This window comes from Tympanuchus pallidicinctus, unplaced genomic scaffold (genome assembly GCF_026119805.1).
Source record: "Tympanuchus pallidicinctus isolate F22 unplaced genomic scaffold, pur_lepc_1.0 scaffold5, whole genome shotgun sequence".
Lineage (NCBI taxonomy): Eukaryota > Metazoa > Chordata > Aves > Galliformes > Phasianidae > Tympanuchus > Tympanuchus pallidicinctus.
In genome coordinates, this window is record NW_026294769.1 from 40,615,087 (window position 1) to 40,903,444 (window position 288,358).

Genomic DNA, 288,358 nt, shown 5'->3' on the forward strand with positions numbered 1-288,358 from the left:
AAGATCACGTAGTTCCAATCTCGCACCACAGGCAGTGTTGTCAAATAAATCAGGCACCAGCTCAGCTGTCCAGGGCCCCATCCAACCCAGCCTCAAGCACCTCCAGGGATGGGGCACCCACAGCTTCTTTGGGCAGCTGTGCCACTGCCTCATGGTCCTCTGAGAGAAAAGTTCCCCTGACATCTAATCTAAATCATAGAATCACAGAATCATAGAATTACTCAGGTTGGAAAAGACCTCAAAAATCACCGAGTCCAACCACAACCTATCCATACTACCCTAACTAACAACCCTCTGCTATATCATGTCCCTGAGCACCACATCCAAACGGTTTTAAACACATCCATGGATGGTGACTCAACCACCTCGCTGCGGAGCCTATTCCAGTGCTTAACAACCCCTTCTGGAAAGAAGTTTTTCCTGATATCCAACCTAAACTTACCCTGCGCAACTCCAGGGTAATTTCCCCTCGTCCTGTCACCTAGACTTTTTTTACTTTCAACTCCAACCCGTTACCACTCCCTGCCCCTGACCGCAGGCACAGAACTCAGCAGCACCTACGCTCTTTCTCCCGCTCTCCTGCCGAGAGACAGCCGCACCGCCGCAGCTCCATCCCGGAGGGGGCGGGGCGTGCAGCGGAGCTCCGCCCCCCCAAGCCGGCGGGAGGCGGCCGCGCGCGCGCGCGCCCCGCGGCTACCTCAGCACTTCCGGGTCGGGGGCGGGGCCAGGCGAGGAGGTTGGTGCGTGACGTTGCCGGAGGGCTCCGGGCCGCTCGGCGCCTGTTATTGTTCTCGCCTCGCGCTCCGACCGCCGCCGCGTCCTTCCGCGGGCGCCTCGGGGAGCGGCGGGAGAAGAGCGGCGAGCGAGAGAGAGATAAAGAGAGCGGCCGATAGGGGCGGGAGGCGGCGGGGCGGAGGTCGGAGGGAGCGGCCGTTAACCGTTTCGAACTCTCCGCAGCGCGAGCCCGGCCAGCGGGGGCGGGGGGAGAGCGCGCGCATCACGAAGGAGCGAGCGAGAGGCGGCGGCGGGCGGCCATGGCCTACGCGTATCTCTTCAAGTACATCATCATCGGGGACACGGGTAAGCGGGGGCGGCCGGGGGCGGGCGGAGCGAGCGCGGGGCCCGGCTCCCCGTTCCCATTTCCGCAGTGCTGGCGTCGCCGACGTGGTGGCTTTGCGCGCTGGGAGGCGGCTCCCCGCCCCTGCGCCCGGCCCCGCCCGGGGCCTCCGCCCGCCGCTCGGCCTCGGGGCCCGCCGCCGTCTCGCCGCTCCTCTCGCGGCGCTGCCTGCGGCGTCCGGCGGGCCGAGCGGCGGCTGTCACCGCGGGGCCCGAGCCTGGACGCCGCCCCGCCCGCGGGCGGCTATCGGGGGCCGCCGTGCCGTGGCTGCGAGCGGCCCGCTAAGGTGTCCGGAGGAATGCGGAAAAAAAGCCTCGTCTCCTCCTCGATTTCATTATTTTTTTCCCCGCTGATGCTGTCATCCCCTCTCTCATCCTTCGTAGAAACTCGCGGTGCACTGGTTCTCACCGCCACGTAGCAAATAACCCTGCTTACTGCGTTTATACCACTGTTGCTGTGAGCATCACTGCACGCTGATAGAAAATGCTGTCTGAAGGTTCTTAGCCAGTGTATTCCGTGTGCCCTTGGCACAGGATGGATTTGGTAGCGTGTTTCCATTCCAGCTGTTGTCAGGGGGAGGTAACTAACGTAGTTATTGTGCCTGTGCATCATGCGTCTTCCCTGTTGTTTTCCTCATACCTGAGTAAATACCTCTTTCAGTAGCTTTGATGACGCAGATGTCATCTTGCATATTCTTACAGGGATACTTCCATAATTGTACTTCATGAGCCAAACTGTAGTTGGAGTGCAATTGGACATGGCAGTTGCATTACACATGAGGTTATTAAATATACTGGTTGCAATTACTATGTTGTTTTCTTCCTTTTTTTTTTTTTTTTTTTTTTCCTGAACTCTGCAAGCATTTTTTAGGCTGCTGAAGTAGAAGCTGTAGTACAAATGTCTGTTAAGAGAGAAATCACAGTTTTAACTCCCATTTTGGAAATGTTTAAGATTTAAGATAAGTGAAAATCCTGATATATATTTTTTTTTTTCTTGAATGTTTGAGTGAGTGACAGTTCGTTAACCCAAAGCATGGGAGAATACCTGAGCAGCTTCAGGGGAAGAAGCAAGTTTGTCTGCCCAGGAGCGTGCAAAATAGTAATGCAGAGTTCAGAGTGTGGTGCTTCAGAACAGGTCATCAATTCTGCTGCATTTCTAAAGCTGTGATTGCTGAAGTGGTAGGGAAGGCAGCAAACAAGTGCTTTGGTGTATTGATTGTATGCTGATTAAATTTTTAGAATGAACTTGCCATAATGCAGCGATCTGTGCTGCAATTCAGTTGCTTGAAATGAGAAATGCAGAATTGATGTGCGTTACTCCTGTCGCTGTTTCAGATTCTTGAGAGCCAAATATGGATATAGTAAGATAGAGAAGGGAGATATGAGAAAACATGTCACAAATTTATTTTTTGTTTTGTTGTTGGGTTTGTGGTTTTTTCTTTTAGTTTCTTTGGCTTTTATTCAAAATTGCTACAGGAAGCTAATTAAAACCAATGCAATGATCATTCCTGAAGTAAACGAAATATGCCTATGGCAGAAAGTTGGTTTTGCTTTCGATCAGATCTCCTATGAGTCTTTTAGTATTCTAATATAGCTATTACTGAAGAGACAATTCATGTTGTGCTCAGCTTGTTGCCAAAAATGCTGTGATGCTGTGATACGTGTTGCTACTGTTACTCATCCAAAGACAGCTGAACTGGTAGCTCTGTTTATGGGAATTAACAATGGGTGGGGGTTATCTCGATCTGTTCCAGTGGTGTTTTGTCACAGGGTTACCACCAGTGGCCTGGCATGCCATGTGATTTTCACAGCAGTACAGAAATCTATCCCTGAGACTTGAGAGTCTTTGGAAGTGGATCAACCACTTGGTGACTCAGCAATTGGTTGTAAACAAACTGTAGGAGAAAAGTAACCAAGGACAGATGTTAACATTTAGCTCCTATTCTTTTTCAGCACTACAAAGCAAAGTGGGTTATGCAAGCTGAAAACAAAAGAAAGAAAAAACCTGCAGTTATACAAGACACCTGCATGTGTCTTCTCTAAATTGTGACTCCTGGTGCTTTCATCTTCTTAAACACAGGAATTCAGGATGATCTCAGCCTCTTAAAATGACAGCCACAGGAATTGACTGTGCAACACTGTCTTTTGCTTGAGAGATCTTGTCCCTTTGCTTGCTTTGTTTTTCATTGACATTCTTTTTCAGTGGCTTATTGTTCTGCTGCTACTTCAAGCACTGTAGCTTTATGAACATGGGGTTGATTCTGTTGTGATTGCTATATTATTTATCTAAAAAAAAAAAAAAAAGTGTGTTGTGGGAGAATACATGGCTGTTCCTCAGGTCTTCAGGCATCACTGTTGTGAATCTACATGGTTTTTACACTGGTATCAGTGGGGCAGCAGCTGTAGAATTTAATTGTTGGTGTCTTCAAGGGAAAAATGCAAGCATTACAGAATACTGGCTGCTGTTAGAGTTATCAGGTGAAGTCTTTTGGTCTGGATGTTTCCGAAACACAGGAGTTTGCTGATGTGCTTAGAAACATATGTGGAGTGTAATGCTTGGGGCTTACTCCTGAGACCTTTGTGTTATGACTGATGGGGTATTTTTTAGCTTGATTGAAGGTGGGAGGTGATGTGTTCCTCTGCTCTTTCCAACACATCTGCTTTTGGCCATCAGTTGAAGTTTAGGTGGACTTTGATCTGAGTCAGGGTGAACACTCCTAGCACACAGAGGTTGCCAAGTTTTGTAGTTGGTGGCTGAAAGTCTTCTTGTTCTCAGAAGTTTTGCTATATGACAGTGAAATCTCCTTTCCAGGTTAAATGTCTTCATTACCAGTATTACTATTACTATATAATACTAACTATATTTCTCTCTCTCTCTCTCTCTCTCTCTCTCTCTCATTTTATATATATATATATATAATATATATTATAATTATATATATAATATATATATATATATATATATATATAATAACTATATATATAAATATAGTGTATATATATACTATATAATACTAACATATTGCTATATAGGAAGAAAATGATGCATAAAATTTCTGTGAGTAGTAGGGCTGGATTTCCCCCATTCCATGAAATAGGATTTTCTGGTATTAGAGTATGTTTAGTAGTTTCCATTAGAGACTGTTACAAAACTTTAGTGTGTCTGAAATACCTGTTTTGCAATAGTCAGATTTCTTGCCACCAACATAATTTGTCAGTTGTGTTCCAACTAAATGTCTGTGTATGATCAGCATTGCTGCATCTTTCATGAGCGGGTCTGTCTTCCTCTTTTCTTTGATGTGTTAGTTCAGCAATCCTCAGAGTTCCTTGTGTAATGAACTTCTTGCCTTCTAAATTTGGTAACTAATTGCTACCTATAAGCCAAGGGTATCTCTGTTGTTCCTTTTAGGCAAAGATAAGAGAAAGTAGGATGGCTTTATGATCTTGCTTTCCTTACCTGAACAGCTGACTTTACTCTGGAATGTCAGCTGTTTCACTTGTCCAGGAGATTCTCAGATGTTGAAATTAAGTGATTGAATTGGCTTTATTTTTATCTCGTCTCTTTTTGAAATGTCTCCAGTGTCACTGCACTTTGCTCTAGGATAGCCATTATTTGCTGGCAGTATGCAAGGCAAAAGCCTCTCACCCTTAATTTCTACAAGTATGTTACAATAGTTCTTAACTAGACAGGTTTTCATCTCTCTGGAGCTGGTGTTAACAGTAAAAGAATAGTTTGAGGACTTCTTCATACTGAAAATCAGGAAACTGGACCTACGCTACTTAGATCTTGCCTTGAGATGCTTTTGATGACACTGTGATCCCAAAAATGTAGATATTATGTATTGTGTAAGTACATCTTAGATTCTCAGAAGTGGTGAACTAGAAATAACAAACTGTAAACACACTTGTAGAAATGGTTTGTTACTGTTTGCCCCATACTAATTCTAATGTTCAGTTAGTAAAAAGGTTTTATTCAAGTTCTTTTACTGAATGGCAGGCAATTTTCTATGTCTGTTGGGATCATCTAGAATACTAACAGTTTTCTAACCTTGTGTAGTTCTGTTAGAAATAATTTCTGTTTTTAAAACCTATAGAGTTAGCAGTTGAGTTGTGCCGTGCAACAAGGAATGTGATAAAGCTGAATGTTCCTTTCAGTTTGTTGATCTGGACTGTATTTTAATGGAGAAATGAAAAGTAGCATTATTGATTTCAGATGCATCACTGTAAATAATGTACAGCAATGTTGGTTTGTTGATTTTATTTATTTATTTATTTATTTATTTTAGCATTAAGTTAAAAAGCCATTTTTACAGTACTGTTTTTCACAGGTATATGTAGCCATCATGAAGGCTTTTGAAGGTTGTTTTGCTTTCTTGTCCCTGGTATATGAAGTCCCCTTGCTTTGTCAATAGCAGTTTAAAGCTGCGTAGTCTCTCCTTCCTATTGATTTTATTTAAAAGAAAAAAAATCAGTTAATGAGAGAGTTGTCTGACAGACAGATAAGAGTTTAAGGATAATCTTTGCTTTAAGTTAATGTCTTATTATGCTTAGCCCTGTGGAAGAGTCAAATGCAGCTTTACTTTGCTGAGTTGGAAAAATGTGCTGTATTTGGAAAGGAAGGAGAGAACGAGTGAGCTGCAGCCTGTGATGAGGCAACGGGTTCATGAAACATCTGGAAGCAATCTGCAACAGTGCAGACTACTGTAAAGAACCACAAGTCGCTCATAAGCCAGATTAGAAGTCTGTATCTTGTGACATCTTTACTATTTAATTATCTGGTTTAAATCTGATTTGGTTTTTAAGTCTGTTATTTGAGACTTGTCTGTTGAGGCAGGTTTTAGCCTATTTAAAGATTTATTTTTGTTTGTTTCCTTAATAGAAGTAGGAGAAGCAGGAAGCTTCTCCTTCATCCTTCATCTCAGTATTGTGGCTTTGGTTACTTGGGGATCCAACTAATGTAGTTGATCACAGGTAGAAGGGAGGTCTGGCTCCTCATAATCTCATGGACATCTTTGCACTCCAATATGAGCTGATTTAGCTCACAGATGCAGTAGAAAAGTCCTTAAGTTTTGAGTTAACTACTTACTGGGTTGGCCCAGGAAATTGCTACCTAGGTTGGGGCGCTTTCAAGAGCGGGAAATGGACCTAGGAAAATTGGTGAGAGTGACATATCACAGGAGTAGGGTTTTGCCACTGTGGGTGGTGAGCTGATTGGTCACTCTGTCTTGTGAAGCAACAAGAAAAAATAGTCTGAGATGCCTGAGCTAATCCAGTGCTTATCTGCTGCCAAAATGGGAGGTGCTGGTTATATCTCGTCAATTTCTGCTTCTGAGCTATTGGTGTCACTACTTGTCCCATCCTTCACAAAGAGAGTTCAGTTCACAAAAGTGATTTAAAGAAACGAAGCCAATCAGGTGTGATCAGAAAAGTGTAAGAGCCATTCTGATTAAAGAGGCAGAATTGTGTGGGAAGGAGTGAGTCTACCTGTCAGAGGAGGTTAGCAGTTTAACTACAGAGATTTGCTGTCAGAATTCAGTATCAATACCCCAGCTGTGATGACTGCAGTTGCAGTTGGGTTTTTTTTTTCACCTTTCTGGGGCTATAGCAGAGCTTATGTGAACAAGTTAGGAAGTGAGCTTAGCTTTCCCCCACCCACACACTATTTATTTTTGCATTGTTGGTTTTGAGACAGGTTAGCTTTCTAAGACAGACATCAGTGGAGAGAACAGGAGTGCAGCACTTAGATGGGTGTAAATTGTTGTGGATCCCTATCTGCTGGCTGTAATTTGAGAGTAGGCAAGTTTAGTCTAGTGGTAATAAAAACCTGGAAGTTCCTTTAGGAAGACAGCAGTGCACCTCTGACTTTGCAGCTGACAGTTAATCAAGCTTAAAAATATGTATTTCTTTTCCTTTTCTTGAGTTATTTACGGAGACTCAGGAGCTGGAAGGGAAGAAGTAACAAAGTCTGTTTTCTTGTCAAAGCAATTGAACTGGTTTATCTGTATCATCACAAGTGCTGTGGTTCCAGAGCTGCTTTCTAAATTGCTACAAGCAGGCTCTGCTGCTGGAGGGATCAACTCTTTATTTATTTTGTATTCCTTGTCTCACGCATGTTCTAATATTTTGGGTGACTGTAGTTTTCTGCGGGATCAGTTTCTTGTTTTAGCTCACAGTGTAATCTCGTGAGTGAGAAGGGACAGATTAGCTTTCCTGCTTTGCTGCTCTGCTTGCTGAGCAGTGAAATGAATGCTGGTGCTGGAGTCCGGAGGTGTTGAAGCATCTCTGGGCCAGTGGGGACCATAGCAAAGGTGTGGCAATGTTTTGCCTTGGGAAAATGACTGCAGAGCAGCACCTGGATAAAGAGGAAGCTGTTCTGAAAGGCAGAGACATTTGGAGACTCCTTAGGCTGGTGGTTTGGAATACAGAGATGAAAGAGTGAAGTAGTACTGTGGCGCAGCTTCCCATCGCTTTCTGTCACTGTTTGAGTACTAAGAAATGAAGTGATTCTGCAATAGGGTCTTCCAAAGAAACATGCTGCTCCCTTCTGAGCACATAATCTGTTGCTTGAATTTGTTCCTAAGCAAAAGCTTTTGTTTGCTGTTTGTTGGTGAAACGTATCCAAGATCTGCTGGTATCTCATTTTAAGATGTTAAGGGTTTTTTCTCCTCTGGGAATGGCTTGTCTGAAATAATTGTTGCAATAAAACAGAGAGTGAGTTAATAAATAACTGAATCTATCCCTTCTGTGTTGTACAACTCACTAGCATGAGACATGTTCCTAGGGAGTCCGTCTCATTTCAGGCAGAAGACTTACAGTGCTAAGTCTATGATTATCTCACAAATAGCCACTTTGCTCAAGAATGAACCAGTAAAGTTAGCATAAGACATTTGTGTGACAATTAATTATCTGCCATGCAACTGTGAGATCATCTTTGCAGCCCTGATATACCTTACATGATGGTAAACTGTTCAGGACTTAATATGACTCCTGTTTCTGATAAAGGTTGCTGTATCTGCGGCAGCACAGTCTGCTCATGCTCTAGGAGTGCGTGGGTCACTAGCTAATGTAATAAGAAATGTCTTGTTACAAATTTGCAGTGTATTAAAACTATAAAATGAAACCAAAATGTTGCTATTAAATGTAGGCGTTACAATATTTATAAGCATTATCTGAAGATAAATTATAGCATAAATCTGGGAGGAGCTGCAGCTTTGTTTGCAACTTTTTGTGAAACTTATTCAGTGCAACACTTACGGACTTCCACAGGCTTTCACTGGAGGGTGTGGAAGTAGCAGGAATGGCACTGAATAAAAACTGGTTCATTTCTTCTGTTTCTGTTGAGTGAACCTATCAGTCTGCTCCCAAAAACCTTGCTATAAGAACATACAGGTTCAGGCTGTGCCTGTCCATCATCTGGTCTGTGCTGACCATAGTATTTGGATGTTCATCTGAACCAATGAGCTGCTCATCAGCCTTCCAAGCAGAAAGATCAGATTGCTGCCTGAGAACTGGTGCTGGGACACCGAATCAAGTGTCATTTTGTTGATTGAATTTTGAAGTGTTTTTCTAATGATGGTAAGATTTTTGCAGGTAATAGCTGATGATAGGTTTGAGCTTCTGGTTTATTCAGTGATACTTGAAATTACTTTTTCAAGTTAATGGCAAAAGCTTGTCTGTGTTCTATTTCTGGATTGATTTATAGGTTGTTTTTGTAAGTGAGATGATGATTATGTTCTGTGGTGGGGCAGCTGTATTTCAATAGTGGTGATATAAAAGTTATCTCTGTATGTAAACACTGCTCTGGGGGTACTATAATGGCTGTTATTTTAAGACTTCTTAGAGATCTGTGTTCTCTATCTCTACAGCTCCAGTATTCTGCCTGTCCTTCAATCTGTTATGTCCAGCACTTGCCCATTCCTCTTCTTCTTCTGTCATGTCCACTAACTTTGTTGGAGGCTGAATGGGACATAACCTCTAACTGCTTCCCAGTTTCTGGCAGAGAGAGCTACAGGAAAAAAAACAAAAAACAACAATCTGTTAAGGCCAATGCTGTAAACTTTGCCTTGGGCTGTAGTTCCATGCCACTCTAAGCTGTTGATCTGTCGGCTGCTGCATTTCTCTTCCCACATTTGAACTCACTCTCATGCTTGTCTGACCTTGCATTAAGCCATTTGTTCGCTTTGTCACTTCTCTTGTCAGGTTAGCATGCTAACCCAGCAGAAAACTAAAATGGCTTAGTCCAGTGAGTTCTGAAACGGTGTGGAGAAGGGAGCATGAACATCCTGCAAGAGTAGGGACAGCAGCACCAGGGACTGGCTTAGCTGGCTGCAATTGCTGCCTCAGTTGTTATTTACCTCCAAGTGATGAAATGCAAGACTCCTATCGCTGTGAGCTTTAACTGTAACTGCTCTTAGCTTTTAAGACTAAACTGACAGATGTGTGGTGATTCTGATGGAGTAGGGTTTGGTTTCTTGTGAAACTATACTAAAAAAAACTCTGGGAATGTTGAAGTTAGCAGTAGAAAGATGAATGTCATTATATGCAAACTTCTGGTATGTGTATCTTGTATCTTAAAGTATGGTTCTACTTTTACTCATCCCTCTTTTTTTTTTTTTTCCTGTTATCTTGTTTTGTCAGGCATGTTGCTCCTGATCAGCTGTTGCTGACCTCTGATATGTAGCTGAAACTAGCCTTACCTCCCTGTACAGTTTAAACAAAGTCCAGCAGGAGAATGGCTGCTACAGTATCCCATTTTGATAGTGCAGAATTTAAATGTATAGAAGTCAAACGTGTGATTGCCAAGCTGTATAAGGCTAGAAATATGATTTAGCAAAACTGAAAGAATTGTACCTTCCAAGTAAAAGAACAAGAATAAACTACTTGTGATTAGTCAGTGTTTACAAATGCAGGTAGTTTGAGTATTCCTTTCAGCTGTATCTGCTTTTATGAACTTTCATGTACAGAAGAAATTGCCCATTTGCTGACCAGTGTCTGTGTAGTGTGAATTAGTTAACCCATGTGGATCTGAGATCAGGATAGCTGTGTTATCCTGTTTGGTTGTAATGTGAGCTCATTTGTTCCTAATTCTGCATAGACTGCTTTTTGGCCTGTTGGGAACTAGTGAGCAGTAAGTAGCACATAATGGTAACAGGCAGCCCACAAATACCTGTTGTTACCTCAGCTGATAAATTAGGAGATGTGGCAGCAAGGAGTTATTGAGGATGATGTTAGCTGGAGAGAAAGCTGAAACTCCTGGAAGGGAGGTAGACATAGGATTGTGATGAGGAGCAGCAAGCCCTGTAGGTAGAGTGGTGAGAGGATATGGAATAGTGCTTTGAAAGTCTGTTAGGAAACCTTTTTTCTCAGTCTTAAAGGCAGAACTACTACTTCAAAATAATTAAATAACTATTTTAATACTTATGAAACTGTTATGAGAGAGTTGTGTTTATATGAGTGAAAATTTGAAACTCAGTATTTCAGGTTCTAGTGATGAATTTTTAAACAATATACATCGTTCACCTCAGTTGATTTATATTGACTCTTGACAGATTATTTCAGAATTTACTTAAAACTTTTCTCTTTTTTCTTTTTTTCAGGTGTTGGGAAATCATGTTTATTGTTACAGTTCACAGATAAGCGTTTTCAACCAGTCCATGATCTCACTATTGGTACGTCTCTTTGGTTCCCCCACAATACTGATGTGTTGTTTTGAAATGTATTTAAGATTGGTTTGTTTGATTGGCCTTTTTTAAGGCTTTTAAGCAACTAGGATATCTCTGCACGTGTTTATGAGTTTGTGCTAAGCTACTGTTGGATTTTTTTTCTTATTAATGCAGCAGCAAATCCTTGGCTATGAGCGTTTGTTAGTGAATAAAGCCAAATGGAGGCCTGTTTCTTACTTGAAAGATGATCAGAATCTGAAATAACAAAAATCATAACTATCTCAGTTGTCTTTTGCTAAAAGGCTGAAAACTAAATGTGGATAGAATTGAAATGCACTGAAGATGATGCGAACGGCAGGCTTTTCACTAGGGGCAGAGCCTGTAGCTCAGCCTCTAGCTACAGAACTTTGAAGACAAGTAGAAGATAAAACCAAAGCAAAGTTAACCTTAAAGATGAATAAGCAAGTTTGGCAAGATTAGCTTACTGATAGCAAAGAAGTATGTGTAAATGATGTGTGTCCCTTCCACTGTTTGGTATTTCCATAACTTCTCAGTTGGTTGAGGACTGTTTGTGTCAGTAGGATTTGATATTCGTACTGTAGGAAGTGAATAAATGTTCTCAGAATGCATTGTCTCTGTGTCTCTTACCACAGTAAATGACACCAACTTCTGTTAATATTTCCACATAAAATAAGAGGAATAGTGTGGGAATAAAATTTTCTGTGGACAAATGTAGTCTTCAGATCAGTTTCACTGTTAAGCATAACAAATGCTAGCCTTTAGTAAATTTGCAGAACCTTTGAACTTGTTCATGTTACTTCAAAGAACCTGTTAAGCTTTCCTTCAGATCATGCTGAGCATTGTACAGAATGTGTCCCTAGTCTTTATTTGTAGTTTGTGTCCTGGAATAGGTAGACTTCCTGTGTTGGGAGGTACTAAAATAGACACTTGATACATAAACGGATATTTTTCACGTAACAGAATGTATGCTGGGGCTTAGTTATGGCCATCTGATACAATTCAAACTATTGGAGTCACATCAATTTTCATATACTTCTGATGTCTTGGCAGCAGGTAGGCTAGCTGAATGAAAAGCCTGAGCTGATTCATAGATGTATAATTTATTGTCATCTTTTCTTCTTTGGTCCTGCCCAATATATGACACCCATAAAAACATATGCCTTTGGCAGTCTGTGGCACATTTCTGTTTCTCAGCAACTTGATAAGCTGTGGGAAACAGCTTCACTTCAGCAGGATGGCTGTAGTGCCAGTTCAGTGCCTGCCATACAGCTGACATCTAAGAGCAGGTACAGAAGCTAGTGGCATGAGGAAGTGAGCCTAGATAGCAACATAGTGAGTCATGTGGGAATGGAGCATGGGAAGCTGCTTGGAAAAGAAGAAAAGGGGTATAGGCTGAAAGCTTCCTTGAGCATTACTGATAGGGCATGTCTGTTTTGGCTAGAATACTTCTCTCATTTACTATAAACAGATTTAGGATGACAGAGATGGAGAACATGGATTCAAACTGATACAAATGCCCATGTGGGGCAAGATAGGATGAGTTGGTATTATCTTAGGTGCTTCCAGCTGATGATGTTAAAACTCCAGAGGACCTGTAGATTTTGAAAGGCCTATGTAAAGCAAGCACTTTCTTATCAATACAGTACAACAATTCTACCAAACAGGAGTTCAGTTTATATTTCTACTGTGGGCAGCTCAGAAGAGAATAGAAATTGAAATTAGACATGGGGAAGACAGTTACTTCAAACATGTAAAATTCCACCTAAAATTTTAGTATGACTAGCCTAGCATATTATTTCTTAAATTCAGACATAAATCTTCAATGAAAATCAGAAGAAAGAAGAAGACAGAAGAGTATCTGCTTCTGTATAGTCTGTCTTTTAGCTACATGCAGAGTTGTGCATAACTGAAATAGGATACTTAAACCTAGTAACTTAAAATGCAACAACTATTTTCGTTCGAAAATGAAAGTATCTGCCATTAAAATAATTGAAGCAGGGAAAAGCTACATGATTCAGTTAACAGACAGACAAAACCAGACTATGGTTTTTGTAGATGGAATGGGTGACAAAAACTACTGTAAAGTTTTGTTGGCTGAGCCCATGGTGTTCACAATTTCTCCTCAACTGCAAACCTGACAAGTTTCTGTTCCCTCTTTAAGAGAACATAGTTTCAAACTGTGTTGTTTCAAGTTCAGGTTTTGCTCTTAGCAACTATTTTGATGGAACAGGATAAATACTTTTGACTTTTCTGTGAGGTTGAGTGTAGAACTAAACATTTAGGAAAGTTGCTGAGTTTAAATCAGCTGCTCAGTATCTGTATTTTTGAGATCAGATAATAAATTTTGACGCTTCTGTTACTCTTAAGCACTTTCCTCTGGCTTGGCACTCAACATCAGAGCATTGCCTTTCACTTGCTCCCTCATTATCACACCTTCCCCCGTTCTTTTTATTTTGCATGTGATTACTGCAAGTTGTTCAGATGATAGAGCACAGTGTTCTTTGGCCAATGGGTTCTATTTGGCTCTGGTATCCTGTGGGAGGGAGAGTGGTTTCCTTCCTGCCTCTCCCTTCCCAAAAGTCATTAATTCTGCAGAAAGTAACTGTGCCCCAAAACATTCATAGCAAGCTTTTGAAGAGGTGTTTGGAGTCCTTCAAGGTGAGGATTGAAGACATGAATCTAGACAATTTTAAATGAAGTTTACACTTTTAAATCTCTTTTCTAATGAAATAGTAGATGTGTGAATCATACCTTAATGGAAACTTTGTAGTCTTGTAGTTATGTAAATTAACTCTATGTGTTTTTTTCATAATTTAAATACTATAGCAATAGCTTCAAATTTATGCTTCATGTACTCTTACTGATCTCAGAATTTCTTTAAAAGACTGGTAGAAAATGCTGGATTTTTCCACTGAAGAAATTAATTCGTTGATTGGATATATTTTTTTCCCCTTCTTCTTCTGCTTACCAGATTTGATCTTCAACTAGATTGGATTTTGGAAACATTTTTTCATAAAGGCAGATGAATTCTAATTAATAGAGTAATAGAATTTATCTTGTTGAAGGTGACATTCTTTTGATTGTTTTGACTATTCTGTTGATAACGAATTGTAGACTTAAGTTCTTCTAAACTGCCTGTAGTAATAAAACATTGGCAGAGTGTTAAAAATGACCACAACTCTGTTCGTTTCTCTGTTTGTACCCAAGCACATGGGTATTTTTCTGCTCTGAGAAAGACCTATTGAATCATTTTGAAAACTTGGTAGGAAATATCTCCTTAGCACTTGCTCTAATCAATATATTTGTAAAGCAATTGGGAAGTTACAGCTTTCTTCCTTCTGGAAAATATTCAGGCTCTTTAAAGCAGCTCAAGAATTAACTAAAGCAGGAGGAGAAATAGATTATAAACTACTGTGAATGCAGGAACATATGTTAACTCAGTATTGTATTTCTAGGAAACATTCTTCTTTCTGATGTCTTCTAATAATGTAACCTTCTATTACATCTATCCAGGTGTAGAATTTGGGGCTCGAATGATCACTATTGATGGAAAACAAATAAAGCTTCAGATATGGGATACGGTAAGTAATAAATTATTTAAACATGTCTCCTCTGGCTTTTTCTTTTGTTGTTCTGGTTAAGCTCCCCATGATCTACACCATGTTAGTCTAAGTCTTGCAGCTTTCTGTGACTCCCATGAACATGAAATCTTTTTAGCAAATTTTTCTTTTTGGATGTAATGTGCTCTTAAAACCTTGCAAATTGCAGCTGTTTACAGCATAACCCAGCTTCCACAAGCAATGCTTACTCAGATTTGAGAGACTCTTTTTCTTTTTTCCAAAACTCGCTGTTCTGCTTTTCAGAACTTAGATTTCTCTCAGTAGTCTCTATGCTCATGCAAAGTTTGGCTGAATGTCACTTTCTGTTGGCTTGTGTCTACTAGTTTTGTTCAAGAGCTCCCTAGAGTAGATTTTTGCGTTTGCAGTGCAGGATGTAAAAGATTCCGCTCACTGTTCTCACAGAAACCATCAAGACCTCCAGTTCACTGTAGTCATCATAATACTTGGATGGTTAAGAAGGGACTGGTAAAAGCTTAAAGTTTCAAAATGCCTACCAAAACAAAGCCGAAGACCTTGACTTTCAGGGGGAGTTCAGATTAAAACATGTATTAACAAAGTCAGATATATTGGTGGTTGCTGTAGCACTGACAAGTTGGCCTCAGTGTTCTTGTCATGATTCAATATCTCTAAGATACCCAATACCAATAGCTCTGTCTTTTTTGTGTGCTTAACTGTATGATAAATCACAGTTTCATTTCCTTTTCCAAAAGCCTTTTAAGATACTTTTAGGAACCCACAGATTCACGTTTGTGTTCTTTCTGGCATAGCAAATCAATGAACGGAGATGTGTTCATATATATGTGTATATCTAAAAATGTAAACAAGAGCAGTACTTTAGCTAACTTCATAGCTAAAATCTAACGTGCCTTACTTATTCTACAAGTTCATCTTCTAAAATCGCATCTAAAACCTGTGCCTCCTTACATATTCTCTGTGGTATAAGTGAATTATGTTCAGATTGTGTATCAAGCTTTTTGTAAGCCAGGGCGTTTTTACAGCTACAGCTGTGGATTTGCAATCTACCAAGATAGCTGAGACTTCATAAGTTCAATAGGCAACCAGAGGGTAGCATAAACAGAAGTTTCAAGAGCAAACCTTTAGTATGTAGCTTAACTAGGAAAATCCTAGTACCCTAAAATTGGGACAGATTGTCTGCAGATAAAATTACTATTTTTACTGCCGATGTAGTCACTGCATTTTATTAATCAAATCAATTTGAAAGATAATGTGCTGTTACCTGTTTCCCGGATACACGTGAGCTTTACCTATTTTGTAGTAGATTGTTTTCCTTTCTGCCTCGGATTGAGTAGCTCTTCTGTCTGTTTGGCTACTTACGTGCAAGCAAAGTATCTGATAGCCACAAATTCAATGGAGTTGCTTTTGATTATAAATTATGAGGTGTTTTTTGGCAGGGATTTTATTTGGCTAGATTCTTAACTGATAACTTAAAGATATTCAAAATACTAATTGGAAGATTTCATATTCTCTAAATAGACTGGGGAATTGTAGTTAATGATTTATGAACTGTAAGCAGTGAATGACTTAGTATGTTGCCTGGAGTTAAAATGTAAACTGTGTGCAGACTTTTTTAAACACAGGATAAATCTATTGTAATCAAGTCTCATAAGCATACCTACGTTCAGTTTTGAGCTACGGCTCAGTTTTGAGCTTGGCTGTAAAGGTATTAAAAAAATAGTGAGATAAGAAATACAGTGAAGCACATTTCAAACATACAGATGTCAAGGTACATAAATATGTCCGTAATGACCAAAGTTACTTTGTCTCTTGTTTGTCTGGGCTAAACATTGCCTGGATTTCATTTTCTGTTGGCAAAAGCTGCTAATTGTTGCTAGTGCTATGTTTGTATTTATTAAACTGTAACAATTTCTATTCGAGAAAAGAAAGTTCATTTTTACACGTATCACTAAGAAAACTTGGTACATTGAGTCACAGCACCACCACTTCTCTGATTTAGTGCTGTTATTAAGTGCCTATTTCTAATCTGTCACTGGGCAAGAAGCATCTTGAGGAAGGCATGAGAAATGGAAAACTAGATAAAATGTTTTCCCTGATTAAAAGTAAATGAGGACTTTGGCTTTCTTAAGCAAATTTTTCTTGCCTGATACCAGTGCAATGGTATCAGTTTGTCGTCTTCAGCTCCAAGGAAAAGCGTATCCCTTAGTTCCTTAGTGAAGGACAGTGTGTGGAAGCTGCAGCATACCTCACTGCAGGAGTGGATTAAGGGGCAGCTGAAGTAAACAGCCTTGTATGTCAGTGAGATCCGTTTGTGTGGTTTCTGCTGGACTTTTTTGTACCATAACTCAAGACTTCGTTAGCTTCTTAGTTTGATTCAGGAGTGGGCTGCAGGAACAGGGTCTGCTTACTGCACTCTGGATTTCATGTGGGAGTACACAAACTGGATTCCTTTTGGATGAGGCTGCATTGGAAGATATGCTCAAGGAATGCCACATGTGCCTATTAGCATTTGTAGTCCAGTATTTGTTTTTGTGAGCTGATGTCTGGTAAAACTTGTCTGAAGTGAAATAAAAACAAAATACTGGGGGGAAAAAAAACCCAACAACAACTTGCGTAAAAGATGCTTGGTATGAGCACTGCGTACTTGTGCTCAGTGTTGCAGTCTCAGGACTGCTTCTGTTTATACATTGACACCAGCAGCCAATGCATCCCCTCATCATCTCCCAGCAGTGGAGGCTGCTTCTGGATTAATTCTCCCTGCTGCCTGGCTCCAGAAACTTGGTGCTGTGTGTGCTGTGGCGCGTCAAGGTGCTTAGGTCTGGAAGTCCCTGGATTTCACTTCCGCTTCCTGACACTTTTAGGCCAGTCAAGGGGGGTGCAGATATTAATTGTCATCAATTAATTATCAGATTATTCTTTTGTCTTGTCTGCCTCTAGGTTATTTTATTTCCTCTGATCTTTACCTTATTAAAGATTTTCATCAGTTGGAAAGATTGAGAAGCAGTTTTGTTTTTAAAAAAAAAAAAAAAGAAAAAAAAGTTATCAGGTAGTTTACTAGTATGAGAAGTTTGGATGCTCTTTTCTTTTGGAAGAGTGTGACAGCTGAGCTTGCATCAGTTACCAGCATCCCCTTTCTGTCTGGGGACCTAGGAGTAGAAGTGGCCTGTAGAAGCTGGTAAGGATCAGCCACAGTGTTTGTTCTGGGAGCTGTTTAGTTTCACAGGGTTAAATAAGCTGTGTAGATGAAGGTTGCTTGTCTTGTGGCAGTACAACACTGAGAAATATAAAAATCATTTCTCCTCAGAAAAAAAGACTTCATTGTTGCAGAATGCTGCTGGGCTTGTTACCAGGCTGAGTCAATATCTTTCTTTTTATTACTGGGGGGGGGGGGGGGGGGGGGTAGGGGTGTTCTGAATCATATTTATTGTTACTTACATCACTGTTAGAAAATAAGCATGGTTTTTCTAGTTTTCTCCTTGAGTTTTTGTAGATGTGGGGGTGGCAGTTTCGGACAATGAATTATTCCTTGTAAGCCCGTATTTAAAAACAAAACAAACAATGACCAAAAAAGAAAAAGACCTCTGCATTTTGGATTTGTTAGACGAGTTTGAAATTCCTTTCTTATAAACTGTGTTCAAATACTTGTGTTGTTTTCATATAAGTTTTCTAACTGAATTAGCAGTGGTTTTGTTGATTTGGTGTTTTTTTGTTCGTTTTTTTGCTAACTGGGAGCTTGCACCAAAAAAGGTGTGTTTGTGCAAGATGGAAAGTATAATTGAAGGCATGTCTCTTTTTTTTTTCTTTCAATAAAACTGTACTATGACATGTCTGCATTGAGATATTTGGACTCTACCAATCCTTGGAATCTCAGTTACCCTTAATGTATGAGTTCAAGTGATCCTAGTTACTTAAAGGTTTCATATATATTTATAAACTGAAATAATTCATGAGGGTGCTTCTAATAGTGGAGAGTTGAAGCTTTCTGTTTCTGTTAGTGTGTTGGGAATTGCTTTGAATGTCTAAATTGCATGCATTCAACATCAGGAAAGAAAGGTATGTGTATAGTTCCACCCTTGGGTATTCTTATTCTTCATGAAATTTCAGTTCTTATTAGGATGCTGACAGAGTTATTTTTGAAGCAGTTTCTAACTTGACTTGAATAATCCGTTAAGCCTGACATTTTTACAAGTTTTAATGAATTTGTGTTCACCTGCATCTTTTAGTTCCATCTCTTCTACAAGAGATGGATCATAGTAAAGAACACTTTTGCTGGAAGGCACTACTGTTGTTTTCTTATCTTTACACTGCCCTTTATGCTTTTTTCTTGTAATAGATGTTAATGAATTATCTGAAAATTATTTTATTCTGGAGTAAGAGAGATAATGGCAAGATTAAAAGGCTGACTGCTGAAGGATATGTTTTGCTCTTCTCCCTTTCTGGAACATTTTATTTGGGGGATCAATTTGTTGAAGTAGATCCCAACTGGCAGTTGTCATAAGTAGTCTGACAGTGGCATGAACTGGTTAATTATTTTTTCAGTTTATATATAGGTTGCTCCAAAAGTAATGCCTGCTTTTATTTCCATGGCAATTACAACAAGCGCGAAGAATGCAATAACACTATTTGGTAGGGAAAATTTTCAGCTACAAAACAGTTTTTCAACATAACCACCATAATTAGCTGTGCATTTTCACCAGCAGTGAACAAGAGCTTGCGTGTTGGGCTTATTAAAAAAAAAAAAAAATCTGCACCAACAGAGTTGACCTGCTGTTGCCACTGCTGAAATGCACCACCCACTGCAAGTGCTGATGAGTGTCAATAGTGCAGTTTTTTTTTCACATGGAGGAATTCACTTTCACCCCTTTGCTTTATTTGCACTTCCGTGTCAAACACCATTTGATCAATCTGTCCCTCTGCTTCCATCTGTCATGTGGCAGCAAAATGCAATGGAATATTGGCAGGAAGATTCAGTCTCTACTGCTATACTACCACCACCATCTGTCTCTGACGTCATGTTCTGGTGTAATAACATAAGTGGCTTTTCTTTTGGAGCAGTCCTCATAGATTCAAAAATACACAATTCAGGATCTTTCAAAGTACCCTTTTTGGTCACTGGATGAGGAGCTGCAAGATATGGTTTAGTGGCTTGTGGTAGCAGTGGTAATGGGAGGACAGTTGGACTAGATGGTCTTGCAGGTCATTTCCAATCTTGTGATTCTATAACAGAGACTTGTCTATAATTTTCACAACTGAACCCTCCACAGCTACACTGCACCCTTGGAAATGTTGCTGAGATTTCCTATAGGAAATGTAATACTTGAAGTCTTTTCCTTCATGTGCCACAGGCGTGTCAACTGTAACACAGTTAATGGCCTGGGAAACTTGAACACAGGGCCTTCATCTCTGTGTAGGTGATGTGATGGATAATGCTTTACATTATTTACATTATGCCATTATTTTGAAGTTGCACCTTGGTCTGTACAGAGATTTATATTTAGAGAGCAGGAATACGTTCATGCAGCTGAGCAGTTCATGCAGGGATTAAGATTTTTAGTACTGTTTTGAAGACTTGTAACTCAAGTCTCATTTCAGACAGTTTATCTTCATTAGCTGATAGTGTGTGAACTGTAAAAGCTCACAGTCCAAAAGACAACCAAAACAGGTGTTATTTAACAAAGAATCAGTTGTTTATCAGAGGCTCACTTTTTCTCTTTTCCAGCAAGCTACTACTCATGCCAGAACTAGCACCCTTTAACCTAGGGAGAAAAGAGGCATGTTCAGGCCTGTGTAGCGTGGTTGAACATTGATTCCTGTAGGCTACTTTGCCAGGGCTAGAGTTTCTGTGAGTGAAATAGCTGCTGTTGTCTGTCTGTTATCTAAAACAGCTTCCACCTTCTCCCTTCCTCTACGGTGTAACTCTGAAAGTGGGTGTAACCTGACATTGCATCAGAGCAAAGGCTTATGTTGTCTCTACCAGATGTAATTAGGCCTTCATTTAGTGTCTGCTGCCACTAACTACTAACTCCCCTGCCCCCTACTCCCTCATTCAATCTCTGGCATATGTTGCTGAAAAATTAAACAACTGCGTCAGGCAGAGTGTTACCAACCCATTGAAGGAAGTGCTCCTTCCCCTCTGCTCAGCAGGTGGGGAGGCCACACCTGAAATGCTGTGTCCTGTTCTGGGTTCCCAGTACGAGAGACCTGGGAGTATTGGAGAGTCCAGCAAGATGATGGATGAAGGGACTGGAGCAGCATTCCTTGAAGAGATGCTGAGAGAGCTGGGACCCTTCAGCCTTCAGGAGCCTTAAGGGAGAACTCTTACCAGGGTCTGTAAATGCCTGAAGGGGGTATGCAGTGAAGATGGAGCCCAGTGGCAGGACGAGATGTCATGGGCATAAACTGGAATGCAGGGAGTTTCCTTTCAACACCTGGGAACGCTTCTTTAGGAAAGAAAAAGAAAATCTCTGTGAATGACTGTGTGCTGCCTCAGGTTCCCTAGGAAGGCTGTGATCTCTGCTTTGGAGATCTTCAGAAGCTGTCTGAACATGGCCCTGGGCACCCAGCTCTGAGTATCCCTGCTTAAGCAGGGGCTGGATAACATGGACCCAGAGATCCCTTCTGATCTCAGTTGTTCTGTGAAGAAACTGGAAATTTGAAATTTGCTTGAATATAGAAGCAGAGAAAAGTGTTACATTTTAGGAGAGTATGGAAAAGATTTTATGTATGCTGTTAATTCCACTTGACAAGATAGAGGGCTCTCCTCGTGTCAAACCTGGTTTTGCTCTTGTACTGAGCTTCCTTACTGCTTGTTCCATCTATTTCTTCTTAAAGCAAGTAGCAGAACTTGAATTGGTCCCTCTTTGCAAGTTAGAGGAAGTATTAAAACCATAAGAAATTTGTATTTTAAAATGTTACTATAGTAGTAATAATAATAATTCCTATATTTTGGGGTGTGAGCATATGCTTCTGTGTTTTGCCTTTCCCTCCTCTTCAAATAAAGGGGTTGGAAGTAAAAGAGCAATGAAGAGCAAAGTTCGCAGATGAAAAATGCTTCAAGTAATAACAGTAAAAATAAATTTATGTGGAGAATCTTTTACATGCCTAAACCATGTTATTTTGACCTTACAGTTCACTCATTTATATTTCTGCTGTTGAAATAGACTTCAAATAAATGTTTCTTACTGTTCTGTGTAATAGGTAAATCTCTACATGTGAAGATGAGTTTTTATGTATTACACACACATATATATATACCTTTTATATATTAGATTTCATAGAGTTTCTCTACAGAAACTCAATTTTCTTCTGTTTAGAATAAAAGAGGCTTTGGTTTCTGTTGCTAAATGGAAATGGAAAACCATATCTTTGGGGAAGATAGTAATGCTTTCCACCTTCTCAGGCTTTCCTTCAGGAAGCAATGATATTTAAGAAAGATCATCATGCACAAGTAATAAGCAGTTGAGAACTGAAGTAATATCTGTAAGTAATAGCTGAAGTAATATCAGGATGTAAATACCAAGTGATTCTTTTAAGAACTCCAAATTCTTACGTTCTTGTAGATCTGGTAGAGCCTCTGGCAATTGTGGTTGACTTTAACTTGTTCATTTTCCACAGTAAATTATTTAACATGACAAGGTTGAATTGATGAGGGTGAAACAGGCAATCTTGAATGTGGTAGGCAGTCTCAATAATGTACCATTTTTGGCAATGTGTAGAATATATTAGTAACAGTAACTTGGTTTATTGTCTAGTCAGGAGGAAAATGTTTAATGCATCTACTATGCGCTTGCTCAAGTCATCACACCAAGAAAAAACTCTTGACTTTCTTGGAGCTCCTGGGCAAGGAATCCAGTACTGAGCTGAACACTTGTTTGCTTTTACTATTCCTTAGTGTACTCTATTAGGCTGCCTGCATTTTGTTACCTTTGTCTGTATGAAGATGGGCTCGGATTGGACCCTTCTTCTAGTCCGTATGTTAGTGTATTTCAATTCAGCTGAAACTGGTGAATGTATTTTCTATTTTTTGTAACTCATTTCAATGGAGGGACTAAGACAAAATGTTTTCTTAAGCTGAAGTAACTGATTATTCTGGAAGATAAGGGTGCTTTTTGAAAACTGACCACAGAAAAATGTATTGTGCTCTGGATTCTGCTGTTGTATTGAGTAGCGGAATCTGGCTCAAGTGTGCCTGAAATTCAAGAGAACCATATATTATGGAAGTACAGTGATTGTGAGAAGATTCTGTAGGTCTGGCTGAATCATAACTAGTGCACAGCACAAGCTTTGATAAATATTTCATTCTCATTTTTCATAGTTTTAAATCAGAATAATTTCCTGTAGTCGTAAGGATAAGTATCTTACTGCATGTCATTTTTCAGCATTAACATTAGTGTTTCTTAATCATGTTCTGTGCTAGCTCTGAATTAAGCCAAAGCTTTTATTAATACTAAACATTAAAAATAAATCTTTTTCTCTAATAACTGTTAATTGCTAGATAGCACTTCTGAAAAACACAAGCACGGGAGCTCAATGTTTGCAGTTATGAATATTTATCTTTCAGGGCCTTGATTTTTTTTTTAGTACAGGAGGGAAAAGGGTTATGCCTTTGTCCTTTAGCTTCATCCACGTGAACTGTTCTACCTGTGCTCTTCAAAATAGTTTTTATAAATGCAGAAAAGGCTTTGGGTTGACTATTGCATGTTAGTGAGAGATATCTTGGTAAAGAAGAGTCAAAACATCTGTGGATTGCTGGAAGGTGATTCAAATCTAAGCTGATAAGCATGTTCTTCTAAGAGCTGAGATTTTTACAGATACTTTTCTGAAAGAACTATCTAATTTCTGTAGTATCTCACAAGTTTTTCTTGTGGATATGGATATGGAGACGACTGTTGCATCCTGTGGCTGTTTGACACGTGTTATTTATCAAGTACAGGGGAAATTGATTAGCTGTGGAGCAGAATTGTATAGAATTGAATTCAAAACCATTTTCTGTTTTTTCATAATAAAATGATTACTGAAAGAATTCCATCTGAAGACTGTTGAAAGCTGGCTGCAGTTTATGATATAACGGATAAAATCTGCATCCTTGGCCTTCCAACAACCTTTACACCAGCAGATGGTGGGCGTAAAGATGTCATTCATCATTTATTTACAATGGGCTTTATTTATTCTAGTGTCAACAGCTGCCCCAGGGAGCGGGTTATTGAATTCAAATGTGAAGCTCTGGGTTATTTGCTTCCTTTCAAATTTGTCTTCAGAGCTTAGTTGCTAGGAGTCCATTCTGTGCTCTAATAATGATTCATGTATTGTGAAGCCATTCAGTAAATTGGGTTGTCAGGGATTGCCAAAAAAGGTTTAGAGGTCTTGTTCCGTGTTTTTTTTCTTTTTTAACTGCACGGTGCTGTAGTTGGTGTCTCCTCCTTATGTGCCTTCTTTTGCCAGTGTTAGAGACTTTGTCCCCAATTGTTCCCTCTCTGATTTCCCCTCCATATACTTCCTTGCCCTCACAAAAGTAGTAAGTTTATGGTTTTCAGCAATGAAACGTAAATTTGAGATGTGAAATAATGAAACTTTGTCTTCTGCAGGCAGGGCAGGAGTCCTTCCGTTCCATTACAAGGTCGTACTACAGAGGGGCAGCAGGGGCTTTACTAGTGTATGACATTACAAGGTGAGGATATGGTAGAAGTTACAATTGTACTAAAATTATGTGTCTTTGTAGATTTGTGCTGTGATATGTAGCAATGTTAAAAATGTCTAATTCAGCATGTCCTGGTTTTTTTTTTTGTGCAAATACTTGCAATCTGATGTTTTATCATGTTTGTTAGGCAACCAAAATCAACATAAAACCCAGATTCAGTATATATATTTCTAATTTTCTCAGTATACTGGTTGAGAAAAAGTATGTATAAACTCTTGGGAAGAGTGAATCAAAGTATTTGACCATGAACCTGTGGATTACCTTTACTGAGAAAGGCATTGAAATACTTCATGAATTCCTTTTTGTGTTTTTATTACTGTGAACTATAATTTCTCTTTTACTATAGCGAACTTTTTACTTAGCTGCCATTCTTGAAGTAAATGAGTAAAAAATAGTGTGATTTCAGTAGCAGATGTTCAGATGTGACTGAGATATTCCTGCAGTCTTGAATAAAGCATCTGTAACTCTTGTCTGCAAAACCATGGTGTGATTTTTAACTAAAAAATTATTACGGCTGGATTATGAAAATATACAGGCTCCAAGGCACTTTTATAGTGTGTGATTCCTTTTTGTGGATCTTGAGTCTCATTGTGGAATCATGCAACGAGATTTCTTAGTTTCCCTTTTGTTCCCTGCTTATTTTTAAATGTCAGAAAGCAATCTATTCTTTCCAGTTGACTTCCAACAAATCAATCTTTGATTCATAAGTAGGTGGCTTTATGCTTGTGAAATATTAAATGCACAATCATGTTATTAAATATTTAGTGTACATTTTCTGTAAGATCTGTAACACTGTCATCTTGTATCTATCTTACTTGAAAATACATCACTGCAAAATTCATTGTTAAGTTTAAAACTTCAGAGAAAATGAAAGTCAACCTTTTATTTTGCCAGCAGTAGAATAAGTATTATTTCATGAATATGCTTGTATTGTTGTTTGAAAAACTAAAACTGCAGTCAGGAGTATGACATCGTAGATTTTCATGAGAATACTTTTTATAATAAATGTTTTCAGTTACTCTTTAGGCAGAGTTCATTAATGCTCCATGTTTGCTAAATTTTTGTGTGCTTGTTTTCCTCTTGCGAAGGGATTACCAGCTTTTATTCTTGAAGTGTATTTACTAGTAAATGAGTTGGTTGCTCAGGTAGAGAAGCTAATTAAGAGAGGAGAAAAAAGATTTTTATATATATATTTTTAATATTGCCCTTAATTTTCCTTCTCTTCCATATTCAGGAGGGACACTTTCAATCACTTGACAACTTGGTTAGAAGATGCTCGTCAGCATTCCAATTCCAACATGGTTATAATGCTTATTGGAAATAAAAGGTAAAACTTAACCAATCATAACTTTGTAGATGGTGGAAATTTAAAACTTTTCTCATTACCTTTTTTTTTTTTTTCCTAAATAATGATGACACCATGTGTAAGCACCTAGTTCTGTCCCTTAGAAAGGGAATATGACTCCTTATCAGGGCATTTTAAAATGCTTTGCTTTTCTAGTTAAGAATCACAGCAGAGGAACTTTGCTATTTGATTCACTTGAAAAGACATTATGAAATACAAAAAAATGTGTCTCAGCAATTACAAGGTGCTTCTGAACTTCAGGCCTGCTTCATGTTCTGTACATTCCAGCTGGGAGTGGGGTCAGAAGCTTTTTAACCACCTCCTAGTGATTCAAAAGATTTTGAAGTTTGTTAGTAAATTTGAAGACATTTATCTGCCTGTTTTTTCATCAGCTAGACTGTCCAGAGTTCCAAAATGGTTCCTTATGGATGCTGAGACTTTGATCTATGTTGAAAGTCTTCGTAAAAAAATTTACAGAATACAGTAGGTTTATCTGAATTTTTCTGGTTCTTAATCTTCTGGACTGTAACACTGTCTAGATTTTTACTGGATGTTAGTGTTTCTTTTGAACATCAAAGGTATTATCTCAGAATGTAATGACCTATTAGGTACAGGTCCTTACCTAGTAGATTTTAACTTGTCTCCTTGCCTAAGTAGTTCTGGAAGGTAAAGATGCCAGCTGAAGTAACTATGTATGCTTGTCACTAAAACGAGCAGCTGAATCATGTCTTAGATGCTACTGAGAAACAGCTTTGTAGTAAATATGGTCTAGTTTTGTTAGTCTGGCCTGTTCACCTCTTGTTTTCTTCTTTTTCTTCCCCTTTTTATCCCCTTCTGTTTTCTTCTCTCTGTCCTTCTACCTTCCTCCCCCTCAAAAAAAAAAAAAAAAAAAAAGCAAACAAACATGCTAAGCAGTAAGTAATTATGAAGCTTGCCCACATTTTTCTATATAATCTGGAAAGTGACCAGGAAAGTTCTTTCTATTAGTGGAATGTGATAATCAGTCTTCACAAATGGTTTACAAATGAAACTTTGGTAAGCCCATGATACCAATGACCAGCAGATTATGTTAGTTAAAAGGTGGCCATGAGAGGAAAAGTGTCTACTGTTGACTTGCATAAGGTACTATGAAAATAAATATTAAGATGCAGATAATGGTGCCACAGGAAGCAAATGTTCTTAAGAAGCTTTTTAAAGGGGGTTATTTTCAAACCTCAAAGAGAAGGATAGGAAGAATATTTCCTTTCTGCAATATACTAACAGCATGTTACAGGAGTTCTTACAGTAGAGCATACTGCCAGAGACATGGAAGAACACATATAATAGCAAAATATTTTTAAAACAACTAACTTTGTTTCTAAGAATCCCAAAAATGCACTTACGTTTGTTCTGCTGCCTTCTAAATTTGAAGGGAGTTGAGAATTTAAGCTGAAATACAATAGCTGTTTTTTGAAAACATTACAAATAGTGGTATTAAAACATGACAAATGCTATACTTAATCTCCTTTCCAGAACAAAGCATAGCTATAATGATCTAGTAAGACCAAATGCTTCGAATTATTGGAATGGGATGTATGCAGAGAGGAAGACAACTGTGGTTAGTAGAAGCAGTTAAAGCTCTTACATGGATGTCTTTAGATACCGGTAACGAGTGGGTTATCGCTGCAGTTTCCAATGCAACAGCACTATTTCAAATAAAAATAATTGTTTATTTCTATTGTAGTATGCAGATAGCACTGTAGTGAATCAGGTTTTAAATAAGATATTTCTGAGTGCAGCATGGTAGTGGCAATGAAGACATTGTTCTTGTTCAAGAATATCATGTTGAACAGCTATCAGGCACGTGAGTAACACCTTGTTTAGCTCATCTGAAGCCTGGAGCTGAGATATTGGAAATGCTTACAGACTGTGAGCATCAACTTTAATTTTTTTGCTTTGAGAAAACAATTCTTCTATCCTTATCTTCAAATGCTCTGTCTTCAAATAATGTGTTGAATTGTCTTGACTCTAAAATTTATCTGAGCTAGCATGTAGTTGTAAAAATAACAAGAGCTTGCTTTGCTGCAAAATAGATGCCACATTGAGTGTGCCTTATGTTCAGTGTACGTGTCATTAAAAGAATGGTGGCCCAGTATGTTTCTTACTAGCATTCTAGCTGCAGATAAAATCTATGTATTTGCAAACTGTTTAATTTGAATATCTAAGAATGGCTTTATATGTGTAATTTAAAGGCAGCTTTCTTTATATGTATGTAAAATACTATTTATATATATCAAGAAATACAGCATTATTACTGCTCAGGATTTAATATATTTAAAGGAGCAGAAACTCTCAATGACCTTGTTCCTAAAGAAGCTTTAAAATAGAAGAGTGAAATACTAATATGTCCATGTGACCTACAGGGGTGAACTTGGTATTAGTTGTTCAGTCCCATAAGGTATTCTTTGCTATTTTTGTAATAGTTAACTTTTTTATAGTCTGCTTGGAAAGCAGGCAACAAAACATTGTGTTACAGTAACTTTCAGTTCTGCTGCTAAAGGGATTGGTCAAAACTGTTATGCTAGGGTTGTCAGGAGGGAACGAGTAATGTAGTTCAAAGTAACTTAATTTTGTTCTTATGTTTTGCCCTGTTAAAAAGACCAAAATACCAAGTTTTCCTGAGTAGGGGAAAAAAAAAAAAAAGGTCTGGAGGGTTTGGTTCTCTTAATGAATATTTTATAAAAGTCTTTTATCAGTTCAGTTTTGCAGTGTGGATTGGTAGATACTAGAAAAGTGATAATTACCTAAAATGACTATGTCTAAAGTTAACATCCCAAGGAATGGCTTGATAAGTATATTTGTGTCCTTTTAAGGCACTGCACAAACTCTTGGATCTGTAAGATAAGATCTGTATCAACTAGAATTAATGAGTCAATTTGTGATATCTGTGTCTATTCTGTGTACTATAAGTGCAGAGTTTATAATAATTCTACTTTAAATGAAGGCTTGAATATATTTTTGTATGTACATTAGTTCTGATGGGGCCTGTTCACTTATAAGCATGTATCTGAACAATGTCATTTACATGGACAGACCATGTGAGTAACTTTTTTTTATTATATCTTAGTGATTTAGAGTCTAGACGAGAAGTCAAAAAAGAAGAAGGTGAAGCATTTGCACGAGAGCATGGGCTCATCTTTATGGAGACATCTGCCAAAACTGCTTCCAATGTAGAAGAGGTAACTTTGCTTAACACTGGTATTTTAGTAAAAACAATTGTTTTGAGTTGCATTCTGTAGTTTGTGCAGATGCTGTTCCTTTAGTGTTTGGATTTATCAACTTGAATTAACTACTTGTAGTATGAGAAAGACATGGTCTAGTTCATATCTGATTGCACAGCACTAATTATATCATTGAGATTCTATTACCTAATGTACTTCTTAAAAATACTCAGTGAAATGGGTACACCTGTCTGTCTCTAAATCTTAAAATTGAAACCAGAATGGATTTGCTAGTCCAAAGCAAGACAAGCTCTCAGGTTTCCTTCACAGATCTAACCTGTTCTTAAAGACATTTAATATTTCACATACTCTTCAGTGCAAGCTGTTGTGATGCTTAGTTGTATCTACTATAAAAGAAGTTTGCATTGTTTCTGTCCACTACCTAACAGGAACCTTCTTTGCTGCAGTTCACACACAGAATTTTTTTCAGTCCTCTGAAGAGTTGCTGAAGAGATCATTATCTTGGTTTCTGTAGTCTGTAGTATTTGAATAATGTTAGGTTTTTCATTCTTTTGCTGTTTTAGAGTAAACAGCATAAGTCCTTGAAGTTTAATATATAATTCATATTTCTGGGTATAGGTGTCTATATATTTCAGCTTGATTTACTACAAATTTTTCTTAAACAGTGATTATGGTTGACATCAGCCAAAAACTAAAACCCACCCAGTTGCTTACTCTCCATTTGCCCAGTAGGTTGGGAGAGAGAATCAAAGAAACTGAAATGAGAAAAAACAAAGGGCTTGAGATGAAGAAAACAGTGCAGTGGGTGAAGGAAGGGGCATGGAGGAGGAGTGAGACAGTGATGGGAAAGACAGTCACTCCCAACTTCCCATAGATAAACTGAGTCTCTGAGCAAATAGATTGTTGCCCAGGGACTTGTTGAGTCTCTGAGCAACAGCTACTTTTGAAAGACTATCCCTTGTTTTTTATTGCTGAGTATGATTGTTACGTGATAGAAAACACATTTCTGTCCAGCTCAGGTCAGCTGTCTGTGTCTCCCTCAGTGTCTTGCTTACCCCAAGCCTAATTGCTGGGGCAGAGGGAAGAATGAAAGCTTGACACTATGCGTGAAATGTTTAGCAGTAGTTAGAACATTAGTGTCTTATCTCTGTTTTGGTCACAAATCTAAAACACAGCAGCATGCAGGCATCTGTGAAGGAAATTAACTCCATCCCAGCCAGATCCAATGGACAAATTGCTCTTGGTGAGCTATTGGTGCTATGCAGAGCAGAGAGATTTCTTCACTTGACTTTAGGCCCTCAATTTCTGCTTCCCAGTTTCCTATCTTTGTTTACAGGACTATGTTGTAGTTCTGTTTTCCATGCTACCTAATCTGTTGCTGCTCGTATCCAAAGTCATTCTAAATGCAGGATGGTAGACAGCAATCATGGTATACTTTAAGTAGTAAAATCTTCTCATTTGGCAATATTTTACTTTTTAAAGGTTACAAAAAGCATACTGCTTTCATTTACTTCATTCTGTTTTGTTATTATATGATTTTAACATTAGCACCTTTTGCCATGATAAAAAAAAAATGCTTTACGGTGGATGCGTTGGCCAGTAATGAGTCTGTGATTATCAGGAGGAAGAGCAGCATAAAGTTGTTTTTCAAATAAGTTTGAACTGAATCCTCTCTTTGTTATGATGTGAATGCGCGACTGTATTTGCTTTCTCACTCTGATAAAGCCTTAAGATATAATTTTTTGTAGTGCCAGTCAAGTACATTTCTTAAATGATATTCTCAATCAACTAAAAGAGGTAGCATGGTCTAGAATGGTTACGACTGAAAGAGCAAGATCTTAACCTCATTTTTTAATAAAAATGAATGTGAAGAAATAGTAGGCACAGGAAGTGAAAAGTGCCACTTCATGGGTGAAGGAAGAGCCCATTTTATTTTTAGGTCAGCGTGCTTATTCTGAACTGTTCAATATCAAAAAAATAGAGGGGAACAAGGGAATAAATAGTGTGAAATGGGCAACATTAGAGGAAGGAACAAGAGGGATTCAGAACTGAGGCAGACATAGCTTCTGGGCTAGAAAGAAATGGTAATGTTGTAACTAGCTGAGGATGCAGAAGCTAAACAGAAAATTTGAGATAAGTCAGCTGAACTTACCTGGCTGAAATTTTAAGCAGAAAAAACCTGTGACCATGCATCCACAAATCTGTGCAGGATAATCAGAATCATAGAATTACCAAGGTTGGAAAAGACTCTCAAGATCACCCAGTCCAACCATCCACCTGCCACCAATAGTTCTCACTAAACCATGTCCCTCAACACAATGTCCAAACGTTCCTTGAACATCTCCAGGGTCGGTGACTCCACCACCTCCCTGGGGACCGGGAGCCTGACCACTCTTGCCAAGAAGTAGCATTTCCTAACGCCCAGCCTAAATCTCCCCTGGCGCAGCTTGAAGCCATTCCCTCTAGTTCTATCACCAGTTACACAAGAGAAGAAGCCGACCCCCAGCTCACTACGGCCTCCCTTCAGGAAGTTATAGAGAGCAATGAGGTCTCCCCTGAGCCTCCTCTTCTCCAGACTGAACATTCCCAGCTCCTTCAGCCGCTCCTCATAAGGTCTGTGCTCCAGACCCCTCACCAGCTTTGTTGCCTTTCTTTGAACATGCTCCAGTAATATTTATAATCATAATGGTAAGGCTGACTGTATTTTTAAATGAGCAAATCTGCTTCTGTCTTTGTGGGCTTGTCTTTGTTTTTTGTTTGTTTTTTCTTTGCTAATCCTTATTTCTACCACTATGTAATGCCCTAGTCAATATCTAGCCACAGCAACAGTGCCATGTCCTTGTTTGGTGCTTGGATCTTAAGGCAATTTTAGAATGTTCATTGTGTTCTAATAGGTTGTGGATGCCACTTCTTGGAGGTGTTAAAGGCCAATTTGGAGAGGGCTTTGAGTCCAGGTCTAGTGGGAGGTGTCCTTGTGTATAGCAGGGAGTTGGAACTAGATGATCTTAAAGGTCTTTTCCAACCCAAACCATTTTATGATTCATCAGAATTATCTATTAAGCTGCATCTCAGATGTGAATGTTTAGCAGTGGAAAATAATAATATCCTGTTAGCTGTTCATCTAGTGCAAGGCTGTTATGTGAGGCTGAACAGGCTGCCCAGAGAGGTTGTGGATGCCCTGTCCCTGCAGATTTGATGGGGCCCTGGGCAGCCTGGTCTGGTATTAAATGGGGAGGTTGGTGGCCCTGCATGTGGCAGGGGGGTTTGAGATTCGTGATCCATGAGGTCCCTTCCAACCCTGTGATTCTGTAATACCCTGTTTGCATAATGTACCATTAAGTGGAAAGTAGACAGGCTTTTCCTTCATAGCTTCTCTGGAGGTTTCTAAGAAACCAGCATGGCCACAGAGTTAAATCCTGTTGCTTATGGAGTGTGATGGGGTGGAAGTTTCTGGATCGTTAGGAGGATAAAAGGACTGGAGGGAAGTTGTTATTGGACTGTCTATTGTTTGACTGCTGCCAAAAGACCAGTTATGGTAGCCTCTTCAGCCATACTGTATTTGTGGGAAGTTTTCTTTGGTTTTGTGCACTTTTTTAGTTTCCCCCTATAGCCATCTAGATAGATAAAGAGCTATCTAGATAACATGATTTTTTTGGGGGTGCTCTTCTTCAGTGTTTTCTGAGCTGTCTACACTGGGCATTTCTTTCTTCACAATTCTGCAGAAATAATTTTTTAAACACTTTGAAGGTGTTTTGTAGTGTATGCTCTGAACATGCCTGTTGACTTTCTTAGACCAGGATATATGCTGATATCTGATGAGAAACATTGAATTTTTTTCTTCTATGCCGAAAGTAATCTAGCGTTAACTTTTAGATTTAGTTACTGTGTCTGTTATACTTCCATCCTGTTCACAACTCATAGATATTGTGTGTGTTTTCTCATAGTGTGCTGTAAGGTACCATCTGCAGAACTCAGTGTCTTATTCACTTTTCTCCACGAGAGCATTGTGATGCCTAGGAGTAAGCTTTTCACTAGTATATGGACAGTTCTAAGCTTTAGACTTCAGACATGTCTGTACTTGTTTTAATTAAAACATCAGTTACTTTCCTATCTTATGTTAAAACTACACAATTTATTAAAGACCTTTTTTGTCTTGTTTTCAAAAGATACTAATGCCTGTATTGCATTTTTCAGTAGCAGTTCAACAGCAATATACAACTGTTAGTTTTAGTTTTACCTGAAAGTTGCAGTTCAGAGCTTGCTGAATGGTTTCTACTTGGGCAGTGTCTAACACTGGTACAGGTAGAATAGGATCATCTACATGAACTCAGGGTAACTGTCCTATGATACTAGCACTTGGTAGTTATCTTTTCATCCCTGAAATATCATGTATTTGAATCCATTTACATACGCTTATTGTGAAGAACTTAAGATTCCTAGCTGTATTTGGAAAGCTGGAATAGCTGTGTGCCTTCCTCTTGCGTTCTGTACTGCTAGTTCAGTAATTATTAACGTAATCAAGCTTAAGCAAAAGAGTTCTCTGGATACTGAACAAGCCATCACCAGACACCATTGCTGTTCAGGAGCTGATTCATTTACATTAGACTTGCCTATCACTGACTCCTGGTGTGAGAATGGTTTCAGTAAGTTGTTTCCCCTGTCAATGGGATTATGTAGCCCTATGCCAAGCTTTCATCTTTGACTATTGTATTTGTTGTTCCAAGTTGTCTGCACATAAATAGATGCATTAATGTACTAATTTTTTAGGATTAAAACTGAATGGACTAACCACGTCAACTCAACAACTGAGCACTTTGACTATGTACAGCTGGATGGTCTTTGGACAATCTTGTTCCAATTTTGTAACTTAATTTTCCTCTTCAGACAGTTTCTTTCATACTTTTGCTTAAATGGAAAATGAATATTCAAACCCGCTGTATTTTCAACAGGGGTACTGCTCAGTCACAGATAAGGGAAGAAAGAAAGCCTTTGTAATAGTCTGCAGACTAAAAATGAAAATCCCACAGAAAGATGGAATGATTATTATCAGCTTCCAAATTAGAACTGATATTTTCTAGAACTACCTTTTTCCTCTCTTTAAATATAGCTGCTGCTACACACCAGCTGTTTGACCTGGTGATCTAGTTAGCAGAGATTTAGTTAATAAAATTGGAAAATTTGAGGTGCTAGTAGCTTTAATAGAAAAGCAATACATAAGATATAATCTGACTAGAATTTACGAAACAGTGGTTTGTTGTTTGTGAAATATTTTTGTTTAAAATAGGTTTTACTTAAGTTCTATCAAAACCAGTATTTCTTGAGTTCCTTGAAGCCAAGTTCTGTGACGTTTCAGCTGTGAGAAGCTGGTTAGGACGGTGTCCCAACTCTTCTGTAAGTAATAGAGGATCTTTGGGACATAGTGAGGCATCATCAGAATCCAAACTCTCAGCTGAGGTTTCCAGGCTTTATAGAAGAGCATGAAATGCATTATATGGCTGCCTGTGTGAGCCATAGGGTTTTTTTTTTTTTTGGCAGCCTGATCCTTAGCTCTGGGGTTTTAGCTTGTGGGTTTGTTTGTTTGTTTGTTTTTTCAGATCCTTTGTTCAACAGCAACTGCAGCACTTCCTGAGACACTTCAGGATCTAGTTAATATGATTCTTTCCAGTTTGCCAGAGATTCACAGGCAAATTACTGTTTTGGGTCTGTGCATTTTCACTTTAAGTATAAAGCTACAGATGTGCTAGGACACCTATGTGGTGTGGCTTCGCTATATGCTATGTACTTCCCTACTGCTTGATAATTAACTCCTCTGTAACCATTTCAGTGTCCCAGGCTATTTTCTGAAGATCAGAAGCATTGTCTTAGTTGTAAAACTGCTGTTCAGAGCTTTGGGATCCCATTCTATAAAGTGACTGTCTAGTGCTACTTTCACTCTGGGATATAGAATGCCCTACTGAGTAAATCCTTTTGTGATCCATATCATTACACCTTCCAAATGTATCCCTAGGGTAATGATCTATATTGTATCTTACTGCTGAAGGAAGGAGATTGGGAAAGAGGAATTCTAGTTGTTGACTGACCATGGAGGTGAAGGTCATGCTTTAGAATTTGTGAAATGTGTAGCAGTTCAGTGTCCTTGATTTTTTTTGTTTTGTTTTGTATTCTTACAATTAGTAATGAACTCCCCATTTGGAGTACTGTGTCCAGGTCTGTAGTCCCCAGTACAAGAAAGACAGGCAGCTGTTAAGGAGGGTCCAGAGGAGAGCCACAAAGATGATCAGGGGACTGGAGCACCTCCCTATGAGGACAGGCTGAGGGAGCTGGGCTTGTTCAGCCTGGAGAAAGAAGGCTGCGGGGTGACTTCACTGCAGCCTTTCAGTATCTAAAGGGAGCCTACAGACAGGAGGGGAATCAACTCTTTGAAAGGGTTGATAACTGCAGGACAAGGGGAAATGGTTTTAAGTTGAGGGAGGGGAGATTTAGGTTGGATGTCAGAGGGAAATTCTTTACAGAGAAAGTGGTGAGGTGCTGGAACAGGCTGCCCAGAGAGGTTGTGGATGCCTCGTTCCTGGAGGTGTTCAAGGCCAGGTTGGATGGGGCCCTGGGCAGCCTGGTCTAGTATTAAATGAGGAGGTTGGTGGCCCTGCCTGTGGTGGGGGGATGGAGATTTGTGATCCTTGAGGTCCCTTCCAACCCTGGCCATTCTGTGATTCTGAGTTCAAACTGATTTGTATTTAAAAGTGCTAAATTTAACATTAACGAGCCACCAGAGGGCAGCATATTACATGAACTGGAAATGCAGAACCCAGTATATATTTATTTTAAGCAAAGCACTTTAAAATACGAGTTTTGAAAAGTATCAGTTATTCATTTAGAAGTCTTTCATGTGTGCGGCCTGCAGCTAAGTCATTAAATACTCATCATGGGAATAGATTTCTGAGAAAGAGTGTGGCATTGCACTTTGCAGGTGTATTTTCCAAGTTATTTGCACATCTTGTCACATCTGCCAAGTGGAAACTAAATCTAGCGGTTCCATAACATGCGTTGTGGTGCCTTTATCTTACTGTTATTCTTAGTATATCTCAGATGTGATAAAAAGGAGCAAGAATTCCCTTTGCTTCCAGCACTGCTGTGTGTGTGTGTGTTTCTTTTTTTACCAGTAATAAACTCGTTCTTTCTGGTTTTGTCTCAAGGGTAGCAAACCTTCACTACTTGTTTACTCTCTCTGATAAAATGGATGTTAAATTTGATTTAATTTTATAGTTGGTGTTTTTTAGGAGTAATTTATTTTGAATTCTGTATCTGTGCTGTTGTATGGTTGTTCTTTTGAGGTTTGTTTGTTTTCTAAGAATGGTATTTTGAGACTTCTTGATTGTCAGTATGATGTATGAGGTTCCTTATGCAAGTATCTAAAGTACTTGATATCTAAAGTACATGATAATACACTCATGTAGTATAACTTAAAACCATCCTTCATTTGCTGTGCACTAAGTGCAGGTGACGCAGCAGGCTGATCACACCTTACAAGACTCGCTTTTCCCCACTTGCACATTAATGTAATTTTCTTCAGCATAGTTTAACTTTTGTCAGTATTTCAGAACCCAGTTATAAGTGAACAAAATAGAAGTGTTGTGTTGAAAGAAATCACAACACAAATTCTTCAAACCTTTTTTGAAAATGTAGAACAGGTAGTCAGGCTTAAAATCATCGGTAGCTTTTGTGATTTCGGAAGAGTAACACTGAGCGTTAAACACTAAATGTAGATATGTTCCACAAGTTACATTGTTTTCTTTAAATTTCCTCAAAAGCAGCCTAGAATTTGTGTATTTGGAAGTCTTTCATACTCTGCAGAACTCAACTCTTCTTTCATGAGCCCTGTAAGCGTAGTGTAGGAGCTTGCCGTCTTTGCAAGTGACAGCATACAAAGGCAGAACAAATCTAGTTCCACCTACTCCCACTCCTAAGGTGGTGGGAATAAGCCTGGATGGACCTGAGCTCATCTAAGGTAGAGGGGCTTGAGTGTCTTTGTAGTGTGCTTTAGTGGCAGTGGTGGTACCAGGATGTGCAGTAGGCTTGATAGGCAGCCAGCCTGGGTCCATGCGAGCTCAATAGTTGAAGTCGTGTTGTGTAGAAGTGGCTCAACTGCACCTGTATCCAAGTTGGCATATGAAGTGCTACAGCTGTGTTCCTGCACATAGTGTAATAAATCCAAACTGGCTTTGAGGGGAAACTGCTGTCTTTTTGTGTTTGTAACTCAGTTAATCTGCAAACAGGATAAACTGCCCATAAATAATGGAGAGTTTACAGTACACTGTATGTTCCAGATAAGAGTGAGGACAGGCAATATAAAAAGAGATTTTTAGAAGAAGCCAATTAGACAGAGTTCACCCTCTTGTCCTTGCTAATTGGGGCACTAGCATACAGTGCCAAAATCTGATAGAATATTCTTAAAGTGACTAGACTCTTTTATTAGCAGAGTTGGTCAGGTGGTTATTTCAAGTCCACTTTTACTTTGAAGCATAAGCTTCCTTAAAATAAATGGGTGCAAAAAAACAAATGGATGTCTCAAGGGATGCTAGTCTTTTCATGACTGCTTCCTAATTTTTCAGAATCCGTGCTAACAGGGGGAAAAAAAAAAAAAGAAAACAAAAACAAAACAAAACCAAGAAGTAGATTTATTAGTTGCTGTAGTCTTGTGAAACCACTGTTTCAAATAGGAATTGCTTGTATATGACCCAGTATGGCTTGGCATTTTGCAGTGCAGTACTGCTATGTGCTGTTTTAACACTAATATTTGGCAAAGCTGAATCACGATCAGAAATTTGGTAATCAGATGATATCTTTTCCTGATGATTGAAATGATAGATCTGAGGTAAATGGAATATTTGGCTGTTTTTATTTGCTTTTTTAAATGTTAAAATACACCATCTGTACTGGATTTGGTATGCTTTTTTTTTTTTCTTTTTGCTTTGTACAGTCCTTGTGTAATAACTGTGCTGAATGGGGGCTGACCTGGGTGGCCCAAGTGTTGTTAAGTCATGCTGCCTTTCCCCATGGGCTTTATCCTTTTTGTGAGGATAGGTGCATTGTTGCAGTGATGTGTTCTTGAATGTAAGCACCCAGAAGATACCTTGTTTTCTGTTGTTAGTTCGGAGTTTATAATCTGATAAATTTCTAGGTGGAGGGTCTAAAGCAATTTTTATAGATGTCATTTAGTTCTTATGAAATAAATTCCAAGAGCCTAAGTATACTTAGCACTAGTTCTGTAACTGTTAGATGTGCCAATTGTTAAGTGCTTGTTTACATGAAGTTATCATAACATGTTTTTAAGACTCCAAGTTGTGCTTCATGCCCTTTTTAATCGGCAGTGAGCAAGCATCCTCAGGTCCTAGCTGTGAGTTTCCAAAGTTCTTGGCATATGCCTTTCAACAGGCTCATGAATGAGGCTGTTACAATAATTAGTGTGTTATCAGAAGCCGAGATAAGGTTGAATTTTTTCTCTCACGTTGAAAACTTCAGTTTCTGAGAAATTTGAATCAATTCATAGTTGGCTGGAAGCCAATTTTTCTCCTCAACTCCAACGCGTGTTTGAAAAACGAACTCACTTCCTAAATGCCTTGTGAATCTGCAATGATTAATTCTTCTCATTATTTTGCTGCAAATTCTCATGACCCTCTGTGATGATTCGATCACCCACTTAGAGTTTATGCATATTCATATCTTTCCGCTCCTGCCGCAGTCGTTCAAGTCTCCTTCACTGGCTGTGGTGTGTGCTTGGTGCAGTAATTGAGCTGCAGTAGATTGATTACTCTGGGGAGCTGTAAGGCCTTTAAAGGTGAAAACATATCAGTCCTGTTAATTAGGAAACAAAGCTCTGGTGGCAAGTTCAGCAGTCAAATGCTTCCAGTGTAGAAATGAGGAAAGGTATGATTTGTTCCTCTCCATGAACCCTGTTTACTTTTTTATATTTGGATTAGATCTGTATTTGCTGTAACAGACCTGTGCAGAGGATAGCATACCTTGTGTGATTGTGTAGTGATGGTATTTTGAAATAAAAATAACTGTATATTTGGTATTGCTTGCTGTTATTAGCTGCTGTTAATCACCTCTTAAATTATACATCGTCTTAGGCATTATTTGACCTATAAAGTTAAATGTGGGATGAAAAAGAGAATAGTTGATCTTAAACTTCAACTGAAACCATCTATATCATTCATTCTTTCAGACTCAGTATCAGAGTCTTTTCTCTGAATTAACATAATGCATTTTCAGAAATCATAATAAAATTTAGAGTCTTTCTATTATTAAGATGTCTGTTGCCCACCATGAGCAAGATTAATTAAAGAGAATACGTTCTTAAAATTAGGTGAATATTAAATGATAGCATAAGGTTTCATCCAGCAGACAGCATCCTTACATCATCATTGTAAGTACCGTGTGGTTTTATGTTGCTAAGCACTCTAATCTAGAGTGGCCTATTACAAAGATATTAAGGGTAGGGGAAACCATCTGCCACACGATCTATCCATAAGGGTCAGAAATAAATAATTTAAAAGTAATTTGTATATCTTTTTTTTTCCCCTGTAATTACTGGACAACAGATTGTAGAATACAGTTGTTATGAACAGGCTACTGTTTTTGTAAATAGCATATGATCTGTTGCTACTTCAGGGTAGGTTACAGGATGCTGTTGGCATACCTGCTCTCCTCAGGTCAGAAGGAAAGGTCTTGCTGAATAAACTATACATGAGATGGACTGCAGTTAGTATATCTTAAGCTGGGATATCACATTCACTGGTTTTTGTTTTTTTTTCTTTTGTAGGCATTTATTAACACTGCAAAGGAGATCTACGAGAAAATTCAAGAAGGAGTTTTTGACATAAATAATGAGGTAACTTTTAAGTATTCTAAATGTGTGACTTTTTTAAGGTACAAAATTCACCTTCCTTAGAATGCTGGACAGTAAAATACTTGTCTGTTCCATTTGGATATAGAATTGTCTGCTATTGTGATAAAAATGGATTAAAATAAGTGACCCTATCCATCCATGAAGCAGCACAAAATAATATAAATCCCCAAAAGAGAAGAAAATCCACTTTCATCCACTTCTCCATATGGTGTCATCTGTTTTCAAAGATAATTTTCCACTATGTAAATGGAGGACCATGTTGATATGCCAGATGCACTCCATGAGCTGTCCAGTGTAGGGGAGGGATTGCTTTGAGAGTTACATAAAAGACTTTTGAAATGTTCCTGGTTTAGGTGGCTGGATTCTGTAGGGAATAAAAGATTAGCCATTTTGTCTATGCACATTACTGAAATTACAGATTATCAGGGCTGGTCTCTTTGGCTTGTTTTTGTGGGGGCAGTGGCACGGAGCAGGGAGTGCTAGGACTCAGCTCATACTCAGGTATGCTTTTCCAAAATGTACAGTAGTTGGGAATGTTTCTGTAATGCAAGAGCCAGGAAAGCCCTGTGATCTCTCTAAATGTTGAAATGACAGCGCTGTTGAAAGTGTGAGCAGCACAAGACTGGTTCTTGCCTGTAGAAAAAGCAAACTGAAATTCAGAGTTAGAGGAAATAAATATCCGTTAGGATCATACAAATTCCCAGGTAGAATTTGCATGAGAAGTAACACCACACAGAACCGTTCAGCTTTGGCAGCGCTATGTGATCCCTCATCTCTAGTGCACAAGTCTTTTACCCCATGTCTCTAAACGTCATTGCTAAGATGCTTGGTAAAAAGCAGACATGGAAATCTGTAACGCTTCTCTGTCCTGTGCATTCTCTGTCCAGGACTGTCAGTCTGACACCTCTCTAGCCTGATGGTCCTTGCAGAGGTGTTCAAAGAGCAGTGAAAGAACTGTCAGGACTCAAACTCACCTCTCTTCTCAGTGTAGAGCTCAACATAAGACAACTTTGACCAATAAAAATATTGCCGTTCTGATTTTTACAGAAGCAATGAGAAACTTCAGTACTATGAAGTATTTGCATTGAGAAACTTGTAGCTAAGTAGGAGTTCAGCAGTTATCATTCAGACTAATTCTGACTGAAAAATGTGGGTGTGCATATATGGTGTTTTGGCAAAACACCCCTCAAGTTCAGTTTAGTGATGAAAAAGTTAAAATTGTCTTTAACATTTTATAAGGAAAATACATGCAGTACAATATAAATTGGACAGTAATCGGTGTCTGAAAAAGCACGCTCATTCTATCTGTCGAGTTTCATATAGTAGCTGATTGCTTTACTGTGCCTTATGGAGCTTTGATTGCAATATGCTGTCAAGAGCCAACAGTCCGTGCTATTTCTTTGGCTGTGTGCCAGGTCTGGCTCCTTGATTCCTCAAGAAGTTGCTACCAGCCCAGAGGGGGCAAAACCAATGAGCCATAGGGCATGCTTTTTATTAAAGAGGAGTCAAAGAGCGAAAAGAAACCACATCAGCTGCTGTCAATACTGAGCTAGTGCCAGAAACCCCAAGGCTACTACTGTTGCAGAACAACTGCCAAGCACTATAAATCTGAGATTTACTGTGACGCAAAGTTTCCTTAAGAGCTTAATTTCTGAAGCTACTGTATTACTTTGCTCAAAGTGCTGTATTTTTAGGTAAAATCCACTTGAGGGAGTGAGGGTTAAGATATAAGTGTGATTTTGATGAATGAAAGAACTAAGCTGTGTGTGGGTTCTTGGCAAGTAGCCACGTCTTTCGGGATCATAGAAATTATTGATGACACAGAACACTCGTATGCCCTTAGCCTGTACAGCTGATTCAACACAGAAGGAAATGCTGTCTAGAGAGGAGAAGTTTTATACTGAACTATTAAACTAGTGGAGGTTTTGGTGAGAGGGGGGAGGTTACGTGTTCCTGGCAAACGCTAGGTATTTTTAAAGCCTTACACTGTGCAGTATGCACATGTGATTCTTACTGTGTGTTTCCATGCTAAGTGTTTAAGGTACGAAGTCTAACGTGGTTATAAAATTTAAATGAGCAGGAAAGAAACTTCCTTTTAAATTATATTTAATTGTTGCTAAGCAAAAAAACCATTGCTGTATTTATTGTGTGTGCTAGAAAGACTTCTCAGGTATATTTAATGTTGTGCAATAATTATACTGTGTATTAAACTTCATTTCAGGCAAATGGCATAAAAATTGGCCCTCAACATGCTGCTACTAACGCAACACTTGCAGGCAATCAGGGAGGACAACAAGCTGGTGGAGGCTGCTGTTGAGCCCGTTTTTACTTTCTAGCTGCCTAGATGGGGCCTACTAACTTGTTTGTTCACCCTTCCCTCCCTCTCCCTGCCCTGCTCGCCTCCACTGCAATTCAACTGAGACATGAAACTTGTAAGTTGGTTTCCTGTTGCAGAAGAAGACTTTATCCTTCAAACTCTTGTATAACTTTGAATAAATGGTTAATGTTCACTTAAAGACAGATTTTGGAGATTGTATTCATATCTATTTACATTTAATTTCTAGGTCAATTGATGTGATTATTTTTGTTAAATGTTGTCTTGTGCCCTTGACTACGAACTGAATTGTATTAAACACTACGAAGTCATCTGAGTATTTTAATCGATCTGTGTAGTTAGGTTTCCCAGTTCCTGTGGTTACCTAATGTTTAATATTGTAGAGCTGTCCTCAAGTTTTTTGTCGATTTTCAAGGCTATAAAGAGAAGCAGAAGGACTCTTTTAATTCTGTATTTATCACTTTCTGTATATATAGTTTAATAACCTGCTTGGGTGTACTTGCCAAGCTAGAATTCTTTAATGCATTTGCATAAATTCTATACTACTTAGAGCTTGAAAACTACAGAAGCATTAATAGAAATTGCTTGGACGCTAAATTTTAAGCCTCTTTGACATTGTTAGCATGTTCATCCTCCCCTGTCATTATCCTGAAGTCCAAGAGAAATGCTTAATGTATATTACTAGAGGCTACATACGTGCTATCTATTTTAATGCCAAATGTTTGCTGTTTGTCCACAATTTCCACAGCACCTCTTCAGAAATGGATTAGCTGTTTGCCTTAATGAATACTGTAGGTAAAAACAGAGTGTGAATGAAAAGTAGAGGAGGAGTTGATAAACCGAAAATGGCACATTATAAAAAGGTTAATCTTTTCTTAATGCTTTCTCTTGTTTACCACTTGATTTCTAGGTATATTTTTCATGCAAGGACAGTTTTTTCAACCTAAATGTACAGTGGTTGTGTAAAGTTTTCTTTTAGTGACAACTTGTAATCCTAAGTATATGGTAAGCATCTTGTCTATTGTGAAGAGGGTGTGAAAATAAAATCTGCCGGTTTGGAAATCTTGATGAAAATCAAATCTGGAAATGCTTTGGCACTTATTATGGAGGGGAGGAGCAGGGGGGGTGTTTTGCCTCAAATGAAAGGGTTGCAACAGTACAAAACAAAATCCTGTGTTTGTTTCTTTGTTGAAGTACAGAATATTCATGTCACCTTTCCTACAAATGATGGAGCAAGTTTCCACCTCATCCTGTTTATATAAATTGCAGATCTAAAGGGTGACAGTAATGGTAGGCCATGCTTCATGTATCTAAAGGAAAATAAAATGACCGCAGAACTTTTGTCTTACTGGACCAATATTGACTGCACCACAACACTGGGGGACATGGATCCTCACGTCATCGTTCCAATTGTGAGAACTGAAACATCAAAATGAATGAATTCCAGTCTGATAGGTGTAATACAGCAATGGTTCTGAGATTAAATAAAGTTTAAACAGTGTGTGGAACCTTTTGTTTGTATATTGGGGGGAAGGGGCAACCACTAAGGATTTGTTGGTTACTGATGCAAATATTTCTTGCGCTTATAGTTGTGTTCACTCTCTGCACCGTCAGCTCTTTGTTATGGATTTGGATTCATAAAACATGAACACTGCCTCCATCAAGTTTGAAAACTATTGCATGAGAGTAAGAGCAGAGGGCTGAGTAGGTCCTCCCAAGGAAAAATGAACAAACGAGAATATGTGCTTGAGTGACCTGCTTTGAGGATTTGGGGAACTGGTAGCACTTCAGAACTCAGTTGCTTGAGATAACTTGGGAGAACAGTATTCTCTTCCGTAGCAGACTCAGCTGTGTGACAAAAGCAAAGTAGGGGAGTTAATACCATAATCAAGAACAGAAATGCATGCTGTTTTTTAAGTGATGATGACTTAAAGCTGGAATGCTAAGCCAAAGCTTCTTCCACCTACTCATTAATGAATGTACAAAAGGCATAGAACTGACCAGGAATCTAGCTCTGATTTTTTTATTATTATTATTATTTTTTGGTTGGGATGAGTGAACAGGGTAATGTACTGTAACTTATTATTACTGCTGCATGTATATACTGATTTTGATCCTGTCTTACCTGCTAGTTTTATACTGTGCATTATGTTAGGGGTCTGGTACTTTCAGAGAGGAGGTTAGAACAAAACTAAAGCTTCCTTGCACTGGCTGGCTTTTTGTCACAGGCTTTGTGCACACATAACCCTTCTGTTTCCTATCAGCTATCTGTATATTTCTGTGGGGTTTCAGAAGCAATTGATCGTTTTTCGTCATACGATCATAGAGTTGCTCAGGTTGGAAAAGACCTTAAAGATCATCAAGTCCAACCCTAACCTAACCATATTACTCTAACTCAAACACCTCTCTGGGGAGCCTATTCCAGTTGTTAACAGCCCTTTCTGTAAAGAGGTATTTCCTGATATCCAACCTAAACTTACCCTGGTGCAACTTAAGGCCATTGAGCAAGATTTAGTTGTACAGCACATGCTTTACAAAGTCATTGCTGCAGGTTTCAATTTTGCTTGTAGATGAGTGACTGATAACTAGCTTTCATGTGGCATTCCACTTCTTTTATTGATTGCATTTTCATAACAAAGAAATGAAATATTTCATTGCTCTCCAGCAACTTGTACAGCTGTAACATAGGAGTACTATCAACACTGAAAAATCATAGCAAGGTGCAGTTTCTCTGTAGTCACAATCTACCTTATGATATAAACTGTAGTTAATTTAGGAGTAAATTTGCAGTGACACATCCTGTAAGCATAACTTCAGACTCGTCTCTCCTATTTCTACTTAAAATCAGAAGCTTTGGGAATTTTGGTGGTTGTTTGAGTGATTCAATTCCCCTTCAGTCTTCTACCTCTGTGTTTCTGTGGGTTCCAATCATTCTGATTTATTGTGCAAACTCAGTATGACTTCAGGTAAATGACTGCCAAAATACCCACTGCTAAGTTAAAATAATGAGAGGCTGTCCGAAGGCCCCAGCCGGCGCTGCTCCAGCAACGTCTCCCTTCTGTTACATTATGCTCTTTATAATGCTGGTTCATTGTTTGTTGTGCAGTTGGAGAGCCTTCGACTGCAATACCTTTATTTTGTGGGGGTTTTCAGAGAGCTGCAATTTAAGCTACAGGGCATATGTTTAATTGGAAAGAATTGTTTCTGCCTCAAGAGTCTGTATTGTAAAGCTAAACCTGTTCTTGGGTTGAGGGGAGAGGGAGACAAACTTACCAGGTTCTAAGCTACAGTTAAAGTAATTTTGAATGAGAAAGATGTGTATTAAAAATAAACTCAAGTTTTGGCATTAGAGGGCTTAAAAATAATTCTGAATGACAGCACCCCAACATCACTTGCCACTAATGTTACCAATAGGATGTTGCTTTTGCTGCTGCTGATTGTCCTACAGCTTTCTTGCTTTTTTCTCCTCAGCCAAGTTTCTCTCATGCTCACCTCTTTTTGTCTTGTTTGTGTTATCTCTTTGGGTGCTCTTTCATCCATATCGGAATCTAGTGAGTAAAGTGCTGCTCTCCACGCTTGCTGCTCTGCACCCTTTACACTTACACCTGAGGGAGTTTGCCCAAAATGGGAAATCTTTTTGGGGAGAAAGGATACGCTCAATTGCTGCGTGACCTGAAATCACGAGGAAAGTATTGCATAGGCTCTCTTATACATTGTACACATTCCGTGTGTACTGTCTTTTGTGGGAAGGGAAATAATTTGTCTATTCCTTTTCTGCTATTGACTGGAAGGAGATAGGGGAGAAAGAGGAAGGCTAACGGGTTTTATTTGGAGATGTTAATAAATTTGCTTGCTGATGCCATGCTTAGGATTTGTATATCCTTAATGCTCTTTTCCCTTGTGTACGCCGCTCTTTTTCTGCCATATTACTGCAGTGTGACTTTAACAGCATACAGTGGTGATTTATTTTAATATGGTACTGAAATCTCCATTTGTAAATAATCCAGTCTGCTGCTGTGTAAGTAGCTGATGAAATGTCTTTACTGGGTCTGCTGCGTATGAAAGAAACCACAACATTAGGCAATAAAAACTACTAACAGAATGTTACAAAACCAAGACCATGACAAAAAAGCAGCATGTTTTGGATCTATCATTTTTATTCTTGGGACAGATTTTATTATTTTTGGAACTATTACAAGACCTATGTTAAATATTGTGGATGACGAGAGGAAACAGACTCTTGGCAAACATGGAAAACCAATTACAGCGTATTACCGTGTTCCCCTTCCAATAAAGGAGGGGCTAAACCAAAAGTTTATTCTTTACTTAGCAGCTGGGGAAAAAAGTGCTCTGGCATTAGGGGTGGTTTGAGGAAAGACTGTTACTGCAGCACTCTCACTGCAGGCAGTCCCAGCTGCAGAAGGCAGTTTTATCCCAGTCTAAAGAAGCATGCTGTTGTCACAGGAGCTCTGATGAAAGAAATTGCTGTTTATACTATCAGATGTACTGCTCACTTCTGGATATAATAACAATGATCCATGCTTGGATGCAGTCTGCAGTACTGCAAATCTTGTCACTGTGCTGTTTCTGAAAACTTCTTCTGACATCAATTGGAATGTGTACCTGGTGCTCAGATTTCATTGCTGCATCACAGGGCTCTGTGTGACGCAGAAGTGTAAGGGGTAGAGAAAACCAACTCTAAACTTTACACAGAGGCCAGGGTGCTACAAAGCATGTACATCCATTCAGACTGCTGTCCCAAGTAGCAGCTCTTGTAAAACTGACCACAGCAGCGTGAATGTAAAAGAAGCAGGGCAGCAACATGCGTTTGTGCTGGTCCTTGGAGCATAAGTATGATTTAAAGGTTTCTTCATTAAGGGTTCAAGTATAAAAGTTTGTTTTGGGTACAATTTTGATGTTTGGTGTAAACTACCACAGGATCCCATTAGCCTTTCTTTCTGAAGCCCTGTACTACGTATCAAATTAACTGGAGGTTTGCTTTTTCTGGACTCAGACATATAATGCAGGGAAGAAAGAAAATCTGAGTCAACAGGGTCAGTTAGAAGAGATCAAGGTGCCTGTAACAGTGGTTAATTGAGGTGTAAAGCTGCCCCAGTTGCAATACTTAAGGGAACATCGCACTTTCTGATCGTGACTTGGGGAGATATTTCCAGATGCAGGAAATGTTTGAAGTAATATCATTTACAGGATGGTTAAATGCCAGGGGTTCTCACGTCAAACAATGTGCATGGAGTTGTTTGCTGTTATCCCAATAACGTGGCAGAGGGAGAGGAAGGAAGGCTCCCAATGTTACCCAGCAGCGTTGCAAGTGTTGCTGCTGTGTATCTGCAGCATGGGGCTGCTATGGCACTGTGACCAAGTGACCCAGGGGCAGGCAACACTTGGTAAGGGTGGGACCAAGGGAGGGAAAACTGCTGATCTGAAGTCAGGCTTGTGGAGAAATGGTGAGAGCTGGGCAAGTTTAGTCACAAAGAACTGGCTCAAGAAACTGAACCTAGGGAGAGCACTTGGCTGGGATTGTTGTATACAGCATAGTTTTGTCTTGGATGTGTCTGGAAGTAAAAGCCTTCTAACCCATATTTTCTGTTTGTTTTGTAAGGATGGATAGACCTTATTCAAGGGGTGGTGGTTGGGTTCGTATCAAAAGTACTTGAGAGAGAGAGAGCCAGCACAGAAAAAGGGGCTTCTGGTGTCCTTGACAGTCAATCTAGCCAAACAGTGAGTGGCTGCTTAATGCAACCGGTCCAAAAATCCAGCAGGTGGTTGGTGCAGTTTCTCCTTCCCTTATGTTCAGAGGAACGTGCCTGCAAAGAAAGTAGGACACTTGTGGTGTTGCCTGTAATGTTGGAGTGATAATGTTTGTGATGTAACTTCAGAGGAAATGGCATCCTCACCATTGAAGAAAATCTAGTTTGTATGATCATATTGGCCTGCTCAGATCTGCTGTTTTCTTTCTGGATTGCAGAGCTTCATGTGTTGTGTGTTTTTTCACATCTTTGATACCTTACTTTTCTTCCTCTTTGTTATTTCTCTCACCCTTTCCTTTCCTTGTTGGTTTTTGCAGGTGGCTGGCTTTTTAGGGGAAATTGTTAGAGGAGCAGTGTATTTAGTTCCCTATCATTCTGGAAAACCTTTAGTAACCATCACTGGAAAGAAGTGCTGCTTTTGTTTGCTTTGTGCACAGGATATCACTTCCTTGCCTGCACTGAAGAGGAGAAATAATACTTAGAAGGTCAGAGGGATGACGTAGGTCAGTTAAAAGCCAAAGCAGCATTATTTCTTACATGTTGGAGAAAGTTCTGTCTTGCAAATGGGCATAAGAAGCATTGCTTGATGACCTAGCATGTTTTATTTAATGCGCTGTTCCAGTCGCACTGAAAATAAGCTTCATAGTTTGGCTACTTTGAATAAAGCAGGCTTTATTCCTAACAGTGCTGTTACATAAACGTAGCATATGTAGGTGGCCATAGCCCCTCCTGCTTTACTGAGGGACCTGGGAGATGAACAGGGCACGCAAGGAAATGAGCTGAGTTGTGCCTTACAGGTGCGCTGTGAGGCTGAGCAAGAGAAGCGGTAGGAGCCTGGGTGTGGAGAGGGAGGCAGCGTGTGTGGCTCAATCATAGAATGGTTTGAGGTGGAAGGAACCTTTAAAGGCCATGTAGTCCAACTGCCCCGCAATGGGTACAGCTAGATCCCTTCTCCTAAGTGCAGCCTTGATGTGGGTACTACTTTGTAGCTCACTAAACTCATCTCCTAGCAGCAGCAGCTTCAATACAAACACGTATAAGGAAAACACAGCACATGTTAGCAGCTTTCTGGCCAGGCGCCATCCTGGCAGTGCATTTTTTGTGGGTATTTTGGGCTTTATTTCGAAGGTGAATATAACCTCAATTCCATCCTCGCACCTTTTCACGGTAGTTCATTTGCTGCTTGCAATGAAAGTTTTCCTTCGGTGTCAGCTGAACTCAAAAACGTGAGGAGGCTCCGTTCAGGGTTGCAGCAGAGGAGAAGCTGCTACAAACGATCGCTGTGCGAGCCCAAGATTAAGCCCGCTCGCTGCAGGGGAAGGTGACGTCTCTCGTTATCGGGGCGCTGGGAGCCAGCCTGCCCTCGAGCCGTCTCGTCTTCCTGCTCTGAGCGGACCGAGGCATCTCTCGGAGGTATGCAAAGCAGCAGGGCGATACTCGCAGTCTTATCAGCGGCTATCGGTCGGATCTGCCGTTTGTTCCAGACTCCACCTTCGCTTGGAAAGAGCTTGCGATGCCATGAGGTAATTCTTCCTTCCTGCTCGTTCCGACTGCCGTTCGCCCTTGCCTGCCTTAGGCCTGGGCAGCACATAGCAGGCAGCCTGCCGCCCTGCCCACCCACCGTCCCTTCCCTCCCTGCGCCCCGACGGCGCTGCTCCGTGGTGCCCGCGGGCCGGCTGTGCCCTGCCGCCGAGCACCGCCGCTTCGTCCACAGGCGGAAGGCGCGGCACGGCTGGGCCGGTATACATCCGCATTATTTTGATTTACCTCAAATTGATTAGGAACAGGTCCGGCCTCGCGTACCATAAACACCTATTAAAGCGAAATAAATACGTCTACGGGGAGCTCGAATTAAACGGGGCAGCGAGAAGCGGCGGCGCGCCTCGCGCAGGGAGGCCCCACGCAGCCCCAGCTCTCCGCGGGAGGCCTCGCCCGCGCCGGCCGTGAGGGGGCGGCGCTCCCATTGGCCGGCGGCCGCGCCCAATCAGCGCGGCGGGGGGAAGCCCGGCCGCGGGGTGACGTCGCGCGAGGAGCGGCCGTTGGGGGTGGTGGGGCGGGGCCGGCTGTGCTCCCCGTGCGGGCGGGGGCGGGCGTTGCTTTGGCGGCGGCTTCGGGAGGCGCTGAGGCGGTGCGAGGCACCTGACGCCGGTATTCCCCGTAGCGGGACGGTCTCCTCCTCCTATTCCTTCTCCTCCTCCTTCTTTCTGTGTAGTCTTCCGGGGAGCCCCGTCGCACCCACCGGCCCCTCAGCACGCGTCCGGCGGCCGCAAAATGGCGCCTCCCGGCGGCACCGCGGGCGGCAGAGGACCAGGAGCGGGGCTTCGTGGTGTCCGCCTGCCGCAGCTGTTGGGCTTGGCGATGGGCGCGGGAATAGAAGCAACGAAGTGAAATGTTGTAGTCCTGAGGTGGCTAGATAGCCCAATTTTATGTCTGAAAATATTTTAATGAGTAAAGCTGTTAAACGCCCAACGCTTTGCTTGTGAATGAACCAAAAACCTGGCGGGATCGTACCTCCTGCACATGCTCTGTGCTGACACTGACTTTGCTCACTGTGAGCCAGAGTGGCCTCTTATAGAGGGGAAAAATGTGGAGAAAATGGGAGTTTCCCATCAAGCCAGCTTCAGTGAAGGCTCTCTGTAGACGATCCATTGCTAACTGCAAAGCTGAGAGCAGCACAGTTGCATCTTACAGAGATGAACTGACCTTTCCTCGTTGGTCTGCACCTTTAAACTCGAGGAGGTGCTTAGAGTTAAGAGGAGAAGCGGCATTGGCCTGGGGAGCGCCCTGGGGGCGTTGTGCCCACAGACAGGACAAGCCCAGGAGGGCATGCTGGGACACCGAGCTCCAGAACACGGCACCTGAAAGGTTGGAGTGATTGCACACAGCTGGACAGCTCTCCATCACCTCTGATGTCTTGGCTCAGGTGGGTGTAAGCGGGTGTAGAAATACAGATGCTGTGCATTTCTAGGTACGCGCTGATAGTATTTATGCATTGGAAAACTCCCTGATGGTGAGACAAGCAGCAGCATCTGAGAAGCACATAGGCCTAATTGATTCCAGACCCAGCCGGCCTGGAGTTTGTTTCCTCTTATTCCAACTTTCTGACCTTGTAAAAATTATCTTGATTGTGTTATACTAAAACAAGGCCGTGATCTTGCAAAAACTACCATGTGTGTGACTGCCGGGCGGCACCAAGTGGAGCGCTGCAGATGGAACCAATGCTGATGGCACTCGGCCCCAAGTTCGCTTGTTTGTTTTGCTTTGCTGTATCTGATCCTGGTGAAGCAATCGTCTCACTTCTGCTGAACACAGAATCTGGAGTTTCGTTTTTAAAAGAGGTAAAAAGTGTGTAGTAAAACGTACGAGGTAAGGGGTATGTTTTAAATCCTGGCAGTAGTTTCAGATCTTGGAGTTTTATGGCATTTCAACTTAGAGAGATAACAGCAAGGATTTAAAATAAATACTTACTGCCCGTAAGTTCTACACTACTTTCTTTTTTCCTTGTGTACTGGAGGTCTGTGTATTTCAAAGAATTTTTTCTAGGACTTGGTATGAAAGTTTAAGGACTTACTGCCTTTGATGGTAACTTTTATGATGCTGTTGTACCTTTGCATGAAAAAGTAATAAAAAAGACCTAGGGCAGCATAAAGCATTTGACGTGTGGCTGTCTTTGGTGCTGGAGAAATTGTGAGTGTAACTGTTTTCTGCCTGACAGCGACCCAAGGCCCACCTACAGTGATCCTTTTCTCATGCTAAGTGCTTCTCCTTGCACTGGGAAATCTGCAGCCTGCTGGCCTTAAACCCCTGTGAAGACTTGTAACAGAAAAATCCTTTCCAGCATGTTGTTATAATTATGATCCCTTTTCTTTATTTCTCTGAAGATTCCCTTTTTTTCTTGCAGATCAAGAATAAACTATGCATTTGTGTCTTTATCAGGAAGCCTCCCACTGGCGGTCCCTGTAAGCACTGGGATTGTCTGTCTGATAGCAGGAGGCTTATAAACAGCAGCTCCAGGTGGGAGCGAGCCTTCTGCTCCTCCCTCTGCTCTACTGCAATCCCCATTCATTGTTGCCCCTGGAACTGACACTGAACTGCAAGTGTGAGAAAACCATGGCTGCCTGGCTGGGTACCACATCTGCCTTTACCTGAGCTCATAGAATGAATCATAGAATGGCCTGGGTTGACAAGGACTACAATGATCATCAAGTTTCAACCCCCCTGCTATGTGCAGGGTCACCAACCACCAGACCAGGCTGCCCAGAGCCGCATCCAGCCTGGCCTTGAATGCCTCCAGGGATGGGGCATCCACAGCCTCCTTGGGCAACCTGTTCCAGTGCATCACCACTCTCTGAGTGAAAAACTTCCTCCTAATATCTAACCTAAACCTCTCCTGTCTCAGTTTAAAGCTATTCCCCCTTGTCCTATTACTATCCACCCTTGTAAACAGCCATTCCCCCTTCTGTTTATATGCTCCCTTCAAGTATTGGAAGGCCACACTGAGGTCTCCCTGGAGCCTTCTCTTTTCCAAGATCACTGACATACAGATATTGCAGGGAATTTTCTTGTATATAACATAGCACATCAAATGATCCTGAATGTACAACAACAAATACAACAAAAAATTAAACCTATCTAGCAGCTTTTATGTGTTGTTAAAGCTGGTTTCTGGGACGTTGGTGTGAAAAGGGGAGATTGCATCTTGTTTGAAATTTTTATCTTCCTTGTGAAGATTTCTTGTTTTCCTACAGACCTTAAGGTGGAAGTGGAGAGTGGTAGATTATATATCAAATGCAAAAAAAAAAGCTGACAGCATGTGCGGTGTCCTGGCTCAGAATTTGTGTTGGTAACTTCCTATGCCAAAGATGTAACAATGAATGCTAGTGCTGATGTTGTATCTTGTTGCCTCTGTCTTCCAGCCGCTGCTTTTCTAATAAGTTGTACAAGAACTTCAAGTAAAATCCTGCCTGCTCAGAAGTAATGCTGCCTTCCATGCTCTCAGTGCTAAATATACAGCATGTTCTGGCTTGTAATTTTTAAGAGAGAAAACAATTGGTCCGTTGCTTACAGGTTGTGTCATCCGGTGCAGCGATAGTGCGCAGCTCACCAAATGTGACCTGTGACATTACCCATGCAATGCACATCTCCTCCCTCTTCTGCAACCACAGGATGAAGACATGAGGTCTGATTGCCTTAATATTTCAGCAATTTCTGTCCTTCTGCTGAGAACCAACAAGCAATATGATGATTGTGCAAGTTTCTGGTAATACACGAAGTATAAACAAGCACACATGCAAAAGGTGAATTTCTGGGTGGTTTCCAGGGGAGTTCTGTCAGTGCTGCAGAGCTGAGGTATTTAAACACAAAACAAGTTTTGGATTCAAAACAGAAACAGAAAAGAAGCAGAACGGAGCGGGACAAAGTGAGGCATTGGAAGGGTGTGGTGGTTTATATGCTGACCTGTGACTCTGGATTTATTTCTTTATGGTTGGTGATTCTGGGTAATGAACACCTCTACTTTCAGGTAATGTCAGCTAGAATGACAAGTGCGTCTCATGAAATCTGACACAACACTTTGCCTGTGAGATATTATCAGAATATATTTTATTAAATTCAGTCTTAAATTTTAATATTTGCAAAGTACAATGAGCAGTGCATAGATTTATGTCCCTTGATGATCAAAGCCAGGTAGTTGTTTCTTTTTCTCGCAATGAAGTGCTGCATAAGGGACGTGCATGTGGCCAGACTGTAAGAAGGAATGAAAAAGTAAGCTTGAGTCCTTATATATTTGCTGAATTTATCTCACAGTTCGGACATCCCAGTGCCCACTGTAACTGATGTAAGCTGTGGTGTGTGCATGTTATCCCTGTCCTCTGTACGATGCTGATTCATATTCAGCTTGAGCCCATCATGTGCCGTGGAATGGAGATCACAGCTGACAACTTTGCTACTCCTTTGCAGCAGAACTGTGATAAACTTTAAACATAACTAACTGTGTATGAGACGCTATTTTCAGGGACGAGTCTGAAGTAGGGGATGGAACAATTTATTTTGTCTCCTCCTTACAAGTGTACGGTGCTTTTACATCTGTCTGATAACTTTTTGAAACAATATTGCCATGCCCGCCCTTTTTGAGAGGGAAAGGAGGAGACAGGGAGGGAAGGAGACAGAAGAGATGTCATGGATTGCTCTGCTGTAAGGCACTGCATACTATTGTGATAAGTGCAGTGTGAGAAAACATAAAAAAGAATATTAATTGCTGTAATGCAGAGTGTGTTTATGAAATGTCTGGATTACACCAAGCTGGGCGGATGGTGACTTCTATGGATGATCAGCTTAAAAATCAAAATGAATTTAACAACAGAAAACTGAAATTCAATTAAAACAATCACCAATTTCTTGCAGAAAGCAAGCTGGATGGTTACATAAGTGTGGAGAGAGTCACTAACTAAACAGCAACTGACAACAGTTTTGCTTTTGCAAAATCCAATGCTCTCTTAGGATTTATCAATAGGTGGCATATGTAAGTCACAGAGTGAAAGGTAGGGATGATTCCACAAGTGCTAGCGAGGCCTCAGCTATAGCACTGCCTTTGGTTTGGTCTTCTCTGATGAAAAATAAGGACAGTTCAGGGCAAAAAGAAGGAAGTGGTGTAGAGTATAAAAGTACGTGGTGAAGGAAATCAGTATGTTGAGTGTTAGAAGGATTTGGATAAATTATCCCAATGTGCAAGGCAAGAAGGTGTCTTTGAGTGGTGGAGGAAAGTTGAGTTAAACTAATCTGTATAGAGGAAACATGCTTTAGATTGGGCATGGGAAGGGTGGGAGAATGGTTTAGGTAGGATGTTTGGAGGGTGGGAGGGGATGCAACAGCAACTTTTAGGTTGGCCCAGTGAAATACCAGAACAAGCAGCTTGGGAAGTTGGGGTATCTCCTTCCTTGAGGGCTTCCAGGAACAGGTTAGACAGACATCTGCTGGGGATTGTCTGCCCACTTGATCCTATCTCTGTGCGGCCACTGTGACCAGATGGTCTCCCCAGATCCTTGCTGTCTTCTTTCTGGAAGTTTAGTGAGCAGGGAGTGGGCTGGGCCTGAGTTTAATGAGAAAACGGTATTATCTGGTTAGCTGATACTCTTTCAGGATAGAAAAATGAATCAGAGAAAAGCACATCTCACTTATTGAAAGAAATTTATTTTGTTGTTGTTGTCTTGCAATTTTATGAAGCATTTACAAAAAAATAGATGGAAAAAAAATTAAATGTAACACATTTAAGCTGTCCCTCAAGCATTATTAGCATAACAGATTCAAGAAACAATTTAAAATGTATCTTTTCCTCCATGAACATAAGTAGCTAAAGTAACTAGTTTACAATTATTTGTCAAGGGTATTATAAAGGGTGTTTGGATGTGTTTCTAGATCACATCATGCTGTATGTAACTGACCACTGCTTCTGTAGGTATTTCTGACCATGCCCCGGAATTTAGCACCCGAGTGTTTCTGGAATGCTTAAAGCCAAGAAAGTAATGGTGACGAGTTATTCTATCCCAGCACAAGTTGCTCAGCACCTCATTGAAAACTATGGAAGGGAAGCTGAAGGAAGCACGTGAGCCTCTCCCTTTCCCACAGGCAAGCTCAGTGACTGCACGGTGTCCCCATGCTGGCAGCTCCCTGCCCGCCCCAGTGAAACGTGGCGGCCACAGGACGTGCTGCTCACAGCCAGGGGACGTGACCCTGCGGCCGGTCATGGGCGCCCCGAGCCGGCCCTTGTGCTGCGCCCTGTGCGGAGGAGGAAGTGGTGGCGGCAGCGTGTTGCTAAGCAGGCGGGCTGCTGTGTTTTTCTGTCAGCTGATGTGTGTGTCAGGTGTGTGACTTCATTCTGAGATATGATGCGTTCCATTTATTAAGGACAAAGGTCAGAAGCCGTCGACACGGTGGTAGCTGAGACTCGCCATATAAGAGAGGAGTGTTCTTATCCAGCAGAGATGGAAGTGGGAGCCTTTACCGTGCTGAGAACCCGTGATGGCAGAGAGCGGCACAGCCCATGAGCACACGGCTCGGGAGAGCAGCTCCCGTGGAATCCCCTCCTGCATCTAGAGGTGGTCAGAGACAGCGAGCTGAGGTGACTGACGTTTTAGACCTTTGAGCTCACATGGAAAGCTAAGAGGAAATCTTGCTTCTGACAACATTAAGCCTATTGGAGAAGGAGAGCAGGATTATCACCTCTGTAGTGGGAGCACGAGTTGCTGCATCTCAGCTGATGTTGTTGCTATACCAGAAAACTTGCAGAGAGCAGAGCAAATTGTGAGAGCGATGCTGCTTGCTGCTGCAGGACTCTTAGTGTGAGGCTCATGTCCTAGGGCTAGCGGCACATGGTGCCCGTTCCCCAGCTGAGGAGCTCCCCATGTTTCTGTGGCTGCTGGGCTGGTGCCAGCCCGTGCCACTCCTGTCTGGCTTTCAACACGAGCACAAAGCCACCACCGTGCCTGTCCCCTGATGGCCCTCGCTCCCTTAGCTTGCTGGTGCCACAGGGTGGCTCCGTGCAGCACCACGCTCCCGGCACACTGAGATGTTCACGAAGTTCACTCTGGTACGAGCCTGCCACTTCCTGCCACTAACCGAGGTCTGGGTGCGTGCAGCATGTCAGCCTGCGGTACATCGGTGAGCAATTTCTTCTAGAGAAAGGGATTTTGTTTTCCTTTAGCGTATGGCACATCATTATCATCTGTGCCCTTAGCCCCCTCAGCCTCCTGTTCTTCCATTGCTGCCTAATTTCTGAGAAGCTTTGAGTAAAACTTTCAGTTGTGAAAGAAAGAGAAACCACTTGTCTTTTTTACTTCTTCTCCATTTCTCTGCAGTAGTACCTAGAGAGGAATAAAGCACGAGTGTGTGTAGGGGTTGTGCAATTGAGGAGATGCTTCCCCCCTACTGCAGGACAAAGTGCAGTGCTTTGGGCTGCACCCAAGCACAGGGGCACAGGGCTCCTGGTCTGGGTGCTACAGCTCCTGTTGTAGTTTCACAAAGAGAAAAGTAAAAGGTTGTGGAGTAAGAAGGCATCAAGTGTTGGATACATCAGTACAGAACTCCCTTGGGGACCACAGGTTCCTTCATCAACAGAGTTTCTAGGAATCTTGGAGAACTGGCACTGTCAGATGTCGTCCTGCCTTCTGAACAACCGTGTCTGGACTTTAGATCTCCATTTCACTATAGCTGCCTTGTAAAACAGATGCTGGTTCTTCAAAGTCCTTTGGATAAGTAACCTTCCTTAGTATTTCCATGTGATGCAGAATCGTTTGCATTTTGTGAGAGCGGTGTTTCAGAACACATGTAAATTCTGCCTCATAACCTCAGCGCCTCCCTTCTTGCAGAGCACATTACCTTATCTGTGCGTCATGATGCCTGTCTCAGCAAGTGACTTGCTCGGCTGTGCACACTGTGTCCCCACCTCGAAGCCTTACCTAGCGAGGTGAATGCAGCGTTGCATTCAGGCTCTGTCAGCGCACATACCCTTGCTCGGCAACTGCTGTCGAAATTCTCAGCCATCAATGCAAATTCTTTCTAATCTGCTAGCCAAATGGCTGCCTGCATCATGTGGATTACCCAGCTTGCCAGCACACAAAGGGCTGGGTGACTACAAGGGAATTTTCATCCCTGTCATCTCCTGGATACTTTAATGAGCTCTTACCAATAAGGTTAATCACCGAGACTTCCACCTCAGCCTCTCTTTGCTCTCCTATGGTGCCTCACGGTGCGTGTTGGCAACCGGGGGCGTTATGGCTTTCTCTTTGGGGACAGGCCGATGGATGAGTCAGTTTCAATACTTTTCCTCCGTACAGAAATGCAGTGATGTATTTCGGCTGTGTCTTTCGCAGCGGTAGCGCACATGTGTGTTAACGCCTGCCTCGTGAGGGCTGACTCACACCTCTGAGCGCTTTCCCCAACTCTCCATGTCTTACTCTTAGTGACTTCCCTTGCTTCTACATGCTTTGTCAAAGTGGCGCCCGCAGCTCTTCGTTCTGGCTCTGAGGAATGTCTGGGGTCCCTTCCCATGGGCACGACCTGCAGCAAGCCACTTCTTCCATAGGCCTGGCCAAAGGTCTGCCTTATAGGGTGAGAGAATCCAGCTCTGTTCCTGCAGAAGGAGGGATGCACGGGGGATGTGAGCGTTTTCTTTTTTCTTGGAATGCACTATTGAACCAGGCTGCCACACGCTTTCCCTCTTGCTGCGGTGACACAGTGACACGCTTTTTGAAGAACAGCCACACTCCTGTGATTGCCTGATCCTGTCACCACACCGCTCTTGAGGCATTTTCTGTGCTCGGAAGCTCTGCAATCTGATTTCTGCTCAACAAGAAACTGAAACAAGCTTCTAGGGGGAGCCGCGGGGCTGCTGCCGTTCGTCTCACAGTGAGCTTCTCCCTGCCCTGACTGCTGGGGAACTCCAATCTCTGATCGCAGGGGCAGTTCCTATGCCGTGCCAAAGTGCCGGGGTGGGGAGGCAACTCAGCAACACGCGCCCAGCACCAGGCTGCAAGGTAAGGAACCACTGCAGGGCTGTTTGCTCTCAGCTGAAAACTGAGTAAACTGAAACTGGTTGCATTCAGCAGGGAGAACGCCTGTGTGCAGTTGTTTTCACACAGCAGAGAGATGCGTTTTAAAAATAGCACCGTCGTAAACCAAGCAAATTTGGTGGAGCCGTACTCTGGGCATGTGCTGCTTTCAAGTGATTTTCAACACCGTTTCCACTCGCTATTTTTAACTTTATGGACGACCACTGTGAGGAACAGGGGAGGCTTTATGTGGCCACCGGGCCCAGGAGCGGGCCAGGCACTGCCCGTCGTGCATCTTGCCTTGGTTTGGCACAGCACTGAGGTGGGCGCGCAGAACGGGAGCGAACGGAGCTTCGGGTGCTCCCGTTGGCGGTGGCTTCAGTTTCCCTCTCAACCTGCCACAAGCAGCGAGGAAAAGGAGTTACTTCACCAAGTGCTGCCTCGCAGCTCCCACACAGCGGCACACAGCATCCCGGCGCTACTTCTACATCTCAGCCCCTCGCACTTTTCAGACTCGTTCAGTTCCCACAGCGGCTCTGACGGACTACTGCGCGCTGCCGGTGCCCGCGCTCTGACGGGATTTGCGCGGTTCCCCCGCACGGAGCCCGTTCCGCGCACACCGCCCCGCACCGCGCGGAGCCCTCCGCCCGCCGCCGTGCCCACGAGGCGAGGCCGGGCCTCGCGGGCAGCGCCCGATGGCCGCCGGGACAAAGTCCGCCGGGCGCGGCGGGAGGCCCCGGCTCCGCGGAAAACAGCGGGGGACGACCCCGGGGCCGGTCCGAGGGATGCCGCGCGACGTCGCTCCCGTCTCCGGGCCCGGCCCCGAGCGGTCGCGGGGGCGTCCCGGGACGCGGAGCTGAACCCGCGGGGCTGCGGGCCGTTCTTCTCGGCCTCGGCGGCGGACAGGGCGGAGCGCCCGGGGCATTTGCATGGGGGACGCCGCTCCGCTCCGCTCCGCGCCCTGCCGCCTCCCGCCGCGCTTCCGGGGCCGAGGCCGGGGGCCGGTTAGTGACCCCGCGCCCCTCCCCCGCGCTGGGCCGGCTCGCCACCGCCATCGCCACCACCGCCGCCGCTTCTTCTTCTTTTTTTTTCTTTTCTTTTCCTTTTCTTTTCTTTTCTTTTCCTTTTCCTTTTTTTTTTTTTTTTTTTGTTGCATAAATTATGCCGGGCGGGGCCGTGACGTCGCAGTGGGGCGGAGCGCGTGGCCGCGCTCGCCCCCGGGGAGGGGGCGGTGTCGGGGGCGCGCCTTGTGGTGGCGGAGGGAGGGGAAGAAGGAGGAGGAGGAGGAGGGGGCGGCCGCGGCAGCCGCCTGGCTGGCTGGTGTCTCGCTCGGCTCGGCTCCTGCGGGCGCGCTCGCTCGCTCGCTCGGGAACTATCGGATTAAACTTGAATCGAGTGAAATTACACAAAGGAGCGGAGCGGAGCCGGGACCCGGCGGAGAGACCGAAACTGCCCGAACCCCGCGCTGACCCTTCCTCTCTCCCTCCCCTCTCCCTCCCGCCCCGGTCGAGGAGCCCCCTCCTCCCCTCTTAGCCCGGCCCCGGGGCGAGCGAGCAACTCCGTGTGCGTGTGTGAGCTCCGCGCCCCCCCCGGCCGGCGGCACCAACTCCGCGCCGGGTGCCCCCCTCCCGCCCGGCCCTCGGCGGAGGGCAGCGAGCAGCGAGCGGGGGGCGCCGGCCCCCGACGGCCCCGCGTCGGCCCCGGTGAGTGCCCGGGGAGGGGGCGGGCGGGAGGGCGCGGAGCGGCAGCGGGGCCGGGGGTGGGTAGGGGGACGCCGCGCGGCCGCGGGCGGGGCCGGGGGGGGGTCCCAGCGGGGCGCTTCCCCCGGTGTAAATGGCTTTTTGTTGTGCTGCGGCCGCCTCGGGGGAGGGGAGGGCAGCGGGGAGCCGGAGCGGCGGCGCCCCTTCCCCTTTCTCTCCCCCCCAACCCCCCCACCCCGTCGCCCCGGTTCCTCTCGTTAAGTTTGCGGGAAAAGTTGAGCGCAAAGTGCTCGGTGGGGGCGGCGGGAGCGCCCCCCCCCCGCCCCCCTCCTCCGTGCTTGACCACGCTGCCGACGGCACGGGAAGCGCTGTAACAAAGTGAGGGCGCTGCCCTGGCCCGGCCCGGCCCGGCTCGGCCCCGCACATGGGGCTCAGCCCCCAGCGGAGGGAGGCAGGAAGGCGGGCGGAGGGAGGAGGAGGAGGAGGAGGAAGGAGCACGCGGTGCCGGTGCGCGATTGTCCTGCTCCGGTGGCAGGCGGGCAGCGGGGGGGGCGGCGGGAAAGAAAGGAGCGCAGGGCTCGGGGGTGGGTGGAGGGGGGGTTACCGGAGGCCGCGCTGTGGGGTCGGGGAACGGGGGCGGTGGGGAGCGCGGGGAGAGCGCACGCAGCGGCACTGCCGCCGCCCCGCCGGGAGCCGCCGCACGGCCGTTCTGAGGCGGCGGCGGCGGAGCGGCTGCGTGCGCCTGGAAGTGGGAAGCGGACGGGGCGCGCGTCCGTCCGTGTGTCCGTCCGTGCAGGCAGCGAGCAGCCATCATTCCACCGCGGGCGTGCGGCCCGGTAGCCTAAGGGAAGTGGACGCGCTCCCACGCTGGGACTCTCTCCCCCTCCCCCCGACCTTTTCCCCCCTCCTCTTATTTTTTATTTTATTTTTTTTCCCTTTGTTTATTTTTTACTGTTGTTGTTATTTATTTTTTTTCCTTCCCGGCTCGGTCACTCTCGCCCCCGGTCCGAAGGAGTTTTTTTTTAAACAGACAATGGACAAAAGAAAAGTAGCAGCGCCCGGGGAGTTCCCTCGGCACCGCCGCGGGGCCGCTGGATGCGCCGCGCAACTCGCCCCGCACTTGCCCACTTTCCGCCTTTGTTTTCGTTTGGGAAAGAGCCGAGCGTGCCCTCCGTCTCCCGAAAAGGGCCATTTTCCATCCGCGGCCGCTCGCCCTTCCGCGGGTTCCCGGCTCGGGGAATATCGGCGTAACCTCAGCGCGGTAACTTTGTTTCCGTGCCGATGTGCGCCCCGGTTTTTGTTGCTCCCGTGGCGGCGGGGCTGTGTTTATACAGAAGATGGCTTTCGGGAGAATGTGTTCGCCTCCCCCCTTTCCCTCCCCCAACCCCCCCCCCTTTATTTTTTTCTCTCTCGTGCTATACGGGACTGGCGAGGCACAAACAAGTTGAACAAAACATGTTTCTGTTCATTTCCTCACAGATCATCCATTCTAACGACGGCAAAAAAATCTTAATGACTATGACCTTAGCAGCACGGGGAGCTGATTTCCCCCAATTATAAATCCCGTTAGTTTGCGGTAATGTGTGAGTATCAATATATAATTCATACTAAAAGCATGATCCGTAATTATTATTTTTATTTTTTATTTTTTTTTTAAATGAAAGTTGAAATCCGTCTTTTCCCAATGAGAATGCCGCATCTGTCGCTCGGAGTGTTTTTGTCTTGCTGTTGCACAACAGAGGCTCTCCAGTCTTTAACCTAAAATGGCAGCTTTAATTTGACTGGGGCCCATTCATTGACAGTGATAATAAAAAGGCTGAAAGCTAAATGTGGCCGGGTGCTGGGGGCGCGCCTGCAGAGCCCCCTCCATTGCCAGGCACTGAACAGGGAGCAACTTCCCAGCTCCCAGCTCTTCTGCTCTGTCCCAAAAGTTTCCAGTGCATTTTTTTTTTTTTTGTGTGCTTTTTTTTTTTTTTTTTTAATTTGGGAAGAAAGAAAGAACAAAAAATCGTGGTGCTATGCTTACAGCCCCTGCTAGGCACCGGGGTTGCCGACAGACTTGGCAGTGCTCGCGTTGTCAGGGGGCTGCTTCTGTGGGCTCTGCCTCCGTAACAGCAGTGGAAAAATTCTCATGATGCTTTCTAACATCAGATGGGGTCTGGAGAACGTTCACGGTTTGTTTCTGGGGACCGTAACAGGTGATGAGAACAATGACGTGCTCAACACTTGCCCATCTCTGGCTGCTGGAAGTGGGAGCACTGCCTGTTCCCCATTGCTGGGGTTATGGGTGTGTGGGGTCCGTGGGCACTTCTCTAGGAGAAACCCACAACTGCTTGGGAAAAATCATTGTGTTCAGTATTGGGCACCATTGGAAGTTTGGAACAGTTGCACAAAACAAAATTTCCCCTGTGGGAGCACTGTAGAATGCCAGAGCTTGGCACGGCATCTGTCCCGCTCTTCTCTTTACCTGATGTGCTTATTTCCAGGATTTTCAAGCTTATTTCTTTCAATAAGAAATAGATAAAGGATAATTTTGAAAGCTGCACGACAGAGTGTTAAATGCTTGTGACTGTGAGTTTAACTGAATTAGTGCTTCCCTGATACTAATTGGATAATCGTATTGGACCAAATATCTCACTAAATATTTAGCAGCGTAATGATATTTCTGTTATTCTTGTCAATTCTGGCTGGACTTTTCAAACTTCTCAGATAGAGGTCTACGATGGTTTCATCACCTCTTCTGTAATTAAGGGAATTTGTGATCATGACTGAAGATCGCTCAGCTCTTATGGGGAAAACAATAATTTTTAAGGATGCGGTGCTGTAAAAATATCATCCGGAAGGGGACACAGCAGCACCCTGCACTCAGAACTTGGCACGCTGGTGGGAGGTGGGTGCTGTAGCCACTCTTCTTTGAATGTGGTCAGTGTGGACTCTGGGGAGGTCCAGGTCCCAGGAGCATCACAGAGTTCCAGCTCTGCAGAGAGCTCAGCTGGGGCTGTTTTGGAGAGCTGTTTACTGTTGGGCACTGAGAAGTTTTTGATTTATGCCTGTGGTATTTCTCATTAACGTTCAGATGATATTAGGGCTTGGTGACATGTGGAATGAGCGGATTGCCAATGAGGGTGGCACAAGCCCAAGGTGGGAGAAGCTTTGCCCAGGTGCTGCACCAGAACTTAGCCCTGTATCTGGAGGTGGTCCTTGGTGCCAGAGAGCAGCATGGCTTTAAAGCAAGGACAAAATGAACATCTATAAGTGATTTTCTTTTCTTTTTTTTTTTCTGCTGAGGTGCGAGGCCCAAGTTGCAGGAACTTTGCAGGTTTTCCAGTGCTGCTTAAAACCTTGTGCTGAGGCTCTGCATATTGCCATATCCCGAGCATCCTGGAGCATCTGGCTGCTTGGTTGTTTGGTTTGCAGTGTATGGCGTGGTGCGTAAAGGTCGCTCAGCTGGGAGGAGGGGGGAAAAGTAGCTGGGAAGGAAGCAGGCAGAAATAAACAAGTGTGTCACCTTAATTTGTGTGTCGTATCTCCACCCTTTGTTTCCTCTTCATCCTATTTTGATATTCTTGGTTGGAAAGCCTTAAGAACCTGCTGGGTGGTGTTGGCCATGGGGAACCTGGTGTTATTCAGACAAGGCTGCTGGCACCTGCCTGGAGCTCCCTGTTCCCCTAATCCTGACCTCTTTGTGTGTCTGCGGTAAGCAGGTTGCTGAGCACCTGGGTTGGGGTCTGGCTTGCTGGTGCCCATAAGCATAATAAATACCTGTATCTTATTTTTAAGTTTCTTGTCTGCATGAGAAAATAGCAAATTTTGGTAAACCATCTTTTTTTTTTTTTTTTTTTTTTTTTTTACAAAGGAGTCTTTTGTGCACAGAAGGAACTTTAGATCTCACTTTTCTGGTAGAAAAGTTATTATATTAATGGACTGCACTGATTTAGCTTAGTTAGGACAGACGTTAACTTTCTCCCTTCCCATCATTCCCTATTTATGCAAACAGCTTGTTTGCTCAGTTACAGCCTGCTGGGCTTTGATGGAGGGAAGTCTGGGGTATTGTTTGTGTATGAATGAAAAGGCAAAGGAAAACTCCAATGCAGTTATTATTATTATTTTAGAACTCTTTCAGAGCACAGAATAAGGCATGGTGTGCAGAAACATCCCGTGTTGTTATTGGGATTCTGCTGGGATGCTGACAGAGTTCCCCCCCGCTGGTTCCTTCCCATCTCTGGGTCCTGTTCTCCATGGCTTTGCTGAAGCCAGTGGCTGTGGAAATACCACCCCATAGTTCAGCGTTAAAAATACTTGGAAGACAGTTGGAAGACATGTTAGAAGGAAAAAAAAAAAAGCCTCTGTGACCTAAAGGACACATTCCGAGCGCCTGAATATGACAACAAAGCTCTTAAGGATATTCTTAAGTATACAAAAGCTGATTAGCTGCTAGCTTCCAATTCTGTGACTTTTCAGAGATGTAAACACGCACCTCAGAGGAGGCCGGCCTGCTCTGTGCTGCTGGGCCCTCCTGTGCAGCGACCGCTGCTCCGTGCATCCTGCTGCTGTGGCAGCTCCAGCCTGAAGAGCAGGAATTGACATTGCTCAATGAAACCATCCTAATCTAAAAGTTAAACTCATGAGAAGATTGCTAATTATCATGTAAGCCGCCGCGTTAGCCTGGTGCCATAGCGCGTGACGTTGCGAGCTTCCTGGCGTATAAGAGCTAACTTGGAGACCTGGCTGGCGTGGCACAGGGCTCTGTGGTGACCTAGATAGTGATGGGGTGTGGTGCTGCTGGGCTTCCACCACGCTGCCTATAACCTACCTGTGCCATGGGCAGCTGCTGTGATGAGAGGGCCTCGAGGGGAGCAGAGGGAATAAATAACCTGGGGAATCAGCTTGGTGGAAAAAGTCGTTGCAGCCAACATGTCTGCCTTTTTCCTGATGGTTCTGGGAGGAAAATTAAATTTCACGTCTCCAGGTCTGATCCTAGGGGTTGTTCTGCTTGGGCTCCCCTTGGTCATTGCACCATGGTGACTTTGCCTGCCGTGCTTGGAAGGTTCTGCACCAAATGGTTTTAGAAGCACCTTAATTTTAATGACTTTGAGTCACTTAAGCTCTTCGCTTGAGCTTTCTGCTTGCTGCTGTAACTTCAACTTCAGGTCTCTGGCTTCAGAATTTCTTCGTTGTGATTTTTGCAGGCCCACCCTGCAGTTTGTCCTGATCTCTGTCTACCAGGTCAGCCTCCCTTCTAAAACGCTTTGTGGAGGTGCGCATCAGATGTACAAAGCATCATTTCTTTTAAGTGGGAAAGGCAGTCTTGCTCTGAAATATAAACGTTATTTCTTACTCTTTCTTCCCCCTGTTCATTCCCAGCTTTCCCACAGACGTTTTCAGCCTGCATCTTTCCTACCTCCTTTTTAATCTTCTTTCCAATTGATGTTGCTCTTTGTTTGCTTAGCAGGGTTGTGTTTTCCTTGCTAGCCTCAGATTATTAGGACACATTGCAGAATAAACAGCATTTCAGCTCTAATAGGGCTGCTCTTTGCCCGCAGTGCAGAGGATGCTGCTGCCAGTATGTAAGGAATTGGGGAGCTGCTCTGAGCCCCATGTAGTTCTGTCACTTCAGCTTCTGTGTTTGTGGAAACTGTTTTCTTGCATTGTTCAGTAGTTAACAAACAGCTGTAAGGTGTGTTCTTCTTGCTCCGTGATGTGGGATATGTGTGGGCGAGAAGCCTAGTCCTCTCACCTGTTCTGTCTAACTCCAAAGCTACAGATTAACCCTATCCAGATGGTGAAATCTGGGGTGTGTGGAGGAGCACAGGGGTCTGGATGCTGCTCAGAGCTGCACAGAAGGTTTGGAGTGCAGAGGTTGTGATGGTGTGAAGTGGATCCAAACCTGGATCAAGTCAAGACTTAGTAAAGACATGTTTTTGTCCGAATCTCTGTATGGGAAGCCTGTAGGTTGATTGTTCAGAGAGTGAACAGCATTTGCTAAAAGCCTGTAGGTTGATTGTTTAGAGAGTGAACAGCATTTGCTAAAAAACATAGGTTCTAGATGCTAAGGAGTAGTGGTCATTCTGCAAGAGAGAACTGAAGAGAAACAGCAAGAAATCTGTAGTTGTAGAAGTTTAGAGCTCAGTGTCAGGAGAAAGAGGAGAAAAGGTTTTCCTCAGAGAAAGTTTTGGGGCAGTGCTATCCCGGCGGGATGTGGAACAAACCCCTGCGGGATAGGAATAGGAAACTCAGTTCAGAATTTCAGCTCTGGCAACTTGTGTGGGCTGGTGAGCGGGGAGGCCGTGCCGATGGTGACGTACTGTATCAGCGTATTCCTTGCTTAGAGAGCTGCTTAGATAGAAATCCAAGGCTGAAATGCTACTTGTCAGCTTGGACTGTAGAGAGCAGCAGTTTAGTATTTAATCTTAGAGCTGAAGTAAGACAACCTGAAAGGATATCTGACTTTGTTTTTAATGCTCGATAGAAGGAGGATTACAGAAAGGAGGGTAATGGTGAGGCTAACAGATGTTCGAAAACTGCTCTGATAAGGCTGAGATGGCATTGCACATAGGTGAGAGACTGGTAAGTTTCAGGGATGCATCTTAATTAGTAGTTGGGATGTGCCAGTTCTCAGAATCTTGTAACTATGTATTGCTGGATAGGAGAGCATCTTTCAAGTCCAGAAATCCGGTGTTCCTGATAACTTGAGTCTTTTTTACTTTCGTATTTGAATGTATAGTGTTTATATGGGATCAGAAATCACTCTACAACTGTGGTTATTAGGTTGAAGTAAGGTGTAAGACGTTCTGATGAACCGCCTGGCATGCATCTAGGTGCAAGTCCTGTGGCTTTTTGAGGCTGTGCTCTGAGTTCTGCTACCTTGGGTCGGCAGCGGCTACTTGTTGATGCTGCCAGATAGAAAGCGGACAGGTCCCTGTCTGTGATTGTGGGTCTGGGAGCTTGGGCTGTGCTGCAAGCTCCTGGGAACAGTTCAGGTCTGGATTTCTGGTAGAGGTCCCAGGGAGGTTTGTCAGGATGGCCTCAACACAGGCCCTGTGCCATTCAAGCCACCGCTTACGTGAGCACAGAGGTCCCTTGAACTCCGGTGAAGGGACTCCTGTTACAGCGTAATTCTTGCCTTGAGTTGTTCTAAACACGAAGAATTAAACCGAGAGCTTACAGCAAGCAATTTAATCTCTTGATTTAGGAAGGAGTCATTCAGGAAGTGAGTTAAATAGGGGCTCCTTACATGCCTGAGGAGGTAAGTCTGGGAAAGACCTGCTAAGTAATTCACTGTATTTATCGGTGCTGTTATGAGGTGTCTGCCACACTTTGCATTTGCTTAGCTCTGTGAATGGGGTGCAGCCTTACTCATCCCTGCTTTCATCATCCTTTCTTGGGAGGGGAAGTGAACAAGCAGGCTTCAGCCTCAAGCAAGGGGGAAGTGATCTCTGCAGAGGTGTGCTTTGTTGTGGGCCGTTAATTCGTACAGAAGTAAAAACAGGCAGCGATGCAATTCCCCATTTCCATCGTATCTTCAGAGAGGTCACTGGAAAACTGGCATCACCTTCACTTGCCCTTCAGCTGTACTACAGTTCTGCAGCAATGGTCAGCCTCAAGCAGCTCTTGGGGATTGCACTTAGCCTATTTCAGTCAGGACTGGAGCTTTGTGGCAGCCGTGCAGAGAAAGAAAAGGAAAAAGAATTGTTTGGCAGAGTTGGTTGAGGGCAGTGCAGGAGCAGTTCCCAGCCTGGTTCTGATCACTGGTGTAGAAGATGACTGTTTTAGAAGTCACGCGTGTGAGATGTTGCATTGAAGCTTAAGAAAAGAAAAGTGGAAGGGGGAAGTGGTTTGTGCCTTTTCACTTAATCATGGTTAGATTTAAAGAAGTGCATGTTTAAGGTGACCGAGTTCTGAAACGACTCCTCCTCAAGGAAATAAGTGGACGCCTCATACCCTCGCTCTCCCTACAGCCACCAGCAAATGACTGCTTGGCTTTGAGGTACTGAAAACGACCACTTCAGCTCCTAAAAAATGGCAGATGGAAGGTGCTGCTCCAACTTTTCTTCTTAGAAGAAACTCCCCTACCACAGCAAGTGTTCTAATCCCAATTCATGAGGCATTTTTCTCTTTTCACCACCCTCTGTCTCTGAGGAAAGAAGACCGGGCTACCTGCCTCTCTGGAAGGAGTGGCCAAGCCCTTGTCCCTGCTGAGCTTGGTGTGGGGCTGGGGGCACAGCTGGGCTTTTGGGGCTGGGGTGCTGTGGCAATGTACACCACTCGGGTAAGGTGGCATGGGCACAGAAAGGAGGATATCAGTCAACCTACAGGGAAAAAGCATTGCTCTGAAAACCTGGTGGCACGTGGTGAAACACCTTGTTGGCTGGACTGCCTCCCTCAAGGCTTTTTTTTCCCTCAGGAATTTAAGGAAGCAGGGATGCCAGCCTTCTGCATCAGGTCTGCTTGGGTTCTGCCCCAGCAGAAAAGGCCAAGTTCTCGCTGTTTTCTCCTTAACAGAAATTCTTGTAGCTTTTCTTTGCCAGATGGCTTTTTGAGATTGGTGCTCACTTTCCAGTGGCTTTTTTTTTTTTTAAACTGAAGTAGAATCTCCACAGCTTTCTTCACCTATTCTCTTCTACCTGAGTTATGCTCATCCTCATCTTTTATCTCTATGAGAGCACTTTTTTTTTTTCTGCTGTAGTGTTATATGTAAATCTGTATAGAGAGTACGTATTATAGTTCTTGTACAATAAATTATTTGGTAGCTCTTAGGACAGCTGGAAGGTATTGAGTGTTGCCTCGCAGTCCATCTAATCACATATAAGTCAGGATGTGAGTTGGGGAACGCAGTGAGCTAATTTAGCAGGACATTGTTCTGCCAGGAGAAGTTTCCACTCTGCCTTTGTCCCCCTGCACCCTTCTTCCCAGGCGCCTGGCTCTAAAGCAGCTGTGCTTGTCAGGTCCTTCTGGGAACCACTTTAGTTCACTGAAATGGCAGAAAAATAACCCGGGAAAATGGAGAGTAGTTTGCTGTTGTAATGAATCAAACTGGCTCATAAAAGGATCTGATGAACACCAGAGCTGGTACTAAGGACAAGGGGGGCCTGTGGCTTGGAAAGCAACAAGCCCTTTTCATCTTTTCATTTTGGTGGCAGTGAGCAAGTGGATTGGATCAGTTGCCTGGGAACCTTCCTGGATGAAACAGAGATGGAATAATCATTTGCGAAGCAAAGGACACCAAAAGGAAAATGTGCTGGCTCGAGTTCAATCTGATATTGAAATTTGTTTATTCTAGCGATGGTATGGACTGCGTGCTCTAAACTGTTTGTTAGAATTAATAAACTACTGTCCAGAAGTTGATTTTTCCCTTTGAGGTAGAAGAACAAAAGCTGAGGAGATTTACTGAGGTGTAAATGGCTTTGTGGAGGTCTCATATTTGGAGTATTTCATCTTCAAAACACTTGATTCACAAGAAAGTGCATCGTTCTATGTGTTCTCCTCATTTTGTGTTGTTTTTGTGGGTGTGATTCTCTGTGGTAAGCTTGAAGTTCTCCGTTAGGTTCATAAACCTCCAGAGCCAAATTGTATGTCCCAAATTGTATCGAATCAATGTTTAACTCAGAGGGTTTGATTACTCGGAACTTTATCCCAAGTATCTGCATTATTCTTACATTAGATTGAGGTGGTGTGAGATTTCTTGGTCTTCGTAGATAGCAAAGACTGTGTTGTTCTGATGGTTCTGAAGCTTTCCCACAGTGAAATGAACATGTGATTAATTGCAATCACATTGCTCTTAGTTGTTTGAAGTGGGTGAAAGATACATTGCAAGTAAAATAGCATGCTGTTTGGGTACTTGTTTCACAGTGCTTCTGCTGCCCATTGGAGAGACAGATGGGTGTTTGACGCTCTGTAGGAGCGGACATATCACAGAAAGTCGGCAGCTCTGTCTCAGGAACTCATACTCAGGCTTCCTAACAATTTTGGGTGACTTTCAGAGCAGCAGGAATACATCAGGAGAAGCTGCTCGCTTCTGCAGAGCCATGGTTATTGTGCAGTTCTATTTGTAAACTGCCTGCTGTATGACAGGAATGTACCACGCAGGTGAAAGAGTGGATTCTCCTTTCCATTTTTCTTGAAATACAGACGACTGTGTGTACTTTAATGGAAGGTGAATGCTTGCTGTGTTACTCCATAGGAAGAAATGTGGTGCCTTGTAGATGGATCCTTTTTGCACATTTTAAATTTGAAAGTGACCTTTCAGGAGCTGCAGGGATGGCAGGAGAACAGCATAGGGGACTTGCAAGTTGGGACCTGAGGATGTTGCACACTGCTTCTGGGGAAAGCTCTGAGGAGTGGTGGCTCTGACTCACGTTGTGTGTATTCAGAGCGAATGCTGTAGTTACTAAAAGCAGCTTGTTTACTTTAGGAGTTGTATGTGCTAGCTCTAATGGACATTAGGAAGCCCAAAGCACAGCTGTAAAACATCTGTCTCAGGGACCAGGTCTTGTCTGTCTGATGAATTTTTGTCCTGCATTTCATGTTCAGATTTAAAAAAGAAATATATATATATTTAGTAGGGAAGTTCTTATCCTTCCTGCTTGAAGGCTGGGTTACACTTGAAAAGCTATCATGCTGTTGTCCTGAAATCAGAACTTAAAATAGTGACTCAGTATTAACTTAACTCCGCTTCCTCTTTAATCCGATCATCTTGCTTGCTATATGACCTTATAACACCTTAATTTAAAGGCTGCTTATTCCAGTGGATTAAATTTGGAGGTGTCTGGAGTGGTGGGCATTGCTACAGGAAGTGCTTAAGAGGAACTGAAAAACCATGTAGCCTCAAAAAGCCCCCAGAATGAAGGAGGTGATATTTTCCTACTCGCTGATGCTGACAGTGGATGGATGTTACTAATGTATGGTCTGTGCAGCAGTGCAGGACTTGCTAAAAGTTAGGGGAGTTTTGAGGATATGGTTCTGCTGTGCTCTAGGTATAAGTATATTCATTTCTAATAAGTGAATTTGATGCTCTTAGCTTAATGTATACATCAATAGGCTACAAGACAACATACCTGCTCAGCACTTGCCCCTCGGGGTGGTCAGTTGGCTTCTTTTCCCTTGCATTTAGTGCTAGTGTGCTCAGCAGGCATTTGTGAGCCAGGGACTCCAGTGCTGCTCCCAGAAGGTATGTCAGGCTCATAGTGATGGCTTTTGAGGTCTGCCATGCTGGGCTTGGTAATAGTTGCTGTGTTCACACCAGCTCTCATCACGTGATTGTGGTTATTTACACAGCATTAATTTTGTCTTGATGCTGCTCTTGTGAGGCAGGTGAAGACTATCCTTAAGAGCAGAGTTCGTCTTCTAATGAGCACTTTTAGAAACCCATTGTGAAGTTTAGAAGTAGAAAGAGCATAGTTTCTATCACACACTATGTTATTAGCCATTTTGTCTCATATTTTCTGTGAGGGTTTTCTTCCATCTCAAGTCAAACCTTGACTAAACCAAACAGGAACCAACCAATCTCTTTGAACAGCTGTGTGTTGGGTGTGATCTGAGTATGGGGCTTACAGTCACTTTTCCTATACTCGTGAAACCCTTGATTGTTATGAGCCTTGGAAAAATCAACAACTGGCTTGTGCTGCCTTGTGTTGGGTGGAGGTTTAGCAGAAGGCTTGTTATGCTGTATGGGGCACACGCCGCTGCACTCCTTCCTGCGGAGGCAAAGGCTGGAAACTGTGGAGAGGCACAGCCCTTAAGGGCTTGTTGCAGCCACGGCTGCATCTTCTGCACTTTTTGAGGGGAAAATCAACGTCCCAGGTTTAGAATGATAAGCACAGTTCCTGTTTAATAGGTAACAGAGAGGTTTTGTTTTCAGCAGCTAAGGTGTTGCACAATGACTGGTGGCTTGGAGCTGAAGATTGAATTCAGTCTTCCAGTAATTCCTTTAAGTGCTTAACCTAAATATGTTGTAGTTATTTTAAGTACCTTTTTATAAGGGTAGTAAAACTTCAAGCCAGTGCTTTGACTTGATATTATCTCTTACAGCTGCTGTTTAAAACAGGAAAAAAGTATGAACATTCTAATTTTTTTAGCACTTTGTGTTGTTTTAACTTTTTCTTCTTCAGATGTGAAAAAATATATTTAATGCAAGTTCAGTATTCCTGAAATTTCAATGTGTAACACAATTTGGCTTTGATTTATTCTGAAACCAAACTTAGGATCCATCGAGTAGCATACAGAGAAGCCCTGCTTGTGCTGCACTGTTGAGTACTGCCAGCACTTCTGTTACTCCCTTCATCCAGTGTTTTCCTACACCTGTGCTCCAAAGTGGATAAAACCAGATTATAGACTTTTTTTTTTCTTATTGGGATAGTCCGTAATGCAAAGAAGAAATGGTAGTGTTTCAGCACAGCCTGATACTCATTATTTTGGGTGTCCTTGTCTCATTCGTGCTTTGTGCTCCCAAGTGCTGTGATCACACTTCAGCAGTGATAACAGGCACTGAAATACAGTTTCTTTGCATGAGGAAAGCAAAATGATAAACTGAAAGTTGCACATTATCGAAGTAGCATATTTTCAAGAGCTATGTTAGTTGTGTTACAATCTTGCTTTTGTAGTGGCTGAACGGCTGCCCCCAGGATCTGCATTATCCCCAGCCCTGCCTAGCAGTGCCCTGGTGGAGGCTGTCCAGGAGCAGAGTGAGCTCCTCAGCCTCTGCAACTTCACAGCTCAGAATTTCCTTGGAAAAAGTGATGGGTAACACTTAATGAATTTTTCTTGCATGAATTCACCCTGTCCTTTCTCAGTCTATGTAAACTCTTAGCTTCCATTGGGACTGCGGCAATGAATTCTGCAGCTTAAGTACACATTGTATGAAGAACTGCTTCCTTTTATTTGTTTTATTTTGAACCTACCACCTGCTAGTTTTGTTTGATGTTCTCTAGTTTCCTTGTTAAGGGAGAGGGAACAATGGCTCCCTCCTTACCTGCTCTGTGCTGCTGGTGCTTCTGTAGGCTTTCTCTGGTTCTCTCTTCAGTTATCCTTTATCTGGGCTGGAGGCACAGTGCCTATCACTCTACTGTGGTCCTTCAGTCATTTTACTCCTGAAGTGGAACTGCAGGAGGATATGGGTATTCCGCAGGCTTGTGCAGCAACTTCAGTGATCATCTCTGCTGCAGTTGTTTCTTTGTTTTTAACTTTTATTTTTCCAGGACTACTCGTAGTCATCTAGAATTCATAGAGTACAGCTTAGTCTGTTGACAGATGGTGTCTTCCTGGATCCATCTCTTCTAGCCCCCAAATCTCCTTGAGAGTGAGGCAGTGGGCCCAGAGCTCAGGAAGATGTACGTGAAGCAGTCAGGCTGCTTTTTTCCAGGTGTGTTGCATTATGTTTACCCACGCTGACTCTCATCACCATTTTATTTCACCTTTGCTGGGTATGATGATGATCAGCCACTTCCTGCTTTTGATTTTCACTTTTAGCAACATGAACTCTTTGCTTTTACCAGCGAAGTTACTTTAAGGCTCATCTCCTGTTGATCATTTACGTACATGCTAAACAACACGGGTCTTGTCATAGACCTGACAACACTCAGCTGACCTTTCTTAACGCTTTTCTTCTGTTTAGAACAGCCTGCTTACCCACATGCACACCTTCCCTCTTTTGCAGTTGTGGTCATTTAAGAACCTGTGGTGGAGGACCTTTGGTCAGAAGTTGAGATGTATTTTGAACATACAAGTCAGCTCGGACTTTGACCTCTTATCAATTGCTTCAAAGAATTTGTATATATTAATAGCACAGGGCTTTTCTATAGCAAGGCACCAACATTGTTCTTGTGGTCTGTATTTATCCATATTCCCAAGGAAGTTGCTTCTTGTATCTTCTCCATATTCTCCCCCCACTGAGAAGCTGGGCTTGCTGGCCTATGGTTCTTAACAGCCTAAATATGTGACTGCCTTTCAGGACGTGAAAGCAGTGTTTGACACCGATGGTATGGTGAATAGATAAGCTGTTTTATCCTTGAGCTTGTCAGAACTCTTGGCTGAGTACCATCTTGTTTTTGGAACTTGTTACTGTTTGCTTTAGCTTGACCCAAAACTACCTTTGAGGCTTTCTGCAAGGAAAAATTCCAAGAAAAGCTTCCCTTAGCTTCTCTGGTGGCAGTGAATGGAAGAAGCCCTTTGTTTTCTTAGACTATTTTGTATCATGGTGTGCGTTAGCCCACTGGGTTTTCTAGGAGGCTTCACGTATGTGGCCTGCGTGAAATGAGCTTTTATTGCTTTACCCTTTTGCGCATGTGCTGTTTGCTTACATTTTTACTTGCTGGTTCTTCTATTTATTAATTCTCTCTTTATGAAGAACGTTATTTCTTGTGTTAATTTCCCAGCTTCTGGTTCATCTTTGAATGTTTTTTGCTCTTTTTTTTTTTTCTATTTTTTGTCTGTCACTTGCAACCATTTTGTCCAACTTTGGTTCTCTTACCAAGCTTCCTCATTTTTCATTTTTTTTTTTTTTTTTTTTCCAAAGCAAGCACTCCAATAGTATATTCTGGTGGTTGCTGCTTTTTAGAAATGCTAAGCTTAAATGTATTTAATAAATTTCATTAGCAATAGCTGTTGTGCTATAGTCAAGTCAAATGTGATGTGGACAAATGTGAGTGTAATATGATTTGTTGGATGCTGAAATAGTCCATAATCTTGTTAAAATGCTACAGTGTAACACTGCATGTTTCACCATAACTTCAGAGAAGTGTTAGAGAAGTATGGTTTAAATTGCTTTTATAACCTGTTTTGCCAGCAAATCAGTTATCTTGCGGACTTGTACGAGTAGCATGGAAACCTGAACTGGATGCCACGGATTTAAGAATGAGACAAAGTATGTGACTGTGTCCTTTGATGACAATTCCCCATCAATTGTAAATTGGTGCATTTGTCCAAATATGCAGTACAAAATAGCCTTATAATCTAGCTGCAGTTATCATGGGACCCACAACTTTGATTTTTCTTCTTCTTCGCTTCCTATGTGAAAACCAGTAGTGTAGAATAGTATTTAATTGTTTAGCACTGAGGTCTCTCTGTTTTATCATAGTATGTGACATGTTACAGTACCACTCTGTATAAAAACCTTTGGTGCTTGAAGCCGTGGTGGAACAGTAAGAGTTTATTCACGTATAGATGTGACCAGTGTATTTTAAAAAGTTTGCAGAAATAGTATCTTCTTTGTGGGGGCTTTTGAGAATTATACTGCTTTGCTTAGCTGACGTGTACTTGAGAAAGTGGAAGGATCAAACTGAAAACATGAAGTCGTGAGCACTTACTGTTATTTTGTGTTCTGTATGATAATTTCTGTTAGAGACAAGGCTATCTTGAAAGTTGCTTCGACTTGCAAAGTATGCAGAAATATTGCATGTATATCTATTTCAGACTAAGCAACTGCATTTTGGGAGTTTTGCTCTTAAGTAATGGAAAAAAGTGTGTTCTGCAAAAATTATGAGCTGTTTGGGTCTGCTTATTCATGATTTTGTGATGAAGGAGCAGTTGGTTCAAAATGGATGCTCTGGAAGGTGGCAATTGTGAGTTCACAGAAGTTAACAAAGAAGTGGAATTTTTAGAGGGTTCTTCTGTCTCTTCCTGCCAAGACCATGGGTGTCATGGAGGGCTTGCGCTCATTCCAGGTGTTGAGGAGTTGTGGTTGTACTTGGGCAAGTTAATTTTTAAGCTTTCTCTTGAAACCTTCTAGGTAGACTCCTGTATGTATAAAATACACTTATGGGCTGGTTTTGATTAGTTCCTAAGTGAAGTTGAAATGAATGTACTTGTAGGTCAGCTGGATTTGTTGAGGGGCAGCAGGAAACAAATCCTATATAGAAGTGCAGGTTTTTGGAATACAAAGTAACTTGAAAGAATTTTAGAATGGTGTTGCTCTGTGCTTAAAATAATATCAGCAAAGCACCTAGCAGAGAGTGGAGGGATGCTGTTCCATCTGATGGCAGAATGTAGGCTGATAGCATGATTTGAAGTAACGGGTTGAGAAGAAGCCAGACAAGACGTGACTGGAAACAGTGGGTTGTAAGATGATGTATAATGGGGGAAGCAATGATGGGTGTTTGTAGGTCAGACTTTTTTTTGTATCTCTTCCAAAACCAGTGTGTTTTGAGCTCTTCCTCCTAAGTAACCTTCATGAGTAGAAAGAAAATCTGGAATTTGTTCAATCAGAAGCTGCATGGTTGTTCCACATGAATACAGTGCAGCCCTGGTAGTGGAAGATCACAAACTATCAGTCACCTATTGCCCATGTTTAAGAGGAACTGGGGTTTTTATGGGCTGATTTATTAGAAGACACTGCTCACAGGCTTATTTAAAAGTGGCAGAAGCAAATTTGATAAGAAAAAAATGACACGACAGTTCAAGGAGATTTCGTCATGGTCTATGAATAGCTGATAAACAAAACGAGGTGCTGCAGCGCTGTCATTTCCTCCACTCACCTCCCTGTCCCCATCCCCCCACACACATGGGATTTTGAAAGTGGCATTGGGAGGAGGAAGTTGCTCTTCATCTGGTAGCATGAGTAAGGCTATGGATTGCAGGTATCTGCTGCTTCTTCTGTGGTGCTCGTTCGGGGCACGTGTATGGCTTTTGTTTGCCCCGCCATCAATAGGGCAATATCTTTTTGGGCTGGCAACAAGTTTTTACTAGGCTGTGCCCCACCAGGTGTGTTCCTAACAAAGTAGCTGGGTGGCAATCACTGGCAATTACTTATTGAATTGTAGCTCTGAATTGCTGAAAACTGAGGCAGTTGGATGATCGGTTGCTTTATTCTGAACTACGTTAGAAGCTCAGCTTCATAAGGGTGAATAATGAGTAAGGGATCGAACTAAAAGGCAGGAGAGCCTTTCTGTGGGCCAGAGAAGTCTTCAGCTAAGTTTGGTGGTGTTAGCACGCTATCTCATTCTTAATCAAAAAAGAAGTATGTGGCAATGGGTGCTATGAAATCACGTGCTCTAAGTTTCACATCCCTGCGTGAGAGGATTGCAGAGCAGTTGCATGATAGTGCAATAGCATCCCAAAGTTGGCTTTGTTGTAGGATAAAATCAAAACTGACTCTTTGACAGCAAATTATCAATCTTCCCTGCTTTTTTCATGGCTTTACATGCGCATTTGTTCCTTTTGGTGTACCCTGAAGTTTAACACTGTGTAGAGATTTTTTGAGTTAACTACAACAACGAGTTTTTGGAAATCTTACATGGAAAGTACTTTAAAAATGTTAGTGGAGACTGGATATCCTACAGTGCTTCCCATGCTTACTTTCCTCCCCATATAATTATCGATATGAGTCAGGAAGCATATGTGACTGGAGCATGAATTGATTTACATTTGCCCATCACTCAGCCTCATTTTCCTATTAACTGAATAGGTGAGGGGTAGTGAAAGGACACAGATAATTTGTATAGGCATGGTATCTTATGGTTGAGAAAGCTGCTGTTCCTCTCTTCTTCCCCTTTCCCCTTTTTACATCTAGAAAGGAAATAGCCAAGATACTACTTAGATGTTTTATTAGGAGAAGCAGAATAATAATCATAATAATCCTGTCACCTAATGTATAGTGAAAAAAAAAATATTAAAAATATTTCTGAATATTCAGGTAGGTACTGCTGTAACAGAGATGATACGAACTTGAGGTAACTTTTGGAAAAACTAGTAATGTCGTGGGCAAAAAAGAAACCAAGCAACACATTACTATGGCCAATTCTTGTGTTTAGAATGGACAACTTGGGACTTCAAGGCAAATTGTATGGGTAGTTTAAGACTTTGTGGGCATAATTTAAGATAGTGACCTTTATAATCCTGCTTGGAAAGAAAAACACAATCTCCGTGTTAAGATAGATGCATTTTTCAGAACTGGCAATACTAACAACAGCAACCTTACAAACAGTGTGCATTTTCATTGACTAAAATCCCATCCATAGTCCCTGGCCTTTCCCAAAAAGCGAGAGATCTGAAATCTGCTAATTTTGTTCTGCCTTGTGATAAGCCCAATAGTACGTAACTCTACTTGTCCTGGACTGTCACTTGCCCTACATGATTACAAGACTGCTGGGCATTAACTGATATGAAGTCAGTCATTAGTTGTGCATGCAATTAAACGTGTTTTCGGTGTAATTCCAGATTTTATATTGGATTTCCTTATGGCTTGTAATTTCTCTTTAAAATGTTTATGTTACTTAGATTTTTGGCGTGATTAAGAGCATTTACAAAGTGGTTTGCAAATGAACAGAATTAAAACATAACATATCTGTGGTGTGTCTTAATCCAGTCCCAGGTTTCGGTAACATGCAATGTCATCCACTGGAATTTAACTTTATGTTGAGGCTTCTGTTTTAAGATATATAAGCATTTTCAGCAGTGGAAGGCTGAAAACAGAATCTTGAAATATGCCTAGAATCAGTGGCCAAGTCAAGTCCTGGTTTTGAAGCTTGACAGATCCCAGCCTTTGGTATTCTTTCAAATGAAATCATCTTCTGCTCAGTGTTGGAGCATTTGGAGTTAATAAATGTGAGCTTTGTGGAAGTTGTGTAAATGAAGCAAATCATTTAGAAGTTTAACCTATTCATTCAAGAGATTTGGCATAGTCAAGGATGGAAACCTGTTCTCCAAATGGCGTTTGCTTTCCCTATGTATGTATTTCAGTATATTTTCGCTAACTGACTGTAGTGAAGTGATTGTGTGAGGAAAAGCAGAAAACTTACAGAAGAAAACCATATTCTCTTGCACCAATCTTTGTATATCGAGTAGTGGGCATTTTCCATTTATGACCTTGAAAAATCCATCTTCCCTGCTCGAGAGCAAACTCTTTTCAGAATACATTTTCTCTCTCTGGGCTGTAGTAAGTATAGCCTACAGTGCAGAGGAAATAATTTTTTTTGTTATACTGTAGAGTATAATTTAGAGTTGATGATTGCTGCCTAATTGCGGTTGGTAGGCTGAGTGGACATACTGCACTTGAGTTTAGGTAAAAGATCCCCTATTTAATGAAGTTGACTGATAAAGCCACTGATAGGTCATTCTCTTCCAGCAAAAGTGTCGCAGGTTTGTGCTGTCACAGTTCGTATCCCTTTAAAAACACCCCTGAATCCTTGGAGAAGCATCCCGTGCGATTGCTCTTCTATTCAATGAGTTCTTAGGTGTTTCTGAAAGATTTATAGTGAAGTCCAAAGCATTTCAAGGCCAAGTATAGTAGTCTTGTCAGATACAGCTTTACAGCCTGGTGACTTAGAATGAGGGTAGAATGTAATTAGAAATTGTCCATGTCTTTACTGAGTACTGATGAAAACTACGGCTCAAAGGTTAATTCAAATAATAATTAATATTGGTTTCTGTCAGAGCAGGGTGGTAATGAAATCTCTGTTGTATGATGACTGATTCTAAGAAGTGGATGTGTAAGAAATAGAGGCTACAGTTTACCTTTTCTGATTATATTCAGTTATCTTGCAATCAGCATGATAGCTTGATAAAGCATAATCTGAGGGCAATTTAAACATACTCACAGACACTGCAACCTACAGGGAGAATCACCTAACAAGTTGCATCTGTTTAAGGAGATGGATTCATAGCTGGGTTGCTGAAGTACATGGATTTACTATAAATAATCCTTAAGGACCCTGTAAGAAATGTTATTTGTTAATAACTGAGCAACGCCGTGTGTTTGTGGAAGTATTCTTAATAAGATTTGTTAGCATGAGAAATGTGGGATGTTATATTGATGTTTGTTTAAATTGGACTAGTTTCAACGAAAGCGATAGACTGGGTTTTGCTGGCAACCAAAACAAATTCTGTTCTGTTTCTTTTCCTGAAATTTTCTATTGGAAAAGCCTGTTAGCTGTTGCTTAAGCAAAAACATATATATATATATATACGTGTGTGTGTGTGATTTCAATTGCAAGTAGTCAGTGAGCTACTAGATTTTTTTTTTTTTAAGATGTTTCATGACTGCTTTATCTTCTAATTTCCTGTACCTGCTATGATTGTCCTCTTTAAAACCTGCCTACCCAAAAGCTTCTGCAGACAGTTAAAGCTATAGCTTGCTGCTTTGGGACCTGATTACTTCTGCATAACTTGCTTTTCTGAAACATCTCCTTTCTGTGCAATTTGTTGTAAATCGTAGAATAGAATCATAGAATCACAAAGGTTGGAAAAGACCTACAGGATCATCTAGTCCAACCGTGTTCCCGCTACCACCGTTAAATGTTATTGGACTGCCTCCCATCATTTCAAAGTTGCCATAGTTATAAGGCTGTTTCCTCTACTGTCAAAAAGGAAAGTTAAATGTTTCTAAATTAGATCTGACAAAGATTGGGTATTTTCATTCTTAACTCTTGTGAAAGTGATTACAAGACAGATTTTTCACTCATCTGGATAATGCTTTCCATACAAACCGCTGCGATTCTTGGGAAGCAAAGAGGCTCTTCAATCAAGACTGTACCTCTTGGGGACGGAGGCACCCAAGGGGAAATGGGTTAAACAGGAGAGAGGATGGGAGAGGAGTGTGGGGGTGGTATGTTAGAACACCTAAGATGAGAGAGATGAAGCAGTATGTTGATCTTTCAGCTACTCTGTGTGATCTTGCTGCTTTCTTCATGCATTTTCTTGACAGCCTAGACTAGAGACTATCTATGCTGTGCTGAAACTTCTGCAAGGTGAGGCGAAGAAAAAGCCTCAGTTTTAACTGGAATGGAGGAAAAACTGACCGTGCAAGTCAGATCCCTACAGTTTGCCTTATTTTAACATAAGCAGTGAAAGATTGGCTTGGGAACTGAACTGCACTTAAGAGTTTTGAGATTCTGAAGGTACGTACAACATCTGAAATCTGAACAAACTCATCAGGAAGTACAGGCTTTTTATCTAAAATGAAATCTGCATACCAATTTTTCAAAAGCTAACAAAGGAAAATTGAAAGGACAGCTGAAATCTTTTTCTTAGTGAATTAAAGTTGCATGTGTATGCTTGATGACTTAATTCTTTAAGAGACTCTATTGCTTGTAGAGTTGGTCCAGCTTCTGTAGGAGAGCTGCTGTGTTGATACTGGGGGAGGAAAAATCGAAATCTGAAATACCATGAGACTTGTGGAAATGTACACTTGAAGCACAAAAAAAATGCTCGTTTAATTGCAAGACTGTGTCAAAATTTGTGCTAGTACTCAAAGGTATCAAATACGAATGTGAACAGGTAGAAATTTAAAGGGAGCCTCTTTACTGGACATCCTAAATCAGTCTGTGTTTCTGTTCATTTCTCAAAATAGCATTTTTAAAGCACGTTTTAGGTCATCCTCCCCATCCCTTTCCATGACACACTGATACAGAGGTATCAGTCAAGACTGCCCCATTTTAACAGGGAATGTGAGCACTGGTGTAAATGTGCCATCTCCAAGCAGAATGAGGCTGCAGGATGGGGAGCAGGGAAGAGAAATGGAGGTTTGTCACTGCACTTCTGTTTTTGTTTTTTAATAGTGGTGAAATTGCTTGGGTTAGGGCTGCTTGAAATGTGCTGTAGACTGGCCTGTATCTTGCTTTCTTCAACCACTTGAAATTCTTTGGGAAGGGAATCTTCTAGAGGGTTGTGTCTGTGCTGTGGAATAAACAGTTGTCGTGTGAAACTGATGTGAGCCTTAGTTTTACTCTGCCTCCACTAAAATACACTTTTACGGTAGTTTGTGCAGGATCAGCACAGAGGAGTACAAAGAGGGAGCTTTTCAGTACAAAGGCTGCCTGTTTGGCCTGCCCAAACCACCGTGAATGTGTTTAAAGGGGACTTTTATTACCATGGAAACTCTCAGACAGGAAGGAATTTGTCCTGCCATATCTAGAAAAGAGTCTGTAATGGTCAGCTCTTGGAACAAAAGTGTTTCAAACAGGGGGATATATTCTAAAAATGTTGGGTTGAATATGTTTTTTAGAAAGGAATATATGAAACCCAATCTTATGCTAATGGGCTTTTAATATGCAGGATTTAGGGAAGACTGCAGACAATTTAGGGAAGACTGCGTACAATGTGATCAAAGGAAGTGTTATGAGAAATCTAAGAAATTTTTACCTCTCTGTGTTCAGAAGGCTTCCTTGTTATGGACTAAATGTAGATGAAATATTTTTCCCTTAAGTAGCATGTTTATCCAAAACAGCCATTTATTGAGGCAGCCTGTGTGTGCTTGGATTGAACTGCTGGAGGCAGTCCTCCGAGCACCATGAATTAACTACTTTTGGAAGGCCTAAACTAAGACCTGTTCTTTTACTCTCCTGACAAATAGACTGAGCGTTCACAAATGACCTTTATTTTCCTGAATCACACTGAGGTATAACACTTCTTCCCTAAAAGAAATTCTAACGTCAGATCCCACAATATCTGTGCGTCCTTCACTCTAGTTTTATGTTGGTACGAAACAGTTCAAAGTCAGCAGCTTTCCCTGCAAGCCAGCAGGTGTGGTAACTTTCCATGTTTGGAATAGTGTTTCCGTATTGACTGCATGGCTAATCAGTTCAGTGCAAAATATTTTTTTCACGCATTTGGCCAAATTAGAATTCCTTTTTTTTTTCCTCTGGAAGTCATAGCAGAGTCGTGTTTCCACACAACAGATGCCTGGCTTATTTTAATGCCATGCTTTTCAAGTTGGATTGTTGAACTACCTACCTGACTTCGGCATGAAGGCTGTTTGAATGACTGGTGTAGACTTAAGCTGCTCCAGTGGGTTGTGCTGCTTGAAAGCAGCTGTCTAGCTTTTGCTTCTTCCTTGTGCTATGGTTGCTGTTCATTGCCCTGTGGTGATGCAAATTCTTCTAATGGTTAGATCGAGATGTTTGGGGTAAGCAGTAGAAAGAAGGCATCTTGTTTGTGGTTAGGAACAGAAATAAATGAGGAGGAAAAGCTGTCATGAAAAACTTTCCACTGCCCTATTGGTTCTGCACTTGCTTACAGCTACTGATAATCAGCGTTCAAAGTCTAAACCTACATGGCAGGCCAGGTGAAGAACAGTTATTTATATAAATATAATGGAGTATTTATATGTGCCTTCTGCAAGCATTGAATGACCTTGTTTGCATTATCTAGATTAACATTAATCTGCTGCTCTGATATGAGGGCTTCTGTCTTACACATTGATCAGTTTAGTTACTTGTCTCCTGACTCGAGGAGCCAAAAGGATTGCAGGAGGTGCTTCCAGCCACGATTAGAAGAATCACATCGGGGGGGGGAGGGGGAAAACACCAAACCCCTCTGTTTCTGCTTTGTAAAACCATCTCTATGGAGTGTTTGTGTCCCTGAAGTACTTGGTCCATTTGTCTCTCCTGAGGATTTTGTGCAGGTTGCATTCCAGACAGAGCTGGGGATGCACATCTACATCTTGGACAGTCAGTTATCTTTCCAAGAGTGTGGAAACCCATGTTAGATGCTTTCCCCTAACAGTTAACTAAGTTGAGAAAGGAAACAGTGGTGACATCATGTATGACTTAATACGGTTATTAACTGTGCAGGTGTTGTAAAGCTGTGAATCTAAACTGTAGTGAAATAATTGTACCATATGTCAGGGTTTTCTTCATTTTTTTTTTTTATCCTTCCTCTCTTTCTCTGTTTGTTTTTTCCTCTTCCTCCACTATTTCTGTGTATGTATTTCAGTGCTGCTCTGCTACTCCAATACATCTTTAAAAAAAAAGAAAAGCATCCCTCAAATTTTGATCTGTTTTGATCTTAACCCGTCACCAAGCTTCTTTTCCTCTGCCACCCTTGAGAAGCTCGTACTCAGCACTTGCAGATCCTCCTTATGTGACTCTTGCCATCCCTGTCCTCTGAATGGGGAAGCAGGGGGCACTAAATCACCAGGTCACTTACGGCTGCCTTCAGCTTTCTCCCAAGTGCAGCTAGAAGTTCAGTGATGGCTGCACACAGCTTGAGAGCTGGGAGAAGGGACGGCCCCCGTGCCCCACCTCCGTCCCACACAGTCGCTTCCCTTCTCCTCAGCTGCTCTGCTTTCCATCTGTTCTGAGGCCGGCTGGTGCAACTGTTTCCTTCATCTGCTGAGCTGAGTAATGTGCCTAAGGACCAGACACCATGCTGACCTTTGGGAATTAGGGGTTGTGGGTTTTGAGAATATGGCTTGTGTACTTCTCCTTTGCCTCCAGAATCTTGGCACACGTGTCCAATATTTTAATATTTGTTAGGTACATCTTCATTTCTATGGAATGAACGTGCTTCCTTATCTCCATCGTGTGGGAGAGGCTTCCAGCACCGCTTGCACTGCAGCTGCCCCTGCCCGGGAGGAGGGCTGGGCTCTGCTTAGACCCACCGGTGTCTAACACTGCTAAACTTTGTTAGTTATCCCTGCCTGTGTACATCAGAGTGCATTCCTGGCTCGTCAAGTTGGCCAAGCATGCAAGCAGCTTGCCTTTTTCTGTTGGGCTTCTCTTTTGGAAATACTTCTTGTTAGCTTTTTAAGTCTGTTTAGATGCTGGCAAATTGGTTTGGATTTCAAAATGCTGTGTGTGAATGAGGAATGCACCTACTACCAATTTCTGTAACTGAGCAAAGCTTTTGTTTTCCAGACCCTTGCTGCTACACTGCATATAGGAGAAGTGTGCTCTGACAGCTTGGGCTGTTTTGTTTTGAGGAGTTCTGTGATCTCACTGAAGGGTTTTAATATTAATTTGTCACTGGTGTTATAGTTGTGTTTTGATGATAGTCACTTAGGAGATGGGTGTTAGGCAACCAGTTGAAAATTACTGTAAAGTGATTTTTTTTATTTTTTAATGATTCCTATGTTCAACTTGAAATCCCAGAGCAGGTTAAAAGTGCTAATGCTCCTTCTCCAGAAAGAAATGTTTCTACGTATTCCTCAAATTAGCACTGGTAGCAGCTATGTGCACGTGTGACTCTGTCACTGATTTCTCTGGCTGGGGATCATGCATTTATTAGCTTGATGTTGGTGAAACAGATAATATAGAAATAAAACACTGCATTTTGGGAGAATGAATGTATTGTATTACTGGAGGTGCAGTACAGTTCTGAATGGTTTTCTATGGTAATGCATGACTGTCCATGCAGTTGTCACGCGTTGTTCTGTGCAAAGAGAAGCTCTGTGCCCATGTAACGTGTTGCCTTCTTGAAAAATATGGAGTGAAATGGTAACCAAGGAGGAGAGGACTCGATGAGACAGGAATGTTTTTTTTGATGGATAGCAGTTATGTGACTCACCATCTGAGTTGGTGCTCACTCACGAACAACTATCATGCAGTTAATAGACTCGTAGTTCAGTTAAGCAATGACAGTGTGTATGGAGATATCAGGTAAGGGGTTCTGCAATGTTTTTTTTGTTTTTTGTTTTTTTTAAAAAAAAAGCTTCCTCCCTCCCTGCCTCTTAGGTTTTGGAGCATTACTAGAAAAGATGCAAAGTCAGTGTCAAAGAGAAACCAACTTGTGATTTTTTTTTTTCTACATTTGGGGACAACAAGCAGTGATGTATCTACTGATGGTTTAAGAGTTGGATTATCTGTGTGCCAGCCCTTGTAGCTGACAGGCTCTCCAGTTAATTAGCTACTGTATGGTACAGCAGAAATGGGAAATTACTTTAAGTGGCTGAATTAGTAGTTACCTGGGTTTGCATTCAGTCAAAGCTGCAGATGTCAAAAAGAAGCAGGGGAAGCTGGGTGGTCTCTGGGCTCCTATGAAATCTGAAGTTTGAAGTATAATCTGGCGTCTTCAGCCTAGTTCTCAAAACTATAAAGATATTGGAATGTGTCCTGTGACGTGGTTTCATTTCTAACAGTTGTCATAAAGGTGGTATGTCTTTTGTGAAATAACAGATGGATGCTGCTTTTCTGGCAATATTAAGAAGCAGCAGTATAAATGATTGGACTATGTTACTGTCATAGATTTGAAATAGAGGGGCTACTTAGGTTTCTGTCTTGTGTATGTTCCTTGCATCAGTGCTTTGCTGATGTATATTTTTTCCTTTCCTCTCGAGCAAAACCCTGCCTTTAAACTTGTTTTGGTGGACTTCAGTTCTGGGGGACAAAAAGGCTTTTGCAAGTACTGTTCAAGACCTTAGCTGTAAATTTGCTCCAGTTTTGATGCTGTTACTTCATTTAGTACTTTAGAAGATGAGAGAAGAATGTAGTTTTGTCCTTGTTGTGAAGAAGACGTAGGGGATAGTTACTAAACATGAACAATGAACTGTACAATTTTGATTGAAGTAGTATGTCATGGCTGTATCAATAATCTTTAATTCCCAGTTATCAATAAGGGCTGTTAGTGGACCAGGCTGATAGCATGGAGCTGATTCTTCTGGGTTAAGTGAACTAAATGGAATTGCATGTTTACTGTAGAGAGAAAAAGAGAGTTACCCTGCTTCTTGTTAGAGTATCTTGATGTTGTGGGAAAAAATAATAATCCCTCTTGAATGTTATGCTGTTTACAATCTTGAGATCCCTAAAGAATAAGAGAAATTCTAGGATTCTATGAAATTCCCCTTTTAAGCGTGCACCCAGATACTGATGAAATACTGTGCAGTGATTTTTTTATTTTATTTTTTTTATTTTTATTTTTTTTTGCTATTTTATGCAGCAATTTTTTAATAAGAGGGTTAATATTGTCAGAAGTGAGACTCAGAATTTGTTCAACAAAACCTTAGCCTCCTGACCCTGGAAAGTTGCTTTGTAAGTAGTCAGAAATCAATCACCAGAATGGATTGGATTGGAAAGGACCTCAAAGATCATCCAGTTCCAACCCCCCTGCAGTGGGCAGGGTTGCCAACCACTAGATCAGACTGTCTAGGAACCCATCAAGTCTGGCCTTAGGTGCCTTATCCTTGGAGGCATTTACAATGTCTCTGGGCAAAAGCACAAATGCAATTTTCCAGAGGAATAAAAAGTTACCAAGAACCTTAATATTAAAGTAAATACTTCTAGTTTTTACTGTCATTGGCCTCTGAGTAAGTTGAGAATGCAACCAAACTTGCAGTGGGGCTTGGCTGACTAGTGAGGTCTGCTTTAGAAAGGGAAGGTGGCAGCTATCTTACCTGGATGCTCAGAACCAGGCTGGAGTAATTTGTAAACTGTCTGAAATCACAGAATCACCAAGGTTGGAAAAGTCCTTCAAGATCATCCAGTCCAATGTGTTGGGTGCTGTGGAGCTATGATAGGTGCCGTTGGTGATATGTCCTCTGTTACCATCCATTACACTGACATGAGAGCTGGGTTTGAGGGCTGAACAACATCTCCCTTAGCAGTTTTTTTACAAAAACTTTGTTCACATGGCATAAAGTCAGTTTATCTGGTTGTCATTGTGTATTTTAGAGTGATAAGACACTGAAGTTTATCATTCATATATATATATATATATGTTTCATTGCTTGCTTTGCTTTGAATGTGTAGTTTTTGTTGAGGAATAACACGTGATTTTCTGAGGTGGTCTTATTTCAAGACCAAGTACAGAAATGGTTTGTTCTCTGACAGGACATGAGGATTTCAGGTGCAGGGTAGGAAAGGAAGAATTATGGTCATCTATACTTTAGGTTTCTGGATAATACTCTCTGATTAGATGCAATAATAATTAAAAAGTAGTGTAAAAAGTTGGTCAGGAAAGCTCATTGTGGAGGTTTTATTATTGGCATCAGGCAGTTTATTGTTTCTTTCAAGTTACTTCTGAATACTTACATCTCGTGACCAGTTTTATGTAGGATATATAATGGGGAGGACAAGGAGCTAGATTTTGTTCTGTAAACATCATTAATGAAACAGTTATCTGAATCTCAGCCGTAGATCCAAACAGCATCAGCTTATAGAAGCATAAGCATTCTGTCTGACACCAGTGCCTGTGATTCCTAAATCAATTGATCTCTAGCAGAGCCTCATCCATTCTATTTCCTCAGCTGTGCAGTGTATATTGGGTTCAAGGTGATGTAAATCTTTGCATGCTGAGAGAGAGAGAGGCCACTTCCTGATGTGCTAAGGATGCTATGAGAATGCCATTTACTGTTTGCTTCTTAGGAAAACACAGTGTAAGGGTTCATAGTTTTGGTCTTTTGATGGCTGTTGAATTTTGAATGAGGTTTTTTGTTGTTGGTTTTTTTGTTTTTTTTTTTTTTGGTAGAAAGAAAATGAAATTGTAATTTTTGTTTAATAGCTTGTGAGGAAAGGAATACGTATTTAGATATTTGAATCTGAATCCTGAATTCTTTTGCTTTAGGATCTTTGCTGCTGTTTTGCCTCTTGTTTTTCCTTTACTGAGGCTATTTTATGAATCAGACTTCTTCACTGAAGAAATTGCTGGTCCAGCAAAGTGGATTCCCGAACCTCTTCCACAGCTATCAAAATAAGCTTTCTTATTTCTGATGTTTGTAGAATAGTTTGACAAAAAAATGAGGATATTCCTTCAATTTGCTTGGATTTCCTACTTTAAAATAGCAAAACAAGGAAACAAACAAACAAACAAAAAACCAAAGAAACAAAAAAGAATCCCTCAACACTAAATTTTAATCTCTCAGAAGTTTTTCAGTGAGTAGAAAAAGATTTGTTCATGCTGAAGGGAGAGCACTGTGGGAACGGGTTTATTTTTAAGAGGTTCTGTAAGCGTATAATCTTGAAATGATGCAGCAAGATTGATAAATTTGGAAGGTTAATTTAAGTGAAATTATTAGGAACAGTGAAGGTGATGTGTTTTCTTTTAAAACTGACTTTAGCCCAGCTTTTTGAGAGAAGATGGCAACTGGTTCTATTTCCTGGTAGATTCCTCCAAGTTTGTTTTCAGATGAGTAAAAATTTCCTTTCACATCTTGTTCATGATTAGTTGCACTACTGAGGTACTGTCATCAGTCTGTGACAAGCTTGTGGAGAACTTGGAGGTAGCTCAAGACGTTCCTGTTGGGGGTTGTAGCAGATAAATGTCAGCTGCTTCTACAGCTTGCAATAGCTTGAATGACGGTGGCTCTGGAGAGTGGGTCAGTAATTATCTTTGATTTGCAAACTATTTCCAAGTTCTTTAAAATCTTGGTGAAAATGAGAGTGAAATAGCATAGTTCTAAAAATGCAGAAGGCAATTTTTTCCCTGAAAGACTTTTTAAAGTAGAAATACATTGGAGCTATTTTAGAAGTGTATATCAGTTAAACAATGCACATGAAAGCACCTCAGTTCTTCTTTACAAGGAAGAAACTGGAGACCTATTAAAGATCTGCACAAGATGACTTGGTTCTCTTCATTTGGAATCTCCTCTGGTTATATCTAAGAAAAGCAGTCTAGTTCAGTCCTGCGCAGAAAGAAAAGCTACAGTGGATACAAGACCTGATGATCTAGCAGTCTCCATTCCAAATGAGTAACTTTTGCCAAGATTGCCTATGCTGTATAGGCACCTTTTTCCATGCGTGTATGCACTCTGTGAACTGTCCTGTGCTTCAATTTGGACCAAGGCAAGGGATGTAGGAAGTAAGTGAACTCTGAAGGTAGCAGTTCCTTTATTCTTCAGTATCTTAGTCTGTGGAGAGGGCTGTGGAGAGCTTCAAGCTCTTTTTGTCATTCTCCTTTGCAGAGAATAGCTTAGTGTAGCCACTTTATGATGTGGTCTTAATAACTGCTGATCATCACTGAGGCAAGTGATGTGTTTTAAAAGAACGAACAAAGAAACAACTTTAAACATACAAGAGCTTGTTCCTGATGCACAAGCCTGGAATACCTTTTTGGCATATCTTTCCTTTTTTTTGAAAAAGGAGTAGGGTGTTCTAGATGCAGAGATGTCCCTGTTCATTACAGGGGAGTTGGACCGGATGAAGTTAAGTTCCCTTCCAACTCAAATGATTCTATTAAACAAACTCTGGTAGTCCAATAAATAGAAGTTAGGGAAAGTGTTTCAGTATTTGTTCTGCATGTCAGCTGCCATATTCTGTGGGAAATCCGAGGACCTACTTAGCAGTCCAGGCTGTAAATGAAGGTTCCTGAAATCTCTTCACTCCATCTACTGTCATTCCTTCAGTGTCCCATCCTGCTTCTCTCCTCACCTCCAAATTCTTTTTCTTTATGGTTGACTTAAAGTTAGTGAAATAATGTAGCAGTACCTTTAAATAGTCTAATGCATATAAAACAAAGAATAATCCTGTATTAGTATGTTTGTTAGAAAAGAGATCTGTAATATCTTAAAGGGAGATTTGTACAATCCAATAGAGCATATGTGTTTTCACTTTAAGTATTTAGTTTATAAAATATTGATATTATTTATGGCAAAAAAATTGATATTTTGTAATCCTTAACCAATGTAATATGTGTTTTTCCTATTTGCTGAAAGGTTCAAAGGCAGTATGCTGAATGTATTGGGCAAAAATTACCATCAGGGCTAGAAGCTGAATGAGGGCTTAAGTTCAGATGTAGGATGATTCATCTTGCTACATGTAAAGAGCATAAAGGGGAACTACAGTTTTGTTCTGTGATGCTGAAATATGTTCCCTTTAGTTCTGTGAAAACTCTGGCTTTTCACTTTGGATATATAAGGTGTATTTATCTTCACAGAAATGAGTGTGGATATGTGGTTCCTGTACAAATGCATGCTGCGATCTCCCAGTATTTATGAAGAACACATGTACAGGAAAATGACTCTTAAGTACAAGTCATAAATTGAAATGATTATAGAATATACGTGGACAAATATACCATGTGTGGTAGGGGTAGACTGTAATTTCATCAAGTGGTTTTTCAGACTTCATAAACTATGAATGAAACATGATTGTATTGGCCTTGGAACAGGTAAAGTAAAATACAGGATCTGGCTACTTTAAAGTGAGCAAAATTCCCTGGCTGGAAATAGCCTTTTGGGATATAATGAAGTCTTAAAACCTGCCTGTGATTTTAAAAAAAAAAGAAAAAAGGAAAAAAAGAAAAGAAAAAAAAAAATACATTTTGGTGAAAGTCACGTGTTTGGAAACCCTGGGAAACATTCAAGTATCCAGCTCATGAATTTTTACGGCGCCCAGCTTTCCGAACAGGGTGAGGCTTTCACACAGAGGGTGGTGACGCACTGGAACAGGTTGCCCAAGGAGGCTGTGGATGCCCCATCCCTGGAGGCATTCAAGGCCAGGCTGGACGTGGCTCTGGGCAGCCTGGTCTGGTGGCTGGCGACCCTGCACATAGCAGGGGGTTGAAACTCGATGATCTTTGTGGTCCTTTCCAACCCAGGCCATTCTATGAGGCAATTCCAGGCGCTCAGCCGACGGGCAGGGCACTGAGCCCCGCTCTCCGCCGGCTGCCCGCTTCTTTGGCTGCTCGGCGGCGCGGGCCGCTTTGCTGAGCGCGGGATGCCGGCAGCAGCGCGCCCAGGCTCGCTCCGCAGGCCGGGAACCCGGGCCAGCCGTGCCTGCGGCCTGCCCGCCCGCGCTAAGCCTCCCGCTCGCCGCGGTGACCTTTGCCCCTCGGTATCCTGTGACACCCCGCCTGCCTTTGTGCTCGAGTTTACTCGTGATGGATACGTTTCCCTCCCAATCGCAGATGCCGGGCTCCGGCCGAGCCGGCAGATAAATTATTTTCAGCTGCGGGCCCCGGCGGGGGGGAGGAGGGCGGCCGGAGCTGCCCCGCGCCCTGGCCGGCCCGCTGCCGTCTCCAGCTCCTCCTGGAATATGAAAGGGGGCGGCTCGCAGCCCCTCTGATCCTTTTTAAATGCAAAAGAATGTAGGAAATTGCCCGATCCGTTGGTTAATCAGTGACAACTGCAGCGGGCGCACAAAAAGCGCGGCCCTTAACAAGAGGCATCCGTTGCGCCGGGTGTTTTTTCAGCGCCTCAGCGGGTCGCCGCTGGCCCCACCCCTTGGATCCTCGGCTGGGTTCGTGTCGGCTTTATAAGGGGACGTAATTGCTGGGAGATTTCTGGTGACTGATGGCAGCAATATCAGGCTTCCCCCCGGGTCCCGCTCGGGCTTTTTGTTCGCTGTCCACCGCGGCTGCAGCGCTTCTCGCTGCAGTTGTTCACACCGAAAACCGTGCGTTAAGGTGACGCTGCTCCTCCTACGGCCTTATGCGGGAGATAAGGCGGCTGCCGAGTGCTTACGAAAGTATTCCCCAATCAGTTGTGGGGCTGCAGTTGTTTCTTTTGTTTATCTGAGACTTATTTTTAGATAAACCTCTCCCTTCTCCCATCTGTATTCGTTCCAGCCTTGTGTTGGTGGTCGGATGACCAAAGAAATCCTTTTAAAGTGCCAACCCACATAATGCTAAAACTGAAGTGTTTCTGGCTTCATTTATTCCACCCTCCCCCTCAGTGCGCACACACACACACCTCGTGTTTGTTGCGTACTTAAATGTAAAAACAATTTCTTCCCCTGCCCTGGTTGCCTCATTAAAAATCCCCAGATGCACACTTGAAATAAAAGTATTTAACACATTTCCCTTTTTCTGCTTGTCCAGACTGGAAAGAAGCGTGTGCTGGTGGCTGCTTGCTTCATGCTGTGGGTGCTGATTTAAAATTAGCAGTGCCCCATGTTGGGATTAGCATTTGCAGCCCTACTGGCGTTGCAATGCAGAACTCACCGCCGGTGTGTGTTGTAACACCAGGCCGGGCGGGTTTGCATCATTTTCTTCCTCGATGATGCTGTTGTGGTTCTTGTATCAAAGCTGCTGTGAACTTGAATGACGTAGGATATTGTTTCCAAATGTGTGGCACAGGCTGAACTCTAGCTGGTCATTCGTGCATCAGCTGCTTGACAGCAGCAAGCTGCCAAATATTCCAAGGCTGTTGTGCCCTCAGTTGCCTCTGTAAAAGTCTGTTCTTTGCCAAAGTACGTGGCAAATAAAATACAGTCTGGTTTCTACTTAAATGCTATTATGGGGAACTTAATGGATTTCTTGCCCCCCCAAATGTTGCTGAGCAATATTCATGTTATTTAGGTGACTCTGTGTATGCAAAAGCTGATTATGAGGGAAGGCACATGAAGTTTTCATTCCACCTTCCCTGCCCTCCATTGCTACGTTAACAGGAGATAGTGACTGCCTTAAACTTGGCACTGTGGATGCATTTTCTGTGAAGACCTAATTAACTGGGTTTTACTAAGAGAGATGTGAAATTAAACTCCTCAGAAATGCTTTTGCTGTATTTGCTGGCTCTTCCCACTGAAGGCAGAATGTTTCTGAGTCGCCTGAGTTCATTCTTTTCATCCTTGTGAGTCCGTTCTCTCTTTCCTGGGGCAGGGGAGGAGCGAGATTCCTAGCATCCTTTGATCTGATACAAACTATATGGACTTGATTTTTAACACAGCTGTACTTTCTGAAATGTTTACTATATAAAGAATAAAAGAAGTCTTTTAGGCAGTCAGAACAGTTTCTTTGGAAGTTACAGTCAAAAATCATTGTAATCAGTTTACAGATCTGCTTTTTTTTTTTTTTTTTTGTCTTATCTATATGCCAGAGGAATGTACCATGCGTGGAGAGCTGTCTGTGATAGAGTGAGAACTGAACATTAAGCAAGCAGGAGACCAGGTGTGTTTCCCATGTGCGTATTTCAGCACTTGCATAACTGTCCAGGCAGAAGTGCCGCTCGCTCCATAGGTAGATGAGCTGAAAGGTAGAAGTCTCATCAGCTGTCTTCCACAACTGCCATTTTTCAGCATAATTTTTACGGAGTTATCAGGATGTTTTACATATTTTTGAAGTTTTAGGTGAATGCTTTCCTCCAAACATAAGGTGATCTCTTTGGTTACTGTTATTTCTGCCACCTACTCCTGTGCAACAAATACTTAAGTTACTACCCCTAACAGCCAGTGGGAGCTTAGTGGTTTTGAAAAGCAGTTTAAATATGAAATACTTAAATGCAGATTTAGTAGCCTAATGTTTAATCCTACATTTTGAGGCTCCAGTCTCAAAATGACCTTTGGCATGGCTTTGGTGTTTAGCATAAGAGGTCTTTTTGGCCTAATTCTTCAAAACAGCATGTTGTTTTCAGCGTTTATTATCTTGTGTTATGGATACGTACTTGCACTGTATAAAAAAAATCCTGTGTCTGTCAAGCACTTAGGAGTTCTGTCTGAGATACCACTGATAGCTGTAAATGTATTAGCGGTGAATGACGTGTCTCACTTGGAAGAACTCTGAGCAGCCAGTATTAGCTGCCTTTACACATTCTGTTTATCCTGATTACTTGCTTTTTGACTATCCAGAAATGGTGTTAAATCTCTTGTATAGAAGGATATAGAGGGACCTTCCCGTTTGCAAATAGCCTGAACAGAATGTGCAGATGGCGTTGTGGAAGGCAGGCGTGTCTGTATGCTGCCCTTGTCGCTTCCTGTTCTTGAGAGCTGGGACCTGCTGCTTTCTGCCTTGGGAACAAGGCTAATGAAATTCAGGTTTTAGTGTCCTCAGCACTAGATCAGGTTATGATTATGCAGCAGCCAGTTTTGTTCCACTCGTAAAAGTGGGAAGCTGCCTAAGGCTGCAGGGCTCTGAAATACAAAGTCAAGCAATGGTTAACTGTGACTTAAATGTGAAGTCTGGGTGTTTAGGACTTGGAATGCTGTGGACTAGAGTAAATGTAAGCTTTGTCTGCTGAGACAACAGGGTTGTTAAGCAATCGGCTGTGTCCTGGTGATTGGGATCATACAATCACTTTGAATAGAAGTAGGTTGTCTGGGCAGCATTAAGGAAATATATTCTCTGAGTTCAGTTGGGTTGATGCAAACTCTCATATTCAGGAACAGAAAAGCTATAGAATTTCATAGCAAAATCTGTGAGTTTGGTTAAGATTTTCTTTTTAACTACTGTGTTATACATTCATATTCACCAGTATACCTGATTCAGATGGTCTTTCCTTCACACCCAGAAAGTAAATGTTGCTTTGTGAATTTCTGTTGATTTTAACTTACAGGATAGTTGAGAAGATAATGCATGAATCTATATTTTTAAACTGTGTAATTAACAACAACAAAACCCACCAAACAAACAAAAAATCCTATGCCATCCCACCAGCTTATGTGATAGTCAGTCTCGATCCAGTCTTGATGTTAGTATGCTTACTTTCATGGGAAAATGAACTGTACTGTTTAGAATCATAGAATGGCCTGGGTTGAAAAGGACCACAAAGATCATCGAGTTTCAACCCCCTGCCATGCGCAGGATCACCAACCACCAGACCAGGCTGCCCAGAGCCACATCCAGCCTGGCCTTGAATGCCTCCAGGGATGGGGCATCCACAGCCTCCTTGGGCAACCTGTTGCAGTGTGTCACCACCCTCTGAATGAAAAACTTCCTCCCAAAGATTTTTCTAGGTAGAAATTACACCTTGGTAGAGGACTTACCTTTGTGTACGTCTGTAGTGTGGTTGCTTTTTTATTTTTGAGCCGGGAGGATTTAAACTGGAAAATAACATTGCTTACAGTGGAAAAAGAGAAGAAATGATTTAACTTATGATAAGGCTGTGACTCTTGTGACTTGCTTAACTATCTAGAAGGCATCTATCCTGTTAACATAAAAGGTTGAGAGCTTACTAGGAAATTCTAGCATTGACTGTTTTCTTATCAAAAGGAGGTTAACTTGTTTTGATCAGAAAGTAGCTGCTACTGTTGTTCATTCCTAAACACGCACTGTTAGTCATATATCACATCAGAGGGGTGACTTTTTTATTTGGAGAAGTAGAATAAGGTTTGGTGAGAGCACAGCTGACTGTAAAGGACTGCAGCCATAAATCTAAAGCCAAACTTAAATGAAGAAATACTGCTATGGCTTGGAGACAAGTTCTCGTGCGAGCATTCTCATGCTGTGTTCTAAACCTAATAGCTTTAGCATTAACAGCACAAGCATGAAACCAATTCACACTTCAGATAAAAATGCCGAGCTGAAATCATAAATAGTGGCAAACAGTGTTTTCACTCTTAATTTAGATGATGGATTTGTTTGCATACACAATGCACCGTAAGAAGTTGCTTTTCTTTTTAAAGACCCTGTGCTGAGGAAAGCAGGCGTGCTGTGGAACCTAGAACACATCTCCTTCCATACAGGTTTTAGTGCAGATCTGCAAGCTGTGTTGGAGTCAGCTGGGCAGAGTTGAGGTGTGTTTGTTTAAACACAACCCTTACCCTACTTTGACTTGGTTTTGTGGGTATAGTAGCTGGCCCTAACTACTGTTTGCTGATGTTGACTGTTGGTGGCTGACTAGAGCCTGAGTTTTATTGGAAGCCTGTCAACTGACAAACAGTAAGCAAAGCAAATTCAAATGTGTGTCTTATTTGTGTAGCTGTGTTTCTGGAGATGCTGTTAGCTTATCTGTGACAAATAGCAAAGTGAGAATTCTTGTGGAATTTGGTTGTTTTGCAAAACTTCATTAGACTTTCAGGACGGTACAGCATGTCTACCTTTTGAGTGGTCATTTGAGTACCTTACCTAAAAAAATCGGCGCACATTCTTACCTATCCAGAATTCTGTGAATGTATGCAGGCTTCGTTGTTGAGGGGGAGAGAGGTCCTCGACTGATCTCAAGTTTGACATTGCCCAGATAGAGGCTGGGAGGTGACAGCGCACTGCTCCTGTGCTTCTTAGCATTTCCAAGCAAAGCGCCTGCTCCGTTAGGCAGAGACCAGCAGTACGTGATACTCCCAGCTTTGCCAGCTCCTGACTGCAGCATGCAGTGTCACAAGTCTTTGGGTGATCCTGAATCGCTGCAGGGATTTTCATGACCGAATGCCTTGCTCTGGAGTACTCTAACACGTGAAGCTTGCTTCAGTGAAGGAAGCTCTTTCTTGCTTTGTTGGAGCTTTCTTATGCTATATTTTAATGAACTGATTGAGGTGAGAAATGCTACAGATGGCTTTTGCTTAATAAAGGAAATGAAATCAAAAGAAATAGTTATTAAGAGACATGAAGGTGGCTCGTAGGAATTTACCCTCAAGTGATTTAGAAATATAAGTGTTAATATCCCAGCTGAGCACTAAAGAGATTTAAGAGTGTAGTTTTAAAGGTGACATTCAAATGCTATTTTAAGAGGAGTGATAAATGCTTGTGCTTTTCCTTGTGTCCTCTGCTTCATGCTGTAGAAGCTCCTCTTGACAGTGATTGCAAGAAGTGTAATGAGTGTGCTGATATTTTCTCCCTAAAACTTGTTTGGGACAAATTGCCTGCAGTTGAAATAGTCCAGCTTGGCACTTTGCATACAAAGTGGCAGAAAGCATCACTTTTCTGCAACAAAATGTGAGATGTGAATGTACATGTAGGTAAACCTGGTTTTGTGTGGTTGCTGATTATTAAGGGCAAGTCAATGTCTGCAAGTACTGTTTCTACTAAATAAAGACAACAACGCAGCAGTAGTTTTTTATTTTTATTTGCTGTATGGTTGGGCCTTGTTGTCTACCAGCTTCAAGTTTATTTCTATAGCCATAGCATTTAAAATTCTTGTTCTAGAAAGGAAGGATAGTGTTAGACTGACAGTCTGAGTTTGCTTTTTATGGCTCAAACAGAATAGCTGTGGGGAAAAGGAGGCACATTTCAGCACACACCAGGCTTCCTGTGAAAAAACTAACCTGGAAATTCTCTGTAGCTGTTCTGTTAAAATGCGTTACAGCATTTCCCGCCCCCTCCCCCCCAAGTCCAAGTGCAAACCGTTTTACTCTTTAACTTCTCTTGCCGTAGCTAATTCTCCTTCACGAGTTATACAGGTAGTAAATATGGGCAGAACAAAACTTTAGTGTGGTCTTCTGTTTTGCCATGGTTGCTGTTAGTCTCATGATTACTTGAAGGTGCCTAATGAAGGGTGGTGATGGTGTTAAGGAAATTATGGCATGGGTTCAGTGTCATAAAATGAAGAATCTAATAGTTTTGCTGAAATGGGTGGACACGTCAAGTTATCTTTCAGTTTGTAATTTTGTTAAATTAAGATAAATGATATATTAAACAAACGAAACAAAACAAAAAACAGCTAAACATATGTATTTTTCTCCTAAGCATTAAGTTGGGTCTTGGAGTTTTGTATATTTTCAAGGGTCACCTCTGTGTGTTTGAGAAATCTGTTCTCCGTATGACTAACTTTAGTCTGTCGCAGGACTCGGTGCTTCTGCTTGCTCATCTGATTACGCAGCTCAAGGGAATAAGGTTAAGGACATGCTGTTGGTAACTAGAGCGTTTTCAGGGCTTTAGTTCGGCAGATGGGCTGCTTGGCTATATTCATGCATCTGCCTACCTGCTGTGGCAGCTGCTGCTGCTGCATGTTGTGTTCTTTTGTTCTATTCCACCCAAGAAAGGAACGCTAGGATGTGTAGTGAGTGGATTAATTTAAGGTTAAGGGTAGTGTTTTGCTTGCTTCCGAACTCCCTATCATAATAAAGCTTCTGATAAAGACGATGCAAGCTTCTTAAAGTGAAATAGATTTTTAAGATGTGTTTCGGGGGCTGAAACTAGCTGCCATTGTACAGAAAACAGCCAACTGTGTTTTCTTTACGTTGCCCGATGTTCCTTATTTCAATATTTTCCTTTCTTTCTCTCCCTTCCCCCGCTTCTAGGAGCAGTAACCAGACTTTGCCTGACACTGCGTGGTCCAAAAGAATTAAGGAAATATGGAATGACATGAAGGAGATTAGTTGAGGATTAAAGGCTTTGAGGACAAAACACCTCACCGAGGTGAAGCACAGACTAGCGTTCTAGTTGTAGCTCCAAGGAGCTGTGTGCTGCAAAAAGATGGCAGATCCAGGAATGATGAGTCTGTTTGGAGAAGATGGGAATATTTTCAGTGAAGGGCTGGAAGGTCTCGGAGAATGTGGATATCCTGAAAACACAGTAAATCCCATGGGACAGCAAATGCCCATGGATCAAGGATTTCCCTCTTTACAGTCATCTCTTCATCATCCCCCTGCAAATCAAAATCAAGCAAAGTTGACCCATTTTGATCACTATAATCAATACGAACAGCAGAAAATGCACCTGATGGATCAGCCGAACAGAATGATAAGCAATGCCCCTGGGAATGGTATAGCGTCTCCTCATTCACAGTATCACAACCCTCCCGTTCCTCAGGTTCCTCATGGCAGCGGTGCCAGTGGTCAGATGGGAGTCTATCCCAGCATGCAGAACGAAAGACACGGGCAACCCTTCGTAGACAGTGGCTCGATGTGGGGGCCGCGGGCAGTTCAAGTGCCAGACCAGATAAGAGCACCATACCAGCAGCAGCAGCAACAGCCGCAACCGACACAGCCGCCACAGGCACCCTCCGGACCCCCCGGGCAGGGCCATCCTCAGCACATGCAGCAGATGGGAAACTACATGGCTCGTGGTGATTTTTCAATGCAACAGCACGGTCAGCCGCAACAGCAGAGGATGAACCAGTTTTCTCAAGGCCAGGAAGGCCTCAATCAGGGAAACCCTTTCATTGCCACCTCAGGACCTGGCCACTTGTCTCATGTGCCCCAGCAGAATCCCAGTATGGCACCTTCTTTGCGACATTCAGTCCAGCAATTTCACCACCATCCCCCCACTGCTCTCCATGGAGAATCAGTAGCCCACAGCCCTAGATTCTCCCCTAATCCTCCCCAGCAGGGTGCTGTTAGGCCGCAAACACTTAATTTTAGTTCTCGGAGCCAGACGGTACCCTCACCTACTATAAACAACTCAGGGCAGTATTCTCGATATCCTTACAGTAACCTTAATCAGGGATTAGTTAATAATACAGGGATGAATCAGAATTTAGGCCTTACAAATAACACTCCAATGAATCAGTCTGTACCAAGATACCCAAATGCTGTAGGATTTCCATCAAACAGTGGTCAAGGACTAATGCACCAGCAACCCATCCACCCTAGTGGCTCACTTAACCAAATGAACACGCAAACTATGCACCCTTCACAGCCTCAGGGAACTTATGCCTCTCCACCTCCCATGTCACCTATGAAAGCAATGAGTAATCCAGCAGGTACGCCTCCTCCACAGGTTAGGCCCGGTAGTGCTGGAATACCAATGGAAGTTGGCAGTTATCCAAATATACCCCATCCTCAGCCATCACACCAGCCCCCTGGTGCCATGGGAATTGGACAAAGGAATATGGGCCCCAGAAACATGCAACAGAATCGTCCTTTTATGGGTATGTCTTCAACACCACGGGAGATGGGTGGGCACATGAGACCAAATGGTTGTCCAGGCGTTGGCCTTGCGGATCCACAAGCAATACAAGAACGACTAATATCTGGCCAGCAGCTTCCTAGTCAACAGCAGTCGTTTCAACAGCAAATGCCAACCTGTCCTCCCATGCAGCCTCATCCAGGGATACATCATCAGTCTTCACCACCGCCACATCCTCATCATCAGCCTTGGGCACAGCTTCACCAGTCACCACAAAACACACCACAAAAAGTGCCTGTCCTTCAGGTAAGCTGCTTCCGATGAATAAAAAAAAATGTTTTGCATGATTGTAAACGCATTTGCGTATGCACGAGATCTCTGGCTTCAAAGCAGTTGTTCTTGCTTGACTACACTGTTCTTTTGCTCGTTATGTGACTTTCTTGGTACACAGAAGCTAAAGGTAAAATAAGGTTCACGTAGCTTGCTGATGTTTTTACAGTAATTATTACAGGGTGGCTTTATGGATAGACTGAAATATGATTATTAGCAACAGGACAAACTGAGTACTGCTTTTTTAATTTCTTGTTGGTTCTTTTGAGGGGGAAATGGAAAGCACGTGTGGGAATTCTAATTTAAGCTTATATCTTCCATATTTGCAACTTGCTAAAAGGAGTGTATATTTTAAGGAATTTGTGAAGGGGCAGCAGTTTGTGTGATAGAATTCAGCAGATGTGAATCATAGTCTAAAACCAAATTTTCTGAGGCTTACATAAAATCTCAAGTAAGACAAAAGTTCTATTTTACTGAGGCTTTGATCTGCCGAGTTTTAGTGAAAAATATATTGCTTCCACGTTATTTTTCTGTTAAAAGCTAGAAACATTTAAACATCTTGATCCCTCCGTAGCTTAGCAAGTTTGACTGCATGTTGGTATACTGAGCTGCAAAAGTGCCTTTTGGGATCCTTGGATTTGCCATGGCTTGCCTCTGGCTCTATCAGTCTACCATTCTAGGGGTTTTGGTACAGAATGAATAGGTGGCCAAGATATCAGTGGTCTAATTATTTTTAAAGCCACTCAGTAATTAATGCCAAGTAGCTCTGCCCGTAAATATTTGGAGACAATTGTTGGAATGCAGTCATAATGATACGATGTTACAATCAGCCATAAATAATATATAATAAATCATAAAAACAGCTGTCCTAGCCAGTGTCCCAGGACTGCGAGGAAGGCAGCTGCTCAGCAGTCTCCTCCTCTGCTGCCTGCCGGCTGCTTCTGTTCGCTGCTCCACACAGCATGAGGTGGGTCTGGGAATCAGATGTATGTGCTGTGGAGAGGCAGCTGACGAGGAGTGGTGGTTGGAGCAGCTCAGCAGCTGGGAGAGGCTTCCACATTCTCCAGGGGGGTAGCACAGGGCATGCTGGAGTCCTGGGAGGGAGATCCGTGCTGCCTCGGGGTGAGGGAAAGGACAGAGACTTCACTGAAAGGAAGAGGAAGCTCTGCTCTTGAAAGGGGACACGGTAGCTTCATGGCTGTCTTTCTCTCCCCTGCCTCCCGTAAAATAGGTGTGAAATGTTGTACATATGGTGGCCTTTCCTCTTTCCCTCCTGCCCCTCCCCCGCCTCCATGTGCACACTTTGGAGAGTGTAAATAACCCTTCTTGCATGGCCATAGGGTGGTGTGTTCCTGGCTGGTTAGTTCTTAATGGTGCCTCTTGTGTTATTGTCTTCATGGCTAAGCAGCCCATAAGTGCTCAAGACTGCATTGAAAAATCCAAGACAACTAGCAGAAATTTTGAAAAGGATGCATGAGGACGTGGAGAAATGTGAGCAAAAGAGAAAGGCTTAGGGTTCAGGAAAAGGAGTACAAGGTTAGATGCTTGGGTTTTTTTTTACCCTGAAGAGAACTGACGCATCCAGCAGAAAAAAAACAAAGACTTGAAAGAAAATTGTGGAAATGGTAAAATGAGACTTATGAAACTAAAGAGACAAAACCCAGCATTACCGATATCTTTCACAGCTAGCAATGGTGGAGATGTGGAAAGACTTAAGATGACTGTAATAAGGACTGTGCTCTAAAGCTGCAGTCTTCAGCAGTGGAGTTAATTCTGTGATTTCATCTGATCATCCAGTAAACTTCTTTTTAGCAGCAGCAGATGGTTTGGGAGGGGAACGTCTGCTTGTGGAATGGGAACGCGTTTTAAATGTTCTTGGGGCGTTCGTTTCCTTTTAACTGGAGAGGTAGAATACAGACAGCTCAACTCTTAAATGAGCTGTGCAAACTATTGCTCATAGTTTTTGAGCAAAGAGTTTTGAACTGCAGATGAATAACTTGAAGGTAAGTGCTGAAACTAAATAATTAGAGGAAAACCACACTATAACTCAAGTTATTTGATTAAAATCTGTAATTCAAGCAGTTGTAGCTAGCCAAGTAACTTCTCTGTTAGCCTACTTCTGTTAAGTTTTCATTTAGTAGAAGTTATTGTTAACATACCTTCCCATTAAGTAATTAGTTTGAGATCTGACTGTAGTAATGAAATACTTGACAGGCAGGCATTTCCTCCTGGAAAACTGTTTGGATCAAATATAAATTGTTAAAGTCAATGAAAGCCCAACTCCTCCTCACCCCCTGGGGAAAAAAAAATGCAGATGTGCAAAAAAAACCCCAACAAACCCTGCTCTTAAGATTGAATGCAGAATCTGCAGCTATCCTGCCTCAGTCGTGGTTTCTCCTTCGTGTCAGCTGGCAGAAAACTGTTCACTGAGCAACAGTTATTTAAATGACTGGTTTGATTTTATTTGTATAAAATGAATCAACAAAATGAATTTAGGCGGTAAATGAAAATCACTGTGTATTTTTAAATCAACAGAAGCCATCTTAGTAATTATTTTTCAGTGATTTAAAGCTAGCCTTATCATGGGAAGGCTGTAATACTTGTGGTTAACCAAATTACTGTTTTGTTTTTAGATATGTTGGAAGGAAAGTGAAGTTCTTTTGCTTTTAACTTGAAAAGAATTGCTGTGTCGATTCTAGAGTTCTTTATTTCTCTGTGTGTTCAAAACTGCTACTTATTTTGGCTGAGAGGTACAGCTGGTGATTGACAACTTAGCAGGGCTAGACTAATAGCTAAGAGCTAGATGTGGTTAATAGGGCCTTGTTATCAGTGATTTCCTGGCTTCAGTAGAGTTATAGATATTTACATGAACCACCGTCGTGTTGGGACATTCAGTAGATGTGCTTGATTTTCAAGTCCTGTTTTGGAAATGTACTTCAGCAAAGGCTGTGGGGTGGGGAGACAGGTTCTATGGTGGCCAGTTGCTTGGCCAAGGTACAAAGCAGAGGGTAGGAGCAGCTTGTTTGTTTTCAAAGGGGGAGTATCTGTGTTGGGCTGGTGAGCTTCTGCCCTCCAAAATATTCATATATGACGTGGAAAAGAGTGGAAAGCCAAATGCAAAATTTGCTGCTGTCTTTAATGTGCTCAAAACTGAGTGCCAAGTGCAGGGGTGAGGTGGAGCCTGCAGTGATGAAGCTAAATGGACAGGAGCATCAATTGCTTGGCTGTAAGCTGTGTAAATCAAGGCATAATGCTTGGGCAGTTTGAATGTCTAACAAAGATCTCTGCTTGGGAACAGAATCCTGGTTGTTGGATGACTATCTGAAAATGTGCTCTGACAGTCCAAGAAACAGAGCAGTAGGCATTGCTATAGAAATAGTGGAGAGCAGAACACAGATTGCTGTTGTGTTGTGCATATGTGCATGGTATGCCTACGTGGCAAGTGCTGTGCAGCTCTGGGTCCCTTCGTTAGGCCTCAGTAAATAAGCAGTAGTTAAAGGGAAGCAAGTGATGGTTTGGGGAGAAGGGAAGATGCAGTTTTGAAACTGTGAGCAATATGGGTGCTTGGAGGTTGTTTGCCTCCTGGATACTTCAAGGGTGTTCAGCATATTGTCGGGTGGCAAGCTCAAAACAGCACGTTAAGATGCTGATCTCAGCATAGAATAGGATATACTATAGCATAGTATAGAAAAATGCATCAGGGTTGGATAAATATGAAGACACCACACTTGGCTCAGCAGACCAGTGCCATAAACAAGTAGCAGAGTTCATTCTCAAGATACATCTCCTTTAGATGTGTATTTAGTTCTTCTACTCTTCCACAGACTTATTAGAGAACGGTTATCAGGTCAGATAGGCCTTTGGGAAGGGGGACTCTGATACTGTGTAGTTGCTCTTAAATATCAGCACTTTCAAAAATCGTTGAAAGCATTTGAGTGTAAGAGGTTTTTCTGCCAAGAATAAACCATGCTGGGCGTTTTGTTCTATGGAACTTTTTGTTTACAGTAGCTGCTGGCTACTGTGTAGGCTGAAGTTTCGAGCCCTATTCATTAAGTGTGTACCATAAACATGATGTGATCTGCATTCTTTATAATCAAATATAGGAATTCTTAAACAACAAACAGTTATGGTAATAGCTTCGATACTAGATTAAATGGTAGGACTCTACAGCAGCTGCCAAGGTTGAAGAATACCGTGCCAAGGTGCCCAGCCTCTTTTGGAGAAGGTTTTTGTTTTGTGTTACCAGTTCACTACCAGTTTTCTTCTGCCTTGTTTACCTGTGGGTGTGTGACTTGGCTTTCCGTGATAACTCTTGGCTCTCTTCAGCCTAAATGCATTCTTTTGACATTTCCTACCCTTCCCTGTTGGGGAGGAGGCAGGGAAAGTCCAGCTGAGTCATCAGCAGACTCATCCCAGATACCAGGGCCTTTCTGCAATTAAAACTTCGTGCTTACGCTGCCTCAGCGTAAATTATACTTGGATATAGCAGAATGAAGAGGGGTATTAATGCAAACTGTTATCAACTGGAGTGATCTGAAGCGATATTCTAACTCAGCAGAGAGTGCATGTTAAGTCAGTACTACTGGCACGCTCAAATGAAGTTGATTTTCCTGACTACTTGCATTTTTTAATGCCTGGGAACAGTAGGGAGAAGGAGTCCTCATCTTCTTACTGTCTTTGCATAACTAACTTTCACTGTGTGTTATGGAATCTTGCTTAGTAAAGAATGATGTCTAGGATTTTTCCTGGAAGTGAATATTCATACGCACTGTCCCACCTCTCCAGAGAAAACTTTATCAGATATTGAGTGCTTAGAATTTATTTTTTTTTTTTACTGTTTTCCTGTAAATAAGGAGAACGGCTTCAAAAATGAAAAACAAACAAACAAACCCAAAAAACTGCTGATGGGTGCTTCTTGTTTTGATTGAGAGGCTCTTTCACTTCTAGTTGGCATCTTGGGGCACTAATAACTTAGTTTGGCTGTGAGCTGCTTTGCATCCAGGTCTCTCAAAGGCTCTAATAACTGATACCTAATGCTTTTGCCAAGATACAAAAGTTGGTGTTTTGAAACTCCATAGATATGTTCAAGTCTAATAATTGGTATTAAGAGATCAAAAAACTTATTTCTTCCTCAGCCTTCAGAAGGCTCTATGTGCTTTTATATATGGGAGGTTAGAGTGGTTCTGGAGTTAGTAGGCATTTGGGCCAAAAATTTAGATTTGAGGTAGTTTGGCTACAGATTTTTTTTATTTTTTATTTTTTTAAGTGTTAAGGAGGTACAAGCAGCTTCAGGAATACCTATTCCCTCAGGTGCTGTGATTTGACTGGAATGAGAATAATTTGTGCCATTAAATTATCTGCTCTTGAGTTTTGGGTAGAGCTAGTTTGCAGCATTAGCATAAAAATACAAGTCTGCATCAGCATACTGATTTTGAAGGCTTAAGAGTTACCAGACTTGTTCCTCAGCATGATCATGTTGAAACTTCCTATGATATGTTGGTGACTCGAATGTATTTTTTCCTTCTGAATCATTTGGATTATCTGGGGAATCAGCTAGCTAGAAATATTGTTAAATTGTGGTGCTCTTCAGTTCTTAAATACTGTATTTTCATCTGCTGGTGGTCTCTTCCAGTGGGATTTGGCAATCATCTTCTTTTTCCATGACTGAACACATTGTTATATTTTATATTTATGTGAAAAAATTTAAATCTGTTGTTTCAGGGAAGCTTTTTTCATGATTGAAAACTGATATTGTAGGAAGACCCCATTGTCAGCCTACGTAAATTAAAACACGGCAGAGCTCGAATAAATGAAAGGAGAAACACTTGACTTTTATTTTCTCTTTCTTTAAATGCAGTGACAATTTTAGTAAGGAGTAAGTTGCAGTTGAATTAGTAATTTCCTGTGTTTTTATTGTGGGTTCTCCTGGTCTTCCATCCTGCTTTTATGTGTGGAATTTGAGGCATGGTGGTTTTTCACTTACCAGCCTTTGCTGGCATAAGTGCCCGCTCTTTCTGCCCTGTGACTACAGTAGATGTACCTGTTTCCACTCTGGTGGAAACCTTGCCTTTGATGTTAGATTTTTAACATTTGCCTTTAGAGGCTGTTTGTTCCTTCTGTTCAGAAGAACAGTGCTTTTGACTTTGGCATTTTCTAAATCAAATTGTAATGAAAGAGCTGATAATTCAGTTAGTTCAGAAGCTAACATACTGGAATGAGATTTTTTTTTTTTTTAAACAGATGGCATCACCTGAACAGTGTCTCAGAATTGCATCAAATATGTTGTCTTTGTACATCCCATTGCTTTCTTTATGCTCATAGGAGGAAGTTTGAAAATTGGAGGATGGCGATGGACTGGAACAGGTTGCCAAAGGAGGTTGTGGATGCCCCATCCCTGAGGGCATTCAAGGCCAGGCTGGATGTGGCTCTGGGCAGCCTGGTCTGGTGGTTGGTGACCCTGCACATGGCAGGGGGGTTGAAACTCAATGGTCTTTGTGGTGATCTTATCAACCCAGGCCATTCTATGGTTCTGTGATCCTATGATTCTCATCTTTCTAGATGTCCGCATTCTTTTAATGCTATGGATATGTATTTTACAAGTGGTAGTGTGGTCTGGGTTTGGGGAACAAACTGCTGGGTTTTTCATTTGAGATTTTATCTATAAATATTTGGTGCTTTTTTCTTTTTGGTCAACAGCATAAAGATTAACAGCTCAGAAGAGAGAAACATCCTTGAATTCCCCCCACCCCCCCTTCCCCCGCCTTCGTAATTAAAGCATCTCTTTGTGCACATCTTCCTTTTGACCAATGCAGAGGCTCACAGAAGGGGCTGGAAGCAAACTGGTTCTGGGGAGTGTGGTAGGAAACACGGGCAGGAAGCAGTGCTCAGGGAAAGGAAAGCAAAACGGAGCTGACTTAGTGAAGCAGCACTGAGCAGGAGAGACAGAGAGGAAATGGCCAGCAGCCAGTGCTAAAGTGGAGATGGAGAAGTTCAGCGAGTCACTGTCCATGTGCTCACTGAGCCACCTGCCTCCTGAGCCCTTGCTGGTCAGTGCTGAAATAAAACAAAAGCCACAAAAAAAGCTGAATGAAGTCTGAGATGCAGAATCTTAACTGTTTTTTTATGTCAGCACATGTAATTGTTCAGTGAGCCTTTGTGCTTTTAGGGATGCTCCTCAGGCCAGGTTGCATCTGGCTGGGTCACGTTCCAGCATCTGCTCGTGCTGACCTCAGAATTGCCCAGCTGGTGATGCAGGAGTGGGAATGCCTGAGAAGACAGGGGTTGTTCTTCCTTCCTCTGGACTTGAACTGAATGTCTGTTAATTCCCTTGTATGAGCACTGAGCTCTGTAGAACTTGCTCTCAGTTACCAGCTCTAGTGTCCCCTCAGTTTAGATAGGTTAGAACCTCCTTTAGAAACCAAAGCTTGGTCCTGTTTTATAGAACTACAGCAGTGGTCAGATTTGAACTTCTTTGTGTGTTCTTTTTAGCTTTCCACTCTTGCTCCTTTTTTCATAAAATGTGATTTGTTTTCAGAACATATTTGTGATTTGTGAACAAACATTTCTTTAAAAAAGAACTCTTCTTCCACCTGAGATATTTGCAGCTATTTTGTTACTGAAGAGATGAAAGAATGCCCTCTTTCCAGCAAAGAGAGCTGTGCACATTTGTTATATGTGTATCATGTGTGTTGAAATGAGGGAAGACACTTCCAACATCTATCAGTGAATTGTTTTCCTTGAGCTTGAATGCCTTGTTTGCTTTTTTTTTTTTTTTTCCCTTCAACATAATCAATAAAACTTAAAAATAAAACTCAAATTAATTTCTGTGACTTCTTTATGATGAAACAGAAGTAATAGATAGGATGGTTTAGTGGTCAGAGCATGAGTTTGATTTATAAACTCCTGAACCAACCTTCTTACTGCTTTTTATTGATCTTGATACATTATCTTAAAAGTATTTAGTTGAATTTCTCTCAAATGCTGGACGAGGTTAGTAACAATGTTGTTCCTGTTTATAAAGTGAACAATACTGATGAATGGCATGAAAGTTGTTTATTCACAACCCAAAGTCTTAAAACTCCTGATTCAGGTTCTTATTCAGATATCCAGTACTCTAAAACATGTCAGTTCCCTGCTCTTCTACTGACTCCTATGGAAGAAATAGGCTTGTAAGAGGTGAGGTGGTTGGAAGTAAATTCATGCAACAAAATGTCAATGGCTCTTGTGTAGGAATTCAGCAATGCTAAAGGTTAGTCTGGGAGCAGGGAAGTTGCACGAAGTGTGGAAGAAAGTGGCAAACAAGTGACAAGCGAATCACCTTCCAAAAGATCTGCAGCTGTCAGTAGGAATTGTTCTTTTGCTTCTGTTGCTCCATCACCTGTGCATCCTGCATCCCTGTGTCAGTACCAGCGGCGTGGGAGCAGTTGTTTCTTCCACTTCTGCAGCTCTTGTATTATCCTGAACAAGCTTACACTTCTGGGATTGGGTTCACAAGGTATGGATTAACCTTGTAGAAATTAAACATTAAGAAATCTTAATTTCTGGAGCTTGGCAGGTTTTTATGGAACACCATGAATATCTTAATTTTGGGAAATTAAAAGAATGCAATGTTTCAGTATACAGCACAAAATGTTTGTTTACTTACATTGATACAGCATGTTTCAAGCTACGGCAGGGGAGATTCAAGCTGGACATGAGGAAGTATTACTTTTTGGAAAGGGTGGTCAGGCACTGGAATGGACTGCCCAGGGAGGTGGTGGAGTCACTGACCCTGGGGGTGTTCAAGGAAAGGCTGGATGTTGTGTTGTTTTCAGGGACGTGGTTTAATGGGAGCTATTGGTGATAGGTGAACGGTTGGACTGGATGATCTTTTAGGTCTTTTCCAACCTTGGTGATTCTGTGATTCTAAGCCAAGCAGTAAAATTTTGGCTTTCCCTTTTTTTTTTTTTTTTTTTTTTTTTTTTTTTTTTTAATATTTTGTTAAATTTTGAAATGAAAATTTCAAGAAGAAATTTTCATATGCAGTACAAGTTTCCAGAAGGATTGTGTACCCACTTACAGCAGATCTTTATTTTTTTATCAGACAGACTGAGTAAGTGAATCAGTTGAATTAGAAAAGCATTAGTAAATTTTAATTGTTCTTAGGTAGTACTTTGTCTTATGTAACTCTACAGCCAAAGAACATAAAGACCATTGTAATTAAGAATTTAATTTTCTATAGATTTTGAATTTAATGCTCTTATAATAAGAGAGAGAGAGAGAGGATGAGTAACAAGCTTCATAACTAACTTCCTGAAATCAAATTGTCAATATGAACTTCATTCTTTACACTCTTCTTTTCCATCTCTCCCCCTCTCCAGATGGCCCTCTAACACTTGCATTCTGGTACTTCATATCTCTTTTGGCCCTGCAAGACTCTGATAACTGTGATAATACTGTAATTTTCCTTACATGAGAGCACTTAATGATATGAAGTCCTTTATTTTATTTTTGGAAGAAGTCTTTCTCTAGCAGCCAATTGTTGCTAAATATAGTGGGAGGATTGTAGTATATAGTGTGAGTTTGAACTTAAAGCAGTGCTTACTGTAAAGTGTTGATCTCTGCTTTTACATAGAGAACTGTGTGAAGCACAGTAGTTACTAAAACTATGCTAAATTTTGAGCTTTATAGTTGTTTTTCATATCAGCTTATTAATGGGATATTGTAAATATTCACTGTGGCAAGGACTGTCATTTGTGGAAATGTGGATAAATGCCTACAATACTGGAAGGCTACTGAGTTCTTAGGTCTTTTTCTCTGCTATCTTCCCCTGGAGTATTTCAAGAAAACTTGTTGGAAAGCTGGTAATTCTGTGACTGACATGATCTTTGGATCTAGGAGATTCTTGCTATTTGAGATAGATTGCTCGTTAACCATTTGTTTCGTGACCATATTGTTAATATTCCTGCTTATGAGGTGCTCAGTAGCAGTCCTAAGCATAAGGCTGCAGAACAGTTCTACAGTTCTGTAGTTCCCCTCTGTAATGCACAGCCCCACGTAGATCAAGAACTTCTTTCCCATGTCATGTAACACAGAAATATTTTGCTTGGCTGCACTTTGTCAGAAATATGCATCTGGATAGGATAATGGAGGAAGACACGCAGTAGCAGCCAGAAACTGTCACAACGGCCACAAAGCGAAGGCCAAAGCTCAGCTTACCATCAGCTATTTCTGCTGCTAGTTCCTGCTGCTGAATGGCAAAGGTTGTGTAGTTGGGAGTGAGGCTGTAATCAATATGTGGCTGTTACGGCTTGCGGAGAGTAACCCAAATGGGCTCAGTACTAAAAGCAGGGAGCTGTGTTCCAAGCTGTGCCTCGAGTTTGGTGGTGGAAAGGGACAGGTGGTAATGCGTTGCTTTAGACACAATTCCAGCTATGAAATAAAATGAAATTAAAACCTGATATTGCATAGGCGCATTGCATTTGAGACCCACTATGCAGGGATTTTTACATTTTACTATAGGTTTTCTTGTTAAGAACAGCTGGAGCTCATTAGGTGGTCTTTTACTAAAGATAAGGTGCTTAGTGTTTCGTAGAACAATGTTAATCAGACTGGCTGGGTAACTAAAATATGATTTAGATGCTATAATTAAGAGTTATCTCAATTGGTACCTCTAAATGAGGTGTTTGTCCGCAGAAAAGGAAGTGTATTTTTTTGCAGGCAGGGGGTAAGTTTAGTTTTAATGATATTTTCTGATTTAATTGTTAGTTTAGTTTAATTACTCCAGGAGCTGGAAAAAGGCCTGCCTATGACATGTCATCATATGCATATTAGATAATGCATTCAAAGACTTTCTTTATTTCTTCCTGTGACTAAAAGGCGAGAGCTTGAGAAGTATCTTGGGCTCTTTAACATAAATGGATCTTGGGCAGCATACATAATATCAGAGGATTTACATTCAAAGAAGTCTGTGATTTCAAGCCCACTTTGTCATGCTGAAGTTAATAAAATACTGCAATAGGAAGGCCAATTGAACAACTGCTGTCTTCCCACCTTAAGAAGAAAACAGAACTGATTCCTGTCGATCTCTTCTGGCTTTGTATTCATGGGTATCCATTAAGGTCTCCTCAAGTTGGCAATTCCAGCATGCTGCCCACACACTCCAGAGACCCTGTGATCTGGGACAGGTAATGGCAGAAGAGAGGCTTACCTAGTAAACAACAGCACATGTAGGGGCAGTTTCTAAATAGAGTTGTGGTACTATTGCTGGGAAACTCCTAGAGGCTTACAAATTAAACAATAAAAATAAAGGGAAAATTGCCAGCGGAATGTTGTATACTGCAAGATAAACCTCTCTTCAGCATGGACCTGGTGTCAACGGTTAGACTGAAGTCTGCTACCTGAATTGCCTGATAGGCTGGTATTAGTAAGCACATAGCATGCCTGTAGCCTGCTGTGTGTCCCCTGCACGTCTGCTGACTTCTGCCAGAGAACACATGAGTAACGTGAGTCAGTTGGAACAGGCTGATGGGGCCAGCAAACCCTATCAGTGTTTCCATTTGACAAGGTGGAAACAGGCTGTTCAGGGTACGCCTGGTGTCACGCAGGCCACAATCCTCCACCCTCTTCTGCCTACAGCTGGACTCAAAGGGCACCCATGGCAGCAGCAGGGTCACACGCGGCTCTGTCCTCAGCAGTTGCCCATGCTTGGATGTCAGATTGGCTTGTTACATGCTTGTGTCCTCTGAACGGCAAAAAGCTGGAGGAAGTAGTTTCACATCCTGCTTTATCTTCTAATGAAGAAGCTTTAGAATGTAGCTTTTTGCATCAAAGGAACTTTTGCTATGTCTAGATTGGGTATTCAAAGGTTCTTGTGCACAACTGTAGAACCCAATATATGTGAAAATATCTACCTTATGTCAGTCTTACAAAAACACCAGTTTATGGCTGGAAAGCCACAGACACAGAGCTGTGGAACAATCAATCAGTATGTTTTTCTTTTAGCTTCTGAACACATCCTCTAAGTTGCAGATGCTGAAGAACTAGACGCTTGTATTCAAAAGCAAAGAAAAAGTTGTGGAGAGAAGTGCATTATACAGGAAAACCTGGGCTGTGAGTAGTTTAAGTCTGATCTGGATGTTGTATTTCCCTTTCAGCCACTTTACCTATTTAGCTTTAATGTACCTACATATAGGTGCAAAAGATGAAAATTTTCTTTTCTCCATTTCTTTTGGGCATCTCTGCACTCATTTGTAGGAATTCAGCCAAAACTAAAGCACTGCTGTGATAAGTCTAATTCTCTCTGTGGGTGGAGATGGACATGGGGGTTAGGTGGTGGTTAACAGGTCTGGGAGCCATCGAGGCAGGGTGGGGGCTCTGCTCCCCAAGTTCTCTGCAGTTTCTTTGGAAAGTAATTCTAAAGGAAGGGTTTGTTCTGTCGTCTTTCATACTCGTTGATTCACATCTCGTCTGTTAGGGACATTGTGTGCAGGATGCTCTTGAGGAGGAACAAGGTTTCCTACAGAACATGAAGAAGTAAGGAGTGAAATTCTCTCAGGAGCCTTTTTGGTTATATTCCTATTGCAAATTAAAGATGTGCTGCAGTTGGATACCAGCATCTTCTGCGCTCCTTAGAAATGTATCAATAATATTAAAATACTGTAGCTGTGTAAATCAGAAACTGTTGGCTGGTAACTTCATAAATTGCTTACTTCCACTTCTCTCAAGCCTTTTATTTAGAATGCCTCAAAATAAAAATGACTACTGCATTATTTTTGGAAAGTTGTGCAAAGAAGGAATAGAAAAGCCAGGTAACCAGGCCTTGGAACTATGGTACCTTTCTTTAAAAAGTAACCCTTCCCATGTCATGTAGCACTACTGCATTTTGTACAAGGGAAATTATTAGTCAAAGGAAGATATACTAAATACAAACATCTGAAATCACAGGCTTTTTTTTAATGGTGTTTGAGTACTCGTATTTATAGCTGGCAGGCTTTAAGGATGTGAGCCGAGTAAGGCTTGTAAAAGAGGTAATGGCTCTTTCTTTCTGACTATATTGCACAGGTTTACTGTAGGAACCTCTGGGGGCAATCAGCCTCTTTTTTTTTTCAGGTCTTAATGTAAAATTTGGTAAGTGTGGCTTACCCATCTTGCTTGTTTGCTTAATCAAGATGTCCTTTTCCCTAGAATATCAAACATGAATGGGTACTCAAAGTACATTTTGTGAATTTTTGAACTAGAATGTCCAGTGTTTGTCACATTCCAAATTATGTTTGTTAAAATGTGTGGTTTTTTTAAATTTAAACAAGATCTTGTTCTTTTTTTTTTTTTTTTTTTTTTCCCCAACCATCACCAGTCTTTCAGAGAAGGATACTTGTGAAGGTTGCATGGGCCATTGAGCTGTGCCTCCAGCTGTCACACTACCATCTTAAAAAGTACTTTCCATAACCTTATTAAACTTCACTTTAAAGAGCACTTGGACTTTGCTTTCGATGCCCCTTTTGGAGATCCTGACCCACATCTGATTATTCCAATTCTTGGAACACGCATCAGACTTTCTGTGCTAAATATATTAATTGCTGGCTTTATACTCAATTTGTTTTTGTGCCAGTTTTACCTTTCATCTTGATTCCTTTTCTTTGCTATAGTAGGATCAGTTGCTGTTTTCTTAAAGAGCAACCTCTGAAGTTTCTACCCTTCTCCTTTAAGATAATCCATGCATATGTCTGTTTTAAGGATGATAGTTGTTCATGTGAATTATCAGAGCTGTATACAAAATTGTGCCATTAGGCAAACACTTCCTTGGTTTTCTTAGTGGGTGTCATCTTGAGATGCATATTAACCTTTAATTTTCTTCTTCTCACTGGTTGGTTGTAGGCATCCTGCGGTTAAGTACAAACTAATTTAGTCTTGAGCTATCTGGTCTTACCTTTTTACCTGTAAACATAAATGAATACCAAAAATCAGGAGTGATAACAAAATTTGGAAGTATGGAAGTGTTTCTAGTTTGGACATGTGTATGAAATAGTACTTAAACTGTGGGGGCTTCACACAGATGGGCTTAATTTCTGTCGAAGTATTTGTTGTAAACTGTCTGCAAATTTGTCTGCAAATTTCAGAACTTCTGAAGTAAAGCTAGGAATCTGGAGAAGCACAAACTGACACAGTCACAACTGTGCAATGTTTAAAGGACACCTTCATTTGCAATAACATTTAGAAATACAGATTCCTCTTACTCATCTGCAAACCTCTTCCCACATCTTGAGCTCAGGGCTATAATGGAACCTATTATAGGCAAAGGTCTGTGACTCAGCCATCGAACCATTCAAACTCTCAGCTTTTTAATTGGCACCATTAAATCTCTAGTAGTTTTTCCTCTCATAAAATGTGTATAGTTGGTGTAAAATGAATTGCTTCTGAAGATATATTGTACCTTTTGCGTTCACGTTTCTGTGAGTTGACAGAACTGCAGGTGATTCAGTTGAATTTTTTCTGTTGCTTTATCTTTTACATGCTTTGGAAAGTGAGCATGGAAACGGCCTCAAGTTGTGCCAGGAGAGTCTCAGATTGGGTGTTAGGAAAAATTTCTTCTCTGAAAGAGTGGTCAGGTGCTGGAATGGGTTGCCCAGGAAGCTGATAGAGACACTGTCCCTGGACGCGTTCAAGAAACATTTAGATGATGTACTGAGGGATGTGGTTTAGTGGGGAAAACCTGATGGTAGATGGATGGTTGGACTGGATGATCTCGGAGTTCTTTTCCAATCTTAGTCATTCTGTGATTCTACAACTCTGTTTTTGGGAGACAGAAATCAGGGGAGATGATTTAAAGAGCACTGTGAAAATTAAATGCTCGTATCTAAATCTATGTTTTTATTTTAAAAAGGATAGCTTTTAACTCTTTTGTTGTTGTCTTTTCACATACCTAGTATATGACATTTTTGTTTAATATATGATACCTTGTTGGTATGGCAGTAGTTTTTGTTTGCATAGACTCTGTCTGCTGCAAGTAAGCTTCACAAAACAACAGTGAGCTATAGGAAATGAAAATGTTAGTGTGATTTTTAGTGTGCCTATTTTAGCTGATTGAGTTTGCTATCATACAGCAAACTGCAAAACTGAGAGTTCAGAAAGGTCAGAAGTAGGACTGTCACAACACATTCCTCATGCCTATGAAGCAGGGTGCAATCTGCAGCTACGTTCTCTCTGTTCCCCTTCTTTCAGATCTTCTGTGATACAAATTGCTGTTTAACTTATCTGCTTGTATTGTCTGCGCTACCGCCTGATGATTTATTTACTATATATTATCCAGTAAACACTGTTGTGAATATCACTCTATCTCATGAAAAACACTGACTCTCCCCACAAACTCTCTCCTTTCATATCTTGCTAAAGAATTAATTGCTAACTGAGCTCTTTTATGGTAATTTTAATCATAAGAAAAACCTCAACAGCTACTAGTGAATTTATCTCCTAAATTCTCCTCTAGTATGTTTTCCCCGCTTTATGTGAGGAAGCCCAGACAGACAGAATGCAATGGATGTGGGGCTTTCTAGCACACTGCCAGGCTGTATAGCTCTGATGCTGAAGCCAGTGGTTATCTAAATAGGATAGATGTTTGGGGCCATGATTGGTGAGCACTTCTCAAGAAGAGGGGCCATGGCAAGCCCTTTGCTGGAGACCCATGCTTAGGAATAAAGGTGTTGTTTTACAAAACAATAACAATAATAAACAAGGAAGCCTTTCTTGAAAGAAATAGAAAAGTATGGTGGTGAGTTGAGACTGGTGGAGGAAAAAAGTAAGTTATCTTCCCTGATGTTTACTGCTTTGATCACAGACCATCTCTTTGCAGTCTGTCCCTTTTCTGAACTTAGGTTTTCAAGGTAACCTGAGTCTTCTCTTCAGGATATTATCTTAGTCATTTAGAGCTGATTTGATCTACCCTGTGTGCTGAACAAGACAGCAAGTCTAGAAATAGCTAGGAGAAGTCAGTCTGTATGTTTGAGATACTGCTGTCAAAGTTATGTATTCAGAAGCAGAGCTTGCTCCATAAGTTACATTAACTGGAGTACTTCTTTGTTCTGAAGGATTTGAAATAATTAATTGAAAATGTAAAATATATATTTGTATGTAAAGTTTGTTTGTAAATTGTAATTGTTTTTCATAGGGTTGACTGTATTGTTTTTTCAAGACAGTGGTGCATGTTCACTATTTTGCTTGTGGAGTGACTCATTTGGTTGTTGGAGAAACCCTTGAATTTTTAGATAAAAGCGGGTTAGAAAAGTTAGTCCAGGTTATTTGGAAAAACTAACAGAAGTAAAAGTGGTAGTGAGGTTTTGGATTTTCTTTTTCTTTTCTGAGGTGGAACTTCTTTGTAACTGAGGAAATGGCATTTCGCACAACAAAATAAAATGTTAACTTTTAGTTCATTTTAAGCAGTGAATCCCCTAGTAATAAGCATGCTCACATGTGCTGTAGATTGAAATAGCAGCAAGTAAAACATCTTGAAACTTGGAGGAGACATAAACAATAGGAACAGGATGATTGAGTTACTGTGGATGTCATTGTGTATCAGAAAACATTTACCAAATATGGCCTTTTCTGGGAAATTCTGAGATCTTTCTCATCAGATTATGTCAGTAAACTGAAATATGAAAATAGGGGAAAAAAGTTTTAGACTAGGATTAACTTATGGCTCCACCAAGGTGACAGATGATTCTACTGTATCATAAATCCATGAGATTGGATGAATTATATGAGTGTTTTTATTGTTTATTGTTGCTTTTTTAATTTGGAGCAGAATAGTCTTGAGTATAGGGTGTGCTTTCATTAGCTCAAGTAATGAATCCAGAACGTTTTGTCTTTTGATTGTGCATATAATGCACTTTCACCCCGGGGAAAGGAGAAATGGCAGAGAGAAGAAAAGGAATAATATTACTTGTCTGGTGGGGTCTGTTGTAAGTCATCCAAATAACATATTGATGAATAAGAAATTTTTCAGCTCCGATCAACCCAAATTGTACTTTGTGTGGTGGTGGTGTTTCCTCTAATGCTTTAAACTCATTTTTCTTAAGTTAGTAAGCCATACTTAGAAGACACCCTGCCAAAATTGAAAAATCTTGCTGCAAACAATAGAAGAATTCAGGGTAGTTTGTTACTTAATGAAAGTACTTACGGATGTTATTGTGAAAGTATGGTATACTTACGTAGGACTTCCTTTCTGTGTACAGGAATACAACTCAGATTTGAGTTCTTTGTCGTGTTTGGACTCTTAAGCATGTGAGGCCATTTCCCTCATTTCACATGCTACTAGAACACGATTAAATATTTATACTTTTAGGGTAAACTTGCTCTTTTTGTCATGTGAGCTTACAGGTGAGAGTAGTGATGAGGCTCTCATTAGAGCTTCCCTATGAATTGTATCAATCAACAGTTTAATTATAATTTTTTTTTTTTTGTATGTGCTATCTTAAATGTGCATGTCTGTAATCTGAAGGGAGACTTAAAGTAACTCTAAAACATAGAATTTGGGCTTTTTGTCCCCCTTGGTATTTAAGGAAGGTGCTAGGAAAGTGATATGTATCTTACATCTTACCTATACACCAATTTTCTAAAAGTAAATACAAAACTATCTTGTTTGTGGCTGCAATATCTTACTGTTTATGAACATATCAGCTACAATTATATCTCCAGCCACTCAGTTGCTGCCTTCATTTATTTCTGTGAGAAGGCTTGGTTGGCAGTGGAGAACCCTAGGCTGCCTCCCAAGACTTGGATATCTCTTGATGTTGGTTAATTCCATTGAGGATCCTTGGAAGAGGGTCTGGAAACTGCCCTGGTGCCAGGGCTGTATGATACACAGTGTGTGGCTTGCAAGGGGAAAAATTCACAAGGATTGGCTGTGCCTAGTAGATTCCCAAGTCTGGTAGGGCTCCCCTGTGAAGATACTGAAGCCCAGAAGAAGGGAGGTGATGGCGTGTGTACCCGAGTGTGGCAAATAGTTTCAGAAATGAAGGATATGAAGCTGAATTTGAGGATTTACTGATATGGGCATGGTAGAGAAAAACAAACAAACCAACAAAAAAAGAATATAATATGCAGTGGTGTCATGTAAATAGATTGGGGCAATATGCAGTTATATCCACTGCGCTCTTATCTGTGCTCAACTCTACTTCTGGTGTACTTCCATGTTCTGTTTGCTGTGGTTTGGTGCTTTGGGTTCATTGTTGGTGTTCTAAAGCTTTTCACTCTGTCCTTACAAGCAACGGATGAGAGCTCACAGTGTGTTCATCAAACTGGTGACAATTCTGAAGCTTGCATTTATGTGAATGTTAGGCAGAGAGAAAACAAGAATTGTAAACTTGCTGAGCTGATCACCTTTGGTTATATCCAGTCAAAGCAAAGCAACAGACAGGAAAAAAAAAACAAACGTGGTACTTCTGCCTCTTATTTATTGTTTTTATTTTCTCTCCCTCAAGTTGGGTATGTTTTACAGGAGGTAAAAATATAAGACAAATTGTGCTTTACCTGAATTCAGATAAAAGCACACTTCAGTAGAGATTTTGCAAATCAAAAAAGAGAGACAGCTTTTGAACTTATGCCTACACCACTTACTTGATATATGTAAGTATACAAGATGTGTATGTGTTCTTAATTTAAATGTGTGCCTAATGTTTACATACATAGCTTGTTCAATACTTCTTCCTGTAAGTTTCCATTATTTGGGTGATGTGTAATGCTTTAGTTGCTCTTGCTGCAGTGAGAGCCTGGACAGAATTTCTTTGTCCATTACAGTCAGGTGAAACACCAAGTCGATTGATCTCTGGTTTTCCCCATAGTGATAAAGCTGATGCTGTCTGCTCATGTCACGTTTGTTTGAGTTTTGGTAACACTATAGAAGTACCTGATGGAAGGGACTGGGAGCTAATTAAGATCCTGTTGGTTTTTTTTTTTTCTTTAAAAAAAAAAGAAGGGAAGGTGATTCTAAGTCTCTTATGGAATGTCAAAATTTTAGAGGACATTTATTATTTTAATTACTATCATTACTCTGTAAGCTCTTACGCACCAAGTCAGAACTGTGGTATTGGGATTTCTCTTTCTGGAGGAAAGGGTGTTAAGTAGAAATTGTAATTGACAGATAGGGGCATTACTTGTGATAATGGGAATGCAGTGTGATGGAGGAACTGGTGACTTAGAAGAAAGGTTGAATGGCTGCATGTGTGGCATCCAGTCACTTCCTTGAAGGAAATCTCCTGGTGGAGGAAAGAGAGCTTGTGTGCAGGACAGTATGCTTCTTGGCTTCCTTTATGAACCTGAATTTCAAAGCATGGCTGTGAAATGTGCCCCAGAGAGGGCAGATGTGCTTGTTTACTGTCAGAGAGAGGAACTACTTCATTTTCACAGTGAACATCTTTTTGGAATGTGGAAGCAAGCCCAAGAAGAGTCGCTCTGCCTCTCTATATACTGTTAGGCTAGATTTGTCTTTCCATGGCTGATGTATTTTACTAAATACAGCTGTAGTGATAGGACAAGGGGAGAACAGTTTTAAGCTGAAAGAAGGGAGATTTACATTAGGTGTTATGAAAAAATTATTCAGACGGTGGTGAGGCATCGGAATAGGTTGCCAGAGAAGATATGGATGCCCTGTCCCTGAAGGTGTGTAAGGTCAGGTTGGATGGGGTCCTCTGCAGCCTTATCTGGTGTGGGGCAGCCTTGCCCATTGCACTGGGATTGGGGATTGGAATTAGGTAATTGCTAAAGTTCCTTCCACCCTAAGCTGTTCTATGATTCTGTTCAGAAAAAGCTGCAGCGTTGTACTGGGTGATTTGGAAACCAGTTCACCCCAGCACTGTTTTTGATTTACTGCATGAGTTTCCTTTCTTGCTTGGAGCTGTACAGACCGCATCTTGTTTTGGAGGGGTTGGAAAAGATCGGTGATAAATCTTAGGGGTATCCTAATCCAAAGAGTTCTCTAGTAAGCATCAAGTCTCTTGACTGTGCTTGGGTAGTGAACAGATATAATTCATGATGAAAATATCTCAGTTTTTCAGTACGGGCCTTATTTTGCAAAGTAAGGTGTTAAAAAAAAGATATTTGTGGGCCATTTTCTCGTAATATTCCAGAGCTATTTCTGGTTTGCCTCACATTTTCCCACCTGTTGGCATAACACAGCTCTGCAAAACTTGTGTGGTTAAACTCATGCCGCCATGTTTCTGACACGCTTACTGCTTGCTAATGGAGTGTATGCAAATATGTGGCTGGTTGGGGAAAGCAGTGCTAAGGTAGAGTGCAAGTTACCATCAGCAGCAATATGAGTTTTGCTGCTAGAATTCTGTGCCTCATTGTCTCACCCTTGCTGTGTGTCACTGCAGTTAAAACTAGTAAGAATAAATAAAAATCACAAAAATCCTTAGTCCTTGACCTGTCTTACGCAGTGACGATGGAGAGTGGAGAGCAGGTTCTGTGCTAGTTACTTCTGTATAATATATGGCTTCTGACCTGCATGCAATGGGAACAGCCTTATGCTACTAAACTAGGATATATTAAGAAGTAACTTGTCACATGAAAGTATTAATAAAAATGCTTGTCTTTTGGCCCGTTCCGTTAACAGTTATATACTATCAGAGTGGTAGCTCTTGTAGATTCTTAAATGAAAGGCCAGCCTGGAGAATACATGTTTTGTTGTCTTAGGAGAGGCACTTGTCTGATACTGTCTTATCTATGTTGGTGATTTCGATCCATGGTCGGCAACAAGGAGAGTTTTTCTTCTGGAAAAACTAGTTATTCTTGAGCTATGGACTCATCAGCAGTCCTGGCATGAATATCTCTCATTTCATGAGCACAAAACACCACTGCTACATGTGATTACTGTTAAATATGATGGAACGTTTGCTTTTTGGATGGCTACATTAGTGTCACTCATCTTTTGTAATCTGTGTTACTTTACAGAGGGCATGACCAGAAAATGAAGAATTCTAATGCTATAGTTATGTTGAGACTCAATTAAAAACACTGCATTTTATATAGCATATCTTTCTTCTCCCACACAGTAACTGGTCGATATTGTCAGTTGTACCAGCAATGAGTGAGCTTTTGTAGTGGTATTTGAGAACATTAAGACTGGTTTTAAGCATTTCCATTCTACTATTACGATGCTGCAAGCATTGGTATTGCAAATGTCTTGATCCAGAGATTTTCTGAAAACTTTGGGTCAGTAAGTTTTAACTTTTCAGTAGTTGCATCTGCTTAAAAATGCTCCCTGGTAGCAGTAACAGAGCAGAAAGATTGTTTAAGAAATCAAATGATAGTGAAATGCTTCTGCAACAAAACCAGATTTTTTTTTTTTTAATACAAATGATTTTTAAGTATTTCTTGCCAAGCTATTAACTGAACCCTCTTTTCTGTGTGTTTTCATCCATATCTTGTAGAAGTATGGCAATAAATTCAGTAAACTGGAAGATTCCTGTTCTGTTTGCAAAATAGATGGTATTCCATTTTCATCTGATACAGTCTTATTGCAGAAAAGATCACTGACAACAACACAAGTAGGCTTATAAATGCAAGTTGTCACATCAGAACTGCACTGTGTAGAAGGCTTTCTGGATTAGTGATGCATCAGAGTTTCAGCATCATGTTGCCTCTCCTAAGCATTTTCATACTGTAAATTAAAAAATGTATATACAACTTTGGTTCAAGGCAGGCACTTCACAGAACAGGGGAGGGAGTCATCACTCACAGTAGAGGAGGATAAACTGACTGGTAAAGCAAATCTTGGGAAGAATTATGTGTGAGTGTATTCTTGAGGATATTTCTGGATTTCTGCTACTATAGGAATTTGTAGAAGGAAACTTCTGAAGCTGTGTTGATTCCTGTGTGCGCTGCAGTTTGTACTGACACATGAACTTCACAGAAGGACAGTGTCTGAAAAGTTTCTGCTGGGCTAGAAGGAGCCAAAGCAAGCTTAAGCTGGAGGGAGCAGCAGGGCAGGCCTGGCACTGGAGGCATTGAGGGGGCAAGTTGAGAACTGCAGGGACGGAAACGTGCATACAGACACATGAGGAAACTTTCCAGATGATTTGTTTAGAGATGAATAGTTTGCTCTAAATAATCCAGAGGGATGACGAGTCCTGTCATTAATTTTTGAAGGAAGAATTATGGGGCAATCGATACATACAATGGTTTACACATTGTGGACAGTGCTATCAGGAAGGATACGAATCCTCTGCCTCTCCACAGAGCTGCTTCCAGACGTGCTGCTATAGTTCTTCCTTTCTTTTAAAAGAACTTTCCTTGGTCACAGGTTGCTGTTTAACTTTTCCCAAGTGAAGGTGATAATTTAAGCTGCAATTGTAATTGCTGCAGAAGAGAATACTCAGTAATAATTTACCTAACCCAAAAATTTCTGTTGTATGTATTGTGTTGGAGGGTCTTGTATTTTGGAACCAGTGGGAGGTGATTGGTTGCTCACTCTGCTGTAACACAACTCACTTGATAAACCAGAGTCTAAGAAAATTTCAGTAACATCTGGTTACAGGCAGTCTTTAAAAATGATGGGGGAGATCAAGAGAGTAGATATTGAAATAGTCCTGATTTTAAAAAAACAACAACAAAACAGGGGAGAGACTTTTAACACTGATGTTTAAATTTCACAAGTTTGCTGAGTCATGTCGCATACGTTGCTGCTCTTGTTTCACCATCCTACAAGCTCAATATTGGCTCAAGCAGCTGCTGCTCTACTGGGGAACTGCCACTCATCTACTTTCAGCACTTAAGTACAGTTGATTGTGGTTCAATCCGTGTTCAAGCAACACAGAGATTCTCCTTAGCCTCCCTCGGTGCCACTAACCCTCACTGGGTTAATCCCCCATCCTGTCCATCTTGCTACTTTACATAACAGGCCTGGTTAGAGGCGTCTATCGCTTCTTTGGGCTGCAGAGAATGAGCTTAGATTTAAATACGCGAGCGGCCGTGAAATGCGGGCAGCTTAGTTTTTAACTTACCAAATCTTGGCTGATGTGTGTTTGGAAGTTTAAAAATAAGTTCTCAATCCAGAAAAGAGAGGTTTTGTATTCCAGGAACGATACCTGAAGTGCCGCCTCCTTGTAAAACTGGCTCTGATGTCGCTGGCTTTCAGTGATAACACACGAGTGCATTACTGTCTTGGTAACCTGTTGAGCTGCTCACGGTTTGAACGCTCAGAGCTGCTGAAGAATCACTGTTTTGCTCTAATAAGCTGTGATCTTTAGCAGTGTCCTGCATTGTGATATTGCACGTTAATAGCATTGATTAACTGTCGGACGTGGGGAATTGATGAGAAAATATCCATTGTAAAATTAAATGGTATTACTGAAGCCTGTTTTGTGCTGCTGGTTAGGGAGGTGACTAGACCCAGTAGGCTGTGCTAGGAGTATTAATGTGAGCTCCAGGTTTTTTCGCATGATTAAAACAGGCCATCTGTTCTTTGTTAAATGTTTACAAAAACAGCTTTTCTCTAAAAGATTTAAAGAGATGTGGGGCTAGTAAACACACCAATATTTTTGAGCACCTTTTTCACCTTATTTCAAATAATATAAAAATAATACCGCTGCAATATCAAATAGGATTAATTCCTATTTGTATTTAATCTTCACTGATTTCTCTCCTGTGGAAGATTAAATTCTGTACCAACATGCTAAATTATGGCTTTGTTATGGTTAAAGGCCGTAAGGAGGAGAAGTGATTTCTGTCAAATACACAGATAGATTTTTCAGTCTTTTGGTAAAAATTCACAATATGCATCTTTTCCTCATTTGTAAATGAAAAATGGTGTTCTTTTATCAGAAATTACGACCCTGTAACTAGAATTAATCCTTTGTGGATCTAAAGAAGAACTATTTGAAATAATTCCCTGTGGTAGGCTTAAACTAATATTTACTAGTGAAAGCCTGTTCTTCTTCCCTTTCTCCCCTTCTGACAACTGGTTTGGGGTATGAAAATGCATCTCCTGAGCTGCTTCCCCTCTCCTCTGCTCACCAGACTTGTGCTGCTCCTACACGGCTTCACACTAGGGAGCAATGTGGGGTTGTCAGTAAGGGACGTGCTGTTTTAGAATATTGCTTAAGTGCAAGCACAGAGTTCCTAGAAAAGAGAAGTTATTGCACCCATTTCTTTGAAAGAGTGCTGGGCTTAGATGATGACATGTAAGTGAATTACAAAACGTGCCAAACCTGTGGAGATAATGGCATGTAGCAGAACCACTGTATTTTCAAGTAAAAGGAAATACAACCAAATCATAATTAGAGTAGGGATGGCTGTCTGTAGCTTAATGTCTGGGGGGCGTGAGTGATATAAACCGAAATCATAGCGATTTGATTTGTATACTTATACACCTACCTTGGCATGGAAAATAAAAGCTTGTAAGCACTGTGTATTTGTTTCACATGTAAAGTTTGCACTTAATGTAGTTTATGAGTCTAAGAATGTGGATAAACTTTCTGAGGTAGGAAGAATATGAGTTTTCATGGGGTGGCACCTTACAGAATTGCACTGAATACAGTTACAGGGAGTATTGAGTACTACAGCACAGAAACAGTTGCTGCCGTGTAACCTTATGGCCAGACCTTGTCACGGAACTGCAGATGTCAGATCACAAAGGGCTGTCATTGCTGTTGTGGAACCTTGGAAAGCTCTCTACTTCATGCTCAAATTTGGTTGTGGCCGTGGTGGAAGTTGTTCAAACCATGACTAGAAAAAAAGATGACTTTTTTGAGTTACATTAAAACGGTAACAAGAATTCTCAAACATATATAAAACTTCATCCTGTTTTCAGTGACACAGCCCTATTACTAACGTAGGTGAAATCTTGAAAGTTTTGCAGAACTAAATTTAATCCAGCACTGCTGGATTTCTTGCAGTTTTTAGTATTTGTTGGCTTGGCTGCTTTGCATGCTTCAAAAGAGGAAGAAAAAAGTTGAAACAGTTGACTGATTTTATTCTAGAAAGTGTATCACACAGAAGCTTATAGATGGCAAACCAGTAGTGTATTACCAAGCATAAAGCACTTGTTAAATATGAATTTTTACAAATAATGGAAAACTTAACATTTCTTTTTATGTTAGGCATAGCAAGTGGGCAGTATTTAAAAAAAGAAAAAAGGTCTGAGATTTGTAGTAAACAGCTCAGTGAAGGCATTGGTGAAACCTGGACTCAAAGTGTCTGAAAATCAAATGCAGGATGCGTGAGATATGAAATGACAGAAAATATAGTCATGTATGCATTGAGAAATTTAGAAGTACTGCTCTGAAAGCCTGTTGATTAAATATATATATATTATTGGTGATCTGTGTGATATTCTTCTCCTTTTCAACACCAAAAAATAAATATTAAGCAGTACAAGCACGTAACGGTATGAGGTATTGAGAAGACAGTTTTGTTCTATGTCACAAAAGGAACAAATCTGAGGAGACATTCAACTCAATTCATTAAATGGACCATTAAAAACAATCCAAAGTATGTGTTTGTGTAATGCATAATTGGATTGTAGAACTCATTGGAATCATTGATATCCAATTTTATGAACTCTCCAGCATGAAGTTACCCTGGTACTACTGTAACCACAGCTTTCTAGAAGAGGTGTTGATTCAGGATGCCTGATGTGAGATTCCCTTGAGGTGGAGCTGATAGATGTGGTAGTAATTAAATGGGGGCATCAGATTGGCAGTGTAGCTGAGTTTCCACTGTGACTAAGGCCCTGTTGAGCTTAATAGTATCTTAATAATCAACAGGAGGATGGAAACCTGCAAAAATTTAGGTTAAGACAAGTAGACCCATACCTTTGGTCAGCTGCTTGGGTTTTCCCTCTGTTATGGAGTCTCCTCCAAAGCAAATCAGAGTGTCTAGTTCATACCAGTCCAAACTCTCCCAGACAGCAGAAGAGGTATGTGCCCTCCCTCCCTTGCTAGGTCTGCTCCTTCTGCTGCTTGGGTAGTTTCTGAATATGCAGGTATACTCAGGCCATAATGGGTTGTTTGTTTTTTCTTTTTTGCTACCGGGAAGAAATGCTGAAAATAGTTTACAGTCTAGAAAAAATACATAGGCACTTGCTTTCTCGTGGAATGATTAAGAATTTTATTTTCTTAAATCTTAGGAGACAGGATTTCTAATTATTTGTTGCGTACTTGCTGTTCTCAAGTACTATTTGGAAGAAAAGAGAAAATGTGACAAATAACCTTACAAACAGACTGTCCTATTCCTAGAAGTAATGTTCTTATTTGCTATAGACCTTTCTTTTTCAAGCTTTGTGACCATGGCTAAGGGGAAACTCTTACACATAGAGTTATGCTGACTTAATTTCTAGGGAAAAGTAAGAGAAACAGAGACAAAGAGGATGAGAAGATGGTCTGATCCTTTATGCAGCTTTAAGAAAAGCATCAGTTCATTGTCATGCTATTACTTTATATTCTTGAAAATCACCATGGTCATGAATGTATAGCAGCAGGCAGGCAGTGAGAAGCAGGTCAGCACTTGAATATGCTGCAAAGTCAAAATAGAGCTCAGATGCTTTTTCTTTGCAGACTCATGGATATTTGGGTAGAATAGAACTATTAAAGAGAGAACTTCAAGTATATCCAATATGCTTAGTCTAGGCACTCCGCATCTGTATAATTATGCAGAGGTTTTCCTATACTGTATGAAAGTCTGACATAAGCCTGATACACTACATAGACTTTGAAAAAGGATGCTTTTGCAGTTTCACAATTACTTAATATAATACTTTGTCCAATGTATAGCAGGTTTCAATTACAAGTAGGGAGCTGTGGTTCTTTGACATAAAACGTAACTATATTAAATTCAAAGTGACTTAAACCTTTGTGCGCTGATCAAAATACTTACTGTCACAGCATGAACCAAGGTAAATTACTGTTGTATAAATACAGCCTGTGAATGCCTTTATTTTCTTGTTGCACATCTAGAATCAGACTTCAACTTTTTTTTTTTTTTTTTTTTTTTTCCTGGAGGACAAGATCTCAGTGCAACAGAATCACTTACAACTACTCTGAATACAGCAATGTCTGAAATAACAATTACTGTCCTTTTGCATCTAAGAGTTGAAGGGTCTAAATGTTTTCTGTAATTCCATTTTGTATACAAGCTCGATTACAGAATAATTTTACCTTTGCTGCATCAAGAATTTCTGGTCACTTTGCCACCATTTTAACTGCAGAAAGCTTTGTTGTTGTTGTTTTACTGATTTGCTGTGCAGTATTTGAGATGTGCTAGTAATGTAATCTCCTGCTTAGTATTTTCTCCCACTGTTCCCTCTTGCTCCAAAAGAGCAAAGTTTTAGAAATGGAAGTTGCAACTCTACAATTTTATTTCTGTTTGTCTCTCTCAGCATTCTCCATCGGAACCTTTTTTAGAGAAACCAGTGCCGGATATGACTCAGGTTAGTGGACCGAATACCCAGCTAGTGAAAAGTGATGATTTTCTGCCATCAGTTGAACCGCAGCCACAGCAAAAGAAAAAGAAAAAGAAAAACAATCACATTGCTGCAGAAGGTCCCAGTAAAAGTTTTGGTAAGGAAGACTTTCCTGGGGGACTTGACAGCCAGAATCTAAGCAGGAACTCAGTGGATTGCTCCCAAGAAGATAAAAAGAAAAAGAAAAAGCCCAAGGCAAAAAAAGAACCGAAGGATCCTAAAGAGCCCAAGGAAAAGAAGGAACCCAAGACCCCCAAAGTCCCTAAGACCCCTAAAGAGCCAAAGGAAAAGAAAGCAAAAAATACCACGCCAAAACCCAAGACCAGCAAAAAGACAAGGTAAGTCAGGAAACTTCTGTATGTTATGGGGAACTGTGTTTGTGGGATTTCTAGGTGAGCTGCGTTAAATGGAGTGAGTGGGGAAATCTTGTTTTGTCTTTTGTCCTCAGTCATCTGCAATACCATGTTTTTGGAGAAACTGTTTGGCACGTTTCTCTTGTTTGGCTTTCCTGTTTATGGCTACACAATTTCTCTAAACACGTGGGAAAGGCAGAAGTCTTTGCCATGTCCAGCAAGGTTAGTTTTTGTTTTCAAGGCATAAACATTTCTGGGTCTGTTAGGTTTCAAAATTAGCTTCTTTTCTTCTGACGCTGGTCTGTTCTTCTGTGTGGTTTGTATATTAAGAGATGCTTCAACAGCAATTTAGGTTTGACCAAAATTGAGATGAGGGGCCTAGAGGGGAAAAAAAAAAAAAAAGTTTTTGTCCAACTAAGGAAGTTCAGCACCATTGCAAGCTGTACAACTCACTTATTTGATGCTGACACAAGCTGAAGGCTAGAAGATTTCTGTTTAAAAAAAAAAAAAGTTTTTATATGAATAGTGATGTGTGACTGTATCCCTCACTCTAGAGGTTATATTCATTTTACTGTTTCATGTAAAGACATTTTTGCTACACAGAGTCTTTGTAGATGAACCAGATGCTTCAACCCTGCTTCTCTGCTGTTTTCACTCGGCATCGTGTCCCTTTACAAGGATAGGCTTAGAATACTACTGAGTAGTATGAGAGAACAAACTGCTGTTACACATGAGTAAATACGTCAGAGATAATAACTAAGATTCTTTCCTTACCCCTCAACTCCCTAAACACCATGATTATAAATGCTCACTTGAAAGAAAACTGAGAGGAAAAAGACATTAAAGCTCAATTTTTTTTCATTTGTATCTAGAATTTCTTACAACTGTTCTGAATTTGTTCCAAACATCTGAATCTGTTTTTCAAGATGTGGCTAGTGTTATAAAATATAACTTCCAGATGGAAGCACAGCCAGACTTGGTTAATCCGAATCAGTTTGCAAAATCCATTTGTATCAGGGTTTTAAAATTGCAGTTAATGAATCAGCTTTGCATATATTCTGCAAGACTGACTATCAGTGGTTAGTTCTGCTTCAGCTAAATGAGGCAGATAGCAATAAACTACTTTCTCCTTTGGCAAGAATGAACTTTTTTTCTCAGATGGCAGAGACAATGTTTCCTGAAGAACTTAGAAATACTGACCTGTACAATCAAATGTTGTCCTCCTGAACTGGCTTTGTGGACTGTTCAATAAATTAGAGTTGATTAGCCTATCTTATTGCAGAAGTCATACAGACTGTGTTTCAGCCTGTCCTCCGGGTGGATTTTATATACAGAGTAAGTCGCAGCTTAAAAAAAATGCTTCAAGCTGTTTCTCTCAGTGTATGTTTTTGAAACCAAAATACTGTATCAGCTAAAATAACCTTTGTGCTTCATTTCCAGATATTTGTAGGCTTAAAGGCTGAACAGGCCATATTACTGCATGACATTGAGCATCTCCTAGCAATTTTTTGCACCAGGAAGTAGAAAAACATTTACTGCAGGACTAGTCAATTAGTGTACTTTTACAAGGACCTGACTGCAGTGAAGCTTTGTTTAATAAGCAACGGTTAGAAAGAGTGGCTCAGAAACATGCCTGGGTTCCTATGGCTCTGCTGGATATCAGACCTCAGAACTTGTCTGTCCTCTCCACTCAATCTTCACATCTCTTTGCACGCCTTCTCTAAGTCCTGGGACATGCTGTGCAGATTAAAGGAGCAGTATTTCCTTTGAAGGAACAAATCACTGCTTTCTTAGTTGTGTCTCTGGAAAGGCTTTATCTTCTTTCCCTTGCAATAACTCTTGTACGTGAGTAGCTAGATGACTACAGTGTTCTGCTATTTCCTAAGCCCTGTTGTTTTACCTGTGAGAGAAACGTGTTTTGAGCAGCACTGAAGAGCATGTGCTGTGTGTGTAAGCATGCTTACACAAAGGTGTTGAGAAAGTTTACTTTTTCCCTTAATGGACTTGTCTTGCTGTTACCAGCTGCTCTTTTGAAAACAAGATTGTTCTCGTTTTGTCAACTTCAGTATCAGACTTCTTCAAAGAACTCTGATGCTGTGTTGGGATGCTGTGCTGCTTTGGTAGAATTTTAACTCAGTGAAAGGAAATTTGCTTGCTTTGGCAGTATCGCAGACTGGGGAGTCAGTCTAAATGACAGATCATTGCATCAAATTTTTAGATGAATCAACAGCCCAAAAGCTGCAATATTTCAGCAGCGCTAAGTTTCTATAATATCTGAGTAAGATTCCAGCAACTTAACACAGATTATGGTATGATAATGTACAAGTGTAATTTTATGATGAAAGTTAATAATGTGTCTGGCATGAGTGTGCTGATATTTACTAATAATATCTCAGTATTTTTAATTTAAGCGTTGAAAAGAATAATGTGGTTTCTTTTTTTAGATTTTTTCAATGCTGTGCAAAACCAAGTATTTTCTTTCCCAAATAGGCTAATTAGTTTAAATAGAAGAACAGAGTTACACTCATAAAATTCTGATAAATAAAGTCAGACATACACATGTATTTATCAAAGAGCATTATTTTTTCTTTTGGATAGAGTGTTATAAGCCCCAGTTAACTATTTGACACAGGCTGCATCTTAACCGCTTTCTAATGCAACACAGCTCATAACATAGCCCTGTCTGTCATTTCAGTTTAAATTTTAACTGTATAAATCCTTTCATTAAACAAACAAGAAACGCAGAGAAACTTTGTCCTTCATGTGTCTTCTATATTTGGTGTAAGTTGTGACAAAATGAGCAGCCTGCCTCACTCAAAAGCAGCTTCATGTGATGGACAGGTCAGATGGGAGGAACGGAAGAAGCTGATTAATTGCATGCTTGTTTGAACTGTGAGTCCTATGACATCTTAAAAAGAAAGAAAGCACTAAAATCAGAGGCTACTATGTTGTACTGTCTAGTTTGTGATTTGGAAAGAAAGATCACTTTAATTTGTTGCTATGAGCCTAATCCTGCCAACACTGAAAGCCAGATAAAGCAGCGGCTGGTTCAAAACAAACAAACAAAAAAGAACAACGAATCTTCTGTAGGCCAAATTAGCAAAGATCAAAAGAAAAATGCAGGTATACCTGAGAACACCAATGGAGGTTTTTCATTAAATTGCTCAGTGCGGAGTATTATGTGGCCTTTTCATGTTACTGAGCCAGCTTCAGGCACGTGCAAAGCACGCAGGTTATTTCCAGAGGTAATAGTAGGACTATTTGCCTTTCCCTGTCTAAACTGCAAAGTCGTGGCTCAGATGTCTGTTCCTTCTGGGCCTGTCCCTGGAGAAGATGTGGAGCACCTGTTTGAGAAGATCACACTGCAGCACAGCTGATAGCTCTCCTGCTGCTTCCTGTGAAACCTTAGAGAGTGACCACCTACAAAGGTGGAAGAAGCAGGAAAGAACTTGAAAGGGCCAGAAGGCAGCTCCTTGTGGGAACTTGTACCTTTTCTCATCTCCTCCAAACAGTATGCTGTGCTTTGCAGGGCTTCTCTAATCTGCTTCCTCCCCTCCCTACAGCAGGAGAAGCTCTTGTCCTTCCGTACGTGTAGCAGCTGCCTGGGATGGAGGTTAGGGTGAGTGGGTAGGCAGGCTGCTGCTCGCAGAGCACTAGCATACCTACCTCTTTTAGAGAGAGGTGGAGACTGACTTCTTTGGCACGCAAATAAGCTATTTGTTGTGTAGGAAAGGGGGTGGCTTCTGGCTGCGGAAGTGGGAATAGGCTGCTGCAAAGGGGAGTGGTGTGAGCAGCAGGATGCAGTACCTTAGGGAGGCAGAGGACAGGAAGAGAGGTCCCTAGGTGGTACTGGTAGTTTCCACTCCAAAGCTCAGATCGTTCTGCAAAAGGCAGGAAGGGGTTGCCTGTGGGAAAGGAAAGGAAATAATGCAAGATTTCCATGCATGTGTCTGCAGAGGCAGTTCCTCTTCACACCTGTTCTCTTCTCCCTTTTGAACTATCCCAGCTGCCAAATATTTACCTTTGTCTTCCCTGCAGGCAGGCCTTCTGGGTTTCACCATTACCAAAGCTTATTTTTTAATGATTCAGCAGAGCCGTCAGGCTGGAATAAACCTTATCATCCCATTGTTATTCTTCCTACCTCTGTCACATGTGAAAGCATTATATAAAGGGGGTTTTAATGTCAGATAAGATAGTAAAGAAAGTCTAAGCCCTAACATTTGGGGAGCATTTAAGGGTTTGTTGTTTCGTCGCTCCACAGTGGATGTACAACATCTTTCTAATCCAGGTTCTAGTCAGGAATTTGTCATGGGACAGTGTTCCCAAATGGAAAAATAGGGATCAGTAGTGTGTCTGACTTGCCTTGGTTGTTTAGATTACAGAAAAGGGTTAATTATTTCCCTCGTAATCCTGTGAAACATCCCATGCTTTTTGGGGTGTTTTGGGGTCAGATGGTTCAGCCCTCTAAGATCCTGGTGTCTGACCTTACTCTGTAGGTGGCTGCTGACTAAGTGACACAAAGCATGGTTTGTCAAAGATGGTATGCTCGTTCTCAAGTTGTAATTCATGCTTTCTTCTCTGTTATCCTGCTTAAGTTTTCCTCTTCAGACCTTGTTTTCCTTAGTGGTGGTCTCTCATCTGACCTTCTGCAGGTTTTCTTCTCGCTGATCCCCTTTGGTCAGTGTGCTGTGCAGTCCCCAGGGATAAGAGGATAAAACCAGAGAGTAGTACTGGACAGCTCGGTTGTGAGACATCTAATCTGAAATGTCTCTGTGTTTTAACTGAATAGAAGGACTGGTTTTGGCTAACAGAAAGTGTTTTGTGTGGATGCAAATAACCTCCTTAGTTTCTCCCAGATTTGGAATTCTTGTTTGGGGTCTGTAGGCTTGTCTCTAGTGAGAGTTGGTTAAATCATACGTTCGGTCATGTAAAAATGCATTTAAGTTAGTTGTTGTCTAAATGCACCTATTATAGTTTGCCACCTGCAAAGTACTATCAGTGTGCATCTCTAGCACACTGAGACACAGACTAATGGTTATGCTAAAACCACTAAAAAAATACATTCCACCCCCCTGTACTCAGATATGGAAAAGTAATTCTGGCCCAGCCAAACAGCGTCCTTGAAGGGCAGGAGCAGATGAGGTGGGCCGAGTCAGCGAGGCTTTTAGGAGCAGATCCTGCTGGCCAGGTGAAGCCTCGTCCACGAGGATAGCGCTCTTTTTCTCCGCTTTATTTCTTCTCCACCTTCCCTATTTTTCATGGCAGAAGCTGTGGCTGTGTATTTAACGTCGGCAATTCTCCCGAGTTCAGAGCTTATATTTCTCAGCGGAGCTGGGCTTTGTTCTCCCAAGTTGGCGGCGTGTGTGTGTGTGTGTGTGTGTGTGTGCGCGCGCTGTTAGCTGGCCTGTCAGGGGCGATGCGAAATGGTGTCCGGATGACTTAGTGCGCGGCTCCCTTACGAGTGTGACTCAGTCTGCCGAGGCACGACCCGTGGGTATATATAGGTCACGGAATGCTCGCGGGAAGGCGTTCAGCTCCGCCACCAGGAGCGGGGGAAGGTCTGACAGGCATTAGAAAGCAATCTTTGTCGGGGTGGATCTGCCCGAGCGCTCCAGCCTGCGGCGGGGCCTTTGTCTGGGCCGTGTCGGGCTGTGCCAGCCGAGCGCTGCCGGTGCGCGTTCCCCGCCGTGCTGCAGGAGGATGTCTTATCCAACCTGGGCCGCGCTATTCTTCCAGGCTTTAAGCCTGTTATTCATAGGCGCTGGTGCACCTGGGGCACGGCAACTACCACTGAACTTAATTGTGCGCTTTGCTCTGATTTATGGAGGTCGCCTGCAAAAAGCACCAGCCTGTCAGCTCGCTTCAACCTGGCAGCCCTCCAGCCCCCTTGACAGGCCCACCTTTGGTTTGAGCACATCTGAGAAACGTGGAAAGTTCGGTGCGAGGTTTTGTCAGGTTGTGTTTGGGTGATTTGCTTCGTTTGTTTGGGGGCTTTTTGTTGCTTTTTTTTTTTTTTTTTTTTTGGAGGCGGCTTGGCCGTGATTTCGTAAAAAAGGGGGACAAAAAAAAAAAACAACAAAAAAACCAACAACCAAAAAAAAAAAAAGACAAAAAAAAAAGACAAAAAAAAAAAAAAACCCAAAAAACCCGCGGCCGCGCAGGTGTCGGAGCGTTGGGCGCTGATTGAGAGAAGCAGATGGCTGCAGTCGGTGGCCGCCAGCCAGCGGAGCAGGTGCTGGTCACGTGGCCGCGGGTTGCCAGGGCGATGCGAGCGCTCTCGGCGCGCAGATGAAAGGCCGGGGGCCCCGCTTCAGCTGTAGCATTGTGTAATTTGTGGCAGTTAGAGCGGAAATAAACGCTGGAAATGGAGCCGCGTAGCAGGGGAGACTCCCGGCCATGTGCGGCCTGCGCCGGGCGGCCGCGGGAGGCAGCGGCTGCGGGCTGCGCTCTGCGCTGACGGCTCCGCTCCGGGCGGCGGTGTCGAACTTCTTCCTTCCATCCCTCCCCCATTTTTTTTTTTTTTTTTTTTTTTTTAAACTTTTAGTGGAAAACTGTCAACATTTTGAGGTGCTTCCTTCTTAAAAGGAAAGCTTCAGTGCCATGTAATTGCACTGTAGTAGGAATTTATTTTCAAAATTCCCATTTTTATGTTAACTTTTCTTTTGAACTCAGTGTCTGTTGAAACGCATTCACGTCCCCCATATATGCACACAAATACACACATGTATATAAAACTATATTCAAGAAACTTCAAATTGCCGCGCCAAAGTGTGCCTGTGGTTGACTAGTGTGCAGGAGAAACAAACTGCAGAGCGTGTCCAGGGTGTGGAAGTGATGCAGGAGAGGAGGACAAGCTGTGTTGTAGTGGCTGCAGTAATGTCTGGGGTTGGTACTTTCTGGTCACCAGGTAGCGGTGCACAACTATACGCCAGCAACTTTTCTTTCAATGTGTCAGCAGCTCTGCAAGCAGCAGCTGTCAGGGCAGTGCTAGGACTGAACCCACCCAGCCTTTGGAACCGAATGTGCTGGTGATGTTTAACTTCCAGCATCACTTCTTACCCTTTGCTGTCTAAACATCGTGTCTCTATTGCTGGAGATCACCTCACTGCTTGAGTTGGTGGCAACGTGTTAAAAGCTGGGTTGTGATATGGGAACCTGGAACTTGCCAAAGTTGTGATGTGGTCAGAAAGATGTAGTGCCAGCTCCTCCGGTGGTGAATGTTTTCACAAAGGGTGACAGGGATGGGCTCTAAACCTCACACTGTCAGCAGTGGGTGTAACTTGCAGATGCTGAGATATCAGGTTTTCTTCTCCCTCACCAGAGAAACAAAGATAGAAGAACCTGCGTTGAAGTGTTAAGGTGAGCTAGCCAGTCTGAGTAGTTGCAGCTGATGGCAACAAGCCTTATCGGACCAAGTGCCTTGAACCCTCTATGCAGACCCCACTCTGCTGCCACACGCAGCCATCACATGCCTCAAGTCCTTATGTGTGCCCTGAGGGCTGGCACTAAATCTCTTGTGCTGTTCCACTGCTTAGAACTGTAGGCTCAAGTGCAGAATTCTTGCCATCTTTGGTACAGCTTCCTCTGGCTTGCCCAGTTGACATGGGGAGTGGCAAAAAAAAAAAAAAGGTGCAAGTGTAACCCTGTTTGTATTCATGTGTGTCAGTGCTGTTTCCAGAAGGTGCAGGTTTTAAACAGAGCAGGTCTTCTTTACCATTCTCATTTCTAGTTTCTTGTTGAAGACACTAAGATACTGAAGGGAGGCTGATTCCTTATTCTGCTGTTGAGGAGAGGGAAACATACAGCAGTGGCCTGTGTATCATTGGGTTTACTGTTACATTTAAATACTTTAATAAGGCAAGACAGTTGACAATAGTAAAGTCACTGAAAATAAATATCTTGCTGATTAACTGTTCTGTTAAGTGCTTTCTGCTTACTTTTTAATACAAATATTGATTAAAAATACTTTTGTCCTAGTAACAAGAAAACAGATTCAGAAACTAATGCTGCGAAGAAAAAGGTTAACAAGGGAAAGGAAGGTTCTGAAAACTCAGATTTGGATAAAACTCCACCACCTTCACCTCATCCTGAAGATGAAGATGATCCAGGAGTTCAGGTAATGCTGTCTCCCAAGTTCAACGTAGACTTTGGCAATTGAATTGCATGAAATGATAGTTCTCTCAGTTTGAGATGTGGAGATAGAGATATGTAAGTATTTACTGTGTTTATTAGAATGACATACCAAGAAGGTGAAAGCTAGAAGTTGCCTTGGTGAATATTTTACTAAAACAAGTGTCGTTCTTCATAATTTTACTTTACAGTCTTGTTATCCTTAGATGTATGCACAGCGCTGCTGAGCTTTCATATGTTTTCTTCTGTTACTGCTTGCAGTTGGGACACTGCATTTTCTGATCTGTCGACTTTACGTGGCATTATGAGGTTTTTCTTATGAGCGTCTTGTTTCTTCTTTGCGTCAGCTTTGGAAGCCTTCTGAAATCAAGCACAAAATGTGACAGAGCAGGATGAGGGAAATTTGCATGTTGGAGACTTTTAACTATACCTCTTCTATGTATGACAGGCCTTTCTTCCGAACTGCCAGCTATCAGCTCGTTTTTCTTCAGCACTGCTCACCTATACATTTCTCTGTAAATTTACCTTAACATAAGGAAAATCTGGAATAGGAGTGAGTGCATATGAGAATTATTGCATGTCCTGCTGCTTGTCATATTAAAAAGTGGCCAGCTCCTGGCTTTCTTCTGCTGGCAGTGCTCAGAGCAGGCATTAAAAGTAATCATTCCCTTGTTAAAGGATATGAGCAAATTGTGATGGAAAAAGTATGACACTCCTGAATTGTCACGCTGATATTACTGAAGTCTATTGCATTTGACTATTGCATATTAGCTTGCAGATCTTGCTTCTAGTTATGAGAGCTGTTGAAGCCAGTGATTAGTAGTCAAATTAGCCTGGTAAAAATGTTGCCAAAGATTGATGTCCTAACACTTACACAATTTATTTCTGTTAATTTTGTTTTCTTAATACTTTTTTCCTCATGCTGCATATTTTGCCAATTCCATTCTTCCTCATGTAAACTTATGGAGGTTTATATAAAGGTTCATATCTTTATATACTGGGACTGCTAGGATTAATAAACTTGTTATGGTGGCATTCATATGCAGTTGGCTGAAACTCCATGGTACTGATTCACCTATAAAGATCCTATAATGCAGGAAGTGATGCACTGCTCTCTGTAGAGGCAGTTATTTTGTGTTATCGTACAGATTTTTTGTGTTGTGTTACATATAGATCAATTAAAGAGTAAAGGATAATCTAATGCAAGTGAAATATGCAGTTTCTGGCGATGCATAACATTTGCAAAGCCTCACATGGATATCAGAAGAAATGGGAAGTTAACCAAGCTGATAAACTTCAGAGGGATGCCTACCATTACATTCTAGGCTTACTTTCCATTAGAGAAATATAAGAAGACTTTTGGCGCCAAGAATAGTGGTAAGATTTACCTATTGAGCCAAAAGAAGATGGATATTTTCCCATCAGTGATCATGGAAATAAGGGTGTATATTTGCCAAGTAGCATCTATTTTCAGCTATGAAAATATTGGTATTATGTTACAGCTTCATGGGAACCCCTGTAAGCTGGGGCTTCTACCTTTAACATAGCATCATAGTTGTTTAAAGGGGTGTCACTGGTGAAAATTTTCATTTGCAGTTAAGGGCAATTTCCTATTTAGTGGAAATTGTGCCTCAGATGTTCGTGCTTAGAAAATGTCTAAAAATAAATTTTACACATTTATGCACATTTAGAGACCTGGGTGCATAGATCTGTTGAAGAAGCTCTGTAAGTATTTCACGTACTGGAGACAACATGTGTTGAACTGAGAAAGATACAAAAATAAGCAATATATCAATTCATAAAAGTAGACTTTATCAGTTGAAATTCAGCATCTTTTTAAAAAATGTCTGAGTCCATTGAGATTTTTGATGGTGACTTTACAGTTTCCTTCAACAGCATAATGCTGTCAGCTTTTGAAAGTGTATTACCTGAAGCAGAGTGTGTGGGAACTTGAATTTTATTGTTGCAGAGAATAAATCACGCTGAATGACATGTTTCCAATTCTGTCAAATGAATGCTTGTGTATTTTACAGATTTTCTGCATCTCCTCTGAAATTTTCTCTCACCCTTGTGTAGCGGGTACGGGAGACGCAGGAATTATGTTTTCAGTCTGTGAATGGTTCAGATTTCTCATTCTCCTCTCTTGAAGTTTTGGGTCTTTTCCTATGCTGTGCTCCAAGCATGTGTTTCTGAACAATGCTGTGTCAGTGGAGTGAGGAAATCATGTTGTGTTATATTTCCCCTACAAGATAACCTGGAGAAATGGAAAGACCATGAAAGTGTGTAGTCACTGCTCAGCAACATTATAGCCATGCCATGGCAAGGTGGTATTTGGTTCCTACAGTGGCCATCTGTCAGCGTTCCTTGTGCAAATGGCTTGAGAGGGGCAGCTTCTGATTTTTTGAATTGCTTTGAGATACAGTTTTGACTTCAACTTTCTGTTTAGAAGCGACGCTCCAGCAGGCAGGTGAAGAGGAAGCGTTACACAGAAGACTTGGAATTCAAGATTTCAGATGAGGAGGCAGATGATGCTGATGCTGCTGGAAGAGATTCTCCTTCAAATACTTCTCAATCAGAGCAACAGGTCAGATTTGAATGGAATAGAAAGGTGGATTCAACAGCAAAATGTTCAAATATGGGCCTTTTTTCTGAATGATATTAATCCCTGCTTGGCACAGTGTGCCAGAAGGAATTAGCTTTTTGTGAAAGAATATATTCTTTTATGACTTTGTTTACAAGTGGTAATGTGCATTTTGACACCGTTCTTTGAAATTAGTGGCTTCTACCTAAGGGAAACCTGAATTGGACTGCTAGGAGTCAGAATTTACTTCTCTCACAGAATTCAGTGGTCTGGCTTCTGTGACTTTAATAAACCACTCAAGCTTGTCCCCTGCTGCTAGGCACCATAAGAACCCCTTTATGAAATTACTGCCTTGTAGTACCCAGCAGGGTACACTTTATTCTCTGTGCAATGTAAATGACGGATAAAATAGTTTGAATAAGATGAGGGGTAATAATATAGGAATGACTGTTGTAACAATCTCATTGTTTTGTAGTGCATTTTCAGAATACTACTTCACTTAACTCACTGATAACCTACTGGAAAATGTAGATGTGTTCTTTGGTATTTCATACGGTGATTTGTTAAGCCTTATGAAATACTGTATGTGATCTCCATTGTTAATTGTGTTTTATCAGAAGGGGAATTTTCTAGGTTTGCCTGCAGTGGGAATCACATGTAATTTTGATAGCTATCGTGTGGGCATTTACGGAGCCAAGCAGAGTTCTTGAATGTTTTCTAATATTTCTATTGTATGGTGCTGAAAGCATGTATAATTTTAGGAGAGGTGAACTCATCTATGTGTGTACTGTTAGCCTTTGTAGGAAAGCTGGAGTTCCATTAGCTCTTAAAAATGTGTTTAAACAAGTATCTTTCAATTTTTTATTATGGCATTATACACGTTTCTCAGTTCTCGTGCTGAGAGGGGAAAAAAAAAAAAAAAAACACGTTGGGAAAAAAATATATGAAGTTTTTCCTAATGAAGAAAGAATTGAAGTACTATTTGCACAGCCATAACTCTTGTATAATATTTGTGGTGCAGGAATCTGCTGATGCTGAAGGTCCTGTTGTGGAGAAAATCATGAGTAGTCGCTCAGTCAAGAAAAAGGTAAAAAGGAAACTTCTTCCCTCCATGTTTTTAAACAAGCTAAGTGTGTTTCTGTTAAGACCCCTAGTAAGTTCTCAAAAAATACTTGGATATTTCTAATTGAAAAATATTTTACTGAATACAGGAGCTTCCCTAAGAGTATCTTTAGAGAACATTAAACTTTCTATTGTGTAGGCATGTGCAAAACATGCTGCTTGTTTAGTGTTCCGGTCTTTTCTTGAGCTTCTGCAGAAGAGAATTTTGATTTTTGCAAATATATGTACCTGGACAGAATCTGTGGTGTCTTTTGCTTCAGAGTTATGTTTTAGGGGAGTTTGAGGAGTGAGACCTCTCCTACATCCTGGGTTTCTGCCTAACTGTAGTACAGAAAAATCCTTGCCCGTAATTTTTACATCTTCTGACAGTGGGTGTGCTTAGCAGCCCAAGTTTACTTGTGATCTAGGAAGTTATATATAGAGGTGGTCAGAGAGCTTCTTGTTGCTATGCTGAGAGAGTGAAAAAAGCATTCTGCTTGGTGAAGTGTGGTTCTCTTTTAATTCTGCCCTGTTGCCAGCTATGTGCCTATTTTGCTGCAGTTTCCCTTAATATACTTTAGAACTTGATTGGCCCTTGCACTTGCAAAGTATTATACTTTGAGTAGGAAGTTGACAAGAACTTTTTCCTAAAAATGCATTATATTTTCCAGACTCTTTTGTGTAATTCTCTCACTCATCTTATAGTTAGAAAGACCTGTCTGATTTAATATAGGTACAAAGTTCATGTTGAATGTATTTAACCAGAAATAAATATTTCCCTCAAAGAGTAAATTTCTTCAAATCTAATGAGGAAAGTTGTGCTTATCCGTGGATTTGTTTGTTGTGGGTTTTTGTTTTTGATTTTATTTTAGTACTACTGTCATAACATCATTAACAGCTTTGTAAACATAAATTCATGCAGTGTCATGACTGGCTTTGGTTGAGTTTGATTCTACAGTTTGTATGGCACAAAACCCCTAGGGTTGTTGTTGTTTTATTTATTTAAGTCTAAAGCTGTAGTTTGTATCTGAAAAGAAAAAAATTTTAAAACACAACTTAATACTAATAAACCAAATAATTAGTTGCCCTGTGGTCTACTGGAGAGGAGACGAGAAGGTGATCTTTTCATACATGTCTTTACATTTGAAGCTGTTTTTCACCAACTATTCTTCTCTTCTTCTTCTCTCCTGCAAATAAAGGTGTGATTACTCATGGGGAGTGTGTATTTTACTGCAGTTTGTGGGAAGTGGTTGGTCTGCTGCCTACGTGTCTTTGATTGCAAGCACTGCTGGAGGCAAGCTCTATTTTGAGCCTGTTCTTTAATGTTTTTTATGGATTGTATTTGCAGGTTTGAGGGGTGTCTCTTGTTTCCTGCTCTTCTTCCCAATGCTCCTCTCTATCCCCAAAAAATGGATTTCAGGATGTTAATATTTAACATCTGAAGTATCCAACTGTGCTTTTATTAAAGGTCTTTTACACTTTTACTAACGTCATCAAAACACTGGTTGTTAGATTACTAATCAAAGTAAAATTGCTGCGATCAGGACCAACACATAAAATAAACATGAGCGAAGGCTTCACTAGGAAACCTTTCAGTGGATTAGGTTCGTACAAAGATGTTTAGTTTGAGTAAAGGACATGAGGTAATGAGTGCGCTTTCAGAACAGCATTCTTAATATTATGCTGGTTTTTCTGAAATATAGGCTTAGTCTAGTTTTGGGGTTACTAGATCAGAAATAGAATTATACTTACAGCCAAATTTCTTCTGTGAATGATTCAAGTACAGCAGACAATTTTTTTCCCCTCTTGTTCTTAACACGGAATTTTTATTTCTGGTTAATACCCTTGCTGAAAGTGCTAAGTACATGTTCTCTGTCAGAGTTTACATAGAAAAACTTACTCAAACTGCCTACAGTTTGTATGTTTAAGTCTTTCATTTCTGTAATTCATTTCTTAACCAACTTCATCCCTCTTTGAATTTCTTAGCTTCGAAAAGGCCTGGATTGAACTAAAGGTGCTATTCAGCACAATCACATGTATTCAGGAAAGTCCTGTGGAGTTTGCAGGGCACTGTACCCTGTATATTGCATATCTGAATTTCTCTCTCTGCCTACTAATGCACTATAAAAATTATATCTAAGAGAACTGTGTACAACTGCTTATGTCTGTTCCACAAACTGGTTAGATTAAAATCCAGCTTAGCTGGCTGCTGTTTTTCTAGCAGGTGATCTTACTGTTTTTTGTGGGATTTTTTTTTTTTTTTTTTAAAAGCTCTGGCTTGTCTCTACACTTCAGTGCCTTACTCAAATAACTTCTGTTCTAGCAGGTATTACTGTATCACTTCTGTGGCAAAGGCAGTGCAAAATTGTATTTGCTTGAAGGAAGAGATCATTTATTTCTTATTTGCAAAGACTGCAGATCAGATCATCAATTATGTCACACCTGGGCAGTGATCACTGGAGAATCCTGCTTTGCCCATATCTGATATGCTATTTTAGGTTGTCTGCATAATCACTTTTCTGGGTATTTTGCCTAAATCATAGAATCATAGAATGACCTGGGTTGAAAAGGATCACAATGATCGTCGAGTTTCAACCCCTGTGCTACATGCAGGGTCACCAACCACCAGACCAGGCTGCCCAGAGCCACATCCAGCCTGGCCTTGAATACCTCCAGAGGTGGGGCATCCACAACCTCCTTGGGCAACCTGTTCCAGTGCATCACCACCCTCTGGTTAATGTAAACGTGTGCTGGGGGCTGAATGGTAACATAGAGTGCATAAGCTTCTACATCATTCATCCTGTACTGATGGACAAATATACTCCACTTGAGTGCTGGAGATTGTAACTTGATTTTTTTTTTAACCAAAAACATGAGTTCCAGAATAAGATTTTTAAAGGGTTTTTTTTCTGAAATACTTTTTCTTTAGTTAAATCTTTGATGCATGCTCATAGAACATATAATAAGTGGTCTATATTATTGTCTATTAAATAACACAGTAATATATTCTACTCATGACATGGACAGGATTTATCAAGATTTTCTTCATAAATTATTGTTCTGATATTGGCAGCTGACAGAAAATATACTTGTCTGAAATGCTGCAAAAAGGAGTTAAAATGTCTAATACAAAATCTTTATACAAAGGTGTTTAACCACATTGTCTCTGTAAGACTGATACATCTCAAAGTTTTTGATTTAAAACTAATCAAAGACCACAATGTGCTTAAAGAAATAAAAAGGTAGTATCTTAAGATTAGAGAAGACTTCTTAAAGAGTAATTTTGTCTCAAGAAGTGAATAGAATTCAAATAGTGTGATCTCTGTTTTTTTCTTTTATTCTTCAGTTTTGGCCTCTAATATGAGTATCTTTGTCAGGCATACTCTTTTTATTTATTTATTTTAAAAAGTTATGGTCTTCAGATTCCTTCTTCTGACAGTTTCTTTGTAAGCGACTGAAAGGTTCCTCCCTGATTTTTTAGGGTTAAAAGATAGTTTATCTCCTTCAGCAGAGGGTTCAAGATCATCCAAAGTAGCTCCAGAAATAGTTTGTCATCTTCCATTTGTCCAGGGAGCCCTATGTGGAATCAGGTATTCACGTCTGTAAAGAGGAACATAAGCAAACTGTACCAGACATAAACCCTAAAATGATTAAATCCCTTGATAGCCTGGAAGAGAAGAATTACTTACAGAATCACAGAATTGTAGGGGTTGGAAGGGACCTCGAGATCATCCAGTCCAAACCCCCTGCCAAAGCGGGTTCCCTACAATAGGTTGCACTGGTCGGTGTCCACTTGAGTATTTCCACAGGAGACTCCACAACCTCTCTGAGCAGCCTGTTTCAATGCTCTGTCACCCTTATTGTAAAGAAGTTCTTCTGCATGTTAGTGCAGAACTTACTGTTCTACTTTTAGGCCATTACTCCTTGTTCTGTGACTGCATACCACCAAAGAGGAGCCTGGCTTCATCCATTTGTCTCCCGCTTCCCTTTAGATATTTATGAAGATTTATCAGATCCTCTCTCAGTCATCTTTTTCCCAGGCTGAACAGACCCAGATTACTCAGCCATTCGTCATAAGGGAGATGCTCCAGGACCTGCATCATCTTTGTGGCCCTCTACAAGACTCCTTCTGGGAGATTTCCTGTTATCTTTGAAATGAGGAGCTGAGAACTGGACACAGTAGTCTAAATGTGGCCTCACTGGGGCAAAGTAAAAGGGGATGATCACCTGCCTTGACCACTCTTGTTTTAATGCATCTCAGGATACATTGGCCTTCATGGCCACAAGAACAGCATGCTGGTGGCTCGTGGCCAACCTGCTGTCCAACCAGGACCACCAGATCCTTCTCTGCAAAGCTTCTCTTCAGAAGGTCATCCCCTATGATTGATACCTGTATTGATGTATACTCCATAAATGAGAGACTAGGAATGATTTTAATTCTTCTTTAGAATAGAGTTTGATGCAGCTACTAGTGTTGCTTTTTAATTGATGATGCTGTGAAAGTAATATCTTCTTAGTAACTTGTCCTTTGAGAAAGATGTTGAAAGATTCTAATTCATTCTCTAGCTTTAGAGTAATCTTTTTATTCTTTTTTTTATCACTATGAATATATAGATATAAAGTGGAGGATGTTGATTTATACAGGGGTCAATGTTTTTGTCTGTTTTGTGCTACACACAATATTGCAGGTGTTGCTGTTGCTGGTGTTGTTGTCCCTGATGAAGTACGTAAAAGAAAATCCTCTTTGCTTTAAAATGGTTCCAAAGTTCATTAGCAAACATACCGTTAATGTTGTGACATAAACTGAATTCTAAACGTGTGCCTGGTGCACTGTCCTTAGTTTGTCCTATGGCAAGGTTCAGGAGTAATACTTTTTGAATTACATGCCATATGTTATGCAATACTTTGGCACTAGGGATGAGTTAAAGGTAGTCTGAACCCTTAGCACTGAATGCCCTTGGTTTTTCTGGTTTATATCGCAACTTTAACCTTGCTTTAAATGTAGTTTTTGGGTGTTAATTTAATTTGGCTGCTCTGTATGTGAGACATCTTGCCTGAGTGAATTTAATTGCACCATTGAGTAAAACTAAAGCCATGAACACCGATGCACTAAAATTCTAGCAGAGGTATAAGGTTTAGTTTTATATGGCTTCTTGTTTGGAGTTATTAACTATATGGTGGAATAAACCCCTTTTAAAACTCTTTTTTAAAACATTACAAAACCCACAATGTAGAGTTGCCATGAGCCAGCCAAAAATAATACATATGGCATTCAGGAGTGCAGTTGCTAATTGGCTGCTGCCTGAGAAAATGGTACACTTGGCTTCTACTTAACACTGTGGGTTTGGCAGAAAGCCAGATTTGGGGTGAGGTTGTGAATGAAGCTGCATGTGGTTAGGGAGGAGTTCAAATGATTCATGTCTTGGAAGTTGTAGTAAGCAGTGCAGTATGTACTTGGGTAAGCTGCTGGAGGAAACTCCTTACTCGTGTCCTCCCCCCACCTACACCTTCCTGCCCCTCTGCTCGTCTCTGCTGCTCTGTACATAGGCACCATATTCTGCATTTCTGTTACTAATAAATAAATCAGTTTGTTCAGTCTTTCAATTCATATTTCAACAATGCTTTCCTTATAGATGGAGAATGGAGAGGAAGTAGAAATAGAGGAATTCTATGTGAAGTACAAAAACTTGTAAGTAACCCATTACCAGTTTGGTTCATATCTTTTAAGTTCACTTAATCTCATGTAATGGTTATATTATAGCATTTGCCTAGAACACTATCCAACTTTAAATCAACTTTAAATATTACTAATGTTTAACCCAGACCAGTGGCAACTAAATGAGGAAGTACTTTGCATTGGTGGTAGCAGGCCTGATGTCTCCTTAATTTGTATTCTCTCCAAAATGAAATACGTGGGTCAAATTGCTCTGCTATTAAACTTTAATTTAAGGTCCAATTATACATGCAGATTCATGAGCACACACACTTATCTCTATAGATCTAACTTCCACGGAGTTTTAATCTTCTAATGTGCCTGCAGACTAATCCAAAATACCCCATAAAATTGCCTCAAAAACAAGATTTGTGTTCAACAAAGTGACTTGCTATCATAACAATGAGATTCCAGAATTCCAGCAGGTAGCTGCTGGGTGTGGTAGTGATGAGAAGAGTACAGTGTTTTACTTCTGCTCTCTGAAACTGCAGTGCCATCAGTATTTAATATAGAATATTTCACAGCTGGGTAAGTTCATTTTTCTTCAAGAAAAGTAGCATATCTTGTTTAATTTTACCAACTTTTTGACCCAAAAGGCAGAAATTCACTTGAATTGAGTTTCTTGCTGCTAGTTGCAGATAGTTGACTTCACTTCAAATATCTTCCACCTTTGTACCCTTTGCACTATATTGATTATTGCATGATATAGTAGCCTAACAATGCTTTGTTTAGTGCTATTACTTTGGTATATTTTTTATAGTGTCTTACACCTCTTTGTCTGTCAAAAGTTATACAGCTAAATGTATGATGTGGGAATAGTCATTTTAGGAGAGATGCTTTTTCTTAGTTGAAACTGTGTGTGTTCTAAAAGGTGAAATACTACAGAAGTGCACTTGCAAGGGATTTTCTTTTCGTTTTATAAATGCTGAAACTTCAGTGACTAGCATGCAATTTCTAATTATAGTGCTGTTCCCAAAAATGTTGTGTATGTTTGTATCTTGTACGGTGAGAGTGTTCAGTTTCCCAAGTACAGCACTGCACTGCGCTGGGAAGTTTAATTGCACTGGTGGGATACGTTGGAGTATGCAATATAATGCAGGTTTGAGTAAGATTGTGTTTTGTCTTCCAGTTCTTACCTTCATTGTCAGTGGGCATCTGTGGAAGAGCTGGACAAAGACAAGAGAATTCAGCAGAAGATTAAGCGGTTTAAGGCAAAACAGGGCCAGAACAAATTCCTTTCAGAAGTACGATGATTTTTTATTTCCTTTAGATGATTAAGGAATATTTTAATGCATTATTTTCCTGTATACAAGCAGAAGACTTGGCAACTGTAATATATCAGCATTTATTCTGATATGATACAACCATGAGCAATCCAAGTCTTGTACGATTATGAAATTTGAGTGATCTATTCTGACTTGATAATTTTTTACTATATATTTGTTGCTTAAAGTGAATGCTTAGTTGTTTGTCTTGTAAGCTTGACTTTTACTGAATCAGTACAAGGTCTTTCTTGTCAGGAGCTGATTATGCCAGAAAAATGCATCACATTTTTCTCTCTTATGGACACTGCTCACTAGGGATTCTAGGCTTTTTATCATCAATTTAATTTCACTTAGAGCCATAAGCAATAATGTGGCAGGGGTCCTGTCAATAAACGACCAAATCTGTGGGTTTGGTTCTGAAAGCTTATCTTTCAGTAATGCACCCTTTGTTTTTTGTTGTTGTTTTGTTTTTGTTTTTTTTTTTAGGGGAAAAAAACAGCTTTATATGGTACCTATTTATTTATTTGTACTTATTGTTACTATATAGTTCAAGTTGAACAAAATCTGTTGGAAACGGAAAACTTTCATAAAGTCACCACAGGTTTCGATTAAGTGTTCCTGGTTGATATATTCTTATAAAGTTTGCAGGAATTTAGGAGAGAAGGAATCAATGTGATATGCTTTTAGGGCAGAATATAGGGCATCTATCAACACTATGTCAGAACATCTGAGGAATGCTTTGAGATTATTATAAAATGTGGTGGCAACTATGAGGAATTAAAAGCATAATATAATGCTAATGCTTGAGGAACTGAATTAAGTAGACCCTCAAGATTCCTGATTTTTTTTTTTGTAAGAGGTCAATAAATACACGAAAACTTAAAAAAAAATAATAAATAAAAAAAATAAAAATAAAAAAATAAAAAAAATCAATACGATATATTGTGCAACATAATTGTGAGACTTATCTTTTTTTAAGTGTAGAAGCCTTCAATTTGCCTTCTTTGTAAACTATTTTTTTGAATGTTTCCAAGTGTGTCACAAATTATTTTAAGTACTTGGAATCTGTTTTGTTTCTCTTTTGTTTTCCTAACTATGAAAATGAGCATAGTTTTTACCTCTTTTTGTCTGGCTTTTCCATTGGAGGGGATCTTAAAAGTATAGAGTGAAACATAGCTCTTCTGTACTGTTGTCAATTCTGGAAGGGGAAACAGAGGATATAACAAAATGAGATTTTTGGACAATATGTACATACATGCCGTGCTTTTTCTGTTTTTGAAATGATCTTGAAACCTTATAAAGTGGTTAGATGATTCCTGTAGTTAAAATAATCCAAAGGCACTTATTGTACAAGTCTCTAATTTCTTTATTGCAAGCTGTAGTTTTCAAGAATGCTAAATGCATTGCATGCCATAAGCCTTTTCGATTGCTCATTAGTGAATTGTAATTTCACACTTCATTTAAAATATTCTTAAACATTCTCTCACAGTAAAAGGTTTCACACAGTAATTAAGAGGCCCAGTTAACAAAGTCTGAGAAGTCTGATTCCCTCACGGGGAATGATCTTGCTGAATTGTAGCATTTCAATTAACATGTTGAAGTTTGCCAAATATAAATTCTGTGTCACCGTGACCCAAAATATTATTGCCTGGTGAAATATATAATAATTTCTCCTCTCAGGAAGGACTAATAAAGATATCTTGTATATTTTTCTGCTTGTCTCCTTGAACAGATTGATGATGAGCTTTTTAATCCAGATTATGTGGAAATTGATCGAATCTTGGATTTTTCACGTAGCACAGATGATAATGGAGAGGTAAATAGAACTTTTAATGTATTTGTGGTCATATGGATGTTCTGTTTAGAATGTATTCTTTATAAATTTGAATATATAAACAATTCTGAAGCTATCATTGGGTATTTCTGCAGAAAATGTGAAAGCATTTGAAAAAACATTGGGTAATGTAGCATTTTCCCTAGAGTAAAGGATTTTAAGTGGGAAATCAAACTTCTGTGTTACTTACATTTAAAAACAAAACTACCCAATGTGCTACAGGGCCAACAAGCAAGAAGAGGTGAGGGAAAACCAGCCCTGATTTGTAGCTAGGTATGTGATGTGCATGCAAGCAGTACAGAATTGAAATGAAAATTGCAACAGCCCTGCCAAAATGGGTGTTAAACAATGTCTGAACAGTTATGACATTGTTAGATGTTTCATAAGAGGTCCTGAATTTACTGTTTCGTACTTTATGTGACCTATTCTATAGAACAAGATTGCTTTTTTTCCAGGAGATTCCTTTTTGATCCTGAGAGAAAATAAAGCTTCAGTGATGGTGTCAGTATCTTTATACTGGTGATCTGTGAATGGTTGACTTTTTGAAAATGTAACAGTTGGAAAACCAGTATTCTTTTACTTCAAAGTGTTGGTTTAATGCAAGTGATGTCAAGCAAAGTGTTAGGTTCACATAAATTCCCTCTATTCTAATATGACTTTGTTAACTTGTCAAGGTATCAACCTGCTGCTTGCTTGTCCTCTGGGTAGTTCAGACATTTAGGTCTTTAAATGCTTTTTGAATTTTGTCTAGCTTGCAGATCTCCTGTTTACTTTAAAAAAAAAAAAAAGAAAAGTTTCACTTCTATTGTTTTATATTGTGATCTAATCTTTTTTATCTTGACAAAGCCTGTAACTCATTATCTGGTGAAGTGGTGTTCGCTACCTTATGAAGACAGCACTTGGGAGCTCAAGCAAGACATCGACCAAGCTAAGATTGAAGAGTTTGAGAAACTGATGTCTAGAGAGCCAGAAATGGAGCGTGTGGTAAGAATTGGCTGCGTATAGAGGGTTTTATTTGAAAATAGTAAAGTAATGTGGTCTTTCAGAAACCACTAATGGGATTTGCTGTATTTGAAACAGGAGCGACCTCCTGCCGATGACTGGAAGAAATCGGAGAGTTCCAGGGAGTATAAAAACAATAACAAACTCAGGGAATACCAGTTGGAGGGAGTAAACTGGCTTCTTTTCAATTGGTACAACACGTACGTAAAACACTGCTTACTACTGAATCTTACTTTAGAAAAGCTTTTCTAGTTTATATGCAATTATAACCTTTTAAAGTGCCCTTCTAATGTGAGATTTTAGAATTATTTATATCTTTCATTTTCCATCGCAGAAATTGTATATAAACTACTTATGGAGATGTAGCATAACATTATATAAAACACAGATATTTTGGATAGGTTCCTGTGGCATTTGTGTATACCCACACTGCCTCTCCCCAGCTTGGGAGGTACCTGTTTAATGCTTCACAAATTGTAGTATTTATTTATATCAAAAAAGATTGTGGTGTGATTTCAATGTAAGTTTGTCATTTTAGAAATGTTTTGTTCTCTTTAGTTACTCATGTAGTGATTTTTTTTTTTCTATGTTTTGATGTAAGATTATGGTTTTGTTGTTATTTTCAGGCGAAACTGCATTTTAGCAGATGAAATGGGGTTGGGAAAGACTATCCAGTCCATTACGTTTCTCTATGAGATATATTTGAAAGGAATCCATGGTCCTTTCTTGGTTATTGCACCGTTGTCCACAATTCCCAACTGGGAAAGGGAGTTCCGCACCTGGACAGAGTTGAATGTGGTTGTGTATCATGGGAGTCAAGCAAGCCGGCGGACCATTCAGTTGTATGAAATGTATTTCAAAGATCCACAGGTAAGAGCTCCTTGTGCAGTTATTCTGGGTTTTGTTTCTTTTGGTTGACTTTGTTGTTGTTGTTGTTTTTCAATATGTGCTTTACTGTTAATCTTAGGTTACAAACATCAATCAGGTTTTTTGGTTCTGTGTAGTACTAAACCTGGGGTAGTAGGTTTCAATTAATAGTAATGTATGTGTGTGAAGAGACACCATTTTAGTAGCAGCCAGGAGATCGATTGGAAATAGAATAGAATAGAGTAGACTAAGTTACTGGAATAGAGTATTCAGGTTTTATTTTTTATTGTTACATGCAAGGGTTTCATTGTTTTGTACTCCTGAGGAAAAACTGGCAGAAAGGATTCTTAATGGAGAAAATGCTTTAAAGGAACTAAGCTTGAAAGACCATTCTGTGTCTACCATTCCAAGAGAAGACCAGCATGCAGAGATTGCTAGTTGATGTTTGTTTATCAAATTTTATAAGTCAGATGTATTTTCAGTCTCTGTTACCTCTGTTACTACATTTCTGTTGAATAGTTCTTATGAGAACAAGAATTTGTTCTTATAAGAACAAATTAAGAAGGGAGGGTGAAAACAGAAAACTATTTGAAAAACTGAAGCTATGAAGAACAGCAGTTCTCAACATTTACACATATGGCTTTGCTCAGTGTAAGTAAAAAGGATTGGAGGGAAAATAGAGTGCATTCATAGAATCTTATTGCGAAACAAGTCTTCTCAATTAAGGAAAAAAAAAGTGGAAGTTCAACCCTCCTTTTTGAAATACTGTGGGGTATTATTTCCAGCAGAACTTAAAAAGCGATAGTGGTGAATTCGTATGTTTAGATTTTCTGTAAAGCATTTGATTTTATGCCACTGTATATTTTGATTAATAAACTAGAATGATATAAAATCAATATGGCACACATTAAGTGGATTTAAAACTGGCTGACTGATATTTTTCATTGTAACTGTAAATGAGAAATTATTTGCATTTCAGGTGTAGTTCTTCAGGGATTGGCTCTTGTCCATGGGCTATGTAACACTTTTAACAATGATCTGAAAGAAAACATAAAGTCATTACTGAAGAAATTTTCAAATGACACAAAGATGGCGAGAGTGGGAAATAATTAAGACAATTAAAGGATACAGAGTAAGCTGTGTTACTGGATTCAAATTAACAATATTCAAAATAGCTAAATATAGGGCTATCTACTGTCTGAGAATGGAGTTCATTCTTCAGTAGGGAGAGCTCTTTCCGGAGGAGAATGTAAGACAAATGTACATCCTTTATTGTCTTGACACAGAACCAGTTACATGTGAGTTCTTACCGTGAGGCAGTAGTTAAAAGGGCGAGAGAAAAGTGTGTGGGAGGAAAGAAAATTTTATTAAGAGTAAAAATCTTACAACATTCTTCTGTTTGTTCTTAATCTAGTGTATAGTCCTATCTGCCTAGTTCTATTGCCTTTTGCTCAGTAAGTGGTGAGAAACTGAAATCGTTATATGAGGATTGCTGCAAGATAGTTTTTACTTGGCTCCTCTGAGGTCTGTTTTCAATTTTGAAGACAATAACTGTGCACAACTTGACATGCCATCAGGGTAAACAGGTACTTAAGTCTAGTGGAGAAGCACTGTAAATTGTAAGAGCTAGAAGTTGGATCAGTTTGGCTTAGGAAATAACTGTTCTTTCAACAGTTTATCACAGAAAGTTCCAAATCAAATCAAAATCAGATACACTGTTGTAAAAGATGATTAATTTCAATAGCAGTTGCTGCCCTGAAGTTGAGGGTAATAATCACTCTTAACTTCTTACCTAGGTGTATTACATACAAGTGAATTGAAATTATTTTGTATTTTATCTGTCTAAAAATATTTCATAGCAAAGATGATATTTTATGTCATTTTTAAATTGTTTTAAACAATTATAGCTGTCTCTATTATGCCAAAATATTTTCCATATTGCAGTTACTATTCCTGCAGTGACCATGGTGGTCATTTGACCCCATAATCAAGTACAATGGCAAAGCACTCATGGCATAGAGAAATTAATGTGTTTCTGCTACCTTTGCTCTGTTAACTGGTTTAAGTTGAGAGTCAAACAATTGCCATGGTTGGACATGAGGCAGAAATGAACTCTTCCTTTTGGTGGCAGTTAGCTTAGATGTATCGTGAAATAATACTCTGTGTTCTATTCTCTGTAAGACCCCATCAGCTGTGAAATGCGTGGCAGAAACTGAATTGTGAGGGGAAAAGTGTCTCTGCATCCTGACAAAAGCAATCCATGTGAAGTGCTTAGTCTGGCATCCTCTAAGGCACTACCAGTGGGTATTTGATGGGGGATGGAGAGAGAGAGAAGGCAGGAAGGCTTTGGCAGTATGATTTCTGGTCCTTTTGCCAAATGCGTCAACTCAGACACTGACATCTTTGGCTTTTTAGGTCTTAATGTGAAAAGAGGCCTCTCAAGCTGAGCAGATTTTCAAAAAGACAGCTGAACGTTTTGAAAATCTGAATGACTTTGAAGGATAATAATAAAAACCTGCATGCATGAGAAGCCCTTACCCCATCTGCAGTAGTTTGGATTTCAGAATCAGCACCAATAACCAATCAAGATGTTGTGAAAACCTAGAGAGTAGTTGATAGCAAATTTTTTCAGTGGTGTGATTTTGATGCTAAGAATATCATGTGACTAGAAATACTTCCTTAATATCCCTTCCTGCTTTATTGTTTGTGACATTTATGGAAAGAAGCCTATTATGGTATTCTTGAGCAGTTAAACTTGACAGGTCCTACCAGAAGCCTTCCTTTGATGGAATACCAAAAAAAGGGAATGCTATTCTGTGGTATCCTAACTCTGAAAGTTCTGTTGTAGGGTTGGGAAAACTATGTATGCCAAAAAAGTTAAGGGCAGAGCCCTGCAATAGAGTTTGAGGTGTGTTTGAGAGAATTTTGCTTTGCAGTGTAATGATGGCGAAGAGAAGCACTTGGCTCATTTATAGAGACAGGATACCTTGTACGTGGCTGATTTTAACTGAAATAATGCTACTGATATTCAGAACTTTTTCCAGTTTATGTGATTTATTTATTTGTGGGTGTTGATTTAATAGAATATTTTCTTGCCTGCGTTATTTTCTTCCTTTCTGAAGGATAGCTACAGAGCTATGGTTAGCAGACAACAGTGTAAGGTGATATTTCACCTATAGGGTCTCCTTCTTTTACTGAAGATGTCAAAGTGTGCTTTATGGAATGAGTGAGAATTTTTTTCCAGGTGCCTCACTGTTATAATTAGTAAATATATATATATGTTCCTCACATCTGCTCTTCAGTTCATCAATATGGAGTCTGAGGTTAGTGAGAAAAGTCCATGTTAACCTTCTAGTGTCCCTTCTGGTGAAATGTCATCATCTTAGTAGTTGTGTTCTTATACACAGCCACTGATCCTTGTCTATTTGTGTTCTCTAAGAGGTAATACAACCTAAGTGTAACCAATCTTTTATAATCACATCTACTTGTTGCACATCTGGGCTGCCTCTGTTGTTTTACTTAATTCTAGAATTTTCCATGCAGAACAGGAAACTCTTTCCTGTTAAGAGAACCTACTTCAAGTGGAATATGTTCTCTGAGTAAATTGATGTGAAATTCCTCTGTTTCTGTCATCAGAGAACTTCATTTGGATGCCACACTGAAACAGGGTAAACTGACTTCCTCTTTGTCTAAGAAGTCACCTGTGAAAAAGCTGTAGGTCACTTGCCTGATAATTTCTGCTTCTACATTTCTCAAATATGACAGGAATAGCATTACTTGAAAGTATGGGAAAAGAATCCTAAGTCCTCAAGGCCCCAAACTGTAAAATTTACCTTCAGAAGATCTCTTTAATACTCACTTCAATACAACAGACAGTGCTGTCTCATTGAGCTCTAAATATGCAATTGGGATCCCTTTTATTGCTTTATGTAGGATGATTTTTGTAGTGCACTGTTTGCCAGTCATGAGGTTGCCTATGGCAGTCCTGCTACTGAAAGAATCTCCTAGGCTGCATTTTCGTATCTTTTGCAGTTATATTTTGTTCTTGAAAAGATCACAGTGCTTCACTTCTCTATCTTTCTAAGTTGCTTACTTGGTGTATCTTCATCTGCTGTTTGTTAGATTACAATTGTTTAATCCCCTGAGAAGATAAATGTTTCTAGAATATGTCATGCAAAAGCACTGTTGAACAGATAATTTCTTCCTCTGAGGTACTCTTGATATGCATATGCGGATATATTGCTGACTTCAAGATACCAGGTTTCCTTTCAAAGAGTCTGAAGCCAACTCTGATCACCGCAGCTTGCAGAGGATTATATACAGGTCACTTACAGGAGGATTTGGACTTGCACATATTTAAAAGGAAAGATGGCCATCTCACTGTAAAATATCTGTTCTCTTGAAATTTACTGGATGCACAACCTACAACATGCACAGTTTTCAAAGCAGGATGGGCTTTGAACTTGTATGATGCCAGTCTTTTCAAAAACAGGTGTTTTGTGCAGAGCATGTGTCGCTTGAGATATCTGGTTGTGTATTTATTTGAACAAGATTAGAAAGAAATATGACACAATATCAATACAGTGTTCATTTTGTGATCTCTTCTGAAGACTGTTCAGGGTTTTTCTGAAGCATAATAGTAGCCCTAATAAGACCTTTAGCTAACAATAATTAGTGAAGAAGATGTCGGGCATTTAATCATAGTGTTGAACTTAAAACAAGTTCTCAAAAGTATTGAGAAAATGTTTATAAGTTCAGCATTTTTCTTCTTTTCAAAGCTGCTTGCTGTAATTGTGGGTGAAACTTGATGTTCATCAGAAAAAAAATAATAATAAAAAAAAAACAACTGTTGAGAGCAGAATATTCTAATGATCAGGACAGTGAATCTTTAATGTACTTCAGGGTTATTTGTATTGTTTTGGGAGAATTGTGATGTATTTCTTTGATTTAAACAAAACAAAACAAATTCTCTTGACAAAGACTGCAAAACTTATTTTGAATATTGCAGGGATACACTATTGCTTGCTCATTCAGATTGTAGCTGAAATACTTGTAATCATGTAATCACACAGCCTTCCAGCCACTCTGTAGCATTGCTTGGGGTTGTTGTGGCCCAAGTGCAGGACCAGGGATTTGCTCTTGATGAACTTCATCCCATTGGTCTTAGCTGTATAATGAATATGCAGTGATTCTGTGAGCCTTTTTGCAGGAAAAATAACACAGCTAGCTTGGTATCAACCAATAGTAAAGTTAGACATTTACCCTCCTTCAATGAGTCAGCAAGAATGACTTCATTTGCTTAAAATAATTTACCCATTGTACTGTTCTGGGTTTTCTTTACATAGTGAATTCTGAAGATGAAACAAATTTACTTTCTTTCTTTGACAGTCAGTTTACATCAGTTTACTCTAACATTTGTTGTTCTTTTTAGGGTCGTGTGATAAAAGGCTCTTACAAGTTCCATGCTATTATCACAACATTTGAAATGATTTTGACTGACTGCCCCGAGCTTCGAAACATTCCATGGCGTTGTGTGGTAATCGATGAGGCCCACAGGCTGAAAAACAGGAATTGTAAGCTTTTGGAAGGACTCAAGATGATGGATCTGGTAAGTGTGTACATCTTTTAAAATAAATAAATCTGCGTTTTCTGCATTTTCGTTAGTCTCAATTTGCAGTTTCACCACAAAATAAAAGTATTGCTTCTTAAGTATTAAATGTTAAGAAGAGTGAGAGAATGCATCTTGAGAATCTTTAAATCACCTGGAAGCACGTACATACATTGGATTTTGGTATGCTGATGTTTCATCAGGCTTTTCATTAATTTAAACCTGTAGTTATGTGTATTATTTTAGATGAATTGACAGGTGTTTTCTTCCCCTTCTCACTTTTCATGTGACTTCTGTAATCGCTTGTCCTTCAGTTTCTCTTCTTTACCTTGACATTTATTTAGAGGTATAATGTGGACTGCTGACTAAATACATCTGTGAGAGTTAAATTGATCTGAATTAAATCAGCTCTCATGTTAATTTGTTGTGTGGCCGAAAGGAACTGCTTTCAGGTTATGGAAGGGATTAAAAAGAAGGGAAATATGAGTTGATTTCTGATGTTTTCATAAATATATATGCACATTGTATGGATGAATGTAATACTAAGCATACAAAGAATAATGAGAAGGTTGAGAAGATGAATTTAAAGCTATTCACTATTTTATTGGTCAGAAGATTCTTTAAAACTGTAGTATGAATGCAGTCAAGCTAAGTTAATACTTGGAATTCAAAAACCAGTAAAAATAAACATTGTCTTACACTAGCACTAGTGACCTGTAGGTTGCTTTCAGATTTTGTTTTCCTCATTGTTAAATAATGTTTTTCTTGAAGAAGTCTTGAAGCTTCATGAAAGAAAGTTACTAAAAATATTGTATAGAACTTATTTTTATTATAGTTACCATTAAAGAAAAGCTGAGCTTACAGTTATGGCTATAGATGGAGGAACAGGACTTGTCACTTCAGTTCTTTCTCAGCTATTAAATTCATGTTTGATCTTGGGCTCATTACTTAACCTCTCTGGGTGCCTCCTCTAAAGCAGCATGCAACTTCTCCTTTCATCTCTGTCAGTTTCATACTCTGGTTTGTGAGCACCTGAAGAGGTGAAGTATTTTTCTGGGCTAACTGAAGGAAGACCAAAACACTAGTTTATAAATGTCTGAAAAATAATTATATATAAAGTTGAGGCAAAAAGAAAACAGAGATTATACCTATGTATTAAAAAAAGAATGGATTTAAATGGATTTCTAGGCAACTCTGTCTTAATCTTTCAGGAGCATAAAGTGCTGCTTACTGGAACTCCTTTGCAAAATACAGTGGAAGAGCTATTTAGCTTGCTTCACTTTTTGGAACCAGGTCGCTTCCCATCCGAAACCACGTTCATGCAAGAATTTGGGGATCTGAAAACTGAAGAACAGGTAGACTGCCCTTACATACTTCTCTGTTTAGATATTGTGAATTTAATCATTCCATTGTATCTGAACTTTATTGCTTGTTTTTACAGGTAATATCTGTTTTCTTCTTAGATGACTGCAGTGGACTTATCCTTATTTTCGCTTTGTTGGAATTCATTTCGAGTTCTTTTTGCTTTTGGTTAAAATTCATTTTAACTTGTAACTGTTTATGCTGCTTTGACAATTAATCATAAGGAATTGAGTTCTCTTCTTTGACTGTCAGTATCAGAGTAAAGGGATTGTAGTTTCTGTGGAGTGGATATCTGAGTTTTATCAATGACTTCAGTGCAAATGAACACATTTGAAATCTAGTTTTCAAGCAGCAACCAGAGGGAGATGCTTTCTTGACTGACTCAAGAACTGAGATTTCTCAAGCTGTCCAATAAAAGAAATGCATAAATCAAAGCAAAATGAAAACCCTTAATGCCACATGTTCTAAATGTCAAATGTAAATGACGGTCATATACAAAACTTTTTTTTTCCATTTATGTATGAAAATGTTTTTAAAAGTAAATAAGTAACAGTTAAACTACTGTAAAATCACTCATAGGATTTAGCTGAGGCATGACATCTTAATTTAGGCACCTTAATGTGGCTCTTTGCACCTTGTGGTAATCTAACCTCGTGACTGCATGCGTTTTTGTGTACAACTTTGTCTTGGTTCTGTCTGAAAACTCCTCAGTTTCTTGAATTTCTGACTTTTGAGAGCTTGAAGTGGTTAATTTTCTTTGAGATTATCTCTATTATAGGTAATTGTCTAAATTTAAAACAAACCCAAAAAACCAGCCAATTCTTTCCCAGCCCCTTACCGTCTGGACAATCGCTGCGTGTCCTGCGGGAATCGTAAGGGTACGTTTCCACAGATTGTGCAGGCAGTTGCATGTCAGTCAGCCTGGACTCTGACCTGATTGGAAGTGAGCCAACTGTGATCCAGAAGCCATGTACTCCTGTTAATATAGTGTTTGAGCTGGAGTTAATATATCCTAACTCTCAACATAGCTTCTGTCTGGCCAGCTCAAAATGTCAGCGGAGCAGAGCTGGAAATTTTTGATGTTGTAAGTGAAAATATAACTAAAATAATGCCTTGAGTCGTCAGCAGATTTGGAACCTGGATTGCTTGGGCAACGAGTTTTGGAAGAAGTGTTGTTTTTGTGAATACATCGCTTTTGAAATTTGTTTTTTCTTTTAAACGATGAAAGAGATGATATGTTAGCAGTTTAGGTTTTCTCCTTCATTCCTTGCAGTCCTGTTCCATGTAATTTTTTCATTGTTCATCTCTCTGGACTAATTTATCTCCTTTCTCTTGAAGTTGCGCTATTACTATAGGAATTATGTGAATTCAGGAGAAAGCTGCTTTTGTTCTTGTTTCTGTTACACAGCACCCTAGTAGGAGAAGGTGATCAATTTCAGGGTAAATTTCAGCTCTTTAGCTCGGAGCTGATTTGTAGTTTGATGAGAGATGGAACTTTTGAAAACAACCTTAATGCCAACTCATTATATGTGTATGGAGTATGCTTGAGTTTTTGTGTAAAGGCCATCATAAAGACTTGACCAAACTCAGCAAACCGTATAGAAGGAAAATGGACATTTTCCCTTTGCTTTGTAAAGTGTATGTTGCCAAACCTGGAGACAAAAAAAAAAAAAAAAAAATTAAAAAAAATTACTGAAATATGGAATGTTCGTTTTGAGAACAGGCCTAAGTAGTTTTCTGCTTTGGCGAATGTCAAAAGAGATTAAAGTATGTCTAAGAAATATCTAAAAGCAAGAAGAATTAGGAGCAGACATCTGAAGGGAAAAACAGTGTAATTCACTGTATTTAGTGATTACAAGTTACTCTAAAACTTGTTCTTACAGTCAGATTTGCTGAGCTCTGCCTACGTAGGGATAGCTCTGCACAATTGGTGTGCAGTACTGCCTTTGTCTAGAGGGATGGTTCTAAGGGAGATCATTGAATGACATGCACTGAACAGAAGTGGTGTTCACTAAACACTGACTTCAGAAATTTATGTCACAGTGCTAACAAGGAAATCTCAGTTTCTAGGCCCTTGAGAAAAGGCTTAAATGCTGTCTACTTGTGATCTGAGTTAAAAAAATAAATAAATAAAGAGAGGGGGACTTCAGAATCAAGAAAATGTTAGAAATAGAAAAAAAAAATATGTGAAGACTTAGAGCTTTGATTGTTGTTTATTTAATGTCTCCTAGGTGCAGAAACTGCAAGCTATTTTGAAGCCAATGATGCTGAGACGTCTCAAGGAGGATGTGGAAAAGAACCTGGCCCCCAAAGAGGAAACCATCATTGAAGTTGAGCTGACGAATATTCAGAAGAAATACTATCGTGCTATTCTTGAGAAGAATTTTGCGTTTCTCTCAAAGGGTGGAGGTCAGGCAAATGTACCTAATCTTTTAAACACTATGATGGAACTAAGAAAATGCTGCAATCATCCGTACCTTATTAATGGTAAGTTACATCATCATCTTTTCAGGAAGCATTTTTAAGACTGCTCAGTGTGTTAAAAATGTTGTTCTAGTTTCTTCGAGGGATAGTTGTTAATTCTTCTTTCCATAAAATTGGTATGCTGAAAGCAGCAGAAGTGACTGAATGAACATACTGTGCATTTTTATTTATGTATTTTTAAATTAGAATAGTGACAGAACCTCTTAGGTTCTCTTATGTTTAGAAATCTGCTAGTCAGGACAGCATTGCTTTTGAAAACATCTGTACTGCTCTTTTCAAGACTTGCTAGTCCTGTCAGAGTTGGTGTTAGTATCATATTAGTATTAGAATTTTTTCTTTCTGTTCTTACAAAGAATACTTCAGTTATCATGTGGGTTCTTGGATGCTGCTGTATAAATGATGGGTTTTTTTTCTTCATAGTTGGTTAGCTACTACTTGTTGTCTTCCACAGGGTACTATGAGAGAGTACTAAACATTTCTGAATAAAAGTAGTGAGTCAAGAAATGACTGAGACGTGCTTTTATGGACATGTGTAGTCAGTTCATTTTCATAATTTAATTGGACTGGAAAAAGGTCTATGTGAATGCTATATTAGATTTTAACAGTGAATACTCTGTTGCATTATGATGCTGCTATTGGTTTTCGATCAGGACTATCTATGGCAAACACTAGGTGATGAACCAGCTCTCTGAAGTATGCTGAACTGTGTATGTGTTGGTCAGATCAAATCTTGCCTTTGAAGATGTAGCATAAGCTTCTGTAGGTAGTTGTATGCTACTAGTTCCTTGTTTTCCATCTCCTCTTTGTTACTGTGTATGATTTATGCTGTCGCTGGTTTCATGCTAGTTACGAGTTTCATGGTGAAAGACTGTTTTATCATAAGCCATATGTGATTGCAGTTTTTATTGTGTGACTTCCATATTGCAGTGCTTGCTGTTTTTTGTTTTTTTTTTTTTTTTTAACATTTTTTGTTATGCTTAAACTGCTTCACCAAATGGCATCTAATTATATTTCATTTGCAAGTAATTATTCCAAAGGCACGATATAGAGATACTCCAAAGTACCTGAACTCAACCATGCTGGTGGGCTACTCAGTTTATAAATTCAGATGAACATACAATTAAATTAGCTTTGTGGTTCTGTTAGAATTTATTTGTTAGTTCTTTGCTTCTAAGTTAATCTATTACATAAGTGGGTTTACCAGAAAACGGTTCAGGATGTTCAGGTTATGAGCTTCTGAACTCAATGCCTTTTATGTTCCTTGGCTTTCAGTTCATTTTAATGTAGTGATTGTTTTTCCTTGTCTCATGTAATGAGGAATAAAGTAAATGTTTTTCTCTTATTTTGTTTTCTGAAATTAATGAGTAGCATTTGCAGCATTGCTTACAACAATTTTTTTTTTCTTTTCCCAAGTCTCGTATCATTTAACTTATGTTAAAGATTGCTTAAATTCAAGTAGCTATATGGAAAACTTCAAGTATTTTTGAATGACTAATTTCAAGTATTTTTGAATGACTGGTTTTTTAACCCAAGTAAAGGGAGGTGGAGATGTCTGTTGAGCTTTTTCCTTTTTAACATTTTTGTGACTTCATTTGGACTTGTTTAGTGGGATGCAGCAAAAACAAACAAACAAACAAACAAAAAAAAAAACAAAAAAAAAACCAGCAGGTGTTGTTAAGATTTGATGCAAGGGAGAAATAATAAATCCCAACTATTATTAGTGTGAAGGAGCAACTAAGTTCTTTTAATTCCAGGAGAGAAAATACTCTTATGTCCTGTAGTTGTCTGAGCCCTAGGTTTTATCTTGTTGATCAGTAATTAACATCTTTGTATTTACAGTGATGACACAAGTTTATTTCTGACAAGAAGCCTTGTAATGGCATAATTTTCAGTGGTATTTTCCTGAAGAGTAGCAAACTCTGGAAACTTGAGGCTTTTATAAAGAGGTCTTGGGGCCCTTCTCATTTTCTGCTGTATCTAAGGGTTTTGTAAACAAGCAGCAGTGCACGAGTATTTGCATGTATAGACCAAGTAGAAGATTGTTTTGTTTCACATAGACTTAAGTGCTCTAGGTAATCTTCAGTTAAGAGACATAGCAGTTTGTATCATGGAAGTAGTATGACAGGAGTTGAATGTGGTGATTCTTTGTTTCTTGATCAGTAGATTAGCTTCGTGGTGCTGAGAGGAGAATGGCTGTCTGCTGGAACTGTCCTTGAGCAGACTTCTAGAGGAAGCTGCTGCATTTTGTGTATTCTCCAGCCAAGATGGGCAAAGCATTGTCCTATTGGTTTTCTCAGAGCTGAACTCCTTGTTTCCTCCCTAGCAACCACTTAAGTATTTATACATCGTACTTCTTTCTCTGACTCCAAGAGACAACAGTGCCTCTGTACTTACACATGCTACACAGTACACTGGTGAACACTGTAAAGGTTTCTCGCTCTGTTCCTTATGCTCTCTTGAGCCCAAGGAGTCTCTCTTAACTAAAAGATTTCCTGCTATCAGGAAAGCACATGTTCAGACTTCTTCTCATTCATTAATAAAAATCAAGAAAAGAAGTGTTAGAGGCATACGAGACACTACTTCAAGTAGTGTAACAGGTACTGATACCTCTTACTTGGGTAACAGATGCTACACATTCATCACTTAGTTGCAATTGAAGTAGGAGTGAAAAGGAAAAGGCAGGCTTTTATGAGTTTTAGCTAGGATAGGATGGTTGGACTAGCAGATTTTCAGAGTTTGTGGTCTGTTATAGAAGTGAATCTTGCTGAGACGAAACGCTAGTACTGAGAATTCATCATTGATAAGACTTGTTGCTAGGTTTGTTGTGGTGTGGTTGGCCTACTTGGTTTGTTTTTGTAAATATTGAGTTTGCATACTGTATACTACTTGACAGCTTATTATATTCTGAAATTGACGAAGCTCAGTACAGAGTGAGATTACTGCCTTAATTTCTCCTGTTCTGCAAAATATGGGCTAATATGAATAAGGATAGCTTGAAGGATTGTCTAATTCTATTTTCATGTGGGTTTGTTTTTCTTATGTGCAAACTATTAGGATCAGTAATACTTGAAGCGCAGGGAATCCTTGTTGTAAAAATACCTTCAGGTGAAAGCACTGAATTTTGTGAAAGTGAGCAGTGCAAGTAATAAGAAGCTGTCAGCTGGCATAGGGTGGCATCTAGTTAAGACACCATGTTACAGTAGGCAAGGAACCAGTGATCACTCAGTGAGGCTGCATTTGCCTATTTGCTTACAGGCATTCTTGTTAGAGTTGGGATATGGGAGAGATTCTCAGTGGATGCCTATCAGTAAGCTTTTCTTTCTCCTTGCCCCACTCTCCCACCTTTCTTTGTGTTACTCAAAAGTAGTGTTGATGTTGGATGTTATAAGCTACATTTTCTTTAAGAAAATAACAAATAAAAATCAGAGGACCTGAAAAAGGAATCCCCTCAAAAGGTTTGTCTGTATATGAAATAAGCTTAGGATGAAGATTCCTAGTCTTCTGTATAGCCAAGAATAGTTATCTGATAACGTTTAAATAATATGTTGTATGTAGAAGTGACACTAAAATAGGATAAAAGCGTATGAGCATAAGAAAGGCATAAATTTGTTCTGTATCATCAGGTAATGTGCAGTACAAGGAACATTTATTTCTGTGCTTTTACTTCATATGAAAAGGGGATATCAAGAAAGAAATTTTGACTAGTTCTGGAAAGAGTATATATGTTGAACAGCTTCATAAAGCTGAGGAGAAATTAGATGTTCAGTGAGGAGAAAAATCTAAATAGATGATAAAATACAATTTCATACCGCTTATTTTTTTCCAAGGAAATCAGCTTTTTCACAGTTCGGATTTTGATTCTCTAGCTAGTAATGGAAGGGGTAGATCCAAGTCTTGCTTGTGATTAACTTTCATTTTGGACATCAAATTTGGTTTGTATTCCTTACATTTTCAAACAAGAATTTTCTTCCACGTTGAATTTTGAAAAGGACATTTAACAGTTGGAATAGTTCTTACCTTTTCATCTTCTTTCGTAATGTCTGATTGAATTGTGTTCATTAAATGATTATATGAAATTATTTCGAAAAGATTTTACTCCCTTAAAAATCGAATGAATACTCAAAGTGGTTTTTTAATTGCCCTGTTTGTGTGTATGTCTGCTTTAAATTTAAGACTAATATTTTCTATAAATGTTTATTCACATAGTGTTTAAAGCATTCCTGTACTCTCTATAGGGTATTGAAGGCAAGCTCATTGTTTATTGATAAAATCCTCTGCTGTGTTCATGTATTGCTGTCCAATCTTTGCAGGTGCTGAAGAGAAAATTTTGGAAGAGTTTAAAGAAACACACAATGCCGACTCTCCAGATTTTCAGCTCCAGGCAATGATCCAGGCTGCTGGCAAGCTAGTACTGATTGACAAGCTGCTGCCAAAACTGAAGGCTGGTGGCCACAGGGTGCTTATCTTTTCCCAGATGGTGCGCTGCTTGGACATACTGGAAGACTACCTCATTCAGAGACGGTGAGAGCAACAATATAATGCAATTCTAAATAAACAGTGTGTTCCTCAGTGGCCACAGTATTTAACCTGTGAGTGATCTTTATTGTAACGGGATGAAATTCAAACTGTTACTGTATTTTCTGGAGTAAGCTGACTACAAGTTGCAAGTACTGAAGTTTTTCTTTCAGATGAGTAGAAAATGACCTCAGAGAGGCTTTAATGACTTCTCCTAGTTTACTAGTTAGTTAAATGTTTCAGTTACGCTGGAGTTGTTTGTTGTTTTTCTGCTTAACCCCAAGTATTTATTTCATTCCTTGCAGTGAGAACCTCATTTTTACTGGAGGGTATAAAGCAGCAGACAAGATAGTATATGTTCCACTGATGAAGTTGTTGGATACAACACAACAATCACTCAGTTTGTTGCAGCTATTTTGAGAGTACAGTGGCATATTTTCCCTTTTTGATTTTTTTTTTTAAATTTTAATTGTATATTTTTGAAAGAAATAATGCCAGAAATAAGAATATTTGCAGTAAAATTCTCCTTACAATGCATCTTTATTTCAGGTACCCATACGAACGAATTGATGGCCGAGTAAGAGGCAACTTGCGTCAGGCAGCTATTGACAGGTTTTCAAGACCTGATTCTGATAGGTTTGTTTTCCTGCTGTGTACAAGGGCAGGAGGCTTGGGCATTAATCTTACTGCTGCTGATACCTGCATCATTTTTGATTCAGACTGGAACCCTCAAAATGACCTCCAGGTAATATTACAAGGAATGATTCAGTTGAAAACTTCTTGCTTATTTCCTGTGAAATTTTGTTCACCTGCAAAAGAAATGACTGTTGTTTACTCAGTAAAAAAAAACAACAAAAAAAAAAAACCAAAAAACTAAAAAATATACAGATTATTATTTATATTGAAAGTAATAACATTTAAAGTAAGTTTTCTATATTGATTTTCTTTTCTTTTATCACTTGTAACTGAGTATCTGTCCTGTTTCATCAGGCTCAAGCACGATGTCACAGAATAGGACAGAGCAAATCAGTGAAAATTTACAGGTTGATTACAAGGAATTCTTATGAAAGGGAGATGTTTGACAAAGCTAGCTTGAAGCTTGGCCTTGACAAGGCTGTGCTACAATCTATGAGTGGAAGAGAAAATGCTACAAATGGGGTAAGAATTAATATATTAAGATGCATGATCAACAAATCATATAAATGTATAACATTTTTATTTCTTGCTTATATCTTAGCTGGAGAATGATGGCTTTCAGGTAGACTATGGCATATATTTTAAAGTGGGGTTAATTAAGGGCAAGGCTACATGAACTGGCTCAGCCTATCTCATGCATCATTAATTGCCAAAAGCAGACAGGTAGAATCATGTTTCCTCAGTTCTTATTCATTCTCATCATTCTACACTTCACATAGTGTTGATTCTTACAGTTTTTCAGCTTCTTGCAGGCTGCCAATCCATTCATACTTTTTGTTTATGTTCATGTGCTTTAGCCTTTTTTGCTTGGGCCTTTTCTCAGGTTAGGAAGTTAAGTATGTTCCCAGGAGGAGTTTAGCAGTCACTGGAGCTAAAGTAAGCAGATTCAATGACAATGAATTATTAAATCATTTAAACCACTCATATGACTTCACCCTAAGAATGTTGTTGTTTGCATTCTTCTTTTAAAGGTGACTTCAGCATGAATGTTTAATTGACCAACACCACATTATGTTAGGAGTACAGTTCTTAAAATACAAAGTAAAAAGGCAATTGATGTCATTATGCTGTTAGATATAAACGTTGACTAGTGTTAAAACAACAAAACAACTGTCTCTCTTACATGTTACAGGTGCAACAGCTTTCTAAAAAAGAAATAGAAGATCTTCTTCGAAAGGGAGCATACGGTGCTCTGATGGACGAGGAGGATGAAGGGTCTAAGTTTTGTGAAGAGGATATTGATCAAATTCTCTTAAGGCGAACACACACAATTACTATTGAATCTGAAGGAAAAGGCTCAACATTTGCAAAGGTGCATTGACATTTGGAGGAAAAATAATAAAGTTGTGACCACAATAGATGGAAGTGGTACTGAATCGCCGTCAGTGTCAATTGAGTTTTTCAGTACACTTTTTTCAGTTTTCTTCCTCAAAACTGTTGGGACATCTGTATTTCCAGTTGGACAGTAGATAGGCTCCTTTTTTTGTTTCTTGACAATGCTGTTTTGGAAGTCCTAAACATTGCACTTCCAAATGAAAACAGATATCTTTATAGTGTGTGGTTAAGAAATCAATACATGTTTTTTCATGTCTTCTAGGCTAGTTTTGTTGCATCTGGGAACAGGACAGACATTTCCTTGGATGACCCTAATTTTTGGCAGAAGTGGGCAAAGAAGGCTGAACTGGATATTGATGCTTTAAATGGAAGGGTAAGAGCTTTATGACAGTACTCAGTTCGTTTAAATTGAAGATTTTTCTCCTCCTTAATTTCTACATTTTCACTTTTCATTTTAGAATAACCTAGTTATTGATACACCAAGAGTAAGAAAGCAAACCAGACTCTACAGTGCAGTCAAAGAGGATGAACTGATGGAGTTTTCAGACCTGGAAAGTGATTCTGAAGAAAAGCCTAGCACAAAGCCCCGTAGGCCTCAGGACAAATCACAGGGTTATGCAAGAAGTGAATGTTTCAGGGTAGAGAAGAACTTGTTGGTTTATGGGTAAGAATATACTGATTAAATAGTGTGATTGTGGATAAAAACTGAAAATATATAAATTATATATAGTAAATACTCTTTCCTCTTTTTCTTGTTCACATGCACTCTGTATGCTTTTTACATCAGTACTATCTATACTTACCTGTGAGATTTTAGATTGCTTTATATATAGGGATATATATGTATTTCTTAGCTTAAAGCGTCCACACAGTGGATATGAGCTCACTGATAAAATATGTAGTATTGTGATGACAGAATATTTGTTTCTGGCTTCTTATATTGTAAAGAATACCAGAATTATTGAGACTTCATCTTTCTTTTCTAAGTATTGTGGAGAATAACAAAGTGCATTTGTAAAGACTGGTATGGTTGTGAAATCAAGTCAATTCAGAGCTTTTTAGCATAGTTCTCATGTTTTGATGGTACTTAATTTCAACTAATTGATGCCTTATCTTTCCCATTGGATATGCCAGTCTGAATTTCATCTCTTTGCAAGCAAGTAGCTGTATTTAACTACTGTTCCAATGGGCTTCAGGAGAACTGGCTTTACTTCTAGAAAGCTGTGTGCAACAGTCACTAATAATGAATTTCAGGATCAAAATAAAACTGATTCCCCAAATCCCATGACTGTAGGAATTGGCTGAATTTCCTGTTCGTAGTTTACTGGGACCATTAGAGTTAAACATATGTACTTTATTATTTTGAGTGTAGTTCAATTGCAGCTTTACGAGCAGTGAACTTATTGCCTGTTCTGTAAAATAAACATTCTTAACTCATAGGTGCTGTAAGCGGGATTCCCCGATGTAACCTGCAAACGCAGAATGCATTAGTGGTAATACAGGAGGTCCTAACTTGCTTGGCACCAGGAGTTAAATTGAAAGTCACAAATTAAAATACCAGTGCCCTAGCTGTTGTATTGAACATATTTTTCTTGTAGCTGGGGTCGTTGGACTGACATCCTCTCACATGGGCGCTATAAACGTCAGCTAACAGAACAAGATGTGGAAACCATCTGCCGGACTATCCTGGTATATTGCCTTAATCATTACAAAGGGGATGAAAATATCAAAAGTTTCATCTGGGATCTGATCACTCCAACTGCAGATGGGCAAACTCGAGCTTTGGTTAATCATTCCGGTATGTCTACCACAATCAAATAATGATGCTAGTAAATAGGAAAGAATTGCTTCAGTCGTGCTGTGTCTTTAGTTTAAACTATAGCTGTTCTGACATGTTGTAGGATCTTGTCAGATTTTATGAGTAAGGTGGGCTTTGACTGGGTCAGTACTTAAAGGGGAAGTCACCCTCAGATGCTTTGTAGAATGCGGTGCTCTTGCTCATAAAGCAGTTTGAATAAATATTCTAACGTAGTTTTTAAGTATCGCCTACTGCTGGAGTTAAGCTCTTTCAAATGGCCATAAGTCATAAAGCTTGTTTCCTTATGGCCATTCAGATTCATGAGCGTTTTTAGAAGAAATATTGATATGACACCAATTTCTGGATAGTTCTCTGAATTTTTGAAATCTTCACACCTAAATTTGCATGGTAGTTTTGGTTGATTTTGTTATTCACAATTTCCAGATAAATTATATTGTGTTCAGTTTTTGATTGCCCACAATGGAACTAATACAGCAGTGATGCTTAGCTGTAAATGTGTGTTTGTAATGCAGTTTGGTGTGAGAGCTTTTCTATTCAGACTGCATAAGATATAACTGGGGATTTGTATAGGCCTGTCTGCGCCAGTGCCCAGAGGGAGGAAAGGCAAGAAAGTAAAAGCCCAGAGTTCACAGCCAATGCTTCAAGATGCTGATTGGCTCACCACCTGTAATCCGGATGTATTATTTCAAGAAGACAGCTATAGAAAACATCTCAAACATCATTGTAATAAGTAAGTATTATTATTTCATTTAATGCTTTTTATCATATGTTTTTCAAAAGTCTGTGACTTCTTTGGAATGTTTTTAATAGAGCATGGGGCTATTTAATAGGATGTAAAGAGCATTATTGCTTCTAATTTGGGGGATAATCATCTTAGCAGATATCTGGATATTTCTGTAAGCTCTTTATGATTGATCCATTCTTAAAACATTTATGAAGAAATGTGTTTTCTACTTAAATAAGAATGAAATCAAATATGTGATTATTCTTAATAGCATATGGGGAAAAGAATATACCCTCACTTAAATCTGTTTCTCTTGACAACTCAACATCCTGCTCTGCTCTGCACTAGCATGGCTTTACCTTGAGCACTGTGAGCTATTTAGAGCACCACAATATAAGATGAAAACGAAATTATTAGAGAACATCCAAAAGAGGTCTGTGAAGATGGTGACGGGTCTAGAGGGCAAAGTGCATGAGGAGTCGCTGAGTTGGTTTGTTTGGCCCAGAGCAGAGGAGGCTGAGGGGATGAGGCCTTGTAGCAGCCTACAGCTTCTCACAAGGGTAGCAGTGGGGAAGCTCAGATCTCTGCACTCTGGTAACAGTGATGGCACCAGATAGAGCGATATGGAGCTGTGTCAGTGGAGAGTCAGGTTGGGTGTTGGGAAAAGGTTCTTCACCGGAACCTTTGCTTAATTGTTGAATGAATGTCTCTCGAGTGCATCTCTTCTTTGCTTTTGGTTTGTAATATCTCGGTTATTTTTGTGTCAACTTCTTTCAAGCTACGGCAGGGGAGATTCATTAGGAAGTATTACTTTTCAGAAAGGGTGGTCAGGCACTGGAATGGTGGTGGAGTCACCCAGCCTGAGGGTGTTCAAGGAAAGGCTGGATGTTGTGTTGAGGGACATGGTTTAGTGGGAGCTATTGGGAATAGGTGAACGGTTGGACTGGGTGATCTTTTAGGTCTTTTCCAACCTTGGTGATTCTATGATTCTATAAGTGTTCTTCATTGGGTATCTAGCATACACGTGTAAAGCAGTGTCGGTGAAAAGTTGTCTTTATGCTTTTAGTATGTATTGTCTTATTAGAAGTGTTTATTAGAAAGGAATTATTGATTTCAAAAGTATCTGTGGCCTGTCAACAGAGGGAGTGTGATGTGAAGGAGATAAGACATTTAAAAGGTTTATTAGTTCATTTCTGGATGCTAACCAAGCTTAATTTGCAGCTGATGAGAACAGATTTTTAGAGAATTATGTTAGCAAGTGCGCATGCAAGTGAACTGGTTCTTGACTTTTTTCTGAACTGTTACTCAGTTCAGTTATTACATTTCACTTCCTCTTAAAATAATTAAATTTTTTCCTGTAACATTATTTTGCTGTCACAGGTAACATGTCCTCATTACTTGTTATATCAGTTATATCAGCCTTAAACTCATTTTTAAAATTGTGCTGCTGAAATAATACAGTAGAACAATTAGAAGGATCAGGAAGACTGATGTATCACTGTATCAAATACAAGAATATTTTCAGTTGCTATCTTTTTTCCTTCACTTCCTAGACCCACCAGGACTAAGTGAATTGTAGAAGCAACATGTTTAGCCCAGGTAAAATCAAGCTGAGGTAGAAGCTAATTGAAAGTATGAGTAATTTCCTTCATCAGATAGCAATATCTATTGGATAAGTAAGAACAGGGTGTCCTGTTCTCATGTGTAACATGCATGCTGCTTTAATGTGGAGGACTTCTGAAAGGTACAGAGAACCTCTGCATTTTGGTTTAGTTTTGTGGGTTTTTTTTTTTCCTCTTCCTTCGGCTTGATATAACATTTGTTATCACTTAATACAAAGATGATAGAGACCATCTTAGAGACCAGCTTATTTCTATAGCCAAACATAGAAAAGGGGCACCTTACTGGTCCAGGTTATCAAACTTACAAAAAAAGCATGTCTGACATGTTTTGAATTGTACAAATGACCTTGATTCAAATCCCTACTCTTCCAAGGACTACTTGGGTAACACGTGTAAAATTGGATATTGCTTCTGTTGCATCAGATCTGTAGCAAGGAGTTCTCAAAACTGGTGGTGGTCTAAATTTTTCATGCAACTGGGCGATCAGATTACTGCCTCCCCAGTTACCCTGGCTGCTCCGAGAGCAGCAATTCAACAGTAGCCGTGATGGATTTGGAGAGAGGGAGAAGGCAGGCAGAATAATTTCCATTTTAGCTGGTGCTGATTCTACTTCATGAACTAGGCAGCAGGGGGTGCCCTGAATTGGGTAAACATGGGAGAGCTTGATTATTTTCAGGGAGACATTTTTTCTGTAGTGATGACCTCTTTTCTGCTCTCCTTGAAAATCCAGTCTGCCATTCTCTCTCCTGCCAGCTTAAGCTGTTGCTGCAACACCTGACAGCGGTCCCAAAAACGACTGTAGTGTTGCAGGGATGGGAAAAAATAAACATGGGCAACGAAGACTTTTCACTTCCTTATGGCACTTATGTTGTGTGCAGGTAAAATTAAATAGCAGTTTGAACTATAGAGAGTAAAAATAGTTAATATCTCCTAGGGGAAATGGGGGATTATTTTTTTTTCCTCCCATTCTCGGAAGCAAAAAGTTGTATAATCTGAAAAACCTGACATTCCATATTGAGGGTTTATTGTAAGGTAGTAAAACCAGATTTTATATCTCGTTTATTCCTACAACTTCTGATGTGCTTCCAAAAATGGTATTAAGGCAGCAGCTGAGGAAATTTTATGAGATAATGAAGCAGAACAGTTACTGAAAGCCATCTGCTCAGTTGTTTACAAACTTGCTTCAATACTTCAGAGGCAGTGGTAGAGTACGTGTCTAAACTTCACAAGCTGCACTAGGTAGAACTAAATGAAATGCGCCGGGGCTGGGCTGCGCTCGGTCCCTCTCTGTGCAGTGTAAGCGGTTGCCAGGCAGGCCTGTTGGAAGCCAGCAGAAAGCACCACACAGAGGTGATTATGTGCCACCATCTGTCACGCTTCAAGCCTACCATACAGCATGGCTAATCAGCCTTGGCAGGATGATGGATGAACAGCAGCAGCTGCCAAAAGCCACTGTTGGCAAACAGTCCTGAAGTTAAGAACTTTTTCCCCCCTCTGCCTTCCTCTCCAGGGTCCTGCTGCGTGTCCGCATGCTGTACTATCTACGACAAGAAGTTATAGGGGACCAAGCAGACAGGATCTTAGAGGGTGCTGACTCAAGGTTAGTGCAAGTGCAGGTTTATTTTTTTGCTTTATGATGCTGGCTTATGTAAAGCACGTGTACTATAATAATTTTAGCATTTAAAGGTTGTTGTGCTTCCTGTTAAATGGGTTTGCAAGCCACATTATTATTATATCAAATGAGGTGGGTAGTTTTCTTGCAGGAGGGAAAGTGTGGGAAATTACTGATACGGATTTTTCAGTATTGCTAATATTGAAGAATTATTGTAACGCAATTTTAATTTTTCTTTTTAAAAAATACTAAGATTGTAAATGAGCGTGCTTGGGTAACCACTGGCATTTTACTCCTAAAATAGCCTAATATTTTTTAATTATTTCCTTTTAAACAATCCTAAGTAATTTTCCACGTGTTCTAATTGGTGTTGTTTTTTCCCCCTCAAGAAGCATATTTACAAAGCGGTGTGAACCATTTCTCTTTTTTTTCTAACGTTTTTGTCCAGTCATCTTTGCAAATGTTTATAATGCTGTCTTTATAGTGAAGTAGATGTGTGGATACCTGAGCCGTTCCATGCTGAAGTTCCTGCAGACTGGTGGGATAAGGAGGCGGATAAATCCCTTTTAATTGGAGTATTCAAACATGGTAAGTGGTGTCTCACTCTGAACAAAACTCAGTTGTAAAGCTTTCTGCGTGTAGGACTGTTCAGTCATAATATTAACAAGTATTGTTCCAAAGAGCTGTTGGCTTGTATCTCCCTTTTTTTTTTCTTGCCTGCATTAAAAACCTAATATGAGCTGTAAATATCAGATGCTGTTTTTAAATGTTTGCAGAACATTTGAGAAGAAAACATTACTTTCTTGGCTGTAAATAAAACAAAGCCATATTTGTTTAAGTAATAGCCAAATAGTAAGATAGATCTCCATAAACTTTGCTTCCAGCACTGCTTCACTTGCTAACTCTGCCAACCAGTGTCAAAGTGGACGGTGGGCTTAACCTCTGCTATTAATCTGTACAAGTGCCTCCTGGGCTTTGTTCCAAGCAATATTTCACAAATGTCAGTGTTGAGAACTCCCGGCTCCCTTGAGTGGGATGCAGCCTTGTTAACTTTGAAAGGCTGGGGATGCAGAGCTGGCATGATATATACAGTGAGCGATTCCTGATTATAATCCCAATTCTCTGGAGGTCGCAGAGGATTCTCAGCAGCCCAGCCTGACTAAAGGGGAGAATGATGGCTTATAAAACCTTTCATGATTACAGTTTGGCTTGAGGCTCTACAGCAGTTAGGAGCAGTGTGTTGTAGTACAAATCCTAATTGAATTGTGCTGTTCTGCCTATGTACAGCAGCTCTGTTTTGTGGGCTCAGCTGAGGCAAGTCTAGTCTAAAAATCATTTTCCTGCAGTGCACTGTTGGGATCTGCCATTTTCCATCTAGTCAACTTGGGCAGTAAAAAAGCAAACAGCAGTTTGAAAACCATAGAGGGAACAGTGTCATCTTACTGACATGCATCATCCTAAACCTAATAAGACAGGTTCGTTGGCCTTACGTATAACCCATGTATACAGCATTTTCACAGCCTACACTGAGGGTTCCAGCAAGACTAGAGCTATAGAGAGAGAGAGTGTGTGTGTGTGTGCTTCCATTCACATCTGTATGTTTGCAGTAGGGAGTACTGAATATGGAGAACCACTGTAAGAGTTACGTAGGGATCTTTATAGAAGTGTGGGGTTGGTTTTGGTGAAAGATTGAGATTACATTGAAAAAACTATTCAATTTTTACTGTTTGTTAATGCTGCTGATGTTAAAATGTTTCTGTGCTGATGAAATTTATCAATATGAAAAACGTTATTACGCAAATGAAAACTACTGAGGAAAAAATGCATCATTTTTTATTAAACAATTCCTTTAAAATCACAGTTACAGCTCTTTAATTTTATTTAAAAATAAATGAACCCAGAAAATTGTATTTCATTACCTAAACTGTTCTTTTTACAGTTGATTGTAGCTTAAAAAAAAAATAAAATAAAAAAATTGCTTCCCACTCTGCAGGCTATGAGAAGTACAATTCCATGAGAGCTGATTCAACACTGTGCTTTCTGGAACGGGTTGGCATGCCTGATGCAAAGGCCATAGCTGCTGAACAGAGAGGGACAGACATGTTAGCAGATGGTGGTGATGGGTAAGGACGACATGAAAAAATTAATAAACTTTATCAGCATTGTATACGTTGGCACGAGTTCATGTGTCATATTCTGCTTACATCTTGCCTGAGGATCTGAAGTGATCACATAATGCAAAAAGTATGTAAAATTGCTTACACGGTTGAGCATGAAATATAAATGTGCAGCTTGGTACACATTCTGACGGCTTTTGTAGCTTTTTTGCTTTTCTTTCCAGAAAAATTACCTTTCAAAAGCAATATTTATTTAAATTGTTTATTTTAAATATTTTTTTAGAGGTGAATTCGACAGAGAGGATGAAGATCCAGAATATAAGCCAACAAGAACTCCTTTCAAGGATGAAATTGATGTAAGAACTTCAAGTTTCTGTAATTATAAGTATTTGTAAACATAACTGACACTCCATGTTTATCCTAATGTGTAATTCTTATGTTTGTGAACCACCAGATAAACACGCCTTACAAAGATACTTTTCTGCTGTATTTGAAAGATAACATCTTTTTTTTTTTTTTCTGCAAACAATAACATATGGTCAAAGCTGAAAACTAAAATAACTTCTGTCTTCTCCCAAAGGAATTTGCAAACTCACCTCCAGAAGACAAAGAAGAGTCCATTGAAATCCACCCAAGTAAGACTATACTAAAGAAATTTTGAAAAAGCAAAAATAGACCACTTAGGCAAAGGTGGACTTTTTATTAGCACATGAAGAAATGGGTTGTGTTTTGGGAAAACATCACGGTAAACTTCTTAGTGCCAAATATCTTCATGCTTCACATGTTTCAAAACAATTATTTACCATGTTTGAATAATCCCTCGTTAAGGCTTTCTGGGTTTCTAATAACATAGTAGAAATTATGATGATGAAAACTGGATGTTTCTTTATGCTGCTGCTGATGCTTTTGCTGAGATAATCTTGACGTTGCTGTAGATAAGTTCCTCGGCATGAAGGAAAAGTGCCAAGTTTAAGTGAAAATAATGAAGTGGTAAATCATAAGCATAGGTGTTTTCACAGAGATGGAATGATCTTCTTAGTAACGCATTTAAAGCTCTACTGCATTAATTTAAATACTTAAAGGTATTCATAATATGTTTGCATTCATAACATCGAATAATAATACCTGATAGTTATCTTTAAATGCTTCACAGACATTTGAGTTTGTGGAGTCAGATGGTTTTATTCTATTTTTTTTATTTCCTACCAGTGTAGTTATCCTGTTTCTAATTTGTTCTGCACCAATATTAATGAAGCGTATGTTCTTATCTGATCAGACAGGAATCCAGTTTTAGCCTTAGAAACTTTGAAATGTTTAGTGGTGGTTTTGCAGTGCACAAATACTTCTCTATTCTCTAGACAAGCACAGTGAAAGCAATTCTGAGTTAGGCCAACTCTACTGGCCCAACACTTCAACCCTGACTACCCGTCTGCGTCGCCTCATTACTGCCTATCAGCGCAGCTATAAAAGGCAACAAATGAGGCAAGAGGCACTAATGAAGACTGACCGCAGGAGACGTCGGCCTCGGGAAGAAGTGAGGGCACTAGAAGCAGAAAGGGAGGCTATAATAACTGAGAAACGACAAAAGTGAGTTTTCTCAGTGATATTTTCCTTTAAATCTCAATTAACTTTGTGTGTTGCCAGTATTTCTGCTTTGAAAGTATAAACTAAACGGGCCTGGGGGTATCCAAACTGTTCGGGCTCGCCTTTAACTAAGTGGCCTGTTTTTTTCCTTCTTCCTTGAATAGATGGACAAGAAGAGAAGAAGCCGATTTTTATCGTGTAGTGTCTACTTTTGGAATTATTTTTGATCCCATAAAACATCAATTTGACTGGAATCAATTCAGAGCATTTGCCAGGCTTGATAAAAAGTCCGATGAAAGCTTGGAGAAGTATTTTAATGGCTTTGTGAATATGTGTAGACGAGTGTGCCGAATGCCGGTCAAGCCAGATGATGGTAAGTTTTACTGACTGCAGAAATGGATGTGACTACTAATAGATGGCACCGTTATTGAAACTTGATTGCTAGGCGCAATGCTTTAGAGATGGGCATACATCTAGTTAATGTTAAACACTACAAACTGATGTCATTGCAGAGCCTCCTGATCTTTCTACTATGATTGAACCGATCACAGAAGAACGTGCTTCCAGAACTTTATATCGCATTGAGCTCTTACGGAAAATCCGTGAACAGGTTCTTCATCACCCACAGCTGGGGGAGAGGCTAAAGCTTTGCCAACCAAGCTTGGATCTGCCGGAGTGGTGGGAGTGTGGTAAACATGACAAAGACTTACTGATTGGTGCTGCTAAACATGGAGTCAGTAGGACAGATTATCACATTCTGAATGATCCTGAGCTGTCTTTTCTTGAGGCCCACAAAAACTTTGCTCAAAACAGAGGGACGGGTAATGCAAATACTGTCTCTTCTCTACACCCTGTGGGTGCTGGCTGCAGTCAAACACCACCTATTGTCCCATCCACACCAGTACAAGAAGAAAAAAGTACAGAACAAACGGAGTCTAAAGTTGAAGGATCTGAAAATCCAGCAGCCAAAGAAAAATCTGATATCAAGGAAGAAACAGATATTGCTGATAAAGACACTAAGCAGGATTGTGATGCTGAGGCTGAGACTGGCTCTGTTAAATGTGAATTGAAAGATATAGAAATGAGTACAGACGTAGACCCAAAATCAATTTCTGAAAAAGGTTCAGAAGAAGATGAAGAGGAGAAACTGGATGATGATGACAAATCAGAAGAGTCCTCCCAACCTGAAGGTAACACTTTGGTCAGGTCAGTCCTATGCACTTAGCTTAGCATGAGTCCTACAGCTGTTCAGACTTGTGCCAGCTGGTAAGTGGCATGCATGGAGCTGTTCTGGAGCCTGGATAGGCTATGTTTAGCAGTTTCTCTTCTTTTCCATGTATCTAGGTGGCCAGATAAACTATCAAAAAAAAAACAAAACAAAACAAAACAAAAAAAAAAAAAAAAAAAAAAAAAAAAAAAAACCACCAAACCATAAAAGCTAAAAAAATCCATCTTTAGTAGGATTTTTTTTTTCCCTGTGAGGGATGATTTCCAAGATAACTTACTGATCTAATAAGCACAATTTCTGTTCCAAGTGCAGAAGACTAAGACTCTGTTGTAATAATGATAGAACAGAAGCCCGAGTTAGAAGAATGGTATCAAACATGCTTGTCTTAACCTATCTATTGAGGCTGACATTGGATGGTTGGGAACTTTTGCAGTTAATTCTTGGTCATGATTATTGTTCAGCAGGAGCAGTTTCTCAGGGTAAGAATTTTGATGAAGAAAGCAATGCCTCTATGAGTACCGCAAGGGATGAAACGCGCGATGGATTCTACATGGAAGATGGGGATCCTTCTGTGGTCCAGCTGCTTCATGAGAGAACATTTGCCTTTTCTTTCTGGCCTAAGGTTGGTTGCGGGTAGGATGGGATGCATTGTTTTCAGTACAGATAATATGTGGGAAATGTGCTGCAAAAAGTGGTTTGTTCAGTTCTGTGCTTCTAGTGAACATGAGATTTACTCTGAGAATGATTTTTGAAATGGCTTTTTATTGTTCAATTGTGTACAAATTAGTGAAGGAAATGAACAGAATTGCTTTACTGTAAAACAACACTGCTGACAGACATGAGTTCCTTATAGATCTGCAACTGTCTGAGTGCAGAATGACACCTCTTATGCTGTTATTAATGGAAGCAAATTTATGACTTTGAATTCTGGATTTCGTCTGCAGTGCAGTCTGCAAGGGGAGCAGGGATTCTGCAAGATCACCTTTTCAGTTTGGGATGGGAAAAAGGGTACTGGTGACCTACATGATCTAAGCCATTATGTAATGTTGACAGATGTATTAAGGTGTCCTGTAAATACAGGCAGCAATTTTACATAGGATAAAGCTATATCTTATTTTGGTAGCAGTGCAGAAATATATCTAGCACAATTTTTTATTTTTATTTTTTAAATATCAAACTGTAACATCGTAATAAATCCGTACATAATTTAGTACTCTCCTTTGCAGTAAGGGCAGAGAGAGAAATAAAGTAGTAATAGTCTTAAGCTTACTAATCACCATAACAGGGCCATCTGGTTTGGGAGGGGGTGGGGTAGGGCGGGGGGGACCTTGCTCTTAATAGGCTTATTCCTGGAGAAAGCAAGCAGTCTGTTGCAGCTGCTGAGATTTGCTAGTGGCCTTTGCGCTGTTTTGCTGTTCAGGAAGCTAACTGGTGCTCATATTCCCTAACCAGCAGTATTTCTCATAGTTTTGAAGTTTCTACTACTTCAGGCTAGCATGGAATGTATTTGAATACTAAAATGGAAAAGAATTATACTAATCTTCTTTGCTTTCAGTTTGTATTTTGGAAACATGAACTAAAATCTTATTTCAGTTATAGTGTAAAAACAAATCCCTAATCTATGTAGATTCATGATAAGTAGACTAATACACATAATCAGAGATTTTTAGTGTACACGCTTCAGTGAAATTTGAAGTGATAATGGGTGTGGAATGAAAATTGACATTCATTAGATGTCCCTAGGTTGGTGCTTGTTTCATAATGTTGAACTTTATTAATAGTGACGCTAATGAGGATCCACTTCCTAGGACAGAATTGCAGATCCAGCCTCTTGGATCTCAAGAACTGCAGTTTTAAAATACTCATTGCAGATGTTTTGATTTTTTTCCCTTCTGAACTGTTGAGTTTGCTGACAGCTCAAGTAAGAAGCGTAAAACAATTGTGAGTTTCTGTTAAAGTCCGTTTGTACACTGTCCAACAGAAAATGTCATCTGTCTTCCTTCTTCATCTCAATATAAATGCTGTTTTTAAATTCTAGTTCTATTCCACAAAGTTCCCTATGTATTAGCTTTTTTCAGGCGATCAGTTTATCCTAGCCTGGAAGAAATAGTTGTTTTTTAATGTCCTTCTTAAGCCTTGCTGAACTAGACAGAGTAGTTGCACTCATTTGAGTTTAACAGGCAACCTTCACACTAAAGGTTCATTATGTACTTTTCCTTTGCACAGGACCGAGTAATGATCAACCGATTAGACAACATCTGTGAAGCAGTGCTGAAAGGGAAGTGGCCAGTAAATAGGCGCCAGATGTTTGATTTCCAGGGGCTCATACCTGGGTATACTCCAACAGCTGTGGACAGCCCTCTGCAAAAAAGGAGCTTTGCAGAGCTCTCCATGATTGGTCAAGCCAGTATCAGCGGTAGTGAAGACATCACTGCTTCTCCTCAGTTGTCAAAGGCAAGGCTGCATCCTTCTCATTCGTACAGAAAGCTTCTTATCTTTCGTCACTTATTTTTGCATAATATGAAAAAATAGCATTCCTTTGAATAAAATAGGGAAAATGACAGTGTTACCTTGAGTAAAGTAAAGGCTCTGTTTTCTGAGTTACGTGTTCATTCTATTGCAAAATCAGTGCAGTTAACAGAGCTGTGTTAATGTTTGGAAATCTTCGTGTTTCATTAGGAAGATGCACTCAATTTATCGGTTCCACGTCAGAGGAGGAGGAGGAGACGAAAAATTGAAATCGAGGCTGAGAGAGCTGCCAAAAGAAGAAATCTTATGGAAATGGTTGCCCAGTTACGTGAGTCTCAGGTGGTCTCAGAAAATGGACAAGAAAAGGTTGTAGATTTATCAAAGGCCTCACGAGAGGCAACAAGTTCTACCTCAAATTTTTCATCTGTTACTTCAAAGTTTATCTTGCCTAATGTCTCCACACCCGTGTCTGATGCCTTTAAAACTCAAATGGAGCTGCTGCAAGCAGGTCTTTCACGCACACCCACAAGGCATCTGCTAAATGGCTCTTTAATAGATGGAGAACCGCCCATGAAGAGGAGGAGAGGAAGGAGGAAAAATGTAGAAGGGCTTGATCTGTTATTTATGAGCAACAAACGGACATCATTGACTGTAGTAAGACAACAACCTTTTTGTCTCCTATTTGTTCTTCTGTGTCTAGTACTTTCTGAATGTGAGTTTATAGTGTTATAATCTAGCAAATAATAACGTACAATTCTTACCCAGCCAGCTTTTGCTTTGTATTTAATTTTGAACAAAACAAAATGTTGCTTATATCAAGTTTTTACTATAGCAGATTGTGATTTTTTTTTTAACTTGCTCATATTTTCAAAAAGACATTTTTTCCTTTGAAATATAATATATTATAACATACATATTTTGAGGCTTAAGTTTACCTTCTCTGTTCTGTAGGAAGTGAAGGTCTTGGGGGTCATTAAGTGATAATGCATGAAAACTGCTCTGACTGTTCTTTAATGTTCAAAGATTCTAAATTTACAAAATCCCCTAATGTGACTGCTTTACATAGTGGAAACATTTAAATCTTATTAACTGCTGACTTGAGCCTTTAACTTTAGTCCTTGAAGTGATTTCTCCCAGGTAACTGCTGCCTTAAAGTGAGAAGTAATGCTGGTGTTAATGTTTTCAGGAGGATGCAGAAGTGACCAAAGCTTTTGAAGAAGATATGGAGGCCCTACCAGCAAGGAACATTCCGTCTCCTGGTCAACTGGATCCAGACACTCGCATCCCTGTAATCAATCTAGAGGATGGGACCAGGCTGGTGGGAGAAGATGCTCCCAAAAACAAGGACTTAGTTGAATGGCTTAAATTGCATCCTACTTACACTGTAGATATGCCAAGTTATGTACCAGTAAGTATGTGATTTTAAAAGTGTAGCTGTATTAGATTAGTATGGAAGTTAATCTTACAGATATGGAAATAAATTTCTTCAAATTGGGTGTAATCATTGGATTTCAGTGGAGGTTTTCATCTTAGCCACATTTACTGTAATGTCTAAGCACTCAGGAGGCACCAGGATTTCTATGTATGTTCAGGAAAATATTTTTTTGAGGGTAAAGTAATTGATCCCTTCTTAAATTTTTTGGTAGGAGAGGTGTCATAATTCTTTATTTTTGTCAAGAGAATGAAAAGCTAAAAAAGAACATATTTCTCTTCTTTCCAGAAGAGTGCAGATGTGCTGTTTTCCTCATTTCAGAAGCCGAAACAAAAACGACACAGATGTCGAAACCCTAATAAACTGGATATAAACACCTTGACAGGAGAAGAAAGGGTACCTGTTGTAAATAAGCGAAATGGGAAGAAGGTAAACACCAAGTTCAATGGAATTGTTTGAATTGTTTAATAATGTTTTTGCATGTTGAGAACAGGCGTTCTGTTCCGAACTTCTTTAAAAAGTTTAATTTGGCACTGACATTTATTCTTACTGTCACTCAGAATCTTTGATTTCTCCTTTACTAATTTACTAGCTCATTCTAGTCATTTAAGTTGAGCAACTCATATACATATAGCATATTTCTTTGCATCAGGTATGAATTTAATTACTAGCACTGCCTGGACTGTGACGTTTTGCTGTATTTTTTAAATATGGTCTTTTCAATTCTGATATCATTAGGTAGTTTCAGTTCAGTTTTCCACTATATGAATTGAAGTTCTTTACTTTCATCCTTTCTTAGATGAAAGTGCACAAATGGAAAATGTACAGATGAACAGTAGCAGTTCTGTGGTTTGGGTTGTTTGGTTGGTTGGTTTTTGTTTGTGTTTTTAAGTATTATCTTTTGCATTAGATGGGTGGAGCTATGGCCCCTCCAATGAAGGACTTGCCAAGATGGTTAGAAGAAAATCCTGAATTTGCTGTTGCTCCAGATTGGACTGACATTGTTAAACAGTCTGTAAGTGAAACTTTGATTCCATGCTTCGCTCTAGGTTACAGCACGGGAAAGTTGAAGGTTGTGTAAATTTCTGCAGGCAAGCACTGATGATTAAGTCCTTTTTCTCATAGCTAGTAGTTCTGAGCTGAGGAAATTGTAGTGTCAGGATGGGAGTTTGCCAGCTAAGGGGAAAGATGATAGAAGGCTTCTCTAGAGTGGGATTGCAGTATATGGAAAAATCAGGTATAGTAAAGTAACCTTCAGCATTAGTTATATGTTTTTGTTGATTATTCTGTATTTTTTCCTCATGTAGTAAGCAGCAATTCTTAATACGGGTGTTTGTACATTAAGCAACTACTAAATTAGGTGTTTTTCACATGCATAGCAGGAAGAGTAATCACCTTGGTACTTTGTAGCATCAAAAAGCTAGCTTTGCTACCTTTTATTTGAAAACTGTTATTTGAAAATAGAGTGTACAGTTCTGCAAATACTTCTTAAAATGCCACTCCCTATACTGGAGTTCACGGGGAAGTACAATGAGCTATGGTGTTTGAGCATGATTTGTTGTTCCACCCTGTTTAAATAGGCAGAACATGTGACTTTGTTTTCTTCAGTTTTCCTTATGTGTTCTAGTGCTGCTCACTTTAGTAGTTAGCTACTCATGATTTACCGGGTTTGAAAACCAAACTGCTTTTCGAATTAGAAAATAATGTGATAAAATCCTTCAATTTCTTCCATGATAGCTAGTTAACTGCTGAAAGCTGCAAAAACTAATAGAGAATAAAACTCCTTTCTGCATCCCTTTCCCAGGGTTTTGTTCCAGAGTCTATGTTTGACCGTCTTCTCACTGGACCTGTTGTGAGGGAGGAAGGAGCAAGCAGAAGAGGAAGAAGGCCAAAAAGTGAAATTGCCAAAGCAGCTGCAGCAGCTGCTGCTGTAGCATCAACTTCGGGAATCAACCCACTACTAATGAACAGTCTGTTTGCTGGAATGGACCTCACCAGCCTCCAGAATCTACAGAACCTGCAGTCTCTCCAGCTCGCAGGCCTCATGGGCTTTCCGCCAGGGCTAGCAACAGCTGCTGCTGCTGGGGGGGATGCTAAAAATCCGGCTGCCATGTTGCCTCTGATGTTGCCAGGGATGGCAGGATTGCCCAATATGTTTGGACTGAGTGGATTGTTGAATAACCCAATAACAGCTACTACTGGAAATGCCACTACTGCTTCCGGTCAAGGAGAGACTGAGGATGGCGCTTCAAAAGCTGAAGAGAAGAAAAATGAGAATGAAGAGGAGAACAAAGACTCTGAGAAAAGCACAGACACTGTTTCTGCTACTGACTCTGCGAATGGATCTGTCAGTGCTGCTACTGCGGCGACTACCGCCACTGCCACCACTACCACCACCACCAACACTGGATTGCCCACAAACCCTCTGGCCTTCAATCCTTTCCTGCTGTCTACCATGGCTCCTGGCCTGTTCTATCCATCTATGTTTCTACCTCCGGGACTGGGAGGATTGACTCTGCCTGGTTTCCCAGCACTAGCAGGACTTCAGAATGCAGTGGGCTCCAACGAAGAGAAGGCTACTGACAAAACTGAAGGAACTGCCTTTAAAGATGAAGAAAACTTGGAAGGCAGTGATGCAGAGGAGAGCCTTGATAAAACTGCAGATTCCTCCGTTTTAGAAGATGAAATAGCACAGGGTGAAGAATTAGACTCACTTGATGGGGGGGAAGAAATAGAAAACAATGAAAATGATGAATAACCAGTACCAGTTACAGTTGAAGTGTTTTAAACTTTTGACAAGTGGTAGTCCTACTGTTTACACTCACAGTTAATGTCCATACTTAGTTTTTATAAGCTGTTCTGTAACATAGTGTAGCAAAAAAAAAAAAAGTTCAAGTCATGTTATACAGATGTGTCAAAAGGTATCTTGGTCATTAAGTATTGTGCAGTGCATTATTTATTATCCCTAGGAGAGATGAAATTTGAGAGGTGATCATGTCTTTTTAAGGAAATTGACATAATGCTCTGCTTTTTTCTTTTCTTTTGGTACCATTGGTATTATGAAAAGCAGCAATTTGTAATCAAGTGGCACTAATAGAAGGAAGTGCTGCTTAAAGGAAGGATGAAGTTATATATTTAATTTTTTATTTTTTATTTTGTTTTGCTGTGAAGGTCAAGATGAAATTTACCATACATATCGTACTCGCGCTTCATTTTGACTGTATGGGAGTTCACCCGCTCACGTGCGCGCGCACACCCACACACACACACTCTCTCTCTGACAATCTTCATGATAGTGTGACTGTCTCTGTCTTGAGACGCAGCAATAATAAGGCAGCTGTTGAATGTGAAGAGTACCTTTTGGAAATTTACCCGCGGAGAAGGTTCTTACAGGATAAAGCTACAGTTTAATCGTCTCGTGATCTTGTAATGCACTGGTATAAACAAAAAAAGAAAAAAATCAGGTACCTTTTTTAAATTAAAGGACTTTGTTACTTTAGCCACAAAGCTAAACAGCATTACCTCAACTCTAAACTAGCCTTGAAGTTTACAGACATGACTTTGTAAATGTATTGTTTTTCTTTGTTGTGATGTCTTTTTATTTTTTTTTTTTTTCTTTGGAAACTGCTATCATGTAAGATAAGATGTAAATTGCTGCCAACTGTAGTAATGATGCTTTTAATAAAAGTGACCCATGATATGCAGAGATGTAATTATAAAATGTAGCGTTTAGGGACATCACAACTGGTGTTGATGTTTTATATTTGCATTGTGGCTTTTTGCAGCGTTTTCTGCTATACTCCCTAATAGATTAGTGGCTGTAAATGCTGAAATTATTGTCTTCACGGGACTAGGCAGGAAGAGAAACCCTGAATTACCTTCATATTTTCCACTCTAAGTAACTCTGCAGAAAAGCACACTAAAAAGCCTACTTTACTCCTTCAAAAGGGGCATGAGAGACTGAGAATACTTTAAAATGTGTTCAGCATGTGATAATATGGTACACTAAAGAACAAAAGGGCAAAAGAAAAATGAGGCTTTAATAGGCACAATATCTAGGTCATTTATCCTTGGTTAATGGGTAGAAAAACACAATGCTGTAGTGACAGCAAGGAATACAAAGGCTCTGTGGTATCCTGTAGACCAGAGCTTGTGATGCCAGAAACCACTGTGTCAAACAACCTACATGAAACTAAAACTGACCCACTTTTCATAAAAACCAGCGTCTCTTCTGGAGAGCTACCGATTTGTACCCTTTTGTGACCTGTGATATTGGAGATAATGTACCATTTGAGAACTTCTGTTTTCACATTGTTGTCACCTTGACACACACGTACACAACCGTCTCGGTAGTGAGGATAAAAGGTTAGGTCTGCAGTAGAGTACATGAAAAATTAGCTATTTGAGTAGCCAGCTGTGGGTGGACCCCTGTCTTATGATTAATTTTACCTGTGCTTTTGGAGAGCTGCAACCCTCTCACATCCCCTGTGAATTTGCACAAGAGCTCGAATTAAGGAGTACTGCAAGGCCAGAACGCAGCCGTGAGGAGGACGTGTTACAAGGGGTGAACTTGCCCTGAAAGGAGCGTTCAACAAACAACGAAAGTAGGCGAGAAATGAAAGCTTAGGAAGAGAATTCGGTGTGAATGAATCACAGACACGCACTGCTGAAATGAATAGGTGGCAGAATGTCTCGTGGTGCCACTTAAATAGATCACACGGAGTTAATGAAGGCCAGGAAGGATTTCCTCCCGCCGTGTCCGTCGCTGGACAGTTGACGAGGTGTGTTATTCCTGCCTCTCTCTAAAGCATTGCACGTAGGCCATGGCAACAAGTGAGAGGCTGAAGGCCGAGGTATATTAACTTGATCTGGTGTGTTGAATCCATTCTATCTGTTATTTAAGTTGTTTAAATGACTGGTGTCTTATTTTGTCTTCTGTCTCTAGAACTTCCCCTGTAAATGTGGCTAGGTGCTTCCTGTTGTGTGTATTTCACATACTGATATAAAATAGCCCTTTTCTAAATTCAGTTTTATAATTCCCAGCAAAGATTTAAACAGACTAATGATATCCCTTGGGAGGCTCCTTTTTAATTGGCAAGAATAGAAATTATATTGTTAAATGCCACGCGAACCCTTTTCATTCTCCTAACCCTCTTCCTCCGTCAAAATGAGGGGGAAATTCAGGTAACTGCCTACTTCTGCCTGCAGGTTTTTGGCACTGAAACATCCAAGTTGTGACATGGGGTGTCTGAAGGGCATAGTAAGCGAATGTTACCCCTATTTGAAGCATTCCTCAAAGCAGTTATTGCTCATCTGTGTTTCCCGTTCAAAGCAAAACTGAAACTGGAGAACTGCTGTAGCAGCTGTGATGGTGGGGAGTCTCCGGGCTTCTCCGCTTGCTTTCCAGCTGCTTTGCTTCCTCCAGGTTCAGCAGACTGCTCACCTGTTGGAAAGAAGGCAGCGTTTTGATTTTGGAAGGGGTGGGTATGGGCCCCTGGTATGAAAAATGAAGTGGGGGGGATTGCCATCTAATGTCCAAGAAATGTATTACATGAAAATATGAAGGTTTTTCTTTGATCCGACAGAGTTTTTAATATGTTAATTATTGCAGTGATTCTCACAAAGTTTTAAAGTGTGTCTAAACGAATAAAAGCTTACGTGCGTTAAGATGATTAGAACATGCTATTCTCAACTTGATTCACAGCCAGAGCACCTCCCTGCCTATCTCGTTTGGAAGCCTTCTGCCAGTACCCATGTTTTGCTGGACCCCTCCCTTATGGTCACAGAATTGCTAATGGGGAATGTCAAGGAGTACAAGTGACTTTGGAGGAGCGTGTATCTGTGTCAAAGTATAGAATGATCTGCATGCTGACGCAGCCTTTCCTGGGTACGTGGCTTGCAGCCCTGCCAAGAGAAACAGCAAAACAACAACAAATCTGCTCAGGCTTCTAAGGACATATTTTCTAAGAATTTGCGAGAGAGATCTTATGATCCTATTTATAAACCTAGGCTGTTGAGGAGAACTGGTTGAAAACTCACTGATGATGTAGCAGACAAGTTCCCAAATCAGTCCAAAGTATTTTCTGTTGGCTTTGGTCTCTTGTTTCATGTCAGTGTCAAAAACTGTGCCGTGTACAAATGTATCACTGATTGGAACAGCACGTAGTTTTCTTCTGTCGAGGACCTTTCCAATTCAGTGCAGCAAAATAAGCACTCTTTTCATTTGAGAGACAAGAGTTTGGGGGATGGGGAGAGGTAATCAATTGCATTTCCAGTGCTGAGCTTCCCATTGAATTTCATCTTGCCTATCAAACTGCTTGTATGTGCAGAGCTCCAGCTGCCCCACGTCGCCCACTTCAGCTCTCAGGGCTGGTGCTCTCTCAGAGCCCTCACTGAGAGAGCTGGAGCCCTCTCAGGGTGTCAGGGCTGGTTCTGGCGGCAGCAGGAAGCACCCAGGGCTCTGAGCCCTGGAATACCCATGCTGGGAGCTGCAGCCCTGTCACCACTTCTGGCTGCATTGGATGGGGGAGAGTGCTGGCTCTGGCTGGAAGCAATGCCTTCAAGAGGCCTTGAAATGTGGCATTTTAGGCAGGTATTCTAATCACCAGCTTGAGTGAGCTGCTCTGATTAAAATTCCCAAAGGATGTGGATTGTTACAGATTGGCAGTTGCTGTGAGCGAGGTTTGATGAGTGTTTTGGAAGCAATCGAAACATTTCCAAATGGGAAGTAAATGTCCAGAGCTCTCTGAGTGCAGCTTGGTTAATTTGACGATGATTTGATGCAAACCAGCAAATATTTAAGATAACGTACTACGGAAAAATATTTTTCTAAAAGGGGATAAGTTCGTATCAATGAATAGTTTAGGTTTTTCACCTTGCATAAAATTGCAGTCAACATTGGTAAAACTGTCAGATCTTAATCACTGGAGCCATTTGTGTTGCAGTAGCTTAACGTTTGTAGCTTGCAGTCTGTTATTCGTAGTCAGTCTTTGCTCAGAATTTAGACACCAGTGATGGTCACGAGTCAGAGACCTCATTAAAATCCTGGTAACTGCAGCCCACTTTAAAACACAAACCACCCATTTAGGAACCTTGCTTAGAGCATGGAGATGTAAGAGCAGATCGGGGCATCTCGCTGTGTAAGTTACATTTATGTTGTTTTGTTTATCGTTCCCACTTTTTCTGTGTGAGTCTATTGGCCCAACCAGTGTACAGACTTCAAGCTTTGGCTTTGTTGGTTTTTTGGGCAGTCTCATTTGTAAGCTGAATGGCAGCAGGCCATGAGGTTAACCCCTCTAGTGCTGGAGGCAATGCACACTGTGGGTGAGGAGTGGCCAGCTCTGCTCACAGTGCTTCTCCAGCTCTTCCCCTCTGCAACGCTTTGCCCTTTGCCTGGAGGTGCCCAGTAGGGCACTGAGGGATCTCTGCACCATCGGCCCCCTCCCATGGGCTCTGGCTGCTGTGGGCCTGAGCAGGATTTGCATTTTGATGGTGCTCCCTCAGCTCAGAGGCCCTGCAAGGAAACAGGGATCCTTCGTTTTCCCTTTTTCTTCCCCCTTTCCCCCCCCTCCACCTTTTTTTTTTTTTTTTTCTAAAGGCTAGTGGAAAATAAGAGACATCCATTGTATCTCACTGCGGAGGCATTGTTCTGTACCAGACAAAGATGGCATATTTCTGCCATCCATAGTTTCTGCTCCTTCAGCCATGGCTGGCTACTGATGAGCAGCTGTGCAGGCTCTGAATAGCCCCAGGCATTTCCTAAAACCATTAGAATTATGAATTTTCCCCAAATGTGTGCCAAACCCCTCCCAAAAATATGTAGCAGAAGGAGGGAAGCAAAGCCTTTGCTCTTTGTCCAGAACTTGTTTTCTAAATTCAAACTTTCATGGCAAGTGCAGTCTCATAAAGAGCATGTAACAAGTTCTGCCAAACGTACCAGCTGATTCCAAACTGACCTGTGCAAACACTGCTCAGAAGGATATTTTGAAAGAAGTGTTTTTATTTTCTCTTTAAGTATTTTTGTAATGGAAAGAATGAAGGGTTTAAATTGAGCTACGTAATTCTGTTTTACGCGCTGGGCAGGTGCTCGTGATGAATAGTCAGAACTGAAGAAAATGCTAAAAATCAGTCCTGCTCCTCATCTGCCACGCATCTGACACTTGTGAGGTATGGTGGGGGCTGTCAGCACAAGGACGTGCTTTTCCTCCCAGCCTTCTTCAAGTTCTCCTCGGCCAGACTGGCCATCTTCTGCTGTCTCAGTCTGCAGCAGGCTTGCCATCTGCTATATGGCTAATCAATTCACAAAGGTGCTGCTGGGCAGTGCAGGCTCCCCGTCCTCTGCCAATATTTTCTGGAAGTTGTCAAACATAGCTGAATTTGTTCTCAGCTGTCACAATCCTCGCATTGATTCCAGCTTGTAGCACTCCGGTGACCAGTGGGGTATGCGCTTTGTTTTGCAAGCAATGCTTGCTCTTTTGTGCCCGCTTTGTGAGGCTGCAGAGCTTCCCAAAGCCTGGGCGAGCGTGCCTCGAGAGCTCCCAGCTCCTCGGGTGCAAGTGCTGGGTGCCACCCCCCTGCCCCTGGGTAACACCAGGCACTGGATTTGGTCATCGTTGCTGCTTCTCAGTGCTCCTTTGATCATGCCTGGGTCAGACACGAAGGCTCTGCACCCAATTCAGGTGCCCGAAGCTCAGGTGGTGGTGTGGAGTGGAGTGGCAGGATTTATTTCATTTATTTATCATTTCTTTCAATGAAGGATCTTCCCTCCAGCCTTCCAAGCACCAGTTGCTACCAAGGAGCACCTTCTGTCATTGGCTCCATACAACAGCGCTAAAAAGGAGCATTCAGAAAAAGAAAAAAGGCATCTGCTGGCTTTAAACCACTCCGTGTTTCACTTGAGTGAGCTTTGCCATTGCTCTGTTAGCTTTCCTTGCCACATGAAGAGCTGCCGTCATTTCTTACCTATATTTATATTTAACCCAGAGAGTAAAAGCAATTTTCAGGAAGCCGCAAGAGGCAGACACCAAAACATTTTTCCACCTTTTCTCAGCGCACACTGCTAAATACTGCGTGCTTGTCAGCTCCTCCTGGCATCCTTTCCCCAGAACAGCCTCCAGTGTGAATTTGGATCAACTCCTCTGTTGGGGTGAACGGGGATCACGCTGTGCAGTGACAGCATCTGAGTACGTGTGGCATTTGACTGCAGCTATTTCCTAGCTACGTGTTTTCTTACCTGGCTTGGGATAGAAATTGGGAAACAGTTTCCACCAGCAGCTTTGGTTGTACACAGGCTGGAAGATGAATGGGTTCTCTTGCACACCGTTCAATAAAGTCTTCCTAAAGCAGTTTCAAGCTGGCGTGCCAAGAGGATCTTAACTAAATTGGAACAAATTGTGTGTCTCTGCTACGTGCTTCAGTTATTCCTCATGGAGGGGTCATGTAGATCCCTCTTTAGTGTCTGTGGTGACCCGAGCAACGTTTGAGTGCAGTGATCCCCTGGTTTTCTTGCTCAGCCTTTGCTATTTGCACTACAGAAACAATCTGAAAGCTACAGTGGAGCAATTTCTTTTTCTTTATGTTTATCTTCGCTCTTCCTGATAGGTGACGTAGAATATGCTGTGAGCAAGCAAAAGAAAATTAAATCTCCACTGATCTCACTGATGACCAATGAGCAATAGGGTTGCGTGCAGAAGTCATTGTGTCTGCTACTTGCAGCAAACAAAAGTCACCACGGGAGAAATCAGAACCAGATTTGCACAGGAATCCCACGATGTACCACCCTCATTCCAGGTGGCCACGGTGCCCTTCTGGCACAGGGCTGATGCAAAAAGGCACAGTGGAACCCTGCTTGCACCGGTGCATTTTGCGTGCTGCATTGGTGCCTGGGGGCCTGCAGCAGCTGTGGGAAAATCTTCCCTGGCTGATTCTGTAATCTGGAGGGTGCTGCGTGTGCTGGTACAAAGCTCTCCCTGTCCCACCACAGGCATAACTCATGTCTTCTGACAGAGGAGGGTGGGAAGGGAGCCAAGGTGACAAAAGCCTTCTGTAGCCAATAGGGAAATAATGGTTTCATGGTGTGAACTGGTAGCAACATGCAGAGCCTCTCCCTTGTGATTCCCATCACCTGCTATCAGCCACTCAGACTGGCACACAGGCAGCCAGAGCATCACTGCCAGGTGTGGGTAGGGTGGGAACTTGTCACCTTCTGGTGCTCAGTGGACAGGTGCTGGTTTGCTTTAAATCAGAGCATGTGCCCAGCTGGCCCAGGCTGCATGCATGCGTTTGGCTGTTGGGAAGGTGAGGATTCTGTCCTGAAGACCAAAATGTTTCCAGGTGACCTCCAGCCTCCCATGTTCCTAAAGGTTCTGTCCTGACATTTTTACTCCAATTATTTGTGCAAGCTCATTTTCAAGGTCTCATTTACATCCTGTTTGCTGGTATGTTTACTCCCCTTGCTTTTGTTACTGGTTTACAGTCACACCATTTCTTTGTTTGCTTGCACTCATCTCATGTGACTGCAGTTATCTTCCCCACAGCTAAAGTGCTGAAGGCAGTTGCTGAAATCCTGGCAGCGACGGATGCAACACCAAGTGTTGTGGTGAGATCTCCAGCTGGGAACAATCCTTAACCCATCTGATATTCCGCAAGTGGAGTCCTGGTGCTCTTGGAAATGAAAGGCATAAAGATGAAAATCTCACCCTGAAGTATTGGCAAACTGGTCTAAATTGGTTTAGGAATCACATTTGACTCTAAGAAATCAGCCAAGCCACGCACGCGTAATTCAGGAAGATATAAATGGCGACGTGATAATGAGCGGACACCTATTTTAAGCATGATCTATGTTTTTACGAGAATTCATTACAATAAGCCTTATGATACCGAGCTCTTCAATGAATTTTTCATGTCTGCATACCAAGATATATATAAAGTGATCGTATCGTACACCTTTGGGGCGATGCTGAGCACCAGCTGTTTCGCTGATGATTTATAGGTTGCCATGTTCAAGGTTAATAATTGGGAGAAACACGTTACAGTATGCAATGTATTTATGTCAGGTTAGAAGTTCAGTGGTGAGGATAAGATGTGAGGACGATAGGTGCTGTTTTAATTAGCTACGTCCCAGCTTGCTGGAAAACCAAAAGCAGTTCCCCTTTCCGAAGGGAAAACCTGTGCCGTTTTGTACTTTCAACTCAGTTGAAACTGAAAGAGCAGAACGTCCTCCTTGTCTCGTCTGAGATCTGCTCCACTGGTTCACTGTGCATCACAGATTGGACACGGATGTGGAATGAAGGTGAAGGGTGAAGATTTCCCCAGGACAGAGCCCTCCCAAACTGGCAGGCTTTGGGACCAGCGTTGTGCAAAAAGCTCTGCCGTCCCTCCAACAGGGACAACTTCAGAACTGGACTTTTCTGACACAACTGAAAGGTGGAAACTTTTCTCCTATGGCCTGTTCCCACACAGGGCCTCAGTGTATTGCCACTGCATTGCAACACTTTGTAAAAACCTTTCCTTTCTGCTTTCCCGAGCTCCCTCAAAGCTGAATGCTCATTCCCAGAAGTCTGCAGCTTTCTTTACACATTGCCACGATTATATCCACCATAGGGAGCTTCAGCTAAGATGAGAAAAGGGGCTGATTCATTTCACAGGGACGCCTTTGCATCTGAATGGATTCAGCCACAGCATTTTGGGTGGAAATGGTTTATCCATCCCCTCTTTATGTTTCCATCCGTGCCACCCTCCAGCCTGGAGGCAGAGAGATGTGCTGGCACCTGGATCAGACCACACTTCACACACCCAACTTGCTGTACCCAGCTTCTCACAGGACTGGTCTGGGGCTTAGATTTGAGTCCTTGACCATGGTATGCTCTGCTTTAAGGATTTCGTTGGTGTTGAGCTGCCATGTGCAGTAACATCCCTCAGCTGCAGACCTCAACTGGCTGTTGGGTGCCATGCATTTCAGCCCCGCTGTGCATTAGTGTGTGCTAAACAACCTGTTGAACTTCTGATAATGAATGCAGCCTGCCCTCTAAACAAATGGGAAGAGGTGCCCTGGCATAATAAAATCACCAGAGAGAGGGCAAGGAATAGCACGCAGATGAGATTTCATTCTCATAAATTGCCTCTCTATCACACCTGGAGTGTATTCACAATAGGAAGCTCCAAATATGATGAGGAAAGGGGCTAATTTATTTCATGAGGATGGCTTTAAATCTCAGTCTACACCTGCGCTAGAAAATTAATTATGGCTGTGATGAATGAAATGAGGAGTTACACCAGTAATGAACATCACCATATCCTGCTCTCTTAGCCCAATAAAATTTTCTTTAACTCAGCAGTGGCATTCATAAATGTCAGCAAAGCAAAACGTGAAGACAACAGAGCACGTTGGCCTGTGTGTAGGCAGCCCAGCCTTTGGGTACACAGAAAGAATTCCAGAGCCTGCACGTGTTTGTGTGCAATTTTTAAAGGCCAGGCTATGGCTTAGGCATTTTGTAGAACAATTGGTGGAGGAACAGCTAATAAAAATGAGTGTCATAAATATCGTTACTGGGAGCTGTGTTTGGTGTTAGAATCCCAGGGCAGAAAGTTGGCCACATCCAAGCCAATAGTAAAAGCCATCCCAGTGCTGGGTTCTGAAATCAGAGCATCAAAAAAATAAACAAAATACCTAAATTATCCTATTAAATCATTGGATTGTGTGCCCTGATTTATTACTGGAGGGTCGATCCTTAAGAACTGTATTACACCAGTTTATCAGTGCACGTTTGCCTCTTTGTGGAGACACACATCACACATGTACACAGCATATGCACTTTTAAAAGATTTTTTTTTCTTCTGGTTTCTCACTGCTGGGATTTATCCATTCTTTGCGACTGTCCTCCAGCCATTTGTGAATATACAGTGGTGTGCAGATAGAGAAAGCTGTATGGATTGTCACCCTTGCAAAGCACAGTATATTTGGGCAAAAAAACAGAAGGCCTGCTTTTTTCATAGCTCCAACTTATATCCACAGACTTTGACTGTGTGCCTCCGTTATGCACTAGGCTGGTGGGGGCCAGACAGCTGTGACAGATTGCATTAAAAAATTTGAATAATTAGTGACACACAGAAAAGCCTTTCAGATGGGCACCTTCCACAGGCCCTGCTGCCCAGAACTGTGGCACTGCCTTCAGCCTTCTCTCTTCTCTTCCACTGAAAGAGAAGACCTTGGTCTGGCAGCAGTCTTTGGACATCTAACTAGTCCGTCACCTTATAAGGGGATGAAGTGCTCTTCTGGTTTTATTTGCTTAATTTTCCTAAGAATCTTGGGAGGTGATGATCCTACAAACCATGCTGTTCTTTACTTGTGTTTTGGCTTATTCTTGCTTGCTGTAATTTTTGCCTATTATTGTTACTATCATGCTCCATGAACCCAATAATACCTTCTCCTTTGCAGCAAAGTTTTCCACGCTGGAAGCCATCAATTGTGCTCCCCCTCAGTCCTTTGGTCTTCAGACTGATTTGTGGTTTGTCCATTCCCTGAGGTTTGTGCCTATCAAACTGGCCCCATCAGTCCTGCACTGGTTGTGCTCATTGAGCTGGGCTGGTCCACGAGCACGGTGCTGCATCCCACTGGGCTCTTTGAGCAATTCTTCATCACGTCAAGTCAAGATCTTCTCAAGCATGAATGTTGCCGTTCAATAGATTTCAAGTCTCTATGTGAAGGCTTGATCCCTGCTTCCCACTAAGTACTGCTCGCACCAGGTCCTGGGAGGCCTCATGGAATCTGATTTTAGCTATAAACTAAATCCTTTTGTACAGTTTCCAATCCGATTTTCAGTTGTATTGCAGAAATTCGAGCTAGAGCTTGCTTCTCCAATTTACTTAGGAGGATGTTATGGAAGGCTTTGTCAAAAGCCTTGCTAACCTCAAGTATATCCATGAAACCTATTGCTTTACCACACAAGGAAATTAATTTGATTTGATGCAATATATTCTTGACAAACCAGTCTTGGCTGAATCTCATCTCCTTGTTCTCGTCTGTGTGCCTACAAATATTTTTTTTATTTTCCTGGGAAATGAAATTGGAAACTGACAGTGGTTTATAATCCCTGTCCCTCTTTTCCCCTCACCCCCACCCCTGTGCATCCTCTTCCTCTCTCCAGCCACACTGCAGTCTCTATGTTACTGCTGCTGCACTCTTCAGCCTTCTGCTGAAATTTCCATCTGTGCTCTCCTTTCCTGATTTTTTATTGTTGTTATTGGTTTGGTTTGTTTTTTTTTCTGTGTTCCTCTGGTGTGCTAATTCCCCTCCCCCACAAAACACCTCGCTCCAGGGCTGAGGGATGAAGAGTTGCTGTCTCCCCTCCCGGGCTGTGACATTTGACCGCTTCACCCTCGGCCAAACAGCCAGTGGCTCACTGCTTCATTTCAGCATCCAAAATAAAATTGCTTTTTAAACTCCCCATGGACTCTTTCCAGGCTACTGCACAAATTACTCCGGCTTCTTCTCCTTTCCCCACCACTTCCTATCCTTACAGAGCAGTGGCCTCTTCCTTCTTTCTCAACTCTTATATAGCACTATAAATTTGTGAGGAGATTTACAGCCACTAGATAAGGCATCGTGGCTGCCCAGCAGTCTGCAGACTGCTCCTTCTCATCTCTCCCTGAGACAGCATCACATGAGCCAAATGGGAGCCAGGCAGCTCCCTTCTGTCAAGGTATCTTCAGCAAACAGTGCCAACACGTCAAAAATTATTGCAGCCTTCTGCCTCTCTGCAAGGGTCTGGGACGCAAGGGGATTTGTGCATCTTCTGTGTGGCTTTCTGATCTCCTGCTTTGCACCTAAAGCAGACTGGGAGTTGCAGTTTCCTTGTCCTTCACATGCTAATGAGTGCAGCTGCTCTGGCAGCAGAAAAGCTGGGTGGTGAGCTTCATCAGAAACACCAGGAGTGGCCTTGCCAAGAGGATGGGAAGGAGTCTGGCTGATGGAGCACAGCTTTCCTTGCTCTCCTTCACAAACTGCAGCCCCTCTCCGTGGTAGCAAGGGCAATGCCACTTTGTTGAAGCAGATCCTGATGGGTTCAGGGCATCCAGCGACCATCCTGTCCTCTGCACCCTTCCCTCTGGGCAGCTTTGGTGAGCCTGCGTCCCCAGGAAGCACAGTGGTAAAGGATCAGCAAGGTTTACACAGTGACACAGGAAGGCTGGTGCTGCTGCTCCCCCTCAGCCCAGCACTTTTGGCAAGACCATGTTCCTGTTTTGTAGTCAAATCTTGGTTCCAGGTTGTGTGGCTGGATTGGGTTCGCAGGATCACTGAATTATAGAGTATTCTATATTGGAAGGAACTCACAAGAATCACTGAGTCCAACTCCTGGGTCCACACAGGACCATCCAAAACCCAAACCCTATGTCTGAGAGCACTGTCCCAATGCTCCTTGAACTCTGGCAGCTTGAGGTTGTGTCCACTGCCCTGGGCAGCCTGTTCATGCCACTGCCCTCTGAATCATTTCCTAACCCTCACGTGACCCTCCCCTGATGCAGCTCCATGCCGTTCCCTCAGGTCCTGTCTCTGTCACCACAGAGAAGTTGGGTTCCCAAATATATTTTGATTTGAAGTCTATATGAATCATCTCATCTTTGAGTCTAAAAACATGTTCTAACCAAGCCAAGCTTTACATGGTTTTCTCCTTCGTGCTCTCAGTTGTTGCCCCATTGTCTTTCTCAGCATCTAATGACACCAGTCTCTGCTAGGGTATGAGCCTGTGAAGACCCTCTTGTTAATGCAGCTTAAGGTCCTGCTGGACCGAACCTGGTAAGCAGCAGCACTGTGCAGGCAGGGCTTCCCGTACCTGCCCCAGCTGTGCTGTGTGAACCTGAACTTGTGCATTTCCTGCCTTTGTGTTGTTTTGTTTTGCTCCATTGTTGGCGCACCCAGCCTCTCCCCTCGCCTCAGCAGCGGATGCGCCGTTAATTCAATGTCTTCCTATTTACAGAAACCCTCCCTTATTTTCTGCTCTTTGAGCGAGAGTGGGCTGCAAGCAAACTTTTGTGCCTTTTGCATGTTTTGCTTCATTTTTCCAGCAGCTGAGTCAGCATCTCCCTTTCTCTGCAAGACAGCAGCCCTCTAAGCCTCTGTTATCTGGTGAGCGTGCCGCTTGCCACAGCCACCACCTAGAGCAGCTGAGATAAGTGAGACAGTTGAGGGAGGAACCCATCCTCCGCAGCCCATGAATGCTCCCAGTCAGCATGGGAAATATTCTGTGGAAAAGCCTCCAGCAGCTGCTCTTACTCCCTCTTTGTTTCAGCCACTGCTGCCTATCTGGTGATGAACTGAGACGGGGACACAAGACCTCAAGCACAGTGCAGAGCCCAGCCCTGCTTCTCCCCTGCAGGACACGTGGGGAGCGCCAGGCCCAGAACAGGGCAGCTCTGTCTCCTGCCCTACACCAAAATCCTAAGCCCTAAGCCTTTCCTGTGCCTCCTGAGTGTTGGGGGGCAGTGAACCATGATGGCTAACTTCTCCCAGATACACTGATGGGCAGGAGGCCATGGCAGGAGCACAGGTTTCAGCTGAGCCCTAAGAAGACACACGCAGAAAGGGTACAAGAGCAGAAGGGGAAAGCATATGTGTTATATTTGTACACTTCTCTGTCCTACATAAATTCTCAGGGTATGAGTTCAAACTGTGTGTAAGATGGAAAAATCCTCTCCACATAGCACAAACACCCACTGTATCCATTGGCTCATTTTGTGCTCCCTTCCTCAGCATCCCTGAAAAATACATACCGGCATTAGGTAGGAAGCTTGTGTCATCTGCACACAAAAATACCTGCATGGCAGTTCCTGCACCCCAGGGAAGGCTGATACTGATCAGATTCTGCTTCTTAAGGCTGGTGTTTGCAGGGAGATCCACATTTATCTCAGAGGCTTTTCCTTCAGCTGTTTGTTATTAACCTTTTTCTCTTTCTGTTTGTTATTAAACTTTTTTTTCTCTTCAACAAACTGAAGATCAAAGACTCAAAGCCGGATCTCCACATTTATCTCTATGTGTTGTGTCTGAGCCAGGGAGTTATACAGCTCAGAAGTGGCTATATGGGATCTGGGCAAACTCTGCTGGCTGTCCCACGTCTGCATTGGTTTCTGTATGGGATAACTCAGGGGCAGCCAGTGGTGTTTGAAAAGGCTGTGTTCTTTAGGCTGGGGTGAAGTTTGTGTGGTTAAACTGAGCACTCTGTGTTTCTCAGCTCAGCAGAGTCCAAGAGGAAGGCTGCACACTGCTCACTCTTCTCTCACACTGGTACCTTTTCATGGACACATTTATTGGTGTTTCTGTCTTGAGCGCAAGGAGTTACCAACAGGCAGTGCTGCCCTTCCCAGGGCTGCATCCCCACACTGCCTGTGCATCCCTCAATTGCTTGTGGGGAGCAGCTGAGCAAACTGGGATTGCTAAGTCTGGAGAAGAGGAGGCTCAGGAGAGGAGACCTTATCGCTCTCTACCACCACTTGAAAGGAGTGTATGATGAGGTAGAGTTTGGCCTCTTCTCCCAGATAACAGAGATAGGACGAAAGGCAATGGCCTCAAGCTGTGCCAAGGGAGGTTCAGGTTACATATGGGGAAAAATTTCTCTCAGAAGACTGGTGAGACATTGGAACAGGCTGCCCAGGGAGGTGGTGGAATCACTGTTCCTCAAGGTGTTCAAGAAGAGGGTAGATGTGGCTCTGGAGGACATGGTCAGTCGGCATGGTGGAGATGGGTTGATGCTTGGACTAGGTAATCTTAGAGATTTTTTCCAACCTTAATGATTCTATGATTCTATGCCACATCTATATGTTTCCTGAACACTTCCAGGGATCGGTGACTCCACCACCTCTCTGGGCAGCCTGTGCCAGTGCCTCACCACTCTTGTGCCAGGTGAGAAGGGCAGAACCTCAACCACTTTAATTAGCAGCATACTGATGGAAGTCATGCGGTGGGCAGCACCGCTCTCACGGTGACCCTGCTGTGGGCCCAGAGCCAGGAAGGAAGAATCAGAAAGCTGCATTTGGAGGCAGTGAGTGCCGGCAGTGCTGAGCACCCTGACTCCTCCACGCCCCAGCTAGCTCATGTGTGTGAAACCACGACCAGATAGCATCACTGCATGGTGTGCTGTGTTCTCAAATAAAGAGAGGAAGGAAAGGGATTTAAGTAAACAAGATCGGAGCGGCTTGCAGAACCGCAGCCAGGCAGCCCGTCAATAAATGCACGCTGGCCTCGGCCAGCAGATTATTTCAATGTCAGCACAGATGCCATTTCTGGAAACTCCCTGCAGACCAAGGACGTTGAGGAGCCATTTTATTGCACTTGATGGGTGAGTGCAAGAGGCAGAGGTTAATAAGGCTAGTGGCATGCACAGAATATGCCAAATAAAAGGTGCAGAGTGAAAAGTTTCCATGAAAAATGTTCAATTCCCTGTAAGCAAGCCTAAGAAAAGGACATCATTTCCTCCAATTACTGCTTTTAAATGAACATTCACAATTTTTTGCAGCTGCTAACGTGTGCAGTGCAGCACTCTCCTGAGCATATGAGTTCTCACCTAATATACGTGCATTTAGGTGCCTATGAAACTCACTCATCTCAGCTTACCTCCACACACACAGCACAAAGGAGTTCTGCACCAAAGCTGCGTTTGCATTCTCGTATCTGACAGCACCGTGCGAGGTGTTTCCGTGCTGATCTGCTCCTACGCACGAGCCACTTTTATCCACGGAAATAAGGAAGTGCTCCCGCCCGCTTTGGGCTTGGAGAGAGATGTGAAAGAAGCAATACTCTGCATTTGGAATACCGCGAGTGTTTAGAAAAACAGGTTGTGTGCTTTAAGAAATACTCGTGTACGTAGGAATGTTTGAGATTGTACTTTCAGATGCCCTCAACCTGGAGTCACAGAGAGCTTTACCACCATGTGAGCCTCCCAGCAGCTTGGAGTTAACTGGGTTGGTGTGCTGCTTGCAAGGCTTGTCCTGCCTGGTGCAGGGACAGCCACATGCCCAAGGGCACCACAAGTGCACTGGGAGCACCTATGGAGTGCTCTCCACATCCCAGGGAAGAGTGCAGATGTGTCTATGAGACCCGAATAATAAGCTCCCAAGTAGTTCCTAAAAAAGGGATTCCTAAATGATTTCCAAACAGTTCCCAGACATGGCTTACTGTGAGTCTGAAGGGACCACAAAGTTACAAACAGGAATGGAAAAGGGTTGCTAGGTGTTAACCTGGGTGCCTTTGTTGCTCTGTAAGGACAAAGTTTAGGGGGAAATCAGAAGGGGAGACTCTCAGGTCACTGGGCAGCACTTATATGAAGTGTAGAGCTGCACACAGCCAGGCTGAACAGGGATGTCTGGGGTGAAGCTGCAGCAGGGGAAAGCGGCCATCTCTCAGATGTTTGTTTGCACTGTGAATGATGGGCAGGCATGTAGACAGACAGACGGATGGAAGCAAAGCAGTATCTGCAGCAGTGACAGGGCTGCTGTGTCCCAAGCCCAAGGACTCTTAGCATCACCGTGAGTGCTTACGAAGACAAAATACGAACGTGTCTGCTGGCTAAACGCAGAGTTCTCACTGAATGCTGAGAAAGCAAAGGGAGCTGGGCTGTTCTGCAGGAAACAAATCCAAACAAAAGCCGCAGCAAAGCCAACCGCAGCAGCATATGCCACGACAAGTTTGCTGCTCACCCTTTGTTGGCAGGACAGGCTGCAGCTGCAGCGGGGGGAGCAGGAGCGCAGCTGCTCCCCAGAACCTCCTGCGGTCATCTGGGGGGGGGTGGGGGGGGCGCAGCCCCCAGCTGGTGCAGCGCTGCTGGCAGGGAGCAGATAGGGCAGGTGAGGGGAGGGCTGTGAGTGCAGGTGTTCTGTGCCACTTACTGCATGAGGGGAAAAAAACAGAGGGCTGAGGGTGCTGGAGCTGGTCAGCACCAGCTGTACGGGGCTGCAGGAGGATGGGTACCTCTGGTGTTGCCGATGCCCAAAGGGATTTTTGTTCATTTAGAAAATGCAACGCTTTATTAGGACTGCTGATTTACCACCAGTTGAAGCTGGAAGAATAATGGATAGATAAAGCAGGCTTTTTTTTTTTTTTTTTTTGATCCCCCAGATGGTTAATAAATGTATTCCCCAACACACAAGCATATATTTTATAAATTCAGATGGGACAGGTGGGAACAGCAAGTAAATCTGGGTGAAGAATCCTCTGTATTTCATCCCCAAAGCTATTTTGCAGGTTTCATACGTTTTATCTATCAGGGCTCAGCACACAGCAGGGCTGTAGGGCAGGAGTGATACTCGCGAAGAATTCAAGCACGTAAAGTTAATGTGAGAACAGGTGTTCACTGCTATAGTTGATGGGGAAGAGTTTGGTACAGCATCAATATAAGGACAACATGAGCAGAGAGACTAAAAAGTATAGCAACAGAAACAAAGAATACTAAACAGCTGGGGTGTCACATTTGTATGGAGTTAAAATAAAACGATGCTGTAACTCTGATGAAAAAAAGTTTAAAATCAAGTGATGGATGTGCTCAGGTACCTCATTTCTGTGCCACCAAAAAGAGGGAAAACATGCTTTGTCCAGACAAGCGAAGCAACAAAGTGGTTGAGTGGGTGAGGATAATAGCACTGTCTGGGCACAGCGCTTGCTGCCCCAACCATCCCCATGCAGGGAATGACCCCCTGCCCCAACCTGCCAGGGGGTACTGCTGGAAGCATGGTAGAACGAGATGATGGCTTCTTAACATCAGGATTGCAGTAATAGTAGAGCTGAGCACTCAGGTTAATGCAGTGTCCATTACTAGGTCTTTTTCTCATTCCCTGTATGTTTCTCAAATTAATTCTGGGTTTCCTTGCTGGAGCTTGCTGGAGGGACTTGTTGTTTGAAGGGATGGAGGAGGGAAGAAGACAGAAACACAACCTGAAGTCAGCTCTCCTTTTTGATTCTTACGGAAGGTTTTAATCACATGAAACCATTATACCTTAATATTCCCCCCAAAATCAAACCGTTTCTGTTTAGCCACAGATCTTGGTGGAACAGTCCAAGGACTAAGGACACTTAAGTAATTCTCCTGTACAGACATGGCATGACTGAATTAATAGGCTGGGGTGTAGCTGGCATACAGCTGTGCATTTATTCCTGAGGACCTTCCTAATTTTTTCCCCAACTTCTTCTCCTGGAGCATCTCCTAGCAGGACAAAGCCCACCAACCTGCACAAACATGAACTATGGAAATGTCCAGGGCTCTTGCAAATGGGCTTGGAGGATGCCAAGCTTCTTAATATCACAGTAGAGGACACCTGCTGCACACATAGCCAAATCAATTAAATGGAGGGCAGGAGCACAGGCTGCTGTTTTATGTCCTTTTGTGCCCACTAATGAATCTTACTAACTGATATGTATCGAATATTGCTTTGTCATAGTATTAGCTTAATTTTCTGCTAGGGAAAATGATGTTTATAACAAGCATGTGACGAGGATAAGCATTCCAATGTGACATTATTTTAAAATTGGAAGTAAGGAACAATACAGAGAAACATAGTGGGAAGGGAACAGGCTGCTGATGAGAAGTTGAGCCCTGACACTGAGGGAAAAAATGAGTTTGCTGCTGCCCACCAGGACTGCAGCATCTCAGAAAGCTGTGTTTCTCAAGGAATTCCAAGTATTTTTAATGCATTAAGTACTTTAATATATTAAAAATTCTGCCTTTATATTACCTATTACTTCAAAATGCCTATAATTTCTGACTACAGCCTGGTGTCAAGCAAAATCTGCAAAACATATATGCTGCCTGAAGTGTTACAGGATGTGACAATAGGTTGAGGATTTGCAGAAAGCATAACAGATCAAGCCAAATTCTGCATCTCGCTGCCCAAGTGTTTCAGCTGAAGGATTAAAACTAGAGCAAAAAGAGAAAGATGGAACAGATGCCGCATCTCCACGGGGCTTCTTCTGGCAACCCCCTTCCTGTTTGGGTCTCACGCTGTCTCCTCTGGAGCGACGCAGCGGTCTCAGTTCCTAAAACAGCACACGGCAGCACCGCAGCACGTCAGAGCAGGGAAGATGGATGCAACCTGAGGGAATTCAAAGAGACATTTGTGTTTGCCTTGGAGGACAGGAGACTGCCTCTACTTGGGGGCATGGAGCCATCTGCTCCTGGATACGGAGACTCCTGGTTTTCCCCTTCAAGATGGTCTGCAGGCTCCTCCTGGAGTGGTAGAGGGGGTCCTGTCCAGGCTTGGCTCCCTCTGCAAACTCACCTTAGAGCTGGGGCTAGAGGCAGCTCTGCCACCACCAGTTTGAAAAATGAAAATGCTACCAGCCCCACTGCTAGTTCCTAAAATGAGGTGATTCCGTCCTTCACTTCTAAGGGAAGTATCTGAGATCACAGAATCATAGAATGGCCTTGGTTGAAAAGGACCTCAAAGATCATTTAGATTTAACCCCCTTGCCGTAGGCAGGATTGCCAATCACTACACCAGGCTGCCCAGAGCTACATCCAGCCTGGAAGATGCTTTCTGCATACTTTTGGTAACTTCCCTCTTGGTATTTGATGGATCGATGGTTGAACTAGATGACCTTAGTGGTCTTTCCAACCTTAATGATACTACGATTCAATTATTCTACAAAAAAACCCTTGTGTTTTACAAAAAAACTCCTCAGTGAGCCAGTGCACTCTGAAGGCTGCCATCCAATGCTGCTGCCCTGAGCATGGGAGCTTCATCCACAGGTACCAGGAGCTGCCAATTGACAGCAAGCTCCAGTGCATGTGGAGAGGTGCGCGCAAACACACACGCGTCTGCACATACATGTCCATGCACACACACACTCACAGACCCATCCCCTCCCCACACACACAACAAAGAAACCTCATACTCTCTCTGAGGCCGCTGCTTCCCTGCAGCTCCTTTCAGAGCACTCTGCTGCCTCACCCTGTAACCCTCGCACCCAAATCCCTTTACCCATGCAAGCGTATTTGTAGTTCCAAAATAATTCTGCTATGACCTCTGATTTTACTACAAATCAATTATTTTGCAAATTAGTATTTTTCTGCCTATACAATGGCTATTCTCTTATCAAAGAGGGTTTTTTCTCTCTCTGTTCCCCTCCCTATTTTGGAGGGGGGGAAGAGGGGGCACAGAGAGGAGGTTTGGAAGCTGCTAATTACCCTCCCCAAACAGGCTGCTGGCACACATTGCAGTCAGCAAAGTTGGTGCTGGGAGAGGGCAGGGAGGGAGGGAGATGACACGCCATGCGTGAGCCTGGGCAGCCAGCCCCAGACACAACATCTGCAGAATGAGGCCATTTTTCTGTAACTCTAATCTCATAATTCATTGTTTGTGTGGTGTTGGTTACAGTAGCTGAAAGGGGGGATAACAGCAGGTCAATTTGGCAGAGTTGTGCCTGAATCCGCAATGAGGGACTGGCCCACCTTCTGACGGGCTGCTGAGAGAGTGCCAGAAAAAGAGGGAGAATATGAGGGAAAGCGGCTTAAAGACGAAAGGGAGGCCCTTATAAATCATACATCCCTGCTAAGGACATTTTGCACACCACACCGGTGTGCCAAGGACCTGCAGGCACTGCGGCAATGCCATGCTGGCTATGACGCGTTTCTCCCCACCGCCCAGCCTTTTCCTTTTTGTGAGAAACCCCCAGCTCTCATTTTTGGTTGCGGGGAGCCTGGTAAGAGCAGCTCAGCGGAAGGTGTGCTGGTTCATGTTTGTGGCTGATCGCCAAACTTCTTTTAAACCACAAAACCTATTCTGTCAGCCTAAATTAGCTGACAGCGAGGGAGTGTCCTTCTCAGTTTGCAGGCCGCGGCACATCTGCTCTTTGAAGACGGAGAAGGAACAAAATAGGAAAATAGGGTGTTGTGTTTCTTTTCCCCTTCTCCACCCCCTCACCCCAACACCAGCTTCCCATTTGTACATGTGTTCATAAACACCCTGAGGAGGGGCTGCGTGTGGGCAGTAGAAGGAGGATGCTAAGGAGCGGTTCTGCACAGCATTGGGGACACCTTCCTCCCCTGCCACCTCCCCCTCTCCTCCCCGCTGACCTTGAGTTGGTTCCCTCTGCCCCTCCCTCTCCTTTCCTCCCCCTGCCCTGCTGCATCTGCCATCTATTGAGGGCTAGCTGGGGACTTAGCCCCCTCTCTGCGGCCCTTAACCTGCTCTGTGTGCCCAGCCACGGGAGCAGCCCCTTGGCCCCACGCGCGGCTCTTCACTGACAGCCATTGGCAAACGATGGGTGGCCTTTTGCGGCCCTGCCCCTCGGCTGGTGGCCCTGCTGAAGACCTTGCTGTCAGCACACAAAGCACTGGGGTGGTGAGGGGCTGTGGGGCTGAAGGCTGCAGGGATCCCGATGGGAGCAGCCTGCCCGCTGCTAGTTGGCAACAGTTTTGCCCTCACAGAAAAGTACAATGGAGATGGATGGCGCGCAGCGACAGGCTGCCGGCGGCTCCAAGGGATCCATAATTTATGATGTTTTTCTTACCGATCCGGTTTTGGATTTCACCAGCAGGACGGTTTCCTTCCCATTTGTTGCTTCCTTCCGTCCTTGTTCTGTGAAAAAGAAACCTGGGCTCACAATGAGCCTGAACTGTGCGGGTGTTTGTGCTTGCACAGGGCAGGTGGGGTTCCCTGGTCTCGCTGTGCTGCTTTTAATTCATTTCACGGAAAGGAGACGGCACTGATGCACATCTTGCCCTGCTTGAGCTCCCCGACCCACCACACTGGCTGCAGCCCTGAACCGGTGGGTCAGCTGGTGAAAGCCATGCTCCTGGGGCTCTGGCAGCAGGCTGCCTGGAGGTAAGGAGGTTAATAATGGCTTTTAGGGTCAGTCCTCCCTCAAATAAACAAGGAATCCACTCTTAATCTGCTCGATCCCTTGTCACATTGCTCCCTGGCCAGGAACAGATGCACCGCAGTGTGGGTGCCATCAGAGGCAGCCACACATGGACATGCAAAGCTTGGTGTTTTTTTTCCAATGGGCCAAGCCTCAGCCCCTAATTTCAGATCTGGATTTCTGGCTGCAGGCACCAGTCCTGCCCGCTGTGCAATCACACTCCCGACCTCAAGGACAGGGACGGGGACAGACCCGCTGTGCAGTGCCACCACCCGGCATGGCAGCCCCCCGCCTCGCTGCAGATGGCTGGGTCAGCCGGGTGGTTTGCATATGACCAAGTAAGGTTAAAGCCACAGTCACTGTGGTTACCGGCGGCTGTGATTAGTCACACAGTAAGTGATCCAATTATAGCATCCCCCCCCACACACACCCCACTTCATCTGTTTAAAAGGAAAAGCCCAGGCCTCCTGTAACTCGATTTCAGAACGGGTTTATATCCGAAAGAAAAAGGGGACTGAAGTTGGAAAAGGAGGCGTGGGCTAGGGAACAGCAACAAGGATTTTATTTGAAACTGATGCGTTCTCATTGTCGCAGAGAGAAGATGCGGATGTGTGGGGAAAGCCCTGTTTACTCCCAGCTCAGTGCCTTAAATAAGGCATTGCATGAAATTAGGGAGCTTTCAGGAGGTGGGAGCTGCCAGAGGGTGGGAAAGGCTCTCAGTGGATATCAGCTGGTGTGGCTGTGTCTGCCGCAGGGCTCTGGCAGGTCGATCTGTCTCCTGCCACTGCAGTTTAGCGACCACCGAGGCCAACCTCCTGCTGCTTCCCACCTGGACCGCTGGTGGATGTTTTATTTTTAAAAAGGATTTCAAGGACCCCACTTGATTCGCCTTGCAAATGGCTGTGGTTTTTAGAATCACGCTTCCCCTTCTGCTGGATCCCAGCCCTCCCACATTTAAGCAGGGTTAGGGCAAGGCTGCCCTGCTCCAGCTTCCTCTCCCCCAGCTGATGCAGGCGGTGAGAGCAGGTGATGGGCACCTGCGTCCCCCCACCGGGTGCGCCCTGGCCCCCTCCCCAGTGGCCACTGGTGTGAGAGACGGGTGAGAGGGAGGAGGGTGGGAGGGAGAAAGGAGTTAATTTGCTGTGGTTGCAGGCTGTAGTGCCTGCCTGCTGAATGTGGAGCTGGGCACCAATATCCCTCACCACTTAGATGCCCCAAACTGGGGTCTTGCCTGCAGGAAGCTGTGCTTTCCATATCCTACTGGCATCTTTTGACAGAGCCCTCTGGAAAGTCATGCTGTTACTGCTATCTGTTACTATTATTTATTGTCTTTCTGTGCAGAGCAACCCCTGGGGCACAAGAAGGCTCAGTAACACTGACCGATCCTTCTCCACCTCTCCTTGTATTCAAGTTTCTTTGGTCATGCTGTGCTTAAACCTCATCTGAGAGCATATTTTCTTTTAGCACAATGTGGGTTGAAAAATGACCAAGCAGATGAGCAGTGGCACCACAACTTTGCTCCCATGTGGCTGAGCTTCACCCCACTGCACAGTTTTATGTTAGAGCTGTAAATCCTGAGAGAACTCCAATGGAGATCCCTGTTCTTCGGTGCTGTGGCACCCACGGGGCAAGTGATCACAGCCCTAGCCCTGTACCAGTCATTCTGCTCTGGGGGCCATCAAGACTCTTCTGGGAAAAACCTTGAATATGGGGGCATGTGTGCCTCCTGTAACAGCCACCTCTGTCTCCAAGCTGATAAACCATTCCTGGCTGAGGAATCCCTACTCTGACTGTCATACAACAAAGTGGAGTAAGTTTCTAGGAGCTCATTTCTTGACCTTTCAAGGTAATCACTATCTGGCACTTTCTAAAGTATTTCTGAAGGTAAGATACATGTGGACACCTCCATCTCCATCCACCAGATTTATTTCACAATGTACTTTGACTCAGCAAATTCTTGATTCCCTAGGTGACTTGGAGATTTCCTGGAACTTTTCCAACAGGTGCCCTCTATTATGTTGATGGTGTTTAGCTGTTGCTAAACTCTCACTTGAACCTTCCTGATCATCTTCCTGCTCTTTTGACTGCCTGGAGAGCTTCTTCCCATTCTTGCCTCTGGCTCTCCTGCACCAGGTTGCACCCAGGTGAGCCCCCAAAGCTTTTCCTTCCTTCTGAACTACTCTAAGGGCTCACTTGTCCCTTCTTCTCTTACAGGGAGGAAAATATGCATCTGTTATCCACTCTCTCCTATCAAAGCAGGGGTTATGAAGGGCAGTTTTGATGGAAGCCCATGATCAGGCAATTGATTATAGGTGCATTTCTTGGAGGCAGTGGGAAACTGTGTAGGCAAGGATAGAAGGGTTTTCTGGATGGAACAGGAGGATGTGGTTGTCCCAGACTTCAGTGCTGACTCTGGAGACAAGAAGGATATTCTCTCCCCCTTCTCCATTAGTGATACAAGAATAAAATATTGTACTCTTGAACCAGTGCCAACTCCATTACCAGCATCGCTGCCCAGGTGAGCAGATGCAGATGTCCAGGGCCTCGGAGAGCCTTTTTGCAGTGGAGGAGAAATGAATGACACAAAGTCTATGTCAAGGTGCTCCAACCCAGCCTGGTGCCCAGCGATCAGGCTGAGCATCAACCTCTGTGAGGGCTAAGGTGGAGAGGTGTAAAGGGGCTTGTCTGCCTGTCACATGTCCCTTGAGGCTGGAGCACTCACTACTGAGGGTACCACTTTCCCTGCAGACAGAGAGATCCCTGCATAGATTCCTAAGCAGGTCAGAATATGTTGGGTTAACTTATTCAGCGTGCTATTTTTTTATCTGTTTGCAAACATGCGACAATCCAAGGAGAATGTTAGATATACAGCCTAGGGAGTGTCCATTTTTTACCCTACCAGGGTCTGCATCATGTTCAGAGCCAGGTATGATCCCCCAGCAAGAATGCATATGCCCTTTTTCACCAAGCAGCTCCCCTGCCCTAAGAACAACTTGTAACTGGGACAGGGAGCATCCAGCACACCACAGCGGCCTTCACCAGCATTCTTTTCATGTAGCACTGCCTCCGTTCAGAGCTGCTATCAGTAAAAACACTGCTGTGTCCCAAGATTGAGTACTTGCATGTGTAGAAGTAGGATAGGGATGGCAATGTGTAACAGGCACCTCGCATAAGTGAGCCGTCAGAAACATCACTGTTATTGTTTATTGTCTGCATATCAATGAGATAGAAGAGCAATTATCAAGGGTAAGGATTATATTTTCTCCACATCTTGGCAGAGCTGGCTCCTGACAGCAACTGGCCTGAATTTTAAAGTCTGATCCAAAACCCAGAAAAGTCCTGCAAGCATCAATAGGATGCAGTTCAAGTTCTTCCTGAGTAAAGAAGTGGAAGTAGGAACAAAATAATTTCCTTTAACGAACAGCAGGGAGGGAAGTTCCCAAATAATTATAAGTGTGTTTGCAGTGACTCCCACTGTTTTACGCCTGCGACCCCAGGTCAGATGTGGGCTTTTGTATAGACACATCCATAAGTACATAATACACTTGTCATGGAAGAGATCTGCTCTGGTCTATTTTTCTGGCAGCTCAATGGCCATCATATTTTCAATGTTTTGTCCAGTCAATCACATCTTAAATCATGGGATTTCCATCGCTTTGCTCCATCACTTCATAGGGGCTCTTTGTTAAGACTCTTTCTCAGAGCTTGCAGTAACACTATGAGCAGAGGAGGATGAGCCTCATTTGCAATACCTGTAAAGATGATTCATTTTGTTTGCACTGACTGAATGCAAAATGTAGTCCCTTGCAGTTGTTTCTGACTCTTAGCACTGTATGGGCCCAGGAGCACATGCTTACATGGTGGGCAGGAAGCTGTGCAGAGCTTCCCCTGAGTAGTTGTCCTCACTTACCCTAGGCAATGTCCTCTCCTTGCTGACTAGCCCTGCTGGGATCATGAGCTGGGATGAGCAAGGCGTCTTTGCTGCATCCTTGCAGCTCCTGGGTACCCCACCAGCATGCCTCCATGCAGTGCTGTACCATGCCAGCAGACGGCCACTTCTGCTGCTCTGAATTTTTCCAAGTACTTTGCTGGTGGATCTCTCTTGTGTGGTTTCAGATCCTATCTGTGGATTTTGGTGCCTGAGCCCAAGCTGCAAAGCTGCTGGGGTTGGTGCTTGTGTGCCATCATACCATCAGCAGCAAAACCCACTGATTTTCCTGGGACTAACCTATAATGTAGTGGAGCCATTACAGCAAAGGGTGATGATCTGCAGCACAACGCATATTTTGCAAAGCCTCTCCTGACTGTAATCTAATCTAATCCCTCCTTGGGTTTAACACAGGGCATTCTCATTTTCCCCCTAGTTTTCCTTTCCAAGGCCACATCCTGTAAATCAGGCACCACATCAGCCCGCTACCCATGCATGCTCATCACTGCATCTGAAAAAAGAAAACCAGAATCCAGCCTGGGGCTGAAAATTGAATTGCACTTTGTGAATCACTGTGATCGCAGAGCTGGGAGATGGGGCCGTCAGGGTGTGACAGGGAACACAGAATGTCCCTCTAATAGTGTATTCAGCCCTGCACAAGGCTTTCTCTCCAGAGGACAACCTTCTCAAACACAAATTTGCCTGGCTTTTCCCTTGTGAAGTGCACTTTACCACCACAACATCCAGAACAGCTGGATGCATCCCCACTCCAGTTCTCTATTGGCTGTGTGGAGTAGCTAGAGGTCAATTATCTCCCTAGCGATCGACAGAGGCTGGAGACTGCCGGAAAAGTGACATTGTCCCCCAGCCATGGCCGCCACCTCCCCCACCACCTCCCCCACCATGGTGCAGCCCGGGCCCCTGCTTCCCCTTGCCCGAGGCCCAGTATAACTGTGTCAGTGGGAGGGAGTGTCCCACTGTGTTAGTGGTCCGTGGGAGGGACGTGTCGCACAGGGCAGCGCGTCCTCAGCACCGCAACAGAGCACAGGGTCACCCTGGGGAGTGCTGGGCAGGTTTCTGGCATTCCTCGTGGCCATGTGAGCACTCAAGGCAAGGAGAGCCCACCCTGGGGGGTTTTGTAGCTCTGAGCCAAATTATTAGAAGGCGTTAGATTACTTGCTGATGATTTGCTTCATGTCTGTCCACTGTTTCCTCACGTGTGTTGTGAAGTTTTAAAGCATTCCTGTTGTTGTCACTGATCCTCTCAGTTATTCTCTCTCCTTTACACACACACAGCTCTTGTTTATCCCCTCTGCGTCAGGATAGGCTGCCGTGTCCATCTCTCTTGGGGCTGTGCTGGGGTTTTAGTGGGGTTTCCCCACATAGGGAAGTGGGTAGCTGCTGAGTAGGTCTTTTACCACATCCCTCCCAACTTCAATGGGAGCGAGGCACGCTGGCACCTTTTCACTCCCGTCTGCATCTTTTGTGCTGAACGCTGTATTTATGCAGAGATTATTTTGGTACACTCACCCTGCTTTGCCTTCTGAGTCACCGATGTGTAAGCCAGCTCCTATCTGAGCAGAGCCACAGTGCGTTGTTACCAGTTAGCACCCAGCCCAGGTAAATACTCCCTGCCCTTCAGCAGGGCTCGCCTGCTTGGCTCCGCTCTGCTAACCGCGGGCACGCTCTGTCCCTGGTGAGCTCCTATCTGCTGCTAATGTCTTACTGCAACCTAGGCAACTTCTATGAGCCTAAGATATGTCCTTGCTGGTCTCGGTGGCATGCACTGTACAGAGCAAATGTTTGCTTTGTGATTCACGGTTTGGGAAAGTGCAAATGGTATGCTCAGAGCCCCTCCCCTCTACAAATCTATTGGTTTTCCTGTTGTATTTATTTTTTGTCCATATCTTTATTTTTATTTCGGTGCTTTCAAGAATCTCGTAATATTTGGGGTCATTTTTTAAAGTCTCAGGTCTTGGAGCCATGTGAATGACGGGAACTGCTGTTTTCAATGCAAGAATAAACAAAGCAAGAGTGAGTTTCTGCTTTTTTCAGTCACTAAGACATGCCAGATCCCTCAGCAGTCCCAATTGTCAGCAAAGAGAAAGCCACTGTGTTACTCTGAGGTGTTTCAAAACCACATGCTATCCTTTTCACTTCACTGGGAGGCTGAGCAGCTGACTCAGGCTGTCTGTGTGCTTCTGTCTTGTGGACCTTTTTGGGGTGTGATGGCCAAGAGCAGCAAGAGGATGGCCCTGTATCAGTGAGGAGCTGTCCCTGGAGGACTCGGGAGGTGGCCTTGGAACAGAGGGATGTGGCCCTGGAGCAGGGAGGAGACAGCCAAGGAGTGGGACAGATCCCTAGGCTGGGAGGAAGGAAAGCACCCCCCACTCCGAATGGATTCCTACAGATAAAAGGGCCCCAGCTACCTTTCTTCCCTATAATGGCCCCTGAGGCTCATCTCTTAAATTGGAAACAAAAGGATTGCTTTACATCACACAAGTGGGGCAGGAGCTGGTGGGGACAGAAGCACTTGAGTGGCATGGCTAGGAGTCCTGCTGCAGGGGGAGGCCGGGGGAGGGGTACAGGAGGCCTTAACCTGGGTTTTGCCGCTGGCCTCTCGCTGGAAAACCCTGTGTTAACCTCTTCTCTGCTGCTCCGGTATCCACAAGCTCCGGGAGGGCTCTGGTGCCCTGGGGCATCCACGGGAGTGGGTACATCAAGGTGCACTTTGTGCTTGGAAGCATACCTAGCAATGACAACATAAGGTCACTGGTGGCTAAGAAAGGGAAAAATAGTGCTAAAAAATAATTAATAAAATTCTGCAATGAGGCCTTAATAATGATGGCACAAACACAGCAAAGCCCAAAGTGGTGCAGCTGTGAGGCAGCAGGGGAGGTGCTTCCCATGGAGAGGGACTTGAGGCGACAGTGGGAGTGTGGGAGAAAACCCAGCACCCGGCTAGCATGCAGCTTCCAGAGGCTCCAGCTGTGTGCTCGTCCTTTGTCTGCTCTCTCCTCTGGCAGCTTTCCGAGTGGTGGGCAGAGCAGGTGTGACAGCACCCGGGGAGCCGAGCACAGGCAAAACCAGGCGCTCAGCCGGCAACTGGAGGCTGCGAGAGAAGGATGGATGCAGCAGCTCTGAGGATGCTGTGGCTGCTTGTGCTGCCCAGTGTGACCGATGTGCTCTGGAGAGCCATTGTGTCCCTCTGGCCTGATGTGTTCAGGACTTGATAAACCGCCCGCTTTGGCAGCTGTGATTTTCCATGCTAGGTCCCCACACAGCTCCTTCCCTCTATCCATTTTTGGTAGGGGTTTGTGTGGGAGAGACTGCTGCAGGGAGAATAAACTGGCAAACAAAGTAAAAGAGACACCTTTGATTAGCAGCTAATAGGGGAAAATCGACTCTTTTGGGACCATCATCACCCTTGCCACATTGGATCAGAATGATGCTCTGTCAGTGCCCTGGTTTTGACCCTGTCCTGCACTGATCTCTGCAGGAGGATGCATGGACCTGAGCTGATCAGCATCTCTAGCAGCACCCTTCTCAATCCCAGCAGCACAGCTTTGCCAGGTCCTGGCAGCATGACTCATCCACACCCGTCCCAAACTCATTTTGGGAAAAGCACTGACTTTCCCATTTTCTCAGAGCTGAAATGAACATGTTTGAAGGAAAGCAGGTGATGTTTGAAATGGCCCCTGATAGGCTTTCCTTTGACTACAAATGTTTTGTTTGGTTTTCATTTGAATCAGCTGAAAAACAGGTCTCAGTGGCTGGCTGATGTGGGCTGCTAAGTCTTTCAGCCTTGGAGGGAAGCTCTGTTCCTGCTCTGATGTTCAGAGTATGCAGTCCTTATTTCAGTCTGAGCAGCACCTGAGCTGCTCTCAGAGCCCAAAGGAGGCTCTGATCCTGCCACTGAAATGCATATGTTCAAAGAAAAAAAGCAAAAAACAGTAAGTAAATAACATCATAAAATAAATAAAACCTTTTCCTTTTTGAACAGCAGGGTCAGGGGAAAATACTGGGAACTGCAAATGGCATCTCTCCCAGGAGCAAGCTCCAGCTTTTCAAAGGTGCAGTTCTCACAGAAGTAATAGGAGCAGCATCTGTGCTTGCAACTTTTAAGTGTGATTTGTCTGTAATTTCTCTGCAATCACCAATATTCTGCAGGGATTCCAGAGCTTGTTTTTAATGTGTGTTTTCTTTTCCATTGCAAAGGCCCAGCTATCTCTCTGAAAGCCCATATGCTCCTGTCCTGTTTGACTTTATCGCGCAGGAAATGGCCTCTGTCCAATTAGCAGCATGGGAATTAGCAGTGCTAGAAATTCACTGCTCCCCACTGTATTCCCCTCTGAGAGTGCTGAACTACAGCATTAAATTTTCTCTCTTTCTCTCTCTCTCTCTTTTTAAACAGCACCAAGAAGATTGAATGCATAGGCAGCTATTAGAAAAGCACTGGTTGTGCCAAAGTCAGGAAATGCAGCTGTTAAATCCCTAGACATACTAGAGCAGAGATATTTCAGGTAAGTTGTGTTTCCAAGTTGAATTTTATTCTGGTTTAGCATGTATCGCTTAAACTGCAAGATGTTAATGGTAGCAGTTCTTGTGATTCATCATAAAATCATAACATTTGATATGTTACTTCAGCCCAAACCTTGGGAGTCCTTTGAATAACAGAAAAATCCGCTATGGCACCCTTAGGTTTGGAAAAAGCACACTAAGCATCACAAAAGTGCAAAAGAAAAGGTAAAAGAAAGAAACACAATTTCATACATACACATACATGCATAATTGTGTACATCTGTACCTGAATTGTCATTTTTAAATTCAACTGTGTAATGTTTTGCTGGGAAGGGGAGAAAGAAACACGTGCTCTTTGTATGCTTGGGATTGACATTTCTGCATGAACAACATGAGTCACAAAAAGGAGGAATTCATCTGAGATAACATTATTACAATACCTTATTTCTCATGTCCTGTGTTCGAGCACTTAGCAATGTGACTTTAATGGGACATGTTTCTATGACTGTGCGTATTTACTGTGTAAAAGAGAGAGCTCTCTTTTGTGATGAATGCAAAGAATGCAAAGGAAACTTTTTATTTAGGCTGCTGGACACAGACCAAAGCTGTGGTTTTTCCTAGCTGTCTAGCTCCCAGACTGACTCTCACAGTGGGTGCCTAGTGTCACTGTAATGGGTTTTTCTAAGTCCTGGCCTGGATTAGCAGCCACAGATCAGAGTGAGATGCTGAGTACACTACAGGCAGCTTACCTTTTGTCATAGCAATTTTGAAAAAACGTCTGTATCCTTCAAAACATGCCTTTAATCATTTGCATTGGCCAATGCTGTCAGCGTTTGAGGCAGTAAGCTGCTGCTAGATCCCTTTCTGCCTATTTGTTCACAGTGACAGACAAGACTAAATGCTATTACTGATATTATTTAATTGCCTGATGGCCAGAAACCTCTGTAAGGCCAGCCTCCATTTGCACCGGATATTCTGCAATATTATCTTCAAGCATAAGGCCAAAATGTAAGATATAAACCACAGCTACTGGGAGAAACTGATGGAAAGGCAGCAAAGCATCTGTATAGCCAGGGAACAAGTGACCCTTGCGAAGGGCATCCTTCTCAGCAGGGAATTCACTAGAATTGTTTGGTATATCAGAGGACTTTTAGAGATTCAGATTTCTTTTCCATACTGACTGGAACAGAGCTGTATGAGGTTCTGAATGTCTGCATTACCAAACAACGGTAACAACTGAGCCTGCACAGACACAAACCAAAGGAAGAACCAGGGAGCCAGGGTGTCTTTTCATTCTGCAAAATCTTTGGCCAAAACAGGGGAGAATAAACAAAAGAGTACTGAGGTTTTTTTACTGAAGGCTTGTGTAATGCTCTTGGGAGAAACACAGCCGGCCAGTGAGGGTAATCAGTGTTGAGTTGGGTAGAGCTTAGTCACACAGCACAGTGTGAGCAAGAGAAGGTGCCTGGATGGCCAAAATCAGCTGATGACATCCCTAGTGGTCTGGAGGCAGCCTGGCGGTTCGCTTTTCATGTCGAATGCAAGGAGCTCCTGCTGTATCATTCAGCAGTGAGAAATTAGGTAAGGGAATGCAGGAAAGGGTCTAAACAACAGTAAGGCTACTACACAGGGCAAAGGAACACAAGTAGCATTTGGAATAACACTGTTTTTCTTAATAAATGCTGATTTCCTTACTTTTCAAAAGAGATATATCCAAAATGTGTAAAATAGGGACACTCATATTTAGTGGGGCTCCTGGCAGCATGTTGTTTTACCTCAGCGTTTGGTGCCAAGAATTCCTGGGTTAGTGTAATTGCATCGCACCTGTACGGGGGCTTGAACTGCTAATTTATGCAAGCAGTGTGGGCTTATTTCCACGGTGTCCCTTTTGAAGGAGAATTGTGATTGTTTGTAGCAGGAAGGCACTGAGGTGCAGGATCGCTCCCATTGCTGCCTCACGGGGTGGGCGGCTCAGCATCAGCCCCAGCCACCGATCCGCATGGGAGCGCTGGGTCCTCCCTTAATTAGCCCCGGCCTGCGGTGGCTGACAGGCTCTCGGCCATTTTAATGAAAAGCCGTGTTCCAGCAGTGACCTTGGTCTAACCGGGAAGTGCCAATCACAGCCGGAACGACTGTCACAGCCATCACAGCCAGCACGCTGGGGGCTGTGGGCCCGCATCAAGGCAGCAGTGCTGCGTGCCGCCTCCTGCAGCCTTTCTACAGCAGGTGGGGGAAGCCCTCCGCTCGCAGCCACGGAATTGGCATATTCCCTTCCCACCATGTGCTCCAACACTTCTCTGAGGAGTTAGCTACTCCGTGGCATCGGTGACAAATCCTTCCTGTGTTTGGCAGCTAACAAGCGTGCAAATGTCTCCTCCATTTTGCCCCTGACCTTTCCCGGGGCAGCCAGGGTTGGCTGTGCGCAGGATCCACGCAGCCTGGCTGAAGGCTGCGGCACCCTCTGCCACTGCTCCTGGATAGCCTGGCTGTTGGGGATCAGACCAGATCAGCCCTGTCTCCCCAAAACCTCTCCTTTGTTCTGTGCTTCATTCCCTATTCATGTGATCGCCTCGGTGCAATGCTGTCTCTCTCCTTCCCTGACTCTGCAGGAATCAGCGGTCTCTCCCCTCTCCATCTGCCGCTGCAGAAGGCTCCTGGGCTGTGCACTGCCCTTCCCCCTCTATTTGTACACCTCCCCCTCCCTCTTCACTCCCTCTTCCTCCACCCCCTGCAAAAGTCCTCCAGAGTCAGCTGTCGCTTGGTTTTATTTTCTCAGGGCTCCCATCGCACAGTCACATCTGACTTGCCGCTGCTATTCCTCCGCGGCTTGGGGAAAACGTGGCCAACTTTTGCCTGGTGTCAGCTTCGCAGCCCAGGCCTCTCTCCTCCTCCCCCAGGGGCAGTGGGAGCTGATACTGTGCCATCTCCCCTCCTTTCTTATCACTGCAGCTGGCGTGACTGGGCTGTGCAGAGCAGCCCCCTGTGAGTCTGCTCAATGGGGCCAAGCCTCCCCTCCCTGCCCTTGCCAGGCTCAGAAGTGACTCTCTGACTTCATCCTTCCCCCTCCTCACAGTGGTGAGGAAGGCCAGCTTGCCCTGGATGGATATAGGGATACTTGTATTTGTGGGTGGTGGACTCAGGATAACTTCAGGAAGCGGACGGTAGTTCTTATACTAAAAAGAGAGTTCCTAGCAGTGCTGGGGAGCTGCCTGCTGCTTTTGGGGGGCACTGCAAGAGCAAAGCACAGATGGCTCTACCAGCACACTCGGGCCTCCAGCATGCCACCAGCCGTGCAGTGCTCCTGGCCTCGTGCTGTGCTGCCCAGCCAGGCTGCCGGTCCCCTGGTTCGTAATGAATTGACCCTTTCCTGCTTTCCTGCTTGTCCTTGTGCGGTCGCCCTGGGGCATGGTTCACTTTACTCTCTTCTTTAATGAGTCAAAGGGGTCCAGTTGGAAGCTGTTCAAGACTAAGCTTCCTGCATTTCTTTACCCTTTCTATGAGCTTAATGAATATGCCACCAAAAAAAGCTCATTAAGATGTAATGTCAGTTCTATTTCTGACACTCCCTCTTGGAGAAACTGCATCCTCCGCTGGCAAGGAGGTGAACCTGAGAGCCACAAATAACACCAAGCACCTCCTGACTCTTTTTGCTTGCCCTTCCTTTTTCCTTGCTTAAACAGGAGCAAGGGATGTGCACAGAAGGAAGAAGGATCCATGAGCCTCCCTAACTTCTCACCATCTATTTATCAAGTAGGATGGTTACTCTTCCTCTCAGCCCCCTGCAGATAGAACCAAAAACCCCCAAACTGCAGCTTTTTTCCCTTTACTACTGCCCTTGCTGCTGTTGTTTTGATGATTTGCAGAAAGAGGAGCCCTTCACCAGCACTGCACACGCTGGTGCTGCTGGGAGGCAGTCATCCCAGTTTGCTGGGGGTGAATCAGAACTCCACGACGGGTGAATCACTGCAGTACTTGACATGTCAGAGTGGTGGAAAATGATTCACATGAGGTTTGGTCTCTGGAGAATATTTTTTTCCTCTACTCGTGAAACTTGGGATTGTTGCAGGGTTTGTTTGGGTCCCGTCAATCCTTTCCAGGGAATCAGGCGTTCACTGAGGGATAGAGAAATGAAGAGAGACAAGATGGAGGGAGGAAAAACAGAGCTTTAGAAATGCAGTTAGTTGGCTGGGAGCAGCTCCTTCGTGCAGCCTGTCCTTCACTATCTCTTGTCACATACATGTGAGCTGCAGCTAGATGCCAGGAAGGGAGAAGCAGCTGAACAAAGAGGATGTGGTTTCTCTGCAGTGTACTGCATCTCCGCTAGAAAGTTGCAAAATGCATCCCACCTACTCTGTGAGCCCCTTGAGCCCTGCCCAGCGGTGTGGGATAAATGTTCGACTTCTGCCTTTGCATTTAGCTTTCTACAGCTCTATGTAATGTTGTATGTCAATGTAATGTTATTTCATCATCTGGTGAGGAGGCCTTCTCTTTTGGGCTCAGGTATTCTCAGCCCTTGGAACTGCAAAACATAATACGGCTTTTGATGCAGCAGAAGTGCTAACATCCTTATAAAAATCATATTTGTGTTTGAATTTGAACAAGGCGTTACAGTGATTTAAAAAGTACAAGTCAGCACATCAAGATTAGTAGCCTCCTATTGGTCTTAATCTTGTTCCCTTACCATTTTCAAAGATATATTAATAGCTTCAATTTTTAATTTGAATTTTTCTTCCCTGTAAGGTATCATTAAGTTGAAAAGTGCAAATGAATGACACTGCTAATTTTGGTCTGCTCGACTGTCTATGCCTTCTATCGGAGGACCAGGTGTTTCCCAGTTGGATCCCCATGAGAATATTAGTTATAGAGTAGACTGTGTCCTCTTGGGGCATGAAGAAGAAGGTGGTGGTTCTAAGCCACCTTTAATATTTTTGTCTGTGCCAGGGATGGAGCAACCCCTGTGACTTACTTTTGCCCACTTTCCCCAGTTCACATCACAGGAGAGAGCAGCTGCTGCATGTGGCCCCTTGGTGCTGGTGGGGGTCACAGGATGGTCTCCAGTTTGCAGAATGAGGCCACACGCCATGAGTACATGCAGACAGAAAGGTTGCCTGACTCGCCTGTGCAAAGTACCACTTGAAGTACCTACCTAGATGCTAATGATCATTTCTTTTTGGAGTTTGCATTATTTTATTTATTGTTTTATCATAATTAATACCGTGATGCATAAAAGCTTCTTGCACAATTAAAATGATGAAGTAATAATACAGAAGATGGGAATCTCTGGATCTAATTGACAGAGGGAAGTAGCAATTAGTGGAGATATCTTTAGCTCTTTGGCCCTTTGCAAAGACAACAGAGAACTACCTAATATGGGGTTGGGAAAGTGCTGGTTTAAAAAATCTGCTAGGAAAACACTCATGCACTCAAGTGCTTAGTTCTATGTCTATTCACCTCTGAAATAGTCTCTTGTTCCTTTTTTTTCTGTTTCCAGATGAAGTTGCCTTGCATCCCTTAACCCCACCTCCTCTGGGGGAGTTGGAAATTATAATGGGAAGCCCTGACAGGACTTAGCACTGCCAGCACATGAACTCCCCAGCTGCCACCTCCTTGTTGGGCTGGGGGCATGCTGGGCATGGCAGCTGGCAGAAAAAAAAAAAAAAAAAAAAAAAAAAAAAAAAAAAAAAAAAAAAAAAAAAAAAAAAAAAAAAAAAAAAAAAGAGAAAAACAAACCACAGGAATCCCACTCCCAAGGAATCTGGTCATTTCAAGGTTCCCCCTATAGATTCACAGGTTTTAAAGGCCAGGAGGGACAATTATATTCTGACCCCTGGTGCAACACAATCCATTCAATTTCTCTGAGTGTTGCTGGTGCTCAAGCAGATGAAATGAGTTTGTACTCCTTAATGTGCTCTCTTTAGCTCTAATCTCTTCTCTCAGACAGCTCCCCCTTACCCCTCATTGTCTCCTATTCAACAGAGCAGATGTGTGTGGGTATGTTCTCAGGTTTTCCCAAAGCACCACCCCAACAGAATCAAACATCCCCCAGGGCTGTCCCCATTCCATGCTCATTGGTGTCGGGACATCTCTCAGTATCCCAACCATCAAAGATTTGAAGGATTTGTTGCTCCCCAAACTGTTTCTATTGCAGCTTGCCTTGCATTACAGTGCAGAGAGCAGCCAGAGAGCAAGAATCCTCCCCCAAACCTGGAGATGGCAGAGCAGCAACAATGCCTAAAGGAGGGCTGATGCTTGCTGTACAACTGACCAGAAGAGCATAACTCACTGAAAATCAACATGCAACAAGTGAGGATTTTCCCCCCTACTAATTGGAAAGTGCAAGAGCACCTCCAGCTTTACCAGAAACCTTCAAATGCATGTTGTCACAAAATCAGAGCCTCACCTCTCAGCCAAACAGACGCAAGAGGCTGTTATTCCTGTTTTGGACTGTTTATTTACTTACCTACTTGTTTAGAGCAGATGTTTTCTAGCTGTTCTAGTTGGGCAGCAAATCTTGAAGACTTGGGCCAAGGAGCAAATAAAAGGAACTCCAACTGTATTATTTAAAAAGGAAATAAAATACATCTCATGATCTGCTAAGCGTGTCTCCGTGTCTGCAGCAGGCCTGACTGTTGCTTCTGGACTGATTGGTTGGCAGTGCTGCCATTTCTAACAGCTTTCCAGCCTTCCCACAGGACTGGTTCGGTGGTTGATATACTTCAGGCTGTGTTTCAGACTGCTGCTGCCTTTAAGATGGCTGAAAGTCCTTAGCATAGGGAGCATGGGTGCCTAAAAAATCTCTCTATGCCCTCTTTTCCACAGCTGCGATTCACTCCCCATTATAAACAGTGTGATAACTTAATTCTGATGGGTCGACTGCAGTGCTTTAATGTGCTATAAAACACAAATTTAGGCAGCACATAAAATAAGCTTTTCCTGCCATATGACACAAACCACAACTGTCTGGCATGGACATACAAGCCAGAATTTGAAAGAAAGCAAAGCACAAAGCCAGACGCGATCTTTGATCATATGTTGTTTAAAATTAACAGCACAGATCATAACCACACTTAAATAACACATCTGTCTGGGGGGTTAGATAGTACCACACAATATGTTCTTTTAATTCATTATGCATTTGAATCCCTCCCAAGTAACAGGTGGTTTTCTGACAATGCGGTGTGCCAAAAAATACTGGAGAAAGGGCTGCTGATTGTAATCCTTGGAGGTGAGGAAGCACAGGTTCCTGGAGAGCAGTGAGCTCTGGTTCCCTTAACTCTTTTGCTGCTGGCTTTCCATCGACTCCTGCAATAATTAGTGCCCTACCTGAATTGTAGCACCTGCCTTCACCTCTCTGGGTTTGCTCTCCAGCCCTTAGACTGAACTGTGGAAACACAGAAGCTGTGTCTCAAGAAAGGGCAGTAATGGGAGTATGGCTGGAGCTGTACTTCAGGAGATGGAGACCTGCTGCCCAAGGGATTCTGGATCAGGTTCCAATAGTGGGACTGAACAAGCATACTCTTCTTCAGAGTAGGTGTCTAACAACTTTAGAGACCCTTTATGACCACCAGAAAGGAAATGGCACCTTCAGAGGAGGACTCCTCCCAGGCCATAACTATCCATCTCAAACATCACTTGTTTGTCTCCATGAACTGTGAAGTGAGTGATGAGCTCAGATGTTCATGTTCACATTGCAGACAGGTTTTAGAATGGCTCGTCCCACCCAAGCTGCTCATGTACTGCTCAGGGCTGTGTCAACACAGCCCTGCATTGCCCCCTGCCCAGAGCATGATTCAAGGGCAAGTGGACAAGCGGCTGGGTTCCCCTGCCCCTGCCCCCTACATGGTGTTCCAGTGAACAGTGACCATCACACGTGGAGAAGAGACTGCACAGATGAGCCAGACATAGCATGAGGCATAGACATGATTAATGGCACCTCATTACACCTGACAGCAGCCGCTAAAGCTTACAAAATTAGTCACATCTTTTAAAAATCTAGCTGCAGTGTCTGGAGCCCTGTACTGATGAATTTCCAGGCTGGATGCACACTGTGGCCTTTTTTGGGCTGCTAAGGTAGAGCCCAGCTGAATGGAGAAGGAAGGAGTTACGAGAAGAATCCCGTCTTCAATCCTTGCCCAGTGAGGTGAGCTCAATGCTGACAGCAGAGACGGGCATCTCTTGATATACTCAAATTATAACAATCATTCATTTTGACCTATTCCTTATACAAGCTGCTCCTGGAGGCGGGGAAGGAAGGACATGGCTTCCTCTGGGCATTGCTCATTTTTCACCAAATAAACTCACCAGAGGGTGATAGAAAGCCTTTCCCTCCCCCTGGGAGCCTTTTGATCCTTGAGCCCTGGGATCAGGGGAATTGCTTCCTCTGGGTGCCTGACAGGTTCCATCTCACCTAGTTGGACCTGCTGCAGAGCAGCCAGGCTTTGTGACCTGGGAGCTGGGCGAAGCTGCTCGAGCTGGAGGCTTTCCTGCATCTAACGGCACATCAGCCCTCGGGTCCTCCTGGGTCACTTGTCATATGCTGTCTGGGCTAAGGTCCGCCAGAACAGATTTCCAGCTCAGTGGCCATAGCTGTTGAGATGAGGTTCAGTAAAACAAACTTCTCAGACACATGTTGTGAGGTTAAAGTGAGCCTATAGAGGAAGTTCTGGAGAGCTGCAATGTGATTCGACCCTGGCTGCTTTGCTAATCGCGGGGGGGCTTCGGGAAAAGCCTGGCTCTGAGCTGACGGGACCACCTGAGCCTGCAGAAACAGATGGGAGAAGGGTGCTGTTCTCTAACCACAAAAGTCGGTTTTCTCACTGCTTGCAAATTAGACTTTCTAAGAACAGCACATGTGCAAAGCTCAGATAAACAGCCCCATGCCCTGGATGGAGGGCTTGCCCCATGGCTCACACCTCCAGCCGCAGGAGGAAGTCATTCCCCAGCGCTTGGCACAGAAATGACACGTTGCACCTAAATATGAGGAGTACATGAATTCAGGGCCATGGGGTGGCCAGGGGAAGAGCAGCAAGGTTGTGGCCCTGGTGCAGGGTGCAGGATGAGAGGCTAAGTGGGTGGGGAGGGCTGTCTGGGCAGTGGGTGAAGACCTCCAGAGCAGAAAATCAACAAGAGGACAATGTCCTTGTCCCATGAAAGCCCAGGTTTCATGTTTGTCCCCTGGGTGGCGGAGCCCAGCTGTCAGCCAGCGTTCAGGGGGGATGAAGCTGTGTGTTTACATGAGCGATCATATGGTAACCCCTTCCAGCTTGTGGGCAACTCAGAGGGTTACCTCATCGGAAGCCGGATTACCTCATCAGTGTGAAATGTGGCGAGTGCAAGGCAGGAGCAGGGCAGGCAGCCCTCTGGGGCATGGCTCCCTCGTTAGTGAGCTGCAGAGGATCTGGCCTTCCTGGCTGCGCAGGAAGCAAACTGGATATCTGTTAGTGTTGTAATTATCTCAACGCAAGAGGTTCCACATAAATCAGCTGTGTGACACAGGGCTGTGTGTGGGGTTTCCACCAGCCCTGCGTTGCAAGGTGCGTGCCCTGCGCTGGCCATGCTCTTTGTGGAGTCTGTGTGAGGAGCATTGGGCTACTGGTCTCTGACCCTCCTCCCTGAGCTGTGGTGGATCCTCTGGCTTAAGCGTATTTCATGACCTGCATTGCTCTGCTTCACCTTTTCAAAAGCAAAGCAACAAACAATGGACGTATAAGGAAAAAGCTGCATGTGATGCTTAGGAATATATAATGCATTATCGCTGCCATAGGCGGCACAGTTTATTAGCCCTTGTCAGGCTATTCACAATATAAAGGACATACTGACCTAGAATGATCTCTTCCTTCCAATCAGCATTTACACTGTAACAGGAGGAGAGCCAGCATTTGTGCATTTGTAAGGTTAACCCTTTGGGCTACCCTTGCAGATATTTACCCTAGGATTTTATTTACAGTCCCAACCCTGGCAGGCTGTATTTATCTCTAATCAACACTTTTATTAATCAGGGAAGGTGTGAGCTGAAGGCCACCACTTCTGAAAACAAACATATTTTAAATTCCTTAGAGCTTGCATGTACGTATGTATTTGTGTGTGTGTGTGTGTGTGTGTGTGTATTTCTCTGTCTCCCTAGCTATTTATCATGTCCGGTTGGACACATTGTGCGAGCCCAGCTGCTCTTATCTGGCATGGGGTAGCATATTAAAAGGAAGATTAAGATTACCATTTTGCTTTATTTTGTTTCTCAAAGCTTGATATGCATAACCAGAACTTGTGTGTGTGTGTGTGTGTGTGCAGAATAACTGTTGTAGGCAGCTTTTGCTCGCAGTGTCTCCAGGCAGTAAGGTAAGGCACATCTGGAGCGTGCAGCATCGTGGAGATGGCTGCTCAAATCCCAGGAGCACGGGTCGCGCTGGGAATGGGGGCCCGGTATCCATGGTGAGGTTCCCTATCTCACAGTGCCAGGTGTGTACACGTGCGCTATTTCTTGGAAAGGCCGTCCTTGGGGGAAGGGGGAAACCAAGAGAGAGGTAATTAGGAACTACCTTGCACAACTGAGCCAGCTCATCAGGGATGGGGACAGGAAGGACGATGCTGGGAGCAGGTGATGTGCAATGTGCAGCCTGCCATGCTGGTTCTCTCTTTCTCCCTTTCTCTATCTTTCCCCTTTTCTCTCTCTCTTTCTCTTTTTTTTTCCTCCTCTCTCTCTTTCTTTTTCTCTTCCTTGCTCTCTTCCTTTCTCCTTTTCTCATGCCCTCTCATACTCTCTCCTCACTTGCTCTCTGTGTCATTCTTGTTAGCTTCTCTTACTTTCTCTCTTCTTTCATCCTTCTCTCCCCCGCTCCTTCCTTCCCCACACCCTGTATCCCTTTCTTTCTCTCTCTGTATCAGCAGAACAAGAAAAAGGCATAGGGGTGGAAAATGCAGGTTCTGAACTAATTCCAGAAGGCTCTGTTTGACAGCATCAGTGCTAGTTGTTCTCTATCTTGAAATAAGATCCATATTCGGATCAATAGAGATTTGTGTGGGGGGAAGTGTTCCTTTTATTTCTTTGTCAACTCAGTGTGGCAGAACTGATGAAAAAAACATGCTGTGGAAGATACTAGCATTGGAGTAGTTATTAAAGCAAACTCTTTCTGGCTGTTCTGTATGTACACTTCAAGTACTTCCATACATAGACCGAGAGAATGGCTGAGCACAGACCTGCACTATTTGGTTCTATACATGTAAGAACACTGCTGTTTTGCTCATGGAAAGTGGAAGACTCTCAGATCCTTCTCCAGCTTCCCAGTGCCCTGGAGCCCCAAAAGCAGCATGGTGCTGCCTTAAGCTCGCAGCAAAAATTGGGTGAATATGGCTCATAATCCAAGATTAAGTGGATTTAAGGGGTGAAGAGGCAAATCCTCCTTCTGTTCTGTGTTTTACAGTTCTGTATTGATAGGAAATGGATGCATAATTATGGTAAACCTTCCCTCCACTCCAAGACCTAGGTCATAGTGAAAAACAACATATTGTAACCACTAGTTCTTATGCAGCACTATGCTTCATATAAGATCAAGATCTGACAAGATCAGATGCTTTTCTTAATAAATTTGCTATTTAAGTAATCACTAATGGCTTTCTCTTGAGCTTTGCTGCTGTCTTCAAGGCAAGCAAGATGAAATCTCCATGTGCTAGGGCAAGCATGAGCCACCATTTGGCATCAAGATTTTTGAACTCAAAGAATTATGAGAGGAATCCACAGTTCTCTTATGCAGGTGAAATTAGAGAGAGAAAGATATGACTCATTTGTGGGGCAAATTGAGCCTGCCAGCTGGGCTTCATTCAGCTGAAAAATATACCCATGTGGCTGCAGAGAAGCCAACCAGAACTAACCAGAGGGGTGCAAATCTTCCAGTCAAACTGCAAATTGGGAACAACAAAGCAAATCATTCAGGTAGAAGGCATGCAAAATGCAATTGGTTCTCTAGCACTTTACCTTGAATGGATTAAATCTGGCACTCGATGCGCGAACCCACAAGCACTCGAACGGTAGTAAGCTGGCATGAGGCTGGCTATAATTAGAAGTGATATCTGCTCAGAATTAAAGTGCCAAATGTGCCTTCAGGTGTATTCACTCTCCATCTTGCTTTTTAGTCCAGGCCTGACACATTTGGGATTCTTGCCACAGGAACTGTACCAAATGACTCACTCACAGTGGTAGCCGTGTGCAGAAGATTGCATCCTACAGAATCAGTGGGCCTGGAGTTTAACATGACAGGCAAAACCTCAGGAGACTGACATATGGTCACTTGGCTCAAATAAGCTCCTTCAGACTTGAAAATATATCTATCCTTTGTCTGAATTCTCTTCCTCTTTCTTTCTGTCTTTTCTACAATTGTAGCATTTCTTGTCCAGTTCATACCATGTTTTGTTCTACTCTGTCCTCTCTTTCTTCTACCTCCATTTGTCTCAGTGTGTTCAGACTCTCAGTCAGTCTCCATTCTCAAATTCCTCTTTCCTGTTAGCAGCAGGCCTCACAAACTCTCCGTTTTCTCACAATTCTCCAGCAGCATCTGAGGTTTTACAGCCCCCCTGGAAGCTCAGCTGTAAAGACTGGAATGCTCTCTGTTCCTTTTTCTATGGTTGCTCTCTTGGTTGCTGGTGTAATAAGGCACGGATCTGCAAAACCACTTAGAAGCTGCAGAGACCTGCTGCTGGGTCTTCTGGTGGAGTTTACAGCCTAATAGCAGTGCCTGGGCAGGCAGCAAAACTGGAAAAGTGTGGGTGTTTGGGCTGACCATAGAATCATCATAGAATCATCGAATTTCTTGGGTTGAAAAGTACCTCAAAGATCATCTAGTTTCAACCCCCCTGCTATGTGCAGGGTCATCATCCACTAGACCAGGCTGCCCAGAGCTACATCCAGCCTTGAATGCCTCCAGGGATGGGGCATCCACAACCTCCTTGTGCAACTTGTTCCAGTGAGTCACCACCCTCTGAGTGAAAAATTTCCTCCTAATATCTAACATAAACCTCCCCTGTCTCAGTTTAAAACCATTCCCCCTTGTCCTATCACTATCCACCCTCGTAAACAGCCATTCCCCCTCCTGTTTATACACTCTCTTCAAGTAATGGAAGGCCATAGTGAGGTCTCCCTGGAGCCTTCTCTTCTCCAAGCTAAACAAGTCCAGTTCCTTCAATCTTTCTTCAAAGGAGAGGTGCTCCAGCCCTTTGACCATCTCAGTGACCCTCCTCTGGACCTGTTTCAAAAGCTCTGTGTCTTTCTTGTGCTGGGGGCTAATCCTCTGGGGCAGGTAATATAAGGGAGCAACACAGCTCCTGCCTCATTGGAGAGGCTTGTTTTTCTTCTTAACAACAACAACAACAAAAAAAACAAATAAACCAAGATCAATCTGATTTTAGTGTTTTAGGCAAGATAAAATAGTAGTCCCCTACATTTTTTAAGTCAGTCTTTTGAAACCTGTTGATCTTGACGATCCTATAGATTTTGTAGTATCTTGTGTTTGGCAAGTCAAGAACAGAAAGGGAGAGTTACTCTTCACACAATTCCCGTTAAATCAGAATGATAATATGTATTGAATGACGTTGCTTAAATCAATGCAAATTGATTGAGGACCTCAGAGCATCTGGAAGATAACAGCAGAAGAGAGACAAATTTCCTAAAGGGATATTCATGGCCACTTTTATAGTTGCCACATGAATTCTTCCCCAAAGGAAAAACTCACAGGTCATTGGAGGAGGTGACATGCTTTGCCTTGAAATTGAGAACCTGTGTAAGATAAATAATGGTGCTTCCTTAGTGCTGATATACCTCTTATTTCTTTTAACTTCTGTAACCGCTGATAAATTATGTTGGCCATTGGATTATGGTCAGCAGGGAGTCTTGAAGAAAAAGATTTGGGTTGCCTTATTGAGGAAGCAGGGAGAAGGAGGAAGAGGAAGAGGGAGGGGGATTTCAATGGAGAAAACAAACATCACCAAGACATGAGTCTGTTGATTTTCAGCAGGATTGTATGCAAAACCAGGGAACCTGAAGAGCCAAGCTGCCTTCACTGAATTTCTGTCTATCTCCTCCATTCTGCTCACAGTCAGAGGCAGCTCACATAGCTGTCTTTGTGATAAAGCTTACAAGCAAATTGGACAGGGTGTCAGGCTGGCTATGAAATATGACAGATTAACAGCTAAGGCTGCTACTGCCCTTGTTACAGACACTTCATTTAGAAGTTATCATGTTTCTGGATGCTTTGTGTAATTTGTGATGATACTGATTGTGATAAATTGCAATATTCAGGTAAAAATTTCACTACTCATTCCTGAAGCAGAATATTAAGGGAGGAAACGGTTGTCAATACTGCACCACTTAACTTCAGGCCCCAAATGAGAAAAGATCTCACAATAACAATAAAATTCTCAGTCACTGAGCAATGTAATTAAATTAAGCTAATTACATTACAATTAGCAAATCTTTAATTTATTTTTAATGCGCTGATTAAACATTATGTGGTAACCATAAAGCTTTCTGAACAGTAATCCTGTTGGATAAGCATTGACACCAAACTGGGGTCATTGCTTGATGCTGGAGTATTTCCTGAAGTAATAAATAGTTGCTCTTTATATCCAGCCTGAAAAGAGTTTCCATACAAATATTTCTGGCACAGACTTTATTCCCTTCTTTCCCTTTTCCTTGATGGCTGATAATGAAAAAATGAGTGTTCAGTTTCTACCATGTATTTTTTGCATGTTTATTGAATTGTTTGTTTGTTTTAAAGCTGGCAATTATCTCAGAGGACCTATACAACCCCTTTTCAAGTGATTCCCTACTGGTTTATCAGAGGGTTCTTCTTTTTTTCTTTAGGAGTCCCTGTGAGAAGGCACTGAGGATCATGGCCTGTGGCAAGATCTGCATCCCAAATGAAGCTGCATCTCACACCAGATGAAAGAGAAAAAATCACGCAAGTTAAATGTAACTGGAAGCAAATCATTTGCCTCAGTGTAAAGCTCCCGCCTGGTCTTACAAGCACTTAGACTATGCAGATCCTTCAGCCTTTGATATTAAAGCTTCCAAGGCACCTAACACTGTTTTGGAGTGTTTCTAACCAGTGCTCTTGCCTTGACCAAGCTATGCAAGGGTGTACTTATCTGACATGTAAGCTGGATTAGAAACCATGGACTATGTGTTCATCTTATCTTCTTATCTACTTTTGGGGCTCAGCCTCACAAGGACACTTCCAAATTGCCTGCTGCTCTGCCAAATCCAACCCCACAAGAATGGCTGTGGTGACAATCGCCTTCTTATAAGGTTCTGCCCAAGAAACCAGCCCCTTGCTCTACTGCTTCATTCAAGTGGGGAGAGTTTGTTGTGCTTGCAGCCCATCCAGCTGGAAGAAGAAGCTCTCTGTCTTGGACTTGCCCTGGACCCTGGACTGGCTCAAGGGTCCCTGCTCCCACAGCCTCCTCTGTTTCCAAAGGCAAATGTACAAACCAGTGCCAGAGAAATCTATTGGGAGTCACCTCTTTGACCACCAGGCCTTAGAGTTAGGATTCTTCTTTTTCATTCAGTAAATATATACATTTTTTCCTGGAAAACAGGACTGTATTGTAAAGAGAAGTGAAGGACGATATTTCCAACTCATATGCCTTACAGAGAGAGTGACCAAGAGCCTTCTGCATGGAGTAGCAAATCTCCTCAGGCACAAATGGGGGGAAAGCACTTTGGGTGAGACTCCTCAGCTGTTATGAAAAATGAAGGATTTCAGAGATGTGTCTCTTTTTTCAAGGAACAAAACTGGGACCATGCTCAGTTCTGCCAGAAAGAAGCATGCAAAGTGAAAAAGCTCAGTGTAAAATATCTAAGCTCTGGAGAGAAGTGGAATTTTAAATGCACCCCTATGTTCCATCCTCAGGTTTTCCCCATATGCAGGCTCCAGATGGCTGTTTGCTCAGCACACTGGTTTTTGCAGCTCAGAGGTGTGTGGGGGTTAGGGATGAATGCCATGATCTTAAAAAGTATGGGCCCAGCTGTACATTTCCCTTGTCTGCTTGATGAGGTGAGGGAGAAGAACGCACAGTAATCAGAGCAGCCCCAAGCCCTACATGCCCTTCACAGATGATCCCTGCTGGTACCAGGCCCATGAGAAGACTGGGCTTTCGTCCCTGTGTCAGATTTGTTGATGTAAAGTGCCTACCCAGCTCCTGGGCCATGAGCTTTTATCTCCACAGGACTCTGCTTCTCCAAGTAGATGTATCTGCTTTCCTGCCGTTAGCTCGAGGCTCTCTCATATGGCAAGCTCCAAGGCACATACGTGCACCCGGCACAGCTTCTTTCTTGGATCTGGTCCTTACTGTTCAGGGACAACATGCCATTTGCTGATGCACCTCGAGCTCTGCAGGTGAATCAAGAGCTTGGAGCTGGCCTCTGCTTTCGTTCAGCATCACAGAGAGACAGCCATTCCCTGCAGACATTGACGCTCTGCTGTGCTAAATGCACCAAAAAGAAATGGCTTGAGAGCAAAGAGAACTTAAAACTGTACAGGTTTGGGGCTTTTTTCCCGTTTAAAATTTTGTAAATTTTCTCTGTCAGCACTGAATAATTATTTCAAAGGAAGAACTGAAAAATGTATTATTTTATATCTTGTAAGTAAACAGAGAAATGGCTCCATGCTATGTATGGAGTGGCCTGAAGTCCTTGTTTTGCTTCTGTGGGACTTTGAGCAACTGCTGTGTTTATTTTTTCCTGATAATCTCTCTAATAGCATGGAAAAAGAAGGCACAGACTGTGCCTTTTTTCCTTTCTTTTTTGAGAATTGAAATAATTTGTGTTTCTCTTCTGTGGAATGAATTTCCAAACCGTAATACCGCACGTTGAGTGTATCTGGAAAGGATGCTGCCTTGTTCGATGAACTGAATTGTGCACACAGTTGGAGGCTTTGACAGTGCCAGCATCAGTGAATGCAAGTTGCATAAAAAAGAGGCAGCATCATTCATGACACTAATGAACAGTCCTTCCTCGTCTATCAGGGAAATCTTTCCCAGGGATAACGATTCTCCTAGCATTTTCTTAGCCATAAAAGAAGAGATTGTGTTGGGTCTTTGGTTCTGCCTGAGACTATCAGGAGGATTCTTAGGCTGAGAACAGAAATCAATGTTTCTGTGATACTGTATTGGCTAAATACTTAGACCAGAGAAAAAAGATTTTGTTCTGACTGCACACTGAACCTCTTGTTTTGCTTAGCTGTTACAAGATTGTGAAAATAGTGTGAAATTTAAGGGTGCATGTTTGATTCTGAGAAAGTCTGCCAGCGAGTCTTGGTCATTTATTGCAACATGATGTACCTGATTCACCCATATAATGCTACAGCTTTAAGTAACTGTAACTTCATTGATTTCAGTGGAATCTTGAGAGTAAAAGGGAAAAAATGGTAATTCAACTTTAATGTATTTCCTCATTCTTCATCAGGTATTTATTAGCCTTTAAGATTCATCCACTTTAAATCTTTCTGAGTACTTGAAAAAAGTCTGCTGAGATATGATCAAAACCAATATGAATAGCAGAGGAGGCTCTGGGGATCTATTCTACAAAATGACAATTAGACAAGATCTAAACTAGGAGCTTGCTTCTAACATAGGCTGGGGATATGATTATTTCTTTGAAATAGTACTTTTACTGAAATAAAAGCCATATCATAGGTGCAGTTTTATCTAAAAGGTATATTTGGCCTTGTATAGTTTTTTAAGAACTATAGAGTAAATAGAGGCTGTACTGGCACATTAACTTATTTATCAACATACCATAGAACCATCATTAAGGTTGGAAAAGACATCTGAGAGCACAGAATCATAGAACCACCAATGTTGGATAAGACCTCCAACATCATCCATTCCGACCGTCCACACATCACCAGTATTTCCCACTACATCTGAAGTGTTTCTGAATACCTCCAGGGACAGTGACTCCACTATCTCCCAGAGCAGCCTGTTCCAGCACCTGACCACTCTTTCAGAGAAGTAGTATTTCCTAACATCCAACCTGAATCTCCCCTGGTGCAGCTTGAGGCTATTTCCTCTAGTCCTATCTCTAGTTGCGTGGTAGAGGAGGCTGGTGCACACCTCACCACAGTTTCCCTTCAGGTAGTCGTAGAGAGCAATAAGGTTTCCCTTGAGCCTCCTCTTCTCCAGACTAAACAATCCCAGCTCCCTCAGCTGCTCCCCATAAGACTTGTGCTCCAGACTCCTCATGGCTTTATTGCCCTTCTCTTAATGTGCTCCAGTGCTGTAGGAAATCCAGGAAAACTGTGACTCCACCACTGTAGTCTAGACCTCAGTCTACAGTTCCAGATATTTTATTTCATTTTATATGGCCCTTAAATATCCTGCACATTGATTCCTGCCCTTTGTTTGCATTGCTGTCTAAATTCAAATGATACTTAATAGGCTTCTGCCTTATTCATTCTGTAATGCTCTAATTTCCAGGTATTTTTTGAATGGTTCCAGCACCGTGAACTGAGATCCTGATCCATGCTCATTTGTAGGTGATCACTTGTGCAGTTTCAGTGGCTGATGTGTTTGACCTTAGTTTTAAATGCATATTAATAGCTTCTGGGGAAATAAACTCATGTAGATAGATTTGTCTGGAAAATTGTGTTTATGCTTGTGATAGTGACCAACATAATGGGATGAAGCAGAAAAAGAGAGCTTGAAGCTTGTTTTTAGGATAGAGAGGAAAAAACAGAACTTTTACCACTGATAGACCAGTGACAGCATATAGTTACCTGTCATCTAGCTTTTTCCACTTCCTCAGGACAAGGCAGCATCTTCAACGGAGATAGATTTAAATTAAAAAAAAAATAAAAAGAGAAAGAGAGATCTTTGTGCTATGACAGAAGAATTTGATGCGTGTCATTTAAATAATATTTTAGGACTGTATACGAGTAGGTTATAGGTCATTTTAAAGTAAATTTGTCACATACTGTGCATTAGTATCAGGTACAAAGCTTCTGTCACTGGAGGAAACCTCCTTAAATGACCAGAGCAAATCCCTTACACTAGCAAAGTATCTGTAATTCCTGATCTCCCACGCATGACTGATTTCCACAGGAATGAAGCTTTTGTGATCCATGCATTAGCAAAAATGTGCTACAGCTACAGTAATTAAACGGTTTAAACCTTCCATCCTATACAGATCCACTTTGATTTCTTTCTTTCTTACCCTTCTCATCAGTGGGCACCAGAAATTAACATTTTGGTAGGCCCAGGGAAAACAAGGTTGTGTTTTCCTAAACTTTCTGCTGTAAAATGAGCCCCGTTATTAAAAAGCCCTGCTTACTGGCATTGAATTTCCATTAATACAGCAATGATATTTATTCTTTTAATAACTCTGAATTGCAAAGTGCAATGACAATTCATGCAGAGATATTATTTGGTGCTATTTTGATGGCAATTTTTTATTACAGAATTAGAGGGGTGCTGTGAGGAAAAACTACGCAGCATCTTCTGGTGGGTGGTGTACATTGCTAGACTAACAGGTCATTTCCAGTTTTGCCTTGAAGTGCTGAAGCAAAGACAGCTTCTACAACTGAAGAATATTGACTCATGACATGGGATATTTTTGTTGAAATCAGCCCTTGTGATTCTGTTTGCCTGATTTGTTGTGTCAAAAGCCAAAACAAAAATTAATGTTACCCCTCTACAGGTCTAACAGTTTTGCAGATCAGCTTCACGTCTAGAGGAGGAAATCAAGTGTGCAGCCTATAATGTTTTCATTTACAAAAGACAAAGAAGTTTCATCTTTCTCAGCCTCTCACAGGAATGTGAAAGCTTAAAAAAACACTTTTTCCCTTTGTTCCCAAACCCTGAGCTTTTCACCTGGGAAATCCTTCTAGGTCAAAGCTCCTCCTCTGAGACCATATGACCTTAAAAGGTGGGCTTGAACCTTTTTTTATGCAGCTGTTCTGCAATACAAATGAACCTCAAAGCCTCAGCAGCCAGACAAAGAAGAGGTCTTTAACCCACACAGGCTCTGTAAGGGAGGTCATTTATGCTTAAATGACCCCTAATGGGCAAGTGATGAGTACTGTTCAGCACCACAATATTAATGGGCAGGCAAGAACACAGAGCAAGGGGTAGGATGGATGTTTGCATGTTTCATATCTTACAAAGCAAAAAGGGGTGGGCAAGCTTACCTACTCCTTTCCCAAAGGACAGCCAATTGCCTCCACGTACTTCAAAATAAATGTTGCTTTTGTCAGTTTATTTCAATGAAACGAAAAGATCTGTAAAATCACATTTAATTAGATAAGTTCAGATTTATTAGGATTGTATAGACCAGCTGATATTAAGGTGAGGGGAAGTAGAAAATTTACTTTATTTCCAATGATCTGATGTCCATTTCCATGGAAACAGAAATGGAAGCAGGAACCAAACATAAGCAGTCACAGCCCTGGTTAATTGCCCATGGCTGCTTTCTGTTTCCACTTCTATAGTGCTGAACTCTACGTTTGCTACTGACCCCGTTGCTATCAAACAGTGCGTGCAAGAGGGGTCTGGTGAGGGGAGACTGGGCATGAGATAGAGGGGGGAAGGATGTGAGATGCATTCGAAGGCTCTGAGGCTGACCAGTGAAGAAATCTCCTTGATGATTTGTTTCCCTTGACTGGAAAATCGAGGAGTAACATCAGCAAAACTAATTTTAATTAAGTTACTGCTATGAGCCTGGTGGTAAAACAACTCTTAATGATGATCAATGTAAATCTGGATTTGCTCCATGAAAGTCAGTGGCACTCTAGCAGGAATCAGGAGCAGACTTTGTCTGTTAATGAGAAGTACAAAAGATTATTAACATAATGTACATTTCTATAGTTGTTGGGGAGTAACAAAAGTAGTAAAGCAGCCATATTTTAATGAATTAGAGAGCTTCAATAGGTCTACCTATTGGAACAGAGGTCTAGAGCTAGGCCACTGTGTTCAATAATAAAATAAAAATCAAATATGGAACACAAACCACAAACAAATGTATTTCCAGGCAGCAAAACTGTTGTATTTGTTCATTACAGTAATTGAGCACCTCTGTGTTCCCAGATTTGGCCTAAAACCAGCAGCAGAAAATGACATTAAAACAATAATTCCTATCTGGTTGCTTCTAAAACCAGATCCCCAGACAGGAAGCAATGATTCCCAAAGGTTCAACTTCATGGAAACCAAACCAGATCTCAAGCTTTTTGAGGTTTACCATCTCTTGCAATCATGCTGGCATCTGTCCCACAGCAGATTTCCTTCTGATATAGAATGGTTAGTTCTAACTTAACAAAAGCAGCAAAAGACTACTGTATGGAAGATCTTGAGAAGGCTTATATAAAGGAAGAGGCTTTGGTGTTGATTTTTTTTTTCAGATGTTCCGTGGGCAAAATACTCAATCCAGAATTTTGTTTGAAAAAGAAAGAAAGGGAAAACAAAGGGGGAAAAAAAGATCAGTGCAATGGCATGGATGCTGCAGTGGATGGACAAGGCAGGGTCAGAATATAGGAGCTCCTTCCTTAGCCTTATGTCCCATCTCTATTCAGTGAGTCTGTAAGCGCTCCATGCCCTCCGCATGAGCACTATTCATGCTGCTCTTCCTTCCTACTCTGCCTTTCAGAGATAATGCCATTTTCAACTTCGTGTTCATCTCTAACTTGTTTACTGGAGAGAGGCAATTCTTGGCTTACTCATCAAAATATCCCAACAGAAAACATAAAAAACAAAACAACTGACAAAGAAATGCATGTTTTTACAAACACTATTCCATCAGGATACACTACAATTTTGAAATGTATTTGCATTTTCTTCCCCCAGTCAATTTTCTCATATGATTTTCATACTGCCCAAGGTACTGTGGAAAAGGAGAGGTGGTTTTCGAGTGGACAATTTGCTCATAGTTTTTGGAACAGCTTTGTAGATTATCTCATTTCATATTGCTTAGTAGATTGCATGAGAATTGTTTCAGGTACTCAGAGTCAAAGGATCAGGTATGAGCGGTGATGAAATCCTAACTGAATCCGGAGGCTGGACAGGCCAAATAGCTGTCAAGGAAGGAGGTGGACACCAAGGGAACTTTAATGATGAGAAGCTCTGAAGCAGTCCTGTGATGCAGAAAATCTAACTTCTCTGAAGATATAGTGTCAGCCTCCATGCAGTTAGCACAAGACTTTCACATATGATTTAACTTTTTGGTGTGGTGGAGCCTTACAATCTGTGGCACATATGTGAAATTAAAGCTGGAGCAAAAAGGCCTGCTCCAAAACAGTGTAAATATTTTCAGATCACCCTGAGGAAAGTCTTACGGAGAGGAAGTTAAAAATACTGTTTTCACTATTATTCATCACTTCCAAAACATCCAATTTAAAACCATAGCTTAGTGAGCTTTGGCCAAAGCCTGTATTTATAGAAAAAAATATGTAGATCCTTTAGTGCATAACCCCCATTCTCCATTTTCTTGCATCTTCTATTACCATGCTGACTTTGTCATCCTGTTGCATAAATGTGAAATTCCGTCCGTGACATAGGATAAAGGAAAGTCAGGCTCAGTGTATAAATAACTTACTTCTACATGCTACACTATGCAGCAGAGAGACATCAGTTGTATATGGTTCTCTGCAGATTTTCATTGCTTGCACACTATCAATGAATTTAAGCAGTGTGCGCAGAGATGGGCTCTGACATGTCACGGCAGTCACATTCCCACCTAGGCTGAGAGATACAGGTTGTGATTTATGCAGCACATGCCCCCGTGTCAGATGCATCCAACTCATTTTTGCCTATGGCTTTGCTCAGTGCACACTTTCACACAGCAACAGTCCAAAGTAGAGGCATGTGATGCATTCAGTGTGGTCAGATATGCGTTGCACTTCAAGTGTCAAGCACCATGGCTGCAGCCTTGGGGTTTCATTGTGCTGAGAAGAGATTTGGCTTCACTGCCTATGCAGTCCTTCCTCATATGTTCAATGGACATTTTGTATGGTTACTGCAGGTAAGAGCCTGCTTAGTCACGCCCTCAGCTTCACTCTCACATGCTTGAACTTATGTCAATAAATACACAAAGTTCTCTGTTTTTCTACTTCAGCACAAATCCTGCAACCCAAATAAGAAGTGGAGGAAAAAAGAAAAAAGTAGGACTACCAAACATTAGAGCATTCTGCTACGTTGCAGCTACGTTGCATGTGGTGCCTATCTGGAAAGCACAGCGTGGTACATAATCTGACTGGGTTTCTGCAAATAAGAGTGGCACAAAAAAATACACACACAGAGGTTGTGCAGTCTAAACCCCGTTAAGTGTTATGGGTGGGAATGTATAACCTAGAGCCTTACTTGACTTCATACATACGCACAAAATATTAAAGTCCTAAAATAGCTTGCCTCTTAGTAGCCAAGCAGTTAAGATGTTATTGAACTTTCGACAGTCATATTCAAAATATATAGTAAGAGGCCATGTGGAATGAGCCTGTTCTTTCTTTCTTTCTTCCTTCCTTCCTTCCTTCCTTCCTTCCTTCCTTCCTTCCTTCCTTCCTTCCTTCCTTCCTTCCTTCCTTCCTTCCTTCCTTCCTTCCTTCCTTCCTTCCTTCCTTCTTTCCTTCTTTCGTTTCTTTCTTTCTTTCTTTCTTTCTTTCTTTCTTTCTTTCTTTCTTTCTTTCTTTCTTTCTTTCTTTCTTTCTTTCTTTCTTTCTTTCTTTCTTTCTTTCTTTCTTTCTTTCTTTCTTTCTTTCTTTCTTTCTTTCTTTCTTTCTTTCTTTCTTTCTTTCTTTCTTTCTTTCTTTCTTTCTTTCTTTCTTTCTTTCTTTTCATAGTAGCTGCTTCTGCCTTATTCTATCATATTAAAGAACAGGAAGGCTTTCAGAGCAGGAGAGCTCCCAAAACAGGAGAGTGACTTGATTTCAAAGTGAAGAGCAGGTAACTGCCAGTACAGGAACCTGCAGGTTAATTGGGTATCCTGACCCAGACAAAACTCAAAAGAGAGAGCAGTTCAATTCTTTCATTTTGTACATGAAAAATCACTGTTTGTGTTGCATGGAGTTCACTTTAATCAGTCCTGTGAGCTCCTGTTGTATCATGAAGTGGATCGCCCCTTCTCAGGAAGGAGGAGGAGAACTGTAGAGGAGACCCATGAGAATTAAAAGATGGTAACTTTTCAAAAAGTGAAGTTAGTGATTTTGAAAGGAACCAGATTAGCAGCACAGGAAATGGCCTCCTTTATTTAATCATACCTAAGTGCTTTGAGATAGATCCTTATTCCTTTTATCTTGATGAGCAGCACATTTATACAATGAGCATGGCACTTGCTGGGGGCAGCTGTGAAAGAGAGATAGGGGTCAAGCCTTCAGTACCACCAGTGAGACTCACCAGCAGCAGACAGCAGGTGAGTACTGTGGTGTTTCTTTGTCACAGTTTCCTCTAACTATCTGAAAATCAGCATAGGAAATAAAATGCAAAGGAAAAAAAAATGATTTGAGTGGTGTATGGTAGCTGACTTGCAGATGAAGACTTAAATGGGGACTTAGTGCTACCTACATGCTTTGAGGTGGGTGCTCACAGCCTTGCTTTGGACTAGACAGAATCAAAGGATTGTGAAAAAAAAAATATGCTGCCATAAACATGGCCCATGCTGTATCCTACCCACCTGCTATCCCCATTGCCATCTTGAGCACAGCCTGCTAAGGCCAAGAGCCTACCTGATATTTGATTCTCAGCATCCTTTGGAGAGTATATTCCAGCCACATCCAGAGATGTGCCTGCAAATTTGTGGTCAGAGGAGGTGGTGGGGTCTCTAGCTGACACACTGGTAGGCTCACCAGTAACAGCCTGTGGGAGCCCTTAATTTTGACAATATTTCTGGTAGTTAGATGGTACCGGGTCACTGAGTGAGGTTGTTAGAACCTGATCTTGTATCGAATTCCACTGTTAATTCACAGAGAACAGCTCAGAAGCAGTGCCAAAGTGACATCTGCCACTGTGCCACTGAGACTAAAGATGAAAGCCTGTAGGATGAGATGGAGAGAGAGAGAGACTTAGGCGGGTATAAGATGGCTGTGAATTACTTCCATTCTTCATTCCCTTGAGCTGAATTCAGGGACAGTGTGCATTTCTTGCATTTCTTGGCTCCATTGAAGTGAAGAGGTTTTCCATTAATAGAATGCTTTGCTGTTATTTTTTTTCCCCACAAGTGACTTAGCATAAGAAAAGAGGGGGATAACACTGGAGGATAATAAGAGAGCTTGACTCCTAGGCATGCTTTACAGAGTAAGGTATGTCGGAATACATTTTTATGTAGAGGAAAAATATGATGTCAACCTTTTCTCTCCCAGGAGTGTTTAATGGTTCTTACCTGCACATTTTCTTCAAAGGATTTGCTTTTGGGAGAAGCTGCTCTGCATTAGGAAATACACGGGCTTGCTCCTTTCCACCTTTCCAATTTGCCCTGTTGGTATCCTTGTGAACTGCCTCCAGCTCCTGCTCCTGGGGCAGGTCAAAACATGCTGCCTCTCATTTATCCTCCCCTGGGAAGCTGGAGGAGCAGTTTTATGTGTGCTATTGCTCTTCAGGTCTGTATTAGAGTGGATCTCACTAAAGCTACATATATCCAAGTGGGATTTTTCCAAAAAAGCATCAGCTCTGTGCTGTTTGCTTCTCTTTCTAGCTATTCATGGTTAAAAATGTTAGGGATGTTTGTGGCTCTTTCTTGGTTTCTTCACCCTCAGTGGCTATTGGTGACAGGAAAACAAAACCTAGAGATTGTCCCTTCTACTGTTTGTACTGAACTTTTGTCAATTCTTGAGCAAGTGGCGAGAAAAAGAACGATGAGCAGAGTAGACTGAGGGCAGTTTGGATCAAACGGGATCAAGCAATTTCAAGCACAACATCCTGCCATTTGTCCCATCATGAGCAAGAAGATCTTCATAAAAAGTCCAACAGTGGCTGTTAGCCATCTAAGAATGCATGGCATTCAGATCATATAAATATGCACATCTCATTACATGTCATTAGTTGTTGCTAATTCTTCCTCAGCCTATGGGGCTAATCACTAACTCCTGATCAGTAAAATCTTAGTTCCCAGTTGGCAAATTTCCTTTTATTACAAGTGCTCCTATTCCTGTGGGTATCAAAATGATTCCAACACCCCATAATTAGATCTCTTGTCAGCCTAATACATGTGAATTTGCCTTATGGATTTAGTCGGTAACCTCATTAGCTCTGAGTCAAGTTGGTCTCTTCTCAGATAAGACATTGGTAGACAGGAAAATCTTGGTGTTACATCTTGTTGCAGAACTGGCTTGGTGGCTTGAACACACTAATACATGAGAAAGCTTTCCAGATAAAGAATTTAATCACAGCTGCCTCGCTAACACATTGGGAACCGATCTTTTTTACCACCTTTGTAGTCAAAGAATGTTGGCCCAGGAACTGTGTTATGAAATTACATACAGATGTCTTGGAGGTGGGAGATAAGGAAGTGGCCTGAGCAGCATTCTGGTCTGTACTTCAAACACCAAGAGGATGAATCTTCATGGGCCCGGTGACGTATTTACATCAAGAAAGACTATCTCCATGAGAACTTTGCACTCCAATCCAGTTGACGTGTTCCTAAGGAATCTAAATGGTTGTCCATTTCCAAGAGCTTGGAGAAAATGCAACAGCTCCCCATTGAGGGAATCTATCAGTAGTAAATGCACACCTAGTGTATGGAGGCAACAGTGCAAAGACTCCAAAATAAATGTGCTCACCTCCAAGAATAAGAGTTCCTGCTCCAAGAAGGCACAGGTCCAGGACAGTAATTCTCCTGCTAAGCCCGATGTTATGCCTTTCCAGTAGCTCCTCTGATTCCCAGGATAATCTGAAAGATCAAAAAGAGACAAAGGCATGATCATTCCCCAGCACTGTGCTGGCCAAGATGGTTTTGGCTGACAGACTCAGTGCAGATGGTCATCAGACTCTGATCCAGCTCCTGGACTGTCTGGACCTGATCTCAGCCCTGCAGCCAGATACGCTGCTCAGACCCAGAGCCACTGCACCTGATGACACTGCTGTTGCTTGGCTGAGCAGCACCCAGAGACACAGTTCCCTACATCTGCATGCAGGGATCCCGACACAGTGCAGAGAAACATAGGAGGAAATATATTTGTCAAAGTGGAGAAAGTTCTCTTTATAAGCAGTCCAATTTTTTTTTTTTAAATCTGACCTTGCTATCAAAGGCATTTGTCTGTATTTAAAACAAGTTGCCTTTGTTCGTATTGGTTTGGACTGATTTGCACATGTTGCCTGCTTATTTAATTACTCTCGGTCTTTTCTAAGGCCCCTTGCCCAGCAGCCAGGGACAAAACTTTTGATTTGTATGTGGAATTAATGTTCCCAAGACTCCTAAAATATCTCTTGGAATACTTACTGAATATCTTGTATACTACTTCATTTTCAAGTCCGTCTTTATAGCAGCTGTCACCTAAACCACTGGGGTGATCTCAACTCTCTCTTCTAAACACTGTCATCTAAAACATTCCTGAAGCCAGGTTTGACACCACAAGAAAAGACCCTGCAAGATATGGTAGCAAGACGTGTGCTTTTTCATATGGTTACAATTTAGTTGTTCTGGATTTCCACTTGTTTCAACTCCACAACCGTGTCCCAAAATGTATGGTAAAAAAAAAAGAAAAAAAAAAGGCAGCATCTCAGTAGTGTCAGCTGACTGGTGAAGTTCTTCCAAGACTTGATATCCTACTTTATTTAATTTAGGAATGAACTGAAATCCATGATTTGGTCAGAAATTACTGTTATTCCCAAAACTAGTTTTTCGGAGTTTAGTCTATATTCTTCACTGAAGCAGAATCGAGTTATTTTAGAGCTCTCTCTGTCCAACACCTAGGTGTCTCCTGTGTTATTCTGATACTTCAATGAAGGTGGCACACATTTATGAACCTCTAAGACTTTGCCTGATTTCTGCAGTTTGTTTGCTAGAAATGCTCTCACAAATCTGAATTTACCAGTTTGGATGTTCGTGTGGGGGATCAACTTTTTACTCGGGTAGATAGTGATAGGACAAGGGGGGATGGTTTTATGCTCAAGGGGAGAAGGTTTAGATTGGGTGTCAGGAGGAAATTCTTCACAGAGAGAGGGGTGAGGTGCTGGAACAGGCTGCCCAATGAGGTTGTGGATGCCCCAGCCCTGGAGGTGTTCAAGGCCAGGTTGGATGGGGCCCTGGGCAGCCTGGTCTTGTACCACACCTGGAGGTTGGTGGCCCTGCCTGTGGCAAGGGGGATGGAACTTGATGATCCTTGAGGACCCTTCCAACCCAAGTCATTCTATGATTCTATGATATTGAAGAGAATGGTTGTGTTTTTCTGGCACTTACAGAAGATAAGAAATAACTTCTGAAAACATAATTTTGTTATTTTTTAAATGAGCGATCTGTCCTCTTATAAAAAGGAGATGCAGACCTCAAGGTGTAAACTACACAGAAGTGTGAAATATGTAGAGGTTGTGAATCAGCTGTTTTGGCCCCAACTGCATCTTCAGAATGATACTCAGTTCTTACACTCGCATTTCACAGGAAAAACATCATTTCAATTCCTCCACTTTGGCTTATGCTTGTAGTTTTATTGCTCTTTAATCTGCAAACCTGGCTTGAGTGATGTCACCAAACAGGAGCCCAAGCTCCAGCTGATCCTTTTGTAAAAGCAGTTTCTGCTTTGGTTTAATTTATGGAATTATGCTGAACAGCTGGTTTGGTTTACCAGCTATGCTCTGTCAGTTATTAATAAAGGTGAATTTCATGAAAGGTATGTTTTTCTTTCTGGCAATGGGACTTACTTTGCTCCTTATAAATGAAATCCTCTTGTTCACTAGCAGGACTTCCATTCAATCATTTTCCCATTGAATGCTAAATATTGGAATAGATGAAATTCGGAAGATGAACTGGTGATTCCTTTTATGTATAATGAATGAGCCATTATTCAACCACCATAATTTGTCAACACTCCTGAACCGTGGGAGCAGTTACTTAAGCTGGGCTCACTGCAGTGTGTAAGATGGGAAGAAGTGCAAACCCGACTGTATGTGCTGGAGCTGCCTGCACCTCTGCTGTAAAACCCTCTCCAGAGCAAATACCCATTCCAAATTGGAAACCTTACTGCATCCCACTGAGCTGAGATCTGCAGCCCCAATTCTTGAGTAAAAATGATAGAACTTCAATAAGAGGAAAACAAGGAAAACCAGGCAATGTTATTGAATGCTATGACATGCAAGTTCCAGAATTCCAGTTCCAGTTTGTTACAGCATAGAAAATCCTCTCTGTTAGCAACTCCATTTTCACTCCAGCATTATTCTGTTGCAGGGCCTATGGAGCAGATTGCTAACAAAAAGGTTGCTCAGAGGGTTTCTTTCAATAAACCCAAAGGTAACAAGTATCCACTGAGCAGATGTCATGAGACTGAGCTGCTCTCTGGAAAACCGCCGAGATATTTAAAAATAATGCTTCTTATTAACCAAAGTACAATTCTAAAAGTCTTTTAAAATAAAACTTTTCAGATGCCACCTGCATCTGAGATGCTAATAGGATGAATGCCAGTAAGCCCACTAATGCTGGAAATGCTCTTAAGGAGCAGCTACCACTGATTGTACTGGCACAAACAAAACAAAAACTAGTTTATGTATTCCTGCAGCTGTATCTCCAGCCAAAGCAGAGGCAGGAGTTGGGACCAATGCACAGCTGACTAACATTGCCTCACTCTTTTCAGATTTTTGGCACTTAAGTGTAATTAAGATTTACTGTTTGCTAACTTGCAGGCCAGAACAGGCACTGTGATATGGTAACTTTTTGTCTACTGGTGAAATGCTTGCTAGGAGGAATCATCAAACCATCCATGTAGAACATGACAGAAATTAAAAACAGTTTTTCTCATTTCAAGTGGCAGTTGGGGTCCCAGCAGGATCAGGAAGGACTGAGTACAACGGCATTAGGGAGTACACTGGTGAAACACACTGCATATGGCAGTATAGGGCAGAGATAGTTGAGTGCAAGGCAGCACAGGACATGGCAGGCATGCCAAATCTGGTTTGTATTGATCCATACTAGAACTTACCTATTACTGGCAGTGCAGCCCCCTTTATTTTTTGCCCTTGGATGCATCATAGAAGGATGCAGAAGTCAGTACAGAGCTCTCTTCTCCTCTGCTAGTACGAGCGGGTAAAACAGGGGAAGTGACACACTGTGGCTTGCCATCCTAGAAAGGAGGTGAGAAAAGGATCAGTGACAACTGCAGTGTGGATGCAGAGATGGTAAGGTGAAGCAGAAGGACATAAGTTAGACCAACACTGGTCTAACTCATCCATGAGTAGAATCTTAGAATCATAGAGTATCTCAAGTTGGAAGGGACCCATAAGAATCATTGAGTCCAGCTCTTGGCTCCACATAGCGCTACTCAAACATCAGACCATCCGTCTGAGAACATTATCCAGACACTTCTTGAGTAGGTTTAGTTAATTCAATTCCACTACATTGGCAAAACTACATACTAGCTGATGGCTGGACCTGAAATGTGTTGGGGCTAGAATCTGCACTGGGGATGGTGAATGTCTTCGGAATCTGTGTGGGGCTTTGATTAGTACAGGCAGCCTGACCTTGAAGCTTGATGTCTGGTTGCTGGGGAAGAGTTGTCTAATATGCAAAACCACATTCTCAGTCTTAGGACAATATTTTATGTTTCTATGTTCTTTAAGAATTTCCAAGCCATTTTTTAATATTAATAACACAACACAGCTGAAATTTAGCTTGACAGAAGGTTAAATGGAGGCACGGGAGATCCTGTATTAGATTCCTATTTTCTTTTTTCTTTTTCCTGTGTATCTTGAGCAGTTATTTTCATCTGTGCAAAGAAGAGACAATGTCAGCAGGTTGGGGTTTTGTACCACCTACAGGCTGGCCTGGAGAAGGAGATTTGGTGCAAGGAGTTGCAGCTGCTTTGTTGCAGGTATCACAGTGGCAATGCAAAAAGCTGCAGGCAAAGCCTACCTTTCCTTGGCTCGTGCTGCCAAACCCTGTTACTGGGGCTAAGACTGCCTTGAACATTTTGTAGGCATTTACTTCCCTGCTTCTGCCAAGCCAGGGGGTTAGGTTTCTGCACCCCCTGTTTGTGACTAGGGATGTATTCTTTTAATCCTACTCATTCTTTCTTTCACCTTACATCTGTCTATAAACCGAGTCCAAAATGCTGAGAAGGGACACTGGACAGAAACAAAGAGAGCTGTGCAGATCCAGTCCATTTACCCAGTAGTTGCCAGCACTCCAAACAGAACTGGCTGTCACACATCCTGGCACTGAGGATGGAGCGACGAACATGTCTACATTTAACAACTTTCTGTAACTTCAGCGAATAAAGACGGGCTGACTAACACCAGGAGTCTCTCTTACAGCTCATTTGCTGTGAGTTAGTCCTGAGACACCCTCAGCAGACGAGAATGCACATCGAATGTTTTGATTTATGGAAGAACATTTTTCCTAATATTTTTTTAAGATTTTTTTTCTCAACTATGTAATGTGACTCCGAGGATGACCATTCCTTATTTTTAAAGGAGACACTCTGTGTGTGTTTTTTAAGACCTTTTCTGAAGGAGGACAGAGGGTTGCATATTTTTTAACTCCAAAACCCAGATGTTCTTAAACAGAGAAAAATAGAATAACATACATTAATAGCTTGGAAAACAATGGCAATATTTAATTAACCTTTAGAAATGGCTAATCTGTGAATCTGCACGTGTCAGCTCATCTTTAGAACAGAGTGACTGTGTGTGCCTTTGCCAAAATCAACATGCTTGTTCGGTGGATTTCTTCCACTGGGGATTCACATGAAGAACAAAAAAAAAGGGGGGGGAAGAGAAAGAAAAACATAATAAATTTTTTTCAGTTGCTTGACTTGAAGCATTCATGTGATCCAGATGACCTCGTCAGAGTTGATGCAGCCTGGTGTGCCACAGACCCAAGATCTCCATGTTGAAGGCTTGGCTCTTAGCCCTTGGTCATTGGACCAGGCAGTCTGCAGGTCTTGTGGGACCACTAAAAGCTTTGCTTAAGCAATGAGGCTGTTACCTCTTCATCACTTTCTCTGTCTCTTCCCCTTCAGATCGGCTGCCATCAGAACTTATCTTCAGCAGATTCTTTATCTGCCAAATCCTCTTTTTCAAACCTTTGGGTAGAAATACAGAATGTGGGAGGGAAAAAAGGTCCTTGAACGTCTTCCTCCTTCCAAAGCCCCCTGTTTCCTATTTGAAGAGTCCACCGCTAAAATGGGATGAGATTTATCATTGCTCCAGCTGGCTGCAAGGCTGCAAGGTGCAAGCAGATCACAGAGTTTCTCAGCATGCAGAGAGGTATCTGCAGCATAAGGCTCATGGTGCATAAGGGAGGAGTGGCAAGTACACCAGAAGGTGAAGAGATGGCTGGAAGCAACACTAATGCCCCTCCATCTGGAAAGATGAGTGCTGTTTAGTACGTCTGGAAAGCATTATTTCTGCAAATAGCTCAACCTCTTTCAGCTCAGAGGCAGGGATCCCAGCCTGCTGCCAAGCTCAGATCTCCCTGATGGCAGTGTGGTAGGGGAGATGGTGAACAAGTGTACTAATGGCATAAAGCAGGAAAAAACAGCATCTAATACATCAGCTTAAGGTACATCAGGCATCTGCCCTTCTCCCAGAAGGCTGCCTGTGACTTCAGATTGCATTAAGACACACTTGTGTTTTATATCACGGGATCAACCCATATGATAAAAGTTTAATTGGGTGGGTGTGAAGGGGAATTTAGAAGTCTCTCAACTGATTGTTCTCAGTGATTTAGCTGTGCAAGAGCGGTATGGGAAAGGATCAGCTCTAATCCAATAGCGCCCCTGAATTTCTGTTGAACGGCAGCTATGAAAGGATCCAGCTTTACGTGAAGCTCATCTGAAAGTGCTGGGAAGTGTGAGTTCATGTGGGTTCAGAATGGTGGCCTGACCCAAGTTTGTTAAAGCCTTGAGTCAAATTCAGAGACCAGAGAGGATCAGTCAGCAAGGCTCATCAGGCCTCTGCTGTAGCAAAAATAAAGTCAGTATATAGGGTTTTCTTCTAAGTGTTTTTGCATGGATAATGCAAGTTCCAATGAAATACTCTTCTGTGTTGTAAACATATTAAGTAGCAGTTCAAAAATCTATCAAACTACACTCCTTACTTGAATTTCAAGCAGGACAATTTTCAAACTCGTCATCAGCGTACAACATGTTTTCTAATGATATGTATTCATGATCAATGTGGGATGCTGCATGTGGTAATGAACAAGTTGTAATGCAGCTGATGTGTAAGGGCCCTGTGTGCATTCTCATGGGTCACTGTTGACCAGCCATCTGATACATGCCAAGTTGGACTGAGGCACATGGTGCATAAAGCTCACCAACAATTTGTGGAAAACACTGCTTCTGTTTATTTACAGCAGATTTGCACTCACAATTGTATTTTTTTTTTCCCCCTCCCATGAAATACAATATCTCATTTGAAAACATAGTTTCTAAATGTGTTTTAAAACCATAACATAACTCTCCTGGACTGGATTCCAGACCCTGAAATACAGTTTTAGGAAAGAAGTCTATTCTGAGGCTTGAAAGTAAAGGCACAAACTCCACTTAGTAAACAGATCCAGGACATATTTGCCTTGTTGTCATGGCTTTGTACACATTTTCACAGACCTGGGATATTTGCCTCAAAATTTTCTTTCAGGTGTTTCTTTCCATATTTGTCTTCCGTGCAGAAAGCAAGCTAACACAGTTGTTGAAGTTGAAGGATTCCTCAGAACTCATCCATTTTAGCATGTGGAAAAGTTTGAAGGTCAGGGCTGATTTTAAAAATTTTTTTAGAGGCTCCACAATGGATTTAAACATTGGTTGTGGTGATTAAAAACAACTATATACAAACTTGTGTATTCACTGATAGTATGCCACAGTTCTTAATGGAAAAACATCAAAATGCAAGGAAAGTATATAACAACACTGCCACTAAAAAAAATCTCAGCAAGCCTATTTTTATTGCTTTAAAAAAGACATTTACTTATTTTCTGACATTCTTTAGGTCTTTTCCACAGTTTCCACCAGCACTCTTTCAAGACTAGTTAACTAGTTATCTTTTTTTTTTTTTTTTCTTTTTTTTTTTTTTTCCCGTTAGGAAAAGGGTCCAGATATCCATAATGATTTTATTTCAGTTTGATTTCTGTACAAAGTAAGAAGCCTGTGAGCATCCTGGTAAAATATGATAGAAAATTTCAAATAATAAAGAAAAATGACTGACATATTTACTGACGAATTGTTTTGGGGTAAAAGGAGTTCTTTTCAAGTGAAAAGGCATGCCGTGCAAAAAATTCAATTAGTTCTAGTTTCAAGATCCCTATGGGCCTTATCCTGAATAGTTATTGAGACAAAGCTCCCATTGAAGTCACTGGGCATACTTCCTGATTAAAGCCTTCAGGACTAGGTCAACTGGGAGTTTTGCCTGAGTAAGCACTTCAGGATTTGAGTGTAAACACAGCCATTGGGGAATAAATGGGTTAATACAGCAGCCGAATACATTCACTGCATTCGTAAGCTGTGCTTTAGAGAAGGGACGTGGATCCCTCTTCCCCATGAGGACGGCAGACATTTTATTGCCCTTAAACCACTGCCCTTTCATTTGTGCCACCAAAGCTATGGTGTCTGCTCATTGCCTCTCCCCTTGCCCCTATATCTTTCCCCTATGAGAATGAGCTCCCCCACCTCAGCAGAAAGGCCAAACCACTTTTTAAATCCAGTACCAAGGGAGGAATCCCCCTGCCCCCTCCCAGTCAACCCCATTCCCCATCCAGGCTGAGTTAGTCATGTCTGACTTCTTCTATTCACATTATGGCTACCCTTGTTGCTTTTTGGGTTTTGTTTTGCTTCCTTACTGTTGTTGTTTTTCAGCCAAAGCTGTCATTTATCATGAGAACAAGAGCAGCCATGTGTTGATTTTTCTGGATTCCTTTTGGACAGTGTCCCAGTGCTAATGAAGGCCCTTCCAAAGTGCTAAAGAGCTGATGCCAAAATCAGTTACAGTGAAAACAATAGGGGAGTGGTGCACAGACAGCACATCTAGTGTGTGTGTGCGTGCATGCGTGTGTGAGCGGAGGGAGCACTTACAATTGTGATTTTGGTCCCCCTCCCTGAAGGATAATAAATTCTACTGAACGAAGGGGCTCAGATTCACATTTGCTCAGAGGCTGAGGCACATTAGAAATAAAAGCCAGCGGAAAAATAGATGGTAGATGTTCACACATTATGTTCTGTCTGCTCTGGATAATAACACAAAAATCAATGTTGTACGTAAGCTGTGACAATGATGATGGAGCTTCTCCAAGACTCACAGGACCTTGAAATTCAGGGCTTTCTCTCTGCTTAAGGCTCATTTAGCTGAAAACTTTTTAAAGTGCTCTTGAGTGTGCTTTTTCTTTTTTCTTTTTTGTTTCTGTTTTTGTTCTTAATAGACTTTTAGAAATGGAATTATTCTGCTTCTCAGGCTTTACAATCTGCTCTCCATACAATACACTCTAAGCCTGACAGTGCCAGGCAGCAGCCATTGCACACTGCTCAGGTGCAGGACGGGGATGGAAGCGCACTTGTGGGAGCTCGAAGCTGAGTGAAACCCAGACAGAAACACGCAGAAGGTGCACAGATCTCCTCCTCCCACCCAAATCCGGGGAGTCCATAAATACCCACAGCGCAACCAGACGAGCGCTGGGACGCTGAGAATTTTCACCTCGGAGGAAGCGCGCAGTCGCTGCGCTTTTCTGTTGTTAGTCATCCCGGAGGATTGATGCATTTTATGAATCAAAACACGGCGGTTCCGCGGCCCAGCTTTGGCCTTGTGCTCCACCTACCGGCTGCAGACCCCAGGCTGCCTCCGCGGGGCTCCTGCCGGGCCGTGCCGTGCCGGGCTGGGATGGCAGCGGCAATGCGTGGCCGACGGAGCCGGGTGCACCGCTTGCACAACCCTTCCTCCGTCTCCCCCCCGATTGCCAGCAAGGCAGAGGGCCTATGGGGCAGATGCAAGTGATATGAGAAGGTCTTTCTTTGCTAATAGCCACTATCATAGAAACATACAGGGTTTCAATAGAATAAGCTCTGTCATCTAGGCACATACGGCAAGTGATTTAAGCTACAAATCATTTACATGCACGATATAAATGCTTCAGTAAATAAAAATAATAACCTCTGACTAATTTACCATGTTTAAAATTAGATCTCCATTTAAAATGCATTGTACCTATGTACTTTGTTTCCATATTTCTTGTCTGCGTAGATGTTACCTTCTCCAAGACCTAGCAGACTCATGGATTCTCAGACCAGCCGGGCCCATTTTGCTCCTCTGCTCTGACCTTCTGTGCAGCACAGGGCATACAATTTCACACTGTGATTTCTTCATCTACGCAGGCAATTTGCAGCTGAGCTAAATCATAGCTTACAGAAAGAGTAGAAAAGCACACAGCCCTGTGTAGCACTCCAAAATGCCTATCCAGATTTGAAATTTTCTTCAAAACCTGGCACCAGATAGAAGCCTCCCCTTCCCCCCCTCCGCAGTATCGGAGAGTTCCTTATTTCCCCTTGAATCCACTGTTTTATGTAATATCTATGTATGTGGATGCTTGCAGAGAGTTCTGATTTATCAGCCCTCTCCTCTTAGTACGCCCTCTTATTCAGGCATTTCAGCAGAGCAACAGATGGTCCTTGCAGGCCATTTGCTTTGATTGGAATTGTAGTGTCCTTCTTTGGGACACTTTCTTATAGCTAAAAATGAGCTTGAGTTTCTTCACCCAGTAAGAACTTCAAAAGAGGGTCCATTTTCCTTGCTACAAAAGAAAACATGTTTGTCAACAGTCGAAGGGTGAAATCTGTAAACTTTAAAAATTATCTTTTTTTTTCTCCATATGGATTAGCATACACCTACAATCATAGAGAATGGAGCTTTTGAAGATCCAGTACAATGAATTCCTTTACTTTTTTTTTTTTTTTTTTGTACCTATGGATTCTGAAGTTAGAATGACAGAAGTAATAATTCATTTAAAGCTATCCTCTCTGCTAATTATTTATTGATGTCATTGGCACATGTGCTTAAGCCTTTCTAGAGTCCAGATTCAGTTGTATATTGTAGAGATGCACCTTAGGAGCGCAGGTATTACTGAGCCAAAAGTTTTGTATCTTGGCACAAAAAAAAGGTTGGAATAAAAAATGCCCTGTAGGAGACTTTGCTTTAATTATCTCTTGAGTTTTACAAACAGTTCCACATTGTGGGTGAATACAAAATATTTTTGAGGGTTTAAATACAGCTTGTAATCATATATGAATTTTTTTGGACTAGCTCTTGTAGATGGAATAGTGCTCTATTTGTCTATAGAACATTGTTACTGCTCTGTAGTCTTAAAGACATGCAATATATTTTGCTTATTATCTTCCTCCAGTGACCTCAGTGCACAAAGGTGTTTTATAGCTTGTTTCCAAATTCACATTCTGGACACTCACAAACCTTTGGGAAATGTCAGTCAGGCACACTGATCCTTCATGATACTTGTGCATTTTTTCCCAGGTGAACCAACTAAAGTGAACTCTGAAGTATGGACATCACCCTGGGGCACCTGAAGTCATGATGTTCATGACTTGGACAAACATCAGTGCTTTAATCTTGATGTATGGGTAACATTCAGCACTTCAGGGCATTTTCTATGGGTATAGAAGATGTAAGTTTGAACCCTATGTGGATGTACAGGACTCTGAATCTCATCTTCTGGGTGAAGGCTGTAGCAAATAAAGCTCTCTTGTATGTGACTACAGTGGCTGTTCCTACAGAGAAAACATTTTGTGTGGATTTCAGTGCTGCTTGTATCTGGGGCTCATTGCATGCTAGTCCCTCAGGGATTTTGAGAAAAGTACAGTGAACATCCAGACTTCATCTGGGTAGAGGTATGGTGGGCCCCGCATGCTGAGGCAGTTCTGGCCATTTGTAGGGTCCCAGGCACCTCTGAGGTCAGGGACTTGGCTTTGATGATTGTCTGGTATCCACTGAAGCCAAAGCAGGGGCAAATAAGGACGTGCATTCCCACTCAAGATGCTGACCTGAGGAGACTTCAAATGAGGACAATTATACCCAACCATGCTATCTACTGCTCTTTGGAGAAAAATGATTGATAGGCACATGGCTTCAGTGGGAGTAAGCAGGTCCAGGTGAGCAGCCACAGTTGAAAGCATGGAAGAGGAAATAGGGCAGGAAGGACACTGTCCTAAGTCAGACACCAGAAGTGATGGATGGCTTCAGACCCAAAGAACTATGCTAAGTCTCTCCATTCTCAGCTGAGACTGAGCAGAGATTTTACTCACTTTTTAAAGTGTCTCTGTTTTTTTTTTATGACTGGCTTTATGGTCTACAGCCTTGAATTGATCCAGTCTCTTGTCTGTAGTTTGTTTTTGTGTCACAGCTTGGTCATGTTTGTCTTGTGTGAGACACACCACTGTACAAAGCAAAGAGCCAGTGGTCTGAACATTTAGACCAGGACTGAAGGGTCATCATGTATGGTGTTGGGCACTGAGGAGACAAGAAATTTTTCTCTCCATTGACAAGAGAATGAGGTTTCTGCTTTCTCCTATAGGTTAATACCACTTCTTTTATTCCTCAGCAGATTATATGCAGAACACAGCATATCCATTTCCATTGGTACAGTAAAATACACTGGGAGGTTTCAGAAGAAAAAGCCATATCGGCAAGAGGGGAGGTTACAGGAAACTACGTTGATTTAGCCAGAGAAGAAAAGCAGATGCATTAGTTGACGTAGCTTGGATTATGGAGGTAAACCCTGTAATTCTGAACTACAGTTACAAGTTTAACTTATAAAGTGAACCTTCACATTTTTATGTCCTATGAGGAATCCATAGCCCAAATTAGAGTACAGGTTCCTGTATCTAATGCAGAAAAAATGCCTGACAATAGGAAATATAGCAAGCAGCATCCACAGCAGGAAGCTGTAGGGGTGAATTTATGTGAAATACCAGAACATTACCTGGGAGTTTTCTGATTTCCCCATGTGCTCAGAAGTGGTTTTTCTCTGGAGTTGATCACTTTTCTATGGAACAAAGTATAAGCTCCAGCCTGGTCCAGATTTAGAGCAGACAGGTCCGTGAACTTCATTTAGGAATCCTTGGGGAATCCTGAACAGCTAGGCATACCTATGACTGAGTATCTTTGATGATGCCTGCTGACCTTGCAGTGATGCAGTTTGGTGTTACTCTGCATGGGGAGCAGCTCTGCTAAGAAAGACCTGCGGACTATGGCATACAGCAAGCTGAACAAAAGCCTGCCATATGCTTCAGCAAGAAAGAAAGCAAACAGTGTCCTGGGCTTTGTTAACAGCAACGTGGCTAGTATGTGGAAGGGAGTGATTATAAGCCTTACTCACTAATACTTAGGTGGCAACTAGAATACCATGTCCAGTTTCAGGAACCCACGTGGAAGATATTAAAATGGAATGAGTTGAAGCCCACCAAGATGGTTGGAGTTTCTACCTTGTGGGGTAAGACTGGGGGATGTGGGGTTTCTTCAAGGGAATATGTCTACTGCATCCCAGGTTTGGATACAGGGAGCAAAACAGTCTTTCCTAGCAGCTTGTCAGTACCTATCAGGATGTTACTAAGAAGACATAGGCAGTCTCTTTAAAGAGGTGCTTTAAGAAGGTGAAAAGTGGAGGGCATTTTTTAAAGTAAGAGAGGTTCAGATGATAGTAAGGAAAACCTTTTCCCCTACAAGGACACTCTAGCAGAGGAACAGGCCATCCAGTGGCTACATAGTCATATTTCCATCTTTATATATACGTATTAGGCTACGTATACAATTTCCGTCTTTGGAGATTTTCAAAACCAGACTGGACAAAGCCTTGACCAACCTATTCTTATTTGTAGTTCAGGTAAGTTTGAACTAGAGACTTCCTGAGTTCCCTTCCAATTAGAATTATCCTCTGACTCTGTGAATGCACACCTAGAAGTTTTGTTTCTAGAAAAATAACACCTGTTTGGATGCAAGGAGAAAACCCTGTTATTTCTATGCCTGAGACAGACTCTTTGTCTTGTGAAGGCCTGTTGGTTAGAGTTTTCCTTGGGATGTGTTTGTATCTTCTCAGACTGTCAAGGGCATAAGCTCAAGTCTGTTATTCCTGAGTGCTGTAAATACTCATATGTATGCTTGCTGTAATATAGTTACATATAATGAAGTTGTAACATTGTAATATAGACCCATCCTCATGCATCCTTATAGTAGATCCTAGATTGCTGCTGACTGTGCTCGTGTACGTAGTGGTCACCTCTTGCTACCCCAAATTCATAACTGCATGTCATCTCCAGGATTAGCTCTTGCCCTTTTCTTTCAGGAACTGAACTGCAGCTCACTTACCTCTCATACTGGGGAGTGAAACAGTAAATCCAGCCTAAGCATATATCAGAAGGACTGTATAGCAGCAAGCCAGGATAAGAACATGGCTTCTCTCTGAAAGAAAGTGAAATGCAAAGAGTATTGTCTTCAACAGAACTGGCTGCAATGGCAAAGAATCACAACTTAGGGTTTTGTCTGGGGAAATGGGAGATGAGAATTTAATTCTTCAAAACAGGCTGCAAAATGTTTATACTTTCCAGCATGACAATTAGAATACTCAATGTGAAGCCTATAGGTGGCAGGGAATCGTACCATTTTCTCCCATGAGCATGCTCTGGGACGTGCTGACTTTCTTGGTGAACGAGGACAAGGGGCTGCTACTGTGACTGTGCAGGTCTCTTGAAAGAAATGGCTGCACCTTAGATGAATTATCTGCAGGCGATGTAGGGTGGAAATTTTTAAGTGTGAAAGCTATATAGGCAGTGAATCACTGTGCAAGTTCATAGAATTATAAAGTAGCATAGGTTAGAAGAGATATTAAAAATCATCTAGTTCCAATCCACCTACCATTTCCACCCACTTAGATCAGACTGCCCAGAGCCCATCCAATCTGGCCTTGAACACCTCCAGGGATGGGGCATCCACAGCTTCTCTGGACAGTACGTGCTATTGTATAACCACTCTCTGAATAAAGTATTTCTTTCTAACATATAACATAAATTCCCCCTTCTTTTAGTTTAAAGCCACCTCCCCAGTTGTCCTGTCACTATCAGACCATGTAAAAAATTGGTCTCTCTCCTCTTTATAAACTCCCTTCAACTACTGGAAGGCTTCAATGAGGTCTCCCCAGAGACCTCTTCTCCAAGCTAACCAAGCCCAGCTCATTCAATAATTCTTCATAGGAAAGGTGCTCCAGCCCTTTGATCATCTCGTCCTCCTCTGAACGCTCTCCAACAGCTCCACATCTTTCTTGTGCCAAGGCCCCAGGCCTGGATGCAGTACTCCAGGTAGACTCTCATGAGGGCAGAGCAGAGGGGAACAATCCCCTCCCTCTCCCTGTTGACCACCTCTCTCTTGATGCAGCCCAGGATACAGTTGGTCTTCCAGACTGCAAGAGCACACTGCTGGCTCATGTTCAGCTTTTCATCCACCAGAACCCCTAAGTCCTTCTCTGCAGAGCTGCTCTCTGTGAACTCTTCACTCAGACTGTATAAACACCTGGAATTACCCTTACCCAAGTGCAACACCTTGCACTTAGCCTTGTTGAACCTCATTAGATTATTGTGAGCCCGCTTTTTGAGTATGTCTGAATCCCTCTGAATGGCATTCCTCCTTCTTTTATATCAGCTGTACCACTCAGCTTAGGGTCATCAAACTTGCTGAGGATACACTCAATCCCACTCTGTTGTTTAAAAAGATATTGAAGAGCTTTAGTCCCAAAATAGATCCCTGGGGGACACCACTCTTCACTGGCTTCCACCTGGACATAGAACCACTGACCATAACCCTCTGGTTATGACCTTCCAACCAACTTTTTATAGTCCAGTCTTCAAATCCATACTTCTCAAATTTGGAGATAAGGATGTGGTGTGGTACCATGTCAAAGCCCCAGGTAGACAGTCCAGGTAGATGGCATCAATTGCCTTTCCTTTGTCCACTGAAGCCATCACTTAGCAGACTACATTGGTGCCAGGCATGGTTTGTTTACACACAGCTGTGCTGGCTGTTTTGGATCACCTCCTCATCTTGCATGTGCCTTAAAATATCTTCCAGGAAGATTTTCCCTGTGGTCTTCCTAGACACAGAGGTGAGGCTCAAAGGCTGGTGGTCCCTTGGCTCTTCCTTTCTCCCTGTCTTATAAACGAGAGTGATGTTTCCCTTTCTGCACTCACAGAGGACTTCATCTGACAGCCATGACTTTTCAAATATGATGGAGAATGGCCCATCAACCACATCGGTTGAACCCTGGGATGCATGCCATCTGGCCCTACAGACTTGTACACATTTAGTCTCACGAGGCACTTCCTGACTTGCTCTGCTTTTATATTTGGAGGAATTTACTTCCCCCAGTCCTTGCCTAGAGATTCAGGGACATGAGAGGCGTAGGAATCCTGATTGCCAGTGAAGATCAAGGCAAAGAATCCACTGAGTAACTCAGCCTTTTCCATGTCTGTTGAGCCCACTTCTCTCTTCTCATTTATCAGAGGGGGTACGCTCTTCTTTGCCCATCTCTTCTGCTCAATGTACCTGTAGAACCCCTTCTTGTTAATTTTCACACCCCTCACTAAGTTCAGTTGCATATGCGCCTTGGCTTTTCCAATCCTATCTCTTCATGATAGATCTGGATGGCATCCCTGTATTTTTACCAGACCACATGTCCCTGCTTCCACTGTTAGGTCATTGCGTCCTTTGAGTGAATCTGGGCTCATGATCTTTTTTTATTCAAAATGATTTGCCACTAGATGCAAATTGCTTCAAGTCAATACACTACATGGATGTAGCTACCTCATTTCCCTGCTTTCAATGTGCTTATACGCGCTGCTTGAATGATATGGGAGGAATTAAACATTTTTCCAGGCAAGAGGTAGAACAAAGAAGGTTGATGGGGAGGAAAGGATAGCAATATAATTTATAAAAAGCTCTTAGAAGCAACAGCTTTAGCTTTCTACTATCATGGACTATGGCTGAAAATAGCAGGTAATGGGACCAGTGTCCCTTTAAGAATTCTTGAGGTTACTAATGGATATAGGTCATGGTGACAGCCTTAAATAAACCTTCAGTAATAAACAAATCATTCTGAGTTTTCATAAGATTACCATCACTCCAGGGCTGCTCTAGTAGGGCTAAGAATGCGTGAAGGAAATGAGCATGATAGATCATATACATCATACTGTCATACCCCAAGAAAAGGACAAAAAAAATCTTTCAAGGAGGCTCACACTGTATTCCTGATAAAAGCTGCTAAGAATGTGCATTAATATTAATCCTCCATTTTACAATAAGCTATTCATTGCCTCTACATAAAATGCAACATTGCATCAGAGGAGAATGAAAACAAAACTTTGAAAAAATAGCAGGCATCAGTAGCCTGTTCCCAGGTCTTGGAAATAGAAAGAAAGATCTCCAAAATCATGTATCCAAAATCATTGTAAGAATAATATGGAGGTATATATTTAATAGATTTTTTTTTTCTACAGTTCACTCCTTACATATTGTAATTTTACTTTGGTTTAGCTATTTACCTTTAATTTAAACAGAATTCATAAGTTGAACATTGGACTTCAGCTGAAACAAGATGTGATTAAAACAAAATTTTATTCTTTTCTAATAAAACTTGTTGTAGATTGAGTGTCACTTCATTACATTCTGGAATACAAGAGCCTCGTGGAGTGTTTTTAAACTTCTGATGTCTGCTTATAAATACCTCTGCCCCAGAAAGGAGCATGAGAGTGAAAAATGATTTTGGTATATTGTTGATATCTAATAGGGTTCATTGCTGAAGGAAAAAATGAGTTGAGATATCTTTATGGATAATGACCTGCCAATGATTGTAAATACAAGGTGACATCTTTAAAGATAAGGACATTCACAGATCGATTAGACAAATCAGTTAAGCAAGGCCACACAGACCTATAGGTGTATTGGGACTAAAATATCCTACTGTATATAGTACATAAATGATTGCAGATATTGTTATGTCTTCTTCTTCATGTGAATAAATAATAATAATCGTAATAAACTTGCTCTTGCCAACAGCCTAAGCATCCCAGTAATGTGAATTGATTGTTAGCATTTTGCTTTAAAGATGGATTAATTAAGGCTGAATCATATGGCAATCCTTACAAAAGTACTGTACATATGACATTTAAATTAATACCAAATGAATTCATCACAAGTAGGGTAATTACCACGAATATGTAATGAATTAATAATGATAGATCATTTATGATTCATGCATATATATGTACTTATATATAATGTACATACATGCACAGACATTCACACACACAGTGGATAGCAAATTTTGTGCTGCCACATAGAAGAGTGAGATCTGTGTTTTTTAGCTGTCTGTGACAGACTTCCTACTGCTGTTCAGTTTGCTTAGTGCTGTATTACACCTACCACTGGGCAAAATGGAGGCAGAGAAACAAGTTGAAATAACATCCAGGTGGGGGTGGTGAGTCGCTGTTGTAAAGTTATGATCTTTCCTTGTTGGGTGAGGGAGGATACTGGCGCAGAAGCAGGGCCACAGCTTTCATGTAGTTTCAGGGTTGCCCTGGATGGACTCTACATGTTTTTTTGAAGGTGCAGATGAGATGTTGCTGGGCACACATGCTCAAGCAGCACAAGTCTGTTGTGACTGGTTGGTTGTTCCAGGAGGAGCCTTCTGTCAGTACTAAAATGCAGCAGTAGCCCCATGTTTTCCTCTCATCTATCCATTCATCCATCAGCCTTCACTACCTAGTGCGAGTGGGTTTTTGGTTTGAGAAATGCTAATAGGTAGCATGCATAGCCACAAAGACCTGAAGGTGTGAGTCTCTTCCCTGTCCTCCAAGTGACCAATACTTTAACTTTCCCAACATTTGCATTTCTTTTCCCACTCTCATCTGACCCACACCTCATCTACTCACTCTCCTTAGCCTTTTAAAATTTACTCTAGACTTTTACTTTCTCAGCAGCTTCTATCTACCTTTCACTTCAAATTGTAAAAGTGCCTCCTACTGCCGCTACTTGACTTCCATTGCATCTCCCATATATTACTCTGTCATAGGGTTGAAATAGGCACCTTTATCCACTAACAAGGTGTTTGTCAAGGCCATCATGACCTTTTCTTGGCTGCTGCCCAAAGCACCTTTCTATTTTCATCTTCTCCAGGCTGTCTGTGACTACTGAGTTACCAATGATAACTCAAATAATCAATTACTCATTGATTATTCTCTCCTCGAGTGCTTTCCCAATTCTCAGCCTTCCTTTTATGACCAGTCCTTCAGTATCCCCTGTTATTTTGGCTCTATGTTTTGCACGTTCTCTTTTCATTATATGGGACTTTGACAGTCCACTTCCCTGTCGATGTACATGGCTCACATGACCATCTCCTTGTCTATACCTGCTGCCTAGTAGTTATGCCTCTTGTCTTCTTCCACAAACCTGACATTATGTTTTCATCGATTCAAACTCAGCTTTGTGTCATCTGGATCATATTTTTAACTTTTATTTTACTTTGTTCTCCATTACCGTGGCTCCTTGGAAAAGAACTTGTAAAATGCACAATGGAACTCTTAGTAGATGGTCCTAATTGTGTCCATACTCTGGAGCCTAAATGTCCTTGTCTTACTGGGACTGAGAAGAAGCTAGAAAATGTCTGTGGCCTTCAGCATCTAACCCACATTTGAGGAGCAAGCCTGACACCAGAGTGAGCAATAAGGATTCCCCAGTCTAATAGCCTAACTCTAGAACTTGTTCCTTCTCTGCACAAGTCTACTCTGCAGTTGTTATGTATCCTCTTATCCCTCTAAAGGAATATCTACCTTCATCTGGTTTGCACATTTCTTCAAGGGCACATGATAGATGCATGTTAAAAAAAAAACATATGTGCACACACTTAAGAGTCTAAAACTTGATCGATCTTGTCTAAATAATACAAAAGGTATGTGAGTCTAGGTAAAGCTAATGAAGCCATAAAGCCTTCAAGCATTTTGTCCATGCCCTACCTTGATTTTCTCCTCATTCTGGATACAGTCTTTGAGCTGTAGTCAGAGCTATTTAAGAAGATTAAAAATATTTTTCTTTCAACACCGAATTATCTTCTAAAGAGAAAGTTTCATCCAGTTCAGTTTAGTATGGTTGGTCCTGTCAGAAAAGAGGGTCTTTCTATTACAAAAGAATTTATTTTTGTTCCCTTCTTTTACTTTAAAGCTTCTCTCTCTGCCATCTCAGTGAGTATCTTCAGTGTATGTATTCCAATATCTGATTCTTTTGTTTTGCTGCTAGCTCTTCTTTCCTTCCCACTTCACCTGTAGACTAGTTGGAGGAAAGTGCTTCTCCTTGCTTCTACTGACCCCACTGGCATTGTCTGTTTAGAGTACAGACATGAAGATCTCTATTATATCCAGTCTGGGAAAGACATACTTATGGCCTTGTGAGTGAATACACGGTGTGATTCAATGATACAATAGTTTTCATAGGAACAATTTCATCATATCGAACACAACTGTGAATTTACACTGGCAATCTTTGACCCACTTTTAATCTCCTCTTTCTGTGTTTCCCTTCTATCAATATACTCAGCTGATGCTCAGCAGAAAAGACAGTGCAGTAACCTCATTCTTTCTCCTCCTTTTTTCACTTCCATGTGCACTCCCAGTTGCTGTGATACCTTCGCACTGCACCGCCTAGGATCCTACCATACCTTGAATCTGCTTGTCAATCGACTTCAATCCAAGCAAAAATGTTTGCCATCTGGCAAATTATCTTCCTCACTTACCACACCCATAGAAAACAAGAATGGGGCTCAAAAGGTCATTGGACCTACCACTTGCCCGAGGGCAGGATCAGCTGCATCTACAGCATTTCCAACAGATGTTTATCTTACTTGTTCTTAAAGCCTTGAAATGTGGAGGTTTTCCAAGCTCCTCATGCAGTGTTCAGTTCTCCTTGCAAATTCTTAATGATCCTAGGTATCCTGAGCTCTTCAATTACAACCTCTCACATTCCCCTATTAAATTCAACCTGCTTATCTGCTCCTTCAAAGGCTGTACACAGCTCTGGCTCCATCTGTCTCCAGTTCTTTATGAGAGTATCTTCACAGGATGTCTGGGTGCCTTTGCCCAGCTGTGTATCTCTCCTCACTAACATTCCACACCCACCCATCTCCCTGTCTCCATCTGTCTGGCATCCCTTTGCCCCCAAAATTATTTCATCGAGCTTTCATTTCCACTCCCAAGAATTTTCCCGTTAAATTCTTTTCTTTGTGAATAAGAGACTCCAGTTCATTCAGAATGTGCTTTTTAAAGGACACCTTCCCCAACACACACACTCCTCCCAAGCCCAGAAGTTACCATTCAATCTGTCATCCTGCTCACCCGGCCAACTTTATGGTTTCATTTGCCTTCATCAGCCTGTAAACTCATTTTGGGTGGGGCTCTTTTCTGCCCTTTGTTCTCTTCTGTGTTGAATGTGCTGACAGAGCTGAACTCTCAATAATTAATAGCACAAACAAAGCTTAAGAAGGGACAGATCAAAGGATGGAGAAAGGGAAAGCAGAGGGAATGTAAGGTTTTGTTTAAAGCAGCAAGGAAGCTTCAGAATAAATGTAGCCCTCTGGGATATGTTGAACACCTGTCAAAGAGTAGTTTAGTATAAGGTTGTTGAATAATCTGAATGAAGACAGTCTCTGCTTCTCTAAAGTGTTCAGAAAAATTAACATTTTCACTCTTACAGGCAGACACTTCATGAAATTGATTTGAGGTGAGGAAGACAACCAACAAGTGAATGAAATTTGGAAAGTTGGCAAGAGGCAAAACAGCGCAATGAGTCCATCCCATGGATCCAGGAAGTTCAGGACCTCCAAAGAACTATGCTGGGAGTTTGCTTCACTTCCTCAGAGGTAGGAGACTTCAACCCCAGTGCCTCCAGGAAGTCTAGAGGCAGATTTCCATCCTGCTTTGTCAGCAGTTTGCTCCACAGTTCTGCCAATCTGTTGCTGACTGTTCTGTTGTTGGCAGAACAGATGTGTGCACTGTGGTGACAGAAGAACATGAGGACTATTCTTGCTGCCTTTCCCACCAAAATCATGGTTAATCCTGAGGAAATAAAGCACCTAAGTTCTGCCAGGAACTTCAGTGGCAGAAATATACTAGTTGTCTGCCTCTGTGTAAATGGAAACCTGATAAAATAATGCTTGGTCATTATCCATTCTTTGTACACTCATCAGCATCAATGTAGGAAGTGCTGATGAGTTACAAACAGGGTGGTAAAGACTTCTGGTTTTAGCCTGTCTGATCATGAAGAACTGCATTATCTTGAAGTAACAATAATATCAATGGAATGTCTGTATTCTTGTTATTCAAGAGGTCAAGGTAACTGTATTTTGTGCTGGCTCCAAAAAGTGGGCCTTAATGAAGGAGCACCTGGGACAAAATAGCTGCACTCATACAATGGTTGGTGAGCATCAACTTGTTAAGGTGGTGAGATGTGCTGGTTGCAGACCCAGCTTCCACCTGTGATGTCTATAGTGTTGTTTAGACTATGACACACAGACCAAGAAGGGAAGGGGGCCTCCACTGGGAACAGGACAATTTAAATGTTGCTGGCTCCCAAGCTGGATGGAGGCAATTAGAGAGTGCACCTGTCATCACAGGAGCTGTGTCAAGGAAGCAAAGGGGGTTCCTTTGAAAGGTAAAAAGCAATTCGGGGAAGTGCCATGGTACACTTATCAATCTGTCTATTTGCTATTATGATGATGATGAGAATTTATTACAGGTTTTATTTAAACTTCCTGCCTCTTTATTTTTATAAAGAATCACATAATCAATATATTGTGTGACCAAGTGGGTTATATAAACACAGACATCCCTGCCATTGCAATACAAAGATCACACAATAAGAAACACAAAAGGTTCAGTGGGCAAGGACAAACAACAGCAAACGCCAAAGAGGCCACCAGGGTGCTGAGCTCTACCAGATTCAGCAAGGAGGATGTGAGCAAGGGCTCTCTTGTCATGTCTGCCTCCATCCCAGGAGGTCACTGACCAACATAGTTACTTGGCTACAACACGTGAAAGAAGCAATCCAGAGCAAAGGGACAGTTTCGCCCATGACTTTAGGGGAGATGATTTGGAAGACATTTTTTCAATAGGGTCTGCCTGTTTAGTTGAACTAAAATTACATTTTAGATATTGAATTTGCATTACACAAAACATTTTGACCTCAGTATTTTCTAGGAAGTGTCACCTATCAAAGTTTTCTTTGGTTGAAAGAGAGATTTCTTTGAGATTAAAATCAATTTGATAGTTAAAATGTATTAAGGGATGAGTTTTAGCTTAGATGATACACACGACTCAAACTTCTAAGAAGTTTTGTTTTGCTAGAAAATTGTCAACCTGACTCAAACATATTTGAAACAATAACAGATAACCCTCCAGCCAGAATGGAAAGACTTCATTTACATCTGCACTGCCAAGTGGATACATTAATACTAAATTTAATGTAAATCCTAGGTTTAATTTATATCACCATTTGAATAATCTAACCCATATCCAGGGCATAGATACATCTAAGAAAAAGACTTTTGTGCCTGGGTAAAAGGAATTTAAAGAAATTCTGGCCTATGGACTAACTGCAGTGATGTTCCCACAAGGGTAGGGAGAAATGCACAGTAGAGAGGAATTGGAAAAGGCAGAGAGAGAGAGAGGGAGGGGGGAAGAGAAAGAGATGTGTGCATTAGGGAAATTGCCAATAGGGTGGTTGGAAAAAGATTAATTACAGCAGTAGCAGCATACCGAAGACAAAAGAACTGCCTGATGGCCATTTAAGATGGATTCATGAAAAAGAATGAGAACAAATATCAAATTCTGCACTCGGAGTGTGTGTTACCCAGCTGGCATCAGTAGTGTTACTCCATGTTTGCACCACTTTTAGTGAGAGAAATTTACCTCCAGGTCTCTGACTTGTACCTAATATGTCACTTGCTTTCTGTCAGATAGCCAGGTGGGTCTGAAGTGTCTCTCTGGAAAATGGAATGGCAGGAATTCTGCCAGACAATACCAGCTAAGGATCAACTTCCGAAAAGGAAGGGATTGTTTTAGTGACATTTGGCTCTGTACTTAACTTCAGCCTTTTAAAAGATGGGTGCCTCCCTGGTTCTGCTGGCTTTGTCCACATACATTCAACTGTATTTTCCCAGGCATGTGGAAATGTTTACTGTCTGGTGTAAATCTCAACACAACAAGTACCTGATCAGTGAGCCACATATCAAGTGAGTTTCATGAAGTTAAATGACAAGAAGCTCAGCATTCAAAGGATGGCTGCTCTTCTAATTAACGGTATCTGTGAAGTTGCAGTGCACCTTCAAATTACGTGTATGCCCATAGTTCACCAGAGCATCCATCCTTCCTTCACATGGCTGATTAATGATTCTTTTGCACATGCATTTGAAGCTTGAAGAGTTTCATTTCCTGATGATAATTTCCTTTATCTCTGTTGTCAGCGGGGGAGTGCCTCTTTGTCCAGGGCAGAACCTGGCAAGAGAGGAGGCAGGGCTGCGGGCCACTGCTTACACCTCCCACGTGTCTTTGGAAGTCCCAAGGGACACCCTACCTGGTACTGCAGCAGCCTGTGAAATTGGCTTTCAGCGAGGCGTGGTGCTCCTGCTGGGGGCGTATGGGGGTGGAGATAGAGAAGGAAGGGGCAACAAAGACTGTCTCCACCTCTTCATACACAGAGGGAGTTTTAGGATTATAACACCAACTTTTGGGGTCAAATGCTGTGTTTAAAATACTCTTGGCAAGCACTCACTACTCTGAATTTATAGCTCGAACCTTCCCATAGGGAATAGGGTATTTAAGCAGAAGGAAATTCCCCTGAATTCTGTCCCACTCTCAGAAACAATGTCTTTAGTTTACAGCTTGTGAAAACTGTGTTCAGTGTTCTTGGACCACTCAGCTCTCCCCGAGATTTACAATTCCTATTGGTAGCATACCTTTGTGCAAATAAGCACAGAACTTTTCTTGAAGTCCACCAGATGACAAACCCCGTGCTCTTGCAGTCCCTGGCACATCCACGAGCATCTGCAAGATTTCAGAGTGAATATCTAGTTCTGCCCAAAGGGGCTGATGGAAAGCCAGAGACTGAAAGATGAGATCTTTTCTATTTTCTTCCTTAGGACACAAAGAGTTATTTATTTAAAAGACTGGCTTAGCATTATTGTAATTTTTGACACAATGGGTGCCTAGATGTTCCAGCCGGGACCAGGGACCTCTTGTTCTAGGCACTAATCTTGACACTGAGATCATTACTTAATACCTGGGGGGTATCTGTCTAATGTTTGTTTGTTGGTGTTTATTTTTTTTTCCCCTTTATTTTTTTCTCATAATATAAATTTACATTTCAGAGTCCATTCACATGTGCTAACCTAGTTATGAGCCGGTTTCAGTCTTCATGAACTTCCTGCCTACAGGCATTTTTTGTAAATTGCTGTAATATGATAACTGGAAATCCTTTTTACTATCTCCAAACAGGAAATAAACATCCTGTTGTGAGAAGAGAATTAGAATGATGCGTGATGCCTCTTCTGTAATTTACTCAACTTGGTAGAATATATTATGTAGGAAAGACTTTTAGGGCATTAAAGCAAAGATGACCAGCCATAAATCAACCTCTATGAGAGCATGCTCAATCCCTGTTGAATAGCACTTAGATCATTCTTGTTCAGCTTGAGCATTAGTAATCTTTTGCCCTTAAGACGGAAGAAAAATTATCGAGTTTAGAAATTATTTAGGAGTTCAGCAGATCTCCTGGGTTTGCATTTTGTTGATCTTCATGTGAATATTTGAATAATTCATATTTTTTGTCATGTTTAGGAGGTGTTTCCTTAAATCTCAGAAGTGTCTGCAGAATGTACGTGGGCAGGCTTTTGTAAAGTGGAGATTGCCTTTCTATCGGCATGCAGAAAAGTCTTTGATATCTTGGTTCTTGAGGTATGTATTCTTCTCTTCCTTGTTCTCCCTGACTGATGTAAATGAGCTCCTCCCCTCAGTCTTTCTAAATCTGCATTTGTTTTTCTTTGTTGGAATTACTGATATGTAATATCTCTTTCTCAAGAGAACCTTTTCCTTCTTTTACTTTTCCTCTTGCTTTTCTTCTTGCATTCCTTTTCTTTCCTTTCATTTTCCCCTTTCCTTTTCCCCTGCTTTTTCCATTTTCATCTCCCATTAATTTGTTTTTAGTTGCATACATTAATATAAGATATTGCTGGAAGTCTTCTGAAGATTTTATTGTAGTTGTCAATAAGAATTTTAAAGAATTGCTCCTCATTTTACACATCTCACTCATCAAGTTCATGATGAATTTCAATTGAAAAGAATAAAAAGCCAAGCATATAACAATAATTCCTAAAAAGTATCTTGATGATGATTTGTGACAGGAACATTTTGATATTTCTAAGTTACAAAGCACCAGAGAAATTACACTAATGGTAATGTTTGCATTTCTGCTGTCATTACTGAGATATCTTTGTATATCTCCTCCAAAACATTATGGTGAATAATCTTTGTATGATACTCATTTTGGAGTGATGCTACATGATTATTTATGAATTTGGAGTTCTTTGCAATACTAATCATAATATTATGGGAGAAACTATTCCAGCTTTGGCATTCACTTATAAACATTGTTGAAATGTTTAAGTGCTTGCAACAGCTGTAGGATGGATTTTTTGGGCCCTTTCTTTCTATGCGCTCATTGTGTTTTTATGTTTGGGGTAGTTTAGTAGAAATGGCTCTAAAAACAGTAAAATAAGCACATGACAGTACACTTAAACAAGGTAATATTTGAACCTGAAAAGAGAATTATTAGTCTGACTTTATTCAGATGCTGCTGGTCAAATCAGATGAGAGATGCTGTAATTTGGGTTTTTTGCTCCTTGGTAGGGTGTTTCAGCTAAACAAGGAGGTTTCTATTAAAATAGACTCTTCTCCTTTTTTGTATTCCCTGTCCAAAGAACATATAAGTGTTTTGCTCAGGCTCATTTTCTGAGAAGCAGTTAGTGGTTAAAGCATAAATCTGTGAGTCAGATATATGGTGCTCTGATCTGATGTCTTCTTTTGAGTCATTCAATTTTGTTTACCCATTAGGGGTGGGCAAGCACTTATGCTCCACCTACATGCCAAGCTGGCCACAAGGGGACCAGTACTGGGCAGCTGCATGAACGTGTGGCTAAACACATATAACTATATCCTATATTTTAGCATGGCTAATTACATTCTCATAACCAAAGCTCTAATTGCATAAGCCACGTATTTAAAGCTTAATCTCTCCAGAACTTGCAAGATACATGCTTCAGGGATCGGGAGCTCTGAGAACTCTTCATAGCAGGGAGGTAGTAATGACTTATATCCCCACTCTGTTACTAAAGAGAATGGGTCTGGACAGTCATCTGGTACCCAAGACCAAGCAGTACTAACTTTATTGCCCTTTGATGGTTTGCTTATTGCCACAGCTGGGAACTCAGATTACTTAGCAGACCCCATGGCACTAGGGTCTTGCTGCTGATTATGAATGCAAAACACACTTGGGCTAATCTAGAACCACAGCTGACCCACTTTGGCTTTATTACATTGGACTTGTGCCTACAGAGCTCCTGGGATGGCATTGGTTCCTGTCTATCAAGATCAGAAGAGAAGCAAAGCAGATGTAAAATTGTCAGCAGCTGTAGGTCCCTCAGCTCTGAAATCAGGCAAGCTACCAACATCTTCCTTCCAGGGCTCACTTGCAAAAGAGGTTTCTTACACATTGGGAAGATGTGATTCCTGGTCTTTATTTGAGCCATCTTCTCTTTACTATATTTCTTCAGAAACAACTGCAGCTGCCACATGCTGGCTGGCATATTTAAAAGTGGCTAAGAAGGAAACATTTCTGCCTTGAGAGTTTTCTGATAAGGCCCCAGTTCTGCATCTTCATGCACGTAGGCATGTCCTGACATCTCTTGGGAATGTCAGACTTGTTCTTTCTTGAGTATGCTTGTCATTTTAAATAACAGAATATTGTCAGCAGTTTGTTTTGCTCTTTGTGTAAGTAACTAACTAACACTCCCTTTGAGTTCAGTGGAGCTGCAGTTTCATTTGTATAGTCGAGAACCTCCAAAGAGTTTTGTATCTTAACCAGTTTGTGCAGTGTCACTCTAGAGGTGTAAATGGGTTTCGGTGTTTTATTGACTTATTAAACGGTGCTGCCTAGCTTCAGATTTATTAGTTGCAGCTATTTACACAGTGACTATTTCTGTCTCCACAATCAGCTTGCTCTGGGACTGGCCTGTGCAATGTGGAGGTTGCTGAAATGAGTCACTGTGTAGCTTCTTGTAGCTTCTGCATACATCCGGATAGGCAAAGAGTGGAACTTTCTCTCTTACTCTGATTTAATTCTATTTAATTTTCTCTTTTGCATCCTTACTGTAGTTTTTGGAATCTTGCTGCCTCCATCTCTCACATCTGCTACTAACAGGATATATACTCATATAATATCTCTCATCTTTTCTAGCTTTAATGCTGAGAAAATAATTACAATCTCCACCATCACTGTAGGTATTAGCAGGAGAAAGTGCTAGTTTCTTTCCACAGAAGCATAGAGCAACCCCAGTCATTCAGCAAGGTGATTATACAAAGAATCAGTTTTATTTCTTGAGGAGAGTTACTGCAATACTTCAGTCATATAAATGAGTGTGATGATGTTGACTCAAAGGGAGAAATGCAGTTTGATTGCATCTTCAGTCTGGTCCGTGTGCACTGAACACAAAGTTTTTGAAACAGAGAGTAACAACATTAAGGGGTCTGCGCAAAGTTTAACACAGAATTTGTTGACTTCTAGAAAGTCCCTTTTTTCTCCCAGCGCATGAGTGATTTCGATGGGCATTTTGTCTCAAATGCTGGATTGAGAACACAAGTGATTTTTTTTTTAAAACTTTCTTCTGAAGGATGTAAAAAGGCTCGTCTACATGAGTTCTGCTGCTCACTTTTGCATGAGAGCAAAGCTGCTCATCTGCATGGTACATGTCCTGCATTGTAGGAAGCTGCTGGAGTTTTGTTTGCTCACTTACTTAGAAAAGCCCTGAGATTTTGCAAGAGGAGGGTGTGAGTCTCCTTGGTGAAATCAGACAGGGGATCTGCTATTGCTGGTTTCAAGTGGCTGTTACATGCATCAGCAGTACATCTGAATTTTTAGGAAGAATACAACTTCATTTCTTCCTGCAATGACAGAAAATTCCTCAATAATGTTCATAATCTGCATTTTCTTTGGATCACAGGCTGATTGATTCACTTAACAAAATGAACCCTGATTCCAAGAATAGAGAGAAATTCAGGTTTGGATACAAAAGACAGTTGGAACAGGCTAAGTTTCAAAGGGCTTTAGTTGAGGAAGGGCATAGGCAAATCTATAACTGTGTTCTCTGTAAAATGGACTCAAACACATATATATTGGCTTCTAAAGGGTCAGTTTCCTAATGAAGAGAAGTGCTACGAGTCCGTAAGCCAGGGGATTAAATAAATAGTAAAGTGAGAAAGAGTGCAGATGGCTAGCAACATAAGTTCAAGACAGAAGTGGTAGAAAATTGATTAGGGAAGAAAAATGATAGAAGTAGAAATGCGTAAAGCAGGAAAAAAGGGAATTTTTACAGGAATTCAGGTTTAAAGCTTATCCTAGACATGGCATTAAACCATTTATTAGCTGGTAGAGTTATCAAGAATAATGCAGAAAAGGCAGAACTGTTCAATCAATATTTCTGTTCAGTATTTGGGGAAAAGCCAGATGACTCCGGACACGATGATGATGAAATGCTTTCCATTCTAGCAATAGCTAGGGGAATGTGTTAAACAGCAGATACTAAAGTTAGATACATTAAAATTAGTGGGTCTGGATAATTTGCATCCAAGATTTTGAGATCGATAGTCAAGGAGCACTACAGACCATTAATTTTGATTTTTAACAAGCCATGGAGCACTGGGGATGTTCCAGAGGACTACAAGAAAGCTAATGTTGTGCCAATATTTAAAAAAGGTAAATGCAGTGACCCGAGTAATTATAGGCCTGTCAGCCTGCCTTCGATCCCAGGCAAAATAATGGAATGGCTGATATGGTGCTTGAGTAATAAGGAATTAAAAGAAGGCAATAGAATTAATGACAGTCAGGATGGTTCTTGTCAAACTAACTTGATATCATTTTAAATCAGATTTCAGGTGGGGTGATTTAATTTGGAACTTTGATGCAGTAGATTTTGCTTTCTGTAAGATGTTTGGGAGGCTTGACATTTTGATTATTCAGATAGAGGCCAGCTCCACAAATAGTGATTAAAGAGAAGTTAGAAGGAGCATAGACATCTGAACCTAAAACTGCAATCCTGAGAGCTCAGCTCAGGGGCTGCCCAGAATTGCTTGATCTCCTTGGTTTTCAGCTGGAGAAGTTTCCTAGGCAACTGAGGTTCTGCTTTTGTGCACTCCCAGAAGACACCTCAATCCTGACAGGGTTGAGCGGTTCAGTATCAGTGTCATAACTATACATTTGTCTGCCTGCTTCCCATATAGAGCTTGGACCAAAGAGTGTGCTCAGGGCACATTTAAAGATCAGCCTGAGCACAAAATGCAAAAGCAGATGCAGTCTTGTTTTAACACATGACCATAAGAAAAGGTCTTACATTTGATTACTCAGTGGTTAGAGCACTCTCTTGGCCAGGCTAGAAAAACTCAAGATTGATTTCTTTATTCTACTGAAGTGATTTCAAATCCACTTATCTGACTGGATACTGGTTGTTGGCATGTGCTTATGACACAGCACAGGGGGACTGAATATGTATTAACAGGGGAACGGCCCCAGCCAACATTGAGTTACAGTAGCAATTGTTCACATTGTGAAGCGCAGTGGATGCTGGATTCTGCAGAGAAGCTGTGTTAAGCATGAAGGTGAACACTGTGTGATTACTCCAGAATTATTCTAGAGATGCAAATGAAGATAATAACTTTATCCAGCATCTATTTATAGTCAATATTGGCACCATGAAGGCCATTTTATCCTATTCCAGGACATATATCCAAGATGTTTGGGATGAATTCCTATAATCAAGTTACATTTTCTCTTCCATTACAGATGGGTAGGTTAGATTACATTCATAATTAAAGTTATGAAAAAGAATTCCCGCCTTAAAAACACACAGATCAGAGATTGCTCTTGAGTTCAGCAAGGATAATAGCCAGTGGTGGAAGCATCATTGTAGTAATAGGAAAAAAAATCTAGAAAATATCCAACAAGGAATATAGAATTGTCTTTTAACAGAGAAGGACACAGATCAATTATTTACCAAAAGCCACACTGGATTTGTGGATTTTTAAAATGTGCATTCTCTTTATATACATATTTCTCCTAAAATCTCTTGTCTATTGCAGTTGCTGAAACAGGAATTAATTCAGGGAGCTCCCAGGACTTGTCTTATATAAGGAGTCGTGACCAGAAGATCATTGTGGTTCCCTCTGGTCTTTAAAGATCCAGCAAAAAGCACTGAGGACAAACAAACTGAAAACCCAAGCCCAACCAGTAAGAAGCTTTCTGTGTCCAGGAAAGCAGATAATCTAAATAGACAAGACAGGCTGGGGTGAGAAAAAGGATGTGTTATCTCTCTTTCACAGATGGGAAACAGAGGCACAAAGAGATTAAGTGATTTACACAAGGTTTGTGTCAGAGCCAGGAATGGGAGCCAGTTCCTGAATTTTGTGTCATTACCTTAACAACAAGACCATATATTTTTTTTTTTTTAGCCATAGCCTTGAGAGTGAAAGACCTGTACATAAAATTGTACCATTGCTTACAGAGTAATCTGATAAATGATGGAAATCCTGTATGTGCAGAGTACTAACATGTTCTGATTTCTTCTTTCAGACTGACTCCTCTTTCCTTCCTTCAGCTTTCCTTTAATCCTTCTTTTGCTTTGTTTTCGCTCTCTGTTTCATAGGACACTTGCATCAATTATATGAGAAAAAGTACCCGTCTCAGCACCAGGCACAGAAACAGCATATTCAGACCACCTATCCTTCCACAGTACAAGAAAAAATTTACTAAACATACCTGTACATGTATCTTCTAAGTCTGGGTTTGTAAGCATAAGCAGAAGACAAATAGAAAAGGGCATTTGGGATTTGCCTGTCTTATTACAACTAAATCTGAGTACATTTTCTAGGGAATCAGAAATGACCTCAATGGCATCTGCTTAGCTGAGTTGGCTAGGTTCAGTGGCATCTAAATCCTTAAACCTTTCCTTTCTATATCTTCTCATTTCACACATGTTACTGGCCTTCTTTTCTAAACCCCTTTGGGTAAAACCATTCCCTTTCTGATACCACTAGTAGGATTGGATGGAACCTTGGGCAAAACCTGTAAATACCCAGACTTCTCCTCTGGCAATTCTGAGAGTGTCAGTTTTTCTTCTGGACTACAATATCATTGGAATAAGACCTCTCTCCAACACTGCAAGATCTTGCAAGTTTTTAGGAGGCAGAGAGAAAAACATATATTAATGCTGTCCATGCACAGAATGGTAGAATATCCAAGAGGGTGTCAAAATACTTGCATTGTGGTTAGCCATGGCCAAATAGGGACAGACAGTTTGCCCAGGGCCCTGTGTGTGGAGAGATTAGAGAGGGCCCCAGCTAATTGCCTAATGATACATGGAAGGTCATAACCTGTACCTTTGCCTCTGACCCTGGGAGCCACCACTGTTGCTTGTCACTGCTACACAGTCTCTATGGCATTGCAGACAGCCCTCAGCTGTGCTCAGTGCTTCATTTTGGACAGGCATGCAAGGGCCATGGAGCAGGCATATTGAGTGGGACACAGAGAGTATTGGAGAGCCTTATGGGTGTGTAAGGCAAAGGTGACCCTACTGGTGAATGTAACTTTGGGCTCTGCTGTTTCATGAAAAAGTTCTGGACAAAACTCAGAACCTAGACCTCTTTCCAGCTAAATGTGTGCTGGGAATAGGTTCCCAGAATCAGGTTATCCTGCTGGCCTCCCTATTAAGGGAGACATAAAGGATAATGCTGGGAGAATTACAATGCCGTTTTATGGAAAGATCAATGGCGTGTCTGCAGCTAGAATGCTGTTTTTAGGTAAGGGTAGTTTCACCTCATAAAAGATTATATAGCTGACATATTTTTAAGTCCAAAGAAGAGTAACAAAACGTGTGATGAAGAGGTATGGAAGCACTTTGAGATGAAGATGTGGACGATTGAGTAGTAGAAGGTGGCAAACAAGAGATGTCAGTGCAGTATATAAAATAATAGATGGCACAGAGGGGTCATGTGGTCACTCCTGTGTACCCTCTTTTGCAATAAATATCAGACAGACACTTGGAAATAAAAGCAACAGGTTTAAATCTAAAACAGCAAATGCTTTTTTAACACAGTGTCTCTGCTGTGGCCTTGAGAAAATACAGAGCTAAAAGAGTGGAGCAGAATTAACAAATGTCGGACATCACAATCAATACCAGCTACATCTGCAGTCAAACTATCCAGGGTAAAAGTTAATCTATTAACTCATATTTTAATGTGGTATTGTGTTAATAACTCAAATCTATGCTCCAGGGCTTGTGACAGAGTGCTTACTGCTCACAGGGAAATCAGGCTGCCAGGCACATTTTTGGATGGGCATTTGTACTTTGTGGGGGGTGGGGGGGTCCTCTGCATTTGTTCCTGGCGAGTGGCAGAGGCAGGCTTTCAGGCTAGCTGGACCTCTGATCTGATCCGCTCTGGCATCTGATGCTGGCTTGGGCAAGCTCCTAGGGCACTGCCCAGGGCTGGCCCCGCTGCTATTTCTGCTGCCAAACTGGAACTTGCAAAACCTGCGCTAGGCTTGGCGTCAGCAAGCGTGGCGTGTTTGGGCAGCTTTGAGGTTTCACCCAAATTGCCCGCCCTGCCCTGAAAGACACCACCTGTGCTAAGCTAGCCCTAGGCAGGAAATGGAAGAACAAATCAGGGCTAATTCAATTTAAAAAAAAAAAAAAAAAAAAAAAAAAGTCTTAAAACAAACTGTACATAGTCTTCTCTGCACGCCATCTGCATAGGAGCATGGGGGATGTGCTGGATGCATACTGTGATTCAAATGGAAGTGAGAGTAAATTGAAGGCTGATATATATCAGTGCTGAGGGCAGGATTTAGACAAGTGAACAGTTGTTCCTACAACAAAAACAGATAATGTTGTCAAGTTTGTTCTCTAACCAAGGATTCAATCAAATGCTCACCAGACTCTAGCTAAATCTCCGCAACCTTTATTGCTTCCTGCGCACTCACTTAAATCTTGCCTAACCCCTTCCTGTCCCAGCACTGGTTTCCTTCTTCCTCCCTGGGGTGGTATTAGTGTCTGCCCACTAAACCATGTCGGCAGGTGAAATTTATAGATGGGCTATGGGCAGCTATTTATCATCATTTTTGTAATTTCCATCCCCACTCCACATTAAATGCAATAACATTTTGAGCACTTTCAATATGAAATCCATTGCCGTATCCAAAGGTTGTTTCTCCATCTAGCACACAAACGTGGCAGCTCACTGCCCCTCAGCACTGCTGCAGGTACTTTTTATATCCTACATGTACTTGGAAACCTTTTTCAAGAAGGAGAAAGAAAAAGCACAACAAATGTGACATTGAACTCTTCTAGACAAATAGGTCAGGTTACTGAGCAAAGTGGCATGCCCATTGCAGTGCTCCCACATACTTGGTGTCCCCATCCTCATGCCTTCCATGCCCATTTTATTTCTATCTTCTTTCAAGAAAGAAACAGATATTTTAGAAAATATTTCTTAGCAAAGCAAGTAAACATGCACTCAGAAGGGAGTTCCTTCATGCTTATGCACATTAGCAAACAAAATAACTTACGGAAGGTGTATTTTCCCTGCTCCTAAGTTTGCTAGGCCCTGCGCCAGAAAGGAAGCAAGAACATCACTGCTGGTGGGCAGCTCCTCCTGGGCCTCAGGGCAGTCACCCTTGTGGGACTGACAGCTTAGAAAGTCCTCTCCTTCTAGATAACTCCATTTCCTACTCTGATTCTGCTGCTGTCTTCTAGAGTGGATAACACAAGCTGACACCCAGGGTGTGACAGGAAGGCTGGTGTGTTTTTATGTACAAATCATTTTGAAGAAAAAAAAGAAGAAACAACTCTGGGAATAATAGAAGGAATTTACTGGGGAATTATGTGGGAGGTGCACTTAGCTCATCAGATGGCAATGTTAATTTTTTCTATATATTTTGTTTTTTAATGTTAGTTTTTAACTGTCAGAAAGGATGAAAGAAGCAGGAACTATTCCAGGTGTTGCACACAGCAAAAGGGCAGTTACAGTTCTGCTCTTGTTTCATTGGCAAGATAGACTGGAGGAAAAGTTTTCAGGCATTGTGCAAGAGACAAATATGCTGGGTTAGTTTTATTTCAGAGATACTTCCAGCCAAATGCTACTTCAGCTGAAGAGTGTAAGAGTGAAAAGAATATATGTGTTGATATAAATATAAGAGGGTGTGCCCTTAAACATGAAGCAATGCTGGTGTGTTGGTTTGCTAAGCAGGCATCAGAAATATTGAGCAATCTGCTTTTTCAGCATAGATGTGTTCTTATCTTGGGACACTCTTCTCATTTCCTTTGGCAGTTTCAGTGCAAACGTATGTCCCCTGCCTCAGCCCATGCCCATGTCGCTGGAGCCAGCACTGCCTTGATGTAAGCCAGAAGGCTTGGCTCTGCCTGTTGGCTCTGCCAGCATATGGTGGCTACAGACCACGTGGGATTTCATGCCGGCTGGTGGCTATCTTCACAGGGCACACTTGGAAACTGGGCAAACTCATCCAAGCAGCCAGCTCTCCCCTCCTCTAAACATGGAATTTAAAAGATTTCTGCAAATTACACAGGTTTTTTGATTGGAGTCAACTTTTAGTTCATTTCGTCCTTTGCCCCTTCCAAACCCTCTCTTCTTTGGCCTTGAAGTCAAATGGGGCTGCAGTGCACAAGAACTGTAAAATTTATCCCCCCAGCAACTGCTTAAATCTCATTTCTAATCCTCTAAACTCCTTGGTTCAAGGTAGTTTAAATTGTTATAAATATCTTTGTGGTGGATTATACTGCTTAATTGCTACTAAGGGAATAATAATATTATGTGTATATGCATACATAATATAATGTACATACAGAGACGCAGGCACAGGCAGAAAATCATCCTGGCAAAGAAGATATTAAATAATAGTTTAAACTACTCAGCATTTGGGAAAGCCTGTTAAAGGGATTAGAAACTCAATCCAAAACTGGACAAGGGGTAAAGGGAATAATTTCCACTGACAGGAGTGGTGGGAACACTATTTCCTTGTCTATCTGTATTTTCCTTAACCTATACAACTTATGGGAGAACATAATCTTTTCTATGAAGTTAACCTGATAAATGTAAAGAATATTTTGATTTGAGGAAGATAGATTCTACTCTCCCAGGAAGATGAGAGGTACAATTTATATCATTAGTATACCTTTCTTTAGGAGGAAATAGTTTCCTGTCATCCAAACATCAAAGTTGTAAGTCCAGATGTCCTAAAATGACTGAGACCTGAAAAAAATATATAGCTACATATAATCTCTTATATGTGAGTAATCCCTGTGAGTTGCTTGTGACCATTGCACTTGTGCAGATGCCTGGGCAGCTGGGGCCAAAGGCTTTGTCCTGGCAATGTACAATCACACATAAAGCTTCTAGAGAAAGAAGCTGTGATAGTAGCCTTTTCTGAGAATGGAAGAGGAGTTTATTGAGATCTTGAGAAATATTATGATAGGTGTAACTATAAACTTGATTGTCCTTTGTATGTGTGTTATTGCAAAAGTCTGCACTTCATTTTTGCTCTTCTTCTGCTCTATCCTGCTAGTGAAATGCTGTAAGTGTATTTTTCTTGAAGCAGCCTTGGTAGCTTGTGTTGACACCAGACATGGGGTTGTATCTATCAGCGTTCAAGGAATCAGTTAAAAAAAAAATAATCCAAAGTAACCAACTTTAAAAGAACTTAACCGAAAATGTTTATTACTAAATACAATGGCTGAAGCCAAACACATATGAATAAAAGAAGCAAACACTATCATCTTACAGACTTAACAGAAAGAAAATAACCCCAATATTGAGCATTTCAAAATGGTAAGAAAATGTGATATCGCTCAGACTGAGAGGGCTAGTTCTGGCCTGAACTCCATTCATCATGTAGAAGCAAACATCTCAATCCATCTGTAAGTTTGAACTCAAGGATGAGCACGTATACAGTTCCAGAAGAACAGTGCCCTAGGCCACTATCTGACTTTTATCATCTAAAATAGACTGCATTCTTACAAATGCTATAATTGGGTGTACCTGGTCTGTTACCCTCTTTCTAGGCACATGAGTTCTGCTTTTGAGTCCAGTATTTACACTCTGTGATTAAACTAGTTTTATCTTGTTTTGTGGTAAGAGCAAGGATGTCCTGTCTGAAAGGTGAAACACACATTCCTTACAACACCTCTACCTCTTGTTTTGGTTCATCTTCACTTGATACCTCTTTTATTTAAGTCTGAAGAAGCCTTAAACTACTTAAAAAAACACTTTATGAAGAAGTGTTTTACAAGACCTTAAAGAAAAAATACAAGGAATATATTATTGAAGCCCCTTTGACTTTCTTGGTATATATTTCCTAGATATTCTTCAGACTTGAAGTGCTCTTTCTGTCCTGGAGAATGGCTTTGGATCCTTGGATCTGGCCAAAGATCCTCAACTGTTTTTAGAAAGCCTACACAACACACATTGAACTGCATCTGCTTGTGAGTATACTGAGGCCAAGGTCTGGTTGATCTGTAAGTGTAATAGGTTGCCCTGTGGTCCAGTATCTCTTCACGCAGAGGGCTGAGGCTGAGATGAATGTGTTTGACTCCTGTAAACAGGATCAGTTTTGAAGAGTTTTCAATAGAAACACGTACCTTTGCAAAGCTAAAAGTTGACATTGAACAACAAAATCTCTTGAGAGTGCTAAATACGTTTAGGATTATGTTCTTTTCTGTATAGTTAGTTTTTAATATCCCATACCATAATTTAAAACAAAACAAAACAACCAACAAAAAACCAACCAAACAAAACAAACAAACAAACAAACAAAAAAACACAACTGGGAAGTACTTAAGTAGCTTGCTGAAGAGGAATCTGCATGTACTTTAGAGTAAGTCTGTGAAAGGACAGCATGATATACAAATCAGGTAAAGTAGTTGCCCATCACCCCAGATGAAGTCCAGTCCAGGCCCTTGGGCTCAGTGTCTGTTGTTTCCACCATGAACAAAGAGACTCACAAACTTAGCATGACACCCTAACCACATACAGTTCAGCAGAGCCTGAAGGACAGCCTCCATATAATATAAAGTTTTAAATAACTACCAAGCTGTGGGAAAAACATTTTGACTGGATTATTAGGTACTCATTAGGAAAGGGAGGAGGCAAGACTTACAGTACAGGAAATGGACCTGTTTCCCTATTACTTAATTGAATACTTCTTATTGATAAAATGCAAATGGTTTGAATGCTTTGTACTTTTTATGGGGAGGAGATTTTTCTCCTTGGTTTCTGCCAACCTCCAGCCTTGGCTGAACATGAGACGTTTGAATGAAGAGACATTTAGTTTGGCTCTTTCATCATTACAGTCTGTTCTATTGATCCCTTCCCACTGCTGAGTTTGCTAATTCCCTGACATACACAAAGTGTGTGTTCCTTTTTTTTTTTTAAAGGAAAGTTAACAGTTCTTCCCTCTCTTTGAACAGGAAAATTGAGGCACAGAATTGAGAATTGGGCAGACCCAGTAACTTCAGAGAGGCTGCTTGTAGAATCCATCCTGTTTTGGATGAGATCTGGCTATGTAGAAAACAAGTGCAAAGCAATCTACATCCAAACTGAGAGTAGGTAAGAGTCTGTCTATGCTCCAGCTTGGATTTTGGTGTGAAAAAAGGGTGAAAAAAAAGGACAACAATGACATATGCACAAGAAAACATAGAAATGGAAGAAATAAAATCCCCAGAGTAAGAAATCAAGTGGAAAAATTCATGACTAGAAAGTAACCTGTATTGGTGGCCAGATGTAATAGTTGTGGTGAGACCTGTAGAGGCAAAGCAGAAAAACTGGAGTGTGAAGACTCAGAGCAAACATCGCCCACTGTTGCTTCTGTAGCAAAGATGGTGAAAGGTTATCAAGACGTTTTCAGAGAACTGGGATATCTTCCAGGCATATTTCACCTTGAAATACAGATAGTGATTCTGCCAAGATGGCACCTGCCTCACTGCGTAACCACTGCACCAAGAGAAAAAGAGAAGAAACAGCCAACAAAAGTGAATGGGAAGATGTGGTACCAGAGCTATGGTCGCAGCATCCCTGGGCAATTATTTGAGCTGAGAGCTTGCCTCAACATGGGCAAATGCTTTATTCACATAAGCCTTATCAAAGTACAACAAAGTACTCTTTACCAGGTGCCTGCAGTGAAAGACATGTTACCTGACTTGGCAGAAGTAAAAATAGCTGCAGCACTTGGTGCCAAAGATAAATATTGGCAAATGGTATTGGATAAAGAAAGCACCCACCTCACTACATCTTGTACACCAGCAGGTAGCTACAGATGGTTGGGTATGCTGTTTTGGATCAAACCTGCAGTGGAAGAACACTTCTGCTGCCAACAAGATGTGCTAATGGGACTCAGAGATCAGAGGTGTGGATGATGGCATTCTGCAGTATAGATGCAGAGACATCAAAATGGAAACAGTCATAAATGCAGTCTCGTTTGTTTGCTGTGAAGAATCAAGAAAATAAATTCATAGTTAAATATTAATAACAGTCCTATCCACAATAAAAACAATATTGCAGCTGACTGCAGCATCCAACCTGGGAGGTTCAGAGCATGGTGACATTAGTGTGAATGCAGGAGCTGTGACATGTAGCCTCATGTCTGCAGATGCACACTGTGAAGGTGTTAGCAGAGATGCTATGAGGTGGTAAAAATGCATTGCTTTTACGTGGTCTGGAGCAAATTCAGAAGGGATTTCTACTGCAGCCCCACTAGCATTTCTGGTACTGCTTGTATGGACAGCCTGCTGAGCTATTGTGAGCTACCAGAATTAAACAACTGTTCATCTCAGCAGCTGTGTAGTTTCAAGTCCAAAACCCTGTTTACTTTCAGGGAGTTTTTTTCATTCTACCTGAGGAAGGGAGGTAGCTCAATCATACAAGCCTTTGGCCACATTGGATCTTCCCTAGTCACAAACCAGCAGCTGGGAAAGCCATTAAAATTCTCAACTGTGGCTTGAGGGAGATTCAAGAAGCAAACAAAATATACAGCAAGTGAGCCTTGAACTCTGAAAGAACTCTTTTACTCTATTACTAACCTCTGTAAGACTCAACACCAAGATGCATCTTTATACCATTGTCTGTGCCTAGCAGCAGTGGACAGAGGAAAGGAGAGGAAAAAAAATGATGTGCACTGTGGGAATACAAGAAAAACTGTTCAGAGCAGAAGCTGTGGAGCATCATAAACGGCACGAGAACCAAGGACCTCTAGAAGAAGAAAGAACATCTCACGGCTCTGATTGGATAAGCGCCTGTGTGAATGGCTGAAGAGTGTTTTGTAGAATGCTCTGTTGGCATGGAAAGGTGGATGGGAAAGTTGTAGGGGTGGATGGGAAAGCTAGAAAAAGAAAACTTGTGAAGGTATATAAGTGATGTGAGAACTTGTAATAAACGATTTGGATCATTCACATCTGAGTCCTTGCATCAGACGCTGAAATGCACAAAGGATGTGGTCCACCACAACTGACAAATGAGAGACCTTCCATGGCAGTATTCAGAGATGCAGTTACAGGTACAGCTGTTCCCTGTGAGGCATGTGAAGGCAAGTTGTACAAGTCAGACTGCTTTGGGGAAGATGATGAGGAATGGGCCTCTCCATGACACCAAAATTCTGTGGAATTTTATAGACAGGCTGGACACAGTGCTACAATCAATCTGTTGAAATTTGATCAGCCAGATGCTAAAAGTATACAGGCTTTTGAGTGATCAACAGTAGTACCAAAGCACAAACTGTTCCCTGGCTCTTTTTCCCCAGCCAAGTGACGAATCATTTTATGCGCGGGTTTTTTTTGTTACAGTTCTCATGCATGGACTTCAGAAGGATATACTGGTGAGCTAAATCTGTAAGCAAAGACAAACAGTGATGTTTAGTTTTCACTGGAACTTGGGAGATCAGTGGCTCACTAGGTGGCCAAGAGAAAGGCTTTTTACCCCTCCAAGCCTTCATTTACCCATCTGGGGAAAAACTGCTGCAATATTTGCTGATATAAAATGTGCTACTTGCAACTGGGCATTATCATCATCTCAAATTAATGTGACAAATGGAATGTTGGGCTAAACAGCTTCCTCGTCCCTGAGTAGGGAGCACAACGGTGTAATTGTGTGGGAACTGTGAGAACGCAGCACATGACCAGAATCATGTATAGGCAACTGCAGTATATGCAGAGGGAAGAAGAAAGCCTGAATGTCACCCTGTCTTGGAGTTCTCTCTGCTTATGCATGAGCACTGAATAATAAGGTCAGCTGTGATTTTAACCAACCCAAGAAGCAATTCCTAATCTCTTTCCATCTGGACTTCCTTTTCCTGGGAATCTCCATAGTGCTATGGGCATTTTCAGGATCAAAAGCCATGTCAAGACAAGTCTGACTCCATTCCTATCATGCAGAAATTGCTTTTATCTGGGATAGGGCTCAGGTATCTGCACTAAATTACTTTCATTTTTTGTTAATCATCAATGTTCTGCAGCAGGAAATGTGCCAGCTGCTGATGTGACCAGGCGAGCTCTGGGAGCCGTGCAGCACGGCGGTGTGCCAGCTGTCTCAGTGGCTGGTTTCCACAGCGTGATGAATGAGTCACTGCTGCAGTCACCGCTGCTCCACCCCAATATTGGTTTCTAATATTCCATGCTGAATGGAGGCCAAGAATCCAGCAAGACTCAGATTTGGGTCCAGGCTTCTCTTCTGTTTCCTTCCGTTTATGACAGCTGTGTATTTCCTGCGCTATCCTCCTTTTCCTCCCTGGTCATTTATGGAGACAGGCATTATGTTGCTCTGACAGACTGGATCACAACATAATGCTCAGAATCACCACCATTCTGCCATTTCTGTGTTTGTAGAATGAGACTTGTTGACACAATGTGATGCAAGTTCTTTAGCAGAGGCACTTTTGCAGTGCCACAGGTGGTGTGCAGTCACCACAAAGGCAGACTCTGGGGTCTCGTTAAGCAGGCTGGTAGCTACTGGTGCATGTCAGTGCCATCCCTCTCCTTCCAGGCCACATGTGTGCTTGGTCTGTAATGGAAATGGCTGTTCACGTAGATCCTTTGGCCAAGAAGGCAAATGGCATCCTGGCTTGTGTCAGAAACAGTGCAGCCAGAAGGACTGGGTAAGTGACGATTCCTCTGTACTCAGCTGTGGTGAGGCTGAACCGCAAGTACCGTGTTCAGTTTTGGCCCCTCACTACAAGAAAGACACTGAGGCCCTGGAGTGTGTGCAAAGAAGAGCAGTGAAGCTGTGAAGGGGTCTGGAACACAGGTCTTATGGGGAGCAGCTGAGGGAACTCAGATGGGTCATTCTGAAGAAGAGGAAGCTCAGGGGAGGAGACCTTAATCACTCTCTACAACTACTTGAAAAGAGGCTGTAGCAAGGTGGAGGCTGGCCTCTTCTCCCAGGTAACAACAATAGGATGAGAGATAATGGCTTTAAGTTGCACCAGGGGAAGTTCAGATTGGATATTAGGAACAATTTCTTCTCAGAAAGAGTAGTAAGGCATCGGAACAGGCTGCCCAGGGAGGTGGTGGAGTCACTGACCTGGAGGAGTTCAAGAAGCGGGTAGATGTTGCACTGAGTGACCTGGTCTGGGTCACAAATGTGGGACCTGTTGGACTGAATGATCTTAGAGGTCTTTTGTAACTTTAATGATTCTATGATTCATGCCATACTAGACATGACTCAAGTTCCCACCAGCCATTTCCTCTCTGCCTTCTTCCTTCCCAAACTCCTCCTGCGCTCTGCTGGTTCCTCTCACTATGGGACAGCAAGCAGCTGTGATCTCCACTGACCCCAAGCCTACCCATGACACACAATGATGGCTCATCTGCCCTGCATATACTGTAATAGATATCCCACATCTGCTGCTGTACAGAAAACACAGGACACAGTCCATGGAAGCATGAGATATGATCATAGATCTTCAGCCTCTCATCTAAAGAGGAACCTCAGCAACCTTTTCTTCCTCAGACAGATGGAACCCAACCCACTGCTCCTGCTTCTCACCACTTCTACAGGCCTGGGCTGTGAGATCTCCTAGGCCTAGAAGTCTAACAGATCTTTTTATTTTTTATTTTTTTATTTTATACTTTGCAATGTGTTGCACAAATCCTTTAAGAGTGCTAAATTTGTAAGATCGATAGCAAGGTTTTCAGTATATCATACAAGCATCACACACTGGGGATTGCAAGCTGATTCCCTGAAAGGCTGTCATTGCATATAACAACTATTTTTTTTTTAACAGCAAATTTACATGAAAGTGTGTTTTTATTTTCAAGAAATTGTATTTCTATTTACAGTCTAGGAAACAGATGTCTTTAAAAAATCTAACAGCATTATTTGCAACAGCTGGTTTAGCTTATGAAGCTGCTAGGAGCAGAAAGAGTGCTTTCTGAGACAGTGATTTTATACTTCAGAGCACTAGTAATCTGTTTGTCCTTGCTTAACTTCTTCTGTGGTGTGCCCTGGTTCACATTTGGAGCTATATTTTATCTCCAAGTTCCTATTATTTCTTATAGGTTAGCACAACATACGACCTATGACATTGCAGCAGTAAAGAAAGTAGGCACATGTGATTTTTCTCTTTAGTTTTCATATCTCAGTGCTCTGGCCATTCAATTTAGTTTCCCAGGTGCTGACAGCTGGTAATGCTCTTAACTGCTCTCCCCTGTTGGTAAGTTATGGATATTTCCGAACTGACGTTTAATTGTATAACTTTACTTCACTTGAAATGCCAAAGGTCTCAGGAACCTATTCCTCCTCCAGGCTGATTATGGCACTGAAGATAATACTGTTTGTGGATGGTGAACCTACACCACTGCTGAGTGTCTTCTGAGACAAACTGACATTTATTGCATTCCTCATTACAAGACGACTGTCCAGAGCTGGCCTGGAGGACATGAAACCCATATATATATATATAAAAGCAAGTGTAAAAAAGAAGACATTTGAGTTTATCACTGATGCTCAAAGAGATGGTAGGAATAAAAAGTTCAGTCAAAGAGCTGTACCTGAGCAGGAGCAAGGGGCTGAATCTAACAAGAGATCATCAGAGGGTGTTGCACCATGCCTCTGCGGTTAAGCAGGACGGAGTCTGACATATCAGATTCATGACTCTCTTATCTTATGTCTGTCTCACGCTGTCCATGCACCCCAGCTGTCCTGCTCCCTGCGTGCACAGAATGGTGCCTGTGACACCACGTCCCCTCAGGCTCCCAGTCACTGGAGGACACCTTTCCAGCAAACCCAGAACTCTCTATGAAAAATGACCAGGCCCATGCACCCCACCTTCAGGAACTCAGCTAGGCTATGCACCAGTGCTACACAGTAGCAATTTGTCAGACTTCTGCAGAGAACTCAGAGCGCACAAGCCTTTGGAAGCTGTCATGAAGCCTGTCCATGATTTTGCTCAGTGGTTGGTATATGTCTTCTCTTCCTCCCTAGGGTAAACTGTGGGTAAACCGTAAGGATAATAAACCAAGGGTAATGAATGCTAGAATAATGGTGAAATGTTTCAGTGCTCTTGCAACAGAGGCTGAGGTTGGGATGACAGATCTGATTGATGTCCTCCTTGCTGAAGGGTGAACTGACTAATTCTGTGACTATTGAATACTTCCATACTCACAGCAAACAGAATAAGACAGAGGGATAAAATCCAACAAAAAAAAAACACCTCAACACATGAATACAGCATCCCTTTCAATGTGACTCCACCCTTTGTACTCACAACTTTTGTCTACCTGGGAACATCTAACCTGTGCCTGGCAGTGTCAGCTTGGTTAGATGAAGCTGCCTTTCCCTGGTAGAGTCTGGAGGGAAGTTTGTTATGGGAACCACTCTAAACAGAGTCCACCAGTTTCACTGTGAAATAAAAGAATGTTTGTCAAAACTTGACCTCATTTTATAAATCCTCAACAAGTTGGCCAGGATTCATCTTCTTTATTGTTGTTACTTTTCAGCCTTCACAAGGCTCCTCAGTCCCCTGCAGCTGCCAACTGACTGCTGCCTATTCATCAGTCGATGGGAAAGGAGTCGGGTCATTTCAGCACAGGGAGAGAAGGTGTTACAAACCTCCCTGAGCAGCTGGCACAGCTTTGCTGCTTTCTAGAGAAAACCAGAGGGGAAAGGGCCATGGGACGAACCTCCCCTATGGCCTTACATGAAGTACCCTGTGATTCACAGGAAGGACATCAGTGTGAGAGCCATGTTGCATTTGAGGGGTTGCAGGTGTGCTGGGGTGGAAGGGAGGACCCCATGTATTGGGAACCTAAATCTTTTACATGCGCTGAATCCCCTCTACTTACAGTCAGCCTCTGAGGCAGACAAAAACTATGAACCAACGTGATGCAGAGCCAGTCATAAGGCTCTAGGAAGAAGCAGGCAAGATTTTTATCCAGTTGGATAGCATAGACAGATGGCTGCTGGTTTCCATTAGCATTTCTGTAGGAAAAAGAAGAATAGTTTGAAGAGGTTGTTGTCCATTTCAGGGCATTCCCTCTCTCCTTTCTCTGCTGCAGTTGGCTATCCTCACACTCAGTGATTTTAAGGCAGCTGTTCCTGGTGTCTAAAACAGATCGTTGAGGTTTTTCTCTTGTTGCAAATACTGACCATTCCACTAATTGAGTTTAAAGGGTATCAGCATACTTAGGAGTGATAAGTGGGAGGGAGGAGAGAATGTAACAAACAGGTGTGGGTGAGAAGAGGCAGGGTCCTTTGTCACTAGATAATTGTGGAACAGCACCTTCAGATGTCTACTAAGAAATGCATCTGCATTTAGGACCCGACTCCAAATATCAGTTAGGAATGTGCATCGCTGCTGATCTGTTGCCTAATTCTCAATAGTCAAGTAAGCACATGTTCCTGGTTCTGTAGTTGTGAGGAACCTATATAAAATGGACAATGTGGAAGTTATTACAGAACAAAGACATACACCCATACGTATCTCTTCTGCAGGTATTGCAAGGGAGCAGCATTTTGATGATTTTCCTTTTTTTTTCTTTTCTTTTCTTTTTTTTTTTGCTATAGTATCTTTAGTATCTTAGGTACAACACACAAATTTAGGCTTTTTTCTTTTGATTAGATGCCAAACTCTCGCTATTGCAAGAGCTCCATGGATCTGTTTCTGATTTATTCCAGTGAGTGGTTTCATTTTCTTTAGTGAGATTCTCTTGATTTCTGCCAGTGAAGTGGAACCGACCTATAGGTCTGGGTGCGCAGGAAAGGTATACTGGGAATTGCTTCAGAGACTGCACAATGATAATGTACTTTTGCTGATCACTCTGATTGCTTAAAAATTACCTGATTAAACTTATGATTTAAATGCTGTGTGTCGTGATAGATGGGGTCATATTTGTGTAGCCTGAAGTGCCACCTAGAGTCTTCTTTCATGTATCTTTCATAACATTGCTTCTAGGACTGTTTGAAGGTCATGAGCTCGGGAGCAGGGGTAATGGGAGCAAGCAGCTATGAGAAGTCTAAGAATGGCAGTGATGGAAATCATAGAATCACTTAGGTTGGAAAAGACCTTAAAGATCATCAAGTCCAACCACAACCTAACCATACTACCCTAACTCTAACAGCCCTCTACTAAATCATGCCCTGAGCACCACATCCAAACAGTTTTTAAACACATCCAGGGATGGTGACTCAACCACTTCCGTGGGGAGCCTATTTCAGTGCTTAACAACCCTTTCTGGAAAGAAGTTTTTCCTGATATCCAACCTAAACTTACCCTCACTCTGGTAACTGGGGTAACTGGGGTAACTGGGATGAGCAGACCACCTTCACTGGAACCCAAGCTGCGCTTTCTTCTCCTTCTCCTTTGCCTCAGTCTTTCTCTCTCATACAGTTGTGGTCAGTCACTAGGGTCAAATGGACATGACTGTGGGTCATAACAGCTGTGGGAGCTCCCTTGGGTGCTCAAGACAGCAAATAGGCTCCTCCAGATGCCATCTCCACCTCCCTCTGGAAGGTTCGTGATCTGGGGGAAAATAAGCCAGTTAGGAAACATGAAGGGACATTTAAATCCTCTCTCTGGGGACACAATGTGCTGCACAAGGTTTTCTACACAGGACACCTCCTCTCTGCCAGAAATATTGCTTCTTATCCTGATTTTTTTTTTCCCTCCTTGTGTAGGCACCTACCCCATGTATGCTCCTGGAGGGCAGGTATTTCACAGGATCACAGGCTGGAAGGACCCCTGGATCCATCTGGTTCAACCTCTCCTCCAGCGGGGATACCCAAAGCAGGGTGCTCAGGCACACATCTAGGTGGCTTCTGAGGATCTTCTCCTTTTCCTTTCTCCTGTTTATATCATATTTATATGTTAAATTGGAAAGACCTTTATGAGAATGACCTATCCGGCTACTGAAAATGAGCTCTTGTGGTTCTTAAAA

The 288,358-nt window shown here is 41.8% G+C and overlaps 2 protein-coding genes across 7 annotated transcripts; both read left to right on the top strand.

The window, feature by feature from the left end:
* The first annotated feature begins 746 nt into the window (after positions 1 to 746).
* RAB2A (RAB2A, member RAS oncogene family) lies at positions 747 to 43,410 on the top strand. Its single transcript, XM_052703822.1, has 8 exons — positions 747 to 1,080; positions 10,713 to 10,784; positions 14,313 to 14,380; positions 23,980 to 24,062; positions 25,327 to 25,419; positions 28,544 to 28,655; positions 39,481 to 39,549; positions 41,789 to 43,410. The coding sequence occupies exons 1-8, from the start codon at positions 1,035 to 1,037 to the stop codon at positions 41,882 to 41,884; spliced, it is 639 nt and encodes a 212-aa protein (XP_052559782.1). The 5' UTR covers positions 747 to 1,034; the 3' UTR covers positions 41,885 to 43,410.
* A 16,094-nt stretch (positions 43,411 to 59,504) lies between these two features.
* Positions 59,505 to 186,810, top strand: CHD7 (chromodomain helicase DNA binding protein 7). 6 transcript variants are annotated; one of them, XM_052703392.1, is made up of 39 exons: positions 59,505 to 59,917; positions 61,394 to 61,497; positions 98,377 to 100,231; positions 127,602 to 128,023; positions 136,016 to 136,154; positions 138,615 to 138,752; positions 139,771 to 139,836; positions 145,484 to 145,539; positions 146,693 to 146,807; positions 148,561 to 148,644; positions 149,509 to 149,646; positions 149,743 to 149,864; positions 150,291 to 150,534; positions 155,963 to 156,139; positions 157,351 to 157,494; positions 159,733 to 159,988; positions 164,296 to 164,506; positions 165,050 to 165,245; positions 165,491 to 165,658; positions 166,329 to 166,508; positions 166,794 to 166,904; positions 166,990 to 167,195; positions 168,130 to 168,329; positions 168,921 to 169,080; positions 172,207 to 172,296; positions 172,793 to 172,896; positions 174,302 to 174,431; positions 174,709 to 174,781; positions 175,006 to 175,060; positions 175,784 to 176,012; positions 176,174 to 176,382; positions 176,522 to 177,199; positions 177,699 to 177,859; positions 179,464 to 179,691; positions 179,917 to 180,360; positions 180,893 to 181,114; positions 181,427 to 181,567; positions 182,049 to 182,153; positions 182,943 to 186,810. In XM_052703392.1, exons 3-39 carry the CDS (start codon positions 98,552 to 98,554, stop codon positions 183,894 to 183,896), a joined length of 9,036 nt encoding a protein of 3,011 aa, XP_052559352.1. In that variant the 5' UTR covers positions 59,505 to 59,917; positions 61,394 to 61,497; positions 98,377 to 98,551; the 3' UTR covers positions 183,897 to 186,810. The 6 variants fall into 6 exon arrangements, with proteins under 6 accessions (XP_052559352.1, XP_052559356.1, XP_052559357.1 ...); XM_052703396.1 differs by having other exon boundaries at positions 181,430 to 181,567; XM_052703397.1 differs by having other exon boundaries at positions 181,460 to 181,567.
* Positions 186,811 to 288,358: the final 101,548 nt, after the last annotated feature.

What these genes read in the sequence shown, in the direction of transcription:
- RAB2A (XM_052703822.1), top strand. Translation starts at nt 1,035, where the DNA reads ATGGCCTACGCGTATCTCTTCAAGTACATCATCATCGGGGACACGG. An exon ending in CATCATCATCGGGGACACGG is followed by an intron (nt 1,081 to 10,712) that starts GTAAGCGGGGGC and finishes TCTTTTTTTCAG; the next exon opens with GTGTTGGGAAATCATGTTTA. An exon ending in AGTCCATGATCTCACTATTG is followed by an intron (nt 10,785 to 14,312) that starts GTACGTCTCTTT and finishes ACATCTATCCAG; the next exon opens with GTGTAGAATTTGGGGCTCGA.
- CHD7 (XM_052703392.1), top strand. Translation starts at nt 98,552, where the DNA reads ATGGCAGATCCAGGAATGATGAGTCTGTTTGGAGAAGATGGGAATATT. An exon ending in ATCTGAAAACTGAAGAACAG is followed by an intron (nt 157,495 to 159,732) that starts GTAGACTGCCCT and finishes AATGTCTCCTAG; the next exon opens with GTGCAGAAACTGCAAGCTAT. An exon ending in TCATCCGTACCTTATTAATG is followed by an intron (nt 159,989 to 164,295) that starts GTAAGTTACATC and finishes CAATCTTTGCAG; the next exon opens with GTGCTGAAGAGAAAATTTTG.